The sequence below is a fragment of the Ixodes scapularis genome, unplaced genomic scaffold (genome assembly GCF_016920785.2).
Source record: "Ixodes scapularis isolate PalLabHiFi unplaced genomic scaffold, ASM1692078v2 PGA_scaffold2__306_contigs__length_199485367, whole genome shotgun sequence".
Lineage (NCBI taxonomy): Eukaryota > Metazoa > Arthropoda > Arachnida > Ixodida > Ixodidae > Ixodes > Ixodes scapularis.
In genome coordinates, this window is record NW_024609857.1 from 44,751,717 (window position 1) to 45,040,074 (window position 288,358).

Genomic DNA, 288,358 nt, shown 5'->3' on the forward strand with positions numbered 1-288,358 from the left:
GCACCAGTTGCGGCGCCATGTTTTCCATCAACCATATGCAAAAGGCACAGCGCCATCTAGTGGGGCGCCGAAGTGCATGCTCCGTCTCACCAGTATAGCTTCGTCACTAGCAAAGGCCAGGGCGCGGAAGCCTATAGTTCTGAAGAATCTTTCGCTTGCACAAGCACTCGTGCAGAGAAAGTGCTTTCGAAAAGCAGGCGCCCGGGCCCTGTCTTTGCCGACACTCAAAGCCAAATTTCGAGCTCAACTGTACGTCCGCCATGTTGGTTGCGGCGACAAAACCAGCAATCGGCGGGGCGATGAGCACGCAGATGTGGAAGAAGAGTTAAAAACAATACCACCCCTTAGATTGCAGGTGTGGGCGAGGATCGATGAAAGTGAGCAGCAGGCTTTGATTGTTACCGGCAACGCTACGAAATTGACAAACATCAGAGGAATCTCGACGCAACAAAGATGGCAGCGCTCGGAGTGTTGGCAGACTTTCCAACAATTTCGCATACGGTCTTTTGTCTTTATGCTCCCCAACAGCGTGAAGCCACTTTAAACGATTCAAAGCTCTGCAGCAGGGCTGGGGTAGAAGCGACCCCACCAAGCTGGGGCCAAAAAAAAAAAAAAAACGCGCTTTTTTATTTTAGTTTGACCGTGGATAGGTTGAAGTATTTTCAAGTATTTTCAAGATCGAACGTAAGTACTATTTATGAGAAATGGTCTTGTATAACATCGGCAAGAACAACAGTGTTTTCAAGCCCAGGGTGAAACAACGGGGCGCAAAACAAATGAGAAATCGCAAGTAAATCTCGAATGTTTTAAAGTTACCGGACGGATGGCGCCAGTGTGGTCTTTCGCAATCGCGGGCAGAGGAGTTCGCGCTCGGTCACCACCAGACGCGAGTGCGTGAACCGATCTTTACGTGCACATGATCGCTATCACGTAAAATGAAACATATGGGGTCACGGAAGCTATGAAAGAACGCCACAAAATAATAAAGCTGAACGGGACGCTGAGGCAAAAAGCTGCATAATTTTTTTTTTTTAGGCGTTTTGTTATCCCGCGTCTACAGATGCTGACAGATGCTTGCGGTCGAGCGTAGCACGTGTAAAATAGAACGTTACAGCGCCGCCTGGATAGTGCTGCCAGCATAACATTGTCGCGGTTTGCTGACGCGCTCGCGCCCCCTGCCCGAGAGCAACGGACCTATTGTCGTTGGAGTATCGTTGGACGGCACTTGAATGCTCTGCAAAAGTGCCGTCGGACGGTACTGTAGTCACTACGAATCTTGTTTTGCAACAGGAGTGACCGACGGCATCGGGCGAACGAAATCGGAAAGCACTGTTTCTGGATACGCGACGAGCACAGGCGGCACGTCGACACACACCAGCGAGTACACCGCCGAGCCGCCGAGCACCGGACCACGCGCACACACTCGCCGACCGACCGACGATTCAAAATGCAGTCGGCGGCATCCAAAATAAAACGCGTTTATATCAAAGAACACCAAATAGAATCTGGACATCAGTGATGTCACTGGCCGCGCCCTCTGCATCTCACATCGGTGCCGAAAATACGCACCCAGCGGCCGCAGGGCCCGCAGGAAGTGCGGCGGTGCGCCGCGCAGGCCGCACTGGCTCGCTGGTGACTGCTGCGGCGCTGGGTGAGGAAGCGGCGGGAGTGCGAAGTCCGGCGCGGCGCCGGAGTCTGAAAATCGCCGCAGTGTGTGCTGAAATCAGTTGCCCTCTCATCATCATCGCCCTATCTGCGGGTACGGGTTGACGGCGTTAGACATCAAAGCTATCATTAGGCATAACGTCAGGCCAGCGTATACCCGCGTCCTCTCCCCCCTCCCCTTCCCCCCACGTCAAAGAACTGCGCGTACCGGTTGACGACGCTAGACCTCGAAGCGTAACAATAGGCCTAACGTTAGGCCTAAGGACAGACCAGCGCATACCCGCGTCACCCCCTCTCGCTGCGCCGCCAGCAGTTCGGCTGGCCCCTTAGCAACGATGATGCCTTTTCTATGGAGCCACATGACGCGTCGCAGCCAATGGGAATTTAGGTGCCGTTTCGCTCAGCCAATGGAAATATACGCGCCGTTTTTCGGTGCTTCAAACGGAATTTAGTGCCATTTTTCGCTGCAACAAATTACGCCGGCTTCGCTCCATGGGACAGTTAATGCTTTCGCATTAAAGTCACCTAGCCATAAGTCGTAGTCAGCCCGGGAACATTAATCTCCGTGTACACGGCAAAAATAGCGCTTCTACTACACGATATTTTCGGGGACACGTTAGCATTTGGCGTACGCATACTAATCCTGCAACGTGAATGAAGCGGGCCTTATATGCCGCACTTTTAAGCACCTTTTAATGCGAAAGCAGTTACTGGTCCCCTAGAGGGAACAGACGTCATCAGCTTTGAAGCCGCACCAAACGGCACCTAACTTTCTTTCTCCAAGTGAAGCCACGATCTCGTGACTCTCAGCTTCGAAGCCACACGAAAAGCCTAGCCAAATGGCACCTAGTCTATCCGATCCCAAAGAAACAGTGTGAAGCCGAAATCTGATGGATTACGGCTTTGGCCCCATTGCATGGTAGCTGCGCGTCAGTTTGAACGACCGTCACCCTATGGCTATGGGTGTCTGCGCCGCCAGCGCGCCGGTAACAAGACACGTTCTAGGTCAGAGCAGCGAGGAGAGAGCGCGCTTGGCCATCGACGCAGATACGCCACAAACGAAATAAGGAAACGGAAGAACGACGTGCATGCTTTCGCATTCACAACTCATAAGAAGTGCTTAGGTGTAGCTCGAGCCTTTTTTACTACTTCCCTCTTTTCATTGTTTATGCATCTCCCTCCCTCTCATTTTCTTCACAAAAACGTTTGTCGTGTGGTAATTAGGGCGAAACGGTCTGCTGTTCCAGACCAGAGCAGAGGAACGAGGTTGGTCTACTTTCTTCTCACGAATCAAGGTTCCTTTACTTTTTTCATGCCATATGTTCGGCGGCTAATATTGTGAATACAAATGTTCATAGTTAAACAATCTGAAACTCGTACAGAATAACGACGAGAGTTTGACCTTACTAAAGCATGAAAACCACACACAATAGCTGACGACGAAAGACATATTCTGGCTTGGATACATGTCCGCCGTGTACAAGCTTACGAATGTCGGTTATTGCCTGCTTGTGTGTTTAGTTTTCATTTTCTTGGAACTCTGTACTGGCACAACTGTCCACTTACAAAAAGAACTATACTTACTACACATTAGTACTGACAAAGGATTTGAACAAGATCACCACCAGCGTTTGACTTAAGTTTGCAAATATTACATTGTTATGTGGAAGCTCGGCCCGAGTTTTCTTGTGTGGCTTTCATAGGTGCACCCAATATTGGTTGGACATATTTGCAGATATAAAACGACTGGCGATATAGGTGATACCGCCTCTCTTGTACTATCTACGCATGTTTAACCAAATGTCATTCGTACACTATGGAAAAGGAATACTGGACAGTGTGCCTGAGCACAACGTTTCTGGATGTTCTAGAATGACCTGGAAGACGCCACGCCGAGAAATGAGACCAGCGAACGCGGTGATCGATAATGTGGAAACCTTTGATTCCATATAACTTGGTATACGGGCACTTGATGCTTTAAACCCATGCTTATATAAAAAAAAAACTAAAAAAAACTTCGAATTCCGTTTTAAAAACATGCTTTTCCTGTAAGGCTTGTCAAATTATAAGGCGCTGGAGAAAAGCATCTTTCTGCGTTAAGTACTTCTTGAAACCCTTTCTGTTCGCGTTCCGCCCATTGAAAAGCATGCGCGAAGAACCTCAGCACGCACCATGTATTCGGCGGAAGAACACAGCGCCGCAGTGTTCTTCTGCAGAATAAAAGTTGTCTGCTCTCATCGCCGTCACCATGGCAACGAATGCCGATTTTCCGAACGCCGTCTGCTAGCCAAAGTTTAATAGTTTTGTAATGAGCAGCCGCAGACTAATGTCGTTTTCCGTGAACGCAGGCCGTGGAGTGTGTAGGGGGGGGGGGGGGGGGGTTAACGCGCATTCTAGTGACACACTCGCCGTCCGAAAAAATCATTCGGTGTTTGTTACCATGGCGCCGGCGATGAAACCAGATGGCCTTTTTGCTGCTGAAGAACGCTGCGGCGCAGCCATACAAGGTGCGTGCTGAGGAGCTTCCCGCATGGTTTTGAAGACGCGAAACGTGAACAAAAATAATTCGAAATAAGGACTTTACCCCGGAGGCTGATTTTCGACGGCGTTTCATAATCTCACGAGCCTTACACGTGTTCCTTTAACCATTCCGCGCCCTGTTTTTTTTTTTTTTTTTAACATGGTTGTAAAGCATCAATCTGACAGCACACGTTCTACATAAGTTTATATCTTTCCTGCCGCATACGAGAAACCATAGGCAACGCAAGCTGCAGAAGCTGCAAGCCTTCGCAGTTGAAACTAGCAGCACTTGCCCCAGGTGCTTTCAAGGAAAAAGATCGATGTTGTTGATCTATCTTTGAGGCGCCTAGCGAATGGTTCGGCCTCCTGATAATAAAATTAGTGCCCAGTATTTTTTGGGCTCTATGCTATATATTTCATATTTTCACGTATTTATACAAGGGAATGAAGAAAAGGTGAAAGGGGAAAACATTTTACAACACTACAGAGGCAGTTGTTATTATGCTCCCAGAAGAAAATAGCAAATTAAAAAGACTGACATGACTTCTCTCTGCGGTCTTTCCTTTAGATGTTTGAAGAGATGCGTGAACAGTAATGCAGACGCTACGCTATATATACTTCAGAGCGCCGCACTGATTGTTGACTGTTCAGCGCGTATTTCGTAATAATCCTCTCCCAATCTACCCTTCCTACACCGGCTTTTTGGGTTAAAACAACCTGGTTGACTGAGCACTTAAAGTTAAGAAAGCACAGTTATTACACTCCACAAGGAAATCGATACACACACAGGATCTTTTGGATAAGTAGATTTAAGTTTTCTTTACGTACGCGGGGTGTGAGGGTCGCAGAGTCTGTCTCATATGAAAAATAACACTATAAGCGTGTACCGTAATGTTCCGTTAATATGAACCTTCCCTTCCCCCCCCCCCCCCCCCCCATCGTCCATAGTGCGAGCCGTTTATAATAACAAGACAGAAGTCATGTATTTCTCCAGTGCACCCCCATCATATTGCTCATACAGCGGAAGGTAACTTTAACAAAGTTCATATTGAGGAAATATAATAATGTAATGTCGACACCGAGAAAGAGAGGAGTCGTCAAGCAACTTACCAGTGCCGGAAAGAACGGTTGAAGCAGCGACTATGCCGCTATGATCCAGAAGTAACTGTAGAGCAAAGGTAAAACCCAGGTGTACGCTTTGAGCCTAGCAAGCCAGTGGTAACTGTTAACTGCAATTGCATCCCTATCTTCTGCGGTCTCGGCTGATTCGGAAATATGGGACATTTGCAGAGCAGCCCTCTCATTGGCGTTCCTATGCACGTCATTTAGCAAAGCCATTCTGGAACTTGCCGCATTTTCCTTTGTCGAAACGAAGTGTACGTCTTTTCCAATACTTAAATTGTACTGGGGTTCGTTTCTTGCCCGTACTGTTGCTGAGCAGACAGACACCTGCTCATCCGTACGAAGAAACGTCAGAGCAACTATCATTATAAAGGTGATTCCTTTCAGTGCTTTAAAACTCGCTTTAATTGGCCGTGCAAAACAGGTGCCTGCTGTACTTTGCAAAAACAGCGATTAAAAAGTAAAATAATAAATTGAAGTGAGGAGAGAATTTTTCTTTTTAAATATATCATTTACTCGACATACTGCACGATTTTGTAAGGTGAATGCACGATAGATGTACGGGGCGTTCCATAGAAAAGAAAACCGTGCTTGTCGACCCGAGAAAATAAATACTGCTTTGTAGAAAGCTCAAACTCTGTGAAAATGTTACGCTAGCGGATGGGCTAGAACGTGAATTTTAAGAACATGACGTTTCCGGGATGAAAAGATAATTGAGAAGCACGAAATTTCTCTATGAGCCAAAGTACGCCATTCAGGGTATGTGGCTTGTCATGTGCAACAGATAGGTCCCTACCAAGAGCAATTATTTGTAACAGTTTAGCGAAAGATGTCCCTTTGTTCATCTCAGGCATTCGCGAATGCAGTGATCGAATTGTTTTTAATAACATTTACGTCCGGTAAATACTGATGTGAACCATCGTTAAGATGCAAATATCACTACACCTAAAATAAAGACGATAAGCCCTCTTCGCACTCAAGCAGGCGACAACTATTGCGCGCGTGTATATTGCATTACGCTCGCGTTATGACGCTCGTTGAATTCTCGAGATCGCCTACGAAAAACAGGGCGCACTTGTTTTGTTAGTTATCAGTAACCGTTTTTTTTTTAATCCTCTTTTGCCTTGAAACTAGAACAACATTGTCCCTCCTAACGATGAAATCCTACAAGTTCGGGATATATGATTTTTTTTTTCATAGCCCAGGAGACCCTATGACAGACACATACGCAACAATCGAGCAAGGCGGCATAGACATTGTTACGTAATGTATTCAATGACTTTTGGAATGACCGGCGTTAGACACGAAAATTCTGAGTCAGGAAACGTTTCTACCTTCACGCTAAGGTATGTGGGCTTACTTTTCTACAGAACGAAGAATAGAGGGATGCTAGAGAATGACAAAGCTAAGAATATCATAAGATCTAAACGAGTTTCATGTACTCAGGGACAATATTTAGGTTAAAAATAATACACAGCAAAGAATAGAAGGATGCTAGAAAATGAAGGAGCTTTGAACGTACTTAGAGATAAAGAAGAAAAAAAAAACAAAGAAAAAAGAACGATTTTGTGTGTGCGTGTGTTCTTTTTTAATGTTTTTGTTTTCTGTTAAGCGTGCGCGTAATCGTATTTTGAGCTTTGTCATTGGTTGTGATCTTTTTTAATGTTTGCCGTTACTGGGTGTCTTTGTGTTCTACTGGAAAGTGAACTAACAGACCCTTTTTGAGGCGCACGAAGTTGCGACAAATTGCTAAAATATGCATTTCACACATTCTGCTAATTTACTACTTGGAGGGGTAAATTTCACCTCATAAAAAGCTTATTATCGTTGATGTTCTTCTCAGTTCTCTTAGTATTGGTTGGCCCGGGAAACTACTTGCGAATTTTGTTGATTTGGTATATCTCGAATTTAAAGAGGCACTCAAGTGCTTTTTGGGGAAGTTTCTTTTCAAAAGCATATAGTTTGTTGGGCTTCAGTCAATGAAAATGACGAGTTCTAGACGGCGAGACGCCGAAATAAACTCTCAGCAAAAGAAATACGCAGGCACTATTTCGTCTTGGGGAGTCCATCCTGTGTCCCCACCACCGCCATAAAATTCAACCAATAAAAATGTGAATTTCGTGGAGATTCCGAAAGTTACTAATATTGATATTGTAGTGAGTGCGCAGGCGAGCTGGTGGAAATTAACCATTCTGATGTTAGCCTGAGACTGAAGCAGGAAAAGAGGAAGTTTCAAAGTAGAAGAAAAAGGAACAGTCGAGTAGAGACGTATCCTCGCCTGTTTCTACTTTGAAACTTCCTCTTTTCCTGCCTCAGTCTCAGGCTAACATCACAATGGTTACTAATATTGCTCTTTTTAGACACAAGCACATTATATTTTGACGAACACGTCAAATCTTAGGATGTAGGTGACGTAATACAGCTATTATTGATTGAAAACGAGCGAACTATGTTTTCTCCTTTTCTTGTCACGCGGGAGTGAAGTCCCCGTCAAGTTCAACTCCGTCGTCTACCGGTTTTCTTCCCGAGGCTCCCACTTCATCCCGTTCTCGAAGCAAGGTTTTCGAGGACGCGAATGGTTACGTTGCACCAGGCAAGAAAACGACCACCGAGGACCTCCTCCACATTCCTCGTTTTTGTGCGGACAACTAGGAGGCATTCGCCAGCGGTGACCGTAGTTGAGGACGCCATCAGTCTGTTGTACCGACGCTTCTGCTTCCCGTAGCCGACGGGATTGAGCGAGGAACCCGCGAAAAAAGTCCTGGCAAGCGTTTTGCTGATTTTTTTTAGTTTCATGAACGTCGAATTCTGCAGCAGTCTGCGTGACATACCTGTTCGAAACTGAGGGTGTTTTGTAGAAGAGAGAACGGTGTTTCGATCCGCGTAAATAAACTACCCATCGTAGAAAGCTGAATATCGCCGAGACGCTAGTGATGGCGACAAAATGCGAACGTTTGCGAGCATCACGTTACCTGAATCAAAAGGATACTAATGCTTTATTTGTACTCAGTGGGCGAGGATTACCGACGCGTACAGTGTCATAAAAGGCAATGCTGCCAATACCGGAATGGAGCCGATGTCCACCTAAGCCTAATAACGTCACGATCTTTTTTTTTCTTCTAGGACCTAGGTGTTCTCTCTTTTGCCACAGACTCGGGCAATTTTGAACAGGATTAACATCCACCAGCGCGCCTGCACACTCAGTGTCGTCGTGTTCTGCGGTGCAGTTTATTTACCTGGACCAGAATGCACGGCTCTATTTTTTGAAACAGCTGCCACATCTCGCAAGCCACCGGCAGGAATTCTTTTTATTCCGGCCTGCCGGTTCGAGCTTCATAACTGAGAATACGCTTCGTTCGCGAGCTTGGAGCCTGTATGCGCAGCCAAAGCACGGCGAAACGAGCGAATGTGGAAACCGGTCATCCAAATGAGACGCCCTGTGATGTGCCTGTGCTTGTGCCGGTTCCCTAGGGTGGCTCGCGCACTGAACGGCTAGTGCGCAAGCCACACGGGACGAGCGCAGCGCTCGTCCCATGTGATTCTTCTACGTCCTCGTCTGTTTTTGATGTTTCCTACTATGAATTCCCACCAACTCGCCCAACTCTCCATTCTTCTAAGTGTCAGAAACTGTCGATCGCCCATATTGCATCATTCAGGCATTTTGAAAAACATTGTAGTATAAAAGTGCTATTTGCAGGTCCTAGTCTCAGCGGCTAGACTGCTGCATCCTGCAAGGCAGAAAGGATCCAGAGGACCTGCACTGTCGAGATGAATCTCCCTGGCCGTGGAGGAGCGAGTACCGTTGGATGCTTTCGACTCTGCCGTCCCCTACTGCAGCAGCGAGGTGCCATACAACTGCATATTTCCTGCTCCCAGCAGCATGCCAGACTCTGATGCGACATACTCTCCATCCCACTCTGCCAAAGGTTTCGAGAGGTAAGCTATGCGTATGTGCGCCTAGAACTTACAAGTTTGTCTGATCTTTGCAGGCTTTGTGCATTTGTTTACCCTCCCTCCGCATGCGTCCACATGCTTGTGCCCCCTTTAATTTTGCCCAGTGACAGTGCTTGCTTGCTTCGTCATCATGCGTTCCTCATGCTTTTTATGCTATCTATTGCGTGTGCCCCTCCTTGTGTTCCAATCCGCCACAGACGAGTATTGAAATACACGCTCTCTGCATATTTTTTTATGTACCTCACACGTAATACTGCATTGACTTTTCTTTTCATGTGCTGCCACAGACATCCTGAAGAGGCTACACCTTGCAAAGCAGCTCTCTTGTTGGTCTTTAATAAATGGGGCTTTGATCGAGGAGGTAGACTGGAACTGTATAAACCAAACCTGGGAAACTGTGCATGAGAGCACAAACATTTAACACAAGTTCATTACCATTCAGACTTACAAAGCTAAGCATATTTTCCAGTCTACACTACGGTTTCCTTTCCCATCTGCAACATTGTCTCTTTTCGATTATTCACTGGTTCACAAAGATACAACCTATTATGCCTTGCTAACCTTTGAGGAAACAAATGAAAATAGTTTTAGCTAAAGCCGAATGATTATGCACAGGTTTGTTCGGACAGTAGAACTTTTGCCAAGCACCAAGGAGCATGCTGGAAGATCATTTACACACGGCATCTGCAAGAGTAACTGTTGCAGATGCCAAGACATGCACACTCGGCATTTGCCTATCTCCCCACCATTCTCCTTTGTGCCTTGGCAAAAAGGTTTCATTTGAACCACTGAATGGAATGTCAGTTATTCATTTACTGGGTAACTCGTATGTGCATCGAAGGAGCAAGAGCAAACCTTGTTCCTAAACAGCATAGTGTACGAGCCTTCCCAGCCAATGTGGCTCGGCAAACAAAGCCCTTGACTAGGATTTACATGCAACATAATCTGGTCGGCACTCGTGTTTGGCCAGTCTTTCTCACTGTCTGTATCTAGTAGTGATGGACCGAATCTGCCGAATTTCAGATTCAGATATGCCAAACTGAAGATTCGTTAAAAAATTGGCAAATGTCTGCGCACGCGTGAGATGCTACGGAGCCGTGGATTGCAAATGGACGCCATGCGGTTACCATGGGGCAGTGTAGTACTACCAGCGGTTACAGCAAGGTGTGGAGTATACGACATAGTAATTGTGTGTTTGTCAGCCTTTGTGAGTGTGGTTCTCTTCAATATTTTTTTTGCCTCAAGAATGACAACAATAATTTGCCGTAAGCTGCAAGCCACATAAGAAAGTAATTTAAAAAAAAAAACAAAAAAACATTGGCATAGCAGCGTTATGCGGCAGACAACGTGGCGCAGTGGAGGACGATCGTACAGAAGGAGTTACATGCATTGACGGTCTCTCACGCTGTTCAGAAAATGCGCACAAAAATTGTTGCACCGTTTACGTGACCCGCGCCGAACAACCCAAAAAGTATCTCCGCTGCGTAAAAAAATTGTCTGCTTCAAAGGCCTATGCCTTGGAAATTGCCTTCTCAAAATTTTTACACGCATATATCATTATGAAAACTTTGATAAAGTGCTTAGTGCTTTACGAACCTCACGACAGACTAGTTTCGAAAAGTGTGAACTCGGTATTTGCTGCATCGATCTCCATGTGTTCTCCCGTAAATCGGGCGCCTCCTGGAATCGCGAGTACCACGTGACTCGTGGCGAGCTGCTCTGTCGGTAAAACACGCGGATTCAAAGGATTGCGTTGTTCTGCTCTTAGTAGCTATATAGTGCTCTGATGGCTACTACCCAACCTCGGTGTGACACCACTTCTGCAAAAAGTCACTGTAAAATTGCCAGTAAACTTGCAAAAATGACACCTATACAATTATCTTGCAGAATATTACCTTATTTAGTAATAACTGTCAATATGCATTTAAAAAAAAATTTCGACGAAAACAACTTTTTTTAAAATAAAATAAGCATTTTTTTGGGGGGATCAAAAGGTATCCATCCCTAAACTATTATCTGCCTGTTAATATAAAGGCTTTGGCTAGTTGGTAATTTATGCTGTATAAAAATATCGCAAAAAAAAGTCTCCATTTAGTTTCTTTGTTTTTGTGCAATATTGCCGCGCCCAGGGCTGAGATAGCAACGCTCGGTCACGGACCTCCAGAAAGTTCTCGTTTATTCATGTACCGCATGTAACTTCTATCATTTATTCCTGCTTTTGTTTTCTAGAAAGTGCGTGTTCATTCTCGCCCGATCACGCGACGCTCGAGCCGCTTTCGACGAATCTTCGAGATAGCGACGCACTCTAGATAAGAGGCCGCCCGCGACCTTGTCGAGTCAGTCTCGCCCCAGCGCTCGATTCTGCTGACACGCCGACTTCGACGCCCGCGACGCTCTGCTTTCTTCTGTTTCCTTCTTTATTTTTGGCACAAGTTCGCCACATTAAACGTTTATTTATTCCTGTTTATTTCTTGTTTATTGGTCACGACTCACCACCCGTGACATTCTGGTGGAGGTGCGGGGTACCGCATGTCCGTGCAGCGCAGCCCTCCGAGTTCCCGCAGTACAAGTCCAAACCCCAGCTCTGGAGGACCCGACGAAGACCAGATCGAGACCCGGTCAAGTCGCCGCATCCGAGGTCTACCCCCGGAACACGGACTTCTGCCACCCACGACCAAGCCGAAGACGACGATGGCCAACCAGGCGCAGACCCCGGCCGCTTCTGCCGTTGTGTACCTGCCGATCGCACCCAGGACTCCAACGCCTTTCCACGGAGACGTCTACGAGGACGTTGAAGACTGGCTGCAACACTACGAACGTGTAGCCCGCCACAACGGATGGACGACTGAACAATACCTCCACAATCTCTACTTCGCGCTTGAAGGAACTGCGAGGCATTGGTTTGAAAACCACGAAGCGTCCTTCACTACGTGGGAGTCCTGCGCCGCGGAGTTGAAGCGAACGTTCCTCAACCACCACCGTCGGCAGCGAGCGGAGGACCTTCTCCAAACAAGGGTGCAGGGCCCCAACGAAAGCGTGACCAGCTTCGTAGAGGATGTCATGCGCCTATGTGCCCGAGCCGATCCGGAGGCAGCCGATGAGAAGAAGCTCCGCGTCCTCATGCGTGGCGTGAAGGCTGAAATTTTTGGGGGCCTTGCCCGCCATCCCGCGACAACCGTCGACGGTTTTGTGGCTGAAGCCACTAATATCGAGCGAGCGCTGTCGGCCCGAGCAAGCCATTACCATCAAATCGCCGGCGTGCCTGCTCCTCGAACCGCCGCATCTTGCCGACTAGACCTGAACGCCACCGGTGTCGACGGCCTTCGGGAAATCGTCCGCGACATCGTCCGGGAGGAGCTCCGCAAGCTGCTGCCTGCTGCCAACCAGCCGGCTGAGCTGTCGATCGCCGAAGTGGTGCGCGAAGAAGTCCAGCGGGCAATTCAACCGGAGGCTCCTGCCTGCGTAGCACCACCCGAAGAGCCCGCCCTGACCTACGCCGCAGTGGCCCGACGGTCACCGCCTCCTCGCCGCACCTATGTCACGCCGCCCCGACGTCAGTCTCCTGCGCCGCAGCACGACCGACGCCACGACGACCAGGTCCAGTACGCCTGCCCGGAGCCTCGCGCACCCCGCAAGACCGACCTGTGGCGAACGCCCGACCGACGCCCTCTGTGCTTCCATTGCGGGGAAGCGGACCACACCTACCGCCGATGCCCATACCGACGACTCGGGCTACGCGGGTTCCACCCGAACGACCCGCGCCCCCGTCATGGTGAACGCCCTATCGAGATCGACGAGTACCTGCGACGACCTCAGTCCCCCGAGCCTGCGTCCCGCCGAGAGTTCCGGTCGCCGTCACCGCGACGTCCAGCTTCGCCGATGCACCGACCGCGACGTGAAAGCCTGTCCCCCCTCGCTCCTCGCCGGGGAAACTAGGCGCGGCAACCCCTGGAGGTGGAGTTGCCGAAGACGACCGACGCCAAGATCCTCCACGAACGTCGGGGGGCCCCCACTCGAACGCCACCAGAGACCAAAACGACGCCGCTGCAGTGGTGTCCAATACCCTAAACGTCGTCATCGACGGCCACGACGCATCCGCACTCGTGGACACCGGAGCAGACTACTCAGTCTAGAGTGGGAGGCTCTCCCGCCGCTTTCGAAAAGTCATGACGCCGTGGGATGGACCACAAATAAGAAACGCCGGAGGACACCTCATTACACCAGTCGGGAGATGCACCGCTCGCGTCGAGATTCACGGCGAAACATGCCCTGTGAAGTTCGTCGTTCTGCAAGACTGTTCGAGGGACGTCATTCTCGGAATGGACTTCCTGTGTGAATACGGCGCCATCATCGACCTTGCGGAGAACAAGCTGACGCTTCGGAAGCCTGCCCCATCGGTGGAAAATACAAAACCGACGTTAGCTGCAGTGCGAGTCCTTGCCAACCACGTAAACCTGCCACCGCTGTCGAGTGTCTTTGTGCCCGTCGGGACCGAAGGAGCCACCTGCGGTGTAGCACTGCTGGAAGGAAGCGTCCAACGTCTCCTCGGACGAGGGATTGGCATTGCAAGAGCCGTAACCGAGCTCCAGGACGGGCGTACAGTAGCCCTTGTCACCAATTTCCGGCAAGAGTCGCAGCACCTTACAAAGGGTACAACTGTGGGCTACGTCGAGGAAATTGAAGACTCAGCCGCGATCGCCGTGATCTCAGAAGACGCCTCTCCGACGCAGAACAAGACAATCACGTCCTCAGAGCTCGACATCGACCCATCCCTACCAGTCCCACAACGACGACAACTTCGTGACCTTCTCGCCGAGTTCAGTGAGTGCTTCTCCACGTCGTCGAAAGTGCGCCAAACGACGGTTGCGAAACATCGGATAATTACTGATGACGACGCACTCCCTGTGCATCGGCCGCTGTACAGGGTCTCCGTGAAAGAAAGGGAAGCCATCCAGCAGCAGGTACAAGAAATGCTTGACGACGACATTATCCAGCCCTCAAGCAGTCCGTGGGCTTCACCGGTAGTCCTGGTGAAAAAGAAAGACGGGATTCTTCGGTTCTGCGTGGACTATCGCCGACTGAACGCCGTAACAAAAAAGGACGTCTACCCACTGCCACGCATCGACGACACCCTGGACCGACTACGCCACGCCCGATACTTTTCGTCGATGGACTTGAAGAGCGGGTACTGGCAGATTGAGGTCGACGAACGAGATCGTGAGAAGACGGCCTTCGTCACGCCGGACGGACTGTATGAGTTTAAAGTAATGCCATTCGGGCTGTGCACAGCGCCGGCAACCTTCCAGCGCGTTATGGACACCGTCCTTGCCGGCTTGAAATGGCAAAGCTGTCTCGTCTACCTCGACGATGTTGTGGTCTTCGCAAGCGAATTCGACGAGCACCTGAGACGACTGCGAGCTGTTCTACAGGCCTTCAAAGCTGCTGGGCTGACCCTCAAGCCTTCCAAGTGTCGGTTCGCCTATGGTGAGCTCAAATTCTTGGGCCACGTCGTGAGTGCTCAGGGTGTAAGCCCTCATCCCGCCAAGACGTCCGCTGTCGCCGAGTTCCCGAAGCCATCGGACAAGAAGACCGTTCGAAGATTCCTTGGGCTGTGCGCCTATTACAGACGTTTCGTTCGTGATTTTGCGCAAATTTCTGCACCGCTGACGCATCTGACGAAAGACGACGTGCAGTTCCAGTGGGGAGAGGAGCAAGAGCAAGCGTTCGACGAACTCAAGCGAAGGCTCCAGTCGCCCCCTATCCTCGGACATTTTGACCAGTCGGCGGAGACTGAAATCCACACGGACGCCAGCAATACCGGTCTCGGTGCGGTACTCGTTCAGCGACAAGAAGGGGCAGAGAGAGTAATCGCTTACGCAAGCCGGGCGCTGTCTAAGGCAGAACAAAATTATTCAACGACCGACAAAGAATGTCTTGCTGTCGTCTGGGCGATAACCAAGTTCCGCCCGTACTTGTACGGGATCCCGTTTCGCGTGGTCACAGACCACCACGCCCTCTGCTGGCTCGCAAACCTCAAGGATCCGTCCGGACGCCTCACCCGCTGGAGCCTTCGACTGCAGGAATTCGACGTAACCATTGTGCATAAGTCCGGCCGCAAGCATAATGACGCTGACTGTTTGTCTAGGGCTCCAGTCGAACCTCCAATCTCCGGCGCGGACGACGATGACGACGCCCGTTTTCTAGGCGCAGTTGACGCTACCGACATGAGGGCACTGCAACGCGACGACGCGGAACTTAGCTCCGTGATCGACAGCCTCGAAGGTCGAGGAGGCTCTGTCCCACGGGTCTTTTCTCGGGACCTACCGAGCTTTGTCCTGCGGCGAGGCGTGCTCTTCAGAAAGAATTTCGGAACCAGCGAAACCCCCTGGCTACTGGTTGTCCCCGCCAGCCTCCGAGAAGAAATTTTTCAAGCGTGCCACGACGACCCAACGGCCGGACATCTCGGCTACAGCAGGACCCTTGCCCGGATTCGTGACAAGTACTACTGGCCAAAGCTTCCGAAGACCGTCCATCTCTACACACGATCGTGCCATGAGTGCCAGCGACGCAAGAAACCACCGTCAAAGCCAGCAGGTCTCCTTCAGCCGATTACCCCGCCTACCAAGCCCTTCCAGCAAATTGGAATGGATTTGCTGGGTCCTTTTCCACCGTCGACGATGGGGAACCGCTGGATAATCGTCGCCACCGATTATCTTACTCGTTACGCCGAGACGAAAGCCCTTCCTTCGGGGACTGCTGTCGAAGTCGCCAAGTTTTTCATCGAGTCCATCGTCCTCCGCCATGGCGCCCCCGAAGTACTGATCACAGACCGAGGGTCATCGTTTATGGCACAGTTGACCCAAGAGATCCTGCGTCTAAGCCACACGGAACACCGTCGAACAACGGCATACCATCCGCAGACCAACGGGTTGACGGAGCGGCTCAACAAAACAATCGCCGACATGGTCTCTATGTACGTCGACGTGGAGCACAAGACCTGGGACGAAGTGCTGCCCTACGTCAGGTTCGCCTATAGGCGAACCTGACGTAGGGCAGCATACAACACAGCAGTGCAAGAGACCACAGGAGTGACGCCCTTCCAGCTGGTGTATGGCCGGGCGGTGACGACTATGCTAGACTCTATGTTGCCGCACGAGTCAGTCGACGACGGGAGCGATGACGCCCAGGTGGTTGCTCAACGGGCAGAAGAGGTCCGCCAGCTAGTCAGACTACGAATTCAAGACCAGCAACATGTCGACGCTCGCCGGTATAATCTTCGTCGCCGCGACGTCCACTTCCAGCCCGGAGACAGAGTTTGGGTGTGGACGCCGATTCGTCGTCGCGGTCTCAGCGAAAAACTCCTGAAGCGCTACTTTGGGCCCTACATGATCATCCGACGCCTCGGAGATCTGAACTACGAAGTTCTACCCGACGGAACGAGCCCATCTGCAAGACGTCAGCCACGACCCGAGGTGGTGCATGTCGTCCGGCTGAAGCCGTATTACGAACGATAGGACTCTCCACTCTCGTCGACGAGTGAACTGTGGACTGTGAACTCCGGCTAGCAATTCTGCTGTCCTTTTGTTTTTTGTTTTCCGTTTTTGTGCTGCATCGGGACGATGCACTTTTAAAGGGGGGGATAATGCCGCGCCCAGGGCTGAGATAGCAACGCTCGGTCACGGACCTCCAGAAAGTTCTCGTTTATTCATGTACCGCATGTAACTTCTATCATTTATTCCTGCTTTTGTTTTCTAGAAAGTGCGTGTTCATTCTCGCCCGATCACGCGACGCTCGAGCCGCTTTCGCCGAATCTTTGAGATAGCGACGCACTCTAGATAAGAGGCCGCCCGCGACCTTGTCGAGTCAGTCTCGCCCCAGCGCTCGATTCTGCTGACACGCCGACTTCGACGCCCGCGACGCTCTGCTTTCTTCTGTTTCCTTCTTTATTTTTGGCACAAGTTCGCCACATTAAACGTTTATTTATTCCTGTTTATTTCTTGTTTATTGGTCACGACTCACCACCCGTGACAATATATATATGGGTGATTTCATCTCAAATCGGGCAGGCTAAAAGGCTCTAATTTTTAATTTTCACGAAAAAAAGTGTATGTTTTGGGGGTATTTCTCAAATGAAGGAGGGCGCAAACCGCATGTTCTTCCGATTTTTCGTTCTCGAGTTACGAGCCGTAGAAGCCGCAGTGGCAGAAACTGGTGTTTTTGCCTGCCGTTGCAGGTCGCGTGTTTGACACCCTCTGCTGACGCTATTGTTTTCTCTACACCCTTTTAACTTTTCCCCCTCATTTAATAGGTATTATAAAGATACCTTGATGTATTAAAACATTTTTAGGAATTGGATTGTTTTCTAAAACACATGTCAAACTCGTCACTCCGGTCGCTTTTTGGTCAAATTTGACAGATCATTACTTTGTCTGTACTTAAGGTAAATTTTCTTTCTTTGGCTCTACAAAAAGCCCAAAGCAAGCCCATTATAGATATAATAATATCATTATGATCTGTCGACTAGCCGCTTCGCTACCTTCACATAAACGTTGTGAAAAATAACAAATGTTCACACATTTCACGCGATTGCGGCTCACACAGAGGACATACAACCAAAATATTACATTTCTAGACTGTTTTTTCTTGTAGTCGACTAATATGTCTAAAAGAATTTAAAAAATAAAAATTTACAAAAATAGGGTTTTTGAGAAAATCGACCTCAAACTTTCAACATTTGTTATTTCGTACAACGTTTACGTGAAACTAGCGGAGCGGATATTCAACAGATCATAATGATATTATTATATCTATAATCGGCTTGCTTTGGGCTTTCTGTGGAGCCAAAGAAATAAAATTTACCTTAAGCACAGACAAAGTAATGACCTGTCAAATTTGACCGAAAAGCGACCGGAGTGACGAGTTTGACATGTGTTTTAGAAAACAATCCAATTCCTAAAAATATTTGAATACATCAAGGTATCTTTATAATACCTATTAAATGAGGGGGAAAAGTTAAAAGGGTGTAGAGAAAACAATAGTGTCAGCAGAGGGTGTCAAACACGCGACCTGCGACGGCAGGCAAAAACACTAGTTTCTGCCACTGCGGCTTCTACGGCTCGTAACTCGAGAACGAAAAATCGGGAGAACATGCGGTTTGCGCCCTCCTTCATTTGAGAAATACCCCCAAAACATACATTTTTTTCGTGAAAATCAAAAATTAGAGCCTTTTAGCCTGCCCGATTTGAGATGAAAACACCCATATACAGTATTATCTGCCCTTTACTTCGCCCATTGCCAAATTCTTACCAAATGACTAATGTTCACGGCTAACATGTTTCATATAAGTATAATTGTTCCTTCTGAGACCTCTGCGAATATAACAAACTTAATCAATGGCGTTGAGGTAGAAAGAAGATGAGATGGCATACCGGCTCAAGCCAAGCCAAAGGAGACAATCCAAAGGGAAGCCAGAAGAAGAGCTCGCGGCTGGTGAGAACTCCCCAAGCACACTAATCTCTTTCACAATTCGCTTGATAGCGCATCCCCGTTTGGTCGCTGCAGGACAAGTGTCGTCAACGGAAGTTCCGAATCGGACATATCAGCCCTGTGTAAATCTGCTGGGTGAAGCGTTGCAGAGGCTGGGTGGCTGCGTGCTGATATATACGTCTTTTATAAGTTCGCCGTCATTCGCCGCAGAAGTTCTTGAAAACTATGTACAGCCTTGAGAGCACGTGGGAATTCGTACGAAAGGGCATCCCGCGGTAACGAAGGCAAAACTCGTCGGACGCAAGTCTCGCAGACAGGAGGGGAGGCATGACCAAAGGGCACACCTTTGCACGCCGAAGTGTTGCGTCTCTGTACCTTTACACGCTCGGACACAAATCAACAACAGACGCCGTGTGGATGTGTCAAAGGGACGCTGACAGGGTATTTATGCTCGCCTAGGTTTTTGGTTGTACGTGATATGTAAAAACCCAACTACCCAAAACAAAATTTATGGCTTGAAATTCGGTTTCTTTCCGCCCGAAAGCCGCCAATCGAGAATTGGCCGGTATGAGTCGCGCTCACTCTCTTCTCCGTGGTCACGGGCCACTTTCTAAGGTTCAGACACAACCACCAAATTTAATCGAAGTCGTGGGTGATTCAAGGCATAAACTCAATATTAAAAATATAAAAAAAATATATATAACATTTTTTGTGGCTTCTAAAAAACTAAAAATACGTTGAATGATAAAAAAGTTGCACAAAAAATCGAAAGCATTCTGTGCGTTCAGTGAGTAATTCTCATCATGGCGTCGTGTCGCATATCGCGGGGTTCGCGGGCTGGACGGCGATGGTGGCGGACGACGGGAGTGGGACCTCCACTTCAGAACTGTCCTTCGCGGTAGCGGAGATTTCGTCTTCCTTCGAAAGTGGACCCGCCCGACGACCAAGCCGATTCGCACGAGAAGGCCGCCAAGACGTCGCCCCTTGTCGTGGCGGAAGACATCGCTCGGGGAGTTGTCCGCTATTGGGTCTCGTATAAAACGATTTGTCAAAACGGCTATTTCAAACTGTTGGGTAGCTCAGTGGAAAGGTGTCCGCTTCACACGCAGCGAACCCAGGTTCAATCCACAGCGTAGGCGAACTATTTTTTTTTACCTCTTGTGACATTTAACGAGGGTGGAGTGTTGGACGAATTGGGGATTCATTATAATTCAATTAAATGCCAAGCTGGCTGGACCGGAATGACGACAATATTGCCTGGAGATGGGGAACAAGAGGGACGAAGGACAAACACAAGCCTCCAAACACAGCTAGGGGTCTAATGCGCGACCGAAAAAATCCGCCTGGTGCGGGTGTTGGACCCGGGACCTCTTCATTTCCAGTAGAGCGCTCTACCCACTGAGCTAACCAGGGGTTAGACGTCAGTAGAGCAAACGGGTTTTATCAGCTGCCACCAGTATGACACCAGCAAGGTTTTATCAGTTGCCACCAGGTCTAACACCAACATACAGGTTAAAAAAGCGCAACAGGACAACGGCCAGAAAGGAAGACAGATGCATATTTCTTTTTACAATTATCACTAAAAAAGAAAATGTAGACGAACCGTCGCTGAACTAAATGGTATAGGACTCGACACCTGCAAACTCAATATATTCTTTTCCCACAAAATGGAAGGAGCATATAAATTGGGTAGCGTCCGCTTTCAGAGGTGCCCTTAACGGTTCTGCGGGAATTGTAGACCGCCATTGGTCTGGATCCCGTGAATCTTTCGAAAATTTCTTCAGACTCTTTCGCACTATGCTACTTTTGGATGCAGAACCTGTGAGGCAGCTCTTCGCGCAACATATTAGGGGCGACGAAAACAATCCTTGGAGGAGGGGAACAAGGGGGAAAAAGGACAAACACAAATCGCAAAACAAAGCTAGGCGACTGGTGCACGACTGAAAAAATCCGCCTGGTCCTGGTATCGAACCAGGGACCTCTCCATTTCCAGTGAATTATTTTGAAGCATTTTAGAGAGTCTTGACCAGCTTGCTTGCATCTTTGCATTTAATTGCATTAGAATCTTGGGGGCATTCTTTTCGGAGTCGATCACGGGCATTCGCCACGGGCACTCAAAAATTTCAAACTATTCAATGTACAAAACAACTCATCTTAAAGTGCAGAACAGCGAGCGGAGCAAACATAACTCCAAAGCAAACGCACGGAAAACAGTACTCGCAGTGCTGTAATGTCGTCTGCTGCGCAAAAAAAAAAAAAAAAAAAAAAAAAACACGCGGTGGAGTGTAGTTACGTGATTTTTGGCACACGCTCTTCCTTTATACCTCTCCGACCCCCGTGCTCAAGTTTCAGTTTCGGTTTCGAGCAGTTGCGATTCTTGGCTTTATTAACAATATACGTGACTCTGTAGCGAAATAGAAATTGGGTAGTTTTTTTACATCATATTATATCGCTTAACATAAAAAAGGGGGGGGGGGGGGTGTCAGTGTTCCTTTATCTTTTCAGGATAGTTTTGAAGATATGTCGCGAGTACATGTCTCTGCTGCCTACATAACCGTCGCAAATTTTTGGATTGTCCGGCTCTTCTTTCGAGCTGCTATACCTGATAACAGTTTGCTATCAGTTAAGAAAATCACACCCAATGTTATCTAATTTCCTATCTCCTTCAAATCTCAAAAGACAATGCTCTGCTGATGGACCACTTATCAGTGATGAATTGTCGTGCGGCATTCTGCCGTTATCGCGACAAAAGGAAGACGTACCATCAGCATCACCTTGCCTTGGGAATATCATATATATCAGTTGCGACCCGTAACAATATTTGCATTCGGTTCACACCGCTTTAACACGAGACTTCCGTTCGACGAGTTGTGCTTCTTTCCAGCGGTGCTGCACTTTCATAAAAATGCATATATAGGAAACTGCTGGGCAATTGTGTTGCACTGAAACGTGTGGCGTCTACGCTGTCGGCGCTCTTCATCGGTTAGTTTAGAGACTGGCTTAACGCCGAGGCACGTTCTTTTCATAACAATTTCTGGAATGAGATTACCGGCGGTTTCTTGGATATATATAAAACGAACGTATGACAGGGTGTTAAGTTGCTATCTGCCGGGCGTAGAGCGGATGCCCAGCAGGGCTTTCCCGCCAACAGGCACCTCAACTCGCGGCGATATGACGTGACACGCTGGAAACACACTCACTTAAGGATTTAAATCAGGTGTGGCCAGATGGACGTATTTAAAGAGTCGTAAAGAACCCCCCCCCCCCCCCCCCCATATTAAGAGCCGCAATAAAAAAAGAGGACGTGGCACTTTCTTACTTTTACAGCGAAACTGTAAATGCCTAGGGTTCCATGCCTTTTTGGTACTCGTGTGCACAAACAAAAGTCAGAAATTGCATCTAAAAGCGCTCCAGTCTATGGAAATGCATATACGCCCTGTCACCTCGATATGCATTTTGATAAGGAATGACGTCGAAACATGAGATAATGGAGATACATCCGAGGACAGTGGGGCTTCTACCGCTGGAGTCGGGTGACGTAGCTGCCTAACATATATAAAAGCAGCAGCTTTTATATATACCAAGTATTATATGTATAGATCTAACTTTAGCAAAAAATCTCACCAAAGTTGCAACGGAACCCATCGTGTACATCATAGTGATAGCAAAACGATCACCACTACCGTTTCAAAATGATGTACATCTACTATAAATAAACATTTGGTGAAGTGCTTTCCTGTGTCTCTTGGTGAATCGTTTGTGGTTGTGCTCTACAGCTTTGCTGGCCAACCACCTTGACAGAGCAACATGGCTCACAATATTTTCTTTTTTTTTTTTCTTTTCAGTTGGTGGCTACGGCGAATTCCACTCGTAAAGCGATTGCTGAGTACGTTTCTCTATTCAGAGCCCCCTCATTTGTAAAAAAAGGGACCTTGTTCGATGTGTGTAGGAGGGCACAAAGCTGAAAAACGCAAGCTGCACTTTTCAACGCTTTTTTAACTCGCAGGGAGGGAAGGGGGGGGGGGGGGTGTTAGGTTAGTTTTATTAAAGCACCGTAAGCCGCACTTGGGGGGGGGGGGGGGGGGCTTCGAAGAGCCGCACGAGGCTCGCAGTCGCAAGCCGCGGTTTGGCGCAAGCCGCGGTTTGGCCACCCCTGATCTAAATTATCTTTGCTTAAATCCCGACTGACGTAAACGCTTTTATACTGGTATGGTCTCTTCACTCTCAGCTCTAAACCAATCAGTGTCGAGCCTCGCGGCCACGCTTTTGTTCAGGCTTCGCTTTGGGCTTCACGAAATTACGAACCCCTAGCCAAAGAAGGATTCACGGTAAAATTTCTGCAGGTTCTCAAAGGCAGCTACCACCGTTTACACAAAAGTTAAAAAAAAAAGCTTCCACGGCGATTTAGGGCGAACGAGCAGAAGACGTGATTTTCCAGCACGCAGCCACCCAAATTTCGCAACGCTTCATCCCGAAGATAATACACAGGCCCAAGATGGCCGATTCGGAATTTCCGGTAGACGGATTCGCTGAGCGGGGAAGCGCGACACAGCATTTTTTAATCGATATGACTGCCCCCGGGCCTCCTTTCCGTCCAATAGCGTCATCTTGTTTTGTTCGTTTTCGGTCATCGTAAAGAGCGTGACTTTCTAAACCGAAAGTCTTCACCACCTTCACCTCTGGTGGCCTCATGTCGCCTTCGGAAGCTTCCTATCTCCATGATAGATGAAAATCACCTTCGTCCGTGATGCGACATCCGTCCGTGTCGTTCAATTTAGACGTGACCTTACATCTCTTTTGCAGAGCCGAATTTCCTTCACCCCTTCACCGCCTCCCCCCCCCCCCCCCCCCCCCTCCTGCCTCCCCCATAAACCCACCCCTGGGCTTCCGTTCCTATTGAATACAACATTTAACGTACACTTTAAACATCAGATTCCGCTTGGCGAGTCCCATTTGCACACAAAAAAAAAGTGAGGTATTTTTTTTTTTTCTAGGCTTATAACGTCGCATCAAGTTTCTAAACCATATGACTTGAATACGCAGAAAAAAAGAAAAAATAAAGACATCGCTGCGGACTTCAAGAGCTGCCAAAATTTCAAGTGCCGGCACAAGTTTGAGTTCCACAAAATTCAAACAGTGCCTCGCAATTCAAGCACTTCCCGACGCAGTTCATTAACGGCACCGGAAGAACAACATAAAAAAAAAGATTATATAATGAAGGAAGATTTCTTTTTCCCGGTCGTTCCTTGAATAAGCTTCATTAGCTGTCCTGGAAAACGCGGTCCTTCATCAGAAAGGCCATGGGTACACAGTTCTCTGCTTCTTCTATAATCACATTTTCATTTATTGCATGTAGATATTAAAGCCACGAACAGAAAAACCATCTCGTTCAGAGCGCTGAAATTCACCATGAGCAGCGAATCGGACACGTCGATGAATTGAGCGGTGAAGTAATAATCTATGATCATGGACTGAGCTTTATTTGAGCCAAAACAGAATCCGTGCAATGCACGGCTAACGGTACCTCGATGAGATTGGCAGTGACCTTTATTTCAACAGTCTAATTGTGCATAGCATACTATATTTATGAGCAATCGTTTTGCTCAGAAGATATTGTCACGGGTGGTGACCAAAAAAATAGGAAATAAACAGGAAGAAATAAACGTTTAATGTGGCGAACTTGTGCCAAAAAAAAAATGAAAGGGGTACAACGATAATAACAGAGCGTCGCAGGCGTCGAAGTCGGCGGAGCAGCACAGTCGAACGCTGGGGCAAAACTGACTCCGCTCGCCTTGCGGAATCCCTTATGTACCCTCGTGGGTTTCTGGATCGTTCGGCGTGGAAGGTTCGGTGCGTAGAACACTCTAACCTCGAATCAGCAAGACGGTTCTCGAATTCACTGGAACATCAAATTACTGTCAACAAAAATGTGTAGTCGCGCCAAGAATCGAACCCTGGCCTTCTGCGTGGGAGGCAAGCGCGATAACCGTTAGGCCACGCGCGCGCTGCCTACTTGTCCAGCTGCGCGCGCGGCATTACTCCCCCCTTTAAAAAGTGCATCGTCCCGATGCAACCCAAAACAAAACAAAGCACATAAAAAGAACGGCAAACTAAAGAGTCGCTTGAAACACATAAGATCCACAGTCCTATCGAGCGTAGTACGGCTTCAGGCGCACGACGTGGACGACTTCAGGTCGTGGTGGGCGGCGTGATGATGTTCTTGTTCCATCGGGCATCACCTCGTAGTTCAGCTCGCCGAGGCGACGAAGTACCTTGTATGGTCCAAAGCACCGTTTCAGCAGTTTCTCACTGAGGCCGCGGCGACGGATGGGCGTCCACACCCACACCCTGTCTCCGGGCTGGAAGTGAACGTCCCTGCGACGAAGGTTGTAGCGGCCCGCGTCGACGCGTTGCTGGTCTTGAATCATGAGTCGGGCGAGCTGGCGGACTTCTTCGGCGCGTTGAGCAACCGCCTGGGCGTCGTCGCTCTCATTGTCAGATGGCTCATGGGGCAGCATTGCGTCCAGCATGGTGTTTACCTTCCGACCATGTACCAGCTGGAAAGGGGTGAATCCAGTGGTCTTCTGAACCGCCGTATTGTAGGCGAACGTGACGTAGGGCAACACCTCGTCCCATGTCTTGTGCTCTACGTCGACGTACATAGAGATCATATCGGCGACTGTCTTGTTGAGTCGCTCGGTCAGCCCGTTGGTCTGCGGGTGGTATGCAGTGGTTCGACGATGGCCGGTGCCACTGAGACGAAGGATCTCTTGCTGGGCCATGAACGAAGATCCGCGATCTCTAATCAGAACTTCGGGAGCGCCGTGCCGGAGGACGATGGACTCGATGAAAAACTTGGCGACTTCCACAGCAGTCCCTGAAGGAAGAGCTTTCGTTTCGGCGTACCGCGTGAGATAATCTGTGGCGACGATGATCCAGCGGTTCCCCGACGTCGAAGGCGGAAAAGGACCAAGTAGATCCATTCCGATCTGCTGGAAGGGTGTAGTTGGAGGAGAAATGGGCTGCAGAAGTCCGGCCGGCCTCGTCGGCGGTTTCTTGCGTCGCTGGCACTCGTGGCATGATCGTGTGTATAGGTGGACGGTCTTGGGGAGCTTCGGCCAGTAACACTTTTCACGAATACGGGCCAGTGTCCGGCTGTAACCAAGGTGTCCGGATGTCGGGTCGTCGTGGCAGGCTTGGAAGATCGCCTCTCGAAGGTCACTCGGGATTACCAGCAACCACGGTGTGTTGTTGTTGCCGAAGTTCTCTTTGTAGAGTACACCTTGCCGGATGGCGAAGGTCGGCAGTACTCGTGAGAAGACACGTGGCACGGTACTCCTGCCCCCTTCCAGGTGCTCGATTAATGCGCGCAGCTCAGGATCGTCCCGTTGACGTCGTGCCATATCGTCGGTGTTCACTGCTCCTAGGAAGCACTCGTCGTCATTGTCGTCGCTGCAGCCGGAAGGGGTTTCGACGGGGGCTCTGGACAGGCAGTCGGCGTCGCTGTGCTTGCGGCCTGACTTAGAGTTCAACATAGACCACTGTCATGTTGAACTCTTGTAGTCGAAGACTCCATCGAGCGAGGCGTCCTGACGGGTCCTTCAGCTTCGCAAGCCAGCAGAGCGAGTGGTGGTCCGTGACTACACGGAACGGGCTCCCGTACAAGTACGGACGAAACTTCGTTATTGCCCAGACGACCGCAAGGCATTCTTTCTCAGTTGTGGAGTAATTTTTCTCCGCCTTGGACAATGTCCGACTTGCGTAGGCGATGGCTCGCTCGATGCCTTCTTGCACTTGAACTAGTACTGCGCCCAGTCCCGCGTTACTTGCGTCCGTGTGAATTTCTGTTTCCGCATCCTGGTCGAAATGTCCAAGCACAGGAGGAGTCTGGGTTTTAGTTCGTCGAATGCCTGCTGTTGCTCCTCGGCACATTCGAACTTCTCGGCGTCCTTCGTGAGATTCGTAAGTGGTGCAGAAATCCTTGCGAAATCCCGAACGAAGCGTCGATAATAGGCACAAAGTCCAAGGAATCTTCGCACGGCCTTCTTATCTGTCGGCGCTGGAAATGCCGCGACGGCGCGAGTCTTCTCGGGGTCTGGGCGGACGCCTTCGTTACTAACCACGTGGCCAAGGAACTTCAGTTCGTCATAGGCGAACCGGCACTTTGACGGCTTGAGTGTGAGTCCGGCGGTCTGAATGGCTTGAAGAACAGCTCGGAGTCGTCTCAACTGCTCGTCGAAGTCAGCTGAAAATACTACGACGTCGTCAAGGTAGACGAGACAACCCTGCCACTTCAGCCTTGCCAGTACGGTGTCCATGACACGCTGGAAAGTTGCTGGCGCCGTGCATAGTCCGAAGGGCATCACCTTGAACTCGTACAGTCCATCCGGCGTGACGAAGGCTGTCTTCTCTCGGTCCCGTTCGTCGACCTCGATTTGCAAGTAGCCGCTCTTCAGGTCCATCGATGAAAAGTATCGAGAGTGGCTCAGCCGGTCTAGAGTGTCGTCGATGCGGGGGAGTGGGTAGACGTCTTTCTTCGTAACCGTGTTGAGCTGCCGGTAGTCCACGCAGAACCGAAGAGTCCCGTCCTTCTTAACCAGCATGACTGGAGAGGCCCATGAACTGCTTGAAGGTTGAATTATGTCGTCATTCAGCATCTCTTGAACTTGCTGATGGATCACCTCCCTTTCCTTAGCGGAGACTCTGTACGGCGATCGACGCACAGGGCGCGCGTCGTCCTCGGTAACGATGCGGTGCTTGGCAACCGTGGTCTGGCGCACCTTCGACGACGTCGCAAAGCAGTCGCGGTATTCGGCGAGGAGGTTAACCAGCTGACGCCGTTTAGGGTCCGGAAGCATAGGGTCAATGTCGAGGTGCGCTGGCGAGGTACGGTCTTGCTGGGGCGGCGAGGATTCGTCAGTAATCGCGGTGATTTCGGCGGGGTTTCGGAGTTTCTCGACGTGGCCCACGGCTGCACCTTTCGTGAGGTGTTGCGTTTCGTTTCGGAAGTTCGTCACGAGGGCCACAGTCCGCCCATCCTGAAGTTCAGCTACTCCCCTTGCGACGCCTATGCCTCTTCCCAAGAGCAATCGGAGGCTTCCCTCGAGAAGAACTTCGCCACAGGAAGCTTCATCGATCCCGACAAGTACGAAAACACTCGACCGCGGTGGTAGGTTTACGTGGTTTGCGAGGACTCGGACCGTGGGTGACGTCGCTTGGGGTTCCTCCGCTGGTGGAGCAGGTTTTCGTAGCGTCAGCCGGTTTGTTCCGAGGTCGATGACGGCGCCATACTCGCAGAGGAAGTCCATTCCGAGGATAACGTCCCTCGAACAGTCTTGCAGAACGACGAACTTGACAGGGCACGTTTCACCGTGGATCTCGACGCGAGCAGTGCATCTCCCGACTGGTGTGATGAGATGTCCTCCGGCGGTTTGTATTTGGGGTCCTTCCCACGGCGTCATGACTTTCTGAAGGCGGCGGGAGAGCCTCCCACTCAAGACTGAGTAGTCTGCTCCGGTGTTCACGAGTGCCGATGCGTCGTGGCCGTCGATGACGACGTTTAGGTTGTTGGACACCGTTGCAGGGGCGTCGTAGCGATCCGTGGCGTCGGGAGAGTGGGAGCGCTCCGGCGTTCTTGGAGGCTCTTTACTCGGGTCGTCTTCGGCAACGGCACCTCCAGGCGTTGCCGCACTTAGTTTTCCCGACGAGATAGGGGGGACAGGCTGTCACGGCGCGACCGACGGAAAGGCGACGCGGAACGTCGGGGGGATGGAGAACGGGAACCTCGTGGTGCGGTGGGCGCTGGTGACGGAGGGCGACGGAGGTATTCCTGGATGTCCCTTGGTCGTTATCCAAAACGAGGTCGACGGTCGTTTGGTGCGAATCCTCGCAGGCCGAGCTGGCGGTAGGGGCACCTCCGGTAAACGTGGTCAGCCTCCCCGCAGTGGAAGCACACCGGGCGTCCGTCATCCGTGCGCCACACGTCGGTCTTTCGAAGTCCACGCTGCTCTTGGCGCGGCGCGTACTGCGGCGAAGAGACTTCTCGTTGGGGTGCAGATGGGTACTGCCGAGCAATAGGAGGCTGCGGACGACGAACAACGGCAGCATAGGTCATAGCTGGTGGTTCCGTTGCGGCGTCGGCGAGAACGTCTGGCTGGAGCGCTTGCTGAACCTCTTCTCGAACAATCTCGGCGATCGAGAGTGAAGCTGGACGTTCGGTGGCAGGTATCAGCTTCTTCAGTTCTTCACGGACGATGTCCCGGACTATTTCTCGGATCCCTGGAATATTGGGGCTGAGGGCGCACCTTGACGGCGTGGGTGCAGCGACGGCAGGGGCTCGATGAAAGTGAGCGGCTCGTGCTTGCAGGGCCCGTTCAATGCTGGTCGCCTCTGTTACAAACGTCTCGACGGTGGTTGGCGGGTTGCGGACGAGGCCTCCGAAGATGTCATCTCGTACGCCTCGCGTAAGGATCCGCAACTTCTTTTCGTCGGTGGCTTCAGGGTCGGCGCGAGTGACCAGGCGCAGGACATCCTCGACGAAACTGGTGATGGCCTCGTTTGCGCCCTGGGTTCTCATTCGAAGAAGGTCCTCGGCCCTCTCCCGTCGATACTGGTTAGTGAAAGTTCGCCTCAACTCATTCTTGCAGGCGGTCCACGAGATCAATGATGTCTCCCGATTCTCGAGCCAGTGCCTGGCCGTTCCTTCGAGCGCGAAGTAAAGGTTCTGCAGGCGCTGGTCCTCCGTCCATCGGTTGTGCTGGGCCACCCGCTCGTATTGTTGAAGCCAGTCCTCGACGTCTTCGTGGGCGTCCCCGTGGAATGGCGTCGGAGTCGGGGGTGCGACTGGTAGGTAGATGAAGGCAGGAGCGGCCGGGGTCTGTGACTGCTGGCCGTCCATCGTCGGCTTCGTTGGCTGCTTGGTCCTGGGTGACAGAAGTCCGTATTCCGGGTGTAGACCTTGGGTGCGGCGACTGGTCCGAGTTTCAGGTTCCGCGTCGGGTGGTCTTCTCACCGGGCTCGGAATGGGGCTTGCACTGCGGGCCCTGGGAGGAGAACGCTGCACGGGCATGCGCTACCCAGCACCTCCACCAAAATGTCACGGGTGGTGACCAAAAAAAATAGGAAATAAACAGGAAGAAATAAACGTTTAATGTGGCGAACTTGTGCCAAAAAATGAAAGGGGTACAACGATAATAACAGAGCGTCGCAGGCGTCGAAGTCGGCGGGGCAGCACAGTCGAACGCTGGGGCAAAACTGACTCCGCTCGGCTTGCGGAATCCCTTATGTGCCCTCGTGGGTTTCTGGATCGTTCGGCGTAGAAGGTTCGGTGTGTAGAACATTCTAACCTCGAATCAGCAAGACGGTTCTCGAATTCACTAAAACATCAAATTACACTGTCAACAAAAATGTGTAGTCGCGCCAGGAATCGAACCCTGTCCTTCTGCGTGGGAGGCACGCGCGATAACCGTTAGGCCACGCGCGCGCTGCCTACTTGTCCAGCTGCGCGCGCGGCAATATTAAAGACACGTTTCGGAGAGTTAAAGAGCGGGGGGGGGGGGGGGGGGGGGGTCATCTTGGTTTTAATGCTGTACCTAAACAATTACTGAATTTTTTATTGCGAAATTTTATCTAGTGATAGTTACATCGTTGTGATTAACTTTATGTTGCTTTTTTTGCTAAAGCATGTTTTATAGTTTTAGTAACTGAGTGTCAAATTTTAAGCTGTTTCAGTTTTTAATGTATTTTTCTCAGCAACAAAAAATAGGGTGCCCGTTAAAGTTGACAGGTACCTTACTCATGTTATTTAATACTGAACCTAAAGAAATAGGTCTGAACATGCAGCATAAAAGACAAAAAATATTGTTCTTACCTGTCTAGTGAATTTTTGGAACATTTAGGTTAGAAGCGTTGGCAAGATGTTTTACTAAAAGCAGTAAACGTTTCAGTGTAATTGCATAAATAGTTTCTTTGTAAAGGTACAGCGCCCCTCAAACTTAACGCCGCCACTCGGTTACACTCGGTTACGCAAATATTGATCTACTGCATGCTACCCAAACATAAATTGGTCGCTGCAGCTGCTCGAATACCTTCCCCTGGTTGGGTTCTTATCGGGGACGCGAATGTTCACCAAGTAGTTCGATCACTAGATTCAAGAATAGCTCAACAAGTGAATAAACCGGACGATCTAGTGGCGGCGTTAAGTTTGAGGGGTACTGTACATCAATTTTTTTCGAAATTTTCAAAATTGTCATTTTGAAAAAAAACACAATTTCATGTATCTACATCGTCACAAAGTTTAAAAATGCTGCGATAGAATACGTGTCCTTTGTTGCTTTCTTTCTCGCTTACCGGTTTTGTTCCTCAGATTGCGTATAATGTTTTGCCACTAAAACTGCAAAATCGGTTTTCCGGTTCCTTTACCCTGACATATCTTTTTAATGTCCCTGCCACATCGCAAAATGTGATGTCGTTTTCATTGTAAGACATTAAGCGATCTGCAAATCAGCTCGCGATCTTAAGCGTACGAGCACCGCGCGTGCACCATGCTGCGCCACGAGTGACGCCTTCCTATTGGCCGATTATATATGCCATTTGATGAAAATGACATTAAGGTTACTTTTTAGCATGAGTACATGTGTTTTGTTTTAATTATGGAGTAACTGAAGTGCGAGACTTAGGCCACAAACCTTGACTTGTGCACGTACAAATTCGTTCAGTTGGCGCAGAGGTAGCGCATTTGGCTGCACAACGAGAGGTTCAGAGTTGCAAGGATTCATGGTGGAAGGCAGGTCTATGCATTGGTGTCATTGTGAGTATGTGATTGTGTACTACACTGTTTTGCTTATGTTTCTATGGTAACCAAACTGTTTGTGCTGACACGTCCTGCCAAGAAGTTTCTGCGGAGCACGGTGCAATATCTATATGTATATGTATATACATATACACACATATATATATATATATATTCGTTTTCTGTGTGTATCGCTTCATGTAGAAATTGGCAGATGCGATAAGCGTGTTGCTTAGACACAGCTTCAACATTGAACCTGGTTTAGCGTCCCAACGGCGGCAAGAACAGTGTTCTGAATGAGTTCAAGCGTAGGGCAGAACAGGCGCTCCGATCGGAAAGAGCGCGCAACAAGATTCTAACGCAATTAAACACTTCCTTAGTTTCTTTATTTTATTTTTTTCTAAGCTGTGCCGTTTGACTGGTGGAGACACTGTCGGCATAGGCCACTCAGGTGCGCGCAAAGAGAACTTATCTGGTCGATCACATCACAATGTTCCACATGCTTTACGTGTGCCCTCACCTAAAGAGTACCTTATATCGAAGTGCGGACGCACGGATGGGCGGGCGAACAAATTTCTCGTAATAGGTGGCTACATTATGATGCAGTCTATGTATTTGCGTTTATTATATACAGACGTTTGAAGTAATGGTAACCAAAACGGATTATAAAATACATTTCTTTGCAGGAACATGCGGGCTTTTACGCAGACTTGTGCTTATCTCAAATACACTACTGAAGATACTGCATTTCAAATACATTTTGTAGTACTAGTTTGGTATTTTGCAAATACATTTAGTCAAGAGTATTTGCTACTTTACCTTAATTACATTTCTTACCATCTTAAACTCAGTATGTGCAATACACTTTGCAACCTTAGAAAAACAATTTCGACGGAACAATCTACATAACAATATTGCGAGAAAAGGCTGGGAATCTCAGCCTCTTTTTCATGTTCCTCCTTTCCTTCCTTTTGAAAAGGTTGGGACACGCTCTTTTTTTTTGTAGCTTTGAGTGCACTGCCCGGTTTTAGTAAGGCAGATTAGAGGGATCGTCAAGCTCCAGGGTAAAGCTGAACCGATAGCAAATTTGGAGCCAAGCGACCGAACACAGAGCACGAGACCAGGCACGAGCAACACCGCAGTCTCCAAACGTAAACCAAAAACCAATTGGATAGCCCCAAGTACGCCCTTCTCTCTGTGTCCTCTTTCCCGCCTTTTCTTTCAAGCTGTCTTTAAATGACACGTCACTCTTGGAGCAAGAAAAGTGCTGGTGACGTCATCCGGATTTTATACTCAGACCACACCTTTTCTCTAAAGCTAGAGTGGTTCCGCCAGCGGAGGATTGTGATGCCAACGCTCGGCACAATCGCAATGAACCAGTTTCAAAAATCGTAGGTTTAGGCGGTTCCAATATGAAAATCCCTGAACAGGTTTTTATGCGAGCACAGGCACCCCTTTGGCCAAAGAACCTAGATCATGCTGGCTGTATTGAGCTCCAGTTAGCTAGATTAGGCTTCCGCAGATCTTCTTGCGTGCTTTGAGACTCGTTCAAACGCGATTCTTTCATCTTCTTAAAATTGCGCGAATTGTTTCATCCTTAAAATACTCGAAACCAGTTTTTCGCCGGGTATAGTCATTGATGAACTGATGGATTCTTATTCCGGGATATTTACCTTCTTAACCTCAATGCGTCAAGAGTGGTTTGAACTGGTGCAGAAGGGGGCCGTGGAAACAAGTTTAGAAACTGTTTTGTGGAAATCTTGTGTTTCCTTTTCATGTGATTTTTCTCGTTGTTGACTAGAAGGACAAAGTGCTCTTTCTTGGTAGTTAATCAGCGACAGATCCTGCTGTCCTCAAATTTGATGTTTCACCTGAGCGTACACGCGCGTCGTTCACTCGCGTAGTCACGAACAAGTCTGGCTGTCTGATCAACTTCTAGTAGTTCGGCTGAGAGGCATGTTGCCGCCCGCAGGGCCGAGCAAGCAACGCACAGTCACGGGCTTCTAGAAGATTCGCGTTCATTCTCGCACCAGACGTAACTTTCCCCCTGCTTTCTTGTTCTGGAAAGTGCGTGTTCATTCTCGCCCCGAGCGCGACGCTCGCGCCTTCTTTGCCGAATCTTCTAGATAGTGACTCACTCTAGGTAAGAGGCCGCCCGCGACCTTGTAGAGTCAGTTTTTCGCCCCCGCGTTCGACTCTGCTGTCACGCCGACTTTGACGCCCGCGACGCTCTGCTATCTTCTGTTCCCTGTTTATTTGGGGAACAAGTTCGCCCCATTACGCGTTTCAGTTTCCCCACTTATTCTTTTGTTTCACCTTGTCATTCGTGACAATATGCAACGCCGAACAACATGTCAAGTCCCCCGAATCGCGGAGGGGCATATCACGCACTTAGTGCGGAATGTGCCATTAGCCGAGCCTGCCGTGAAACTGAAGCATGGCAGGTGCTTTGTCTACAATACACGAGACCCGTTTGTTCCTAAAATATCTCGGCACGCTTTTATGTTTCACATGCTGAATTACTTCAAAATAAACATCAATGGCGGCAACGAAGGCGCTTCTTGAAGGTCATAACGATCACAGAAAAATGTGACTCAGACAAGTAATAACAAAAAAGAGCGCCCCCTTTCTGAGTTCTTAATCTTATGTTACCAGCTCGCAAACCTTGCCAAATATCTTCGAATGTAATTCAATTACTTTTTTTTCAGAGTATTTGTACTCTACTAAAGATAGTTCGTACTAAAATTGGCTTGAATACTACTCTAAGTACATTTTCAAATGGATATTTGGTGTCTTCTCTAAAGTAATTTTGTTGAGTATTTCGCACAACTCTGCTTCTATGTCAGTTTAACCTGAAAAAGTGAGAAGGCTACGGCCCCCGTGAGCCAATCAGAGAGACGAAACAAAGCGCGTGATAAGAAGATTGTGTGGACGGTCCATCGGGTCGTAGCTAGAGCCATTTGACAACTTGTGTTCAAACGGAATATGATACCATACGCTGCACCTTCTAAAAAACTGGCACGACTATGCAACTTGTCACCGCAATAAATACAGATGTGTACACATCGTGACACTGTTAGCGCGAACACGACGTCGGCGCCTTTTCGCATTTTATTAGGAAAGAGTATTAGTGGCCACACAATTTTATCCCTATTATGAGAGCCCTAAATGAGCTCTTTCCATAACAATGATATCTTTGATGACAACAGTTTCGTACTAAGAGAAAAACACAAAAAACTGGCGATCGCTTGTTCGCGCTAACAGTGTCGCGCTCTGTACCTCTTATAACCTTAGGCGCAGAGTGTTTATATTACAAGGAGTCGCTGCGAACTTACGAACTTTGTGCGCTTTGTTTTCTTGACATCCACTTTTTAGAACACATACAACAAAAATATGTACGCCTGGACTACAGTGCTAATATAAAGATAAAAATGACGTCTACTATAGAAAGAAGGGAAATTGTGGTTTTTATAAAAATGGCGAGGGTGCAACTGCAAAGCACTTTTCTGGGTATTCTTAGTAGTTTTATTTTCGTCAACGCTTAAACATAATACAGCTTTCATACTTTCTATTGAAGCAACGTTTAGCGATATACCGCGGTATATGCTTCAAACTTTACACAGGCTGGAGAGGTTGACGTGCCCAGGGGGGGGGGGGGGGGGGTAGGTAACGGATTCAAAATGCAGAATACTGAGCATCGTGAACTGTTTACAAATAATATACTCAAGGGGCAGTTTCATTGTGAGCATAAGTTTGACCTCCTACCACCCAGAGATGAGATACGTACTTACGTCAACAATCAAAATAACCGCAACTGCTCGCTTCAAGTGCGCAGGGTACGTAGTTACCTAATTCCTAAGTACACCGAACAAGTCAAGCCGCTTTAAGGCACTGCCAAACCTTTGCTTCCATGCCGCCTTCCTTTAAAAAATAAAAAAAAGGATCAGGAGCAACACAATATACATCGGTGCAATTGGGAACCGGCCAACAGGCGCCCTTAGGTCGCATTCGGCGACAGATCAGCTTTGCAAGCATGCAGCCCGCTTGCACCTTTATATGTCTTTGTGCGTCTTCGGAGCAGGGCATCTATTCTGTCCCTTCTTTCTCGCGTTCCTCCCTTCCGCAGTCTTAGCCGCTCCCTCGTATATTTATTACACCTCCGGAGTTATGCCCCTCAGCAGCGCGCTTTTCTGGCGACGAGGCGCTCTCGTTCGCCGAGATCTCCTTTGTACGACGAATTATATCCGCGCCACGAGGACTGGACCCCTTCGTTGTGTGGCGTTTTGACATAAGGATGTCATCTTGTCACGGGGGCTATAAGAAATGAAGGCCGGGCAGCGAAAGATTCAAACAACGTAGCGAGTGAAAGAAAACAAAAAAAAAAAAGAAGAGAGAAAGAGAGGGAAAGACGCCGAGATAAATAGGAGTGCGGGGTTTAATAAGCAGTCGATTGCTCCGAGTCCTTCGAGAATTGAAGTGAAAGAATCTAGTTTTGTCAATAATATTTTTGTTGTGATTTTCCTTCTTTTTTTAAACACTATCAAAACCTCTTATTATGCTTATGCTGACAGATGTATCTGAAATGAGAGGTCGTGCTAGATGCACAATACAAATCAGTACTTTATTTTTCAATAGCGCGAAAAGGAGGGGGATGGCGTAGAGGTGAGGGAGATGTTCTTCCAGGGGTTGCAGAGCTGTTTCATTCAGAAAGAAAATAAAGGAATTAAGAGAGAGCGGAGAAAAAAAAAGGAGGACGAAAAGTATAAAAGAAATGAGAGTTAGGAGTGTACGGAACAGGAGGAAACACACAAACTCACTCACGCACACACGCACACACCCATGTACACACACACACACGCACGCACACGCACACACGTATACACCCTGTCTACCACACCAATCTTATGTCAAAAATATTTAGTAAATGCGCTATTGGTGCGTAAACGCATTAGGAGGGTGTTGTTTGCACGAGGGAATGCCAAGGTGATGCAGGGCTGGAATGCCTTTCGGCTTGAAGCAGTGAGATCTCCGATGTGTACCCTGAACAGGCAAAGCGAGTCTTTAAGATTTACTGGGCTTTGTACTTAGGGGACTTGATTATGCCCACTTCCCGCTAGTTTGTCTGCTTCAGTGTCCCCTGAAGCTCCAACATGTGAAAGCACCCATTGAATCTGTACCGTGAGGATTTTTCCTGCGAGGGTCCCCAGTAGATTTAGAATTGTCCAAACTTGTTCGTCACGATATCCTTGTGTCGCCAGCCTCCTGAGGGATGTGCGGGGATCGGTCATCTCGACAACTTGTTATTTACACCAGTCTAGGCTGGTTTCAGCAACTGAGGACCGTGTATTCCTGATGGTCTCCATTTCAGCAGATTAGGATGATACCGGTTTATCAAATCGGCCACTCTATTGAATTTTTATCGCTGGGATGACGAAAGCGCCAGTTGCGCTTCATCGGCCTCGGTGCACTGAGCTGTCGGTGTAAACACGAAACGCTCCTGGATACCGCAGTTCGATAGCCTCGTCCGCGATTCTTCGAGGAATGATATCTGGCGCGTACATTTTTTAAAACATGCTATATGTTCCTGGTACTGGAATGAGTGCTGGCAGCAAGGGGAGTTTTAATGTGTTTCGGTGCTTTCGTGATAGGAAGAGATAGGTCCAAGAAGCATTCAGTTCGTAAAAGGTGACTTTATCTGGACACGGTTCTCACTTCAAAATGACGTAGAAGGGCGGTTCCTGTTTTTGGCTTATGTAGTATTATGAACTGCTGCATAAGGCTTCTTGTAATACGAAGCAGTAGAGGCAGTGTGTTGCTCTTAGCGTAAACGTTTTCGTTGTATGCTGCACGAGGGACGCCCAGCGCCTCACGGATGCCTTGTCGTTGAATGCGATCAAGACCTAACATTTGGGTGTTCGAAGGTCGAATGTATGGAAGCGAGTACAACATACATCCCATCAGAACAGTGTCACGTAAACGGAGCATTGAGGATGATGAAGTCAGAGGCGGCGCTTTTTAATTTGCTTGCCGTCGTGGCAATGGTATCTGCTTGTCGTTTTCTATGAAGCCTCGCATCAGGAGTTGCTCTAAGAAAGCGATATTTCATGACCCAAAGAATCTTTGTAGTATTCAAATATAAATCAATATCTGGGCATGATCGGCTTTGAACCTATAAAAAGAACACGTAGGTTGTCTTGCTCACCGAAATTTGTAGTTTGACTGTAGACAGATGCAGTTGAATACACGTCACAGCCGGCTGCAATGATCAACAAAGCACATTGCGTTTCAAATGGCTGGCCCATAGTGAGACGCCGTCCGCGTAGATGGAAACGTAGATCGCTAGCGGTTCAGGTGTTATTGCGTTTGGCAGTCCACTCGTTGCGATGTTGAATATAGTGCGGGGATTAGTATGGAAGCTTGGAGAAGGCCTCTATGTTTTCGATGGATATTGCCGAGTGTATTTCCAAGACGAACCTGAAACTGTCGCCGAACAACAAATTGGCCAAAGATTTTCGAATGCAGCCCGTAATGCCTTCAGTCCTAAGCCACTGTAGGATATCTGCAATATTTTCAGCGTCAAAACCTTTCTTCACGTTAGAAATTGTTGCAAGTGTGGTTTTCCGCTGAACTCTAGCATCATCTACGCTGCAAACTTAGTCAAGAATATTATCTGTCGCAGCAGAGCCTGAAAGAAACCCGTAATCTTCTTAGGTTGAAAATTATATTTCTTCCATGTTACGCTGTTCTGGATCATGGGTTTTATTGATTTTGCGACTCATGAGGTCAAGAGCATGGGTTTATATGAACATGGGTCATATGATGAATTCCCAGGCTTCAGAATTGGTATGATGATGTAGAATTTTCACACTTCTGGGGCTTGCCACTATTCCAGATGAAGTTAAAAAATTGTAACAATGCAGTAAAACCTCCAATTGGCAGATTCTGAAGAGCCTGGTAGGGTATGCCGCCTCGTCTCGCAGCACTGTGTCGTCGACTTGGGTGTAATGCTGCTGTCAGTTCTCCTACTTGAAGGCATTGTTCATGTCATTGCTGGATGTATTTGGGGGGAATGGTACAGGTAATATGGTACGTTCGCCCTGGTACGTGTAAGCAAAATCTTCCGCGAGTTATTTTAATTAATTAGTCTGAGCGAGTGTGAGAGCCTCGAAATGCCGAAGGGGACGTTTATCTCAAGTGAGGGATCAAATAACCTTTCAAGGTTTGCTTCCAGGTGCGCCTGTGTGTGTATTACATTCTTCATAGAAGTACACCACTTTGACCGCAGTACGTGATGGGCATATTTTTTAAGTGTAGTGGAGATACGATTAAATTCAATACGACGGGACGGACATGGGTGACGCCTCAGACGACGTTGAGTTCTTAGACGAGCCGCAATAAGGTTCAGCAATTTTAAATCAGAAAGAAAGTGTTTGGGCAAAGACTTTCGTGCTTTGCACCGTGGCGCAAAGTATGGTTGTAATAATGGGAGCTGTAGATTTACTGATGGAACTGGGAAAGCCGTCCCATATAGTGACTCAATATGATTTCATGTCTGACTTGCGGCATCCTGGAAAACCTATGCGAATGGGAAAATGAGCACTGTTCATGGTGTCTGGGGCAATTTTCCAAGAAAGCTTAAGGGTAGGATTATGAACTCTTAACTGTAGAGTAGAAAAGGTAGCGGGTCGCCTGTAGAAAGTTGGCCACGTGTGCTGGCTACAGAGAGTTCACTTGCCAAAAATATCTGTTCAAGCCGTCGACGTCGGCTATTAATTGGTTCGCCTCCCAAAGCGTATTGTGTGCGTCAAAATCACAGCACACTATCGAACCAACTTTACGCCGCTTGCACCAATATAGAAAAGCATCCATCATGCCATAGTCTCTGCCCGGTCTGATGTAAATAGATATAACTGTAATGGAGGATTTTTTTAAACGATAATCTTAAGCCGTGGTCACACTGCTCATACATCATACGAAAGGAAGTCTGCAGACAAGAATCACCGCAGTATTCGTGGTGGTTCGAATGCCACGTGCCAAGTTTTCTTAAACTCATTAAATGCGGCATTCGAAGCAGGGATCTCCCGGTGACACGCGTTCGAGTCTGTATGCAGACTGTCTTTTGTATGATGCATAGGCAGGGACACCCCGGCTTTACAGCAACGAATTCAGCATCAGCAGTATTCAAAGAGTTAGTTGCAATTTAGCACTGTGTAATTCTTGGCTAATACACAATGCCGAACATCCATTAGAAAATTTTGATATTGAAGAATTTCAGTAGACCTCGTATCCTGATACTGAACGGCTATCTGGAAGCCCTTCCTCTGAGAGGGCCAATATTGGGATGGGAACGCGCTTTAGATATAAAGATAATTCAGAACTTTTTGCTTGCAGTCCCCTGCAGCTCTATTGTAGGATCCGGGGTACAATATGATCTTTGTTGCCTTGATACACTGTCGGTGGATTTCTGTTTTTTAACCTTGATGGAAGCCGTTTTCCTGATTATAACTCAATAAGGGCTTTTAAGCACAATATGCCTTTAAGGGCAACTTTGACTTCTCGCAGACTTTTCATGGTTTGTCTAATAGTTGTAAAGACAATCCTTACAATTGTGTCCTTAGAACTGTCAGGGGTATCACTTTGTCATAGAAGGGGTGGACGAGTTGGAATATATTTCCGCGTCTTTGATTTATGAGCTGGATTACTCGCCAAACCACTGCCTAAGCTCCGCGGGCCACCCGGTGTCGGATTTTGCTGTGATGATCCAGCTTGTTGGCCATTCAAACTAGGAATCTCATCTGATAAAGCGGAAGCAAAGAACCGGGACACAGAATTCTTTCACCTTCTTTCTTTCCTCTTCTTCCTTGGCTTCGCGGGCACTGGCGATGGCGGTACCCAGAGCGGTTCCTGAGATGAGGCATCTTTATCTAAAATTACGGGCGGTTCAAAAAGTCTCCTGGAGCTGCTGTGAACTGTGCCGCATCTTTTCATGGTATTGAACCTCAAAGGAATGCATTTGAACGTGATAGTGCTGAGAGTCCTTTGCAGTTTACGTAGTGTGCTAGGTGTGAAACCCCGCAGTTGGCGCATTTGGCGTTGGTCTCTTTTGAGCAAGTTGTTATATGGTGTTGATCTTCATATTTTTTGCACTTGATTTCTCCTTCGCAGTATTTCGCAACGTGGCCTATGACTTGGTACTCGAAGTACCGTGGTGGTGCCCCCCCCCCCCCCCCCGTCCAGTTATGTTGTGCCTTGTAAAGCCCTTATCTGTTTGGGTTGCTTTCTCGGTGTTCAGACGAAATGTTAGGAAAACCTTATCTGTCGGTGTAACTGGGGATCCAAATTGACCATGTCTCTGAAAGAGACGTTGGACAGCGATGACTCCCACTGGTACAAGGTAATCCAACAACTGGGTGTCGGAGTGCCGCCGGCGAACGGCCGTGGTGAGTCCGTAATTTTGAAGGTAAATGGTGAACACAGACGCTTGGGAGGAACTTCGACACCGCAGAACGTTTTTATTCTCTGCAGTCAATGGGCGGCGTCCTCTTCGGCAATTTTAATGCAAAGTTCTCCACGTACTGTGAAATGATGGGGCAATATCTTTCCCCTTGCAGTTTCATTGACCGCACTGCTTAGGCGCAAAGGCTTCTGCTGCTGTAGGCGGAAAGTCTCATCCTTCGGGATTCGGTGTACTGGTACTCCAGTGCTCCTCTCGCGGCGATGCTCCACGAGGATAAAACTATCTTCATTGTCAGGCGGGTCATCTCTTATCTCACCATCGTCGCGAACGTCGGCGATGATGGCACATTTTGAGGAGATGCTTTCATCGACTCCCTATTCTTTTTCTTTTCGGCTTTTTGCAGGGATGAGGAAAAAACGCGGAGTATCCGAGACAGAGACATCCTTTTTATGGAATTCAGGAGGAGGATCGTCAGTAAGTTTAGCTTGTCTAAGTGAGACACCCTTTAAGGTTGTAGGATCCGAACGCCTCCGGGCTCCAAGCTGCAGGTTTCAAGGAACCAGTGGGCGGCCATGAGCCTCTGAGGGGGCAGTGGTTTGCAGGGGGTGGCTAGTACTTACGAAAACTAAGTGGAAAATATAAGAGCGCAGGAGGCAGCGATCCAAATACTGGTGGCCTTCTCCTCCGTCCAGCTAATAGGGTGAATAATTTTACACATAGATATACCAAGTATTTGGGAGACGACAAAAAAAAAATGAACGGCGTTTACAACTTTCTTTAATGCGGAATCAGAGCGCAGCTCTTGAAGAAGGGGAGGAGGGAAGGGTACGGAGGGGAAGGTATTTGAACATTTCATTTCCCCTCTAAATTTTGCGAAAAACTTTCCCCGCCAAGTTTAGCGAAAAAAGTTCCCCGCTAACTTTAGTGGGAAAGCGTCCAATAATGCCACGCGCGGTTACGCCGACGCCGACGCCGACGCCGCTCAACCAGGAAACGGGCGCCTGAGCTGCGTTGTAAAAGGTGTTTTTTGGTTCGAGCGTAAATAAACTACGCGCTGAAGAAAGCTGAAGCTTAGTGTGAATGCGACACTAAAGCGGCAGTAATAGGACGCTAAATTTTAAAAACATGAAGTTTCCTGGATTGAAAGATGGCTCAATGAGTTTACGTCCGCCTAAGCCTAATATGATCAAATAAGAACTGAAATTCTAGACGCAAAAAGAATCATTTCAGTAAAACGGAAAAAACAACTTGTCTGCCAACACTTTTGCATGGATTGTTTGTTGTTGTTTTTTCCGCTGAAGTATTTGTTACATGCGCCCACAAAGTGACTTCATGATACACCTAAAAAGACCCGGAAGCATCTGCGCTTGTTAAAGTGAATAATTTTCGTAGATGCATGTCATCGAGCCTCGGGCTCGACTGATACCTACGAAAAGGGGTAGAAAACTCCAATGGGAAGGTTGACACAGAAGCCTCCAGACACAATGTGTTGACATTGAACTCGATAGGTGCAGGCGTACGGAGATATTTGCCCTCTTACTTCCGTACTTGATCCCGCGATAAGAAAGACAACGGCGCATCCTAAATCCACCGGCTCTGTCAGCGACGGCAACCTTCAAAGTAGCCGCTAGTGCAAATCTAAAGTTGACTTATCTGAAATGGAAAGTCTTTGCTCCTTTCTCGATGCTCCGAGCGTACTGCGGCAGTACAGGCAGTCTTGGTACAATGCGCGCTCCCGAGACTGTCTCTCGAAAAACACGCTGACAACATGCCGGCGTCTTGGGAGAAGCCAGAATCATTGCGAGCTCATCACTCGAATTCGCTGCCGAAGCTGCCGAGAAGATTGCCGAGCCAAGCACAGAATCGTTCGAGACGTAGGCGATGCGTAGACATACAACGACTTTGGAGAGACAACCGACGCAGGGAGGTCGTTTGGCGTCGTTTTGACAGCTCGAGTGAAAACACCAGCTCTGCTAAGTGGCAAAGCGGCCTCAAGTCTACAGCGGCGATTTCGTTCATCTGTCGGGTGAGTGAATGAAGAAGGAACGGAAATACTCGAAGGTCGCGGTAAGCGGCCGTGTTTTGGTTACGCTAGTGAGTCGAGCCTTTCTTGTTCGTGGATTTTCAGGCCACCCTTGGTTACAAACATTAGTTGTAGCTTGCACCGCCATATCCGTTTTCGGTGATTATTATTGTCTAAATACGTATTTTTTTCTCGTGAACCTTAATAATTAAGTCCGCGAAACCACAATATCTATAAATGTGATATAGAAAAGACGAATGTAATCACATGAATATCTCAACACCGCTTTTTTTATTGTAAATTAAAATTAACAGGCTTTTGTATTTCTTTGTCGTTCAAATCTTATTTCGTAAACAATATTTTTCATTTCCTTCCCTGTGAGTTCTCAAATATTTTCCTGCAATCCGATGAACACAGCCATCATATGGTCAAATGCCATGAGATATACGAAACTAAAGTTGTGTTCCTAGCTGTACAGGTCGTGTGCGTTTACACTTACACGTTGAGAGCACCAATAAAACAGAGTAAAAAGATACGCTACCCTGTAGCACAAGCGTAAAGTATAAATAAACTATCTTGCGAAATTTATAAGTCCTACCTATCTTAATTTCCCTTAACAATTATCGCAAAAATTTACATAAAACTGAGGGATTGCTCTGACTTGTCTTGAAAAAGCACGTGTTCAAGATTAAATAATTCGATATTTTATTTGTATATAAACTTCTTTTATCTGCGTTTCTTTATTTAAATGTAAGGACGATACCTATTTGGTGTATTTTCGTACATATTTAGAGACTACTTATAATATACTATGCGACTTTCTTAGAAGGAATTTAAGTTGCTGGTTTGAAGACACCCTATTAACAACACACGACAAAAATCTCATGAACAAGATAAATACTTTACGTAGAATATATATATATGTGTGTGTGTGTGTGTGCGTGTGTGTGTGTGTGCGTGTGCGTGCGTGCGCGCGCGTGTGTGTGTGTGTATGCGTGCGTGCGTGCGTATGCGTGTGTGTGTGTGTGTGTGTGTGTGTTTGTGTGTGTGTGTGTGCGTGTGTGTGTGTGTGTGTGTGTGTGTGTGTGTGTGTGTGTGTGTGTGTGTGTGTGTGTGTGTGTGTGTGTGTGTGTGTGTAAAAGGCACAGTTTGGTTATACTAAAATTTTCAATTGAAGCTTTCTCGCAAAATCAATGGGTCGCATGCGATCGTTTTAGTTTTGTTCTACCTACAATGACTCGAGCCAGGAAAAAAAAAAGTTGAGTTGAGAATACGATGTCCAGATCATTTTGCCCCTCGAGGGTGAAGGTATCGATTGCCAACGCAAATCAATCCATTCCGCCCAAATCGAGATCTCCACAGTCCAACCATATCGATCGCAACACGGGAAAACTTGGAAAACTCTAAAATTCAGAAACTGGAAACAACTCCGTTGAAGAAAATCTTAGACAAAGGCGGCATATAAAATATACTCGGGTATTGGTACGCTATCCCGGTGAGTTCATCTACGTAACCTGCATTTTTAAACGCATAGCGTTCACATGGACCAACTTGTAGCACTTTCGTGACAGTGCCATGTTGCCTCGATAGTGACGTCACGCTGATGACGTCGCGGCGCTCACGTGACGTCATCATCGTTTCAAAACGTTTCCCGTGACGTCACCACGTGAACACCATGATGACGTTGCGGTGGTTGCGTGACACCATAACGTCATGTCGTCACGGGACACCGTGATATCAACAACAAAATATCATCACGTCACGTTCTCACAAGAACGTGTGACGTCACGTGATAGTCAAAAATATGTGACGTAACGTCACGTGACACCATAATGCCACAAAAGACATATATATGCTATTCATTTAACGTGCCTTTTGGGTATACTAAAGATGAAAACAATTTTTAATGACCTAGCACTTTTTTAACTGTTCAAGCGTGCCATTATACGACGCTCTCTTGCTGAATGATTATTATAATTAGCGTTAAAACTTAAAAAAAAACGGCCTGGTTTAGTAACGTTGATAACGTTGCGCATCTTTGTGCTCTAGCCCCATTCACCTATTAGCAGATGAGTTTCGCGCGCAAAGAGCCGACAGTCCAAATGCCACTTCAAAAACCAAAAAAAAAAAAAACATATATGAATGTTTAATCTGACTTGACGTCCTTTTAATATAACGCGCTGACAGAGTGTTCAGACAATCGCATTTCGCTCATTTCTTACCGTTTTCGCCCTCAGTACCCCCCCCCCCCCCCCCTTGGGTGTTCATATTCACAGGTCCTTCCTCCACGAAAGCGAGTATCCCGGCGGAAAAGTACCGCCTGGTCAGCACAGGCTACACGCAAAGCGCTGTGAATGTCAGATGTTTGCCAGCTTCAGAGTACTTAAAAAAAAAAGAGTGCGCGTCCTTTGCATTAGTATGTCTTGCATGGGAAAGTTTTCGGATGCCATAGCATAATGCTCCAAGGACCACACCACTCTTGTCCCTCTACACTCCCCTGGGAGAACGCATGACAACCATAGCGAGAACCGGGGCACCGCGGCTTGATTGTGACCGGTTGAAGCGCCTTCGTTATCACAGAAAATGTTACAGTATAAAACTTCTTCACTTTTTTCATTCTTTTTTTTATTATTGCCTTGTGGCGGTGGCTACAAGTAGTAGTTTGTGCACTGAAATCACTCGAACTTGGGTACAAAAGTTTACCAGCGTATCGAGGCACGTTGCTCATTGCTATAAAAAAAAAAAAAAAAAAAAGCGCCAGAGAACGGGACAAGAATAGCGAGAGAAAGGGAACCGAGTGGACTGGCCGGGTGGGCTAGCGCACACAAGGTGCGCTAGAATATGGACACTTGGCGAAATAGTCGGCTAGAAATCTGGCGGCCGTGATTGGTCAACGCCACCCTTGACCATGGCGCCGGCCAATCATAGCCTCTGGATTTCTCACCGACTTTCATGCCAAGTATTCGGATTAGGGTCCCAGCTCGGAGCGCGTGGAGCAAAGGCTCGCGATGCAGAACCCAGGGATCACGGGTTGAATCCGCCATCCCTACCTCTTTCGATCTGGATGAGCATCGCACCAGCGTGCGGTTGTGCATCACTACTGCGTGGCGCACGTTAAAGACCAATGCTAGCTAATGTACTTCACTAGCTATATTACTCGTCTACTGCTGAGAGACAAGTCGTTCGTCGTGGCAGACTAACTTCCGGCTGCATAAGCATACAGACAAGACGCACGCAATGGCGAGAAAAACAAAGCGGTTATCAACTAAAAGTCAATGCGAAAAACGCAAAGAAAATTGGGAAACACTTACGCAACCCATAAGGCGGAACACAGGGGCAGCTTGAGTGTGACGTCGGAGAGCGGCTATGGTGTCATTTCTGGGCTGTTGGGCTGAATGAACGGTAAAGGTGCAAGCAAGCGCCAAGGGGTCTTCATAGCCGGTTCGTATTGAACCAAGAAACACACCGGACGAAAACTCCCTAGCATTTTGGAAGCAGTGAGGGCGTATGAAGTTGACAGCATTTCGGCTGTCTGCGTAAAAAGGGAGCGCGTTTTCGTACCACACTTTGGTACTAATAGTCACATGTGCTAAACGAAAAGCGCCGAATAAATAGGGACAAGGAAGTAAACAAGACAAAATTCCTTCTCGAATTGAAGGTTTCTTTAAAAAAACAAAGGCTATTAGTACCATATTTCTGGCTATTTAAAAAAAAAAAAAAGAAATCTGTATCTGTCAGATGCCTTTACGTGCCACTAACGCACTTCCTTTTCCCTTGATTTCTGAAAGAAAATTCATAGTAATATTTGAAGGCAGTTTTATCTGAGAATCTCCAGAAAATTGTTGTTTGTGCTAATTCTGGGTCACATAGACACCTATCCCAGTACACTGCCAGACTTCCCGGTGAAATCTATTTTACTGACCATGCACGTTATCTTGCTGCCACGCAAGACCCTGCATCGTATATTGCTCGCTTGTTATCTTGTTACCAGCGGCCCGTGGAATGTTTGGGCGGAGTGCCGAAAATGACCCGCGTCGCTATGGAGCGAAACTGCGAAGTGTCCCATTAGCGTCTGTAATGTCGCTGTAAAAACTACGTTGCTGAAACGAACATGCCTCATTCTGCAATCGTGCAATATCTGAACGCTTCCTGATAAATAAAAATTGTGAACCTAAGTTTTCCTAGGTACTCTTCTGTCATTCATATCACCGGCATTCTCGAAATTATTTTGAGGGGAGGCTTTCCGAAAGTAACTACTGTACGAACGGGGCACACGCAACGCAACCGAGACAGACTGTACCGTTTTTGAGCCATCTTGTCACGACGTCTATGAAACTTCAACCTTTCAATGTTATACTTCGTTTCATCAATAAGTCCAGACGCACTCGACGCTACGAGCTGATGGGACAAGTCAAACAGTGTCAAAAACGCAGGGTCATGGTGTTCGTCATGTTCGCGTACATGTTCTATCATCCCTGAACCAATCGTAAACAGAAAAGGCCCAGTGACGTCCACTTTTGGCGCTGTTTGATTTGTCTTATTAGCTCGTAGCGTTCTCTGCGTCGCTGAAACGAAGTATACACGAACACACTGTTTACAAACAAACCCGCGTTTGAAAACACCGGGTGTGGGCACTACACTTGCGCAGGCACCGAATGTGCATGTGGCGAAGCTTCTGCGTGTGCGCAGTGCCTGCAGCAGCGCCACCTCAGTGGTGTGGCGTTAGAGAGCTCAGCTGGTCTATGATACTTCAAACATCGATCCCTGCAAGCAGGCACATTATAAATCAGATTTTTTTTCAGCTAAGTGTATTTTGATATTTTTAATTTTAAGCGAAAAAATAAGCACTGTATTTTGTTCTGCGGTGAAGCTGCAATGCTAACAAAGGTGAAATGCCCCAAAAAATAAAAAGCTCGAGCCAAAAATAAAACAAAAAACATAACAAGCAAGAAAAGTGAAAGTCGACGAAACTCGATTATAATTTAAAATAAAATAAAAACACGTTTTTTTAGGGAATATCAAAGAATCGGATGGAGATGAGCGGTCACTCATCCACAGGACGCTACCGGTACAATCTTTCTCGAGTTATTTTTTTATTTTTTGTTTCGTTTAATGTTCACAAAAAAGTTCTTTTCCTCTTACCACGCTTCAAGAAATACTTCATTTATTCGAGCAACTTCGAATGGAATAAATGAAACTCGTTCTTGCGTACTGCATGGTGTACGCCAGAAAAGTTCCGCGAAATGAACTTTAATTTCAACGGTCTTAAAACCCGTCCCGTTTTTCTTTTTGCAAGAAAAAAAATTCACAAAAACAGACACACATATCACAGATATATAAAACAAATTAGATATGGCACAAAGGCAGCCATCTTGAACGGGTGAAGTTATGTCTTTATCATTTTTGCTCAAATAAAGGCAGATGAAGATTGAAAAAGCAATTTTTTTTTGTTTTAAAATTATTATATTACAGGGCAGCTAAAGCGTCAGTAAGTTCCTTCTCAAAGCAAGGAGAACGATCTCGCATGCCTTTCATACCCTTCAATGGAAACCGACAAGATGAGAACGACAGGTAGGAGATTCAGTACTCCCGTCTCCAGCGTGATCTTGCTATCTTCGATAACGCTTCGGCGTTTCCCGAGCCTCGAGCATGCACGTGCAGCCGAAGTGCGGCTGATGTCAACGAGCGCTTGCTGGAGGCCGGGAGCATAGCCTCCTTTATACTCAAAAAGCCTGGCAGTTCGACGGCGGAGCCATAGAGTGCCCGGTCGCAGATATGGAGCGCGGGGATCTGGTAGCCCATGACATTTCTCGGGGAACCTGGACGTCAGCGCACATCCTTTGCAGCGGTGAGGACCCGAAACATGATTTTCGAACCCGACGAGAAAAGAAGCGATAGCGCGAAGAACGCGAGGACCACGAGCGGACATTCCATCGCTCGGAAGAAGTGTTTCGGCGTTTCGCCGAAGCGGGGCGGCCGACACGTGGCTCTCCTCTCATCCGTTGTCTGCCGCTCTACCTTTTCGATTTGGGCGGCCGCTTCTCGTGGCGATCTGCTAGTCTTTGTCAGCATAGAGGAGGCAACGCCTAAGCTCACAAAGCCTGGCAGTTCGACGACGGAGCCATAGCGTGCCCGGTCGCAGATTTGGAGCGCGAAAATCTGGTAACACAGAGCATCAAAGAAACAATTCTCAGGGAACCTGGACGTCAGCGCACATCCTTTGCAGCGGTGAGGACCCGAAACATGGCTTTCAAGCCCGTCGAGAAAAGAAGCGGTAGCGCGAGGAACGCGAGGAGCACGAGCGGACATTCCATCGCTCGGGAGAAGTGTGTATCGGAGTTTCACAAAAGCGGGGCGCCCGTCACGTGGGTCTCCTCTCATCCGTTGTCTGCCGCTCTACCTTTTCAATTTCGGCGGCCGCTTCTCGTGGCGATCTGCCAGGCCTTGTCAGTCTAGAGTTGCCTTTGTCTATCCTCACAAAGCCTGGCAGTTCGACGACGGAGCCATAGATTGCCCAGTCGCAGATTTGGAGCGCGAAGATCTGGTAGCACAGAGCATCAAAGAACCAGTTCTCGAAAAACCTGGACGTCGGCGCACAGCTTTTGCAGCGGAGAGGACCCGAAACACACTCCCGGGTCCTCGCGTCTTGCCGCAGCATCTCGCGGCAGCATCGAGACGCTGCGTTTCGGCGTCTCGCCGCAGCGGGGCGCCAGTCACGTGGCTCTCCTCTCCTCCGTTGTCTGCCGCTCCACCTTTTTCAGCGGCCGCTCCTCGTGGCTTTGTCGTGAAGTATATAAAAACTATGCCGGGACTTACAAAGACACGATCTAGTCTTCTCACCATGTGAGTTACTGTATACACCTTTCCAAAAAACACTCGACCCCAGCAGCAACAAACCGTTTTCGAGCCCAGTCACTGAGCTTGAGGCTAGACTCTCACCGGCGTCCCTGCTACCCTAACCGAGTGGACTGTGATTTCGATAGGCGCAGCCTGCGTAGGCACAGTTTCAAACGCTGCTGGCGGCTACATTCTCGTCTTTTCTCGCTATAATTTGTGTTTCATGGTACATGTATTTTACCGAGGACATTGAGAAAGCATTGTGCCACATTTGAAAAAAAATAAATGAATAAAAAATAAATAAACTATTTTTGTTGCGTACGCGCCCAACAGAACGAATGCGACTGGATTGTATAGTTCTAGTTATTTGTTCTTTTTTTTACGATAAGTTTTGACGGCGCCGCGGGATTCGCCGCATGTGAAACGACAAAGCGCTTTGCTGTCCAAAATAAATTTCGACAAAAGAGGGCCGAAAGGCATGCATTTTTCACGCTCACAAATAACGCGTTTACCGATGGACGGGACACGGACATACAATTTAGCAAGTGTTAACTTTCAAAAAATATATTGTGCGTAGCACACGATGCAGCGTTATCCGAAATGAATTTATTTGAGAAAGATCTCAAATAACACAGTCACAGTTGACGACAGTCACATCTTGACGATCGGACGGAATCCGAGATGACTTCGTTTTGGGGCACGTTTTCGGGGAGAGCTCCCTTTTTTCACAACCGCACCAAGGCAAAGAAACAAACGCGACTGACCTGCTTCTCACCCCAACCCGGACAACTATTGTTGGAGGTGACTGAGGATTCTACGCGGATTTTCTCTGGGAGGGAGGAGAACAAACAATGTTCGCAAAATCGCGTCGAGGGTCGTTCGACGTCCTTCACCTCCTTCGTTTACCGTGAATGTCGAGCAGAAAAGCTTGAATAACAGGCACCTACCAGCCTTATTTCTCACAATGGAAGATAACACAAAAAGGGTACGCAGCACGCATAAAAAAAAATTAAGTGGAAACTTTCAAGAGGGGCGAGAAAACGTCGAATGCAAAACCGCAAAAACGTATGTAGAGAACCGCGCTGAGCGGGTCCTCACAGTCCCAGAGAGTGCCAGAACATTTCTAGCTGACAGAGGGCGCGAGAGTCACACCAGCCGCATCAGCATCAGCAACATGGCGGCGGCCTAGGAGCGTTTTTTGGAAAGGTGTACACCACGAGCGCTCGTTCCAGAAAGCGCGCTTCAGACGCTGCAACGTTTGAAAGTGACCTATGAGGCGTGCAAGTTAGTCTGTTCCTAGGAAACCTCGTTCATTTGTTTACCCGTCAAATACGCCCATGAGCTTTTGTTTACTCTCTACCTCAACCAATGACGGCGTGCGCTTGGCTGCCTCGTCATCCCGCATTCCCTGCCCGCTCTCTGATTGCGGTGCGCCTATTTGTGTTCCGATGCGCCAAAGGCGCCTTTTAGAACACCTGGGGACCTATGTTGGACTTTCGAGAAACTAGAAACAGAGGTTACGTACCGGCAGGAGGAGCGTAACCAAGCAACGGCGCGCACCGCGAAACCGCCCTCTTTGACGCCGTGACGACATTGCAAGATTGGCGTCTGTCACTCACTTGAGAGGCGTCAAGAGCCAACCCCCGCAGAGCGGAAGTAGCTGCGCTGTCCCCCTGCCGTACCTACGCTTTCGCGGCGGTACCTATCTGAAACCTAGTCCCTACGCAAGCGTCCGTTTCTCTGGCTACCGGAGGAGCATTTTCTGCTTTTAGTCAAGCGATGGCAGCCAATCCTTTGCGGCGGCGACCTTCACATCGGCTCTATTTTAAAGAAACTTGTCAAACTAAAAAAATAACGTGTTCTGTTGAAATAAACAACTGATTTTGTAGCCGTTCCAGAAATTATTAGATAGAGTAAACTCGCATAAAAGGCTAGAACAACATGCGGGACGCGGATGAGCGCCTAGTTCAAATTACTGGCGCTAATGACTGCTCAAGAAACAGGAGGATGTGGCCTCTCTGGTACGCGGCGCAACTAAGCTGAGCCCGGCGCTGTCCAGAGACGACAAAGTTCGTCTCTGGAACGAGCTAACCTCCCGGCTCAACTTCCTCGGGCCTCCAAGTAAGCCTCCAAGGAAGGAGCCGGAAGGTTGGAAACGCTACTGGGTCATGCGGGTGTCGAAGGCGCGGGCGCGGGCTACGGAGCTGGCGAAACAGGCGAGGTAATTTGCGTAGTTTACTCATAGTGTGGACCAAGCTATTGAATTACTTCCTTTACCCGCAAGCAAACAGGGGGCGGAGGCGCCCGGGTGCGCTCGCTGGCGTCATCATACTCACGTATTTTGGCGCTGGTGGGCGAGGACTCGGCCCTGGGCGCTCCCGGGTTTCCTTTATTTGAAACCAAGAGGTCTGCACTCTAGCCACAACTTGCCACCCGCCTGAAACTGGCCTCCGGGTTTGCCATTTTTCTTTTATCGAAATAAAGTGGAGATTTGGGCCAGTTCGTTCATTGCAAACAGAAAAAGCGCCGAAACAAACACAGGGACGCAGCCGAAGGGAAACAGGACAAGGTGCACTCTCAACTGAAGTTAAATTTTCAATAAACTTCAGTTAAGAGTGCATTTTGTCCTGTTTCCTTCGTGTGTGTCCCTGTGTTTTTCGTTTGTTTGCTTTCTTATATCATTGTTGATCTCAACATCCTCTACTATGGAATCTGTCATGCTTCCATGTGTGACAAAACACACACGAAATGGCAGTGTGCTGAATTAAGTGAAGAGTAGTGAAAAATAATGTCTGTGATATATCCTGGATAATGACAAAGAATTCATACGGTGTTTAATAGTCCATGCTCAATTTTAAAGAAAGTATTGCAACCTGTGCTTTCAAACATGTTTATTTTTCATGTTACGGCATTGTTGTAAAAAAAAAGAAAGCACTTTCAAAGACACTGCTTGTTGTCTTCTTTATACATTCAAACTGACACAAATCCAATATGCGATTATCGAGTAATACACCTGGCCCTGTGGTAACCGTAATAGATTGTAAAATGGAACACGGCAATGGAAGTGTAGAGAAAATGAATCAATGTCCAAACCTGATACAAACAATATATTGCAGTAAAAGAAGCAAAACGGGTCTCACCAGTAGCCTCATTGAGTTATACGTTTCCTGCAACGGCGAGCCAGATGCCCTGTTGGCTAGCTACATAACCCACAAAACATTCTGTTATTGTTCCAGGCATTTTATGCACCCTGCTTGCAAATTAAAAAAAGCTCTATCAACATCACCGTGATGCACTGAATAGCATTTCGGCGGCGGTACTACATGTCCGTAAAGGTATCACTGTGGTTGTGCGACGAACTGCGCAAGGCATTGGAGTTGACACTGTGGAGCTTATGGACGGCCTTGACTGTGGAGCAACACGTGAGGCACATACTGCTACAAGGGGCTTCTCTGGTGGCGAGGGCGTCAGTCAAGGTGACGACGACGAGGGGTGCGCTGTCGCCAGTGGCGTCCCTGTTGTGCGGGAGTGCCACCGTGGCGAGGAGGATGAGGGGCTCCCTGTCGCCGGTGGTGTCCCTGATGGGCGGGACCTCCATTGTGGCGACGGACTCCTTGGCACTGGTGGTGTCTCTGGTGGGCGCGACAGCCATCGTGGCTTGCGTGGGGCTCCGGGGAGGCACGGCTGTGGCGGGTTCGGAACTGGGCAACAAGGCGCTGCCTCAGAGCCCTCCCCCTGTCTGAGAGGCTGACCCGAGGGTGGGCAGGAGCTAGCCTCTCGCCATCCGCCACTGACCCCTCCGAGCTCGGCCCAGACTTCAACCCTGGCTCGTGAGGGTCCGGTTCTGCCTCCCTCGATGAAAGGCACATATTGTGGAGCACTGCGCAAGACGATATAATGACGGTGGCTGTTGTTGGATGATAATACAGAGTCCGGTGTCTTTGCAGACACTGGAATCTGCTTTTCAACAGCACAATGCAGCGCTTCACAATGTACCTTATCGAAGAATGTGCCTTATTAAACCGGCCGCAAGCGGTGGAGGTCGCGTGGAATCCAGGGACAGGGATGATGAGCCAAGGTTCCAAGGCATAGCCGCTGTCACCTGCAGTTGGAGAAGGAAATGTATGATATTAATGATGTTTTTTTTTTTTTTTAAAGACTACTTCAACGACAGTTGAAATATACCCGTCGTGTTCAGAAATAGGCTGAATATGATCCACAATACCCGTAAATGACAATTGCACATTTGTATTTTGAGCTTGATGGCTGTATTTTTCGTTATAAACAGCCCACAGTGGCAAGCGCTCGGAGAGCAGCCAGCTGAGAGCACGTCACATTCAGTGCAATTGTGATGTAGTTTATCTCGGGATGAGCAAAGCTGCGGCGAGGCAGACGTCGTCAGGATGCCCTAGCTGTTCCAGCAACCAAAGCGGTCGAAGCACGCCAGCGATCGGGCCACCGCAACTAACCCCAAAGCTGCTTTTGTGTGAATTTTGAGTGACGGTTAATCTTCTATCATCTTGGGACACACAAAAGAGAGTCCCGTCAAGTGTGGAATTCCTCCCTCCCCTTTTCTCTTCTGCTGGCCGTAGAGCTGTCGGGATGGCGTCAGGTTCAAAGCATGTATAGTTCTAGGTAAGACAGTTATCATCCCTACCTGTCAAGGTTCCTAGACGGGCATTACAGCTTTAGCGACATCTAGAAGATGCTCTTTGCTAATTACCTAATTTATTTAAATGCCTTTTAGTGCCTTTTTTAACAAGATATTGATGAGTTCGATGTGATACTGCTCTTTTGAACACGTACAGACGAAAAAATAAGCACCGAAATTTCGTTTTAGTATCCCTTTAAAATTGCTCACAACTACGCAGGTAAAACTGCTGTTTGCAACCTCTCCCCCCCGTAGTTGACAGCTGCGTCGGAGTGTTTCCAAGGAGACGTGCCACAGGTATGGCCAGAACGCATGCCAGTTATCCATGTTCGGAACAATATGTGTGATATTGTAGCCTATAAGTGGTGCAGAGCCATCATGTACAGAACCAACAAATGGAGTGTGCTCACCGAGCAGGAGCCTGCCATCGTTTATCAGCCGGCCTTGCTCGAAGTTGCTCCGAAGCCACGAGTACACTGTTAGCGAAAATGTAATATTTCGCCTGTTTACACCCCATTTTCACTCGTTAGCATATTTTTACACGCTCTGCTAGTGATAAATCGTCAAAAAATTACTTGGGGTAGTAAAAATTGGTGTTTCGGTTTCGGTTTACACGACTAGGCGTGTAAGCAACACTGAAAACACCCCAGCCCAACACCCCAAAACGTCGAGCGCCATGTTGCTTCTGCCTTGAAGCGGTACGGCGGACGTAGCAGCCGAAGGTGAGTGTTTGATTTTTTTTATCAAGTTTGTATAGAATGTAGCACGTCTCAGATTTTTATTACATGACATTCAAGAACGTTAGATTTGCTTTGAGCAAGCCGGCTCAGGCGTTAAGCCCGATTCACACAACCGGCGTTTAGCCACCCCGTCGATTGGAAACGATTCGACTGCTCGCCGGTTCTTTTGCGCGAGCTTTCGCTCGGGCGCTGTGAACCCTATGAACTGTGGTGCTCAAAGCTAGCACAATTAGGCACGGCTAGCGTCCCGGTGGAAACTGCAGAGAGCGGAAACCGAAGACACCGTCGCATAAGAGTGGCGAAGCCGCGATCCTGCGCTGATCGTTGTCCCACCGCTCTCTCCGGCAATATCGACACTTCGCTGCTGGGTGTCTCGTATTTCGACGTTTTAGAGAAACTTGGCATTGGCAAGCGCGAGGAGTCTCTATATCGTTTTCTCCGTCGCCTGCGTGGAGGAAACACGGTGGCGATAGAAACATATGCTCATGCAGTCAGTCAACTTGGACAATCCCCCTGTTTCCTCAATCCTATCGCATTCTTTGACTGCGTTTGTGACAACAACGTTTCCCCAGTGTGAAAGCTTTCAGTCACAACGGGCTACAAACTGGGTTGTGCATTGCATGTAGCCCTGAGGGAATTCTTCGCCGGAGACACCAGCACATTAGTTTCATTGGTAAGGTGACCGGCCACTAACGTGTTTGGCAAATGAAGCGATCACGGGTAAGTAGAAATGCAAACAATGTTGAATGAATATTAAGGTGGTTGTAGCCAGAGCCTGCCAGTTGAAATTAACCCTTAACAATATAGTCTGCGGTAACTTCTTTTTGCACTTCGGATTGCAATTTTAAACACAAAGCCACTCCACATAGCTGTCGAAAATCGTGTAAACAACAGCAGTCATCGTCCCCGGTTCGGATGAGCGAAGCCTTAGCTTGATGAAAAGAATGGCGGTCTATACTTCTTGGTTGTTTCAATCACAACCTCGCACAGCTGAACAGACAAACAAATCAAGGAAATATATCCCGCGCTGGCTTGCAAATCACAGCACATAAGCAGGGTACATAGCAGAGCAGAAAACACTGGCAATGAGCACACGGAGGCATGCAGCTTCCTTTCTTTTTCCCTAGGCGAATGATTGGTTTGCTGCAGCATTCCGTAAGCACGTCGACATTCAAAAGTTGAGCCTGAACTGTCTTGCAGTGCCTTGCGGAACGGCAAGTATCGCCCACCATTCCACAAGGCACTGCAGGACTCGCAAATGTGTGAACAGTGCTTTGCAATAAAGGCCATGATCGGGCAGCAGGTGCCCATCTAAAGACATTTAATATTGATTGGCATTGAACTAACCTTTGGGCTTCATCACGTAGCAAGCATGGGTGAGGTATAATTCAAGAACATTTAATGTTCGACGAGTTTAATACGTTGTGGTGCTTTCCCATCTGTTTTGGTGTCACGGAGTGCGGTTCAAATTAATAAAAATAATTCAATGATCCACTCTGAGAATAAACGAGAAATTACGGGAAAAGAACAAGAGAGCTAAGTTCGACCATTGACTAGCGCTAGGTCCACGCCTGGTGTATAATCAGTAGAGAAAGATGATGACACAGGGAGGATAAGCAAACAAAAGATTAGATTTAATAAAGTGAAAAACTAAGCTGTACACGGCAACAGAGGGTTACGTCCCAATCCGGCTGAAGCCTCAATTCGGCTATTGCCTCAATTCGGCTAGAAGTTTCAATTCGGCTGGGCGTTCCAGTTCGGCTACATCCTCTATTCGGCTAGAAGCTTCAATTCGGCTAGAAGTTTCAATTTGGCTGGACGCTTCAGTTCGGCTAGAAGTTTCAATTAGGCTGGACGCTTCAGTTTGGCTAAATCTTCAGTTCGGCTACAAGTTTCAATTTGGCTGCATGCTTCAGTTCGGCTAGATCCTTGTTTCAATTCGGCTGGACATTCCAAGTTGATCAAGCTAGACATCCAAGCATAAGGTACCCCCAATTTTCTTTAGAGAGACGTTAACTATGTCTGCATCTTGCCTTAACATTGCAACCTGCAAGCTCAGATAAATAAGTTCAAGTAGCTATGAAGGCTTTGGGCACAGAAACATTTGTGTTTGTGTTGTTTGTTCTGTGGAGCTGCTGTGCAAACACCAGGTCTCTGATTCAAATTAATTTATTTACTTGCCCAAAGAATGGATTACAGCAGTCCAAAGATTGTTTCTTCCAGTGCTGGCCACTGTTCACGTGAAAGGGACAGGACGCCTTGGCAGCTCTCACGTCAAACTGAGTTGAAGAAAAAAAGAAGATACCTGCATCAGTTATGAGACAAAACAATGTGGTAGGGGTTCAATCCAATGATTTACATCTTCAGGAGGCTAAGAGGAATGTAACAGTAGACCTGTAATTTTTTTCAAGGTCACAAATTTGCCTTAAAATTGGCTAAACACACCAGTACCTATGACTGACCTCGTAACCAAACCCTTACGTCCACAATAACTTGTTTGGCGACATTTCATTTTCAAATTCGGTCCTCATCGTATTTTCCAAGTGAAAGTTTCTACTGGCAGTATTAAAGATATGTTATGATAGAGGTTTGGGCGAGCTGGTGTTGCATACTCATGCACAGCGCAAAAAATTCGCAACCAGGCACAGGCACACACAAAAGGAAAAGACATTCATGAAGCACTGACTTGCAACTCAGACTTGTATTTTTTCCTTCTCTACCTGCGCCTGTCTCTTTAAACAATAAGATATTTTTTTTTGTAATTTTTGGTTTCATCTGGATGCAAGATAATCTAATTCTTTTTTCTAATAAATTTAGACAAGGTTTAGTGACACAGTTTTCTTCTTACCTTGAAATCTTTTCAATAATTTCCTTAATTAGTTGATTATTATTTTTACCTATTCTGGGGTAGTTTTTTTTCAGTTCTGGTTGACATCTGCAATCTTGGCAATGTATGCCTAAGTGTCCAGAAGTGATTCGGTTTATGTTGTAGTGTTCCCTAGTCTATGTGACATCAGTATATGTGACGTCGGGGGTGGGGAGGGGTTGGGTTTTGGCAGTAGAACGTGTTTCCAACTGATTAGATAAATTTCGATAGCAACAAATGAAGCCTGCGGAACCCCAACGTTTCCTCAGCGGCACGAAAGAAATATGTTCCATTCTATTCTCTGATGTGGTTGTGCTAGCCATGCTCCAAACAAGTAAGAGTTTAGAACTGCAACTAAACTCTAAGAAAACCAAATATATAATTTTTGCTCCAATAAACAAACGTGATAATACTCCAATAACTCTATATTTCGAAAACACAATTATAGAGCACGTCCCAGAACAAACAATTTTAGGCGTTTGGTTTAACCAGGAGCTTAGCTGGAATGCACATGTAAATAAGTTGACTGCTGGGCTTTCTCAGGCAGTTGGATGTTTGTATAAAATAAGAAACCTGATCCCTACATGGTTAAAAAACAAATTTATTCCTCTCTTTTTTGCTCAAAGTTATGCTACTGTAATTTAGTATGGAATATCACCACGCTCACAAACTACAATAAGATTCTTAATTTACAGAAGAAAATTTTGCGGTTATTTAAAAGTTACACGGGAAATATGCAGGACCTTCCAACTGAGCCACTTTTTAAAAAACACGGTATACTCAAGGCTAACCAAATTTATGATTTCAAGTTAATGCAATATATCAAAACTGAGAAACTTTATGATAAAACTACAAGTGATGTAGTGCACAGATACACCTTTCGGCACTCTTTAAGACGACCTGCACAGATTCAAACAAATTACGGAAAGCAAACTAAAGATTATCAGGTGACCAAATTATTAAATTCAATTGGGACCTTCGTGGATTTTAATAACTCCTTTTCTAAATTTAAAAAAGAGCTGAGGACACTCTTGGTGGGCAGTGACACTGTTTTATAGCCATTTTTATACATGTACAATTTGATGGTTTTTATCTCTAAACTTGTGAAAAAGTTTCTTTCATAATCTATATTGCTAGTTGCAATCCTCTCATGATGATGTATTATAAAGCTATGACATTATTTGAATTGCTGATTGTTCTACGGCTACATGAGTGTATACTATACTGTGTACCGTATGTACAAACTGCAAAGGGGACAGAGACCTTCGTCAGGCATTTTCTGCCTTTTGTCTCTGTTCCCCTTTCGGTTGATCCGAAAGAAATAAAAACTTTGATTCAATTCAATTCAACTATTTGGGCTTCGTAACGTGAAGAGGGGTACAGTTTCTATCACGTAGGAAGCCATTAGCCCGCAGATTTTGCGGGAAGGCGGCGGAACTCTCTAGATTTCACCCTTCACCCTGCACAGCCATGATGCACAGCACGTTCCCGTGGCACCTGCGGCTGTGGGTAGCAAGTATGTCAGGGAGCCTTTAAGAAGGTGTGTAAAACAAAGTTTTTCAGTGACCGAATCAAGGAGACTGATAGCTTAATCTACCGACACCTGGATAAGTAACCCTGGTTTACAAGTTTTGTCATGGGAGAGTTGGTATTAACTAGGGTGCACTGCGAGTTGTAGAGCATCTAGAGTCACACCGCCATATTCAGCTCAAGAAACATCATCTAGGCACAGGCAAGTCCTTCTGTAATCATTGAGACTACAAATTAATTAATACACTTGTGTCTGGTTACTATTTCTGTCTCTCTTGACTTTCTGAGAATCGGGTAAATCAGCAAGCAAATTTAATATCTGAATTATTCTGAAAAACTGAGAATTTAATCAAAACAAGCTCTGAGAAACATCAAATTTTCCACAAAGGTAAGCTCCAGAAAACACCCTCCAAATGCCACAAAGGATTAATTCTGGAAACACAGAATGACGCTTATAGTGACGCTGCTATATGTCACGCTAGGGGTAGCCAGGCAGGCTTTGGTGCAGCTTGGTTATGACCTTCCTCGCAAAGGGAAGTTTTGGCATTGCATATGAGGCGATAGTTGCCCAAGTCTAGAGGTTACCTTGGCAGGGTAATGGAAGCACCCATGCTCACAAGTACGGTAACTGCCCAGGTCACCTTGGAAGGCCTTCAGCACAAGGCAGGCACCACCGTCTGTCGTAGGTATGATGTGCTGCAATGTCTGATGACACAAACTGCAGCGAAACAAAATATATCTTCCTGTGAAACAGTATCCATAGCTGCAATCTCCATACCAGCACATTGCATGAGTAGCTAATCTCATTGTGCACTTCTTTTTACATTATAAGTACAGTTTAGCCTGAAGACATCGGCATATTTCGGTTCCACGTATGAAAAGTAACTCATACAGATTTACGTCAAACAAACAAATTTCACCACGTCTGTCCATGGCTGTGGCAGAAAATACTAAGAAAGGCGAGATACATCAACGATTGCATGCTTCAAATGGTCAGAAATGGGAGAAAAGTACCCTAGACACTTTCCTCCATTTCTCCACCTGTGAACAGCAACGTCGAGGGAGCACACCAGTGGTGCAACCGGTGGTTTGTATGTGGTGCTCGGACGTGATTAATTTACAGTGTTCGGACACCATCCTTTCAGTCATGTTGCGATTATATCGATAACGACTCTTGAGAACAAAATAATTATCTATAAAAGCTAGATACAATCCATGGTTCCGGCATTCGAGCACAAGGTATTTGAAGGTCTTTCGGAGAACGCTACGAGAGCTTAGTACTCCAACAAGAGCTTAAACGTAAAACAATTTCAGTTTTCCTCATTATCTGCCTGAACTGGGCGGAGCCACCCGAACGACCCGATCTATGCAAGTTTGCGACAGATCCAAAGCATCTGTCGAAAACTGCTGTGTGCAGCACGCCGGAGCAGCCATCTTTCCGACCGTTTGCACGCTGGCTCACATTGTTTCGACACACATGTGTCTTGCATTTAACGTTTTGATGGCAGCCTTTCACTTCTAAGAACAAAGCATCAAGTGCTAGCCTGGCTGTCACTAACACTGTTCACACACACAGTTGCTCAATGTGAAGTGTAAACAATTATGCCCATGACATGCTGGAAAGGACAACCTGCCGCCTAGTCAGTACGGCCACGCATGTCCAATCAAAGCTCGCAGGATGCTGTAGATAGACTGCGCGATACTGTTAAGCACTAGACATAACAAATAAATAAATGCACCTTGATCCTAAGAGAAAACTCCGATGACACGGAGTATAGTAAGACTTGCGAAGCTTGTAACTGGGTTCATGAGCTTTTAATCACTCCCGTGACACACACCTGCACACAATGCGTTATCCGAATTTACCTATTGGAACAAGGTACATTAAATTTTTTTCCGCTGCCTAATGGAAGGGAACGTGCGACAACACTATCCTTTTGTCTTACCCTAGCATGAACTAGCTGGTAATGGTACAATCACAAGCAAGTTGCTTTCACTAGTGTCCCTCCTGCTCGAGCTCTCGCACAACTAAATCGCCATTAAACGCAGGGCACTCGCTCACACTTGTAACCACTCGGGCTAGTCCATGCTAAGACACGACAAAGCATGGCAGGAAGCCTGCCACTACAGCACGTCGGCCGCCGGGCACGACTAGCGAGTGCAAGCGCCACGTGAGTCACATGAATGTTCCGCAAAAGCTGCGTGACCTAGAAGAACCCAGATGAAACACCGTTCGTTGTGCCATTCAGTGGCGCAGGGGTAGAACATCAGGCTCTTAATCAAAAGGCTGTGGGCTGAATCCCCTATAGGGGAGGCATATCATTGATCTTCTTTCACTAGCTTCATTAAGTGAACCCTATATCTGCTTTTATCCTATGTTCTTCTCATTCGACGTGCTTCCATGACCGACTCAGTAATCCATGTCGATCTACAACAACTGGATCGGTCATTGCATGCTCTCAACCCTAGATATATAACACACCATATGATAAAATGAGCATCCCGCAACGCTTACCATAGAATCTGTCAGCTGCAATCCACTCGGAAGCAAAATGGCCTTCCTGTATGTTTCGATTGAATCGGTGCTGTGTGCGAACTCAACGTTCTATGTGCGAGCCTAGCAACTGTGCATATATTTGCTGAGTGAGTACTCCGGGCTGCACCGGAAATTATTTTCAAGAAGAGCGTCACACTATCACCGTTCTCCTAAATAGCATGGATGCAGCGCAGCGTTCAATGTGAACCTTTCGTACGCTACAAAAATATTACCCTCTACTTGCGCAAAAAGAGAAAACACCTTTGGAATTTCACTAAAAAACATATTCTGAAAACATGGAACCCTAACTATAGCCACTCCAGTGTATTATATACTAGGGCATCGCCATGCAGGTTCTCAAGGAGCTCGGGAACGGCCTTTCTCTCGAAATTAATTTCTGGCACTGTAATACTAGGCGATACCTGCTGTAGTCTATGGGGTACCTTTGCAGGGAGATGGAGGCATCCATGATCACACGTACGGTAATTGCCCATGTCGCACATCATCATGGAAGGTCTTCATGAAGCAGGCAAATGTGTCCTGTCGATGGAGACCCACACATATCCTGCATATGTGGGTAAAGTGCCTAAAATTTAATTTAATTACAACTACAACAACTTCTCTCCCACAGCATCATGGCATGAAAGCTTGTCACTTTTTATAGATGGGGCTCGCTAGCACAGCCTGGCCTTTTTCGGCCGGCGAGGGCCTTGAGAGTGTTTCGTAGCGGCCCGCCACACGCCCTCAAATTTGAACTTGTGTTTCCGAAGAACTGCCTACTACCAAGAAGGATAGAATTGTAGCAGGGGGTCATGATGTTAGCTCCGTAGCCCCCGCAACCCAACCTCCACTATCGCCTGCCCCTTTACCGTCTGCCTCCTCGCCCATCATGACTACCCGTCACCCCTTGTGGTTGACTGTTGTTCGTCGGGAAGGACCGGCTGGCACTGGTGGGCTCTGCGCCTCTACTCATCCCGATTCCCAAATGGGGAGTGCGGCCGCCCGGTGACATCCGTCGTCTGCTTCCTTCGGTAATTTGCTTCGGTTAAGGAACTGTGTTTTGCAGATAGTCTTAACATGTTGAACTAGCTTACCTACTAATTTCATTGGCAATTTATCTTGGAAGTGCCCGCGCAAAGCTGGAGTCGCTATGTGTGGTGATATCAGACGCAGAGAGTGCCTGAAGAATTTCGAGGTTGCTCAAACGATTTGTGGATTTGTTTGGACGCACTTTATGACAAACAAATCAGCGGCAAGAGGCTTATAGTCAGATTTTCTAAATTGCCAATCGCGACACTTCCCTGGCGACTTGGATATGTGCTTGGATATGGTCAAAAAACTTCCGAGTGAAACATTTCTTGAGACTAGGGATGCAGAAGGCTTTGGTTCTCGGGGCGCGATGACCCAGGTCCCCTCTAGAGCCGATCGAGCCTTGGGACGGCGCTCGAATGCGTGCTCAGAGTGCCGTCCAGTGTTACTTTGGTGCCATCGGACGGCACTCAGGTACAGCCTGGATTAAAACAGTTCGTTTTTATTGTTATTGCGGTCACCGTGTAGGTCACTCACTGAGGTGAAGAGGAGGTGAGACGGGGTCCAGTCACCACCGCGATCAACGACCGAACTCCAGCGGTTCCTCAGCTCGCTGACCCTCGCAAAACCAGAACTGCCCACAAATTCACTTCACTGCGAATTATATTATGTTGTGGGACTTACCGGTGAAACGTAAGGCCTGCGGAAGAATAACCTCAACGGTCCTTGTAGCCGCGCACACTGCAAAGCCCCATCCTGGCCCCTCCGACGCGCGATGCCACATACTTTATTCCTAGAGCTCGCCTGTTCAACGCAGTTCGCCCAGTCTGCCGCTCTCGGCTGCGCTCGCTATCTCCCTCCCGCTCTGATAAAACCCACAAGACAGAACGAGTGCACTGGTGTGGTGGGCCCGTGGTTTCAGAAAATGCTTTGTGGCCACTTCCCCAACATATGCTACCATGCTTTCGTGGATACTCACCCTTGATGAACGAACTGCGAAGTTAAACCGGTCAGTGATTCGGTATTACTTTCGCTGCGATCGGAGGCGTTGATTTGAACCGCTCGTTCTCGAAATAGGAGCCTTGTCTTAAACAAAACCATCCAATAACTCAAAGGCCGCAACTACGTCGCACACAACGCACTCCCTGCCCCACATACGTTGCGCCATCTTGGGCCCCAGTGTTGCCAGGTGAGGAAAACAAAAATCAGTGGATACTGGACAGAACTCAATCGAACTCCCTATAATCAGTTAATAAAATTATGTATTTTTTTTTACTCCCAGACTAATCTTTTAGCAAATATCATAAACTATAAGACAACAGTTTAGCTAAAACTGTATTCCCAAATTGAGCTATAATTAAAAAAAAAAAAACTTTGCTATACTAAAATTAGTGTTATTTTTATTGCGTCACTCTGCTGCAATGTCCGGCAGAAATGTTTTAACGTCCAAAAGTCGCTTTGATTGTATCAAGTATTCCGATGACTTGACTCAACGCTGCAATACAAAACCCCAAACACTTCTGCGTGAAAACGAAACTACGTGGATGCGAGTTGCGAAACCTCTTTGTGGTCTGGAAACACCGTACGGGCGGCCGTCTTGAGTTTCGGTGTCGTCGCATTTCCTTCCAAGGAATGGACGCTCTGCCACTTAGTGCGATTCGGAAATTTTATTGTTTTCTGACTTCCGACCGATCACCCAACGTGGACAAAGAGCTCGGCCGTCATGCGCTTCATCTCTGAGGACACTTTGAATTCTTTTTTCGATGCGAATACGGATGAAATCGTAGTGTTTAGCGGTAGACTGCTCTACGGTGTTACATGCGACTCAAAGTTTTTTGTTTTTTTATTGGCAAAAGGTGTTTCATTTTTATATTTGGAAAGCTTTGTGTTTTAATGGAAACTGCCCTTACAGAAATGTCATATCTGGACTTATATTAAAAAATACAGATATGGATATATAAGGAACTGGGCAGATATGGCCAGATATGCACAATCAGGCCATATCTGGATGGATATAGCCATATCTGCCCAATTCCTTATATACCCATATCTGCCCAATTCCTTATATACCCATATCTGCCCAATTCCTTATATACCATATATAGACTGCTTTATATGATCCCGTGTTTTGGTCTGGCAGATAGGGTACCCACCCCATATAAAGAAATTTTCACGTAATGCTCCTTCTAGCATCACATGAAAATTATTGCCATGGGGCAGGTACCATACTTTCCAGGTCCAGACATGGGATCATATAATGCATTTCTATGAATATCCACATAATATACATTTTGCTGCTATCCCACACTGCCAAACGTGTGCTTACGTAGATATATCTACAGAATAGGCCACTGACCAATCCTTATTGCTCTGGTTCGGAATCTGTCATTCTGACAAATATATATGCTACAAATATAGAATCCAGGCGATCGCTAGCTTGGAAACATTGTAACATATCATTCGACGTCGGAAAGTAAACAGCCCTTTGGCGGGATTGGTTGTCGAGGGAGCAGACCGAGAATATGGTTTGCAAAAGAAGTTTTATTTATAAAAGCACCAAAACTCTAAACAAGTACTTCCCCCATTCAAGAAATAATGATAAGAAACAAAACTGCAATATAGCACGGACAAATATTAAAATAGACTAAAATGTAATAGTACAAAGACACCTATTAAAAATAAAACAAACGGAACGCAACAATTAAGTTGTAAACTATACGAAAGTTTCAAAGTCGTTGATTCCTACTCACAGAGTCACAGTCCTGATTCAACTCTCCGGTCGAGCACAGCAGTTTTGACAAGGGCTACTTTGCTAGCCTCGTCATTGAAGTCCTTGCTTGCACCGTGTGATATGTTCAAAGCCCCCAGTCGCTCCTCGCTGGCCTTGTTTTTCCGTTCAATCGCCAAATCATCCTTGTGATTAACACGTCACACACGTACACAGACACCGTTGTTCGCCGGAAGCAATACAAGATGAAACGGTCCTTACTGCTCCTTCAACACGACGAGGTCACCACTGCTACCCGGACTAGGAAATGACGAGGGCATCATATCTTTAACTAAAACCTCTTAAAAAAATAATGAACACATAAGAAACGAGAACACAAAGGACTAAATCATGAGAAAAAAATGAAATAATGAACACAGAAGTAAAGAGAATAAAAACACGAAGGACTTACACAGACAGCCACATTTGTTTAGTTAACAATGACGTTTAATTCTGAAAAATATTCCTGCTGCGCTAAAGATCACCAATATGGTGTGTAAACTAGGCGACCTTGAGCAAAGCAGGAATATTTGTGATCATAATCAAATGTCATTGCGAACTTAAAAAGTGTGGCTGCCTGCGTAAGTCCTTCGTATTACTATTCTTCTGAATTCCGTGTTCATTATTGTGGCTGTTTGGGACCAGGCGGAACTTGGTGCTTTTTCCATTCTGACCTTACTTCGGACAGCTTCGTACCCATAGAAAAACCCACTAGCTTCTCTACATAATCCCACTTCTCAAAAAAAGAAAAAGAAAGAAAAAATTGCGTGTATGTTTATACAGTCGGAAGTTAGCTTGCCTCAGTGGGCGTCTGCTGTCTCAGCTGTAGAGTAATTTAGCCAGCGCGGTACAACCGCTGGCCTGGGGTCTTTAACGCGCACCACGCAGTAGTGACACACAACCGCACGCCGGTACGATGCTCATCCAGATCGAAACGGGCAGGGGCGGGGATCCACTCCTTCTTTTTGCTTCCCTTGAGGCACTGACAAATAAAAATCTAAGGTTGGGTCAATTATGTTAACTCAATATACTTCAAACACGTAGCATGAGTGCTGGCAAGATATTTGCTGCCTTCAATCTAGATAAGCTTGGAAATTTACATGCTAAATAACAAGTAACTTAAAAGCTGAAATATATTTCGATGGAACTACAAAAACCGAAGACTAACTCTGCAAGTATAGTGCTATCTAGTACACCATAATTGAGTAGAATCGAATTACAGCGTCCCCCTTACAAAGACTGGAGCAAAAAAAGTATAGACTCTGCCGTGCCAGTACAACAGAAACAATGGTATTGTGATCTCGTGGAGATCAGAGTTCGAAAAAATTGTGACAGGCTTTGGCACGAAAATATGCCAATGTCATTATTCATTTTTGCATATTCTACGGTGACAGTGCAGGGAAACAATCACACACCAGATACTCAGAAAGACAAGCACACGCGCTGAACGTATAGCTTTTGTGTATTCAACTAATATAGATACCAAAAACTGGTGAGACACTACCTTAATTGAGGACATGCATGTACATTTCCCTAGAAGCTTGTAATTAATACTTCAAAGCCTAAAAAAAAAAAAAAAACAGTAGGAAGAGAATAGATGCTTCACCATATAAAGCAGCCTGAGTGTTTCTGGAGGTGTCAAATTCGTTACACGTACGTTGGATCATATGAAACACGTGTACAGCAAATGATCTTTAGAGCTCGACATTTCGCAAGGAATAAATGCCAGCGTCAAAAATTATTTCGCGGGCACAAATTCTTGCGATCGGAAGTGGTATGCTATGCATTAATCACCACGGGGTGAATTCATCGCGGCACCAATTTTTGGCAATTTTTTTCTGGGTACGAACTGCGAAAATGAAGGCGTCTGCAGACGACTGGGGTGGCGAAAGCTACGGACTTGCTCGATCAATCAATCGCTGTTTTTGTCGGGTCCAGCTCTCAGCAGGCAAGTACGGAGAGTGGAATCGGCGATGGAGGGGCACCGCGCTCTTCCAGACATTCTAGCTTACCGGTAAACAATACGGCGGAGGGAGGAAATCAACCCCCCCCCCCCCCCACCCCCAATCCGTCTCCCAAAGAGTTCCGCCGCAACTGATCGACCTTAAGCGAGTAGACAGCCTCTGCATCGAGGAAAAAAGAAAAACAGCCTCGCATAACACCATTCGCGCACAATTAGTAATACTGGTAAAAGCAAGCGATCTACAGACAATAACAAGCCTTTTGAACGCAGGAAATAATCTAGCCCAAACGAACGAAACACAAACTTACTTCGATCCCGTGCCATGATCTTGGCTGTTGAGCAGATTTGACGTAGTTCCACGTCCCACAGTCGCTTCCGTCTTTGTCGGACACATTTGAAACTAAGGCAAACTCCACGCATCACCACTCATCGGGTAATTGGACCGTTAGCCGGCCGTCATCACAGGCATTCAAACGCACACGGCCGGCAAAACGTGCGAAAAAAAGGCCGTTGCTTCGATGACGTTGTATTCGTATCTTGAACACGTTTGAAATAAAACGATCAGCAAACTGCATTATAAAACTCATAAAAGACACAGCGATAATAAATTATTTCGCATGTCAATTTCGCGACAGTATTATGAATAAGTCCTGAACATGTTGCAAAATATTAAATACGAAACCAAGCCTGCAATGATGAAAAGCAAATTCAGCAGGCATGCAACCTTCTAGAAACGGAGTGAGGGTCATTCGGGCGGCGGTAGCGTAGTGTGTTGACGCTCTGATTTTCTGAGCTTATGGTCGTTGGTTCGAATCGCGGTAGGCGCTATTAAAAAACAGTGCAAGGAAGAAATTTCTTGCACTGTTTTTTAATTTTAATTGTTTTTTCTCAGCTTTTCGTATTCGTTCTTATTATTTTTAATATTTTTTCTCACCTTTTTTGTATTTTGTTTTGTTTTATTTCGTATTATTTTATATTATTTTGTATTATTTTAAATATTTTTTTCTCACCTCTTTGTATTAGTTTTTATTTTAAATATTTTTTCTCATCTTTTTGTATTACTTTTTATTATCTTAAATATTTTTCTCTCACCATTTTAAATTTTTTTTATTATTTAAAAATTTTTCTCACCTTTGTGTATTAGTTTTTTATATTTTATATATTTTCTATGTGTATGCTGCCGTCGGAACGTTCTTCGGGGTAACAATCACGCAGAAGGTGAAAATAAAAAGTGCGAGCCCACATTTGAATTGATGCAATTCAGAAACCCTGTCCCTCTTGTTTTGCCGGGATGATTCGCTCCCTCCGTGCTAATAGGTGGGTCAGTGTAGTAGGCAAACAGCGCAAGTCCTTTCAACGAAGAAATACAATTAATAAAAATGGGTACATTTAGAGAAAAATGGGAAAATGTAAGTGATAAAACTGCCACAGCGATGATGCCAAAGTTTGTCATGAAATCGGTCCATATTCACCCACTATTGAAACAAAAATACCGCCATTTTAAGGCAGTAATTTAATTGAGCTCATAGCTCATAAGCACATCTCTTAATTTTCTGACATCCGGAAAGTAGTATTTAATTTTGTTCTCGTAGATGAGCGCTATTCCCCGCGTGCCGCCAGGTCTTACTTATACAGGTTGCGCTCCGCAGTTTTACTTATTGTTAGGCCTAAACACTTTTTTATTCCTGAGATTCAAGTACAGCGCGGATAATCAAACTAGCTTTCAGAAATGCTATCGTTCGGCATTGTGACATTTATTTTTCGTAGTGTCAAGGGGTCACATTCACAAACCCAGCAGTGTGTACATCCACATAAAACAGTCAATTCCTGCCTGAAATAGCATATTTTCACACTAGATTAAAATCACCATTAAAATGATCTCTCAGGAGATTTATGTACCTCTCGTAACGTCATAAGCAATAAACACATCTCTTACTTTTCTAGTTCCTGGAAAGTAATGTTTATTATTGTTTTGTAGCTCAAAGCGCGTGCTCAATCATGCCACATCTTTTTTCTTTTTTTATTCGAGGCTCCGCTATACCGTTTTTATTTTTTATCAGAGCCAAACACGTGCGTATAACGCCAGACCTTAAGTATAGTACATCTAATTAAACTAACTTCCTGAAAAAAGTGTCGTTCGGCGTTGTAAAATTTCATTTTCGTGGCATAGGGGGTCAGATTCTCAAATCCTGGACTGCAAATTTTCCTCACGGCATTGTTGTTTTTTTTTCGCGTTTTCGCGATAAAGCACGTTAGCCTTGCCATGGTGGGATCAAATACGCTAGCGTCGGCAGTCATTTACGAAGGATTGATCAACGCAAACATTTCCACTCGCTACATATGAATCGCCGCAGTTTGTCGGAATCTCAATGACGTGACTGCATAGTCAAAAAGGCAAAAAAAAAAATAGAACGATGCCGGTCAGTAAACGGACGTTCCCGGGGCTCGCCAGCCTGCAAACAGCAAAGCGCCAATGCCGGCCAGTCACTGAACTTCCATGTAAATACTTCCCATCAAATACAGGAAAATACCGACGCCGGCCAGTTACTGAACTTCCATGTAAATACTGGCCATCAAAGACAGTAAAATACCGGTGCCGGCCAGTTACTGAATTTCCGTAAATACCGGCCATCAAAGACAGCATAATACCGATGCCGGCCAGTTACTGGAACCTCCAAGGAAAGACTAGCCAGCAAAGACAGCAAAAACCCGATGCCGGCCAGTCACTGTAACTTCTACAGTTGGACTGGCCAATGAGCAAGACGAAACCCCGACGCCGGCCGGGGCCGGTGGCTCCCTGGTGCCCATGGCCAGCCGCTGCCATCCTGTTACCATGGGCGGGCCGGCGTAGTCCCGATACCGGCCGACGCGGAGTGCTACCTGCATCTACATGTTGACTGGCACCATATAGTGCCATATACAGGAGTATCAGGCATCCTATACTGTTATATATGGCAGCCACTGGCACCATATATGACTTTATCTGGCAATATATGTCGTCATATATGGTGTCACATTACCATATCTGCCCTGATTTCAGCCCTTGTATGGCAATATATGACCGTATATGTCTACTTATATGCCCATATACGGCCCTATATCAAATAGATCTGGGTCATATATGACATTTCTGTAAGGGTGTGCCCTGGGAAATATTTTTCAGGAGTTGCAAGAGCTTAAATTGGTTTCAGATAGCATTGACCTCTAGCACAGTTGACGGATGTTTCGCTATTAATAAAGATTTGTTCAGCCCTGGCAGGATAACTGCATTGACTTTCTCAAGACTCAACATTTATTGTTACCTTGGCTGCGACAAAAAAAAATAAAAGAGATGTAAAAAATGAGTTTGTGAAATGAGGTTGGCACCACCCGTGTTGCTCCACTCGACGTCCGCAACGTAAGTTTTCGCCGCCGCGGCCGTCGAATTTTTAGCCACTGCGACAGCAAAATCCCTTCTCTATGAATGTTGAGCAAACAGACACGGAGCCTGTGTCTGTTATGTTTTCTATTCAAGAATATTTTAACAACAAACTTCTGCTTTGTTTTAGATGTGTTTAACAAACCTCATTTACCGACGCCAGATAAAGTGTATAGAAATCGCTGCAAAGCAATGAGGTTGTTTTTTTACTTTCCAAGGTAATTATTTATATTCTTATTATATGACATTAAAACGAAGTCTCTGTGGTGTTTTCAACTTTTGTTGTTACTGTTAACCATACGCATCTTCAATTATAGTTTGTGGCTTAGAATATTAAAACTCTCGGTGTTGTCCGCACACATTGAGCTGCTTGCGCATCAAGAACAACGCAAACCGACTCTACAACGCGCATAAAAAAAATTCATAAGCAAGTTCGGTACCACTTCGTGAAACGATTATAGCCCAGTTCAACAGTTGTAAATGTCTTCACGTCGCGCGATAACGTCCGCATGTTTTTTCGCGTTGCCATCGATTGTTTTCCTTAAATTTTTTTCAAGATTTGTGAAACAAAATATTAATATTGAGAAAAGCTGGAAAAAATTCACGTTCCTGCTTACGCCAAGAAGTTTGGGAGTCGCTACCAAGTGGATCCTTTTCGCATCCCAAAAAAAGATTGAATCAATAGAGAGTTTTAGTAGATCGTTCCCATGACTCCCGATAACGATACTCGATACTCCGCCACCGCCTCCCTTGCACATACATAGTATCGTTATCGGGGCTATCGGAGGTATCGGAACGGTCTACTAAAACTCTCTAATGTTCTTTTTCTTTTCACCCTTTTTATATGTATTTTTTCACAGACAACGCAGGGCTACCTGGTTACGTTAGCGTTGAATCAACATTAGAAACAGGGACATAGGTACTTCATGAAGCGCAGCAACAGGAGCAACCTAAATGAGTGACTCGCGGTTCTAACATGAAAGCTAGATCTGTGCTGTATGTGGGAACAAAAACATCAGCGCGTAATTAGCACGTGTAGCCGCCGCAGTGAGGTAAAGCCCCTCTATCCTGGAAAAAGTGGCGCCATTCATTGTTGTGGAAATGCTCGAGACACGTGCCGCGTCACATCTGGGTTGAGCAAGTATTCTAGTACACTGTAGCATAACGTCTGAAATCTAGATCAGTGCTGCGCTGTGCAGCCATGATCTTCCCAAGTGCGGCACCAGCCTCGTGGGTCGACGCACCTTGTGCTCCTTTTGAAACATGAAGGGGCTTCACAGTGAGGATCGCTGAAGCCCCGAAGGCTACGAGCGCGAGCTCCTAGTGTGACAGCGGCACGGCTAAACGAGCGCTCTAGCAGCAGAACGAACTGTAAAAGTTATTGGCACCAAGTATAGGATTTTGAACGGAGGCTGATGGCGCGTGCTCCATTTTTGTTTTTTTGGTTTAAATGTTTTTATCTACTAGCGTGCGTGGATAGACGCTGTAGTGCCGCTTTATGTAGGCACGCTCGCGTCCTCGCCAGACAACACGGCCGCCGCTCCGCCATCACTCCCTCTGGCCAGACAAAGGAGCCCCGCAAAAGATGGACCGTTTGCAGTATGATCTCTATGAAAATATAGCTATTACTCCTATTACTAAATTACCCAAGCATCAAGGAGAATGCAGGGATTGGTGTTCCAGGCGCCGCACGCGCATGCCTTCCCCGTATAAAAGATTCGAAGTAAATAACCACAATAAAGCGTTGACGAACGCGCGTGTAAGATGCAATTTGTTTTAGGGATCTGCTTTGGAAAGTTACTACTGTGAGGCCAGCACGTGCGGCGCGTGGAACACCAATCCCTGCATTCTCCTTGATGGGTAATTTGGCAATAGGTCTATTGCTGATCGCGCTTCCCCGCTTGGTCGCGGAAGTGCTGGTGAAGTCACCGGACGGCCATCTTGCAAATAGACAAATTGCGGTTTTGCTAGCGTTACAGAGGCCGCCGGCAACGTGCTGGAGAAACGTTTTCGACTCGTTCGTCTTCATTCGCAGAAGAGGTTTTCGAAGACCCTGTGTAAGCGTTGAGACTTACTGTTGAGAACACGTGGAAAATTTTAAGAAATCGCAGTGAGGCACGAAAAAGGCACAATTCGTCGAGAGCAAGTTTCGCCGGTCTCGCGACGTAATCAAAGTTTCCGTGTCACGCCGAAGTGCTACGTCTATGTGCCTTCGCACGCTTGGATACCGATCAAGATTCGGCGTCATGTTGATGTGTTTTACTAGTGCAATGTGCACGAAGGTGTATGTGCCTCTAGAGCAGCGTTTTACTTCACTCTGCCGACTGTATTTGTAACTTGCGGCACTCGCAGTCCAGGAACGAGCTACATCTAGCATTCAGTGGCGACGGAAAGGGGGAAGGGGTACGTTTTTTTTTTTTACGGTTTACAGAATACCAAGGAACAGCTGCTCATCGCTGATCAGTGGTCTAACTCGTTATCAACAACTGCACGTGACAGCAAATTTGAGCGCGGCTCGATTAATTGTGATCGGTGAGCGGATTGCACACCGCTTCAAAGATTTTCAATCTCGCCGTCTTGTACTCTTGCCTTCTAATACCATCCTTGCTCCGCAGCGTTGCTCTATTAGTGCTGCTATGTCATCGATTAGAAATCAGTGCTGCAATCTTTTGCGGGGCGCCTTTGTCTATAGCCAGAGGGAGCGCAAACCACCCCTCTATCCTGGGAAAAGTGGCGTCATTCATTGTTGTACAAATGCTCGAGACACGTGCCGCGCGCCCCTTCTGGGAAAAACATGTCTAAAATCTAGCTCAGTGCTGCGCTGTGCCGCCATGATCTTCCCAAGGGCTGCACGTTGCACGTGCCTCGCGCACTGACGCATCTTGCGCTACTTTTTCAACATGAAGGGTCTTTGGTAGTGATTAAAGCCCCTTCATGTTTTGAAAGTAGCCCGTAGTGCGTCGATGCACGAGGCAAGTGCAACGTGCAGCCCTTGGGAGGTTCATGGCGGCACAGCGCAGCACTGAGCTAGATTTCAGACGCCATGCTCTTCCCAGAAGGGGCGCGTGTCACGTGTCGCGAGCATTTCAACAACAATGAATGACAACATTTTCCCAGGATAGAGGGACTTCAGTAATGATGGCGGAGCGGCGATTTAAAGCGGCGCCGTGTCGTCTGGCGAGGACGCGAGCGTGCCTACATACAGCGGCACTACAGCCTCTATCCACGCACGCTACCGGATAAAAATATTTCAACTGAGAAAACAAAAGTCGAGCACGCGCCATCAGCCTCCGTTTGAAACTCTATACTTGGTGAGCCTGGACCAGTAAAACAACCTCATTGCTTCGCAGCGATTTCTATACACTTTATCTGGCGTCAAACAAAAGTTTGTTGTTAAAATATTATTGAATAGAAAACATAACAGACACAGACTACGTGTCTGTTTGCTTAACATTCATAGAGAAGGGATTTTGCTATCGCAGTGCCTAAAAATTCGACGGCCGCGGCGGCGAAAACTTACGTTGTGGAAGTCGAGTGGAGCAACACGGGAGGTGCCAACCTCATTTCACAAACTCATTTTTTACATCTCTTTTTTTTTTTTGTCCCAGCCGACGTAGAAATAATTGTTGAGTCTTGAGAAAGTCAATGCAGTTATCCTGCCAGGCTGAACAAATCTTCATTAATAGCGAAACATCCGTCAACTGTGCTTGAGGTCAATGCTATCTGAAACCAATTTAAGCTCTTGCAACGCCTGAAAAATATTTTCCAGGGCACAGTTTCCATTAAAACACAAAGCTTTCTAAAAAAATAAAAAAAACACCTTTTGCCCCCCCCCCCCCCCCCCCCCCCCGTACAGCGGTATACCGTAGAGCAGTATACCGCTAAAACAGTACGATTTCATCCGTATTCACATCGAAAAGGAATTCGAAGTGTCCTCAGAGATGAAGCGCATGACGACCTCGCTGTTTGTTCACGTTGGGTGATCGATCGGAAGTCAGAAAACAATAAAATTTCCGAATCGCACTCAGTGGCAGAGCGTTCATTCCCTGGAAGGAAATGCGGCGAAACCGAAACTCAAAACGGCCGCCTGTACAGTGTTTCCAGACCACAAAGAGGTTTCGCAACTCGCATCCACGTAGTTTCGTTTTCACGCAGAAGTGTTTGGGTTTTTGTATTGCAGCGTTTAGTCAAGTCATCGGAATACTTGATACAATCAAAGCGACTTTTGGACGTTAAAACATTTCTGCCGGACATTGCAGCAGAGTGACGCAATAAAAATACACTAATTTTAGTATAGCAAAGTTTTTTTTTTAATTATAGCTCAATTTGGGAATACAGTTTTAGCTAAACTGTTAATTTATAGTTTATAATATTTGATAAAAGATTAGTCTGGGAGTAAAAAAAAGTACATAATTTTATTAACTGATTTTAGGGACTTCGATTGAGTTCTGTCCAGTATCCACTGATTTTTGTTTTCCTCACCTGGCAACACTGGGACCCAAGATGGCGCAACGCATGTGGGGCAGGTAGAGCGTTGTGTGCGACGTAGTTGCGGCATTTGAGTTATTGGATGGTTTTGTTCAAGACAAGCTCCTATTTTGAGAACGAGCGGTTCAAATCAACGCCTCCAACTGCAGCGAAAGTAATACCGAATCACTGACCGGTCTATCTTCGCAGTTCGTTCATCAAGGGTGAGTATCCAGGAAAGCATGGTAGCATAAGTTCGGGAAGTGGCCACAAAGCATTTTCTGAAACCACGGGCCCACCACACCAGTGCACTCGTTCTGTCTTGAGGGTTTTATCAGAGCGGAAGGGAGATAGCGAGCGCAGCCGAGAGTGGCAGACTGCGCGAACTGCGTTGAACAGGCGAGCTCTAGGAATAAAGTATGTGGCATCGCGCGTCGGAGGGGCCAGGATGGGGCTTTGCAGTGTGCGTGGCTACAAGGACCGTTGAAGTTATCCTTCCGCAGGCCTTACGCTTCACCGGTAAGTCCCACAACATAATATAATTCGCAGTAAAGTGAATTTGTGGGCAGTTCTCCTGGTTTTGCGAGGGTCAGCGAGCTGCGGAACCGCTGGAGTTCGGTCGTTGATCGCGGTGGTGACTGGACCCCGTCTCACCTCCTCTTCACCTCAGTGAGTGACCTACACGGTGACCGCAATAACAATAAAAACGAACTGTTTTAATCCAGGCTGTACCTGAGTGCCGTCCGATGGCACCAAAGTAACACTGGACGGCACTCTGAGCACGCATTCGAGCGCCGTCCCAAGGCTCGATCGGCTGTAGAGGGGACCTGGGTCATCGCGCCCCGAGAACCAGAGCCTTCTGCATCCCTAGTCTAAAGAAATATGTTTCACTCGGAAGTTTTTTGACCATATCCAAGCACATATCCAAGTCGCGATTGGCAATTTAGAAAATCTGACTATGAGTCTCTTGCCGCTGATTTGTTTGTCATAATGTGCGTCCAAACAAATCCACAAATCGTTTGAGCAACCTCGAAATTCTTCAGGCACTCTCTGCGTCTGATATCACCACACATAGCGACTCCAGCTTTGCGCGGGCACTTCCAAGATAAATTGCCGTTGAAATTAGTAGGTAAGCTAGTTCAACACGTTAAGACTATCTGCAAAAAACAGTTCCTTAACCGAAGCAAATTACCGAAGAAAGGAAGCAGACGACGGATGTCACCGGGCAGCCGCACTCCCCATTTGGGAATCGGGATGAGTAGAGGCGCAGAGCCCACCAGTGCCAGCCGGTCCTTCCCTACGAACAACTGTCAACCACAAGGGGTGACGGGTAGTCATGATGGTCGAGGAAGCAGACGGCAAAGGGGCAGGCGATAGTGGAGGTTGGGTTGCGGGGGCTACGGAGCTAACATCATGACCCCCTGCTACAATTCTATCCTTCTTGGTAGTAGACAGTTCTTCGGAAACACAAGTTCAACTTTGAGGGCGTGTGGCGGGCCGCTACGAAACACTCTCAAGGCCCTGGCCGGCCGAGAAAGGCCAGGCTGTGCTAGCGAGCCCCATCTATAAAAAGTGACAAGCTTTCGTGCCATGATGCTTTTGGAGAGAAGTTGTCGTAGTTGTAATTAAATTAAATTTTAGGCACTTTACCACATATGCAGGATATGTGTGGGTCTCCATCGACAGGACACATTTGCCTGCTTCATGAAGACCTTCCATGATGATGTTCGACATGGGCAATTACCGTACCTGTGATCATGGATGCCTCCATCTCCCTGCAAAGGTAACCTATAGACTACAGCAGGTATCGCCTAGTATTACAATGCCAGGAATTAATTTCGAGAGAAAGGCCGTTCCCGAGCTCCTTGAGAGCCTGCATGGCGATGCCCTAGTATATAATACACTTGAGTGGCTATAATTAGGGTTACATGTTTTCAGAATATGTTTTTTAGTGAAATTCCAAATGTGTTTTCTCTTTTTGCACAAGTAGAGGGTAATATTTTTGTAGCGTACGAAAGGTTCACATTGAACGCTGCGCTGCGTCCATGCTATTTAGGAGAACGGTGATAGTGTGACACTCTTCTTTATGAGAAGAATGCACGCGAGAAAATAATTTCCGGTGCAGCCCAAAGTACTCACTCAGCAAATATATGCACAGTTGCTAGGCTCGCACAAAGAACGTTGAGTTCGCACACAGCACCGATTCAATCGAAAACATACAGGAAGGCCATTTTGCTTCCGAGTGGATTGCAGCTGACAGATTCTATGGTAAGCGTTGCGGGATGCTCATTTTATCATATGGTGTGTTATATATCTAGGGTTGAGAGTATGCAATGACCGATCCAGTTGTTGTAGATCGACATGGATTACCGAGTCGGTCATGGAAGCACGTCGAATGAGAAGAACATAGAATAAAAGCAGATATAGGGTTCACTTAATGAAGCTAGTGAAAGAAGATCAATAATATGCCTCCCCTATAGGGGATTCAGCCCACAGCCTTTTGATTAAGAGCCTGATGTTCTACCCCTGCACCACTGAATGGCACAACGAACGGTGTTTCATCTGGGTTCTTTTAAGTCACGCAGCTTTTGCGGAACTTTCATGTGACTCACGTGGCGCTTGCACTCGCTAGTCGTGCCCGGCGGCCGACGTGCTGTAGTGGCAGGCTTCCTGCCATGCTTTGTCGTGTCTTAGCATGGACTAGCCCGAGTGGTTACAAGTGTGGGCGAGTGCCCTGCGTTTAATTGTGATTTAGCTGTGCGAGAGCTCGAGCAGGAGGGACTCTAGTGAAAGCAATTCGCTTGTGATTGTACCATTACCAGCTAGTTCATGCTAGGGTAAGACAAAAGGATAGTGTTGTCGCACGTTCCCTTCCATTTGGCAGCGGAAAAAAATGTAATGTACCTTGTTCCAATAGGTAAATTCGGATAAGGCATTGTGTGCAGGTGTTTGTCATGGGAGTAATTAAAAGCTCATGAACCCAGTTACAAGCTTCGCAAGTCTTACTATACTCTGTGTCATCCGAGTTTTCTCGTAGGATCAAGGTGCATTTATTTATTTGTTATGTCTAGTGCTTAACAGTATCGCCCGGTCTATGTACAGCATCCTGCGAGCTTTGATTGGACATGCGTGGCCATACTGCCTAGGCGGCAGGCTGTCCTTTCCAGCATGCCATGGGCATACTTGTTTACACTTCGCATTGAGCAACTGAGTGTGTGAACAGTGTTAGTGACAGCCAGGCTAGCACTTGACGCTTTGTTCTTAGAAGTGAAAGGCTGCCATCAAAACGTTAAATGCAAGACAGATGTGTGTCGAAACAATGTGAGCCAGCGTGCAAACAGTCAGAAAGATGGCTGCTCCGGCGTGCTGCATACAGCAGTTTGCGACAGATGCTTTGGATCTTGCATAGATGAGGTCGTTCGGGTGCCTCCGCCCAGTTCAGGCAGATAACGAGGAAAACTGAAATTGTTTTACGTTTAAGCTCTTGTTGGAATACTAAGCTTTCCTAGCGTTCTCCGAAAGACCTTCAAATACCTTGTGTTCGAATGCCGGAACCATGCATTGTGTCTAGCTTTTATAGACAATTATTTTGTTCTCAAGAGTCGTTACTTGTGGCTCCTTTGGGCAAAAACTGCACTGCGGTTCAATGAGATGAGGGTTGCTGAGAGTCGATCTGGATTTGTTTGTAATTTCGAAGTGCTTTTTGAAAAAATATCTAGCTTCGAACACGAACAAAGCCTTCATTGACGAACTGGATGAAGCTCAGGAGTGAGTCATTTATTTGGTGAACAAACCCTTTATTCCGTAATGGGAGCAACCAAAGCTAACAAAGCCGTGAATGAGCCGGTACAATTTTTTTCAATCAGCGTTTGACAGTTCTTTAGGTATCAATATAATCGCAACATGACTGAAAGGATAGTATCCAAACATTGTAAATTAATCACGTTCGAGCACCGCGTACAAACCACCGGTTGCACGACTGGTGGGCAACCTTGCTGTTCACAGGAGGAGAAATGGGAGGAAAGTGTCTAGGGCACTTTCCTCCCACTTCTGACCATTTGAAGCATGCAATCGTCGATTTATCTCGCTTTTCTTAGTATTTTCTGCCACAGCCACGAACGTGGTAAAATATGTTTGTTCGACTTAAATCTGTATGAGTGACTTTTTATATGTGGAACCAAAATATGCTGACGCCTTCAGGCTAAACTGTGCTTCTAATGTAGAAAGAAGTGCCCCAATGAGATTAGCTACTCGTGCAATGTGCTGGTATGGAGATTGCAGCTATGGATACTGTTTCACAGGAAAATATGTTTTGTTTCGCTGCAGTTTGTGTCATCAGACATTGCAGTACATCATACCTACGACAGACGGTGGTGCCTGCCTTGTGCTGAAGGCCTTCCAAGGTGACCTGAGCAGTTACCATACTTGTGAGCATGGGTGCTTCCATTACAATGCCAAGGTAACCTCTAGACTTGGGCAAGTATCGCCTCATATGCAATGCCAAAACTTCCCTTTGCGAGGAAGGTCATAACCAAGCTGCACCAGAGCCTGCCTGGCTACCCCAGAGCCTGCCTGGCTACCCCTAGCGTGACATACGAGGGGGGACCCAAAAGAAACCGAACTAAATTTTTTTGCACTTATTTATTCCCATTTTAAGTACAAACGTTCAATCTCCTTCAAAGTACTGTCCATTTGCACTAATACACTTGTCTAATCTTTTAATCCATGTGTCGAAACATTGTTTAAATTCATCTTTTGTGATGCTTGACAGCGCCTCCGTCGTTTTTTTCTTAACCTCAGCAACGTCAGCAAAACGCTTTCCTTTCATTTCTCTTCTCATTCTAGGAAACAAAACAAAAGTCGCACGGGGCAAGGTCGGGTGAGTATGGGGGGTGAGGAACAGGGGTCGTACCATTTTTGGTCAAGAATTGTCGTACAGACAAGGCAGTGTGAGCCGGGGCATTGTCATGATGGAAAAACCAGTCACCCGACTTCCACAAATCGGGCCGCTTCCGCCGCACACTGTTGCGCAATCTTTTCAAAACCTCCAAGTAGAAAGCCTGGTTAACTGTCTGACCCTGCGGAACAAACTCTGAATGGACGACTCCTTTCACATTGAAAAAACTAATCAGCATTGTTTTGATGTTTGATTTCACCTGAAGAGCTTTCTTGGGGCGAGGCGAACCTGAAGTCTTCCACTGGCTTGATTGTTGCTTTGATTCAGGATCGTAACCATAGCACCAAGTTTCGTCACCTGTAATAACTTTTGAAAAAAAGTTTGGGTCACTTCGGGACTCTTCTTTCAAAGCACAGCATGCTTCCACGCGACCTTGCTTTTGTTCAGCAGTCAGCAGTCGTGGCACGAATTTGGCAGCCACCTTTTTCATTCCCAAATCTTCTGTCAGAATTCGCCGCAATGAACTCCAACTCACTCCCGACAGCTCCACGATTTCGTCAATGGTCCGTCGTCGATCTTCGTTGATGATTGCACGAATTTTTTCAACGTTTTCATGTGTTCGTGCCGTGGAAGGACGACCGGAACGAGGTTTGTCATCAATTGACATGTCGCCATTCTTGAAACGGGAAAACCACTCAAACACTTGAGTTTTCCCCATGGAATCGTCCTTATACGCCGTTTTTAACAGTTCAATAGTTTCTGTTCTACTTTTTCCGAGCAAAAAACATAATTTAACCCCCGCACGCTGTTCACAGAAATCAGACATTGCAAAAACGACACCCACACGAAACACTTGTCACTATAAACCCAGCCGCAACTAGTCCTAACCTTCTTCGAGGACGGAATTAGGCCTAATGACTCAGCAATGTTCGCTCTATCAACTCCTGGCGGCAAAACGCGGTACTGCAAAAGCTCTGCTTAAAAAAGAATTAGTTCGGTTTCTTTTGGGTCCCCCCTCGTATAACAGCGTCACTATGAGCGGCATTCTGTGTTTCCAGAATTAATCCTTTGTGGCATTTGGAGGGTGTTTTCTGGAGCTTACCTTTGTCGAAAATTTGATGTTTCTCAGAGCTTGTTTTGATTAAATTCTCAGTTTTTTGGAATAATTCAGATATTAAATTTGCTTGCTGATTTTCCCGATTTTCAAAAAGTCAAAAGAAACAGAAATAGTAACCAGACACAATTGTATTAATTAATTTGTAATCTATATTACAGAAGGACTTGCCTGTGCCTAGATGGGGTTTCTTGAGCTGAATATGGCGGTGTGACTCTAGATGCTCTAGAACTCGCAGTGCACCCTAGTTTATATCAACTCTCCCATGACGAAACTTGCAAACCAGGGTTACTTATCCAGGTGGCGGTAGATTAAGCTATCAGTCTCCTCGATTCGGTCACTAAAAAACTTTGTTTCACCCACCTTTTTAAAGGCTCCCTGACATACTTGCTACCCACAGCTGTAAATGCCACGGGAACGTGCTGCGCGTCATGACTGTGCGGGGTAAAGGGTGAAATCTAGAAAGTTCCGCTGCCTTCGCTTGTCCCGCAAAATCTGCGGGCTAATGGCTTCCTTCATGATAGAAACTGTACCCCTCTTCACGTTACGAAGCCCAAATGGTTCGTTCTAAACTCTTATTTGTTTGGGGCATGGCTATCACAACCACATCAAAGAACAGAATGGAAAGTATTTCTTTCGTGCCGCTGAGGAAACGTTGGGGTTCCGCAGGCTTCATTTGTTGACATCGAAATTCTTCTAATCAGTTGAAAACAAGTTCTATTGCCAAAACCTAACCCCTCCCCACCCCCGACGTCACATATACTGATGTCACATAGAATAGGGAAACACAACTACAACATAAACCGAATCTCTTCTGGACACTTACGCATACATTGCCAAAATTGCAGATGTCAAGCAGAACTGAAAAAAAAACTACCCCATAATAGGTAAAAATAATAATCAACTAATTGAGGAAATTATTGAAAAGATTTCAAGGTAAGAAGAAAACTGTCACTAAGCCTTGTCTAAGGTTATGAGAAAAAAGAATTAGATTATCTTGCATCCACATGAAACCAAAAATAAAAAAAAAATATCTTATTGTTTAAAAAGACAGGCACATGTAGAGAAGAAAAAATACAAGTCTGAGTTGCAAGTCAGTGCTTCATGAATGTCTTTTCCTTTTGTGTGTGCCTGTGCCTGGTTGCGATTTTTTGCGCTGGGGAGGAGTATGCAACACGAGCTCGCCCAAACCTCCATCATAACATATTTTTAATACTGCCAATAGAAACTTTCACTTGTTCAATACGATGAGGACCGAATTTGAAAGTGGAATGTCGCCAAACAATTTTTTGTGGACGTAAGGTTTTGGTTACGAGATCAGTGATAGCTACTGGTGTGTTTAGCCATTTTTGAGGCAAATTTTGTGACCTTGAAAAAGATTACTGGTCTACTGTTACATTCCTCTTAGCCTCCTGAAGATGTAAATCATTGGATTGAACCCCTACAACATTGTTTTGTCTCATAACTGATGCAGGTATCTTCTTTTTTTTCTTCAACTCAGTTTGACGTAAGAGCTGCCAAGGCGTCCTGCCCCTTTCACGTGAACAGTGGCGAGCACTGGAAGAAGCAATCTTTGGACTGCTGTAATCCATTCTTTGGGCAAGTAAATAAATTACTTTGAATCAGAGACCTGGTGTTTGCACAGCAGCTCCACAGAACAAACAACACAAACACAAATGTTTCTGTGCCCAAAGCCTTCGTAGCTACTTGAACTTATTTATCTGAGGTTGCAGGTTGCAATGTTAAGGCAAGATGCAGATATAGTTAATGTCTCTCTAAAAAAAATTGGGGGCACCTGATGCTTGGATGTCTAGCTTAATCAACTTGGAATGTCCAGCCGAATTGAAACAAGGATCTAGCCGAATTGAAGCATGCAGCCGAATTGAAACTTGTAGCCGAACTGAAGATTTAGCCAAACTGAAGCGTCCAGCCGAATTGAAACCTCTAGCCAAACTGAAGCGTCCAGCCGAATTGAAACTTCTAGCCGAATTGAAGCTTCTAGCCGAATTGAGGATGTAGCCGAACTGGAACGTCAAGCCGAATTGAAACTTCTAGCCGAATTGAGGCAATAGCCGAATTGAGGCTTCAGCCGGATCGGGACGACACCGGCAATAGAGCACTCAACACAAACCACACTCCAGCTCAAAGCTATGGAGCCCTGCGAGCCAGAAACTAATACTAAAAAGACTCGACGCTCATAAAACCGGAATAAGCCAACAAAACAGTGACGAAAACCCGACACTAACAACGAGAGCAAACCGAGATGGAGCTCGAACGTTACCGCTACACACATGGGATAATCCCCCAAAACAGTCGCGACAGAAAGTAGCACTGTGTAAAAATCTTCCCAACATTCAACAATTCGTACTTCAGAGCCAGAGAATGCAGTAGACAAGTTCTAGAAAACCAGGCTTAGCTTTCCGGTAGGTGCCGAGTCCAGAGCAGTCCGTAGTCTGGAGTTGTCGGCCGAAGAACGGCGTCTCGAAGTCCAGCGGTCCAATTAGAGGCTTGATGAGGTCGACACTGCGCACCACACAGCCACACACGCTTCAGCACAACAAACTCAAACACTTGTCCGACAGGCAGGGCAGAAGCCAAAAATTACACGTTCCAAGACTCATCTGCAGGGAGTAACCACGTTGAGTAGTGACCCGGCCAGCTCTGGGGTTGGACTACCTTCTTTGTTCCCGAACCCCCTTTTATAGGCTCGTCTACCGACCAACCTCCCGTTTCCCCGCCTTTCGGGTCAGTCAACTTTCAAGAAAAACAAAGCTACACAGCAACGACCCAAATGGCAAAGCCTATTACATTTTTCAGACAACCAAACATATGTGCCCATCCATTCCCCCGTACGAGTCCAAAAACATCAATTATTGCCGATACATAGAACACGACAGGCGGCAGACTGAGCAAAGCCGCCGCCTTCAAAAGCGTGCTAGCCAGCGTAAACATCTTTGCATCCCGGCGGTGCCCCTGCATGTCAAATCGGCACCATACGCGAGCCAGCATACGCACCCCTCCGTCCGCGAGGTCAAAGCCGCAAACTGTGACCTGGGATGATCTACGTCGCCCGTTAACAAAAACCCATTCCGCAAACGAGCGAATTCGTTGGGGACTTAGAAAGGAACTACGACGGGACGAACTGAGATTAAAAGTGGCACCACACTCCCCCTTTTTGACCGTACCAACACTTAAAGTGGTCCAAAAAAAAGATCATAAAAGTATTTAAAATAATGAAGAGAAGCCTGAATTTGTGACACCCGGTTTCTCCATCCTGTGTTTTTTTTGTGCTTTTTCTATTACGAAGCGAGACATTATTCCAGCCGTAGGCACCAGATGTAATTCCCGTCTGCGATCATAAGATTATAGGATCCTAACTGCCGGCAGCTAAGTGTCAATTACATCCGTCTTGTGCATACAGTGCAACATCTTGTGCTATTCAGCCGATCATCACTTTACAGCCTGGGTATCTGTTCTTGTAAACGACAGTAGTGCTACATGTTAAACGGCTCTAAAGCGATAGAGCAAACTCACATCTCATTATCTTTTAGCTGAATAAACTGTTTGTTTGGTTATGCTTGTTATCCAATTTTTGTTTTAAATTTAATTTTCTCATATAAACACCTTACATTATAGAAAAAAAATCTTTTTATAGTACGGAGGTGTCCATATTAAGAAGACATGACTGTATCATCTTTTAAACTAGTTTGCCACAGCCAGTGTTATAATATGTATTGATTTTTTTATGCAGTGCCTGCCTTTCCTTGCCCCTTGTGAGGACGACTGAGAAAGCGACTTTGCGCCACAACGACGGATGGCAAGTGTCCCAAGTGTCGTCACCTATAGTGGTCATGTGCTATGTGTTCGCAGCATTGTAAGCCGACTGTGGAGCACTTTCAAAATGGAACTTTCGCCATGTGCACAGCATGGCCGTGTACAATACGGGGCACGTACAGTCAGAAGAATTATGAGAGGGAACATGCGGGCGCGTGTCACTTGGTACAGGCAGAGCAGCCTAGCAAGTGTCATGCTTGTGCACTGAGGGGCCCTGGTTTGAAGAGCCGAGGCAGAAGTTTCAGCGGCGGTGTCACCGCCCTGGCGGCTTGTCGCCGAAGCAGAAACGGGGTTAGCTAGCTTTGCTCGTGGCTGGCTTTGTGTAGTGTGTGTAGACCGGGAACGTAGGCTTATGAACTTCGGCAACAAGAATACTACACGGCTTTGGTGTTTTGGTACGAGCAACAAACGTGACACTATCTGCTACGACTAGCTACGACCACCCACCGCAGCGGTGAAGGCATCCAAGAAGCAGAACCTGTGTATTACGCCGTTGCCGTAACCCAACAGTGCTCATTTGTCATGGAGGGCTTTCCGCCCAGAGACTTTGCTCGTCACTGAGTGTTATTTCCCGTGTTTTTCTTTGTGTGCACAGTGGCTGGACGGGCCTCATACAGCAGTTCTTCAGTCTCAAAGGTGACTAAAAGTTGAGGGTGGATGGACTTGCAGCAATCCCCTCGGTTGGTGCGTGTGACAGAACCTTTGTACGGCATCATCGGGAGGATGCTGTTGTGAGTTAGCAAGTTGTCCAATTGTATGTTCATTATGCTAATATTTGAAAAAGCTTGTTTAAAAGGATGCTGGACCAAAATTTGGATTTCATAAAATAAGGCCGCGGAAGCTTTGAATGGGAGCTCTACAAACTCCGAAACATCACTCATACATTAATATCTCAAACGGATGGCCGTATTCTTGGAAAGGAAAGGGCACAATCAAACAAGAAATGTGACATCATACTTCTCCTGGTACGCTTTAGAATGAGGGGAAGCGGCCTCGCTTCTCTCATTCCCGCTTCGGTTCACCTGCTTAAGGGGATGAAGCCTAGAGGAGAGGGAATGAGAATCGCGACATCACATGTCTCGTCGGCCTTGTTGAATCCCACATGTTTCCAAAAATACGGCCATCCGTTAGAAATAATGCTCTATGTGTGATGTTTTGGGGTTTTTGCAGCGTCCCGCCTACCGCCCCAGTGTTGTTTTGCAAGCTTCGAATTTCGGTTAAGCATACCTTTTAATATGAATAATTGTGTCATCAGAATGTTAGAACATGTCAGTTCTACACAGCTACTCTCAAACATTTTCGAGTGGTCTCGCCTGCCAGATTCAAAGGGGGGGGGGGGGGGGGGGGGGGGGCAACATGTACATGTTTTTATGTCTACAGCACAAATAGTTCCTATCATGCACTCTAAATAGCTGTCAATCGACAGACTGGGTAAAAGAGTGAGCACAAACAAGTCCAACTACCAACAATGCTGTCCATGGCGAATCTTGGACACCATGTCTTACGTTATGTGGCCTCAGCGGTCTTTCTATAGTTCTTTTCATTGTAGCCGGTAGAGCAGCTACCGATAGGGCGGGTTGCGAGGACGTCAACTTTGAAAGGCAGTTTCTTCACATAATGTTTGCACTTTGGGAAGTTTCTACACATATACCTTGAAGTCGCTATTGTACAGATGAAACAACTTTGTAAGAGTGTCTATGAAAACTTGGGCAGGGTTCTCTTTAACGTGCCTGACTTACAACAAGGCTGTCCAACTTGAGAAATTTCACTGGTGGGAAGCTTATTTTCATATAAGAATGGTGTACTTCTTCACAGCGCTGTATGTATCCAAGAGAAACTCCAGATGTGTTCAATAAAAGTAGCATTTGCTAAAATTGTGTTTTCTGTGTATCTGATGCACTAGGTTGTATTTGTTTTGAACGCTTGCTACGTTTAGGCTATAAAAAATAGTCTAAATTTTATGCCGACAAGCTTATTGAAAAAGAAGTGTTCGGTCTGAAAAAAGATTCCAGAAATTACACTAAAATAAATTGCTACTTGGGGTAGCAAAAATGGTGTTTTACAGTCGACTCTCATTATTTCAAACTCCAGGGCCCGTTTGCTCGAAGCGCTAACCGCGGCTGAAGTTAGCCGCAGTACCTAGGAGAGGGATTTTCAAATCACGTGACTGGCTCGGTAGGGATGCGGGGAAGCGTGGCGGTGCCCCGGTGAGTGAGCGCCGCACGCTTTGGAACTAATATGTCGTTGTAGCTGCAATACCGGGCGCGTTAGTCAGCAACGAATGGTGCAGGAGGCTTTCGCTTTGCCTTACCTCACTTCATCACAAAGCATGAGCAAGGCTCTTGCCGCATTTTTTAGATAGTCTTTCGACTCTGGCCATTCCTAAGCCTAAATGAATGTGGTAATTGTCGGCTTAGCAACATCTTTGGAAAGCGGATTGTCTTGACTCTATCGGTCGGGTATTGATTGCACACAAAATCAAACAGCATCCCTATAGACCTTTTTCTGAATTACCCAAGCATCGAGAAGAACGCTGGAAGTATAATTCTGCGGTCTGCGCGCACTGGCCTTCCTCTTATAAAAGATTCGAAGTAAATAATCATAATAAATATTTGACCAACGCACGTGCAAGACAAAATTTGTTTTAGACTTTTTGCTTTAGAACAGTTACTACTTCAGACGCCAGCACGTGCAACGCGTGTAACTACACTTGTAGCATGCACCTCGGTGCTTGGGATTTAGAGAAAGGTCTAATATGGTCTATTGGGACGCTGTCTGCTTTTGTGTGCTATTAATACCCGGCCGATTGAGTCAAGGCAATCCACTTTCCAAAGACATTGCCATGCTAACATTTATCGCGTTCATTTAGGCTTAGGAATGGCCAGAATCGAAAGACTATCTAAAAAAATGCGGCGAGGTCATATGCTCATGCTTTGCGATTTAAATGAGGTAAGGCAAAGCGAAAGCCTCTGGCACCATTCATTGCTCACTAACGCGCCCAATATTGCAGCTACAACGACATATCAGTTTCAAAGCGAGCGGCACTCACTCACCGGGGCACCGCCATGTTTCCCTGCATTCCTGCCGAGCCAGTCACGTGATTTCAAAATCCCTCTCCTAGGTACTGCGGTTAACTTTAGCCGCGGTTAGCGCTTGAGCAAACGGGCCCTGGAAGCCACACACTTTAGTTTGAAATATCAGAAGATTGAATTATCAAAATTCATCTAAATATTGTCACGAATAAAAACATACTTCTTTATTAAACTTAAAATCAGTGTGTAATGCACCGAACTTGTGCTAAGAAACATAAATTAACAAAGACTTTTGATGGTGTCGAAAGGATAACTGCCTCACGCAGCCAAGCGAAGGTACTTTTGTAAGCGCGTGGGTATCTAGAAGTTTCTGAGCTCGAACAAAAAAAATTTAGAGTCGTCTCATCACTCCAGTCACGCAAACAATAGAAAGAAGGATATGCGCTGGCGGGGTCAGCGGCATGTGAGTCGATCACGCTGCTGACTCGGCTATTTGCACGTGGCATTACTCCCCTCTTGTGAAAGACTCATCGTCTTTATGCAACACAAAATTAAATTAACAGCTTAAACAAGACTAGGTCAAAATAGAGTCTCGTAAATAGCAGATTTTCACAGTCCTACCGAGCATACCTAGTTCAGTTGAGTCGGAAGACGTGAATCGCCTACGGGTCGCAGAGGGCAGCGTGACAATGTTGATGTGCCATTGGCCAACGACTTACAACTTAGGTCTCATGTAGTGAATAACCTTGAGGTCGAAGCACCACTTTAACAGTTCCTTGCTGCGACGATGAATTGGTGTTTAGATTCACAGTGGGTAGCCAGGCTGAAACTGGGCGTCGTGGTGACAAAAATTGTAGCAGTCATCGTCAGAAAGTTGTGGCTTGCATCAAAATGCGACCAAGCTGGCAAACTTCCTCCGTTCGTTGAGTGACATACCAGGCGTCCCCAAGCAGCACATAAACGTGAAGAAAACGTCGAAAGAACGTCGAAGACGTCTGTAACGTGACGTCGTAAAACGTCGAAGGTCCGGACGTTACCTTCCTTCGACGTCGATGAAACCTTTAAATGTCCGCGAGAAAAGGTGCACAGAAGGTCGAGGGGACGTTCCAAATGACGTTTGTTGCACGTCACATGCACGTCTCAGTGGGCCGTTGCGTCCTCCCTCGACGTTTATGATACGTGTGTTTACGACATCCGGACTACCAACGACGTTCACAGAACGTCGAGAAACCTTTCCAAATTACGTTCCCTAGCCGTCGTGGGAAAAAGTTGTGTCCCCCCCCCCCCCCCCCCCCCCCCCAAAAGAGAAAGTAGTTTTTTAGTATTATTGCGAAGGCAAGTTGCTATCAAGCAAGTACGAAGGAAGTAACTAAAACGCCGGTTTGGTACGAACTGTTTATTTGATCATGTTCATACACGATATGCAATACGGAGCGCCTCCAAATGACGTCCATGGGTGTGCCAGCCTCAAAGATATAAAAGAACAAACAAATTCACGTAAATAAATTAACAAGAGAGGATGTCACGGGGCGCGGAATGTTCCACTGCTTACCTCGTTCGGCTTCTGATTAATGCGCTGACGCGCGTGCTTTGGCCGTTCCATTGCGCGTAGCTGGTACTCTCGCTGCGTGTACGGGAATGGTTTCAGAAGGGGGATTCCGTCCGCTGGGCGTTCTTGATTGGGATCGTCGGAGGCGTTTGAAGGGTCTTGATCGGAGACTGGACTTGACACTGCCACTTGTTTTCTGGGGGGCGTCATTCATATCCTCACAGGCATCTTGGTCCGAGCAGTAGTGTACGATTCAACATGTGAAGCGTTATGGCCTTGAAAAAGGTCCTCGAGCCGTGACTGAATACGACGGCGTTTTTGGCGATCACCGACTTCTTGATGGGGGCGACTTGAACGACTCATCCAATCGCAGCACTTATACTGTATGCAGACAAAAAAAAAAAAAATCATGGCGACATAGCAGCCTGCATCGTAGACCCGTATACGTGACGGCCGGTGCCAGTGACAGGCTTTCGGGAAAAGCAGCACCGGGTCCCAGAGCTGTTATCTCTGAGCCAATTCGAAGAACAGAACATTCAGTGAAATATTTTGGGAACGACTGAGAAAATACATGCGCCCGGAACTTAGCCTTGTCAATTGTTCGTCGTCGCTATCTTCCCCCCCTTTTCTCTCTCGCCCTTTTCTTGCCGAGTTTCCCGACGCATCGCATGGGGCTCTATGGAGATGCCACTGGCACCTCCTCTGCCTACCTTTCCCCCTCTCTCTCGCGCCGTGCCAGCTGCTTTTTTTTTTTTTTTTTTTTTTTTACGGCACGTAAGTGCGGATTGGGCTTGGACGCTTATTGGACCGTCATCTGGGCCATTCAAGGGTTGACATTATGGATGTCAATTTCCACAAACCGTTGACAGTATCTACCGGATTTCGTCATTGCCGGGGATTTTATTTTATTTTTTTAGTCAACTTTAAAAATGCGCAAGTGTGCAGTGGAGTTCTGCTCTGATATAGTGTGTGCTGGCATGCGATTTTCGTTTGGGTACGTCACCAGTGGCGACGAAAGCCGGATCTGTAGTGACAGTCACGTGACAAGACTTTGCGTCCCGATCTACCGAAAGCGCTAAGGCGCTGGAAGTTGGTGTTATGGATGAACTGTGATGTTCATCAAAATACGAAGAGAAATTGACGAACCTTAAAACAATCTCGGGAGGTCGCGGAGCAGTATGGATGCTCCTAGGAAAGGATGCAGGCCTGAAATCACCTGGAGGAGGGGATAGCCTGGCGGCGCCCCTGAGGCGCGTGCCAGGGCTTAGAAACCATGGAAGACGACAACGCGCGTGAAAAATGTTAGAATGGTACAATTCGATCCGTTCTAGATGCCATGGGCTTCGCAAATTAAACCCGTAATAATATTTTAAACAAACCAAAATTATAACAAGCACATCTAAAAGGAATGATATTCCCAACATGCTTTCATATTATTTTTTTTTCTTCCGTGTACGAGTTTTGTAAATGCCCTCTTTAGCGTCATCGATGTGCAATTAATAGCATTTTGAAATACCAAATTAATGTATAAATAATTAAACTTCTCAACCCCTCAAAAATGAAATTTTGTTTGCGGCTCTTGAGCACTGCCACATTGACCACAGTGATTCTGCGGCTGGAGATTAAGCTGAAAAATCTAAAAACGTCGAACAAAACGTAAGTGGTCGACGTTGCCAGCACGTCTTGTATGACGTTTGCGACATTTAGGTGTGAACGCGACGTCGCTGAAACGTCACTGACGGGACAATAATGTAACGTCACCCTGGACTTTATTTTAACTTTGAAGACACGTGAGTGTTCGACGTTGCTAAAACGTCTTGTCTTGACGTCGTAACAACGATGACGACGTTAAAGTTGAAACCTGACGTCGCCAGCACGTCACGGTCGGTACGATAATGGGACGTCATTTATGAACTTCAGTTCAACGTCAAAGAAACGTGAGCATTGGACGTTGTGAGAACGTCGTGCATCGACGTCGTGGGAACGTTGACGACGTTTGAGTTGAAATACAACGTCGTCACAACGTCACCGATTGGACTTTAATAGAACGTTATATAAGGACGTCACCTCGACATCGAAAAAACGTGATCGAAGTCATGCGGGACGTCACGGACGTCCGGGACCTTTTCTCGACGTTTCCACGACGTTTTGTGCTGCCTGGGTCGTCGTCCTGTTCGTCTTCGTGACAGATACCACACTTGCCGTAGGTATTGTCATCGGGTTCATCATCAAGGTCGCCGTCAAGTTTGTAGTCGTGGTTGTCGTTAAAGGGCAACTCCGGACCATACTTTCAATTTTGGGATTATGACTGTTTTTAGTGCAGTCAGCGTCCCTGAACTGCAAGGTGTAATTTTTTCCTCGTTATTGTGCGTAGTTTTAAAGATATGGACGCCTCAAAGTTTTGTTTGGGGCACGGCCAACAAAACCGAAACTAGCCGCTCGAGGCCCTGTCAGCACTAGAAATCAGCCGCTATGTGAACGTGACGTCAGGATCGTTCTCGTTCAACGAGTATGCAGGTTGATCAGCAGCTACTTCTGTTGCGCTAGCCGTCTAAAGGTAGGAGGTAAGCTGATTTTATTTTAATTCTGTATATGTGGTAGTTATCCAGCACATGTAGGAAGAGTTAGTGCGTATACCCAAAAGCTAGTGACTGGAAAACTCGTACAGTGCCGTACTCGGCGGCCGCTGCCGCCGTGCGTGTGCCATGCCGTACTTGTTGCTAGTATACCCAAAAGGTAGCGACTGGAAAACGAGTGAACTCGTTCAGTACCGTACTCAGCGGCTGTCGCCGTGTGTGCAGTCTTCCGTACTCTGTCGCTAGGCCTAAATTGTCATCGGGGCTCCGTGGATGGAGCGGCGTTGCTCTACGACGCGCTGCCAGTGAAGTACAGTACTGGGGGCCCTCTTGCTTTCGCGCTGCGGGTCAGTAACAGACACGAAGCTTTGAGGCTTTCCGGCACGGGCTGCTGCGTTAGGGCTGTACATGTCTGTTAAAACGTAGGTTTGGGCGAGTTGGTTGTTCATGACTGACAAGGAAACAGCGCACCCTCAAAACACGCACTCTAAGCTTTCATGCACACCATTTCATGCACATATTAACATCAGTGGCCGAAAGACTCATCAAAGACATCAAGCAAGGGGACCACATTAAGCAAAAAGAAAAAGACAGGGCCAAAAAACCGATCATTGTACCATATATTCACAACTTTTCCCACGGTCTAAAGAAAATAGCTAATAGAGTTAACCTGGACGTCGTCTTCTCAGCCCCTAACAAACTTCATAGCCTGTGCAAGAGAGTAAACACACCCACAAGAACCACAGTCAAGTGCACGAAGAAACATAAAAACAACTTCGTACAGTGTACCGAAAAGGTGGTCTACTCCTTCCCTCTATCCTGTGGACGAGAATACATAGGACAGACCGGACGGTGCGTCAACGATCGCCTTCGTGAGCACAACTGTACTATCACAAACAAAAACTCTGGACACCTGGGAATACACTGCCGAGACTGTGGCTGCACAGCGCAGCTGGAGAAATGCACAGTGTTAGGTAGGAACTACGACAAGCTGACAAGAGAAATCATGGAAGCAGAGAACATTGCCAGGCAAAAGGAGAGATGTGTCAGCACTCCTTTCATAATGTTATCCAACAAAGAATTAGAGTACTTAGCCATACAATAATTTTATGGTTTAGCTTCCTATTACAAGAACACAGGAAAAAAAAGGAAGAAGAAAAGGGCAATTTTTTGCCATAGAAACCCTAGTCCCAAAGAAAGAAGAAAACGAAAAATTGTAAATATAACGTAGAGTTGTCAGTCAGCGCTGTGTACGTGGCTCTTTCTTTTGTGTGCATCAAAGCTTAGAGTGCTTGTTTTGAGGGTGCGCTGTTTCCTTGTCAGTCCTGTACATGTCTGTTTTTGCATTCTTTTTTCCTTGGGCGCGTAAAAGCCAAAGTCCACTCGTCGAACAGCGTTTACCCGCACCTTCTTCAATTTCTGGTACGTTGGAAACTTGTGAAAAAGCACCTCCGGGTTGTGCAGCGGGTTGTTTGGGCAGCCCACAGCACTACAAGTTCTACTCGGCATCCTTCGAGGAACAGCTGGGCAGTCTTGGGCGCTACGAGTTGCTCGCTAAAACCAGTCTTTGAGTCCTCACAAGCAAATAAACAAAAGGCTATACCGAAACTACACGGGCTACAGATAAAAGCAATGGCTAAACATGACAATCACAAGTCCAAGTAGCGGTGGTAGCGGCTCAAAGAAGCGCACTCCGCGTAACGCTTGGAGGAAAAAAAGAACGATACTGACGTCACGGCCCACTGTTGCTTTAGTGATCGGCAACCCGCTAGCCGACCGCTAAGGTGCAGCGGCTCGCGGCGGGTCACATTTTTATTATCGGCATTAGTTGAGAATGCGGCATCCCACGGACGTAATATTTTGGCTGGGGTCGTATTTTGTGTCACTACAGCGATACCAGTAATTTCTTTAATTTCGAGTTTTGGCCGGAGTTGCCCTTTAAAGTCGTTGTCCGGATTGTCCTTGGATAACTGTCAAAGCCGTAGTCGGGATCGTCTTCCATGAAATTGTTTGAGTCTTCGCCTGGGTCATCATCAGTGTCGTCATCAGTCTCGTCACCACGGTTGAAGACTGTTTGTCATCGAGGTCGTTGTCAGGTTGGTTGTTGACATTGTAGCCGGGTTTGGTCTTTGGAGTTGTCGTCCGTTTCATCATCAGCGTAGAAGTCGTCATGATGTTTTCGTCTAAGTGTGGTAGCCAGGGGCTTTGTCAAGTTCATTGTCCGGGTCGCTTCTGAGGCCATAGTTGAGGTCGTCGTTGGTGTTAGAGTTGGAGTCGTCCTCGGATGATTTCAAGGACGTCGCCTTCACGATTGTCGTCTTCAGAGTTATCGTGTTCACAGATGGTACGCTTTATGGGCATAGACTGCGTTACCCTGCACATCCACCAATATGTTATGAACAAAAACAAACTTGATTAATAAAACTTCAGATCAATGTTAAATGCAGCGAACTTCTGCCGAGAAACATAAAGTAACAAAGACCGCACATACTTTGACAGCGACAAAAGGACGACTGACTCGAGCAGCCATGCGAAGCTCTTTTTGTAAGCCCGTAGGTATCTAGAAGGTTCCGAGCTCGAACAAACAAGATTCTCGAGTCATCTCAAACATTCTAGGTGTGCAAACAAACAAAAGATTCCCCATTCCACCCAACTCCATTGCAGAGAATTGGAATTTTCTAATACTAATTCCATTCCTTTGAACTCCTGGAAAGGAAAAACTGGGCCCATTCCTACTCCAGGAATGGCTGAACTGCTGCATTCCATTCCTCTCAATCCCTCCCAATTGTGAAAATGGCACTTGACAGCTAGTACTGAGTTACCGGAAAATAACGTCGGCGTAAAGCTGGCGTTGTGAAATGCGTAGACAACTGCAAAATTCAAAACCCTACCCGCAATCATTGATTTTACTAAGTTGAGCTTTGGTCGCACATAGCACTAGTGGCAATTGGTATGGGGGCACTGCAGATATTGATCGCACCACCAGGTGTAAAAGCCTCGTAACAGAGAGGAAAACTAAGTCGCCCATCTTTTCCACAAAAGAACCGTATATGTCCTCCACTTTTACGAGATACATAATAAGTGAGGAGTCACGTGTATTAACGAAGTGCGGGCGGTGTGACATTGTCCCTGCCTGGTGGCCTGCAACTGGTGCTGTAATCACACATGGTCCCAACAGCCTTATGGTTGCATCTCGCAGCACCAGGAACGACACTTTGGCTGTGTTCCAAATCTTACCCAAATAGATCCGAGTTACTCCGGTGGGTCGTGTCACGTGACAACACAGATTGAAAAGTGCTGGGCACGGGTAGTTTTTGGAACGCTGAGGTGCGAAACCCTTACCCTGGATTAAGATCAAGTAAATTGCCCTTGTCAGCCTACAACTCTACAGTTTGGGTTGCTTCACTGGGGTTGCCACTTTCATCCTCGAAAGAACATAAGCAGTCAGATAACCAAACCGTCGGTTACCTAAGTGCAATAATGCCGTTTCGAAAGCAGCTCGCATTAGAAATCTAAGCAGCTCGCATTAGAACAAAGCCTATTCCATTCCTACTCTATTCTGGGCAAAATGTAACTACTAATTTCATTCCCATTCCATTCCAGTGCTGCCACCATTTTATTTGCATTCGATTCCAGGGTTGTGGAAGTGCGGAATCGTTCCAACTCTGGAGTGGCAACTCCTCAACACTGGTGATAGTCACCAAGGCACCCAGTTCAGTGTGAATGCTGTCCTCACAGCCCATCCAAAGCTGTTATTACTGTAACAAACTCCAGTACGACGAAGTAGTTGAATTCGGAAGCCTGTTGTGCAGATTTGTACCTTGCATTGTTTCCGGTATTTTTTATTTCTTTTGTATTTTATAATGGACAACAACCGTTGTAATCTCGGTATTGTTGCCAAACCTGAAGGTTTTATCATCGGTGCACTTTTAAATAAATACATATATGCCACAGCCGCAGCTCAGCGATGAGCACTTACACTGCGACTTAGGTGTTTCGTAAGTATTCATTTTGATTGCGCGATAATGATGTTTGTCTTCTGTTAGAATTAAAAAAAAAAAAAACAATATTCAACATGATGGATAATTTTGGACACCCGCGGCATGTGTGATCTGAGCATTTGTTCTTTTCATCTGAAGTGTGTCTCTTGCCTACTACCTATAGAGTATACGATGTTGTGGACGGAAAAGATGCTGCGACCGACTCCGAGCAATAAAAACAATCTGTTTATTCTCATGTCGTTGAGCTCGTGGTGACGAGTATGAGTAGCACTGTCATCTTTGGCGATGCCAAGGCTGAACCGATAGACTGCCGCAGAGCTATCACCCTCAGCTCTGCACTGTGAGGAATGGCACGATTTTGTTGAAGTGATTGCGGCTCCAGAGAGGTGTCGTTGCTGTTGACATGTACCGCAAGCAGGATGACATACTAGAGAGCAGGAAAGAGAGCGTTTGGAAGCCGTGCATGGTAGTTGACGCCGAGGTCAGGAAATGAGGCAGCAGACGGGGGAAATCGACCCTGTCGTGCTTTCAGTCCGGCTCGATCAGTTTGGAGCGTACAGCCTCGGACTGAAAGGGGGATGCCGGCCGACTGCGGGGCCGATGCAACATCCCCTAAGATGAGGAACCGAACTGAGAGCGAATGCCTGACATGGCAACGATGAGGAGACCCTGGTCGGCTAGCAACATGCCTTGTGAACAGTGTGAAGATGTCGATGAATATTCACTTGCCAAGCCGGTGGGGCAAGCAAGGTGGTCGCAGCCCATTGCTGGGAGATGCCGGTGCTAGATGCGACAGAGCAGAGGTGGTTGCGGAGGCGCTGCAGATGTGGAGGCTGAGAAAGTTGAATATATCCCTACTGCATTTTCGTCCGAAAAGGCAGAGCCATTGCCGTGCCCTTGGCCACGAAGAACATTCCCCTGGATAGCAGGTGCTCGGAGTCAATCATCATGTCCAGGTCACCAATCTGTAGCACTTTCGATCTTGAGGACGGAAGAGACGGTGCAACAGACTCTGAGTTTAACTGTGAAAACATTCTCTTTATTCTCGTACCGTCAAGCTCGTTCCGACGAGTAGCTTGCTTTTATACACTGCAGTCATTAGCATTATAGTTGATCTAAGTATTTTGCAACACTATTAATACGGCAGATTGGGCGAGTTGGTACGGCATAATTACGAACCAGCGCACAGGTAGATTAGTTACTTAAAATCCAAATACACAAAAATATACACTCGCACAGCGCTGATGTGAGTTTTTTGTGTTTGGATTTTTGGTAACTGTCTACCTGTGCGCTGGTTCGTAATATTGCAACACTGCCGTCTTTAGGCGGTGTGGAGGCTGAACCGATGGACCGCCAGAGGCCCATATCTGTATCTGTTTCATATACTGAATGCCTTTTTGCACGGCTCTGTGTTTACTTTTGTCTTCCAGATTTTTACTGCTCACTTGTTTTTTTAATTTTATTTAGAGGATACTACTGGCCATTGAAGGCCCAAGTAGGAGTGGGGTACAACATATGCATTCACACACCTACAACAACAAACAAATAACACGACATTAAGAGGTTTACAACAACTAACCAGCAAATATACTGGATATATATATTTAAAAGGGGGGGGGGGGGGGCAACACAGCATGCATCAAGCAGCATGTAATTCAATCATTTGTAATAATAGATGTGAAATTTAAAACTCATATTTAAGATTGAACATTATCAAACAAATGTGAATTTAATTAAGCTATAAATTTTATATAGACTGTTACTTTTTATACAATTTTGTCTAGATTTGTCAGGATACAATCTGCAAGTACGCATAAAGTAACTGGAAAGTTGAAAGAAGCAAATTAGAGATTGCAAAACCTACTTCTCAATAGATATTTTTTTCCCAAAGTATTTACGTGATAGAGCAGCTGAAATAAGGCTCCTTTTTCAGTTTTTTTTTATTTGAAACACCTTAAAAATACAATTGTTTTCTAAGATTTTTTTTTTATTATTATGCTTGGAAAATTAAGTTACCGATTGTGTTCAGTTTATTCTAAACTATTTATATGAAATTCCAGAGTGCTTTTGTGCATAACAGTGGCTAGATAAGGTTTTTATAATTTCTGATAAAACAAACTGACTAGTTTCTCTTTAGTGACCGTTTCGCCAAGGTGACAGCAGAACAAGTAACGGATCCCGACGTCAAACTGCAGGAATTTGAGATATATGTTTTCTTAGCGAATGCACGCCACTGTTGTGACATATTTGAATATCCTTATCGCTTGCTTGGGCTCAGCGGGTAATGCAGGTCGGCACTAGCGTGAGTATAAAGGCTGAACTGCATAAAGCGATTTAGCGAGCGACGGCGACAGCGACGAGTCAGCGACGTATTACGAAGATTTCTTACTATCGCTCGTCGCGTCACTCGGTTTTTGGACTTCTAGAAAACATCGTTCCGCTTTCATGCGGCTTGCGTCGTCGCGCGAGTGACCGAGCGTCAGCGAAGCGGGTCGCCGTCGCTGTTCTCGTCGCTCGCAAAATCGTTTACATTCGGTTTATACTTCACGCTGTCAGTAATATCGACTCGAGCGCGCATAATTTCATTTCCACGGGAGCGCGTGTAAATCAAACCCTAAACCAAGACGGGGGCTGCAGCCAGCAGCTTTGAGAGCGTCATACAATGGATTATAGTTTGACAGAAGCAAGCACACACTTCGCTAGCGCATTCCAGTCTTGAGCGCTCGAACTTCCGAAAACAAAACCAGATTTTGCTACATTTTGGCTAGCTCGAAACATTTTTTTTTAAATATAGGGTGTCTTTTAGCTATAATCTAGACTAAGAGAAATGTGTAACTTCCCAAATTATATTTATGTCGCCGTACTATATAAGTAATAATTGTGTAATATCGTTACGTTCATATAAAATACGGGGGGTGTCACCGGACCTTCGGCTGAAACAAAAAGTCTGCTATATATACCGAGCGGGTTTCTAGTACAATTGAGTAGGAGTGTCGGATTGTTAGTGCATCTTTTCGTTGTTTGTGTATGTAGATGCTTGTATGTTGATCTTGTGGTATGTGCTGTGATGTATGTGTTGGTATGGTGCCGTCCGTGTTCGAGCGTGTCACTTCCTCAAATGCCAAAATGTCCTTCATTTTTGTAGTTTTCCGCATACTCACTAGGTGGCGCAAGCAGCCGCCCAATTTCATTTTAGCTTTGTTTGTACGTAGTCCATTTATGTGTAAGGAACCACACCACATAGCTAGAGTCTAGTAGAAAAGTAACCGCGTGTTTAAATGGCGCATAGCGCCGGCGTTCAGTTCGTCTTCGTTCGCTGGCCGTTTCGGTAGCCGATTCATACCCGGAAAGCCGCAAAATTTTCGTACACACGAGATATGAGTGGATACGTCGAAACGTCGCGTACAACTTTGCTCGCGGTAAAGAGGTGAGCGGGACGTCGGTAAGGCCGGTCGGGTAGGGTCGGTGTCGGAGCTATTCGTCGTCGCTCGCGGCAAACGGGCTTTTTCAATAAAGTTCATGTCTGTGGTCGCGAAAAGATAACTGCTGTGGAAATTACCCGGCGTCGGTGACAATGCAACCGGCTTGAGGCCTCGGCGATCGGCTGTACCGCCATGCGAACGAGACCTGCTCGATGGGGAAGCACGCTGCTGGATGCAGTCGATGGTCGCTCCCACTGTCGCGTAATCGCCGTAATGGATACGGCGTCGGCGCTTGGGGGTGAATGCTTGCGGTAGTTCAGCACGTATGGACGATTACGAACGAACACGTGCAAACTACGCTTTCGCTGCGGCGAAAAGCCGTGTAAAGCGCTGGGCCTCGCTCGTGGAACCCGTCTTGCGTCAAACGGCCGCCATTGTAAAAAAACACCCCTAGACGTGTGATCGCAGAACGAAGTACACGTTCAAAGATGTTCATTTTACACGAGACCTCGGGTGCAAACGCAATACACCGAGCCTCGCGTGTAAAACGAACACCATTTGGGGAGTCCGCCCTGGGACAACGGTTTACACGTCCAGGGGTGTACTTTTTCGCTGTGTGTGTAGCACCACGCGAAGGAGTTGTGCACCGACCCAGGATACCGTGGGTCGATGCTCATCTCCCGGCAGTCGGCGTTACACACCTGCAATAGTGAGACATGTATAGACATTAATTCAACTGAATCCACAAACAGTTGATTGCACTCATTGTCATGGGGCCCTGTCAAACACTATTTACATGTTGAACAACACACCAGCATAAATTATGTGGTTTGCAAACTTAAAATATGAAGATAGCGCAAAAAAACGACGGAATATTGGATGAAGGAGGACACAGACGGAGGGCTGCCTGTGTTACAGAGATTAAAATTATATGATAAATAGCCACTACCTTTGATCCACGTAATAGTTTAGGCAAATTTGTTTTTTTCTTCAAAGGAGAGTTTACACTTTATCATGCAGGACAGGGACTAATGCTTAAAAGCCTAACACGACATGAAAACAAACAGAGATCGAAAGCTTTTGAGCTAACAAACCCTCCCTTCTTTCGTCGAACAAACGCTTGTGCGGAGGATAAACGAGCACTAACAATTCATAACTCTCTAAAATGGCATATCCACACCATATTAGCGTTACGCTCTTTTTCAAACCCGTTCAGAACGGGCATTGACCTATAACTAAAAGCGCGAGCTAGCTGCTTTGAATAAAGCCCCGGCGGCTGCACGAGCGCTCGTGCCGCGAGTGCTCCAGTCAAGCCGTTCGCGCTTGCAGTCTTCTTAGTTAGTTCATGCTAAGGTGAGACGTAGTATATATGTGATCATACGTACCTCCATCGCGTTCAGAGCGTAGAATTGTTTGCGGCACCAATACGCCGCCTTCGTGACGGTGGGGTCGTTCTGTGACGGACAGACGATGGCGATCATCGTCCCGTCGACGTAACCGATGACGCCGGGTACCCTGCCGAGCCGTTGGAAGCCCCTCTCGACGTCTTCCCTCTTGCCGGTTGTCTGGGAAAAGTCGACCCAGCCGCGCCGGATCCCCAGACGCTGCACAATAGCGAGGGACACAGCCCGCACAACAATGCCGACTGTAGCCTGATTCCTCGCTATGTGCTCGTCGCTCGCTACCATGCTCTTAAAGCTCCCCGCACAGTTTGCTCCCCGTGGCTAAAAGCGAAGTGCGCACAACACTTGCTGTTCCACAGACATCACCGTCCACGAACCTCGCAGCCTCACCTCTGGCTCCTCGCGCAGTCAGTCGCACAATCAACGGACCACATTCTTGGTGAGACGGTGCTGCCTCCGAAAAGCTTCCTCCGGTAGTTCAAAGGCATCGCGGTGTCGAGGTGCTGCCGGTAGAGCCTTTCCGGAGGGGAAAAAAAAGTTGAACAATAGAAAGACTGTCGCTCTGCCTCCGAGACGCCGTGTTTCCAATTTCGCTACCGTGAAGAGACCATCGACAGACTTGTTCCCTTTTCAGACGAAACACCGAGGAAACGATACGTCAAAGTGTTGTCACTTCCGGTGGGGGCGGTTCGCCGTCTCCGCCCACATTTTCGTAGAGAACTTTCGTCATTCGAGCCTCAACCAATCAGACGCGATGTCGTCACTTCCGTTTCTTTTAGGAGAAACGAAACATTTGTCCAACATAGGTCCCCTGCTCTTCAAATAGTCGGCGACATGTTCAGTATGGCAGTAAAAGCTCTGCCTTCAACACGTGCTGTTTGCCTCCCACTGGGCTTTGATTGCGCGTGCGACGATGTGCTCTCAAACGCAAAAAGCTCTCACTGAATTCTTAACTTGTCACCCATTATAGTTTAATAGCAGAAACGGCACGGGAGGTATGAGTTATTCACACGTACACGCCCACTGATGCGGAAACCGGATTGTCGCACAAACCCGCGAAAGCGCTCCATGCGGGTTTGTAAAACCATCACAGCAGTATGTCCGTGGCTAACGTTCGATTTCAAGCGTTTATCGTACTGACAGCCGGAAGTCGAACTTGTAGCCTCAAAGATCAAATTGCGTTGCAGCTACGCTCTTAAAAAAAGGTCGATCAAAGGTTGTCACACATGAAACCAGCTCTCAACCGAAAATGACGACCGCTTACGTAGTTAAACACCTGGTGGTCAAAAGTGACTACTTTACAAAACAACATTGCGGCCGGTAAGCGACATGCGAGTCCTTCGAGCAAGGGATAACGAACAGCACGACTTTTTGGTGGAGAGAAAGAACAGAGGGCATGCACGCCTATTCGACGTCTTCCACTTCCATATCTTCCACATCTTCCAAATCAGACGCTCTGAACATCTGTCTTCAAATACCGGTACCGTACCCATATACAGTAAGGACGACAGTGTGTGTGTGTGGCAGGATCACCGCGATTGCTCCCTACCACGTCTAGGCTATACTAACTCTATTTTTGCCCAAGTGGAGAATGCTAAAACAAAATTTAGCCGAGAAATGAGGATGCTGTCTTTATTGAGCACAGCGCATGCTTGCCGTAAGCGGCGTCAAATCGCTGGGTACCTTCCGCCGCCACCAAAAGCTACCACTTTTTTATTTTTGTCGCTCTTTACTTGTGTTTCCTTCTGCCGACGTGAGTTAATAATTCGTGCGCCTGTGACCGGCACTTCGCAGTTCTTTGAGCACGAAGGGGCATTCAGGTAACTGGGGGGCGCGATTATCACGAATGTTATTGAACCCAGGAGATAGGGAGGACATCTGTTTCAGCTGTAAATCAATAGATGCATGACAGCTCAAAGCTCAGCTTCTTAAACGAGGCGGCAACTTTCGCCACCTGCTGTACATTTTACGGCATCCTATGGTGAAATTGATGAAGTAATCGTTATATAACGCTAAAAAAGAACGAAATTATTCTCTTTTGTTTAGGGTTCTTGCAGGCCGCACGTTTATACACTAGCAAGTACCACGTGCACACCATGACCACCAACCAACATACCGTACACGAACACAGGTGAAGAATTCAAGTGGGGGTGGTTATAAAAAAAAAAAAGACTACAAAAAAGTTTCCCTTGGCCAGCCCTGCGTTAGCACTGCAGAATTAAAGCCAATTTATAATAGACTAATGGCATATGCATGTAAGCAGTACAATGCACAAACATAACCGAAACAACAACTCCGCGACTTTCTATACAACCCACCTGCCGAGCCAGCAGCATAAAGTGCTTTTATTTTGATCGAAACCACCGAAATGCGTTGCATAGTAAATGCGTACGTGTCTCCGTGAGTAAGGACGAAGGAAGTGAGGGATGAGGGGACAGAGAGGGGGCGTAAGTAGAAGACAGCGTGGTTGCTACCAGAGTCCCTCCAGCTCTAGAGGGAGGAAGGGGGGGGGGGGGGGGGGGTGAGCGCCTGTTCGGGTTCAGCGTTTTGGTATGGGGTGGTTGCGGTGCGGAAGGAAGAATCCCGTGACTCAGATAATATTGGAAGAGGCGAGGGTTCCGGTTTGTATATATACCCTATCATTTTCAGCCAGTGTTTAGGCTCACGAGTGCCTTTATTTACAAAATGAATCCAAAGTCTTTGTAAGTGCAATCGGTATGTAAGAGGTTAGTGCATTTCCAGGCTAGACAATTCTTGTAACCTAGCAGGCTAGACACTTTTTTTAATCTAACGCCTTGATTGTCATCATGATATGAAAATAATCTGCCAAAGTAACACCAAACGACATGATCGTAATCAGATTCAGTTTGAAGATCACGCTATACTCTTTTCACGAGTTAAGGGGTGATGCAACAATTTTTTGTACTTCGCGCTAACGCGCTTACCGCTCAGAACGGATCCTTGGCGTTAATGGCCTGTGAAACACCTGTTCGTTTTTCACCACGCGCAATCGAAGTCGCAGAAAAACTTAAAGAAAAATGAGAAGCGTTTACCCCCTCAACTCGCAGCCAGAACAAGCGGCCACGTAACCTGGAGTCGATTATATGCCACCAATGTTGATCATAGAAACTCGCTGGGCTGGCAAGGCACAGGACACGTGCTGAGTTCCAGACATTGTTATGGTTCGGCTATTTTCGTCATCACAGCAATGGGACACTGCACACTACCCAAATGCTTCCCGACTATCGATTATTACGAGCCCAGACCGAGTGTGTACGCACTGCTCGGGTACAATCTACAAGCCAGATTCAAATATCTTCACCGGGGTATACGGCGATCCTCCAATTACATCATCAAGTTTCGCGAAGGAGGGGTTTAGTGAAAACACTCTCTTTTGTTCTTGAAATTACACCGCGACAAATAAGTTTCTTGGCCGGTGGCGTTGCGTCCGAGTATCCTTGAGTCTCACTAGAGCAAGTAAGCTTGTGTAAAGTGAAAAAAAAAAACAAAAAACATTCTAATTGAATATTTTTTCACCGCCCCGTTAAAGGTGTCATAAACCATATCGGGTTGGAATTTTTATGACTTTACAGAGGCGTACTGGTCCTAGTCTGGCCAAAGTATACCCGTACAAACCACGGCTGGTTGATACGCTTCTTGGGGGCGGTGAAATTTTGACTATAAAAGGGGACACGAAATGGGACTTATCGTAACGGGTCTTCTACTCTACAGCCGCCTTGAGGTGCTCAAAAACTGTAACAATCTCAATGACTATGAGGATCTCCTCGAAATAATGAATAACCCTCAAGGAGCCAGGCTGCGTTCCACCCTGGCAGGCAGGCATACACTAACCAAGCTGGGCCGCGTCGTTGACAAACTGCCACTGCTGCCACGATGTTTTCTGCCTTTTAGCCCAAGCCGTGACCAAAGCAGATTAAATCGGAGCAGAAATAAAGGCGCAAGTGGAAGATAAAAAAACACCCGAAGGGTGCGAAATCCATCATAATTAACAGTGACCCTCGCATAATCTACACAGACATTGCAAGTCTCACGGATGGCTCGGGTTTCGGTACAGCGATATGTGGCGCGGATTTATGCTTAACAGGGTCAGGATGTTCCACGTGCAGGACAGTCCCATCTACTGCACGCAGGCAGACACCATAGCCATTCTTGGTTCCACTTGACGAAAAAAATGCGTTCTAGCAAGTGTCGTACCGCGTTCCACGTGGCGGCGTGTCCTTCCAGAACACACCTGATTGAATACATTTTGTAATCTTTTTCCGGCGTTTCTATCCTCAAAAGTAATAAAAAAAAAAAACATGAGACATTTATTTTTGTATTTTCAAGATTTTTTTTTTTTTTTAAATAGCATGTGTGTTCCTGATGCATGTTCAACTTCTCAAACATATAGAAGTATCTTACCTCGTTTATCTGATGAACAGCAATGTTATGCGTCTGTGAGCTGGACGAAAACAAAGTATACAGTGGCGAGCGGCGGAACTATGACGATTGCGCATGCAGACCGTCAGAAAGTCACAAATTAAGTAGCTGCAATGTCGAGTACCACAACTCTGTTTTATTGAGCAAATAAAAATTAAAAGGGTAATGCTCATTTGCAAATTGAATTGAGCGGCATCTTGTCAAGAACAAACTTCAAACGCCAAGTTATGTCGAAAATCTTCACTTCGGAACGTGCTATTTTAGGCCAGATCAGATTTGAGTGTATGATTATTGGCCTACATCATGGTGCTGAGGGTGAACAACATTGGTCATGAAAGCAAGCCTTTTGATTGCCGCTCAGTGTATTTACAAAAGGTAGACTGAGAGGGTTTGTCCTAAAACTGTCCTGAGATTTTGAAAATATAATTGCTTTTAACTCAGTTGTGTCGTGATCATATATATTGTGAAATGTATTCTGTAAACTAGATTTCAGTATAGATATGGTGAGGACGCGCTCATTTCATGATTTAATGCACTGTAAATAATTCTTAAGTTCAAGAGCGCAACAGGATTTGACTTTTAAAACTGCGACGCGAAGTTTTACAAATCCCGGGTATTTTAGGGAACCTACCAGGCTGAGGAACCTTCGATCCAGGTGAAAAATATGTGAGTGAGGCAAAAAAAAAAAAAAAAAAAATGTTGAGTCATATATGTTAATCTATAGATTCCTTTACTGTTTCATTGAAATTATATAACGCAATTTATTTTTGATACCTGAAAATAAAAGTGAATTTTACAAATGATAAAAAGGCTATATAGTTACTCGTTTCACTGTTGAATCAATGCCTATTGCCAAAAAACGCGGAAAATATATTCTCAATTTAGTGGTTAAAACCGGTTCGAACCGGTTCGAACCGTTATTTTTGCGCCCCGGAACTCAACTGGAACCGGGACCGGACCTATAGAAACTTTTGGTTCGACAATCTGTAGACGAGTGACAGTGGATGATGTGACAAATCATTTGCAAATCAGCCAAGGTTTTGCCTGTGCAATAGGCAAAGTGCCTATGCAATAGCCAGAGTGAATAATTTTTATTCCATCTCGTATTTATGTTTTTCTGTTTTCTTTTTTCCTTCAGTGTATAGTTTGCACATTTCTTGCTCCCACCAGAGGGCAAGGATGCTAGGTTGTGCTTCTCCATTAGACTGAAGAGTGTTTTCATTTTGTGAGCCAGGTTCTTGTTTCAGGCCAGTGCTTTTTGGAATCTATAACCTCCCCATACATAGCTGCAACTTCTAATGTGAGAGAAAACTGCAGTGTACGCCTGTTAAGTGCCCGTAGACGCTGCACATGCTTGAACTGTTCTTTTAGCCTCGTTCTCGAAGGTGATAATACACTTCCGCAGGGCATTGGGGGACCTCCAGAGGGCACTGAAATGGTGAGGACTATTACGGCATCGCTATCGTCTTCAGATCGTAGTCATTTATTGAACTTGAACGGTTCTATTACAACAAAGCTTTAATTTTGTGACACAACTTGCGTCCAGATGGCTCTGAGCTGCTGAGAACTACCACGGAATGGTCGTTGTCCTCTGATTGTCAAAAAGGCTTTGTGACAACAAAGCCTTTTATATTGTGAACCTGCTTGCCTCCAGACGGCTCTGAAGTGTTGGGAACTACCACTGGATGGTCGTCATCCTCATATTGTAGATTGATCGTTAAAATAAAAACCGTGATTGTTAGAATTATTAAAAATAATTTACACATGAAAATGTAATTCTGACATGTTGCTAACGGACATGCTTAAGGAACTAGATCACGTAAAATTTACTGAAAAGACAAACATAAGGGCGCTGCCATTCTTGTTTCATAAACTTCATTTCGACTAGTTCAAGCCAGCTTCTGGGGATATGCAAGTTTATGTTCCAAGAGCCACTGACCGTGACAGCAGGGTCTAGTGAGTTCAAATGCACCTTAAAACTACGAAAGCTTGAAATTTTCCCCCACTATGGATGTTCTAGCTTACTTCTTGGACTCCAACAGTCAAGTTTCAACCTTTCACCCTAGTTTTTGTAGTTATTAGGGTAAAACGCAGAGATGGAAAGAGGTTTTTATAGTTCATGAAGATCATTTGCAATAAATGCAGTCAAGGTCATGAAAAGGTTACAGTGAAAACTGTGATTTTTGTGTATTCTCTCGATTATAAATCAACCAAAGAACTTGGGTTTGAGTTATCGGTTTGGAGATACCAATGCTGTTCAAACTGCTCAACGTAGCTTTCAATTTTAGTAATTTTGCGTACTGAGGCGTATATAAAGTAGACAAGTAACCTGTGCCTACGGAGGGGCACATATAATAAAAATGGCTGAGGTTGCACAGCTACGTTCGAACACCACAGTGTGAGACTCAAGTCATTTTGGGGCACCAGCAGATGCTCAATGAGGGTACAGAGCAGTTTCCTCACTATGCTGAGAGCAACGATCGCACGGTCGACGCAAGGACCCCTACTTCGCGACCTGATCTCTCGACGCCTTCAATTCGATGTTTTCCGGGGCACCTTCGCAGCTGCTGTGGCGAGCTCGTCATTGTTACGAACTTAATCGGTTTCAGGCATGATTCTTGATTTTCGCAGTCATCTGTCCTGCCCACTTATTCTCGATTATGTTTCGTCAGTCTTCTGCGATGTAGCGAGTAGAGCGTCCTTCTCGCGTTCGGCGAAATTTGGGCCCCCCGATGGCTCCTTTAACTCGAAACGTGAGCACGAAAACTACTGCTACCGTAAAAATATCCTGTTTTCATCCGATATTAAAGACACAGTTATATCGGTAACGAAATTACGTGTTTATTTAAAGCTTTCAATTCTGTTTTTAAAAGGTCAGCCTAAAAATAATTGAATTTAAAAACGCTTCATTTGTTATCCACCGAAGAAACACAGTGAAAAACGGCCACCGGCGCTGACTACCACGGCAAAAACTTGGATTACATCAAGTGATTCCTCTCCGCCAATCGTATTCGTCCCTCTGAGCGTTCCCTAGTTAGCTCTGTTTGTCCCTACATTCCCTACGCATATCCAGCGTTTAGCTAGGGGCGCGTCTGTAACCCCGAGTTAATGTTGGTGCAACCGAAATTTAAACCCGTGCTTAGCCGAGTTAGGCTTAGGCCGCTAAGCCGACTTCGGAAAGAGTCGCTTTGGGTTAAGGTAAGCGACGTTGATTCATTCATCCCTTAGTCAAATGTTAAAATGTGACATATGTTTTTACATTACTGCCGAATTAATGTACTTTGTATACAAATCTTCTAATCCGGCTGTACACACATATATATATATATATATATATATATATATATATATATATATATATATATATATATATATATATATATATATATATATATATATATATATATATATATATAAATATATATATATACACAGATGTATGAATATCTTGGTTGAACTGCCTTTTTGCATATAACTTTCATATAATAAAAATACAAATCAGTGTCTGCGTGGCCTAGTCGGTATATCTGTCTAGCTTGCTACCGGAGGGATGTGGGTTCAAATCCCGTCATCACCTGAACTTTTTGAAATTTGTTCTTTTAGGAAAATGGAATTACTTTACAAAGTGATATCATTTGGTACATGCGGCGACATTTAAGTCTTTTGAGGGTAAAAACGCTAAAAACAACGGACAAGTAAAAAAAGCGAACAACACAGAGCGCTTTCTGTGTTGTTCGTTTCCGAAACCGACGCCGGCTTTTTAGCGGCGCGAGTTTCTAAACGCTATCGCTTCAAAATACAGTTCACATTGGCAACTATTCCAGTCCAATGAGTTGAAACCCTTCTTCCACGCTTAAGCAACCTTGAGCAAGCGTGGCTCCCTCATCAACTTTGTTCAGACGGGCTTTAACTCTCTACGTTTAGCAGTTTTGTTCTTTTTTTCTTTTTTTTGCGACGCAAGTTTGGCGTTACTTTGTGCACTGATATTTAACTCCCAGCTGCCGTAAAGTCCACAAGCAATTGTCGTGTTGTTCTTGCAAAGTAGAGAAGCATCGCAACGAGAGATGCCGCGTTCAACGCTTAATTCTTTTTTTTTTCTCACTATTATTTGTTGTGTATACTCGGTTATAATTTGACTTATGGGAATATGTAAAACAAAAAAAGTATGTTCATTTTAGTTCATTTCGCACTAAGAAATAAACCGTGTCTTCGTGACGCCCGAGGACTTCGTCGAGGGTTGAAGGTAGTCGCAGTGCCCTACATTCCCTGTGGTTGTCCCTAGTCAGGGACCATACGCGGGAAGCCGTAAGACATATCCGCGAGAGTTTTCAGCACTCTCGCGCATAACTGCACGACAGCGTTCCTATGGTTTGGCTTTTTTCTTTGCCGCAAGGGAAATACTTTGATTGTTGCGGCATTTGACAACCAGATTGGCAGTGCTTTGCACCTGCTCAATTGACTCTTTTCCAAAGTCCATCAAGCAACATTGGTGGTCGCCATTGCTTGGACACGAAGCGCGTGATTGGATCCGAGTTTACGCCGAACGCAGACGTCACACCCGTGTCCAATGCATGCTCCGAGTACGTGAACAAGCAATGGCGGACAGGGGTTGGCGGTCGGTCTATTTCCCGTGCATAAGCGCTTCGCACAGATGTTTTTTTTTTTTTTTTTTTTTTATAAACTTAATTTGAGAGATGCTTCCCCTACGAATACTTTTTTTCGATTCGGCTTTTATGCGGACATAAATCTGCTTTATCTCCATTGCCAGTTCTTGACAGCTGCTAAAACGAACGCGTAAGCGCACTGTCGGTGCGTGCTAATATCCCAGAATAAACCGCAATGCATTTATCTTCAATTAAAATGCTCCGCCTTTCTAAAGGCTATGCGAGAGGAGGATTTGTCCAGATAAAAGAAAGAAAATTGCGTGGAGAGGAGAAATTGCGCTACCTTCAGTATCGAAGGACCTTAGGTTGCATTCCTCTTTGTGCGTGCTTTACCTGCATGAAAACTTACTTAATAATAATAATAATATTATTGCTTCAGGATAGCTAATAAACAGTTGAATCAAACAGTCATGACAAAACAACCAAGCGTCGCGTCGTTAGCGTCACGGAGAGATATTAGCGGTTGTGCCCTTCATAACTGGCAGTAGTTTGCGTCACCTGGTTCCCTCCCCTTTTAAACAAAAAAAGTCCACGGATTATATTTTTTTTTAATTTGATAGGAAATTTGTTGCCTGATCTACTAGCCCTTACTGAGCGACCAGCTAGAATAGTTTATAAAAAGTAAAAAAAAAAAGAAATTCGTGGAAATACTACATGTTCAAAGTACACAAGGCGCATAAGTGGCGACTCTCTATCCGCAACACGAAATATCCCCACTTTTCCGTCCCTGTGGCAGGAGCGGAGACGTACACGGCACAAGCGAGGACGTACAAGAGCTACTCTACATGTACCGCTTGCAGAGCAGAGTATCGCGACGTTCTGGGATTTCGTACTTTAATGGGCGCGTTAAGTTAACGCGCTCGAGCGCGCTCCAGCGGTCAGAGTGCACTCGAGCTAAACTAAACGACATCGTCCCACTTCCGGTGCACGCTGGCGGAGCGCGCTCCGCGAGCTCCGTCGTCGGAGATGGTGCACGAGAGCTCGAACAGCTCGGTTTCCGGTGAGATGACGGCGTTTCCGCTCTCGCGGCCAGTCTCGCGGTTACTCGCGGTGGTTTTACACGATGGTGTGGTGGTCTCGCACGAGACGGAAGAATTATCAAAACCCAAGCGTTTTGGGCTCTGGGCCGGGCCGCCGGGCCACTCTGGACCAGAGGCGTCGGGTGTGCGCAATCCCTGGCGAGCGAGTTCGCTTCCGAACGCTCCGAGGATGCCACTGTGCTCGCCTCGCCAAACCTCGCCGACCGCGACCGCACCAACCGAACCCCGCGGCCGAAAGGCTCCGGCCTAGCCAGGAACGGCACCGAGGTAGGCCGGTCGTGTGTAGGAGCTGCTCGTTCTGCGCTACCATGCAGTGCTCGGAGCTCTCGGCGTCGTTCGTGCTTGTGCCGAAGCCTTTAGGGACTCCCTCGGACGCCAAGTCGCGTCTGCTTGGATGCGTGGATACTTCGACGGCGATCGCTTGGCAGCTCGTGCAATCGTTCCGTCATCGTGGAAAATACAAAAATAAAAAAAAAAAACCATGGTGCTGGTGTAGAAAGGTATGCATACATCCTTCAAATGCTTGTCAAAGTTCTTCATGTACCTTACCGCAATTTCAGGATCAGGCGAGCCAATAAACTCGGCCATTCAGCCGTCATTCTTTAAGGCTTTCGGGAATTTAGAAGGCGTTCGGCGTATCTTTAATCGCCGCACCAACAGCGTGCAGCACAAATACAAGCTCTTGCTATTGCTGCCGTCTTTGCGCACTTATTTCATCGAAGTCGTCGTCGAACAAACACTTTTTCGGCGTTTCGACGAGACGGGAGCCATGTTTAAGCGCGCGCCGCAAAGCCGGAACCGGAAACGTTAAAAAAATAGGCGCCGTAAAGTGCGCCGTTAAGCTACGCTCCGAACCCGCGCGCTCGAGCGCAGATGTCCGGAGTCTGGAGCTCACTAACTTAACGCGCCCAATGTCACGTTTGTCTGGGGCGCACCGCACCGCACCGCGCTGCACCGACGGACGTGTCACGTTCACCGGGTCGTGTCGGTGCGTCTGCACTACTTTCGCCTGGGACTTCATGCAGCGCGCGGCACCGGTGCGTTGCTGCACCAGCTGCACCGTCGGAAGGAGGCCATGCAGGTCCTGGCACTGCGACCTTGAGTTAGCGCTCTCCGCTTCCTTCGGCACCTCCTCTCTCTCTCTCTCGCCTCGTCTCGCGAAACATAACGGCCCGCAGCTCGAGAGAACGTGATGTCGGCGCTGCTCTCTTCTTTCCCTCACGCTCTCTGCTCTGGATACGATTCCAGCAGTGACGACGGGCGTCGGTTTTTACCTTTTCGGGAAGTGTGTGCGTGCGGTGCTGCGTTGCGTCGGCCCCCAAGCAACCAGCCCACCACACCGGGCAGGTGAAGCTTTCGTCGTTCGTCGGATTCAAGACGTCGGCGAGTCTTCGGACTTCGTTTGAACTTTTTCCTGGACTTTGGGTCCCGCGGTGGGGACTTTCCTTTTTCAGAAATGGCGACTTCTTAGCACCAGCGAACTTGTTTTCCGGCTGCAGTTTGTGTCGCGAGCGTTGAGTTGTTTCTTGCGATGGTTTTGTCATGTTTTCGCCGTGCGCGGCTTTTTATCGCATAATTAAATTTCTTCTTTTTCTTTTAACCTCTGCATGCCGTCGCCTCTCTTGATTTTCACACTGGACGTGTACCTATCGCTTGTCACCAGTCCGACAATAAAATTGCATATATGTAAACGCTCTGTTTCGTAGTCCATGCGTTTTTGTTTTTACGTTGGCGGGCGAATTTTCGGTGTAACAAGTACATACTTGAACCATCCACTTGAAAGACAATTTGTTACTTTCATACCTCGCTAGATGTCGCGAGCCGCTGCCCCACTCTTGCGGATTTTTTTTACCGTCCATTCGTTCATGTTTTGCCCTTGCAGTGACGCAACGAGGTAGAGGGGCTTAGAGCGATAAACCGGGGTTCCGGTCTGCACTCGAAAATGACCCCCATAAGGCGGCTGCCATTGTACGCAAATTTGACCACTCGTCACATGACCAAACCAAAGACGTGACGTCACAGGAAAGATGGCAGCGCCCATGCAGCGGCTGGCCCCAGCTGGGCCGGAGCTTGTCGGATGCTTTGTTGGTTGTCGTTCGTCTCGGTGAGCTGATTTCAGACACGAAAGCCGTCATATGAGGCCGATCGAAAGCGACTTCAGAGTTGAGCGTGGTGCCTGACGTAGGTATAACGTGAAAATACGGAGGAACGGTGTGCATTTCGCTAGTGACCGACGGGGATATTGCCACGAAGGAGACAATCGGCCTTACGTTGCTCGGACCTCGGATTGATTCGGACACCGCTACGATAAATTTTAAGGCGACGTTTCTGTGCTCTCGTTGACCATCGGAACCCTCGAGATCTGCAGTAAAGCATGTGCAATATATTTAGATACACAGTTTAGCGACGGAAATTGCGTGAGTCGTGCTTGGCAGTGTGCAATCGTGGTGCCGCTTCGTTCAAATGACCGAAGGCTCACTCTGGTTGTGCGGTGCACCGGAGAGCTGCCTTGCCGCTTGTAGTACCCGTGCCGTGCTAAATGATACTGTGCTGCTTCCCTAACTGTTCCGGCGTAGACGTGCACTTTCACAGAGCACAGGTGTGCGACGTACCGAAGAGCTGCCTTCAAGCTGGTAGCTCCTATGCCATGCTTTAGGTGATGCTGTGCTGCTTCCGAAATTGTTCCGGCGTAAACGTGCATTTTCACGGAGCACAGGTGTTGCAGTTAGTATTGATTCCGCTGGTCTGTCGCACGTTTCGTCGACACCAAAGTTGCATCAACACTCGTTACGCGAATTGCAAGCTGTATGGACATTTCATCCCGCGTGTCGCCTACCCAGTCCATCCGTTCACGCCGCTTTGCGACGGCAGTCTGCAGGGGCTTATTACCAGAAAAGTGGTCCCACATCGATTTCACTTCAGCTCGTCCACGGCAGCCACCAGACCCCAAAGGAGAGGATTTATTCGGACAGAATGCCACTAAAGCAATGCAGCTTCTTTAGTGGTCAGGATAGACTCTTTTCTGTCTGTTTTGTTATATTGTGACGGATGCTTGCTCCAGTCCTATTTTCTATCAATATTTATTATTCTGGAAAGTTCCAGGCCATGCTCAGCTGTCATTGTATGTTCTGGTGGAGGTGCTGCGCACTTTATCCATAGCCCTTCACTCTGTGTGGACCCTGGCGGCTCCTCAGCCGAGATGCCCGATAAGAAGACACGGGTGGCACATTATCCCGAGTCTTAAACCCCCGGCAAGCCGTGAACCAAGTCCTATCCCGATCCCGGCAGAAAAACTGCAAGACGAGAGAGTACCACAAGGACGAAACTCGGAAATACACCACGAAGAACTTGAAATCCAAGCAAGTCGCTGCTATCATCAAGAACCACCGGAATTAGGTCTTTTGCCAGAAAAACCGAAGCGGACTAAGCCAACAATGACAAACCTGTAGCAGCAAACCACGTCCGCTCCCACCATCGTTAGCATGCCCGTTGCATCTCGCACTCTGATGCACTTTCACGCAAGATACGTAAGACATCGAGGGCTGGATTGAACAATATGTCCGTGTCGCCCACCACAGTGGGTAGATGGACAACCAGCTCCTGCAGAACCTATACTTCTCGTGGAAGAAACTGCAAGGCACTGGTTTGAGAACCACGAATCTTCCTTAACGTCGTGGGAAGTTTGCAAGATCGAGCTGAAGTGCACGTTCATCAGTCAACATTGACGAGAGAGAGCCGAATTCCTGATTCTGTCCAGGACACAGCCCCAACGAGAGCGTCACCACCTTCGTGGAGGATGTTTTGCTTCTGATCGAGCACCCACGCCAACCCTGATGCTACAGAAGACAAGAACCTAAGAATCCCATGTCCCTCAAGTGAGGGACAACACCTTCAGCAGCCTTGTCCGCAACCCCACGACAACAGTCGAAGGGTTCATATAAATGAGGCTTCTAACATTGAATGTACACTGCAGGCCCGAGCCTGTCCCTATCAACAACTCCCCAGCGTCTCGACACTCGAGTTGTCCAGCTGCAACTTCGACGCCAGGCATCCGTGACATCATCCACAACGGTGTCCGGGAGGAGATAAGGAAGCTAGTTCCTGCCATCAGTTGCCCGGGTTTTATTTTGATCGCCGAGATTGTTTCAGAAGCAGTTCGACAGGCATTTCAACTGGAGACTTCTTTGAGTGAAGCGGCATCTGACGAACTGAGGGCGACTTATGCCACAAAGTCACAACGACCACCACCGGCTACCTGTTACTATTGAATGCCAATTCAACGAGACACCCCAACGCCGAAGCATTCCCGACATCGGGAAGAACCAGTGTAGGTCCGCGCTAAACAAAGTACACCGAGGAAAACGGAGGTATTGCGAATGGCCGACCGAAGACCACTCTGCTACCACTGCATGAGGCCGACCATGTCTACTGGAGGTGCCCGTACCAATGAATTGGTATGCAAAGGTTCGTGCCGAATGGCCCTCGACCACGTCTCGACGAGCGTCCGCGGAAGATTGAGGATTATCTTCGGCGGTCTTTGTCCCTGGTGTCGACATTACCCCGAAGCTCGTGATCTACTTCATCTGGACGGGAGGTAAGCACGACAAAGCAGGTGAGCGGCAATGCAAGGAGAGTTGATCTGGTGTCGGTTGTAGTCCAAGGACAATACCTAATAATTTGCTGACACTAATTGTCTGTGTCCACGCCACGAAGCACACGATTTCCAACTTTGATGGAGAATGCCGCTCAGTGACTTAAAGAAATAGAATGGTTGGTTGCTCTCAAAAGTGGACTGCAAGCATCACCAGACTTCACTTTGCCACATGAGACTTACACAAGTTGCAGTGGTCGCGGGATGCAGAATAAATCTCCATTACGAAATGGAAGTGAAGTTGCTTGGATAGCAAACAGACATTGTTGCCAGCTATCAAGTCAACGGTACAGCAAAAGGCACAGCCACATAACCAATACATGCCCCAGCTTGCTGCATTGATGCAGAAAACGACCAGGAAAATTTTGCGGATTAAAAGCCAGCCCTGCATTTTCAGTGCATCAGATGTCAGTGGCCGCACATGACGTATGATTACAAGACGGCATCAGTCGGTCAAAGTTGCTACTCGACCAAACTGGACACCGACGTGCCAGGAGCGTCATCCCACAACAAGGTCCCCAGGTATTACGACTCAACGCCTGACAGGAGACTGTCGCAGAAAGAACTCGTTCTGGAACCATTAACTAAGAATAAATAATTATGTAATCCAGTGGAAATAAACATATTTGATACACTAACTACATAAACATTTTTCCGCTTGCCTTTACACCTCGAGAGTTTATACACCAAGAATTGTGTTCACCGCACGCGCAGGTCCTTTTGAGGGCACTCGCATCTCTGACCCTTCAATAATAATTAATGAGACATACCAGACTGGCAGACTTGTTGCATTGACTGCACTCATTCCACTTCTCCTGAACATGTGGCACATCCGAAAACCAACTCCAGTGATGTGAAAATGTTATTTATTTATTCCCTCCAGGGGCCTTCATAGGCATTGCAGAGGGGATACTTCAAACTACACACATTGTAATAACATTAAAGCACACTGATGTAACTTCTTAATTGCAAAAACAAACACACGTCTGAGCACATACTTTAATAGTATGTGTTGATGCATTGTTATGTAGCAGGACACTTTCTATATGTATGACACAATAGACCCTTTGCAGAACCCCATCAAAAATGGTAACACAACTGTTACCATTTCTTTTGGCGTAGAGCACACAAATGGGCCCCAGTTCATGTCGAATGCTAATGCAGCATTCGAGTCCAATAGGTGCCGAGCAGAGTTCCCAGTGATGGCGGACATAACATTCTTGTCGAACAAATGGCCAAAGTATGAAAGCCTAGGGTAATTAGAGTAGTAGCTACTGTAATTCGTTTCATCCCAATTTGGCAAAGGCTACACTCTCGGTGAGCCAATATGCACGTTGGAGAGAGGCACATGACAACATGTCATTTAGAGTGCTCGTCTGCACAGATTTGTCACACACCTTCGCTCTGTCTCTCCGTTTGGTTCGAGGGGGCTGTGGTGGTTGCCCTTTTCCAGGTTACAATGATACGAAGTATAGGCAACCCACACTTTTCAAAAAGGTCTATTGAAGAGACCGAAAGGGATGGTCAACATTTTTCAACAAGACTGCTCTTCAGGCAAGGTAGGAATGAACACAAATATGAATCATCTTACCAGGTAATTAGAACAAGTAAATAATTGACCGACTAATATAATGCACTCTTGACGAACAAAAGTATTGCTGCAATAAATCCTACGAAAGAGAAAAAGCTGCAGTTAATCTATGCATGCACCAAAACAGTTGTTCTTATAGCTTTGAAGCAGGTGCCTGCAACAATTTATTCATCCCCACACTCAATAAAACGTCATCCTCGTAGCTGAAAATAAGTGTGCGCTTAGCACTCACCAAAAAAGGAAGAAAAGCGATCGAATGTAGAATCGTCGATTAGCACAAAGGGTTAAAGATCGCAGGAGCTTCCTCGCTAAAAGTTGCTATGGTTATTCGGTGAAGCAGGGCTGAAACAACTTCTCCTAGGTCCTAACGCGACGTATACCTTTCGCATCGATTCTCAGACATTCCAATGTTCAAACAAAGCTAAGAGAATGCGAAAATTTTATGCTAAAACCACTCAAAGTTTTATCGATCCTCGAACAGATCTCGAATCCGAGCACCGGTACGGCGGTACGGCTGATGCTGTCTCACAGGTGTTAATATCCAGATGATCCAGAGCGATCTTGCGCAAAAACGGTACAAAGTCTCATTCCTTCATATTTTCACATTATACCTGCGTCAGCGAGCACCAAAAAGCACAAAATCGTCGGAAAGCAGCTGCACATCACGGCTGCCGCGCACCGAACAAACTCGCATCCGCCAGCTATGGGCGCTGCCATCTTACCTGTGACGTCACGGCTCTTGGGAGGTCACGTGACGAGTGGTCACATTTGCGTAAAATATGGCGGCAACCGGGGGGGTGCCACTTCCGAACTTCCGGTTTATCACTCTAAGCCCCTCTACCTCATTGCAGTGACGGCACCGAGCGCGCCGCACGGCGGGATGCTTCGCGTTCGCCTGGTAGTGCGTCATGTGGTGCACCTACACAGTGGTGTGGCCTTGGAGGCGACATTTTCTCGGTGCCATGCGCGTCCCAGACGAATGTGACATAAGTATTGCGGGAGAAGGCAACGTCCTTCTTGGAGGAGACCCGACGGGCGCGATGACAATAGGGAGTTTTCGTAGATCGTTTCCGCTGTCCAGCAACGCTCTCCGCAACTAGCTACGCTAGCCGGAACTCTACAGTCAAGGCTATCAGCGCGCCGGCGCAGTAGCGGCTGCTTCGTTGCGGAGGGGGAAACGCGGTCTACGAAAACTCCCTAATGGTACGTTTACACCTGAGAAGAAATCCGCTGCCGCGGGAGCGAATCCGCTCCCGGCGGCGGCGTTGGCGAGCTGGTTGTGTTTACATCTATTTCCTTCGAGCAGTGGCGGCTGGGGCAGCGGTTCCCGTAACGTCTCGTCAAATATGACGAGAAGGCGCGAGAGTTCCCGCCTCGGCTCTCTCTCTCCCGGGCGTTGCTGCTCCCGGAAGAACGCGTACTCGTGACGTAGGCAGCGTCGCGCCGCACAAGAATGTCACATCCGGTCAGCGAAACGCCTCGTTCGGCGGCAGAAATAGGTCCTGGACCAAAACGGCTCGCCGCCGCGTTTTCCTCCCAGCGTTTCGCCCCGGTGGCAAAAGCTGGGCGGATTTGCTGGCGGATCCGCAAGTGTAAACCTTCCATAATAGGGAATTTTCGTAGATCGTTTACGCCGTTCCGCAACGCTCCCCGAGACCCGCTACAATACCCGGAACTGTATACAGTCAAGGCTATCGGCGCGCAGGCGCAGTAGCAACCTCTTCGTTGCGGAGGGCTTATCGGAGGGGTAAACGAGGTCTACGAAAACTCCCTGGCGCAGTTCACAGCGCCCATCTGCCGTGGTACGTCCCCAAGATCACACGGAAGAGCGCACGCGTGAGTGCGCTGCGGTGTTGGCCGCCGTGTCGTCTGCTTAAAACTCGGCCGCTTCGAAACGGGGCTCGCACTTATATAAAAGAAACAATTGCACAAGTCTGCATGGCACACACAATGTCTGAAGGTTCGAGCCGATTTCTTCCCGTCAGACTTTGTTTTAAAGGGCAACTCCGCTCAATTTTGAAAATTTAGAGTTAGTGGATGATGTTACCTTGCAAAGCACTCATAAACGACCCTGCATACTTTTTTTCCCGAAAAGTAAATTAATTTCCGAGTAATCTTGAAAGAAGCAAAATCGCAAAACGAAACCGAAACTTCGGCAAGGATGGGCAGCCCTATCGTCAGCGTCTACGGTCGACGTCAAGAGCATGCACACACCACGTAGGATACAAAGGGTCACGTGGCCTTCCGCACGGACAGGCACCCTAGCAGGCGCTGCGCACACGTCGTCTGCATCGCATCGGCTGCACAGGACGGCTCCCGCGTCATTTCCGTTGTGAACCGTAACACACAACGAAGTAAGTTCTTGCCAAGGTATATTTTCTACGCAATTGTAGTAGATGCAAGCTGGGCCTGTAGCCGCCGTCATATCTTATTTTATGCGAGGAAGCCAGTGCAATCACAAGCTTGTCAACGCTACGTTCTCGTGCACGCTGCACGCGCTTGCACGCTGCACGCGCTTGCACGCTGCACGCGCTTGCACGCTGGGAGAGCTGTATTTCTAACCTAAACGGGTCTGAGGAAGGGGTGTTGCAACGTAGTCAGCATGTGTGGTTTCTGTTCGTTGTTCTAATAGGTAGTTTTAGAATAACGTACGCAATTTTAGCGCACGCTAGCGCTAAATTTAGCGCTTGTATGAGCGCACACGACGCAAGAGGGTTTTAGAATAGCGTTTCTCCGTCGCGACGCAAAAGCCCAAGCAGCTCGCGCTTGCGACGCCACCAAGATACAGTCACAATTTTTATTTCATACACGAAATGCTGCAACTTTAGGAAAAAACAAGTTTTTTGGTTCAGAGTATTATTTTAGATTTGTTTAAAGATGAGAATGCGACGCGAGCGGTTTACCGGTTGTGTCCGCTTGCGTCGCCTCGGCAAGAGAGGTCTCGTGTACTGACCTTCCCACATCGTACCTTCGCCGAGAAATGTTCGCGCGTCGCAAGCATCAAGTTGCCGGTGATCGTTGCCGAACCGAGTGCAATGTCGTCCAGTATTGAAAATCGCAGTCGTGAGGATGCCTCCGACGTCGCACTCACGACGCCGCCAAAGCAGCCGCCGACCTGGAAGCCGCCATTTTTTTAAACTCCGCTCGTCTTAGCTTCAGCCAACTTCCCATCACGAATCCTCCTCGGAGAAGCGCAAAGACTCTTTGCGTACGCACGCTATTTGCGAGAAATAGCGCACGCTAAAATTGCACATGCAAAGCGCAAAACCTGGTTTGCGTTCGGAGCATGCGCAGTGGCGACGACGCTATTCTTTGCGTACGCAAAGCTTTAGCGTGCGCTATTCTAAAACTCCCTAATAGCGAGTTTTAGTAGACCGTGTTTCCCGCTCCGCTGAGCCCCTCCGCTACCCGGAACTCTACAGCCAAGGCCATCGGCGCGCAGGCGCAGTGGCGGTTTCTTCGTAGCGGAGGGTTAGCGGAGCGGGAAACACGGTCTACTAAAACTCCCTAATAACTCGTGTGGTGCGACCGGTCGTTGTTCTAAATTCCGATTGCGTAGTTCCAATAGCCCCCGTGTATATGAACCCATGCAACTCTCTGATAGAAACGACTGCGTTGTTGCGTATGAGTGACTGCCAGTCTGTCAGGAGACAGTGAACGTACGCATCGTGCATCGTGTTAACATTGCCCCGCGAAAAAGATACATCTCGAAATCCCGCGATCGCGTAGTGAAAACGTGTTCTGGTTGCATGAGCAATCGCTCAACACTAGTCTATGCCAAAGCGATGTGCTGGAGTAATATTTGATTGCATATGTTGCCGACGTAAAATCGCGTTATCCACTCAATTTCCTGGCTGTCGAGATCTGAACATGATGGAGCCACCGCTGAGCCGTCTGCTGTCGGGGAAGCTGTGCCGCGTGCGAAGATCGACGGCACGGCATCCGGCTTAAGCTTCGCGTACTTCGTCGAGAAGCCACAGTCAGCTAGCACGCGCATATATCGCTCGTAACATTTGGGCAAGAAGTGATCGGAACAGATCAATTTCCCGGCAGTTGGCGACAAGGACTTCTCGGGGTCCCATAGGAAGCGAGCAAGCCGTCCGTGTCGCGGCGGTCGCCTATTGTTCGCCGCGACCTGGCGGTAGCCGCCGCAGGAGCATCGGGCAGCAATGGAGAGGAACAGCACAGCGGACAGTGTCCCCGCCGTTATTACGACGGAATTTAAGGCAGTTACGAGTTCCGAAAGTTCCTTCGGAAGCCGGTACCGCCGGCTCAGAATCATCGCGAAGTAATAGCAACGAACCGCACAGAGGACAGTGGGCGACTAAGAATCCGGAAAGCTTCTTCGGTAGCCGGTGCAGAATCATCGGGGGCAAGCAGTGGCGATTAGTAGCACAGCGGAGAGTGTTTCCGGGGTGATTACGACGGGGTTTAAGGCGGTTACGAATCCAGAAAGCTTCTTCCGTGGTGCCAATATGACGAAGAGAAAACTGTTTCATGAATCTGGCCGCGTGTGCCACGTGAAGGAGGTCCGTTTCGACGGACAAGTGGATGTCACGGAGCGCCGCACTCTGCAAACAAAATTAAGCGCGCCCGCAAAAAAAAATTTTTGGCGTCGAGTGGACTGCGGTAATTATGTACGTTTATTTCTGAATCAGCTTGACAATAACTGGGCAATTTTTTTTCGCGCCGTTCCGCGATCCTCTTTACTATCTTCCTGTAGGCTGATGGAAACATCCAACGGTAGGCTTAGGAGGGCGACCGCATTCCGGTTCTCGATTCCGGTGAAGTATTTGCTGCATACTTTAGAGTTTGCCGTCGGTGTCGATGCTGTTCCATCGTCGCTAGAAGAGAAAAAAGTTAATTGTATTATTCGTCAGCAGCTTAAACAAAGCGCGAACTGGAAGGTAAGAAACACCACTAACCTGTATGGACGCACCAGTCGTACCCAGGTCGCGCAGTACTTCGCCTCGTACGGCTTCGGAGGGACGATGTAGTACTTCGTGCCGTGCGCGATTTTGCTGACCACGCAGCAATTGTTGCGACTTTCTTGGTGCGGAATAGCAATCTCAGAAATTACAGCGCTAACCCACTACAACGCACAACCAACGCAGCGACTGGCAGAAGATGCCCGATGCAACGGACCCGTTTGCCGCTAGGGGCGCCCTGGTCGGGGCTTGAATTAGATCCGCACGGTTCCTATAGGTACAGGGCGTCCGTCCAAAGTTTCCGTTGTTCAATGTCGCCAGGAAACCTGTGGAAGAGAGGACTCCTGGGCTGTTTAGTTGGTAGTTCGGGCAGCCAGCGACACAACAACGTGAGCCTCTGCCTTCGTGCTTTCTGCCAGCCATTGCAAAGGCACACCAGGAACAAATCTACGCGCCTCTTGCCTAAACGAAACACGAAACAACGAAGGATGAACACGGCACAACCAGCAGAACGGCAAAGACGCATCCGGAACCTCCGCGTTCGCTCGCAGGTCACGTGGACACCGCCTCCGAGGTAGAGCAGGTGGAGTCACAATAGTTGGTAGAGTCAGAGGGCAGAGTGACCACCGGAGGCGGCGAGCGTGGCGCCGCCTGTGGGATCTGTATCTCGAAACGAAAAAAGGAAGAAAACACGTGGCTTGCACATGACGTCATTTCCGATGCCCTCCAGAGAAAAGGGAAAGAAGGAGCTCCCCTCTTATCAAGATCCTCCTTTGTTCCTCCCGGATAAGCGCAGACGTCGCTGTTCTCCTCCCCGAAGATTATAGAAGATTAACCTGTCACTCAAACTTCTTACAAAAGCAGCTTCCCTCTCCTCCTTTTACTTGGTGTTCAAATGTGTGCGATGGGACGTCAGTGCAAGGAGCCTATAGACGTCACTGACGGTGGAAGCGGCGGAAGCAGATTGGCGGAAGTGCAGTGTTGGCTGCGCCGCACGTTCCCGCTATAGTTAGCCGATATTGTTACTTTCGCGCTCGTACAACTTTTTTAGGCGGAATTCAATTCCAATATTTGACTTGTAGCCTTTCTAGATTATACTGAATAGAATTACATTGTTTTCTCAGTAGCAAAAATTGAGCGGAGATGCCCTTAAGGTGCAACCCCATCGTGCATGACGTTTTCATGCTTTTTTGACGGCTTATGACTTTCTTTTTATGTATCTTACATTTATAAAGTTAATGTCAAATTAAAGAGCTGTTTTTTAACAATACTTTAATGTCTCGATATTACGATTATTTTTAGTGGTTAGTTAATTATTTAGCGTTTAATAGACCACAGTCTCTAATATTGAAAAATTTATTTCTCGAGTTATAACATCCCATTGTCCACGATATTTTACGTGAGCGTTCGGTTGAATGTAGTAAAGTAAAAAAGTACGCAACGAGCTGTACAGATAATGTATATTTTAAAATAAAAAAATAAAGTTTAAAATTGTACTTTTTTATGGCGCTGTAAAAACGAGACATTTATGGCGCTGTAAAAACGAAACGAGACTAATCGAAATAACGAGACGTTAAATTATGATGCATCCTTCGATATTACAATTTCCAGAACTTTCATATTGATATATTACAGGTTAATAATGTAATAAGACCTGAAACGTTTCCCATTCAGTTACGGCAAATTGTAGTTTCTTATTATAAAACACAGATGGCGACACGTGTTCAACAAGAGCTTGATGTGCATTTTCCGTCGTGTGCCGCTTGGAACGCCACGGGAAAGACAGAAAAAGCACCAGATGTCAGAGTGTCAGATGCCTGGATGCTCGCAGTGAGCGAGCCAGAGATGTCAGAACAACAAGCACGAGACTGCGGGTGCACCACAGCTCCTTTTCGCGCGTTCTACTGTGCGTCGGTTCACATGCCGGTCGCGATCCAAATGAAATGGGCGCCATAAAATGCATTCTGCCATTTCAGATTCCGCCACGTATGCGAAAACATTTTAATGTTTTTATCACTTGCAAAAATCATTTTCGCAATCAAACTATGCTTGTCGGAATGGTTCGACTATATTTTGTTTCAAAAACCACCTCGGTGGCCCTTAAGTAGCAATGATATTAAAACAAAACACAAAACATAAAATAGTCTCAGTGTCTCTGAGCTAACGCGCTGGCCCACGAATCTATATTTGTCGGATTTAAATATCGGCCGAGGTGCCCACAATCTGACGGAGGCCAATCTGAGATTTCGGTTGCACGTCGAAAGATCTCCAGTTAGTCAAAATAAACCCGCATTTTCTTTTTTTTTATTAGGGCGTGTTGAGTAGTTTTTTTTTTTTTTGGCTTGGCTTGTGAGATACTTAGTTCAGAGCGCAGCAAACGCTACGGGCTGATGAAGCCACTGAAGCATCGCCAAGAGCGCGAAGTTAAAATGTTCGTTCTCTTTCTGTGCCTATACGGTCGGGCTAAACTGGAGCCACTAAATAAGCTACGCTTTATACAGATCTTGGTGGTTAAAATGATGGTTGTCAGTTATCTGAAAATTTACCTGAAATCACAGGAAACGCTTTTCCGTCTTCCACAAATGTTTAAACAGTTCGAGAAAAAGCAAAGCAATATTACGTGAGCAACCTGACACCGAATGCCGAGGAAGTCGCACTTTTGAATCATGACGATCAGCCGTTGCGTTTTATATGTTACTAACCAACAAGATAGCGGCGCCCACAACAATATCGGGAGGACAAGTGCGAATACTTTAAGCGTAGCTCATTTGGTTTACCTCACAGGCTAAACCAGCTAAACCAAGTGCGGTGGGGGATCGTTGACCGAGTGTGTTGTGGCACCGCAGACCGGAGCACAACGAGAAATGCTCGAGCGCGAGCTCCTTTCAGGGCTAGGAGCTCACGCTGCAAAACCTGTAGGGACTAAATCCCCTTGATGCCGTTTACGCAGGTTTTTCATGTAACCTCAAACGTGCTAGTGCACGAGGCCGTCTCTCGAGCGGCCCTTGGAGGCAAATGGCGGCGCAGCACTAAAATGACTGGCCCTTGAAAGAGAATGGCGGCGGAGCACTCACTCGTGGCACGTGTCTTGCGCGTTTGCACAACAATGCTTGGCGGTACTTGTAAAAAACGCTTTTACCAAGTGCTTTAGCCGGGACCCTGGGTTCAGTCGCCCATCTGCATCCTAGCGTCGTGCGATCGTGTACCACATGCAACAATGGTTGGCGGTACTTGTAAAAAACGCTTTTACCAAGTGCTTTAGCCGGGACCCTGGGTTCAGTCGCCCATCTGCATCCTAGCGTCGTGCGATCGTGTACCACATGTACTGCGTAATGCTCGTTAAAGACACCGAGCTAACAGTTGTACAGCACTTTTTATAATCTTCAACGGGTAACAGTGTCGCCCTACGAAAATCCTTCTCTCTAAAAAACTAACGACTAATTCTGAATGCCCCGTTACATTGCACTTTAATGTGTGTTCGCGTGTTCGCGTTCTTTTCTTTTTTTCTACATCTTTGATTATGCGGTTCTTACTTATGAAACAGACTATAATTGTCAGACTACAGGAAAATATTATATAACTAAGAAAATGGCACGTCAACGCAAGAGACAAAAAAGAAAAAAACAACGACAACAACAACAAAAACATACATATAGGCGCACTTAATAAAAATAATTGAAATAATAGAATTGATTATAATTGTGTTTTCAAAAGTTTCAGCGCACCAAAAAGGTTATAAAAGCAAGCTCGATGCATTGGATGGTGCGCTTGTTCACTGGAAGTGTAGTTCAGGGCAGTATGCTCGCACTTTTATGTTCCGCTTCGCTCACACAATAAAATCAAATACTCTACTGGTAATGTATTTAGTGAAACAAAGCTACCTTCTGCATATGTGCAAGGCCCTCAGTTTTCGCGTGATTACACGGGCGCTTGTTTGTCATTATTGTTTTCGTTTCCCACTGCGGTTCATTTCGTGCCTTTTGTGTAATACATGCATTAGATACCAAGGTAACCCAGGGGCATTATATTTCGCGGATTGTAAAAAAAAAAACTTGACACGGGTGCCACAATGAATACAAAATATTTTATAAGCTTCACATGTGACCGCTGGCCTGAGTAAACGTTGTTTGTCAAAAACAATTGCGATTGTGTAAAATCACGTGGGAAAAACTCGTTCTAAGCACACGACCGTTAGCATGCAGTGAATACTCATAATCGGCGCCGAGATGATTGGTAGCTGTCAGCGGGTGGAGTTTTTCCATCAACACAGAGCTAGGATGTTTTCTTCTTTCCGTTGTAAGCAAACAGGAGACAACTTACACCAAATCTTAGGGTAATAAAGTACTATAAATATTCAAACATTACTGCCTGAGCAGTATATGCGTGCAAACTTTACCTTTTGATGCATGCTTAACTTTCGATACGCTCAACGCTAGCGTAAAATGTAGCGCTGTTTCAGTCTTAATCAGCTTACCATGTGCGTGCTTACACTGCATTTTATGCAACGTCATACTGTACCCGTTGGCATCTTTTTTTTATTTATGCACACCACTACTTGCGCGCATGAATCACCAAATTAAGACTGGTACAGGATGGCACAAAAAATTTAGAGCTTTTTTTTTTTTTTTTTTTTTTTTACAGCAAAAATAAAGTACGCATTGCCTAACGTTCATTCTCCGCCCAAGGGTAGCGCCAGGTCACAAACAGATTCACAAGTTTTATCCCGAACGGACACCTTATTCAAAAGTTAAAAGTGGTTTTCTGAAAATTTCAATGAAAAAATGGAGCCCGTTTTGCCCGTTTTCGGTTTCTGGTGTCCATAGAGCCCCATGAATTGGAAAACTACGTCGGCCGTTATTTTCCCATTGAACTTTTCAGAAAATCACTTATAACTTTTGAATAAGGTATCGGATCGGGCTAAAACTTTGATATCTGGTTGTGACCTCTAGCGCTACCTTTGGGCGGAGAATGAGCGTTTGGCGATGCCTAGTTTAATCTCGCGGTAAAAAAAAAAAAAAAAAATCCTGTAATGTTTTTTGTGACAGACTGTACATTGCTTAAACTATGTGCAAAAGCTATCCACAGACCCATAATCTTTGCCTTGTCAGTCATGCATTTATCACTGGATTCGTATTAAAATTAATTATTATAATTTATTGCTGTGAGTGAATTACTAACCTCGGCATTTTTTTTATTATGACTCCCGCACCAGTTTACCAAACTCAACATGTAAACCTGAGTATCAATCTTTGTGTGTTTCCAGCCTCGTGGTTTCGGTCAAACTAAACACCCAGCTACCTAAATGAGACACCTGACCGCCCAAAAAATAGTTTTGTTTTGATATTTTAGGCAGTTAATTTCTCAAGCTAGAATTTCGGAAACCCATGTCTATCACGTCATCACGTTTTCCTGGAAATCCACGAAGAGCCAAATACATGCACGACAAAAGAGCCGGCCCGTCTTGTTGCCGCCCGCAGAGCCGAGAAAGCAACGCTCGGTCACGGACTTCTAGAAGATTCGCGTTCATTCTTGCACCAGACTTAACTTTCGCCCTGATTTCTTGTTCTCGAAAGTGCGAGTTCATCCTCGCCCCGAGCACGTGACGCTCGAGCTTTCTTTGCCGAACTTTCGAGATAGTGACGCACTGTAGATAAGCAGCTGCCCGCGACATTGTCGAGTCAGTCTCGCTCTCGCTCTCTGTTACGCTGCCGAATCGCCGCCTGGTTTCTGCTGCCGGCCTCGACGCTCTTTCTTTACTGTTTTTGTTTGGCACAAGTTCGCCGATAAAACCTTTATTTTTCAGTTCACTGTTCGTCGTCTTGTCACCTTCATTCGTGACAATATAAATCTGATCACATTGAAATATGTGTAACTGGCCTCTGCCAATTACACATATTTCATTCTGAACCAATAGCGGCGCACAGGCAATTTTATATTTTTCAACGTGTCGGTGGTTTTGTTATGTATGTGTCTCGCCATTTGGCTCAGGACGATTTCGTGTTTTGTTCTGCCCACATTTGCTGGAGACGTGAGCTCGGACCGTGGCAACTGGCCCCCTTGCACGAGAACTGGCGCAGCCGTGCGCGTTCCCAAGAAAGCTCGTGCAGAGAACAACAAGCCAGGGACCAGGGATGTCAAATTCAGGACATAGAAATATACCCCCTTGTATCGAAGCGCCACCACGCACGATTTCTCGCATTGATGTACAGGCCTGGAAGGCGATCCCACCGCCATCTATTGGTTCAGAATCACACTAAACAAGGGTGGGGTTGCACCTTAAAGGCCGGTTCTCAAATGCAGCGAAGCGCTGATGTAGCGTTCCTCGCGTGCCGTCAGCTACTTATCGTCTGCCATGAGCAACAGTTTTGACGGTGCGATACAAAGCTGGTGAACGCTCCCGTCAGCACGCGCTTAGCGCGAGGTAAGCTGGGTAAGCGCTATGCTTGTAGCGCTCCGCTGCATGTGTGAACAGGCCTTTAAGATTAAGATTTTGCGAACGCTGAGCGAAAAATGTATATGGCCTGCCCCAAAACCAGTTACTCATAGAGGCCGCGTCATCGCGATCCCGAAAGTCAAATTTGGCGCAGGTACCCTTTCTCCGCCGATGACGCGTGGGCGGCAAATAAAAAAACAAGGCCATATACTTTACGGGCAACCCTGGAAACCGAATCCCGGCTTCCTGACTCGCCAGGGATCTAGATTTTTTTTTTTCCATAGCCGCAGGGTTAGAAGTTCCTCTGCAACGCGTAGTAACATGTGCTGCGCGCAGTAGATGAAACGAACCATGCTTGAAATAGCTGAATTGTTCTTTTTCTGAGTGAAACGTATAAACTGGCGCAAAAAAGACGAGGAAACTAAGTAAGCAGCTATGACAATCCGTTATTTTCGCCTATTCTACCTAATATTTCTCGTTCTATTTTTTTTTATTTGAAAATAAAAGCGCTTTGCGACAGAACCAGGTGGTTTAGAGCCTGTACTCGGAATACTTCAAAGCCACAAGCTCCGAAAATGAGCACGCATCAGCAGCTGCGACTGTTTTTCATGGCCCGTTTACACGTGCGAAATTCACGGGCAGATCTGAACAGGCGGAATTTGTATTCCGAGAGCCTGGTGGCAAAAAATAAACTCGCTTCTGGCGTAAAAACTGGAAATTCGGATTCTGGACTGATCCAGATTTTTCGCCAGCGACGAGTATAGAGTTCGCCACCCGGCTCCAGAAATACACTTTCCTCTTGTGCGGATCCGCCCGAGAATTCTGAAGTGCGTAGACGCGCCATCGAAGCGCGGCAATCGCAGATTGAAGGCCCGCCTGTACATACGGCGACGGTCCCCAACCAACGAGGAGAGAAATACTAATCAAATTGAGGAAAGGTTCACGTTTTTATTCCGACCGCTACCCACGCCACAATCATACAGAACCATTCAAGCAGCGCAAACATTGCATCGTCAGTGCGATCATTTTCTTTGCATGGGTTGTTTTTACCAGTTAAACCAACCAATCACGCACAGGAAGAAAAAAAAAAGAGTGCGGGTTATCTAGGCGCTTTTAACTGTGCGTGATTAGTCAAACGGACGACGACTAGCGGAAAAACAATGAACTGCCCGGGACATGCGCTTTCGGGATTTCTGCTGCTCTCTTGTTTTATACCATGACTGCATGTGGTCGGCGGTTGGCGCGATGGCCACCGAATGTTCTAGAATTCTAGAATGGCTGAGAATTGTATTCTTTGTTCATGCTCACAATGAATAATTGTGAGCATGAGCAAAGGATACGATCCCCCGGATGGTGTTCGCCGGGTCCTCGGCAAGGCACCGAAGTTCGTTATGGAACCCAGGAAAACGGCACCAGAATTGCTGACATGTGTCAGGCAAATGTCCAGACAAGCGCCAGAGACGGAGAGTGATCGATGTACGTCGGAGGGTGCTGAAGTGTTGCTGCGTTGCAGGCCTCCTGTAAACCGTACGCCGAGAAAATCGATTGATACATCTTTAGATAAAAAGAGTCTTTGACTCTGTTATTTGCTGATAAGGAGGGCGGGTTTGTTTTCATGCCAAAAAAGGTGCACGTTAAAAAGCATGCGAGGCCATTGATTCTACTTTCAAGTGCACTAGCAGACTTCACTTGAAAAAGTCAAGAAGGAAGCTAAGAAGCTGTGTCGGAGTCGTCTGCTCAAATCAATCGATAGAAGAAAAAGCCTCAGTTTCAACATGTTTTTCACTGCAAAAACCCATAAGGTTGACTGCCCTTTCCGAGTAGCAGTTTAAGAAAAGGGGACCTGGCAAAAATACGTTTCCCTGAATTTTCAAGAAAAGTTAAGCCTACTGACTATGGACGGCCCCTTTCTTCTTAGGGACTCCAGCCAACTCAGTGGGTACTTAAATGAACATAACGGCAAATGCTTCAACGCATGCTCTTTGGATATCAAATATTCGTTTTATTCGCTACCCCACGGAAAATTGCTGTTCTCTTTGGGGTAAGTCGCCTTCCAGATCGCGAAAGGCGTGTCAGTCTGAGGTTTTCTCGAATTACTCTCTTTTTATCTTAGTTCAACATTCGCCTCATGCGAACAGAGCACCTCTTTGTAAGGGAAGGGTGTGTGCATAGGGCCTCGCACCGCCCCCATTCCCAGCGACACATACCTCGCATATCATGACAGATATCTTACTAGCCTTTTAGACGCCTCAAATATGTTAAAAAAATTAAGATACGTTGACGGCTACCTCGTGATTTTGAATAGTACCAAGAATGACGTTATTCGCTTGGTGTCAAGTGTATTGTCTGTGTTTGATGACTGCTTGGCTCCATCGGTTTTGACTCACGAGTTGGCTGCCAATGAGTCCATACGTTTCGTCGACCTCCGTCTTCATTTTTTGAGAAGGGCACGTTTGTTGGTAGCTCGAACCTCGTGGGGTAAAGCCACTTTTATCTTACCAATCCGCCCATTCTAAATTGGTATAAAGGGGCATCGTGAGTTTGTGATCTACGAATGCACTGAAGAAATCCTCCTTCTATCAAGCACAGGTGAGCTTTGACGCTCAAGTTTCCCGCTTTCGGTCAGCGGATTATTCGGAACACCTATTGCCGTCTGTTACAGGCGCTTTGTTGAAGAAAACTAAATTAGGTGGTGGTGCAAATGTGGAAAACGCTCCTAAAGAAAAAAGGAACACAGTTGCTGTGGTCCTGTATTTACATGTTTTCTTATGGCCTAAAGAAAATAGGAAGCAAGTAGACGTCACTGTAATCTTCTCTGCACCGAACAAGTGGTCTAAGCTTTGCAAAAGTGTCACTCAGTCAACTGGGAGGCCTCTGGAGTGTACAAAGAACCGTCAAAATCGGTTTGTTGACTGTACGGAAATATTTGTTTATTCCATTCCGCTGTCCTGTGGTAAACAATCCGCAAGACAGACGGGCAGATGCCACTATGATAGGTTAAGAGAACATTGTTACAATGCAAGCAGGGTACTCTCAGAACACTTGGGCATTCATTGTCGGGATTCTGGGTGTGACTCGGAATTTAAAAAAAAAAAAAAAAATCACTGTCATTGGAAGAAGTGTGAATGCCCTGGCCAGGAGAGATTAGGGAGGCAGAGACGATAGCGCGAATGGGGGAAGGGTGTGTCAGCGCCCCGTCGGTTCTTTTGTCGGCTAAAGAATTATATTTTCTTTCACGACGACAGGAGGGGTTTCCCCAGGAATTTAAATTAGAGTGTGTTTAAATTTTCAGGGGAAGTTGGGGGGGGGGGGGGGGGGGGGGGCATTGACAGGAGAACAGTCGTGGTGGATTTAGGGGTGCCTTCGGAAAAACAAAGGAAGGGAGGGGAGCGGGGTTACACCCCCGTAGGGTAGGTGTAGGGCAATCACTGTACAACAGGATGCGCGATGATAGTGCGGGTTTTAATGAGAAGTTCTTGGCCGTGTTTTGAAACTTTACTTGATCCTATTCCAGGTTAAAGGTTTTGTACCTTGGCGTTCGAAAACCTACCTGCGTCCAGCGTTATTCAACCTCTAATGTGACGTGACACGACCTGCGGGAGTAACTCGGATCCATTTGGGTATTATTTGAAACAGCCATCGGCTGTGTGTGTGCTTACTTTGTTCGGTCCTGTATATAGGCTGTGCATTGACGATTAAAACTTCAGTAGCAAGTTCAGCGGTTGTTTGTCTCCTTTCTGTCGTCAAGTCTGTTTCGCTGTACGTTTTAAAATAATCATACTATAGGTTAGACATAAATTCGTGCGCTGCGCGTTGCACTGAGGAGGAAGGTTCTCTATGAGGTCAGCGCGGTTTAGTTTTGGTGGCTCTTTTATTTGCGTCGTCAATAAGTCGCGGAGGATATTTTTGTTTTCCAAGTGCGTTCTTTAGATAATGAGAGCTCGATTGGAAGTACTCTTGCCGTTAGCACGCACGTTTGAAGCGATGCGCCTGGCTTTTGTAGTGAAGGTATTTTTGACGATCTGTTGGCTTACGATGAAGATTCCTTGTAAGCTTGCCTTTTTCTAATATTACAGTGGTATCCAAAAAATTGATACTGGTTTGAGAATAAGTGGGAGTAAAGCAGATGGTTGGATGTGCAGTGTTGTACTGATTTCTAAACTATAGCAGCTTCTCTTCTGTGCGCAACCAAGTAAGAAAAATGTCATCTATAAACAAACCTCTTGTAGATGAATGGTTGTAAGGAACCGTCAGTCAGAAATTTGGTTTTTAGTTTTTCTACAATTATGTTGGCCTAACTAGGTGCAATATTAGTACCCATCGCAGTGCCGTTGACCTGCCTATAATTTTCTTTGTTGAATTCGAATGAGTTCAGTTCTAAAATCAGGTGCGTGAGGATGGAAATTACGTGGATATCAGGGGTGTCTACTTGTCTGTCAGAGAGGCTATTCCGTCGTCATGTGGAATTTTGGTGTAGACAGATGATACTTTTAGGGTGACCTGATACGTACGACCCCTCCGGTACGCGCACATTAGAAATTTCTCTCAAGACGTGTGCAGTATTTTTGATATAGGAGTCCAAAATTTAAGGGTATGTGCCTGATTAATCTGTGTAAGTATCCCGATATCGGTTCAGTTATCCCACCTGATCCTGACACGATTAGTCGTCCTGGCTTGCCAGCTTTATGAATTTTCGGGAGTATGTAGAAGCGACCACAAGAAGGATAAGTTGTCTTTATCGTATTTTATTCATTTGTAGTTATTTTTTATTGTTTTAGAAGATCATTTAGTTCCTCGTGTGTTCTGTCTTAGGGTCGTCCGGAAGTGGCTCGTAGAATTTTCGATCGGTTAGTTGGCGATGGCTTTCTCGGATGTAGTCATCTTTCTTAGTATGAAAATTGCCCAGTGTCGGACAAAATACTCGATAAAAGTATTTAACTTAAGTTATTAAATACCTGCTTCATAAAGTATTTAAAATACTATAAGACTTACTTTCACCGTAAAGTATCTTGAGTAAAAACAAATATTTAGAAATGTAATTCAATTACTTTCGAAGATACTTCGCATCGCGTAATTTTTATCGACGTCAGTGACAAACACAATTACACAGTTGCTCAAATCTGGTTTACTAGAATGGTTTATTAACATGCAACAGTACAAAACGGCAAAGAAAGAATCGTAGTGTTATTTTATGGAGTTTAACTATGAAGGAGCTGGATATCGCATTTTTTCCCCATGCGGAGGTGCAGAAATAGCCCTCCAATGGGCTATTTCTGCACTCGTCCTTTCTAGTACACTGTTGTCGGGGACAGGATCAGTGCCACTTTTTCTGAACCACTCAACCTCGAATTTCATCCACCTTTCAAAAGATGGCGCAAGTGTGCGTCGTCTGCTACAAAATAGGTCCTTTTTAATAATTAGGCCAATTAGTGCGCTTGAAAAACTCGAACTTTTTAGGATTGGGGCCCAAAAATTTTGGGGGCCCCAAAGAAGTAGGGGTTCACCACTGCTCATGCGCAGAACTCCAACTCCGTTTGAGGTTTTGGGTTGGCGCTCGCCCCTAACGCAAAACTCGAGAAATATCGCGGGGCCCCTGTTTCCTTCGGGCCGGGTTGCGTCGGCAAACACAGCGGTGCCTTTTCCGCTCGCTGCGGAGCAAATTCGTCATGGTCGCTGCAGTATTAGAAATTTCATTGCCAATGGATGGTGCAACCGGCTTTTGCTTTGCTTTTACTCGCTCAAGTCACGAAGAATGAGCGGTGGGCTCGCCCCTTTTTAAAGATCGTCCCTGATTCTGGCCGTTCCTAAGCCTAAAGAGACGCGCTAACTGTTGACATGGCAACGTATTGCTATTCCGTGGCTCCGAGTGGATTTCGTTCGTGGCAGAGTACCTGCAGCTTGAAAACAAGTATTTCAAGGCTTGAAAGTCGCTCCAGCTCAGATCTAAATAGAGCAGCTGCTCGCAGAGTATGCTCGCCGGCGTTCGTCCCGGTTTCGGCATAGTTGAAGGCCTAAATCTTCGTCGACACACAGTCAAAGCGCACACGAACGCCCAAAAAATCTGAGAACGACCGCCAAATTAGAACGCGCTTCGGACTAAATTGTTTTGGCTGAATACAGCCAGCAACGTTTATTCTGATTTTAGATTGTCTCTTGTTTTAGCCGGCTTGACTGGGTTTTACCCTAACAAAATTTTTTAAACAAAAAGTACTTGCTAAGCGTACATGTCTTACTTTTTTTAAATATATTTTCTTTTTAAAGCGCAGCTCTTAGGCGCCCGTTTCCGGCTTGAGCGCCGTCGGCGTCGACGTCGGCGTTGCCGTTGCCGTCGACGTATCCGCGTGGTGCATGATGGGTAAATTTCACCGCTAATTTAGCGGAAAAATTTCCCGCTTAATTTTGCGGAAAATTTTCCCCGCAAAAATTAGCGGAAAAATTTTCCGCTAAATTTAGCAGAAAAGATTACCCGCTAAATTTAGCGGAACGTTTTTCCCGCTATATTGAGCGGAAAAATTTTCCCACTAAATTTAGCAGAAAATTTTTCCCGCTAAATTGACCGGAAAAATTTTCCTGCTATATTTAGTGGGGAAAATGGAAGCGCGGTAGATGTGAAGGCATGTTTTGTTCCGCTAACTTTAGTGGGGAATTTTTTCCGCTAAATTTAGCGGGGAAAATATTTCTGCTAAGTTTAGTAGGGCATTTTTTTTCCTCTAAATTTAGCGGGGAAAATTTCCCCGCGAAATTTAGCGGAAAATTTTTCCCGAAATGGGGGCGAGCAGGAGTGGAGGAGGGGCATAGCCCCCTCTCCGTACCTTCCCGTCCTTCTCCTCCACAAGAGCTGCGCTCTAATTCGGCGTCACAGGGAGCTGCAAACGGCTTTTATTTTTTTTTATTATTCCGCTTGTTAGCTGCATTGGCGCTGCAAGCGGGAAACGTAAGCGCGCTGCGCTGCTTTGCGAAACCCCTATTTTATAAGCCGTCAACAACAACCTTGTTGCGTTTGGGTTCCTCAATTTCTTAGGAGAACCCCAAACGTTGGGGCCTCCTATTCTAAAACTCTCTAATGTGGATGAGCGTCGTACCGGCTTGCGGTCGCGTATGACTACTGCGTGTTGCACGTTGAAGACCCCAGGCTAGCAGTTGTTTTGCACTGGCTAAATTTCTTGACTACAGCGGGTAGACAAGTCGCCCCTTGAGGCAGACTAAGTTATAGGCTGCATGAACGCACACGCACTCCATTTTTTTTTTGCATCATGCAAGAACTCTAAACAAACCCTTTATAATAAAATAAAAATTGCGTACTTCAGCTCAAGTGTAAATTTGTTCGCCGTCTGCTTCTGCGTGCCATCAGGCGGCCTATTGAGTCAAGACAATCCACTAGGGTTCTAAAGACGTTGCCGTCGACTACCACCGCGCCCCGTTAGGCTTAGGAATGACTAGAATCAAAAGACGGTCTGAACAAATGGGGCGAGATCATTGTTTTAAGTCTGCGATTTAAGTGAGGTAAGGCAAAGCGAAAGCCTTGTGCATCATTGATTGGTGACAAACGTGCTCGATAGTGTAGCGACGCTCGCTGGGATGGGCACCGCAATGCTACCCCGCCGTATCTGCTCTGCCGGTCACGCGACCTAAAATTGTTCCTTCGTAGGAAAATTCGGTTAACTTTCTGCCGCGGTTAAAGTTAGCCAGTTTTGAGCAAACGGGCCCTGACGACACGTGGCGATATTTGTGGATCCAAGGCGCATGCACGCAAACGCCCGGCGTGCGACGCACATAGTTACTAGGCCATAATTGGCGCCGAACGAAGAGCAGCTGGTAATGCTTTGCTTTAAGACACACTAGGTTTTTCGAAACACAAATTAATGAATTCAGATTCACAATAAAACAAACGAAACCGGCGTATACGTTCTTCTGCAATAATTAAATTACTATCTTAAAATATCTTTTTTTCCCCTCCTACTCGATCGTCGTAAAGACAATGCGCATAGGAGATAATACCTATCAATGCAGTCCGAAATACTAACATGTTCTAAACCCCATACAACGCGCGTTTCTCAGTCTACTGGTGGTATCAAAAGGCTGAATCGACGAGCCTAATGACGTCGAAGGCCCCTCCGATACAAAGGATACCGGCTCGACATTATTTTGACACTTCTCGTGTCAGACTCCTTCAAGGACAGTGGGACGTTAACATGCTGAAAAACAGATTCCCCGCAATCAACTTAAACTGTTAAACCGATCTCGGCGTCGTGGCGACGCTTCTGGGAACCGTCGTCGCTGCTCATGAAGACATGCCGGTTGCTATACATGGCTTGCAATGACGTCACGTTAGCCACCATTGCTCCGTACCATGCTCTTGTGCACGTACCTTTTGCAGCATACATTTGGCATCATTGAACCTGTTTTTCTCCACAAGGCTTCCCAAGAAGGAGGAATTCGATTTGGCGAGATTTATAGCGCAGAAGGTAAAGGCTCAGGAGCATGGTATTGAGCAATGGCGGCTGCTACGGTGCCATATGACGTCACATGCAAGGCATGTACAGTGTAGACGCTGATTTCGCGACACCTTACGTGTCACTCATTAAACTTGGAATGACTTCGCAGACGTCTAGAACGTTCTCACGAGAGCGTTCGAGTCGCACACTGTCCCGACTCCAAACCGAACCGATTAAACAGATCACCGCCATTTTGGTTTTCCGCCGCTCGCGATGAGGAACACCGCCCGACTTGTTCTAGAGACGCTTTGCAGCCGCTGTGCACGGGCGCCGCCATAACCGACCTTCAACTTTTGTTTCCTCTTTTTACGTTTACTTCACTCCATTATAATCACAGCAGAGCAGGTGATTGCAATTTCAAGTTCTACTGCGTCCTTTTCCCCAGCATTGTCCTTTGTGGAAGCTGACCAACTCCCGCTTTCACTAGTTCCGCATCTCAGTAAGACGAGAAAAAGTCAGCAATGGCGGCCGTAATCTGGGGCGTGCGCAAAGCGTCTGTAAAGGCCAGATTCGAGCGACGCCGCATCGCGCGCCTACTACGTGCACTGTGTTGTGCAGCAGAAGCTCGAGCTGCAAAATCTGGAAATACTCATGCCATGTTTCATTACTGCATGCACGTTAAAGAGTCCGTGCTAGCGGTCGTGGTGCACTTGCGCATTTTCTCATCGACAGGGTTTCTCCCAAGAATATTTACAGGATTTATATTTTTTTCATCGTAAAAATAAACGATGCATCTCCTATTGCTGAGCTCAGTAAGAAAATGATTGCAGACATGAAGCTGAACAGCACCTCTCGAATACATGAAGCTGAATAACACCAGTTACCAAAAAGGAAACTAATTGTTTTTCCATCGAAATTTGCAGAATTTTTATTATAACGTATAAATGATATAACGGTTCGTTCTGAAACTTTGGTACCTAAGTCGGACCGCTAGCGCTTCATTTTGGCAGATGCTGAGCGTTCAGCGAGGAGTTGTTTATTTTTGCGGTAAACAAAGGCCGGTTATTTTAGGGGGACACCCTGTACAGAAAGGTGACATTGTTGCTGCGTTCTGCATGGCTAAACTCCTGCTGTCAAAACAACTCCCGACTAATTTGTCTTCTTTTAATTTTATTATTTTTTTTGTAACCACCATGCGGCGCTAGGTTTATGCGCTTGTGTTTTCTGCTTTGGAGTGCAAGGATGTACTTCACTGGAACCAGAACTCACCTCCACACAGGAAACTTCAGTTCTTGAGGGCTGTGCTGTGTTAAGGTAATGAAGCATGTACATATGTACCTAGATAAACCATTTAGGAACCAAAAAGTTTAGTCATCTGATTTATTCAATTTCTTGTGTTTTGGTAAGCGACTTTACTAGAGTTGTACACGGATTTGTGCACATTTTGTTAGAGCTGCTACACTTTATGTAATTTGAAAAACAAACCTTTGCGTGCCACATTTACGTCAGTCGACTGCAAAGTCAAAGCTTCAAAACGTGTTTTAAGTATAGCCTGATGCTTATATTTACGTAGTAGAATTGACCAGGAGTTTCTCGTCCGCGAAAAGCGAAGCACAAAACAAAAAGGACAAACACTTGGTTAAGCTAAGGCTTATTCTATCTTCATTCGATTACTGCAGTACATGATTATATTCTGTTCATATTGCTTGTAGTTAATGGCTCCAAAAACACGAATTATGGCCGTTTTGTTCCTCCTTGATGAACAGATATCAAGTAAGACTCAACAACAAATACGATGTGGGAGTTGGTCTTCGCATGTATTGTCCTCTTCCTGGTTAGATGGATCATGTAAGTACCTCTTAATCAGTTTTCTTACTGAGCTATTTATGGTGAATTTAATTTGGAATAAAAAAAATAACTTTGGCATAAAAAGATTCACTGAAGCGTGGATGTTAAAATTTTTGTTGCTGAAAACCTAAAATGAAGCCGCACACCATTGACTTTTGGACTGGTTTGAAATTTGCGTAAAAAAGGAGCTTGTAAGGTCCGAGGTCACCTAAGCACTTCTTATGAGTTGTGAATGCGAAAGCATGAATGTCGTTCTTCCGCTTCCTAAGTTCGTCTGCAGCGTAGTGGCGTGGACGGCCACGTTTCTCAACAAACCGGAGTAGCGGCCGAAGGCCGAGCGCGCGCTCTCCTGAAGTGGCCGCGCCACGCTGAGCTCGGTCGTGCAGCCTCTCCGGCGTTTGCCCGAGCGGGCTGTGCGGCCACCGCTCCCTCTTACCGGCGGCCGGGCCACTGCGTGCGCTGCGCGGCCATGGAGAGGGCTTCTCTGGTTGCGTTTTTTGGAAGTACGCCGCGAGAGAGCCAATGAAAGCCTCGTTCCTTCATGACGCGCGCCAGGAAATGGGAGCCTATCCATCAGAAATTGGCTTCCCTTTGCTCCGTTTGAGAAGGTGAATTTAGCTACCGTTTTGCACGACTTAAAAGCAGATGACGTCGAATCGCTACATGGGATAGTTAATGCTTTCTCGTTAAATCGTAAAAACACAGAGGAAAAACATTATCCCGGTGATTCGCATTATTTTGGGAGTTAAGCCTTATAAGAATATTTAAATTGCCAAAACAAAGAAGTAAAAAATCTTAAACCGTGACGTATTGGGGATAATTGATTGATTTAAGGGTTAGAGCAAACCGGCTGGCTAATTGGCTGCACTTTCGTGCGTTTGACTATGACTGATTAAGACAAGAGTGGTTTTTAAGACTCTAATGACGGTTCACGACCCTAGTGTTGTGCGAATATTAGAAATTTCGAATATTGCCGCGCGCGCAGCTGGCCAAGTATACAGCGCGCGCGTGGCCTAATGGTTATCGCGCCTGCTTCCCACGCGAAAAGCCAGGGTCCGATTCCTGGGAGCGCCGCATCTTTTGTTATTCCTGCAATTTAGTTTTCTGGTAGATTCAAGAATAATGTTGGGCGTATTCCAGGTCCGAATGTTCTACGCGTCGAACATTCTATTCCGATTATTCCAGAAGCTCCACGCATGTACAGTGCCCCTCAAACTTAACGCCGCCACTAGATCGTCCGGTTTAATCACTTGTTGAGCTATTCCTGAGCCTAGTGGTCGAACTACTTGGTGAACATTCGCGTTCCCGATAAGAAGCCAACCAAGGGAAGGTATTCGAGCAGCTGCAGCGACCAACTTACCTTTAGGTAGCATGCAATATATCAATATTTGCGTAACCGAGTGTAACCGAGTGGCGGCGTTAAGTTTGAGGGGCACTGTACATAAGGGGCGCCGCATGGCGAACCGGACTGAGTCTCGCCTTAGCGTTCGATCCCGCTGTTTCGCCGCTACCGACGCCTGCGACGCTATCCTTTTTCTGTTCTGTTATTTGGGCACAAGTTCGCCTTATTAAACATTTAGTTTCTTTGGTTATTCTTCGTCTCATCATTTATCATTCGTGACAATATTACACTATTCGTAATTCGCTTCGAGAAGAACTGCGATATTTGCAGTCTTCAAAGTGTTGAACGCGGCGGGTAAATGCCGCTTCTTACCGAGCACTTGTGCGCTGTAGAGTAAGATAGCCCGAGGAAGCGAGCTCTGCAGGTGTTGTTTCTCCGCAATGCAATGGTGCTCGGCAAGAAGAGCACTCAACGGAATAACCACCCGCGATCAACACTTTTAAAAGTATGAATATCGCGATTGCGGACTTGGGAGAAAAGCACGATTTCGAAGCTCAGTAGAGCACGCAGGCGCCTGATGCGCTTAAAACGAAATGAAAAATGCGTGAATGTTGACAACTTCATTGGGCGGTAAGATTTACAAAATTAAACTGCGGCTCTTATGTAAGGGCGTATGTTAGGCAGATATGACCTGGCAATGTGGGTTCACAATTCGTGATTATTTTCTTTTTAAATCATCAAATGCTTCCTAACGCTACCCCCAATCCCAATACTTCGTCTGTCCGTCCCTCCGTCCGTCCGAGCATTTTCCGCTAAATTTAACGGGGATATCGGTGCCACGTGGCGTCACCTGACGTCACTGATCTTTTTTCACAGCATTGCATGCATTAGAGGACTTTGAAGACAAACATAGCTACCAAATATTTCTTCAAATTCAAGATTAAAAAATATATATATTTACATATAGCAAGATTCGTCGATCCTCTAACTTAAATATAGCTTGGGATCTCTATAGTTTTAATCTTATGTGAAATCCATCGTATACTTGCCATTCCAAGGCATCAGACTTTCTCAGTTAAGTATATTTATAAAAATGGCTAGATTAAAATTAGCTTATAAATTAACACGTGGAAGCTCGTGAACAGCCTTCACTCGTTTAGCTAGGGGTTTCGTTCAAGCGCGGTTGAACAGCGGTGAAAGGTTTGGAGAAACTATTCGATGTTCGATTCGAAAATATTCGGTCAAAACCACAATTCACTTCGAACAATAAAATCCAGTATTCGCAGATGACAAGACATTAATCCTCTTAAAAATACCAGCTTGTGAAATACACCAGAGATGCTGCCCGTTTTACTGGGCCTGCATAGAATAACAGTGCGGTTTTGTTTGCTTCTCTTCATTTCAAATGCAGATTTCTCGTGGCACTGACGCGATACATAATGGGCAATGCGGAGATATCTTAGAAAGTAATTGAATTACATTTATAAGATTTTGAAGAACCGGAGACTGAGGAATATGAAAGGTGGCACCAAGAGAAGTGAAGGATAGCGTTCTCCTTCTCTTTTCTTGGTTTCACCTTTCGTATTCCTGAGTATCAGGAGGCATTAATATGTCCAGTATAGGCACCAGTTCACTTGCTCCCTTACGTTCTGAACATTTGTAAGTAGCTGTACTCTAATCAAGTACTCTGCAGTGACAGTGACTTGAGCAGTACTCTAAATACTTTATTAGGTAGGTATTAAGTAACTTATCTTAAATACTTTTGTCAAGTACCTTGTCCAACACTGAGCTTATAAGCAAACTGAAATTACAAAAAGGCAGGAACACATCTTTAACCGTGAAGGAGTGGCGAAAGCTTTTTCATTTGAATTGGGTGCATTCGCGTTTGACTTGGGTTTGAGACCGGTTGCACTTGCATTTGAGACCGGTTGCACTTGCGCTTGAGATCGGTCGTATTTGCGTTTGAGAACGTCTTTTTAAGCCTCTAGTGATGGCTTACGCCCGGCTCCGCAGCAATGCAGCCGGTTCTAAGCCGTCGGAAGTGGCTTTAAAACAGGAATTGTCTCAGACGATCGTAGCCAAGCGCAAGCGAGTGAACGGGCATTTAGGTTCATATCCGCCACGCCGAGGATGGGTACGCAACCAAAGCCCTTCCCATAAGCCCACGGTGCTTACTGCCGAGATCCGTCGCCATGACAGAACAAGGGCGAGGCTTCCCGCTGCACTGTGTACAGCGAGTCTGTACTGCGCGTGCAACAATTCTGTTGTTTTTTGTGATTTTTTTTTTGCGACGAAAGCTAGGCGGTATTTTGTGTACCTTAATTACCTGCTGCCATCAAGTGCACAAAACACTTGTGTTGTTTCTGCAAACTGTAATGAGCAGTTTTTGTAGGATACATAACGAAAAAAATTGGGTTGTGTGTATGTTTATGCAGCCTAGAACTTGGCCTGCCTCAACGGGCGACGAGTCCTCCAACTGTATATGAGAAATGTAGCCAGTGCAGCACAACCGCTAGCCTGCGGTCTTTAACGTGCATCACGCAGTAGTGATACACAATAGATAACGAGAAATCAGGGCAAGTGCGAATGGCTTCGAAGAAGACAGGAAACAGAATTATCGCAATGAGGAATGCCCTGAAAAGTGTTCCTTTAACGACTTTTTTACAAGGTTCTTTGTAGACATCAGGTTATTGTTTGTCTTGCAAGATTATAAAAAAATGTGTTAATTATAGACTGATTTCCATTATTAAATAAAACGTTGCTCTTGGTTGCTGAAGATTTGATCGAGGACTGAAGGACCTTTCTAGGAGTCTTGCTGCTTTCACCACGTCAGCCACCAACCGCGTAAGGCCACAGGGTGCACCCGCGAGAGTCCTCGGCGCACGCGCACATAGTTGCACAGCAGCGCTCTAAGTTTTTCGTACGTCTGTCTCATATACAATAACGAAGTGCAGGCTTTGACACAAGGATTAACAGTGCTTTGCATCTCCTCAGTATCTTGCGTAAAAATGCGTCACACCGTCTTATTTTTCTTTTATTATTAACCTGCCTCAAGTGACGACGGTACAACGAATACATTTTGTTTTGGTCCAGATTTTATACGCACAAAAAACTGCTTTTTCTCAATTGCCTGTTCTTGGCACTTGCTGAAAAAGACGAGTGTTTTCACGTTCCCACCGACATTCACCGGTATTTGCTTAAAGAAATACCGGTGAATATCAATTGCCCCAATTTAATTGGTACTGCATTCACCTTCAATATAAATGCTTTGTGTTTCATCGAGGGTCGCTACCATCTATTCTGAAGTACAACTTATGCCAGCTCTGCCTGCCATTATATTACAGGGCGATGCACTTAATTTCGCCTACATAAAAGCATTTGAGGGATTCTTGCCAACGCTGTCATTCACGAAATTGTTCTCCTATAGGAGAATGCCCTCACTAACACTATGTACCTAGTTGAGGGCGCGTTTTGAACACACGGTGACGCCACCAAACGTTGGACGCTGTCTTTGCCCGATCTATTAAATTATGACGCGCTACTATTTTGTGAGTACTACTACTTGTTCCCTGTGTAGCCCGAACCCACAAATGAGGTAATAGCGTAAAATGTGCAGAAGCTCAAATATCGTCGGAAGGCCCTTTAACGTACTGTGCCAGCATTTAGCCGCACCACTTGACGCCGTTTAGGTTGGATTAGTTTAAGAATTACCGTGCATCATACCCTCGATGATTACGATATGTCTGTTTTGCCAATAAACGCAGTCACTAGTTCGTACGCTCTGATACCAACATACTTTCGTCATGCTCAGGCAGATATTCCAGGCTTTATGTTTAGGGAGAAACGTTATTGTTACGGCCTTCACATTTAACCAGCTATAGGTTCCTTATTGTAGCTTCGCAACCGATCAGATTACGTCCTCCGCTCATAAGAATGTCTAAGATCCAATCACGAAGCGAGAAGCCTATGATTATACTATGGCCATACCCTGCGTTTTCTGAAAATGCAGTGAATTGTTCGCAGGGTGCTCCCCAAAAAAGAAACGCACATCTTTGCCCAGCGCGCCTCCTTTATTCTTCTATCGACGGCCCTAACGAGTTTCTTTCTATATCTATCCAGGCAAAGACGGCAGCATTTCAGCTACTTCAAAAGCTTGGGTATCCCCGGTCCCCAACCGAGCATCTTTCTCGGCAACATGATGGAGTTGTACAAAAAGGTAAAAAAAAAACAAAAAAAAGAAAAAAAACAATTGAAGTACCGTGGTTGCCGTAGGGGAACAGGGACTTTCTTTAGACGATACAAGGTAGCTTCAGTCAATGCTATAGTAAAATGCGTAATATTTTGTTTTGCTGATGACGAAATAAAATATCAGGCAGTCCAGGCCATGCGAGAGAGTTTTAATGAACGGCATGCCTGGTTAATTATACATCTGTATGTAGCTAAGAAAAAAGGGAACGTTGAATTAAAACCTTCTAGTAACATTTTCTTGTTCGTTTATTTTCAAATTAAACAAATAGACCAATAATAAAGTGACCTACAATAAATAAACAACTGAGACAATACTTCGAAACATGTTTGGCAGTTCGATGGTCTAACCACATTTTCGAAGAGTAACCATTATTCGCTGGTTGGTATAAAAACAAAAAACAAACAAACAACTTGCTTTTTGTTTAAGACTCGTCAAAATATTTGGCGGTGGAGAAAATCAACCTCATGTGTTAGGTCAATATTTTGAACACTCTTGCTCATGTTTCGCCTATTGAAAAGCACACCAGAGGAGCCAAAGTACGCACCTGATCTCGACACATTACTGTCTCCTTCAGCACGACAAAGTTCATCTGCTACTGTCACCAAATGTCAATAGACGCAGACGCAAATGCAGCGTCTAAAGCCAGCCACAGCCACGCCATCTTTTATATGCCGTCTGCTACCAACGCGGCAACGTTAGCTTATACCCCTGTTACACGGGCACCCTTAACCGCAATTAACTCAGCGTTAACTACTGTTACGCGGCACCACAGTTACCGCACTGTACTTTTGAACAGCTATTTCAGAAGTAGTGAAGAACGCGCGTGTACTGATATGATGGGTGCTCAAGATGGTCCAGCGCACGCTCTCCCATAGCTTTGACTGCATAGCGGCAGAATGTTGTCCGCAAATATTGTGCGCTAACTGTGGCTTAGTGTAACTGCAGTAAAGAGTGCCCGTGTAACAAGGTATTAGTCTCCACGCTAGGCTTCCAAGCAGACCAACTTTGGCTATGTTCCAAATCTTACCCGAGTAGCCTGTCTCCTACGTCAGCGGGTAAACGATCCGTGACTCGATTTTCCAACGGCCGGGGTTATCACCTGAGTACTACTGGATTGGCTTCGTTTTTGGCTGCGACAAAAAGAAAACAAAATAGCGATGACAGAAAATAGGCCTCCTCCGCTGAAGCTCTGAACATACTGTGGCGCGCCCATTCCGGGTAGTACAAGCTCACCTGATTGGGCCTCGCACTACTTATTCCACGTTGGTTGAGCTTTTTTTCTTTTCGTGTGGTGCTCAAAAATGTAAAAACAGCTTTGGACGTTCGAATTCAGCTAGGTTCGACGCCGCAAGGCTATCGAAAGTGCCAGATTAATGCCACCACAGCTAGAGTACCTGTCTCTGATATCTTGGAGGTCACATCAAAACATCTGGTGTCCCAACGTTTTTTTTTTCTTTTTTTTTTCTTTTTTTTTTGTTTCTTTTTGGAACGCATAAAACGACGCCTCTTAGCTCACGCTCTTACCGCTCATTCACACTGGAAGCGGATCCGCGTTCGCAAAGCGGTTAGAAACGCGGTTGTATGAAGATCCAGTACAATTGCACGCGCACTTGATGTCATCGAGCGCGCGTGCTATTGTACTGTACCTTTATACAACCGCGTTCGAAACAGCTTTGCGAACGTGGATCCGCTTGCAGTGTGAATGAGCGGTTGGCGTCTTAGCTCTGTCCTGTGCTTCGACGGCGTTCGAATTTTTCTTGTTTCTTTGTATTTTTCTTGTTATATCAGAAGCTCCTGTTGACACTTGGATTCTGATAGCGACAAAGTGTATACCTTCCTGGGGAAAGTGCACAGTTTAGATGTGGTGTACAATTAATTTGCGCGTTGAAAGCAGAAATTCGTAATAACCACACCGAAATGGCCGCACCTCATTTTCTTTTATTTCGAACGACTGCCACCAAAGCCAACGGAGGAAGCGAGCTGTGACGGTTGTGAGCGCAGAAAGCAGACGACCAGTCGACGGTGAACAGATCATGTCACGTATTTAATCGATTTGTTCAGACGCTACCCACCGAACGAGGAGGGTAGCGTGAGTAATTACTCCGGAGTAAACAACAGTGTTGTTTACTCCCCCAACCACGCTTGAAGCGCCACGGTACGGAACCTTCACTCCGAAGTCGTATTGAGTAAATTTTGAAACACCGCCTTTGGCTAGCGTTACTGTGTGCTCTCACTTTGCAAGATGAAACGACGGCTTTCACCGTTGCTGGCTTTAGACGCTGCGTTTGAGTGTTCGTTCATTAAGACGCTTCGTTGGTACGGTGACGCTGACTAAAGCAGACGAACTTTAAGGAGACGGCGTGAGGGCCAGATCGGGTGCATGTTTGGATTCTTTCGCCACGTTTTTCAACGGGCGGAAGTGAAAAAAAAAAAAAAGTTCGAAATAGTGACTTAACGCAGATGGCAAATTTTTTCCAACGTCCACTATTTAGACGAATCATAAAAAAGCCTTTGTTTTTAGCTTCCAATTCGAACGAAGTGGTTTGTACTAAAACATGGAACTAGACTACCAAGGTGCCTATTCATTTTTCTTTGTAATTATAGACGCCAACTGTTGCCTACCGGGAGTGGATCAACAGATACGGGAAAGTTGTTGGGTAAGTACCCCTACACTCTCTCAAAAGAATTCAATGCAATTCCTTCTGTTTTTCAACGAAGAGAGGTGGCGACTAAGCACCTCGGAATGGTCTCTCGTGCCAAAAAACGAAAATACACTCTGTTTCACTCAACGTTACTAAAAGCCTCACTTGCAAAACTCACCCTTGAAACCTGTGCCGCTGGCGTCCACTGACACCGAGCTAAATACGTTAACAGCGCCACCCTTTAGCGACGAGCTGAAACATGAAAGTTGCTTTACATAGCTACTGCGAGATGGCCCTGCGAGATGGCGCCACCGGCCCTTGCCCGACCCGACCTGGAGCGGTGCAGTTCCCGGAGTGGAGGCTGCGGGAGAAATGGCGGCGTTGCGATTGCCATTAGCTCGGTTCTCGAGTACGGATCGGAGCGACCTTTTTAAAGCAGGCTCTCTGGCAGTTTCCCAACTGAGTGGTTCTAGTAACGTCGGTTTCACTATGCGGAGGGCAAGTTCGTCTGCTCCTTGCGCACGGGGTCCTTACGAGCGAGCTCGACTTCGCCTTCCAGAGAGGGCAAACGAAATAACTCGAGCGGTACGTCGGAGATTCACCGCTTTTTCACCGGCAAGAACGCGGCCTTCGAAAAAGATTTGTGTTTGACCTTCGTCCCTTTTGTTCCCCTTCTCCAGGGATTATTTTCGTCATTCTTGTCCAGCTCGCTTGCACCTTTGCATTTAATTGCATTATATCAATAATTACTTCTTAGTGTCAACGAGTCTACGACATAACTTCTGCGATACGTACGACGCCGCTCGGGTAGCTTGATCGATCTCGCTCGGATTCTCTTCCACAGAGGTTTTCAAACTTTTGCCACTTGGGTTTACGCCACATATACATACCCGAATACGCGAACTGACAAAAGCTTTTAGTCGAGCGAGAAAGTTGTGACGACAAGCAGCGAACGAGCACTTTTGGGCTATGAGCTGCTCACAGTACCAATCGCAGAGCCACATTTGTTTATTTACAGTCAATACATCGGCTGTCATCTGTCTTTAGCTGATTATCTTAGAACAACTCATTAAACGCGAGGTACCATTTACGAAACTCGTGCAACTAAGCGTTTTAACATAGCGATGAACGTGGTGTTTATTTCTTACCTGAGCGAGCGACCAGCCGCGGCATGCTGCTCTTGAGGCGTTGCAGCAGCTGCTATGGAAGGTCCGTCTTGGACAGTCCATTTAGAGCCGCGTAAAGTGCGGCAGCCACCATGTGGCTGCACTTTGCGACCCCGCGAGGGATCTCACAGCGACTCTTTAAAATGTCACCTTTATCGGAGAGCGTCATTTTTACCACGCAGCTATTAAACGACGCCTGGACATTCGCAACTAGAGTGAAATCCTTCACCTCAAAAGGAAGGACGTATCCTTCAAGGTATTTCCTTTCGCCTTTCTCGAAGGCCGCGTTCTCGCCGGTGAAAGAGCGGTGAGTCTCCGACAGACGCAGGAAAGATAAAGAAGCCATCGCTTTGCCAAGCAGACGTAAAGCAGACGACGTTAACTGCGCCAACGGCGCCAACCCGCCAACGCCGTTAAAGAGTGAGGAGTCTCGCCGCACACGAAAGGAAGGAAAAAGTATTTGGGAGGGAACTTGCGGACACTAACCACCTTCACTCTCGGTTCTTAGCAAGCAAATATCGGCGCCTCGGGACACCTCGCCAGTGAGTCCTTCGACTTCTCTCCTTTATGCTCGTCTGCTAGTTGTTCGACAAAAAAAAGTGAAAGCCGTTTACAAATCCCTGTAACGCCGAATTGGAGCGCAGCTCTTGAGGAGGAGGAGTGAAGGGTACTGAGGGGAGGGTAGACCCCTCCCCCTTCTCCTCCTCCTCCCCTCATTCTTTAATATGCTCCGGGGGGGGTGTCACGTGACTTCGGGGAGGGGGTCACGTGACCTCGGGGAGGCGTGACCTGGGGGTGACCTCAAGGCCACGTGACCCCAAAGGTGACCCCCACGTGACCTTGGGGGTCACGTGACCTGGAGGGGTCACGTGACCTCAGAGGGGTCACGTGACCTGGGGGTCACGTGGGGTCACGTGACCTTGAGATGACCTTGGAAGAGGTCACGTGACCTTGGGGGTCACGTGACCTCGGGGGTCACGTGACCTTGGGGAGGCGACCACGTGACCTCGGGGGTCACGTGACCTCAGAGGGGTCACGTGACTTGGGGGTCACGTGACCTTCAAAGGGTCACGTGGGGTCATCTTGGGGTCACGTGACCTTGAGATGACCTTGGAAGGGGTCACGTGACCTCGAGGGGTGTCACGTGACCTTAAGATGACCTTGGGAGGGGTCACGTGACCTTGGGGGTCACGTGACCTTGAGATGACCTTGGTTACGCCGACGCCGACGCCGACGGCGACGGCGACGCCGACGCCGACGGCGACGCCGCTCAAGCCGGGAACGGGCCCCTAAGAGCTGCGCTCTAAAAGTACGGCTCTAGTTATTTCGTCTGCCTTTTCTGAAAGGCAAAGTCGAGATCGCTCGTAAAGACCTGCTCTTCCGAAAGTCGCAGGAAAGGTAAGACAGACGCAGACGACGTTGCGAGTAGACGATGTTGCAAAGGAGCAGACGACGCTCAGATAGGCGGTCGCGATCAGCCAATCAGGGGTCGGCGTTCTGACGTCACCGCTACCCCCTGCGCAAGAAGCAGACGAACTTGCCCTCCGCATAGGCTCCAGCGCGGGCAACACTACAAGTCCCACGGAGTCCATCGCACAGCGCCAAAATTGTATCTTCACCGCGCTCGTCGCCTTCGTTCATCGGTAACGCCGGCTAAACCAGTCCCGTACCGAAAAAAGACAAAAGTGCAGGATCACGCGGACTTTAGTGTGCGCGATTAGTTCGAACATGTACGAACGAATCAAACATGTTTTGAATGTTCTTGGAGCATGTTCGCAAATAATTATATCATCATGTCTTTAGTAGGATGTAGGAGCAGTATGTTTGCAGCTCAAGAGGGCGCCACTGGAGTATCTTGGCGCCGATAAAGTCACTTTTCTCCAAGTAAGAACTGAGCACGTCCCTGGCTATTCCTCAATTCCAGGTACTTTAACGGCTACAGACCTATTCTACTCGTGGCTGACCTCGAAGTTCTCAAAATGGTACAGATCAAGGACTTTCAAGACTTCCTCGACAGAGCGGTGAGTATCGAAGCCACCACGGGACGAATGCATTCGCTGTCCATTACACTCTAGATAACAGAAAGTATAAAACAGAGAGGGGACTAAACACAGACGAGTACATTCTTTTGGAAGAACGTAATCGTCTGTGTTTCGTCCTCTCTCTGTTTTATACTTTCTGTTATCTAGTACATCTTACCAACACGCTCGTTAGGAACATTATACTCTGCTTCACAGCACTAAAGACCCCCGGGGCTGACTTACTGCTCAATTCAGGCATCTGGATCGAGAAGTGGTTAATATAACCGCAAATGTCCTTCCTATTTTAATATTTACTTATACCGCAAGACCTTTTGAGGATTTGACAGGAGTGTAAAGGTAAACGAGAACGCACAAAAAAGGCCATTTTTTAACGCGCCCCGTACGTAGCGCATACATACCTGCAGTAAAGGAACGCATGAATAATAATTACAACAAAAGAGTATTAAAGGCACACATCAGTGCGCAACCAAAACAAAGGCATAAAATGTTACACATTAATAAAGAATTATAAATATAATACGCTTTGTGACGCACCGCCTCAACATTACAAATGGCGCAGGAAGTGGCACACCTGAATAAACGCAACTGCAGTAAAGGCACAGATAAATAAAAAAAAAATGAAATCCAGCGCTGCGCCTAGTGAGCAAAAACGAAAAAAAAGCAAAACAAAAAACAGCAGCTGTAACGTTGAGTTAGGCACTTGAAATGTTATTTTGAATTTTTCTTTTCTAAATGAATTTGGCTTGAGTGTGTACTTGTATGACCGGGAATCTAGTTGGCGATTTGGGTTAATATTAAACATGTTATTCTCCAGAGTACCGGCCCTAGGAACGGGACACGGTGGTCGCCCAGGCCACAACAATCAATAGGGCAGACTCTGCCGCCCCCCCCCCCCCCCCCCACACACACACACCCCGGCATTTTTGTAATTGTCTTTTCCTTTACGTTTTTTTTTAAAATTTATTTGAACACAGTGTCCGAATCGAGGCTATGTGCGCAATCCCGTTCGGTTTTGAAATGGGGTTCTCCGCTCACAAAACGCTCGCGTTAAGCCTTTAGTCACATGTTTACTAACAACGCGATGTCGTGCAGAGTAGGTAGGGGCGTAAAAAAAAAGAAAAAAAAAGGGGGGGGGGGGGCACGGCCGGAGTCAGTTGCCGGAGTTCGCCCAGTGCGCCTGATGGTGTAAGGGCGGCCGTGATTCTTGAGCCTAAAAATACATCTTAAACGCGCTATTTTTTTGCCCTGCAGAAGGAAGCGAGAGATTCAGTTGTGTTACCGTGTCCTGTACTTATTCAGTGCTAAGATACTTTATATTAAGGTGCAACCCCACCCCTGGTTAGTGTGATTCTGAACCAACAGATGGCGGTGGGATCGCCTTCCAGGCCTGTACATCAATGCGAGAAATCGTGTGTGGTGGCGCTTCGATACAGCTGGATATTCTTCTATATCCATAATTTGACAACCCTGGTCCCTTGCTTGGTTTTCTCCGCACGAGCTTTTTTTTGGAACGCGCACGGCTGCGCCAGTTCTCGTGCAAAGGGGCCAGTTGCCACGCTCCGAGCTCACGTCTCCAGCAAATGTAGGCAGAACAAAACGCGAAAATCGTCCTGAGCCAAATGGCTAGACAAATGCACAACAAAACTACCGACGCGTTGAAAAATATAAAATTGCCTGTGCGCCGTTATCGAAGATTTCATAGGACAATTACACATATTTCAATGTGATCAGATTGATACTGTTACGAATAAAGGTGACGAGAGGACGAAAAGTGAACTGAAAAATAAAGGTTTAATCGGCGAACATGTTCCAAAAAAAAAAGTAAAGTAAGAGCGTCAAGGCAGCAGAAAAACAGGCGGCGATTCGGCAGCGTAATAAAGAGCGAGAGCGAGACTGACTCGACAAGGTCGCTGGCATCTGCTTATCTAGAGTGGGTCACGTCACCATCTCGAAAGTTCGACAAAGAAGGTTCAAGCGTCGCGCGTTCGGGGCGAGGATGAACTGGCACTTTCGAGGACAAGAAAACAGGGCGAGAGTTCCGTCTGGGGCAAGAATGAACGCGAGTCTTAGAGAAGTCCGTGGCCGAGCGTTGCTGTCTCGGCTCTGCGGGCGGCAATACGACGGGCCGGCCCTTTTATCGTGCAGGTGTATGGATCTTTGTGGATTTCCAGCAAAACCTGATGACGTCATAGTCTGGTTTCCAAAATTCTAGCTTGAGGAATTGACTGCCTAAAGGAAAAGACTATTTTTTGGGCTGTCAGGTGTCTCATTTAGGTAGCTGGGTGTTTATTTTGACCCAAACCACGAGACTGGAAAACATAAAAAAATGACTCTCAGGTTTAGATGTTCAGTTTGATAAACCCAAAGTAGGACTGGTGCGGGGGTCATAATAAAAAATGCCGAGGTTAAAAATAAACTCACAGCAATAAACAGTAATTATTAATTTTAATACGAATTCGGTGATAATTTCAATGACTAACCAGGCAAAGATTCTGGGTCTTTTGATAGCTTTTGCACATAGTTTAAGCAACTTGCAGGGTGTCACAAGAAAAAAAATACAGGGTTTCTTTTTACCGCAAGAATAAACTAGGCATCGCCGAACGTCCCACAGCGTAAAACGATTAATAAATATGTTTTGTCCTCCTCCTTCTCCGCCCATAGGTAGCGCTAGAGGTACAACCAGATGCCAAAGTTCCAGCCCAATACGACACCTTCTTCAAAAATTATAATTGATTTTCTGAAAAGTTCAATGGGAAAATAGCGGCCGACGGAGTTTTCGAATACATGGAGCTCTATGGGCACCAGAAACGAAAAACAGGCAAAAATCGGCTCCGTTTTTCCCTTTGAAATTTTCAGAAAATCACTTATAACTTTTGGATAAGGTGTCCGTTCGGGATGAAACTTCGGCATGTTTGTGACCTAGCGCTACCTTTGGGCGGAGAATGAGGGTTAGACAAAGCGTAGTTTATTTTTGCGGTAAAAAAAAACAACAACAAAAAACCTGTAAGTTGTTTTGTGACATCCTCTGCCAGTCTTAATTTGGTGATTCATGCGCGCAAGCAGTCGTGTGCAAAAATGAAAGCGATGCAAACGGGTAGGCTTTGACGTTGTATAAAGTATAGTGTAAGCACGCACATGGTACGCTAATTAAGAATGAAACAGCCCTACGTTTTACACTAGCGTTTAGCGTGTCGAAAGTTAAGGGTGCATCAAAAGCCAAAGCTTGTACACATATACTGCCCAGGCCATTCTGTTTGAATGCTCATAGTAATTTATTACCCTCAGATTTGGTGTAAGTTGTCTCCTGATTGCTTACAACAGAAAGAAGTAAACATTCTAACTCTGGGTTAATAGAAAAACTCCACTTGCTGATGGCCACCAATCATCTCGGCGCCGATTATGAGTATTCAGTGCATGCCAACGGTCGCGTGTTAGAGCGAGTTTTTCTCACGTGATTTCACATGATTGCAATTGTTTTTGACAAACAACAATGTTTAGTCAGGTAAGCGGCCATATGTGAAGCTTAGAATATTTTCTATTGGTTGTGGCACACGTAAAAAATTCATAGGTTTTTTTTTTTTTTTTTTTTTTGAATTCGCGAAAAAGAATGCTCTTGGGCTACCTTGGTCTCTAATAATTCATGTAGCAAACAAAAGAGCACGAACTGAATTGCTGTGGGAAAGGAAAACAATAATGATAAACAAGCGTGCAATCACGCGAAAACTGAGGGCATTGCACATATACGGAAGGTAAGCTTTGTTTCACTAAATACATTACCAATAAAGTATTTAGTTTTATCCTGCGAGCGAAGCGGAACATACAAGTGCGAGCATACTGTCCTGAACTACACTTCCAGTGAACAAGCGCACCATCCAAAGCAACGAGCTCGCTTTTACAGCGTTTGGCGCGCTCAAATCTTTGAAAACACAATTATAATCAAATCTATTATTTCAATTATTTTCATTAAGTGCGCCTATGCGTTTTTTTTGTTTTGTTTTGTTTTACTTTTACGTTCACGATTCATTTTCTTAGTTATATAATATTCTTCCAGAGGTCTGACAACTGTAGTTTGTTTCATTATAAGCAAGAGCCACATAATTAAAAATGTAGACAAAAAAAAAACAAAAAAAAAAAAACGCGAACACACATTAAAAATGCAATGTAACGGCGCATTCAAAATTAGTCGTTAGTTTTTTAGAGAGCAGCAATTTCGTAGGACGACATTGTTACCCGATGAAGGTTATAAAAAGTGCAGTGCAACTGTTAGCTCGGGGTCTTTAATGTGCCTTACGCGTATATGTGATACACGATCGCACGACGGTAGGATGCAGATGGGCGCCTGAACCCAGGGTCCCTGCTAAAGCCCCTTGATAAAGGCGTTTTTTAGAAGTACCGCCAACCATTATTGTGAAAACGCGCAAGACACGTGCCACGAGCGGGCGCTCCGCCGCCATTCGCTTTCAAGGGACAGTCATTATATACCCGTGCCCACGGTGCCCGTGCCACACGGGCAACTCGAATTCTATTTACAACGAATGACATTTGAAGGATCGGACATTCAGCGCGCGACACTCCGAGCGTGGGGCGTTCTACGCGCGACAAATCGCGAGCCGATTGGTTGATCACATTAATGTCATTCGTTGTAAATGACATTCGAGTTGCCCGTGTGGCGCGCGTTCCACACGGGCAACTCGAATGTATTAGCGCTGCGTCGCCATTTGTGTCCAAGGGCCGGTCGAGGCACGGGCCTCGTGCACTGCCACCTTTGAGGTTATTTGAAAGACCAACGCAAACACATCGAGGGGATTCAGTCCCTACACGCTCTGCAGCGGGAGCTCCGTGCTTTGAACGGAGCTCGCACTCGAGCATTTCTCCACGTGCTGTTATCTGCGGTGCCACAACACATTTGGCCAACGATCCCCACCGCACTTTATTTATCCCGTGAGCTAGACCAAATGGGCTACACTTAGAGTATCGGCAATTCTTTCCCCGATATTGTTTTGGGCGCCGCCATGTTGGTGCTTAGTAACAAATCAAATGCAACTGCAGGTCGTCATGATTAAAAGTGCGACTTCCTCAGCAATAGTTTCGGTGTCAGGAAGCTCACATAATATTACTTTGCTTTGTCGCCAACTGTTTAAACATTTGTGGAGGACGGAAAAGCGTTTGCTGTGATTGCAGATAAAGCTTCAGATAACTGACAACCATCATCTTAAGCATCCATATCTGTATGAAGCGTAGCTTATTTAGCGGGTCTAGTTTAGCCCGACCGCATAGGCACATAAAGAGAACGAACTGCTTAACTTCGCGCTCTTGGCGCTGCTTAGTGGCTTCATCAGCCCTTTGCGTTGGTTGCGCTCCGAACTAAGGTAAAGCAAAACAAATATTCAGATCTTAGGGTTTCACAAGCCAAACCAACAAAAAGCACTTAACACGCCCAAATAAAAAAAAATAATTATTGCGGGTTTATTTTGACTAATCGTAGATCTTTTGACGTGCATCCGAAATCTCACATTGGCCTCCGTCGGATTGCGGGCACCTCGGCCGATATTTAAACCCGACAAATATAGATTCATGGGCCAGCCCGTTGGCTGAGAGGAACTGAGACGTTTTAATGTCATTGCCACTTCAGAGCCACCGAGGTGGTTTTTGAAACAAAATATAGTCGAACCATTCGGACAAGCATAGTTTGATATCGTAAATGATTTATGTAAGTAATAAAAACTTTAAATGTTTTCGCATACGTGGCGGAATCTGAAATGGCAGAATGCATTTCATGGCGCTCATTTCATTTGGATCGCGTCGGGCATGTGTACCGACGCACAGTAAAACGCGCGCAAAAGTAGCTGTGGTGCACCCGCAGCCTCGCGCTTGTTCTCATATCTCTGGCTCGCTCACTGCGGGCATCCAGACAACTGACAGCCTGACATCTGGCCCTTTTTCTGTCTTTCACGTGGCGTTCCAAGCGGCACACGACGGAAAATGCACATCAAGCTGTTCATGAACACGTGTCGCCATCTGTACTTTATATCAAGAAACTGCAATTCGCCTTAACTGAATGGGGAAAGTTTGAGGTCTTATAACATTCTTAACGTGTAATATATTGATATGGAAGTTCAGGAAAATGTAATATCCAAGGATGCTTCATAATTTAATGTCTCGTGATTTTGATTACTTGACGTAATTCCGTTTTTATAGCGCCATAAAATATTACAATTTTAAACTTTATTCTTTATTTTAAAATATACATTATCTTTACAGTTCGTTGCTTACTTTTTTTTTTATTACATCTAACCGAACGCTCACGTAAAATATCGTGGACGATGTGACGTTATAACTCGAGAAATATTTTTTTCAATATTAGAGACTGTGGTCTATTAAAAGCCAAATAATTAACTAACAACTAAAAATAATCGTGATATCAAGACATTAAAGCATTGTTGAAAAACTGCTCTTTAATTTGACACTAACTTTATAATTGCAAGATACATAGAAAGAAAGTTATAAGCCGTCGGAAAAGCACCAAAAAGTCATGCACAGTGGGGTTGCACCTTAATATAAACCTTGCTGCCAATCTCTAACCATTTTTAAGTTTGCTTATCTGATATGCTCTGAAAGGGTAGCATATTACGCAAGCATCCTCTAAGGTTCGTCGTATAAGCGTCTTGTAAGCAGCTAGCGGAGGGAATTTAAGATTAGCTTAAAAAAAATGAAAGCCGTTTACAAATCCCTGTAACGCCGAATTGGAGCGCAGCTCTTGAAGAGGAGTAGGGAAGGAAGGGTACTGAGGGGGGGGGGGGGGTCACGTGATCTCGGGGGGGGGGGGGGGGAGGGTGTCACGTGACCTCGGGGGGTCACGTGATCTCGGGGGGGGGGCATGTGACCTCGGGGGGTCACGTGACCCCCCCGGTTACGCCGACGCCGACGCCGCTCAGGCTGGAAACGGGCCCCTAAGAGCTGCGCTTTAAAAAAATTAAAGCCGTTTGCAACTCCCTGTAACGCCTTGCTCTTGAGGAGGAGGAGGGAAGGGTACCCAGGGGAGGGTATACCCCTCCTCCCTCCTCCTTACCTCCTCATCCTGCCTCCTACTCCTCCAAGCGGCGTCGGCGTAACCGTGAGGTCACGTGACCCTCGTGACCTCGCGGGGGTCACATGACCTCAAGGCGGGTCGCGTGACGTCACCGGGATCACATGACCCCCATCAGCGAAGGACCTCCCTTAGGGGGTCACGCGACCCCCCTGAGGTCACGTGACCCCCCTGAAGTCACTTGACCCAGTGTGGACGTTTAGGCACTTTGCCGAAATGTTAACATGCCGAAACGTCGCCGCGGTTACGCCGACGGTGACGCCACTCAAGCCACAAACGGGTGCCTAAGAGCTGCGCTCTAAAACAGTTTTTTTATTGGCAGTCTAGCAAAAGCTCGCTAATATTGCCGCGCGGGCAACTGACCAAGTAGGCAGCGCCCTAGGGACCTAACAGTTGTCGCACTTGCCTTCCACGCAAAAATGCCAGGGGTTCAATGTCTGGCCCAGGGTACACTTCTTTGTTGGCACTGCAATGTGATATTCTGGTAAATTCGGGAACCGTGTTGCTGATTCGAGGACAGAATGTTCTACGCGTCGAACCTTCTGCGCCGATTGTTCCAGAAGCCCACGCGTGTACAAAAGGGGCTCCGCGCAGACTTGGACGTAGTTCAACCACTCTACTCAAACTACTGTAGTTTAACTACTTTTCCGAGTAACTTGGTAACTTTCAATTACAACTTAATTTGGGGAATTAGTAGTTTAATTTAAATACAATTTTCAGGTAACTTCTCAAATTACCAACCACCATCGAAATCTAGTGCTAATTTCGCCCATCACGAACGTTTGAGCGCAGAAATGAAAAAGACGCCGGCAGAGAAAGTGGCATTCCGGAACAAAGGGTCCACTCACATTCTGTTCCCACGCGCTTATGCTCGGCAGCCGTAGAAACTGCACCACAGGCGTCCTTGGGCCAAGGTGGCGACGAGCAGCCAAAACATAACACCGACGCGCACGAACGCAGAAAGAGATGCTTAACAGGCCTTGGTCGGGTATTGACCTAATCCGGTTATGCAAGCAGGCACCGCGCCTCCAGCTGCAACCGTAAAGACGGGGACACTTCGAGGGTTGTTGTTTTCATGTTGTCTGCCTTTAGTGAGTTCTGACTCAAGCGGTTTGGGAGTTCCTCATGAGGCGCCACTGAAATTACCTCACAACTGGGCGCCAGTTCCCATGGTCGCCTCGTCGTCAGCGCATACTCCCTTGCAAACCCTGACTCCCCCGCGCACAAACGCAGACACGGATAATCCGTTCATGGCAGCATGTTCCGCTTCCAGCTGCAACTGTACGAGCGACGATGCTTATTCACGTAATGCTTCGTGTGCTTTCGACCTTCCACTAGAGGGAGATCTCATAGCTGAAAACGATTTACTTGTCAGGGGGTGTGTCAGGCGCCGTCAGGACATCGTAGTCGCCGGCGAGTAATGCGAGTCACCCTTGGGAGATCCCTTCGTTGGACAGGCGTCAGTGGCGAGGTATACAGTAAAACCTCGTTATAACAAAATGGGATATAACAAACTAATGGATATAACAAAGCAATCATAATTCCCCTTGCTTGCTATAGTGGGAAGAAATGGACATTGGCTATAACAAACTAATGGTTATAACAAAATAATTATGACCGCTCCTTCAACTTTGTTATAACGAGGTTTTACTGTACTTCAATTCATCTTCTTTTAAACCAAAACAATTTTTTTTAGGAGCGTAGAGTAGCGCTGCAACGAGACGCGCAGTCGTCCGGATGGCCTCATCGTCGTGGCGCGAGACTTGAATCCTTGACGGTCAGGTGCACTCGCTCACCGTATCTCCGAACGTCGTGGGGATAAAGAGAGACTATTCATAACAATCTCAACTTGCCGAAGAAAAAAGGAGAGTTTGTCATAAAACATACTCCAGCCGAAGTAAATCTCACATGTTTCGTCGTGGACACCGAAGATGCCGACACCCACTTACCCGACCCTGCACAGCGTGTTTCTGAAATTTAACGCTGCCGTTCCATCCAGCGCGTCGGTGGAACGTCATTTAGCTTGGCTGGGGACATCTTTAGGAAAAGGGGAAAACCCTCCGATAAGAACTTTGCAAGTCAATTGCTTCTGCGAGCGAATAAACTATTTTGGTAAAAACGCAATTCAATAAATGACTTCATTTATTTTAGGCTCGCAGGGCTTTAACGGATCAAAACAGCTGTTCATTTCGCTACCACAAAAATATAAAAAAGTAACTTCAAAAGTAACCTCAAAAGTAACTCGCTAATATTTTTACAGTAGTTAGTAGTTTACTCAATTACTATTACAAATGCGGAATTTTTACACTACTCCAATTACTATTACAAATGCGTAACTTCTACTCTACTCCAATTACTTTTGGCGTCGATACTCAGTAACTCAACTTAACCACCTTTTTTGAGTAATTTGTACATGTGTGGCTCCTCGTGGCAAACCGCAGTCAGTCTCGCTCCAGCGCTCGATCCTGCTGTTTCGCCGACATCGACGGCTGCGACGCTAACTTACTTCTATCTTGTTTTGGGCACAAAATCGCCTCATTAAACGTTGAGTTTTTTCAGTTATTTTTCGTGTCATCATTTGTCATTCGTGACAATATATATGTTCCCGTTGAAGTAAGAAGATACTGTGACTTCCACCCTCTAAAATTCAGTAATCTGGGTAGAATTTGCATTACCGAGTTTGTACATACTAGGGAGGATATTTTTAATTATAGACAACTTTCTAATCGCAGTTTATTTTGACTTTCCATTGCCTGGCCCCCTCATATATCTATTGTAAATAGGCATTTAATTCCCCCTGGTCATCATAGCAAGTAACATGTTTTGAGTAAAGCAAGCCGTCATCTGCAAACAAGCGGGCAGTAGCGTTTGAACATATTTTTTTTAGATAACATAAGAACATAGGAGTTTAAATGACATAAGAATGAAATTGGTCCGAAGACAACTCCCTGGAGAACGGACCGCGCGCGCGCGACGTCGTCTTTCCTGCAAGACACTTGATCCGGCTCCTCACGTGATCGGATCTCGGCGAATAGCGGCGCGGCGGCACGTGGAAAACAGACGCGTAACTCTGGCTCCAGTAGGGAGCCTACACAGTCACTTTAGGCCGGTTTGCTGGTGGCCGCCATCTGTCGATTCCAATCCAATACCGTGCGAATTTTACGTGACCTTCGGGAGGGGCGCGACGACGTGAAAGACGTGTAGTCACGTATTACCTTCACTGCTCTGCGTTGGCTAGGACGGCAAAAATCGTCCGCGGTGGTCCATCGTGGGGCGAAACCGGGTATGGTGGGCAAAAATTAATCCTTCGCCGTTTGACATAGACCTACGTCCTTCTCCGCGTTTCGAAATGGGCGCAAAGTTGGGAAACTTGGCCACGGAAGGGACGCAACACAGATAACACCGGAACGCCGACCAATTTGCATCGCCGCGCTTCTTGACGACGCTCCGTGCCTGCTGCCGAGAACCGTGCAGTGCGCACGCGTGTCCTTTTAATGCGATAGCATTCTATAGCTGAATCCCTTAAATTTTCTGGCCTCATAATATGTGGCAGGTATGCGCACTAGGCCATTTCAGCTCATATCCGCACCCTCTTTGAAGGACCTGAGGACCTTGACGTCGTCCTTAAGTTCGTCCTTAAGGTCGTCCTGGTGGTCATCCTAGAAGGTCGTTTTAGACGTCCTCTAGGACGTCATTTTCGACGTCGTCCTTGAGGTCGTCCTAGAGGTCGTCCTAGAGGCTGTCTTTACTGACCTCTAAGACGACGTCCTCGACGTCGTCTTAGAAGTTGCCCTCGACGATTTCCTAGACGAATCGTATCGCAATTCATAGACGACAAACAAAAGTGGCTTCTACAGCAAGCAAAATATTGTTTGTATGTTTATACAGCCGGACGTTAGTCTGCCTCAGTGGGCGTCTGGTGTCTCAGCTGTAGATTAGTAATTTAGCCATTGCGGTACAACCGCTATGCTGGGGTCATTAACGTGCACCGCGCAATAGTGATACACGACCGCACGCCGGTATGATGCTCATCCGAATCGAAACGGGCGTGGGTGGGGGTTGAAAACAGGATCCCTGGGTCCTGCCCCCAGCGCGAGCTTTCACTCCACGTGCTCCGAGCTCGGGCCCTAATCTGGACACTTGGCGAGAAAGTCGGCGAGAAATCTGGCGGCCGTGATTGGCCAAAGCAGCACTTGACCTTGGCGCCGGCCAATCATAGCTGCCGGATTTCTCGCCGACGTTTTCGCCAAGTGTCCAGACAAGGGCACCTGGGGTGCGCTAGCCCACTCGCCCACCGATCCCCAGGTTTCTGCTGCAATTCCTTATCAACTGGCTTGCTCGTTTGTTCGCTTCAACGTGACACGCTCCAGTCTGATTGAAATGAAGGTAGACGCCGCTCCGGCAGCCGCAATTCCACAATCTTCGTTTATCGGTCTGGACAGCAACCTAGCTCGCGTCATATGTGGCATGGGCAGTTCACGCAACTTTCAAGCGCTGCTCGGCGAAGCATTAACTCCTCAATTCTCCCCTTTCCCCCTTCCCGTCTCATTTGTTGTGCCACCTACACGTAGTTCTACGGAAATGTATGCAGCACTTATGCATAAACCAATTTTTTCCGGTCTTTTCGTGTCAGCTCCTGTTCCAGACCAAGCGACCGTCGAGTCCACACAACAAGAGTCTCATGCAGCTGATGGGAGCCAGATGGAAGGAAGTGAGGAGTGTCCTCACACCATCTTACACCTCCACCAAGCTTAAAATGGTAAATCATTCAAACGTGTTCCCGAAAAGAGAGGGAGAAAAATAAAGTAAAAAGACACGTTTTTATCGCCGTAAAAAATAAACTACGCACCACCGAGGTCCCAGTATCCGCCCCATAGATAGCAGTAGCGGACGGGACCAGCTAACAAAGTTTGAAAACTATAACCGTAATGTTATTCAAAAATTTATGGCCGTTTTTTTTTTAAATTTTAAATAGCGAAATGGGGCCGACTTCCAGTAGCTGACAGAGTTTGAATAAGGTGGCGGCTACCACTGAAACTAAGGTGCCTGCACACCGATCGCTAGAGCTACATTTTAGGGAAAACTAAGCGCTCGGCATTTTGTAATTTATTTGTACTGCAATAAAAAAAAGAAAGAAAGAAAGAAAACAGCGTTACTTTTTTTACGCTCTGTAGATTTGGAGTACCCAGCGATCAATACTTAAATATACGTTTAAATTACATTTAGTGTGTAATGTATGTATAGGTTGTGCAAAGCAACCTTTACACACAAACACAAAAAAGAGATGTTTTAGCCGTTGATTTAATTTGGCCGGTCAAACTAAAACTATCTCTTCAATAAACTATCGACAATTTCAAAATATGCTTCCATTATACCTTCCGAAGTATACAATTCGCTTCATAGAAGTGCGAATCCAGTATGTTGTTAGTGTACAGCAAGATTCCATAAATCCAGGATCCGATAAATTTGATTCATTTGATGGCCCACCATGCCGGCGTATTTTAGTGTAAATAACCTTCAACGGCGTATCGTAAATTTTAGCTAAATAAGAAATCAAATTATGCTTTCTTTTTTTGCTCTTTACGATTTTAGATGTCAGGTAGCGTCATTTCGACCGTGGAAGAGCTGGTGGGCAGGGTCGGACAGATGGCAGAGAAGGACGAGGATTTCGAGATCGGCCCCATGTACCAGGCACTCACACTGGACGTGATCTGCCGCAGCGCCCTGGGCATCAACTACAACCTCCAGCAAAATCCCAAACACCCCTTCCTCCTAAGCAGCTGCATGCTTTTCGGAAGCACTTTCTCCTTCATCGCAGTGTTACTTGGTAAGCTCGTTAAGGCGGATGCCTCGGTAATATGTCTCGTTAATATAGATCGACCCCGGTCGTCCCGAGAAAGCGTTCATAATGTATGCATTCTACATTATTGAGAAGAAAATGCACGTCTCTTCACCCAGTTAGTTTTCGAAGATATTGTGTAGCGAAGCATCCGCACTAACGGGGTGCGTATTAATGAAACAAGACTCTAATTACACAAACTGAGTCCACTCCACCGTTCGATGGTCCAAGATATATTCGTTGTTTATATCCCGTCTAAAACAGAACTGCAACTTTTATATTTCGTCTTACCCCAACATGAACTATCCAAAAGGCTACATGTGCACTTACGTGGTTTTAGTTAAGGCTCCCGCGATCTAAAGCAATAGGCTTGTCCTTGTAGCATTATTTGGCGTCTATTTTAAGATGGCACAGAACGCAACACTTTTTTTTAATTTTTATAATAAACTACTTGACATGACAAGCAGTTCAGTAGAGTTTCTCATGGCAATCGGAAACAGTACCAAGAAAATAAAAACGACACAAAACACTAGCATTAGCGCAAGTAGTCTAATAGAGCTCTATTAGTCTTACAGAAAAGTAGGGAAAGGGGGAAGCTTCTTGTGCGTTATTTAAGTTGCTGCATGCCTCGGGGTTTAGATTATGACGTTTCCTAATCCACTCCCCCGCACACTCTCAATTCTTACGGCTATCCTTGGCTTCTTTTTTGCTTCTTGTCATTATTGTTTAAACAAACTGAGGAATTGATTTTTTTTTTTTTAAGAATAACATCAGCTGCTTCTCAGTTTCATAAATGGCGTTTTTCTGTGTCAACATTTAAGTTCACTTTATCGATACGCTTTTTGCCCCTTTGACGAACGTTCTCAGCGTCCTTCCCTGGACTTGACGGTCCACTGCGAGTCTTGAACGGCTGGAGGCTTCGCAGGATGAACAACGGAGTTCACCCTTTTCTCGATGTTCAAGAGAAATGCAAGAGCATTGTAACGCAACGACAGAAGGTCAGCGTCGAGGTATGGTGTGCGTGCGTGTCTGTCAGGGTGTGTGTCTGCGTTTGTGACACCTCGGAAGCTATTCAGTTCCAGAATTATCTGAACCAATTTAAAGAGAGTGAGGGAAAGAAGGAGAATAGAAAAATATATCTCCAATAAATTATGCTACGTAAATACTTAAAAGTTGTGAAAAACATTTTCCTTTCATTTTTTTTCTTTGTTTTTCAATTCATCTGTAAGGGTGAACAAGAATAAAAACATATTTTTTGAAATCGTAGAGGCTCATAATGCCGGTAAGGTTGCTGTATTTTAATCAAATGAGCACGCATTTCACACGATTGCGGCTCAAATAGAGGACATAAAACCAAAATATTACATTTCTATATCGTTTTTTTCTTGTAGTCGACTATTCTATATAAAATAATTTAAAAAATAAAAATTTACAAAAATGAGGTTTTTGAGAAAACACATTTACACATTTGTTATATCTCTTAACGTTTACGTGAATGTGGCGGAGCGGCTAGTCAACAGATCCTAATGATGTTATATCTACAATGGGCTTGTTTTGGGCTTTTTACGGAGCGAAAGAAAAAGAAATTACCTCAAGTACAGACAAAGTAAACACTTGTCAAAGTTTACCCAAAATCGATCTGAACGACGAGTTTGACATTTTTGTTCGAACAAATAAAATTCCTAAAAATATTTGAATACATCAAGGCATCTTCATAGCATCTATGAAAGGGGGGAAAAACGTTATGATGGTGAAGGAAAAACATTAGTGGCAGCAGAGGGTGTCAAACATACGACCTGCGACGGAAAGCAAAAATACTAGTTTCTGCCGCTATGGCTTCTGCGCTTCTTAACTCGAGAACAAAAAATCTGGGAAACGTGCGGTTTGCGCCGTCCTTCACTTGAGAAATGCACCCAAAACATATCTTTTCTTTGTCAAAATTAAAAATTAGGCCCTTTTAGCTTGCCCGATTTGAGATAAAACCACGCATATTCTGTAAACGACTTAATTTTCGCGAGGACCTAATTTTCGAGAATTTTGTGAATCGCCTACAAATCGCGAAAAATAGGCCCCGCGAACAATTCTGGGAAAATGTAAACGCATTGAAATCTATCTTGAGATCCCACCGCGTCGCAAAAATTAGAGCCCGCGAATCATTTCAAAACTTCAGCTTTTACCTAAATCGCAAAATATTGAGCCCGCGAAAAATAAGTCGTGAGAGACCGATTACCCGTCGTGGCGTATCTCCATCAAGGCTGTATAAACATAGGGAACAAACCAATTTCTTTTTTTGGGGGGGGAGGGGGGGATGGAGTTCGGCCTTCCGAACCCCATGCCCCCCCCCCATGGGCTTTCTAAAAAACTGGGCAAAATCGACGGGTTTTTAAGTTTCGGTTTGCTATCGGAGCGCATCTCAGCCCCAACGGCACCGCGCCCCGTGGAGAGATAGTGCAGCCAACCTCTGCTGTGCTTGTCGTCGTGCGACGCGGCAGCTGCTGGTTGCACTCTCTCTCCACGGGGCGCGGTGCCGCCGGGGCCGAGACGCGCTCCGATAGCAGACGGAATCTTGAAAACCCGTCGAATATGTGCGGTTTTTCAGAAAACCGTAAAATGCTTCGCGTGCCTTCTATCGTTCTGCTATTTGTTGATTTGGTGTTTTTTGACGATGCTGAGCAATTTTCTAATTAAAACCATGCCCTTAAACTCAACATTTAAAAAGTTTATTCCGCCAAAATAATTAATAACTTAATTATGCCGGACTTTAATAATTTTCCTAAGTAGACCCTTGGCCGAGGACCAACACTACACATGCCTTTTTTTTTTGTTGCGACGCGTAGGTTTCGCAATATCGAATTTGTCCACCTTTCGTGAAACACCCTGTATATGTCCGAAAGTTATATGATGTATATTAATAAGATAATAAAAGTGGTATAAAGCGTTAAAACACGAGTTTGAAATATTTTGATATATCAATGAAACATGTTCGGAATTTCGCTGGTTGCCGCCGCAACAACTGCCCTCGCGTACTATAACACACGTAATTCTTCGAAAGTTCAATGCTTAAGAGAGTGCTTTATTGTTAATTTTGGCGTGAGCAGCTTCCCCTGCAGAAAGACCTCCTGCAACTGATGATCGAGGCTAAGCAGTCGAGGGTCGACGTCGGCAGTGTCACATCCGACCAACTGACTGCAGCTGACGAAAATGAACACGAACTCAAGTCCCATATTCGTAAGCCAATCTATTTTTTGCGTGTTTTATTAAAGTTACAAGCTGCTTGGGTCGTATAGGGGGATGAACAAAATTTCGGAAAGCCGAACGCAATTAATTTTAACGAACGTAACTTTCTGATTATATTGAAGACACGTTTTTGCATACGCCATTTGTTTGCCGAAAACGAGGAATGAACAATGAGTAGGCGAACAGTTTTTCAAGAGGCGAAGTCTCTTCGCGTGCGCTGCGTTGTTAACTGCCCCAGCGCTACGGTATTACGTCAGAGATGCATTTTAATATTTGGTGACTGAAAGACACTGGTGAACCCTGTCGTTTAAGATTGCAGTGAAATTCTGACACTCGGGAAGTTGTATGTTGGAAAACGTCACAAAAAGTCTATAGGAAGTTTAGTACGATAAAAGTGCATTAAGCTAGACATTTGGAAGGGAAATGTTGTAACACGAGTGGATGTGTTGTCTGTGTGACAAAGAATTTCCGTTAATTAAAAAGGATGCATGTACTCAGGTGCCCTGGAAGTGTTATATTGCCGCGCGCTGTGCTGGGAAATCAACGCTCGGTCACGGAGCTCTAGAACGTTCTCGCTAATTCTTGTTCCGGACGTAACTTCCATCCTTTATTCCTGCTTTCTTGTTCTAGAAAGTGCGTGTTCATTCTTGCCCCGAGCGCGCTACGCTCGAACCTTCTCCGCCGAATCTTCGAGATAGTGACTCATTCTAGATAAGAGGCCAACCGCAACCTTGTCGAGTCAGTCTCACCCCAGCGTTCGACTCTGCTCTCTCGCCGACTTCGACGCCCGCGACGCTCTGCTGTTATCTTTTGTTCCGTTTTTATTTTTGGTTGGCACAAGTTCGCCCTTATTAAACGTTTCAGTTTCGCCAGTTATTCTGTTTTCTTCGCCTGTTCATTCCCGGCATTTTTGGTGGAGGTGCGGGGTACCGCATGCCCGTGCAACGTTCCCCTCCAAGGGCCCGCAGTGCAAGTCCGATCCCGAGCCCCCGAGGACCCAACGAAGAGAGGACCGAGACCCGATCAAGTCGCCGCATCCAAGGTCTACCCCCGGAACACGGACTTCTGCCACCCACGACTAAGCCGAAGACGACGATGGCCAACGAGGCGCAGACCCCGGCCGCTTCGGCCGTCGTGTACCTGCCGGTCGCACCCAGGACTCCAACGCCTTTCCGCGGAGACGTCCACGAGGACATTGAAGACTGGCTGCAACACTATGAACGTGTAGCCCGCCACAACGGATGGACGACTGAGCAATGCCTCAACAATCTCTACTTCGCACTTGAAGGGACAGCGAGGCATTGGTTTGAAAACCACGAAGCGTCCTTCACTACGTGGGAGTCCTGCGCCGTCGAGTTGAAGCGAACGTTCCTCAACCACCACCGTCGGCAGCGAGCGGAGGACCTTCTTCAAACAAGGGTGCAGGGCCCCAACGAAAGCGTGACAAGCTTCGTAGAAGATGTCATGCGCCTATGCGCCCGAGCCGATCCGGAGGCAGCCGAAGAGAAGAAGCTTCGCGTCCTTATGCGTGGCGTGAAGGCTGAAATTTTTGGGGGCCTTGTCCGCAATCCCCCGACAACCGTCGACGGTTTTGTGGCTGAAGCCACTAACATTGAGCGAGCGCTGTTGGCTCGAGCAAGCCGTTACCATCGACTCGCCGGCGTGCCTGCTCCTCCAACCGCCGCATCTTTCCTGAACACCACCAGTGTCGACGGCCTTCGAGAAATCATCCGCGACGTCGTCCGGGAGGAGCTCGGGAAGCTGCTACCCGCCGCTAACCGAACCGCTTCGCTCTCCATCGCCGAGGTCGTGCGGGAAGAGGTGCAGTGAGCCATTCAATCAGAGGCTCCCAGAAGCGTAGCAGTCCCCGAAGAACCGACGCTAACTTACGCCGCAGTGGCCCGACGGCCACCGCCTCCTCCTCGCGCCTATGTCGCGCCGCCCCGACGTCTGTCTCCTCCGCCGCCGCACGACCGACGACACGACGACCAGGTCCAGTACGCCTGCCAGGCGCATCACGCACCCCGAAAGACCGACGTGTGGCGAACGCCCGACCGACGCCCTCTGTGCTTCCACTGCGGGGAAGCAGACCACACCTACCGCCGATGCCAATACCGACGACTCGGGCTGCGCGGGTTCCACCCGAACGACCCGCGCCCTCGTTATGGTGAACGCCCTCGGGAGATCAACGAGTACCTGCGACGAGCACAGTCCCCCGAGCCTGGGCACCGCCGAGAGTCCCAGTCGCCGTCGCCACGACGTCCAGCTTCGGCGATGCACCGACCCCGACGTGAAAGCCTGTCACTCCTCGCTCCTCGCCGGGGGAAACTAGGCGCGGCAACCCCTGGAGGTGGAGTTGCCGAAGACGACCGACGCCAAGATCCTCCACGAACTTCGGAGGGCCCCCACTCAAACACTGCCTGAGACCGAAACGACGCTTCTGCAACGGTAAAGAATAACCTAAACATCATTATTGACGGCCACGACCCGTCGGCTCTCGTCGACACTGGAGCAGACTACTCCGTCCTGAGTGGGAGGCTCTCCCAACGCCTTCGGAAAGTGACGACGCCGTGGGATGGCCCACAGATACGGACTGCCGGGGGACATCTTATCACGCCAGTCGGAAGATGCACCAGCTCGCGACGACAAGGAACTTAGCTCCGTGACCGAGCGTTGATTTCCCAGCACAGCGCGTGGCAATATCCCTTGCTAATTCTCCTTATACAAATACGGGTACCATCACGTAACCTACGCTCGAAAGGCTGCACTGTTGTATGGCTTTCCCGACCGCTCTCGTGAGCGCGTCGGCTATGGACCAACGGAGTCGGGAAACCTAACTAAAATACTTTACTCTGCAAGGAACCAGAGCTTGGGCATGGGCAGTCATGCGGAACTCGCAGTGCGGTCTCTTCACCGTCAGGCCGGTTGTTCTTCTATATCTCGCGCAGGGCTGCCTCGACCTCGGGTCCCTCGTCGTCCTTCTCTTCCTTTTTTAAAAATGCAGACACTTCAGAGCATAGCGTCTTGGAAGGCTCTGGTGGTCCTACAGGGACGCACCGCCACATTACTCCCCCTCCACTGAGGAGGCGAACGTTTCAATGGCAGGGTCACACAGTGGCCTCGGGAAATCGTGTGGGTGATGGGAGACGGCCGGTAGCGGCTTGTGCTTGAGGATCCGGAATGCCAAGGCGCGCTGGCCAGTATACATGGCGTCCAGAGCGTGTTCTCGTATGCGGCTGTTGAGTGCTCGAAGAGCAGGGGTGCGCACGATCGACAGGATGTTGAGGGCGTAAGTGATCTAGTGGGATCGGGGTTGTTGCTGACGGCGTTTTCGGCTGGGGAGTGAGGTTTGGTAGTGTAGTTGACGGAGCACTGTCCAGATGGGCTGGCTTCACGCGGTCCAATGCAATGACTTCCTGCCGTCTGCGGATGTCCAATGTCATTGTTTTGGTCCCTCGGCGCAGCACCTTGTGCGGGCCGTCGTAGGGTGGTTGGAGCGGCTTCCGTACGGCGTCATGTCGCAAGAAGACATGGGTACCCGTCGCCAATTCATCACTCACAAAGGTAGACGGGCCAAGGCTTAGTCGCGGTGCTGTGGCGCGGAGCTGTTTCATCGTCTCTCGGAGTCTGGTCAGGCGAATGCAGCTCCCGGAGTTCCTGTGGTGGCCAAACCGCGGCGCCACTACGTAGGCTTCACTGTTGTACGTCCATCCATACAAGAGAACTACCGTTCTCTCTCTATCCAACAGGCCCCAGACTTCTATGCGGGTATTTACCGCTACAATTTCGAGCGCTCGAGTTGGATGTGTGCTATTGGTTACCATACTAGTAGTGACCTATTCTTTGTGTGCCCTCGTACCTAGCTACGCTGTCCCCATATCCGGTGTGTGGGCCAAAAAAGTAAGAAATTACAACGTATGACACGTAAAAAAATATAAAAGAGGCACAAAAATGAAATATTATTAAAATGTTAACACTTTCCACTGGCGTGGCAAGAGCAAAACGACATTTCCGCGCGTACCGGAAGTTCCGCATTTCAAAATGGCGACGCTCTTACAGAAAACCGTGCATGAAAAACAAACACGTGAAAAGGGTTCGGTCATTCACGATTGTACTTTTTTTCGTAGCTCTTTAACGGTCGCGGCGCTCTCTCGCGCGGTGCGCGCGGCGCGTTTCGCGAGGTAAAGTTTTCAGCGCTTTTTAGCGGGAAAGTTTGTTTTTCTTTTGCACCGAGTTTGTCGCTATGGCAGTGCCTCACTCTTACGGAAGGTACTGCTCTGCGAGATGGTGCAATAACTCGACGAAAAACTCGGAATGCAGACAGTTCCGGTTTCCGACAGACGACAGGTAAGCCTCTAAGGTTTTGTAATTTCGGAGTCGGAAATGGAAGCATAGAAATATATACTTTGTAATCTTCCCGATAGAGCGGTCAAATGGATCAGGTACGCGAATCGGCCGGAGTTCAGAGCTGTGCCCATGAGCAAGCTGCACGAGCGCCGGCTGTGCAGCGCCCACTTCAAAGACAGAGCATTTGCAAGCCACAGAAGGATACGTTTGCGGCCGAATGCATGTCCTTCGGTTCCAGTAACCGACCCAAGATTGAAAGAGCTTGTTCCTCCAGGTGAGCTTGTCTTAGCACAATGCTCAGTTAGTTTCATATTTGGTTTGGAGAAGCTGATCTGTTGTTATATTATTCAGAATTCTTCATGGGGAGCTGCGACTCACCTGCCAGCCCCAGTTCCGGTAACTAATGTTTCATATTAGTTTCTGAACTATATTTCACAAGTTGGGATCGGCCTTCTTTTTTATACTAATGTGGTCAAATCTATTGGCATAAATTTAGTATAAATTCATAGGCTCTTTTTCAGCTCGCCCGTCCTCAGCGCCGCCAACTGCCGCCTCTTTGCCGGAGGAGGCGCAAGTGGAGCCCCACCTTGGTGAGGAACTAAGCTTATACTTGACGGGTTTTTCTAGACATGAAAGCAATATAGAACGCGCGGCGTCCGTTTACTGGCTCTGTTAGCCAACTCTTCATATCGGTAGCGTCATATTCCGTTTAGTAAACTCACAAGATGCATTCATCCCATTTTTTCAGCTCGCCTGTCCTCACCGCCGCCAACTGCCGGCTCTTTGCAGTAGGAGGCGCAGGTGGAGCCCCACCTTGGTGAGGAACTGAGCTTGTACTTGACGGGTTTTTCCGTTTACTGGCTTTGTTAGCCAACACTTCATATTGGTAGCGTCATATTCCGTTTAGTGAACTCACAAGATGCATTCATCCCATTTTTTCAGCTCGCCTGTCCTCACCGCCGCCGACTGCCGGCTCTTTGCAGGAGGATGCGCAGGTGGAGCCCCACCTTGGTGAGGAACTGAGCTTGTACTTGACGGGTTTTTCTAGACATAAAAGCAGTATAGAACGCGCAGCGTTCGTTTACTGGCTTTATAAGGCAACTTTTAAAATCGGTGGCACCATGTTCATCTTGAGTTGAAGCTTAATGTGAGTTCAATTTCTGAGTAATTTCCCCTCTCTCGAACAGATATCACTCTAGAGACACTAATGGGAGCTGCAGCCTCATCGAGGTCCGCGGCTGGGACGATGGCAACTCCAAAGAGACAAGGTGGCAGGCCGAAGAACCCCGCACAAAACATACCTTAGATAACCTAAGAAAATCCCAAAACCGATTACGCAGGAACCTCTTCAAGGCGTCACAAAAGCTTGATTTTTCGAATTTGACACGACCTCAAGTCATCCAGGGCGCATCGAAACTTTTATCCAAAGGGGCACTGGACCTTTTAAAGGTGCAGCTGTACTTGCAGCCAATGAACAAGTTTGGACGAAGGTGGCCTGACGAATTTAAACCATTTGCCCTTAACCTTTACTTTCAGAGCCCCAGGGCTTACAAGTACCTTGCCAAGTACCTGAGCTTGCCATCGGTTCGATCTCTCAAGAACTGGCTGTCCCACATTGCCATACACCCTGGGGTTGCACCCAACATCATCAAGACTGTTGTCGACAAAATTCACGATTGGCCTCTTAAAGATCGCGCATGTATTCTAATGTTCGGCGAAATAGTTCTAAAAGAAAATCTCTTCTATGACACTAAGTCGGATATGGTGTATGGCTTTGCAGACAGCGGCAAGGAGAGAACCCGTGATGTGGCAAATTCAGGCTTAGTTATGACGTTGGCGGGTATTTCTAAGCCCTGGGTGCAACCATTGGCTTTCATTCTTTCAAAATCAAAAGCATCCCCAGAATGTCTCCAGGATGTGATGACAGAGGTTATTCCAAGTCTGAGTTCCGGCGGGGTCTTTGTGAAAGCTGTCGTGTGCGACCAGGGGGCCAGCAACTGCACTCTTGCACGCCGGCTGGGTGTCACACCAGATCATCCCTTCTTCCTTGTCGGTGACACCCAGGTCTGCTTTCTCTTTGACACCCCTCATCTGCTCAAGTGTACACGTAACAACCTGCGCAAGCATGACCTCCAAATTGGCAGCAAATTGATCAGATGGAAATACATTGTGGACTTCTACAAAAACAAGCACCCTCTTCGATTACGATTGGCGGAGAAACTGACCGACAGGCACATTTATCAGACTCCATTCGGAAATATGAAAGTACAATTTGCTGCGCAGGTTTTTAGTGACACTCTTTCTGTTTCCCTTGCAACCCTCCTTTCTCTGAATGAGCTGCCCCCTGAGGCTCAGGCCACTTGCGATTTCCTTGAGCACATGGACCAAATTTCCGATTCACTGAATAGCTCATCTTTGGAATGCGGTGAACAAAAAATGAGATTCGCACTAAGCTCTTCATCGGGACATATTAATTTCTTAAGAGAGAAAAGCTCATGGATTTCGAAGTGGCAGTTCCTGTCACCACGACGGCCCCACACAGTAAGGGGATGGCAAATTACCATCAATGCCGTCCTCTTACTGTGGGAAGACCTCAGCCTGAACTTTGATTTTGATCACTTACTTACAAGACGACTCAACCAGGACCCACTGGAAAACTTGTTCGGGATGGTGCGGCAGCAGCATGGGTGTAACGAGACACCCAATTCCTACCAGTTTCTGGCAGGCCTGAAACACATTTTTCTTGGAAAGATGTTTCAGCTTTCCAGTAGAGGAAACTGTGAGGCAGGCGCTGCCACATTGCTGGTGGAGTTGAGGCACCTTCCGGTGTCGACTGCAGCCAGCCACCAGCCCGAACCACTGCCAGCAATTGAGACCGATGAGCTTGAACTTCCCGATGAGTCATATGACGACCTCATCCAAGAAAATGTTGAATACCACTTCGCCGGGTTTCTGGTGGAGTCGTTTCTTAAAAAAAGTTTGTGCCATCTTTGCCCGGACTTGTTGAGTGCTGCAAGTGGCGTGCTCACCTCTGAGGTGCAGTTTCATGCTCTCCTCCAAGCCAGCGCTCCTGGGTCGATTTTCGGCTCTTTCTGTCCTCCATCACAAGCATTCTTTCAATGGTTCAGAATTCTTGAACAAACGTTTCTCCAGAAGATAAACGAGCACATTCACTTGCCGAAGGTTGCTGAACGCATGGTACATTCTCTGGTTCCTCATTCCGAAGAACAATTTTGCACCAAGGAATGCGCGAAGCAGTTCCTCAATCTTTACGTTAATGTGCGGCTACGTTGGCATATTCGCCTGTTGAACAGGGAACTCCTAACGAAGCGTGTTCTCAAAGCACCAGCGCAAAGAAAGAGAAAACAGTTGGCACCTTAACCGCGTCAATAATACAGTTTATTATGATTTCTCCACACTGTACTGCAGGTAGGGAATGTGTTTGCGTGAGATACATGATACAGACCGGAGGTTCGCTGTCGTAATGTGTTGACAAACTTCCTTTCTAGATCAAAAATAGTCATCTCATTTCACAACAGATTGGCATTACGCTGTCTAAACATTTATATGAACAATTCAGCTTTGCTTTGCGATAGAACCTAAGAAACATTTTTTGTCATTGCTGAATTGATCAATCCATAATAGCCCTCGTGAAATTTCATTGTTGAGGCGGAGCCAACTGACAGGCATTAACAAATAAAAAAGTATGAGGCACCGTATTTGAGAGGTTCAATATCGAGGAGGTGTGCACAAGCCATAATGAAGTCAATGCACTTCATAATCTGATATGCGGTCTGGAGACTCGATGTCGTGTTTCAATTCGTGAAATCTTTGTATATAGCTTGTAAACCCTTGTAAATATGTTACTTATGCGCAGTCTACACACTTATACGTTCCTAGAATAGTGATCATATAGACTTTTGTATAACCCTCTAGGTATGAGCTACTTCCATGAACTTCGCTAGTTGCGCAGTCAGTATTTTGAATTGTTACCGCATTCCTGCTATTCAGAACACGTGTAGAGTTAATGCACGTTGAAAGTTCTATTTATCGACTTATGCTGTTGTTCATAATGCATGCGCATGCTCGCATAGTTACCAAAAGTTTGGACATATTGATATGTATATATATGTATATTATGCCATTCTAGAACTGATTTCTTTTTGTGTGTTCTTCACTTTTGTGCTTTTATTGTGGAACGTTTCCAATAATTAAAGAAATGAGCACATCTGAGTGGAAAACTTGTGGGATAATACTCATACATTCTGTGTTACAGTTTTCATATTTTCACGTCTTTCTGTTTCTGACCACTTCCTATGTTTAATGTTCGCTCACTTGGGATGTTGCATACATTTATGTACATAACGTTATGTAAAGAGTTTATTTTGAGAGTTTAGTCTAACCCAAGAGTATCAAATAAAAATGCATATAATCCCATCACCTGGAATTATTTCTTTGCCTCGGTGAGATCGTTCTAAATGTTTATGTGTTCAAGGAGTGCATGTGCAGATTACACTCGATTGCCCCGGCGCAGCGTAGTGTGCGCCGAGGAGTTTTCGGTGCCGCCGCGCTGTTCCGCGCAGTACCGAAAACCGAAAATATCCAACGTCGGCCGCGCGTGCAAATAAAAAAATAAAAAAATTTGGAGAGAAGCCAGAGAGAGAGGAGGAGGAGGGTACGCGAGGGTGTTACTAAGGTGGCGCCATCTCATGAGAGTGGTGTGCGAATTTGTCTAGCCCCAGACCTCCTTTCGCCATTTTGCCGCAAAGAGCTGTGTCTCTAGTTTCGCTTTACCACGGTGGAAGGTACAGCTGCACTCCCCTGGTCTGGTGGCGTAGTTTGCGGTGTCGGGACAGGCGTCAGCTGGTGGCGATGCAAAGAATTCTCCGGGGAGGCGAAGGGTGGTCGCGTAGACCAACTCGGCCGCGCTGCAGCCGACATCCGTCTTGAGTGACGTGCGGATGCCTAGCAGCACCAAGGGCAGCACCTCCACCCAGTCCTGTCGTTGATGGGCCTTTAGAGCAGCCTTCAACTGCCGATGTAACCGCTCCACCATGCCGTTACTCGCGGGGTGGTACGCTGTGGTTCGGATTCTTTTTGATCCCAGGAGCTTCATCAGTTCTGCGAAGAGATGAGACTCGAACTGTCTACCTCGGTCTGTGGTGATGGTTGACGGCGAGCCGAACCTCGAGATCCATTGCGGCACGAGCGCACGCGCCACGGTCTCCGCGGTGATGTCGGGCAGCGGTATCGCTTCCGGCCAGCGTGTAAACCGGTCGACACAAGTCAACAGGTAGGTTTGCCCCTGTGATGGCGGCAGCGGTCCGACGATACCTATGTGGATATTGTCGAACCGCGCGTCCGGGTGGTCGAAGGTTCCGAGGGGTGTTACCGTGTGGCGCTGAATTTTGGCACGCTGGCACTGTACGCAGGTGCGGGCCCACTGACGTACATCTTTGTTGATATTGGGCCACACACACCGGGATGTTAGCAGGTGTCGTGTGGTTTTGATGCCGGGGTAGGATAGTCCATGAAGGGCGTCGAAAATCTGCCTACGAAACTGGTGCGGCACGTACCGGCGCGGCGATCTTGTTGATGTGTCGCATATGACGTTGGTGGTACACATAGGTAGTGTGACCTCATCAAACACGAGGCGACCGGGGGATGTAGGGAGTTGTCGCAGTTCTGCGTCTTCACCCTGCGCTGCAGATAGTCGGTTGAAGTCGATGGCGGCTGGAGGTTCAACCGTGCAGGAACCTATGCGTGAGAGCGCGTCCGCTACGATGTTCTCAGCGCCGTGGATGTGCCGGATGTCATTCCTGAGCTCGGAGACGCTGGACATTTGCCGGAGCTCTCTCGGTGAATGGTTCCCCCCACCTGGTTTCAAAGACTGGAACCCGTGGACGAGAGGCTTGTGGTCCGTCAATATAAAAAATTGTCGTCCTTCCACCATGTGCTGGAAGTGTCGTAGGGCCAGATACACACCCAGAAGTTCACGACCGAATGTACTATAGCGCTGTTCTGTCGGTGTCAACTTCCGGGAGAAGAAGGAAAGTGGCTGCCAATGTCCGTTCACTTCCTGCTGCAGCACCGCACCAACAGCGATATACGATGCGTCGGTGACAACTGAGAGTGGAGTACCCTCTTTTGGGTGTGAAAGCATTGTGGTAGTGGCAAGGAGTTGACGGGCGCTATCAAATGCCGATGTGGTGCACTCGTCTCATGTGAGCTCGGTGGATGAGCTACTCCTGCCCGAGAGCATGCTGTGCAGCGGCGCGAGCTTGGCGGCGCAGCCCGGGAGAAACCGGCGGTAAAGGTTTACCAAACCAAGAAACTCACGGAGTTGCTTCTTCGTCGACAGCTTCGGGAACTCTTGAATGGCTTGTACCTTGATGGAGAGTGGACGGATTCCGGAAGAGTTTATCGTGTGCCCCAAAAAGTCGAGTTCCGTCTTGCCTAGGGCGCACTTGCTCACATTGACGACAAGCCCGTACTCGACGAGGCGAGTGAACAACAGTCCGAGGTGTGCGACGTGCTCTTCGGCAGATGTGCTTGCCACGAGTATATCGTCAGTGTAAACATAACAAAAAGGCAGGCCCCGCAACACCTGGTCCATGAATCGCTGGAACGTTTGCGCAGCGTTCTTCAAACCAAAGGGCATCCGGAGGAACTCGAACAATCCAAAGGGCGTGGTAACGGCTGTCTTAGGTATGTCCGAGGGCTCGACGGGGATCTGGTGGTACGCGCGTACCAAGTCGATCTTCGAGAACATGGTACTGCCATCGAGCGCTCCGGTGAAATCATGGATGTGCGGGATGGGGTAACGGTCATCTGATGTAATTCGATTGAGGGCTCTGTAATCTCCACATGGGCGCCAGTCCCCGGGGGTGGACTTGGGGACCATGTGGAGAGGCGAGGACCAGGAGCTCTCCGACTGGCGGACAATGCCCAGCTCGAGCATGTGCTCGAATTCTTGTCGGGCGATTCGTAGCTTGTCCGGTGGCAGTCGGCATGGGTGCACGTGAACAGGCGCCCCTGTAGTCTGAATGTGGTGTGTAACATTGTGTTTGACGGGGCGCTCGTCCAAGCTTACACGCGTCAACTCCGGGAACGCAGTGAGGAGACTGGAGTACGGCGTCTCATCCGCTGTAACCGCGAACGTGAGGCTGATGGAAGCTAGGGACGAGGCAATGCCTTGCACTGTCAGACTAGTTGTTTCGTCGCGGAGGCGTCTGCTCTTGACGTCGACCAGGAGTGCAAAATGCTTCAGAAAGTCAGGCCCAATAATCGCGTGGGGAACAGCCGCACATACGAAGACCCAGCGAAATGTGCGCCGCAATCCTAAGTCCAGTGTCAGTGAGCGCTCACCATGCGTTGCAATGGCCGTGTTGTTGACGGCCCGGAGCTGTGACGTGCTGGGGAGCCGGCGCTCTTCCGCGGTTGCTGGGATCACGCTGATTTCTGCTCCGGTGTCTATCAGGAAACGAAAACCAGTGATGCGGTCAGACACAAAAAACAAACTTCGGCGGCTGTCTTCGTTGGCGGGAGCACTGGCCACCGTGAAAGCTCTGCCCTGCCGTTTTCCGCTCGTGAGCAGGGCGGCTCACACTTGCGAGCAGCGGGACCGAACCGCTGGTGGTACCAACATTCCCCCGAGTTGGTGCGAGACGATGAGCGAGGCTTGCGCCGTGGTAGTTCCCGTGACGTGCTGCGTCTGCCGGGAACCTGGAGCTTCGCCATCATGTAGGCGGGACGACGGACTTCCGCTCGCAGCTCGCCCAGCTCGTCCGGAGTGCTTCTGCCCTGGACCGCTGAGATGGTTGTTGGTGCTGCCGAGACCTCTATGATTTTATCAGCCAGATCGGCGATCTTGGCGAGGCCAATGTCCCCTGCGGACGCGAGGACCATTCGCACATTGCTTGGCAACCACTGCAGAAACAACTCGCGGAGCAGCGACTGGTCAATCTTCGTCGCCTTTTCTCCTAGTAGCTGCTCTAGTCGGCGAAGCAGCTGGGTGGGGGTGCGGTCGCCCAGTTCCTCGGCTGTTAATAGCTGCCGGAGCCGCTTTTCCTCGGAAGCGCTTGTCCGACGAATAAGCTGAGCCTTGAGGGTGTTATATGCGTCCTCCGCTGGCGGTGAAATTAGGAGGTCCCGCACCTCTGTGGCGATGGCAGGCGATAGGCTTGACACGACATGGTGGAATTTCAACATGTCCGCTGTGATGCGCCGAGTCGCAAACTGGGACTCAACCTGCACAAACCACAGCACCGGGCCCGCCGGCCAGAAAGGAGGCAGCTTCAAGGTGACTGTAGAGATGCCAGAGGAAGTTGTCGCGTCGTTGTCCGTCATGACAAGGCTGGTTCCGTTGGTTGCGTTGCAGTTCGAAAACCGGGTCACCACTATGGCCTTCCCGACCGCTCTCGTGAGCGCGTCGGGTATGGACCAACAGAGTCGGGAAACCTAACTAAAATACTTTACTCTGCAAGGAACCAGAGCTTGGGCATGCGCAGTCATGCGGAACTCGCAGTGCGGTCTCTTCACCGTCAGGCCGGTCGTTCTTCTATATCTCGCGCAGGGCTGCCTCGAGCTCGGGTCCCTCGTCGTCCTTCTCTTCCTTTTTGAAGAATGCAGACACTTCAGAGCATAGTGTCTTGGAAGGCTCTGGTGGTCCTACAGGGTCGCACCGCCACAGTTGTAACGTTTACGGATTAGTCTTTATTATAGCCTACTCCAAACGAAAGCTTTCTGGATTCCAATAAATAACATCGTCAGTTGTGCGGAATGAAAACACAATGACGTTTTGTTTTATTTTTCAGAGGGAAGCAACCGCCTTACCTATTCATCCAAAACAGTTCTTGACGATGACGATATTACGCAGAATGCCTTCATGGTTCTCGTAGCCGGGTGAGTGAATATTCACTGGACGTAAGCATGCAACCTCCTTCACCGTGCAATGTAAAAGGCGCCACAAGGAAGGATTTACAGTGTGTTTTTGTTTTTGTAATTGCGAAAATAAACCAGGCCTTATCGAACGCTCAGTTTCTGCCCAGACGTAGCGCAAGAGATGCGAACCAGGTGCAAATGTTTCGAAACGAACCACTTTCTTATTCAAAAGCTATAAGTGCCTTTCAAAAACTTTTATTGCTAAAATGGTGGCCGCCAAATCCCACGACCACGTAAGACTGAATGGCGTAAATTACAACATACGGGCATCATTTTTCCTTTCAAAGATTCAGGGAATAGCGTACCACTTACGAATAACATTACGGTTAGTTCCTCAGGGTTGACATCGGGCCCGGGCCGCTAGCTCTACATTTTGCGCGGAAACTGAGCGCTTGGCAATGTGTATACTTGTGTTTGCAGTGAACCAAAAAAAAAAAAAAAAAAAGAAAAACACTCTACATTATTTGGAGGGACACGTTTTACAAAGAGCGACGCAGTCAGCAAAGTAAGGACAAACAAGCGATCGCCTGCTATTTTTTGTGTGCTCCACTTCTTAATCGTGTATTATTGTATTTGTTGAAAAGAGAGGTTGATCTTGTTTCGAGAGGGTCAGTACTCCACACTAAAAACGCCCGAGATCAAGGAGGTGCAGGTAGACATATAGAAATAAACATTAAACCCTATATCTTGACAAACACTTGAGCAGCATAGCACCAAAAGTGGGACTACGTTCTGTCGCTACTCAACGTGCAACAAAAGCCAAATATTCTTGATTACGTTTTTGTTACTTTTAATGTTTGGTCTTTTAGTCTTTTACTTTTTTTTTCTTTTTGCATCAAAGGTTTGAGACAACAAGCAACTCCATGACTCTCATCACTCACATGCTGGTGAACTACCCTGAGGTTCAGGAGAAAGTTCGGCGGGAAGTCCTCTCAGTCCTGGAAGAGGACGTAAGCACTTGTTTTTTCTACGTTCGAAATAAATACCAAACGTTTGATACAGCACAGCGAATGGCAAAACACAAATTTAAGCTCACGGGGTCCTTTGAGTCTGTCAGTTTGAGGGCACCTCGGTTGCAATATCTTGTTTCTCGCAAATGAGAATCTATAAGCAGAAATTTCCCTCAGAGTCATCCACGTAACATTTTGTCGCGACGTGCACTTAACGTACACTTGACTTCGTCAGATTCTCTGTCAGTCGCACCTTGTTGACATTTAATGTTAAGAAAGAAAGTTGACAAATGTTTCTTGCAGAGAATGAAGGGTAATCAAATTGCTTTCGAAATACAAACAAGTACAGCTATAAATAAGCGCGCAACGAAATTGATAAGAGTGTCTTTAAAGCTAGGCTAGTGCTAAGGCAAAAAATTGCAGTTTTTACTGAGGCGTTTGACAGGTACAAGTACCTTTCTTCAAACGTTATTTTTATAGTGGTTGAATAATAAAAGAAAAAAATCTTAAGAGAACTTGCGTTAGCGGAAAACATACTTATTTTATATTTTTTAAGATAACTGAATTATTTTTTAACTGTTTATAGCGCTTGATTTTTTTTAAATCTGGTGTAGTTTGGATATAGCTTTTTATATTTTGGATCACATGCACATGCAGAAAAAAAAACATGTTTTTGCGGACACCTGGGGGGTTCAACCACATTTAACGGACCCCAGTAAAGTAAGCTTATTCACTCCTTTTAAACCAGTAAGTGTAAGGAACAACAAAAAATGTGTGAAAGACGTATTTAAATGTGAAGTCAATAAAAATCGCAAGAACGCTATTTTAAAATGGCCAACAAAAGTTTTGTAACTTTGGTATAAATAAAAACAAATATATACACTCTAGCCTAACCTCGATAGGTCTATTTTACCTATCCTAAAATATATGCATGCCAAATTTGGTTCTGGTATTACAATAGCAAAAAGAAACATTGCTGTGTGCAATGTGCGAAGGTGCCCCAAAATTACATAAAGACAAGAACACGTTTAAACTTTACCATGGATCTGAAGCGACACTCTTTGACGGCGTGTCAAAAAAAGTTGTGCTAATGTTTTTCGTTAGAAATTGAAGCTGCAGAAGACTGCAATGGAGATAAGATGACCAGGACTGTTATGTTATGGCGGGCGAAGTCACAATTCGAAGAATCGCACAAACAAAAACGGCTCAAAATATGCATTTACCGTGTGCTCTTCAAATGCGCATTTATCTAGTTTTGCGATCATAATCGGTTCTTTTTCATTTATATGCATAATGTATGAAGATCAAAAAGTAATGAAACATCATAAAAGCCGATATTACTTTTTTTTCCCTCAATATTGCTGTTTATTGACCCGGATATGGCGCTTGAATCGGAGCATGGTGACATGTTTTAACGAGCCCCGCTCTGATTCATATTGCCGATAAACAATGTGAAGTACGAATGTGATACTCCACACTATTTTCCTTATGGCAGCTGCCTTGGGACACCAAGGATAAACATTTTGACTGCTTTCACTGGCGCATAAATATTTATCTCTTAACTTTTGCTTAAAGCAATGGAAAAGCAGCACGTGAGGACGTCGTGCATTAGTTGGTCTACCACTGATTGCATTGATCTGAGTTTAGTAGATGGTGCCAATGTGAATCTGAAATTTCTAGGATTGGTAGAGCTGAATACTGAGCGTTAAATATCCATCAAGTTTCTTCAAACTCCGGTACACATAAAATTAACATTCTTTACGGACGAAATCAACATCACCCATTGGTCAATTTAATACTCGTTTACAAAAATAAAGTTTCCGCTTTTTTATTTGTTTGTTTGTTTTTCATTTTATATAGCGAATAACCGCGTATGCGAATGTGACTCTTTTTTTTAAATTGATGCCATTTTGTTACAAACAAAAAGCGCCGAAAAAATACAGGGACACAGACGAAGAAAAACAGGATTAGGCGCTCCTGTTACGTCGAAAGCAAAGCATTCGTCAGTATACCAAAGTTTAATTGAAACATATTATATAACCTTTCTTACATCCGAGGCGTGTATTTAAGGTTCTTTTTTTTTCCTTCAGGAAGAAATTACCTATGGTACTATTCAGAAGTTGCCGTACCTACACTGCGTTGTGTGCGAAACAATGCGGATCTACCCTCCTGTATTTGGGTAAGTATAAATAACTGTCGCCACCAAGACAAATTTGCTGGCGCGTGCTGAACTTTCTTCAGAAACTAAAGCACGTGCATATGCGCCCCACTTCAAACTTATCACATTTTACACTATTGGCAAACATATTCGATGTAACGTGAGGATAGCTATTTGTACATAGCGTGTCAGACGGCACGTGAAATGACAAAATATTTAGCTCACTATACACGACAAGTCAAGTTTGCGTGATCTTCTGCTGATCACAAACAACACCCTACTCAGATCCCTCCTTTCTCAAGCAGTGCACAACGCTCTACGTTACACACGCAGCACACAGTAGTCACATACCTACGGGGTCCGAACACTTCATTTGTTATCACGAGAACCCTCTATGGTAGGGCTTGAAAGGAGCTTTACGGAAGCCTTCGATTTGCAACCGACGGTCTCGTCGGTTATCAATAAGTCGACTCTAGGTCTAGAGACCCAGTCGTACGGCCAGTGCACCATACAGAAGACGCGATGTTCCATGCAGACACGATGAGAGGATTCTCCGCGGGTACGCATCAACCATATTCGAAGTATGTCTGCTTTTTAATGCTTAGAACAATGTCTGCAGGCAGGTTTTGAATGACCAATGTGACCAGTGTTTAGACAGGGTGACTTCGGCCTAAGGTTTACAAGAGGTTCTTTTCTAAGTTCTTCCCTCCAGCTTTCTTCACCTCGTGCACTCTTTTCATAAATGTAGGAACACGTGATTCGCTATGACCACACTCCCGCATTATGGGAGAGAGATGGTTGTCTATGGTGAGTTAAACCTCGTCACGTCAAGCACCGAGGCTGCGCAGCCTGTGGCACTTACTTGGTGCTGCCGTGCACCGCGCCCTGACCGATAAGTTATCTTGGGAGTGTTAGTTAGATAGGACCGTGCGTTGCCGCGTAAAACTTCGCACGATAAAACATAAATGTCTGGAGTACCAACTGCGCGGTACTTCCTGAGGGGCGTGCACAAAGAGATTGCGTTGTATGAACCTAGCTTGAGTGTGACGTAACTTTATGAAATGTTTGCCACACCGCACGTTCAAGATTCCAACGTAGGCAACCCCAGACATATTGCCTTGCAGGTTCGTGACTCGGGAAGCTGCCGTGGACAAACAGTACGGCGAACTGAAGATTCCCGCCGGCACAGCAGTTATGAGCGCCGTCGACTACATCCACCACGACCCAGATAACTGGGAAGACCCTTATACGTTCGACCCGGACAGGTAACCGTTAACACGTCTCTTACGGATTCGAGTAACACTAGAAGGGTGCCCAATGGTTGAGGGAACAGAAGACAGATGCCTTTTTCTAGCACCCTACCTAAATACAGTGTAAGCCACCGGTATTTATGCGAACGAAGGACTGTTTAGGAATGACAAGCTCATTCAATGCCGGCTGCAGGAATCTGGCACTATAATATAAAGCAAAGGAATATATATAGATTTCCTTCATGGGTGTAGTATAGCGTCTGGCAATCTTTTTAATTTTTTTACTGCTGAACTTTTCGTTGGTTTCGTGTACACACGGGCAATCGCTGTAAACAGAAAAGAAGCACGGCTTAACCCGAGCATGCCGAAATAGAGTCGGACCACTGTGTCTTTTGCGGGTTGCGCTTGGGCCGGTACTCTGCCGCCCCCCCCCTTGGCCGATACCACAGTGGGTCAAAATTAGACATTCATAGAACTAAAACGAAGAAACGTCCAATAAAAATGCCAGAATGAAGAGAGGAAGACGTCAGAAAAATGTGAACAAACAGCAGTGTAGAGCACAGTGGAAGAAGAAATATGTCTAAACAAGGTCAGCCAAGGCCGCAAAATCTTCCTCAAGCTTTGCGCCTTTCCCAGCAGGGTCACTGTCTGTTTAGGGGCCTTCGCGCAGGCCCAGTCCCGCGCTGACATGGCTTGAAAACGTGCGCACGTATAAGGACGATTCATCGAGCTCACGCATCAAAATTTAATGCGCTTGCCAGAAATGCAAAGCGAACCTCTGACGCACTTGCTCCCTGGCGAGGTGGCACCGTTCAGGCACCTTTTTTGTTTTACCGTGGTGTGGCATTTAGGTGAATGCAAACACAGAAAAGAAAGATAAAATTAAAAATATACGAGAAAATTAAATTTTAGAAGTAAAGGAAAAACAAAGACCCACATTGGAATCGTTCTTTTTTTAATCAATAAATCTAACTTGATCCAAATAAAACTTTATAAGCTCTTATCCACTACGGTAAATATCATAATTAGGATTTTCAATAACGCAATGCGCAATACAATTCCTTCCGATAATTACAAGAACGAACCCCAAAACAAATGTTGCGAAGCGGACGACATGTTTGACGTAATAGCGTCCACCGTTTTCTCTCGGCAGGTTCCTTCCCGAGAACAAGCACAAGTTCAATCCCTTGGCCTGGCAGCCCTTCGGTGCGGGACCTCGCAACTGCATCGGCATGCGCTTCGCACAAATGGAGATTCGCTTCACCTTCGCCCACATCCTCAGAAAGTACCGCCTTGTGGCCACGGAAAATACCGAAAAGGTGCGTTCAGTCCATGCGCAATCATCTTTACGCACAACCATTAAGGATGATTCACGCAAATGAGATATTCCTCTCTTAGTTCCCCAGGAGGTAACAACGTCACGCCTTTGCTCGGAGCCGCGCTGACGTAGACATCCCGGGGAGATGGGGGAGCTCTTGTTCGAGCTGCACAAGCAGTTCCCGCCTTGGCGAGGAATCTCTTCGTGATTGACAGTATTTTGTTCCCGTAGCGCATAGCAAATTTGTTTGTTCTGCGGTATCCCGCGGAGCAAACAGATTTTTCTCTTCGGAATACGGGTGGTGGTATCGGGATGTTCTGATTGTGTATACGCTGTAGCGCTGTTGCGCACGTCGTCTGAGGCATCCGAAAACGTCTTCGGTATCAATCAATGACGTCCTTAGGCCGCTCCTCATGCAGCTCGTTTTCAATTTTAAGTTCTTTGTGTTGCATCCACGCAAAGAAAGATATATTTTTTTTTAACAGAAAGCAGTTGGTTGTTTTCTACATCTAACATCGCTGCTGCCATATTCGGGTATCGTCGGGTTTATGCACGCCTCCATTTTTCTACTCTGGTCACCGCGCACCGAGCCCCGTTGTCGAGAGTGCGACCGTTAAATGCGTCTGATAACTCTAACAGCCCTCTCGCCTCACCGCCCTTCGTGTAATGCTAAGACCGGGGAGCGAGTCCAGCTGGTTTCGCCGATCACTGATGTCACGGACATCCCTCCCCGAAAGCCTCCCCCATGGGAATATTCCTTTCTTAACACCACCTATACCGCGTTCCGCCATTGAAGGCCCATTCACACACTTACGTTTGCTTACGACAGAGTTATTGTTATATCTTGCGATGCGAGAATACACTGCCACATTGGCGCCATCTGTGAAGTGGCCCTGGAACTGAATTTTACAGGAGCGAAGGTATTGCGATATCTGCAAAATCAAATGTACGCACTAACTATGAGAAAGAGGTCGTTTAGAACCAGATTCGTGCCTATCTTCAATAGTCTACTCAGGATAATTTATATCAAATACTTTTTTAGTATTTTGGCATCTTGCAAATACATTTCGTCTAAAGTATTTGCTACTCTATCTTAATTACATTTCTCACACTATTGTACTCAGTATCTTAAAAACATTTTGAACTTTGAAAACTATTTGTCGCTGGAACAATCTAGGAAACTAGGGATCGTCAGACTTCGAGGCTTAGCTGAATCGATTTCAAATTTGGAACAAAAAAAAAAAAAACGAATCAAAATTTTGGCTACGTGCCTGGTTGGATCTTTAGGGAATGCGTTAGCATGACCCATGGGAAACGTCGGACACATCCCCTCTTGGGAAACGCTAACACTGACCCAGTAAAGAAGCCAAAGAAAAGTCAACAAAATTTAGAGCAAGCAAAAGATAAAGCCAAAGCAGAAAAGTGAAAGTGTCAGCGTCAAATGGAAGGTAGCCTTGCAGGTCGCGCGGGCGTTCCAAAAATGAACTATGGCGAGCATTTGTTTTCTGCTGCTGCGTGGGTGTGGGAGCGAGTTTCCAACATATTCATTTGACATTATGAAACTGCTTTTAATCAGTTGGGAACAAAGTCTATAGTCCAAAGAATGAAACCCTGTCTTCCGCTGATGTCACTTTTTTATTGTTGTCAGTGGAGACTTTCACCTTAAAAAAACACGGTGAGGACCAAATTTGTAAATTTAGTAATATCACGGAAAAAGGATTTCCCGAATATTCGATTATTATTTCAGCGATGTTTGTTGGTGTGTTTAGCAAATTTTCGGGCCAATCAGGGACTATGAGGAAAACGTCGAAGTGCCCAAGGAAAAGAAATGTTTGGACTTATCATTTTGTTTAGATATTGTCTCTATTGTGCCGGCGGCCCAGAAACATTAGCCTAGACTAGTTTTGCTTGGCTGCCATCAAAGAAGTCAAGAAAACACAAATTTTAAAACGAATTAACAGATTTCAAAATTGCGTCTGGTGGCAGTCTATGAAGCCACGTTTGAATGCCGCCACGTCATGAGCTCCTAAGATGCAGCGCCAGTTCGCGGCAGTATGGCTCGCTCGTTGAGTTAATTAGCCCTGAATGTGACTTGGGGGGGACGATAACGCGTTTACAACGTTGTATCGTTTAAAGCTTTTATAGCGGAGCTGTTAAGGGCTAGGTTCCCCAGGATCGTGTCCACCGGCAAAGAAATTGTAAAACCAAACTCTGAGCAGCTACCGCCATCTATGAGCGACGGCGGCAACCAGACAACTGGTTGCCGCCGTCGCTCATACATTGCGCTAACCTTTCTTCGGAAGCACTGTTCGGAGGAAGAGGAGCGGTTCGAAACGAGCGGTGATGTGCGCAGCAGCGCGAATGGATCCGCATCGTCGCAAGGCCGCTATCGCCTAAAGTTCGACTGCGTCGAGCGCTTCGGATTCCCTTGCGAAGGAAGAGCAGATCGCTTGCCTGGAAAGCCACCGCCGAGAACAGAAGCTAAAGCTCCGGTGCTCTTCCATCTTCACCAGAGTGGAAAGGCTGAAATTGTTTCATAGTGCATCCGCAACGTGCAGTCCACACCATCGAAATCGCCGTTCTTTGCAGACGTTAGATAGGAGCTTAATTTGAGGATGAGGGACCTCTGCCAGGCCAAACATACCAATCCGCCCCTGGATACGCTGTGGGTAGAGCGCGCAGATATGGCGCCCAGTGAGTACCTTATATGCATAGCTTGCCGGTGTCGCCATTGCTGGGTACTGACGGTTATTTCTACTCACTGGTTCCTTAGAGCTACTACTTCTGCGGTGCGAAACTAATACGGCGAACCGAACGCTCGTGACACGTAAAAGACCTGCATGACCGCGAATGACGGTACGGGCCATTTATGTAGGCATGGGGCGTACAGTCCTCGGATGTTACTAGTGGGCGAGATTTTCATTCGTTGGCACCACCGAGTGGCAAGGTTCGCAACTACAGTGCCCTTGACCGTGCATTAGTTATTGACGTCACGAGCGCGATACGGATTGCGCTTCTCGCTGGTCGACTTTGAAGCGAGAGGTAGAATCTTCGCGCTCACCCGATTTCGTGTTTCCGGGCACCCGCTTTAAGGGGTTGCCGAACGAAACATTTCAGTATCCACAATATGTGGCGCACGATCGTTCCCCGAGACAGCAGCCGCCGGTGTGCGCGAACACTCGCAACGAAATTAACGTTATAGGATCCCCTTTTCTCGCTTAAGGTAACAATGGAATGTGTGAGCTCTGTAGAAAAAGAGAATAAATGCAGGTTTTTCATCTCCACAGTGGGATCTGGTGTAAACGGTAGGTGAATAATTGGTTTAAAAAGCACGTAGCTTTCACTTGTTGGAATGAAATGCCTGTCTTTATTTTCCTTTCTCCCAGATATTATACATTTCACTGTCATCTTAAGCGTGAAGGGAGGAATATGACGTCAATTTCGTTGCGTGTAGAGATCGTGCGCCACTTTTTATGGACACTAAAATATTTGGTTCAGTATCCCATTAAGTAAAACGGGATAAAGTAATAAAACGTAATAAGTAACCGCAGTATCGTCAGTTTTTGTTTTTTTTCATTCAGTATAACTATTTCTTTTCTTCAAGTGACATTGGATACGCAAAATTGATCGTCCCGTCAGTGAAACAGTAAAGTTTTAATCACAAATAACGTCCCATTCTTCACTGTGGAAGGAGCAAATAAAATATTAATTTTTTTTCTTTTCCAGGATCCACCAAAAATCGACATGAATCCTCTCGTGCTCCGGATCAAGAATGGAGTGAATGTGAAGGCAGTGCCGCTTTAAAGCGACGTTCCGCTTGACAACAAAATTTCATAATTCATTCCAACATTGGAATAATACATGTCACCAACTCGTATATATAAAGCTCACAAGCGTTTTAGAATAAAGATTGTTGCTTCTGCTTATTTTTTTAATATAGTCAATAAAAACGTCGCATGTTTTCTACAAAATATGTTTCTGTTGTTTCAGTCAGAAATATTTCGTTTGCTGATTAATGCGCAGTACAATGTGCAATATAGTACACTATTTTGTTTTACTTTTGCTTCTTTTAGCACACTTTTAGTAACTCATGTTATATAGTTCGGTTGGTGCTGAATATTGTCAAATTACATTGGAGAGACATGCTTCCACGCGTTATGTTCCACCAAGTAATTTTTTGTGAACAAGTATGCTCTCTGAGGTTTCGCTGTAGATTTTCCACCAAGTGCAGGGTTGCATAGCAGTTTGTATTTTTTTACTTGTCCGTTGTCACCGATACCTTTGTCAGTTATGTGCTACCAACATAGCGAAGTGCGCGTTCTGACAAAATTCACTAAAAGATTTGTGGAAACAAATAGCCCTATGCACGCGCTGTTGTTATACATAAACGCAATAAAAACACTTTATTAACCACATTATTAAATATATTTCGGTGTTTGAGGTGAAGGAAGAAAGGAGGGTTGTGACAAGAATGCATCATAACCTCGCCGACAAGCCCAAGGTTTTGTGGTTAGATAAAACAATCACTCTACCGATTCACGAAACCACCTTGTAGACATATTTTGTTTCTTGTGTGTGTGCGTGTTTTGTGAGTTCACCTGCATTTTTTCTGAACGGGAGTCCTGAAAACAAAAAGTAAAACACAAACTTGTCGATTTAAAAAAAAGGCTTCCGAAGAAAAAATAACACAAAGAAAGTAACCACTTTCTTGACACGTAAGAATCTGTCTTTTATATTTGAAATAACCAAAATCATCGCCAAGTGATGCTGTCACTATTTTAATTAATGTACTTGTAATTTTTAGTTTAGCTCTGCATTGGCTTATTAAAACACTCAGTTGGAAAACTCGACCTTGAAACCCTGACCACCCCCTTCCACCGAGACCAAACTAAATACGATAACATCGCCGCCTTTTAGCGACAAGTCAAAACATGAGAGTTGATTTATACAGCTACTACGAAATGGCACTGCTACATGGCGCCACCGGCCCTTGCGCGACTCGACCTGAACGAATACGTGCAGCCGTGCAGCTTCCCGCAGTGGCCGCTGCGGGAGAAATGGCGGCGTCGTGATCGCTTTTAGTTCGGTTCTCAAGTACCGAATCGGAGCCACTTTTACAAGGAAATTTTCGTGTCGTTGGCGTTGTAAGCAAAAAACTCTAGGCGAACAATTGAAGGCCAAACAGCATATCTCCTTTGAAATGAGGCATACAGCATACAGCTCAGTATCCGTTTCAGTAAAGAAAACAACAAAGAAAACCCCAAAACAAGCATCAAAACCACATGATGGATGATAAGGCGCGTGTGAACAATAGGAACACCCTCCCTCGCGTTCCAGTCAAGATTAGATTTGCAGCTGCTTCGAAAGGGGTTGGCATCATTCGAAGCCCTCATGTGAAGTACAAACCGCATAATGTATGATAACGACTCCTGCGAAAAATGCGAAGCACGTTCCTCCTCCCCGCGTGTGTTTTCGTGTCGGCGTTTTCACGAAAGAAATACTTGCGAAAATTCAAGCGAAAAGTGCAACCACCACGCATACAACCTACAGCACAGCATACAACATACAGCGCAGCAATAAAGGTTAAGCAAAAAACAAGCATCCTAACCATATAATGAATAATAAGGAGTACCTGAAAACAATGGAAAGCGCGTAGCGCTCACCGCATACATTCCCGGTGAAGGTTACTGTCGCCCAAGCTGCCGCGGCGAAGGGCAGCTTGCGGCGTGGGGACTGACGTCATTAGCCTTTTATATATAAAAGAAGAGCCCGCCTATACCCCGTTTCACCTTACATCCGGACGGAGCGGATACTGCGAGCTATCTTAGCCAATCCGTTCTGTAGACGTGGCCCGTGATACGCTTTCCGCGCGTTGCTGTGCCCCCTCTCTAAGATCACGTGACACTTACACGGCCTTCGATTGGCTCCGATGGCTCGTAACATCCGCTGCGCTTAAACGTAAGATCAAGCGGAGTATAGCAACTGATTTTATTGTTGCTGCAGCACCGCGATGAATAGGCCATGCATAGTTAGGACTCCCGGGGAGCAGCGTGAATACTAGGAGTGGCAAAGGGAAAAGAAACGGTAATACCACAGGCGGCGGCGCGCTGCGACTGGCGGCGGCATTTCGTATAATGCAGTCGGCAATCGTTGCAGGTGATACCACAGCTTCGCTCACCAACCACCTGCACAGTGTAAATTAAAGCCCCCACGTTGTTTTTTTTTTTTTTTTTTTTGCTGTTGTTTATATTAAATTTGATTCGGCTTGATTCTATTTTCGCTTTTTTTTTTATCTTCTTTAACAAGTGATCAAAATCGCAGCCACGTTCTCGGAACGGCAAAACGCAATTTCCGCAGCTCGGCTTTGCTGCAAAGACTATACTGCTTATTTTTGTGTTAAAACGCAGCGGATAATTTTATTTTGATTTCGAACACTCGTACTTGGCTACATATTGCATTTTCTGAATTTTGTAATGATGGCAACTTACATTCTTTTGTCCGATCGTTAGCGGTGCAGCGGTATTTCCAATATCCGATGTGTAAAGCCCGGGCACTATAGGCCGTGGAAAACGGAACTAACTCTTTATGTGGCCAGACCGGGGTGCTTTTCGTGGTTTGCGGTTTTCGAACCAGAGCCTTGCAGTACCTTGAAGCAAAAAAATAGAGTTTCTGCCGGCTCTGCTTGCCGCTTCACCTATTGTGGCGGCCCACGCGATCGTACTGGTTGATCCAGTCTTCAACGTTCTCATAGAACTCGCCGAGCAAGAGAGCAGGTGTCCGCTGAGCGACGGACAGGACGACGACGGGCGGGTTGTTCATCGTCGGGATCTTCTACTTCAGGTTCTCGGGCAAGAGACCAAATTCGGGTGACTGATCTCTGGTACTACGGGTTGTTCGGGCTTCGGCGTCTTCGGCGAAGGGTAGCCTTCCAGGAATGAGCACCTCACTTGGTTGGGGTGTCTTAGGAGAGGTACACTTTACGGGCATAGAATGCAATAACTTCTCTTCCACCAAGATATCACGAATGACAAATTATAATGCAACGAATAACTGAAGAAACTAAAGGATTAATGGGGCGAACTTGTGCCCAAAACAAAATAGAGAAAGGCCAGCGTCGCAGGCGTCGATGTGGGCAAAACAGCAGGATCGAACGCTGGAGCGAGACTGACCTCGGCTTGCCACGCGTGGAGCACCTTTTGTCGACGCGTCGGTTTCTGGAAAATTCGGTCTAGAACGTTCGGCGCGTAGAACATTCGTAAATTAATCAGATGGAAAGGTTTTCGAACTTACGAGGTCGCCATGCTGAAAGAATAAATAAAAGATCATTCCGCGCTCTGGAATCGAACCGGGATCCTCCGCGCGACTGCCAAGCACGGTAACCATTCGGCCACGCAAACTTTTTTTTTTTTTTTATTACCAGGTTTGCATAAAACTACAGAATAGATGCGAAGAACTGTATGTTGGGAACGGTAATAGACAAGCGTTACACAACACACATCTAAAAAGTTGAGTGAAATCTAGCCTGTCTTGCTAGAGTAAGTGAAGTTAAAAGGGTTTTAAAGTTGCCAGCTCATCCAGAACAGGCAGCCACTCAAGGTCACTATTAATCTTTTTGTAGCATTCCCGGAGGCGTTTAAAGCTGTCAATGAAATACTCGCGGACAGTGCGGGCGTTTACGTCTGCATGACGTACCGCCATTCGACTTTTCCATATACTGTGGAGCCCCAGGAGAAGGATTGTGTCATATGGTACCGGTTCACTGTCTGCCGTTAGAAAACGAATCCCATACGGTGTTAACGGTAGTTCTTTTTTGATTGTGCGCTGGAGCACGTCCCAGTATAGCAAAGCATCCCAACAATCTAAAAAGACATGCTCGATACTTTCTGGCTGCTTGCATAATTGGCAGTTTACTGTCCAGTACAAATTTATTCCTTTAGCTTCTAAAAAAGTTTTTATGGGTAGTGTTTCACTGTGTAATTTAAAAAAGAAAGTTTTAACCCCAGGGGGAACCAACGCTTTTTTAACACGTTTTAGCCCGTCCTGTCCGGGGGCTCCAGCGTATATGGACCTATACCGTGGCAAGGGCATTAACACATCCACCAAATCTCGCGTCAACCTTTTGCGCGATACAACAGACAAATAATCCCGAGAAAACCGTACAAAAAGGAAACGACATGATGATACAACTTCTCTCAAAAAACGCGATAAAGTTCCGTAACGAACACGGCATGACAAAACCACATAACTGGGCAACACATCAAAGAGCTTTGTTTGTATTACCAGGCGCAGACATGGGTCAGATTGATCACGCACAAACATAAATTGTGTAACGAGTTGACGGATGAAGAAGTGACACAGACCAACACCATTATCTCGGGGTCGAAGGAAAAGATTGGCTCTACTAGTCCGTTCCCACTGAGACGCCCAAATGAATACTGCAAACACCCGGTGAATTCGCTGAATATTGACTCTGGAACAATGTAGGACTTGAAGAACGTACCATAGTTTCGACATAAAGAACAAGTTACAAACTGTCGCACGTACGAAGATCGACAATTCTTTCGTTACCCACTTTTCCGCGGTTGCCTTCAGTTGATTAGTTTCCTCCCGCCAATAGTCGTTATTTTCACGATAATGTTTTAACGGGACACCCAGATACTTTTGGGGTTCCCGAGCCCATTGGATATTTTCAAAAAAGTTTGGCGCAGAAGCCCACTCTCCGTGCCATAGCCCGTAACACTTCGACCAGTTGACCGCACACGCTGTGACGTCACAAAACCGCTTAGTCGCTTCCACAGCCCTTGTGACGCTTCTAGAGTGAACAAAAAACAGCTATATCGTCTGCATATGTTAAAATTTTTACTTTGCACTCGTGTAAAGTGAAACCCCTAATGTCCTTACATTGAATGATGTAGCGCAGAAAGGTTAAAAAAAATCGCGAAAAGTAAGGGGATAAAGGACACCCCTGCCGTACTGAAGAAAGAACGTCTATCCGCTTAGTGACTTCTCTGTTAATTATTAACTTTGTTGAACAGTTTAAATAAGCCATTTTTACTCCTTCGAGAATGAAAGACCCGATTCGTACGTGCTCTAAAATTTGAAAAAGTACGTCATGACATACACGGTCAAAGGCTTTTTCCAAATCGATTTGGAGCAGTGCGATTGTCCGATACTCAACATCACAACATTCCAGAACACTCCTAGCTGTGTGCATATTCGTACAAATACTCCGGCCTTTAATTTCACAGGTTTGATGAGGCCCTACAATTTTCCAAATTACACTCTGCAGCCTCCTCGCTAACACCTTCATGAGAACTTTATAATCAACATTAACAAGGGTGATCGGTCTATAGTTGCTAGTGAAGCGTAGCTTGGAGGCGTCGTTACCTTTCGGTATCAAGACTGTATGCGTACACAAAAAGGAGCGCGGTAACCTATGGTTCCGATAAGACTCATTAAAAACCCGATGCAACAACGGCGCGATTTCTGGTTTAAATTTCTTGTAGAAGGCAGCGCTCAATCCATCCGGGCCCGGCGATTTGCCTGCGCTTAGTTCATCTATCGCTTTCTCGATCTCTGTTACGGTGACTGGTTCTTCCAAAACTTGCTCGTCATCATGGTCTAACCGTGGAAGACTTGGCAGGAATTCCGTATCAAGACCCGTCTTTTTTGGTATTTTTTTGTCGAACAATGTTTCGTAGTATTCAACGAATGCACGCTGGATAAGGGCCGGATCGCTAGTCATTGTGCCTTCGTACTCTATTTCCGCTATCTGGTTTCCGCTAGCATACTTCTTTTCAAGGGCAAGTGCCCGTTTGGTGGGCGCTTCCCCCAAAAGCAACCTCTCCGCTCGGGCACGAACAATCGCCCCCTTATACCGCTTATAAGTTGCGCTTTTATGCTGCTTATATCATCTTTGAAGATTCCGGGTGTCCTTCCTTCCTCCACGTGCAGCCTCTGTAAATCCGCGCGAAGACCGTTTTCTACTTTTCGCTCTTCACATTTAATTTGACACGCCCTCTCTATCGCATCAAGCTTCACTTGTTGTTTAAACAATTCCCACTCCCTGCAGACTTCATTATCAGTTACACTGCTTGTTTGCTCCAGCCTACTTTGAACCTTTTCGGTAAATTGCTTATCGTCCAAGAGCTTAGCGTTTAGCTTCATTAACTCCCAGGAGAAGCTAGAGCGGTTCTTGCAATGACCCACTGTGAAAGTCACTAGGCTGTGGTCACTGAAAGACACGTAACTGACTGCATAGCTACCACATTCGGGAACAATGTCGACCGAAACATACGCTCTGTCCAGCCTCGCATGACTGCTACCTTGGTGGTGCGTGTAGATCACACGATTACCGGTTGACGTACTATCGCGGACAATATGAGCTGAAACAGCGCTCCGGCCGGCGGACGGTACTACCTGCGCCGCCTGTCGCCTTACTCCGCACACATGGCGCACCCTGAGTCCGAGATATTTTCTCACTTGCGCTCGCTGCACCACTGCGCTCTTCCGGCTGTCTGCAAGCGAGACGGTGGGTGCGACAGCGGGCATCTGTCGTAGGGCGGAGGGGGGAACAAAAGATTACACTGGTCGTTCCCCTTTTGGTATTGATTTACTTTACTGTATCGCGTAAAATCCCGTAGAAAAAACGCTGACTGGTGAAGGAAAAATATTGAAGTGTCTTAAATTTTAACTGCGATTACCGTTCTTAAAAGTCATATCAAAATACGTTGCAGGTTGTTTTTGTTTGAATTGAGGTGCATGCACAAAGGGGATATCGTAAAATATAGGCCAAAATATGTATGCCGGATTTAGTCCGGCTCCAATGTATTTTTTTTTCTCTTTCACTGATCGTATATGTTCAAAAAACGGTAAGCATACATGTTACTGGGAAGGTTTTGTAACTTTGATTAGTATGAAAAGGTTTAAAAATATTATTTCTTCATTACTGGGCCCACGTGTTTGTTTCAAGCAAAACAAGTTGCTGACAAGACACCAGTTTTTTGTTTACGAATTCCTAGCCTTAATAAGGTGGACAAACAGTCATATATTTGTCAAGAGAAGGAGATTGAAACTTAATCAGAAGAATATTTGCAGAGGACATTGTCAGACACAAAAGATTATTAGTCGGCATGGAAGTTCAACTGCACTATACAAGAAGATCGGGATGAAGGAGGCACCCCTCAAAAAGTGTGCGTGGTTAACGGCGTCAAACAGTGTGTCGCAACAGTAGCATCAAGCTTTTTCCAATCGGCAGAAGTCCAGTTCAGGGGGTCCCGAGACGCAGTAAAACCTGCAAAATAATACCGCGTCATTCTCCCTTGACCAGCGACCACGGCTTTATCCTCTCTGGTAAGAAATCATAGAGCGCGGCCACGAAGTCTGGCTCAGCCCTGAAGCTGCTCCCATTCACCTCCCATTGCTTTCCACAATTTGTAGGCAGTGGCGCGGTGGAGGGGACGACGTGACAAAGCTACCTTGACGCGCCTCCAAATGTTTTCGATGATATTCAGATCGGATCCTTTTAGGGGCCAAGGCAGCTTCGTCAGGCAGCGCTCCTCGAGGAGATACGAGCGTGACAGCGCATTTTCCACTTCGGCGCTTTCTTGAATTGCACTGAAATGCATGTCAGCTGGAAACGTGAACATTGTGCTACACGGCACACGCATCGTGATGGTGGTTCCTTCGACCAATATTTTCGCTAGCAGACGGCCGGAAGAGCGCAGCGGCGCAGTGAGAGCAAGTGATAATTTATCTCGGCCTCAGGGTGCGCAGTGTTTTGGGAGCGATGCGACAGGCGGCGCAGGTAGTACCGTGCACAGGCCGGAGCGCTGTTTCAGCTCATATTGTCCGCGACAGTACATTGGGCTACGTCTTCAAGTTCGAAATCTTTAACCAAATTATTTAGCTGCTCCCCGGATTTATCTCTGTTGTGCGATCGGTTTGATCGGTCTTCAGGTGAACAAATGCAATAAAAATCTCCTAATAGTACCGTAATTCTATCACTCTGGAGGTAAATAGAAATGTTTACAAAGAAAGTGCATCGCTCGCTTTCCACATTGGGGGCGTAAATGCATATAACCCTCCACTTTAAATTGGAGAAAGAAAAGTCACAAATAACAAAACGACCCGACGCGCATGCATTAACATTTTCCTCCGTGATTCCTGATGCTTTCTTTAAAAACAGGCAACAGCCGCCTGACCTACCGACAGAGTGGCTCACACATACATTGTACCTCGACATAAACGGTCGCACCATGAGGTCGGTCTGACTCGTACTCTCAACTTTAGTTTCTTGGACAGCAAGTACGTCCAGGTCGTACTCCGTGAGTAGGCGACTAAGTTGACACTGGCGGCGACGTGCCGCTAAGCCCCTAACGTTCAGAGTTCCAATACGGAGCCCGGACGTGAGCCCTACCATTTTTTTTTTTTTTTTTGGTTTTAGTGCCGACAGACCAACCTCCTGGTGCTTACCTGTCGCTTGGCTCCTGCAGAGCTCTTCTCATGGCGCAGAGGGTCTCTGCGACAGTTCCCAATCGCGGGTCAGCGACGAGGACCGCAGCTTGGTGGTGTAACGACTTTTCTTCCCGATTTGTTTCCACTCGCCTTGTGGGCGGTGTAGCTCCTTTGCCTCGTTGTCCTTGGTCTCATCATCCAGTCGCCGCTTCACATTCGCAAGGTCCAGTTCCATTAGTGGCTCGTTCACGTCACCCTCGTCCACAGCGTCGGTGCCTCCCGCCGTCGTCGCCTGCGTATCCTTTCCAGGTTCCTCAGCGTCGGGCTTCGAGGCCTTGGCCGTCGCCTCTGCTGCGTTGGTACCGTTCGTTGCATCACCTGTCGTAGCTTGCTCCTTTGTCTCCGGTAGGCTCGAAGGCCGCGTCGCCGCCTCCTCCGTTTCTGTTTCGTCGATGATGATTTCGTCCTCATCATTGGTGGCTCGATTAACTACGGCGCTAGCATACGAGCGCACGCACTCCTGGGACACGTGGCCGAAGCCTCGGCACTCGCCGCACCGGGGCACACGGCAGTCACGTCTTATGTGTCCCGCCCTGCTGCACCGCAAACAAACCGGCGCTCGTCCGGGGACGACAGCAAGGATCGTGCCCCCGTTAAGCTTCAGCTGGTGAGGCAACTTGTCCGGCGTCATTCCCTCCTTCAGCATGACTTTGGCAATCCTTGTGGTGGACTCGATATCCTCGAAGCCATCCACACGCCAGTTTTCCTTGCTCACCTCGTTGACAGTCCCGTACTCTTCCAAGGCTCTCCGGAGAACGTCGTTGGGGACGTCGAAAGGTACCCAATGCAGCTTGACCCGCACTTCCTGCCTGTTGGGGTCCACGGGGATGCACAATTTACCTTTGACGGTAAGCCAGCCCAGTTTGAGAAGCCGCTCTTTCGCCGCCGCACTCTTCAGGCTGCACAGCCACACGTGTCCCATCTGGCATACGCCGAGCCCTGCAACTTCTTTGAGCATGTAGACCTTTTCCAACGGTTCCTTGAAGTCTCCAATTCGGAGTGGCCTGGCATTTACGTCGCAGTGAAGATAAACCTGGTTCTTCGTTTTATCGCCCGCCGGCAACGTCGGCAACAGAATCCAGTAATCAGCGGGGATACAAAACGCCCTCACCACGGCCGGCAACGCCGGCAACGACCGTTATCGTCGCTCGATCGGAGCTCGCCATCCGTGCGTCCGCACTGCTCGGCAGCCGAAACACGAATCTTCGGCCACGCACACGCTCGCTCGGCGACGCGCGTGGCAATATCAGCCTTTACTATGGGCTACGGGCCGTTCCTCGAAAGACAATTCGTAACAGGGCGATTCGTAGCAGGGCAATTTGTCGCGTAGGGCGGTTCGTCATAGGGCTATTCGTCGCTAGGGCATCTAGTCGAAAACTTGGTTTTTTTTTTTTAGTATATTATTTTTTTAGGAAAGTTTAGAGGGTATTGGAAAGGGGGAGGGGGAGGGGATGGAACGTGTATCTATAAATATAAAGTTCAGAAGCTTTCCAAGAAAAGTTCGAACACCGCCTTGTTGTCCGCGTTCTTTTGAAGTTTTGGAAAGGTCGGAGGCTGTTCTAAACATGCATGCTCTCGAAAAGGCAAACAGCTTACAGTAAACGTGGACTAAAGGAAGTGCAAACAGGACAAGCGCTGACTCTCAACTGAAATTTAATCACATGAAAACAAAACAAAGAAAACAGCAACTCCGCCCATGTCACATGATACATTCACCACGTGTCCAAAAAAAACATCTCTTTACTAGTCAAGCCCAGTGACGTTTGGCTTACGCAGTTCGCGCCTGCTTTTATAATTGCATGCGCCTCTAAAATTTCTCGATTCACTCTGTCCCTTCCATAGCCAATGATACCTGTCTTACTGAAGATAGGATAATACCCACATCTATCACAATGCAGTGGCAGATGCCCCCCTACAGCTCCCGCCACTGATCGCAACGACAGGTCATGCTCGCGCAGTCTGTGATTAACACGTCGGCCCGTCTGACCGACGTAGGCTTTCCCACATGCTAGTGGAATCGTGTAAACAACTCTCACCTTGCAAACAACATATTGATTCTCATGCTTCACCGAGCAAGCGGGGCCTTTGTCCTTCTTATCGGCAATTCTCGCACAAAGTTGCACCAGCTTACACGGAGCGGAAAACACCAATGGCACATCGTACCTCAAAACAACTTTTTTCAAGTTGTGTGAAATTTTATGGAGATACGGTATTACAAGCGGGTCTCATATTTGGCCTTTCCCTCCGGGGACGGGGTTCCCCCTTGAGTTTCTTTAACAAACCCTCCGCAACGCTCAATAAAACCGAAGTTGGGAAACCTGTTACTGCCAGTCTCTCAACCTGCCGGGGAAAACTATCGTTAACCACGTGATGACATGACTTCTTGAGTGAAGCTTGTAGGCAAGACAAGGCAATGCTTCTCTTCACCAGCTTAGAGTGCGATGAATCATACGGAAGAAGTCCCTTCCTTGAGCGTGGGAGATAATACCAGCAAACGTGTTTAGCAATGAATTCTAATCTCAAATCCAAAAACTGTAGGTAAGCCCCATCCTGAAGTTCGTAAGTGAAAGTGAGCCCCTCCGAATAATGGGCGAAAACTTCTAAAACAGACCTTAGAGATGTTATTTTTTGGATACGTGGTGAATGTATCACGTGACATGGGCGGAGTTGCTGTTTTCTTCATTTAGTTTTCATGTGAATAAATTTCAGTTGAGAGTCAGCGCTTGTCCTGTTTGCACTTCCTTTAGTCCCCGTTTACTGTGCGCTGTTTGCCTTTTCGTCAGTATGAGCCAACTAACCCACATCGCCACCCTTATTCAGTTCATTTCTTCTACGGTGGGTTCTTTTACGTGTTTAACAGCAACTACGACCATGCCATCACCTGCACTAACCTCATCGCCGTGTCGACCTGCCGTGCAAGATACCTCTCGATTTGCATAAAGACGGGCCAGGCTCCTCCTGAAGTCGAGGCCTTGTTCGGGTGTCTTCGTCCATCTGATGGGCATTCCAAACGCATATGCAAGATTCTGCGGTCAGAAAGCTGGAGGCAGGTGCGTTTTCTTCACGACTACCTAAGGATGCTGTGTTTCCGAGGCGGTTCTACTCCCCTGGCATACCGTCACCACCGAGAGCATCTGAGGCTTGTGACCCAGGCTACAGAGTTCTTGTGGCAAAGTGTTCAAACTGGGATACCCAAGAAGTCTCGTTCGCCTAAGAACAGACCTAGTGGACTGGTCGTTTTGGGAGACGCCCAAGTTCCTGAGCATGTGGCCCGAATTCTGGAAAGAAAGCCAAAGTATAGTGTTGAGCCTAGCATGAAGGCGCATGAATTGTTGGCTGATGTACGATGAGTGTCGGAAAAGGCAGCGTCTGAGGATAAGGACCACTGTGTTTCGGAGGGGGTTGACTGCCTTCTAAAATGTGCTACGAAACAGCCTTCTGCATCTGGGGTGGGTTCTCTACAAAGTGTTGTTACCTATTTTCAAACAACGATCTCAGTTTACTACAGGCTGATAAGGAGTGAGGATTTGTCGTGCTACCCCGGAACCTACTGAACACTAAGGCTGACGATGCGATTAAAAAGAACTTCGAGATTACCAATCTTAAGCCTAAAGGGTCAAATGGGCGGCAGCCAAGTTGTGCAAGGAATTACAACTGTCCAAGCTGTAAAAAGAAATTGGAAAGATCCCGAAAGGTAATCTTGTTGTATTCTTTTCTGTTAAGACACATAAAGTGAATGCACCCCCGCGGACTACCGTTACCGAGAAGGGGGCTTGGCAGAGACAGGTCAATCGATTCCTGCAAGAGCACTTAAGTCGGTTAGAGACCTGTGATCCTTTTTCGGTGCGCAATTCGCCGAGTGTCATAGATTACCTTAGTAGTGGTGCAGTCACAGATGTGGGGTTTCTTTTCCATAGATGCGAAGAATCTTTTTATTCCATCCCTCATTGCGCTCTGTTTGTCTCGGTACGTGAATGTATTCAAAGAAATGGCGAGATTGGCTTCCAGGACGCTAGCGGGTTGTGTACTGATGGGTTTTTGGAGCTGCTGAATTTTATCTGGAGTCGACTTTTATCTTATTGAACGGTAAGCGTTACGTTCAGAAAAGGGGGATTTGTATCGGTTCGTCTGTGGCGCCTGTGCTTTGTGATATTTTTTTTAGCCAAGTGCGATAGGGCCTTTTCGGAAAGACTGGATGACGAGCGCGTTTGTAAAGTGTTTTGTTACGTGGATGACTTTTTGGTTTTGTTTATTACGTTGGAAGGCATATGTGAGGGCAGATGTCGTGAGGTCTGTTTTAGAAGTTTACGCACATCATTACGCACATCACTCACGAACTTCAGGATGGGGCTTACCTACAGTTTTTGGATTTGAGACTAGAATTCATTGCTAAACACGTTTGCTGGTCTTTTTCCGTATGATTCATTGCATTCTAAGCTGGTCAAGAGAAGCATTGCCTCGTCTTGCCTACAAGCTTCACTCGAGAAGTCATGTCATCATGTGGTTAACGATAGTTTTTCCTGGCAGGTTGAGAGACCGACAGTGGCAGGTTTCCCAACTTTGGTTTTATTGAACGTTGCGGAGGGTTTGTTAAAGAAACTCAAGGGGAAACCCCGTCCCCGGAGGGAAAGGCCAAATAAGAGACCGCTTGTAATACCGTAACTCCATAAAATTTCACTCAACTTGAAAAGAGTTGCCTTGAGGTACGATATGCCATTGGTATTTTCCGCTCCGTGTAAGCTGGCGCAACTTCGCGCGAGAGTTGCCGATAAGAAGGACAAAGGCCCCGCTTGCTCGGTGAAGCATGAGAATCAATGTGTTGTTTGCAAGGTGAGAGTTGTTTACACGATTCCACTAACGTGTGGGAAAACCTACGTAGGTCAGACGGGCCGATGTGCTAATCACAGACTACGGGAGCATGACCTGTCGTTGCGATCAGTGGTGGGAGCTGTAGGGGGGCATCTTCTACTGCATTGTGATAGATGTGGGTATTATCCTATCTTCAGTAAGACGGGTGTCATTGGCTATGGAAGGGACAGAGTGAATCGAGAAATTTTAGAGCCGCATGCAATTATAAAAGCAGGCACGAACTGCGTAAGCCAAACGTCACTGGGCTTGACTAGTAAAGAGATGGTTTTTTTGGACACGTGGTGAATGTATCATGTGACATGGGCGGAGTTTCTGTTTTCTTTGTTTTGTTTTCATGTGATTCAATTTCAGTTGAGAGTCAGCGCCTGTCTTGTTTGCACTTCCTTTAGTCCCCGTTTACTCTGCGCTGTTTGTCGTTTCGTCAGTATGAACCAACTAACTCGCCACACTTATTTATGCATGCTGTGTTGTATCCTGTTTGGATAGTTCACGATCCTTTGTCCGGTTTCGATACTCTATTCACCTTTAAGCCGACAGTGCACGGGAGGCTGTATGTCCGCCGGGCCAACAGTTTGAATGGTTCAGCAAGCGTGCGACTTTTTTGTTATTTAGATTTCGCTTATCTTTTTTTCGGAAAGTCCAGAACGAACTTTCAAGACTCACAAGATAAAATATTTAAAATGTCTTTGTCATCCACATCCTTTTAGTTCCGAGGGCATGTCCAAATGCTATAAAATAAATGGTCTAAGAGTTTATTTTGGCAGTCACAAGAGGAAGTTATCAGGACTAAATGAGGTGGGGAGATGCTGGTTTGCGAAGGATTTTTTTATACAGTTAACTGAAGGTCTGAGCAAAGCATCTACTGGGTATGTCGAAGAAGAGAGACCTACAAAGATCATGACTGACGTCTCTAAGCTTCGCGTTGTTAGTCACAAATAACCACAGTCACGCTGGGGTTATTTGTGGCAGTTATTTTAAAGTCACAAATAACCACAGACAACAGGAACATCTGGGACCGGACATTTCATCGAACGCCGTTTCGTCGAACGCCGTTTTATCGAACGCCGTTTTATCGAACGCCGTTTTATCGAACGCCGTTTTATCGAACGCCGTCTTATCGAACGCCGTCTTATCGAACGCCAGGGTGGCATTCCCGCTTCCTAAAGCTGGTCGGAGGTGCCCATCCCAGGTTCTGGAAGTTTTTGACTTGCATCGCCGCAGAACATCAACTGACGGAAGACAAGCTGGAGGCGATGCTGAGTTCCCAAGAGCCTCCTCGCCAGAAGAATGCCATAACGGCGAGAAATGAGAAGGTCCGTTTTTTTATGAGAACCGACGGAGCATGGCTGAGGGGAACGTTTTGAGAGCAATTTCTCATCATTTGACGAACATATAAACCCGAAAGTTTTCAAATACAATTTGAACTGACGTATTTACTTTTGACTTCATTGAGTCTTAGAGCTAAAAAGACAATGTTTCGTTGTAGTTTCATAAATAGCACCTCCGCTTTAGCTACTGCAATCTTCGGGCAGTAAAAAGTATTAATAGCAAGACATGAGAGGCTAGGAGACTCACTTGGCTAAAGTTGTTGGGCCTGCGCAAAACCTAAGTCGCCCTCTGGCCTCCATGAGTTGGAGTGCGCTTCTTCCGGGAGTGCGACGTTTTATTTATTTGTTACAATACCCTGAAGGCCCATCGGGTAATACAGAGGAAGTGGACAGATAAGCGCAATATGCTAAACAAACATAAAAATCGGTGCAAATACCCTCATGGGTTACTTGCATCAAAATAAATTCTAACAACTGCAAGTTTGGACATTAAAAAACCTGACGATGAAATGGGTGAATTACACGAAAATGCACTCGATCCGTGCATAAAAGAGCATCTTTCACACTTTTCATTAAAAGACATTCGATGAAACGGCCGTCAGCGGTTCGATGAAACGGCGTTCAATGAAACGTCCATTTTTTCGATGAAACGGCGTTCGACGAAACGGCGTTCGACGGATCGGCGTTCGACGAATCGGTGTTCGATTAAATGTCCGGGAACCCTCTAAAGGGTCTTTTTGGCCGAAACTAAGGGTTATTATCAGACTTTGGTGGTTTTGAAGCGCCGTAGGAATACCTTTTGTGTGTTTTAGTTCGTTTTTGTCGCCATCAAACTTTTCCACCGCGGCCGCCTTGCTCCATGCAGCGCTCCGTGTCGCGCGCCGTGCCCACAGCGGTAGCTCTTCTGCGAGAACTGTGATTGTTTCTACTTTGGGGTTTTACTTTGAGGTAGCACGGTGTGATTACTCTCTTTTGTTTTGCTGGTTTCCTTATTGCTTTTTCTCTAGCGGATTTTCTGTACCACGGCCGTGTAACCGTGTTGCTCCATCGCCTCCGTGTCGTACGTCGTGCCTTCGGTGTTGGCTCCTGTGCAGAAACATACCGTGTGGCTCACCGAGTGCGCAGCTAATGAAAAATGCGCCGATTTTTTTATTAGTACAAACTATTTAAAAACCGCATGCAAGCGATTTGGCGAGCGACGAGACAAGCGACTGCGACCCGCTTCGCTGTCGCTCGCGCGACGAGGCAAACCGCATTAAAGCGACGTAGCAGCAAGGCGATGAGCGCTAAGTTTTCTAGAAACAAAAAAAAAAAAAGCGAGCTACGCGACGCTGAAGGGTGAACCGCATGTAAGCGATTTAGCGAGGACGGCGACAGCGACGGGAGTCGGCGACGAGCGACAGAGATTTCTCACGGTCACTCGTCGCGTCAATCGGTTTTTAGATTTCTAGAAATCGTCGCTCGTCGCCTTGGTCGCCTGCTCCCGTCGCTTTCATGGTGTTTGCACCGTCGCGCGAGTGACCGAGTGACAGCAAAGCGGATAGTCGTCGCTCGTCTCGTCGCTCGCTAAATTGCTTACGTGCGGTTCAGCCTTTACACACGGTACTCGGCGGCAACAAATAAATTAAAACGGCCCGCCCCCGAGATAAACTGTTTTCTCTTTTCTATTCAACAAAGCTTCTTCAACGATATGAAATTAGCACACAGAACCAACAAACGACCGTGTACCCAAGGCTGTCAAACGTCAAACCACGACCTCGAAGATGGCGGATCGCCGGTAGCGCTCCCTGGCAAACTCGAACTTGAAGGCTCAATGAATACCAAATATATGCAAAGTTTTCGATGCAAATGAAACTCTTTTCTTGAGCTGATACCTGTGTGGTTGTCCTATCAAACTTACTGAAACATATTTATAACTTTGTTGTGTCGTTTACCCACAGAAGTATACAGCGTCTACCGCAAAAGTAGACCATTTAAGCCAAATCTTAAACATTATTCTACAAATTAAAGCCCTAAATGAAAAAGAACCTTCGTTCGTAAATAATAATTTTGAAGCAATATACTCGAAAAACTTTGAAAATTAAACACATAAGAAGCTATTAATAGGGTGACGAATCGAACTACTGGACGAGTTACCCCATTACGAATTCCCCTGTTACGAGTTGCCCTATGACGAATTGCCCTATGCGACGAATTGCTCTGCTACGAATTGTCGTGCTACGAATTGTCTTTCGACGAATAGACCTACAGCCCTTTACTATGGTGGCTAGAAGGGTCACTGTAGTAAACGCAGAGCGTGCCTCCAATCATCACAACGACGATAGGTGGCGCGGTCATCGACTCTGAGATGCCAATTGCAAACGCCGTGCCAGGAAAGGCTCGTTCGCGTCGCTTGAAATGCTCGTTTCCGGCACTCTTTCTGAAAAGATTGTTCCTCTCGTCCAGACTACCGCAATGGCAAAACGGCAAACACACTGCTTTGTTCCCGGATGCACCATGGGTACGTTTGTGCGAGAAAGAAAGAGAAGAGAGCCTCTTTCTCCGCCGTTCCCGACAACGACGACGACGACGACGAATATAAAGCGCCTGCAGGTTTATTTTTTTTTTTTTTTGTTACGTGAACCACAAGTCCAAAGTTAATATCGTTTAATTGTCACCACTATCTTAAGGAGCGCATATTGCTCGCGATACTTACGCGGGGAGCAAGGAAGCTCTCGAATCGCAGTGGAAGCGAGCACACGACGCATCTCAGTGTCGACGGCAGCGCACCGCTGCATCTTAACTGGCTGCTCCTTCTCTCGCGTACCGATTCTGACACCTCCCCTTCTAGCCACTGTACTTTTACTGAAGGGGTGTTCACAGGAGCAATGCTTTTCATGGAGGGATGTGCGGGACCTGTAATCGACGGAACCAGCCGGACGCACTCCCCGACTCAAGCATTCACACGAACAGTGGGGAGCAGAAGGGGATGTCAGTATTTTCAGACGCGTTCCTCGGTTGCACTTTCAAGAATAGGGCACGGTGCTAGCAGACGAGAGTAGAAATATGGAGAAGCACACGAAAAGCTAGAGATACGCGAACATGGAAGCAGCGCTGCTAGAAGCAGAAGACGACGCACTGCTTCCTGCGAAAGATTCTTCTTGAATGGATGGACGCAACACAAAGGACGTGGAATCAAAACCAGTTGTATGAGCAGCTGCTTAAGGACGGCATTGATGAATATGGAAGACTCCTTCGGGTGCCTCGGACGACGCGCGCAATAGCCCAAGCTACAAGTTAGGGGATCCGGATGCCACCGCCGGCCGCTTACTGAGTAAAATCTGCCGGGCACGCGAACAAAATACCGCTAATTGCAAAGAGATCCCACGCCAAGAAGGCGGGGAGCGTTTTTGCAGTTGGAGCAAAAGCTCCACCATCACACTCGGATGTCTACATCAGCGCGGCTCCGCGCAAACGAGTGACGTTGTTACCACGCGATGCGCATCCCGGGGAGTGAATTTCTTGATAAGAATTGCAATGTATATACGCTGATGCAGGACGCTTGAAGCACGGACATTTCGTTCAACGTCACAACCGTGCGCCAGAGTGACGGCAGGGCCCGTAACATTATGGATAATTTCTATATTTTCTACACCAAAGGACGATGTCCTTCTTCAAACCTGGAATACGTACAAACATCCTGTGATCGCGATTTGGAAAGCAGGCCAATTAATTAATTAAGGTCAATCAATTACAGAGATGACACTTCATGGTTTCTGGTATGCAATCCTTATACAAATATGAGCTATAAAGGCAATTTAGTAGAACCAAATGATGCTTATATATATTTTAGAGCCGTTTTAAACATTTATATTGCACTCAGTTCGCTGTAAAACTGCGTAGGCAAAGTAGAAAAATTCGTAAGCCGTGAATCACGTCAGAATTACGTAAAGAAATGAAAATAAGAGACAACTTGCATAAGACTATTTTGAATGCTCGCATACCCGATGATTTGACAATTTTCAAGCAGTATGGAAACCAAATAACAAAGAAACTACGATCTGCGCGAACGGAATATCACTCCTCATTTCTAAATGGTAAGAACGGTAGGCGTGACGTGCTGTGGTCCAAATTTAATGCAGTCCTCCATCGCGGTCCCTCACATGTCCTTTTTTTCAAAACTGCAAGGCAATGAAAAAGAATTATCTTGAAGTAAACTAGCTGACCCATTTAATGATTTCTTTACAAGTATGCTTGCTGGCGGTGCCTCGCCTAGTATTTGTAATTATGCAAAAATTCAAACTAACAGATCAATTTTTTTAATCCTGTTGCCGAGGAAGATATGATAACTGTTACCAAAAATATAAAAAAATAATAATAGCTTTAAAAATAAAGCCCGTGAAGCACGTAGTTCATATCATCGCACCGATTGCGACTGCTGTTTTTTTTGCAAGAAAAATTAAAAGGCAAAAGTAACTCTTCTTTATCAAAAGGAAAGGAAAATTATCTCTCTAATTCTAGGCCAGTTTTTATTCTGCCTGATTTTTCAGAAGTATTAGAAAAAAATTGGCACTCAATACTCTCGAACTTTATCGACAAATGTAACTTGTTAACCCCATATCAATTTTTCTCCGTAAAAGTAAATCCACTGAACTGGAACTATTTAAACAAAAAGAATACACACTGACACAGTTCGAAAGCATAGCCTTGGTTGTTGGTGTCTTTGTGGATTCTTCAAAAACTTTTTATTTGGTAGATCATACGACTTAAAAAAAAAAAAAAAGCTTGAATGCTACGGTATTCGCGGACATGTGTTGCCGATTTTGAAGACCTACTTATCTAATCAAAAGCAAGTCGTTCAAATAAATAATATGTGCTCCAAAGTTCAACCCGTCATTTGTGGTGTGCCTCAGCGTAGTATACTGGGGCCGCTACTCTTTAACATTTATCTTAATGACATTGTGAACATCAACACTATTACCAAATTTATTATATACACGAATGACGCAAGTATTTTCTTTCCTGGGAATGACATCCACAAACTGGTAGATAAATATAATTTTTACAATGAAGGCACTAGAGTAGTTTTCAGTGTCTAATATATGAGGCAAAAACTAAATCAGTCATATTCAGACAAAAAAAGAAAAGAAAAACAAACTAGTTCCAGTATACATGAAGATATCTCCCTAAATTCTCATTCTATAGAAAGTTTTGAACATTTTAAGTGTCTTGGTATCATTTTTTCATATCTTCTTCAACTCTGTCGTAGGATAGCCTCATAAACCGCATACTAAGCAAAATAACTCAGATAGTTCGTATTAAATACCTTCTTTTCACAAAAATTGCGTTACTCCTTTATAATTCGCTCTTTCACTCCCATAAAAACTATTATCAATTTGTTTGGGGAAAAAAATGTTCGAACCTACAACATATTGTTGTATTGCAAAAAAAGAAAACAAATTTCGGCATATTTACAACGTGATTTATGGAGTGCCAAGTCTGAGCTTGTTTTACCACTCCCATGTGATTAGAGTTTTCAACTTGTATATATATATATATATATTGATTAAGTTTGAAGTGTAGATTAGAAACACGAAACAATATCAATAACATACGTGATCTTGCTTATTTTCAAATAAAAGACATAACTAGTTACTCAACAAGATAGAGAAAATTGGGTAGTGCCCAAACCTCGCTCGAACTATAGAGAAGATTGCTTACGTTATATAGTAGCATCTATATTGAAAAGATATCAGCTCGTGCATTTTGATTTATTCACCTATAAATACAGGGAACTCCGTAGAATGTATGAAACCGAGAGAGTATGATTTTCACGATTTGGTTTTATTTAAATATGTGCACCCTGAACTTTCATGTTCACAATGTGCTTTTCCAAGTTGTTGTTTCCACTCATCACTTTCTTGCTCGTTCTTTTTTTTTTTTCTTTTTTTTTTTTGGGGGGGGGGGGGTGGAGGCGTGCAATAGCAAAGCATTGTTATGATTACTTTTAATTTGGGGGGGGGGGGAATGATGCTGCTTAGCTGCCAATATTAAGGATCTGTGGACTTAAGCTGCACAGCTGCAGCTTTTTTTCCACAGCCCCTTGTACTTGTACAAGGGGAAAATTCACTCATTTGAGGTATTGTTCCAGCTTCATTTTGAAAGCCGCTTTAGTAAGAAGGTGCCAGTAGATCTATGTTATAAGCCGAGACACCGAAATATCCCACGAAGGCAGTATGTACTGTACTGAGAAGGACTGCGTCAATTGAGCGCCAGTCCAACTGCTCAGTTTTCCTTTTATTATCCGTCGGCTATGGTGCTCCTAATGGCCTGAGTTAATTTTCTTAGTTGAAAAACGTTACAGAAAATAAAATAAAAAGAAATCGGTAAAACAAAAAAGGTACGCCACATTATGGACCTGATTACCGCTAATTGCTAAAACGCCACGTGATCTTAGCACGTGTGGCGACATGGAAAAAAGTGCGCCGATCTTGGCGTATATTTCGATGCAGGCGATGAGCACACCTTCCCTTCAGCCACCTTAGCCCCGGAGCTCGCTCGTTTAGCGCGTCGTCGCCGGCGTCGCTGTATGTTCTATCGCATGATGTAAGCCTCTGGAGTAACTCTGATCTACTCGAGCGAGAATTTCGGCCGGCACTCGTATCCCAGCCAGCGAGGGGACGAGGGCAGAGTAAGCGCACGGCTGGCACACGCGCTTTCGTCATCCGTTTCAGGACTGCGATATCGGAAACGGCGAGGTGCCAACCATATTATCCCAGTTGGGGCTAATAAAAATCCTGTCCCTTCCGCCACGCCGGCAGTGAGAGAACGAATCGGTTCGACGGAAGTCATTTCCTTCCCAAAGCTGCGCGCCGTTGGACCATAAATATCCTCTCTTTTTATTTTTGTAGGGTGAGCGAATACGAGAGGACGTTTGGGTGCCCAATGTGACCGACAAACCGGGGTCTATATCCCCTTCAATACAGTCTCGTGCCGCGAGTTCGCAGGAAACGTCGTCGTTCAATCGTTCCTGGTAGTCATGGGATTCCACATTTCCTGTTCTAAAACGTATCCCCTTGAGCGACGAACCTTTTTCGTTTGTTTTAACGACTCATGCAGACGTGAAACTAATGCTAATAACATTAGCGAGTTTTAGAATAGAGGGTTCCACAGCTTTGGGCGCCCCAAACAGCTTGGGGCGGCCCAGTGCGCATGCGCAGAACTTCTGCGCATGCCCATTGCGATGCCCCAAGCTGTTTGGGGCACCCCAAAGCTGTGGGGCCCCCTATTCTAAAACTCGCTATTGATCGCGCCATCTAATGGGGAGCTTGCACGAGACCAGACGTAAAACACTTTTAAATACAAATTATGTTTTCAGCGGTGTCGGGGTTAAGATAATAGATAACGTCAGGAAGAACTTTCTTTTTTTTGTAAGGGTAAAGTGACATTTTTAGTTTAACAAAATTGTTACAAATCACTTACGCACGCAGAAGCAATAAATTGATTTACCGAATTGTTGTTCACTATATATTTGGCAATTAAACTGTTTGTACGATGTAACGTATGTGTGATGAGAACGTTAACGAAGGGTGCTGATTATTTTCCATTCATATTCTCGTAATATTATATTTTGCTGGGGACGGCTGAGGTTATACGTTTGACGTATAGGTTCTTCAACTGCAGCGTCAGCAGTTAATCATTTCGTTTCCATGAGACATTTCCGGTTTCCTGTCGTGGCAAACCATCAAATAAATTTGTCGCAATAACAAAATTCTTGACAACATAAACACAGAATTTAATTTATTTGGAAGGACTTAAAAGCAATGCGCACAATTGGATTAAATCCCAGCTTCGCCCGAAGATTCTTAAAAAGCTTGTTTTCTATATTTTACCCTTTGTACGCGAGCTTCTCGTTTTGACTTTAACTCTCGATTAACTAGGTAAAAAAAAAAACAACATAACTTAAGCATAGAATGTAGATGTATAATCTAGCTACTTCTCCACGTGATCAGAACGCTTATATTTCGGCAGTTATTATAATGTGACTCGATTTTTTTTAAATGCCCTTCACAAAGCAGCTCACCGCCTTGAGATTGTTAAAAACTTGGGAAAACTGAGTATGAATCTTTAAAAACCAAGAGCAACACAAGCAAAATGAAGGACCAGAGAAGACAAACACGGACAGAGCGCCAAGTGCTCGGACAGCAAGACAAACACGACACAGACGCTTGATGTGTAAGAGCAGATCGCAAAAAGCTTCGGGAATGACGAACACGCGTCCTTACTAGAGTCAGGGAAGAACGCCTCTTACGACTGAAGGTCTTGATGAACTCGTGAGAAATGACTCAGAATGCGTGGGCGGCCCTCCTTTTCGGGGGACTGCATTCAAAAGTTTACACCACGTCAAGATAACTGGCTAAATGTTTTAAACAGCCTGGTGATCCACAGCGTTCGATCAGGTTGCCGCGTGTTAAATCGTCTTTCGGTATTTTCACCGCGAGATCGAAAAGCGCAGTCGGCCACGTGAGCGTGCCCTGTCATTGATAAAAGGGCCGGCGCAAGAGTGTAGGGAGTATTCACTGGACGCCATATTTGTGGGTGCTGTTTAGAGCGCATGTTCAGAACGAGCTCACATCAATAGGCTACTAAGACCGGCACTTTTGATGGTGCGGAATGCACGATGCAAAAGAACTGTGGAAGCGCGCCATCAGCACGCGCTCAGCATTCGCGCACACAGCTATGGCCGCCAGTGAATACTCCCTATAGAGCGCGCGCGTGAGCAGTCAATAAGTGATTAGGTGTTGCTGCGAGTGTGTCATACTCCGAGGCGGGCAGCGGCGAAGGAAATCCTACAATACATGGGGAGATTATACGGAGAAATAGATAGCACGTGAGCCTATATTTGTTTTGTATATTGAAACAATTTGCATCACTATTTCTTGTATTATTACTAAGTTCATGGGAAGGATTGAGAACCACGGCGGCGACCATTTTCGGGAAGGGCATAAGTTTGAACTGCGTCGTAACATATGTTCTATTCTGTTTTGTGACTACACGGAGAAGAGGAGAATGTAAACCAACATTTTGTGAATATTAATTTTTTATAATTATTATTGGTATTTCACCCAGTTCATTGGAAATAAGAAGAAGAACGTACTACCTCAGTTGTGACAAACAACTTTCGTAGTGACAGTTTGCTAGTTAGATGTTTTTTTTTTTCTATTAACCCAGTGCTCCTAAATTTAAGTAAAAATAGACAAAAAATCTATTAAAGATCATCTGCACTCTAAGAAGAAAATGGAGGAAAAAGTTAGCAACGGTGCGTCTTCCTCCCTTTTACCGACGCGCCCCCAAGCGGACACGTCAAAAAGGGAGGAACGGAACGTTTTTCTCCTTCTCCAGGATTTTCTGCCAGCATACAGTTATCTGAGCTTGCATAATTTCCCGCGCACGTGCACTATGCTAGTGAAGTGACGATTCATTTCGTCGACAAGTTCTGTAACGACAACAGTCTTGTTATTTATCAACATTTCCCTCACGCTGCTGCGTGTTTGCTTCCTGCTCGTTAGATAGTTAATCGTCTCCCACACTTTCTTGTGGTGATTGTGAATATGCAGAAATTTATTTTGATAATATTCACACTTTGCTTTTTTTAGGTCGGAGTTTAATTTGTTTCTAAACTTTTCGAAGTCCTCCAATAGAGCGGGATCACGATTTTTTACAAAAGCATGATACATGCAGTTTTTTTTTTTCGTATTCATTTATACAGTTTGCCAGTTATCCACGGTTTTCTATTTTTTCTAGGCCCTTGCTTACTTTCTCGGAGAGGAAAAGCAGCATCATAACAGTGTTTAAATTTCGTCAAGAAGCTTTTATAGGCAACTGTAGGATTACATTCTCTGAAGACGTCGACCCAACTTTCCCGCTCTATTAGGTAGCCAAAAGTACTAAGCGTTTCTTTGTTTATCATGCGGTACCAAAACTTTTCCATACAACAATTTTGTTTCCAATTTGTAAAAGACCTTATGCAGAATATGGGTAGATGGTCACTGATGTCGTATAAATTAGCACCGGCCGTAATATGATTTATATCTACGTTCGTGAGGCAGATGTCAAGGGCTGTTGCAGTGTCTGGAGTGACTCTGGTTGGTACTGTTATTATATTGCTACATGCACACTGATGAATGACGTCTAGGAATTCTCTCACGTGGTGATCGTCCGATAGCGTATTAATATTTATGTATGAGCCGGATACTGATTCCAGAAAACACAGCGTGGTTTCAATAAAAGCCATAAATTCATACAGATTTCCAGACGGTGGCCTGTACAAAGCACCAAATAAGGTGTTTGAGACTTCAACAAGTAAGCTTTCTATATCTTCGTTTATTCTCGTTAGATTGTCCATAACCCGGTACCGCAAGTTATCTTTGAGGTAGATAGCTATACCGCCACCCCTTTTGTTGTCTCGGTACACACTTTCACACTTGTATCCGTGTAGATATGGTGGTTTGTCATCTTTCGTTAACCAGGTTTCTGTTAGTACAATAACACTAAATTCCACACTCGGAGACTGAAAAAATATTTCGAGACTGTCAACCTTATTTTCAATACTTCTCACGTTTAGATGTATTGTTGAAAACTGTCCATCCGCTCCTTATACTTTTTATCGAATGCTTGACAGTCAAAGTAGTCACACTCTGGCTGAAATTCTTCCATCATCATGTCTTTGTGTGTTATCTGAGGGATTAGTTAGGTTTCAGTTTGTTATTTTTTCCACATCAGTCATGCCAGCGATTTTAGGAACACTTGCCGTTTCATTCTTTCGGGCAAAGACGAACTTCCAACCCACGCCCTTTTTCTTGACAATGGCAGCACCCAGTAGCCTCTTGTTCGAATTTGTTAGGTGTTCGTTCACATAAACAGGGCTGCCATGCCCACCGTAATCAAGGTCTTTAGTTGTAATCCTCTGTTTTTTGCATTTCTGCAGGATTTTGTCTCGCTTTGTGCGCTGCACAAAGCGGACGATTATGTTCTTTTCGAGAGGGTTAAATGTGGGAACTCGGTGACACAAGTCAATATCCGAATCTAAAATCGGCTCATCCAGAAGGGTCCCCATTCTTTTGACAATGTAATATGGGTCTCTTGTTCCTGGTACACCTTTTATTTTTACGTTGTTAGAGTGTTGGTACTGCTCAAGCTCTTCGATTTTATCACTTAACCTTTGGTTCTCTGCGACTAGCTCTTCGTTTTTTGTTTTTTTTTCGACAGCTTCTGCATATCTTTTCGAAGCTCCTTCACATCGTTCATAATTGCGTTCACGCCATCACAAGTTTCATCACAGTTTTTAACGCTATTTTTTAGAGTTCTAAGCTCAACCCTTAGTTCGCGTTTAAGATCATTCAAGGGCCTTCATAATATCCTTCCCTTCTTTAGTCATGTCGATCAGGAAGGCAGTGAATAACCTAGGATGACACGGTACTTCAACGCTTACAAATCAACAATCCTACAATACTAACAGTCGTTGCTGTGTTCGGCAGCAGTGTACAGAAAAAATTCTAGGTTTTGAAACTGAAGGTACTTCTCACCTGCGAGAGCAGAGGCGATTAGATACATGTCCGATACCCACTGCTGCCGAACTGAAGGCCGGTCCGGTGCGCTGGCCTCCTTTATGGCACTTATCTTCGTCAGTGGCGCCTTCTTCCTGTCTTCTTCCGTCACGAAGTGGTATCTGTGGCGAACCATGACTTGTCGATGGTGTGGTGATGCTGGGCGCAGACGGTCCACGTGCGGTCAGGGAACTGCGAGAGCACAGACGATTACATACGTGCCCGATATGCACTGCTGCCGAACTGAACTTGCAACAGAACTAGTTGTTTAATGGGACAACTTTGTTATGTAGTTTTAATTGTAATATTTATTGCGTCTGTCGTTGCGTGCTGCAGTGGCCCCCGGGCAATAAACAGGAGGTGTCGCAGCCAGCTGCTAGTCAGCGCGGGTGGTGACCAAAAAGGGCAACTTTGGGATGGTCATCCCTCCGAACGATTGGACACGAGCGCTTTTCAGCATGGCACTTGGACGTTCCGAACTCGAGATCGGGTCCACCGACTGCGCCGGCAATCGTCTCGTAGTTTCAAAAATTTCGCATAAGATGGCGCTACCTGACAAACCAAACTTTACTGCCCACTCGGCATAGGGTTTCCTTTCAGGCAATGATAGACATCGTCAATTTTTAGAGCAGGTGAGAATTAGTCTCTAGTTCTCCTCGCCGCAAGTAAAGACGCTACGAGATGAACGAAATTTGTCCGTTTTTCTTTTCTATTGATTTTCGTTTTAGTCGGTCCGACCCAAAAACCCAGAAAGCGTTTAATCCAAATATTTTTTTTTAATATCTTATGTCCGGGTTAACGTCTAAATTGCACCAGTAATTCTAGCAGAAGTTACCGGTCCAACAGCGTAAATGAGGCAACACAAAAGTGGCCCATGGATGGGCGGATGAATGCGGCTAAACGTTCGTTCCATTGTGCGGCGACTTGCGCCACCTAGCACAAGATTATACTTCAACTATTACCTAAACGAAATAATAAATAAATTAAACAAAAACAAAAAGCCAAATTTTTTGCAGTATATTTTTAATTAAGAATTTAGAAGTACAGTATTTACAAAATTTTCCTATTGCTACTAAGCACGCGTGCATTCGCCTAACCATCTTCACAAACAAAAACAGTTACAGTCCGTATGCATCATACAAAACACAGTCTGCCAGCAGTGTCTGAGGCGTGCTTCCTCCTTCAATGACCGTCTTATCACATCTTTATTTTAAAAATCTGTCTCCAGACATGTTGGAAGCGTGTATGAAGCCAACAGCCTTCGAATATGCTTGAGGCTTGTCGATAAATAATGCTGTCATGTCTGCAGTCTTTTGTAAGATGTATGAGCAGAATGAGTGCGGATTAGCATGAGGTCCTATCCCATGGTCCAGAGCCGTATATGGGGAGAGTTTGGACAGTCTATGATCTCGCCGCCGTAACGCTCTCCTCCAGAGTGAGCCAATCAGCACGCGGCGTAGAGCGAGAGGCATGAGCTCATGCGCGTGAACTCCCGGCTGCTCCCACCTGAGTGGGGAGGGCCGACATCTTCGATCATTCTCCCGGCGGAATGCGTGGGGTCGGCATCTAAATCTCGATTATTGCCTTTTATATCGCTGGCTCTGGCAAGATAATAACATTCTGTTATTCCTCGGTGGGTTAAAAAATGAAGATTTTTCGGCGTATGGCCACAAACTTTTATTTAGGCGAAAAAGAAGTCGGCCCGTAGCAGACGACGCCTAGCCTCAGCAGTGCTCTTCTCCGACCAGTCTCCGACAGCGTTGCTAAAAAATGGCGGTCGTCTCCTCTCTGCTCCCTTCTTTCTCTCTTGCTCCTTCAGCGCTCTCCTCCCTTTCATTTACTTTTCTCCTTTACGGCGCCTTCGTCGCCACACCCACTGGCCAAACTCTCCCAATATACGGTTCTGCCATGATCCAATCTCTATCGCCACCTGGGTGTGAAAGAAGCTATGTACGAACTTCCGGGAACATATTTTGTTGTTTTTCCCCCATCGGCGAACCTGTCTGTCCAATATTGCTGCTGAAGTTTAGGGGGCAGTAAAATATCACAGTGCGCTTAACTTAATACCTACCGCGTTTGAAAACAACAACAAAAAGAGAGGTCAACATCCCCGTGAACGACACACCGTGCCACGAGTTTCAGCGGCGTTTTTTTTTGTTTTTTTTATTTTTTTTGTTAGAGAAGCGTTGTCATGTTTACGGTAGTTAAACGTTTCCACTAACTGTAATTCTTTGTCGTCTGCTTGGTTCAGATTTGAAAATGGTAAGTTGAATCATGCGTAAACGTATACTCAACTCGTGGCGACGATGAGAATGAAACACGTCGGGGAGCGTGCAGCGAGTCTTAAATGGTTGATGTAACGATTTTTGTACTTTGCGCGAATACCACTTAGAACTAATTACTGAGGTTAATGACCTGTGAAGCACCCGTTCGTTTTTCCCCACACGCAATCAAAGTCGCCGAAAAAATTAAAGAAGAACGAGCAACGTTCACCCCCTCAACTCACAGCCAGTACAGGCGGCAACGTGATCTGGAAAAACAGTTAGGGCGCAGGCGAGCTGGCGTAAGTTTACCATTTTTTACCACCTGAGACTGGGTGGAAGATCTGGAGCTGATTATATGTCGCCAACGGTGATCATAAACAGGCGCTGGTGTTGGCAAGGCACTGGACACTTGCTGAGTTCAAGAGATTGGTATGGTTCGGCTCTTGTTGTCATTGCAGCGATTGGACACGGGCCATTCCCCGAAAGCTTCTCAAGCTATCAATTATCACGAGCCCAAATCGAGTGCACACGCAATGCTCGGGTCTAGTCTATGAGCAACATTCAAATATCGTCACGGGGGTGTACTGCGATTCCCCCAGTTACATCATCAAGTTTCGCGAAGGAGAGATTCAATGAAAACGCTCACTTTGTCCTCGAATTACACCGCAACAAAGGAGTTTTTTGGCCAGTGGCATTGCGGGCGAGTATCCTTGAGTAAACATTCCAATTGAATATTGTTGCACCATCCCTTTAAATGGGCTGTGAAACGCTGTTCAATCGCAATAGCTTTTACTTTACACGAGCCTACTGGCACTAGTGCGACTCAAGGATACTCGCACGCAACGCCACTGCAAAGGAACTCCTTTGTTGCGGTGTAATTTCAATAACAAAAGCGAGCGTTGTTATTCCATGTCGTTTTCGCGAAACTTGATGACGTAACTGGGGGATCGTAGTACGCCCAGGGACGATATTTGAATTCGGCTCATAAAATGGACTCGAGCATTGCGTGGGCACTTATATGGGCTCGTGATAATCGATAGCCCTGAAAGCCTTCGGGTAGTGGCCCGTGGCATAGCGTCCTGTATACTGGAAAAGCCTGGGAGATCGTCACGAGATTCGGCCGCCGAAATAGAAAAGGTGGAGCGGCCGAAAACAGGTGAGAGGAGAGCCATGTGACTGGCGCCCCGCTGCGGCGAGACGCTGAAACACACTTCTACCGAGTGATCAAGTGTGTTTCGGATCCTCGCCGCTGCAAAAGCTCTGCACTGACGCACAGGTTCCTCGAGAAATGGCTCTTTGATGCTCTCTACTACCAAATCCTCGCGCTCCAAATCTGCGACCGGGCACTCTATGGCTCCATCGTCGAACTGCCAGGCTCTGTGAGTATAGAGGAGGCCATGCCCGTGTCCAATCGCTGCAATGACAAGAACAGCCTAGAAATAACAATGTCTCGAACTCATCGCGTATCCTGTGCGTTGCCAACCCCAGCGCGTGGCTATGATCAACGTTGCCGGCATTTTGTCGGCTCTAGATCTTGTGGCCGCTTGTTCTGGCTGCGACTTGAGGCAGTGAATGCTGCTCGTGTTTCTTTAATCTTTATTTAGAGCGCAGCTCATAGGGGCCCGTTCCCGGCTTGAGCGGCGTCGGCGTCGGCGCCGCCGTCGGCGTAACCGCAACCCTCGTAACCCTCGTGAGGGTTACGACGGTTAATCTCATGAGGGTTACCGTCACGAGGATCACGAGGGCCACGAGGGTTACTTACCCTCGTAACCCTCACGAGGGTTACGAGGGTTAGTGACCCTCAAAAGGGTTACCTTCACGAGGGTTACCCTCACGAGGGTTACTTACCCTCGTAACCCTTACGAGGGTTACGAGGGTTAGTTACCCTCAAAAGGGTTACCTTCACGAGGGTTACCCTCACGAGGGTCACGAGGGTTATGAGAGTTAGCCTCACGAGGGTCACGAGAGTTACCCTCACGAGGGTCACGAGAGTTACCCTCACGAGGGTCACGAGAGTTGCCCTCACAAGGGTTACTAGGGTTACCCTCACGAGGGTCACGATGGTTACCCAGGTCACGTAACCCCCCCCCCCCCCGGGGTCACGTGACCTGGGGATACCCCCCGAGGTCACGTGATCCCCTGTTGACGTCATAGCCACTGATAACGTCATCAGTGACGTCACTGATGACGTCACCGGCATCCGCATCGTCATCATCATCATCACTGATGGCGTCATCAGTGACGTCACTGATGACGTCATCGGCTTCGTCACGTGGCCCCAGGTCACGTGACCCCCCGACGTCACGTGACACCCCAAGGTCACGTGACTCCCACAAGGTCACGTGACCCCCAAGGTCACGTGACCCCCGCCCCCTGAGGTCACTTGACCCACCCCCACCAGTACCCTTCCCTCCTCCTTCTCAAGAGCTGCGCTCTAATTCGGCGTTACAGGGAGTTGTAAACGGCTTTCATTTTTTTTTTGCGACTTTGACTGCGTTTGTTGAAAAACGAACGGGTGTTTCACAGGTCATTAAGTCAGGGATCCACTCTAAGTGGTATTTGCGCAAAGTACAAAAACTGTCGCAGCGCCCCTTTAAAGCAAGCACCTTCACGCCAAAAAAAAAAAGTTTGTCAAAGATACTTTTAGGAATAAAAATGCGAGGCAAAAAAGTAGACAAACATATAGACAAACGTTCAGCTTTTGTTTCGCTTGTCTTTTGTCTTTTGTAATATCCTAGCCTCAAACGAAAATTTTGTTTTGTTTGAGGCTATGATTATTACCACTATGCTATTAAAAAGCTTCTAGTTTATTAGTGCCGAATGACCACAAATTCACAAGTTACTCTGACGGAACGAATATATTTAAATGAGCCACAAAATGAACGTACGTAACGCATATCTTAAACCGGCTTAAGGCGGACGAAAAACGGAGACGTTTGTGAGAGTTGAGACAAAATCTCTCAAATCTCACAAACTCAGACAAAACTTTTTGCGTGGCTAATAAACATTAATGCATGTCTCCAGTTAATAATAATGATCATATTAATGTATTTATTCGCTTTACAAATGCATATAAATAATGGTAGCCTACAAAAGCGGTATCCTGCTTGTGCCAACCTAATATACTACAAATAAAAAAAGACTTCTTTTACACTAATCGGTGTTTCCCGAATTCTGAAATAAAAAAAACTCAGTACCACATGGACTACCGCTGTGCCTAAAATACATTCTGACGCCGGCGTCCAACGGAACATTTTAGTTATGACACCGGACGCTCACGTGTGCACGTGTCACCGTCACGAAGAGAAGGATGTGACATCCCACTTCCGGTTCTCCAATAAACGTATAGATCACCGGAAGTCCCTCTAGTAATTTAAAAGATCAAATCGACCCACCGTTCAGATCGTGCCTCACTAGCCCGAACAAACATAAGCTCCTGTAGACTGCACGGGTGAGTCCAGACTTCTATGTAACGCGATTGACGTAACGCCTTACTTGTATCTAGTTACTTTTTAGGTAATTAAGTACAGAACTTAGGTTTTTTTAAGAGTGGAACCGAGTTACGTATTGTTATTACTTTCTGATGGAATAACTAGTAACGGTATTTAATTACATCTGGAAAGGAACGTGCACAATACAAGTACCCAACATAGTTCTCACCTCCAGCTCGTGCCTGTAATCTACACGACGAGAAAGCCCTCGGTAGACCATTTATAAGATGTGCATAGGGTATGCCAGTATAGCCCCAGTTATGCCAGAATAAAGGAGTTAAAATTAAGAAACTATTAACGACGACAAATATTGGACGGGACTACCGCTTTGTAAAGGCGAGTTTTTAGCAATAGCGAGAAAAATAGAGCGTTATTTTCAAGCTGAGGAGACGCGTTCCTTTTGACTCTGAGTGGCGTGTAACGTACTTAGTTACTTATTGGCGTGAGTAACCAGTAAAGGTGTTTATTGGCTTTATTTCAGTAACGTGCATACATGTCTGAGTAAGTCGTTTGAAGACCCGAGATATTTGTTTTTCTCGAAATTTAGTCGAAGAAAACAGGTACACGCCCGTATTATTTTTGTGTATATAGTTCTCCATTACGATCACTTCAAAGTCCTCCAGCACTACGAAAGTGCAGGACGTTTCCTAGCCAGAAAATATATTTCGGTCGCGCACGCCGTCACTCACGCACCAGTTGTCACTCCTTGCCATTGGAGCACAGGAGGGAATTTACTCGAGCTGCTCTGTTGTTTTTGCTTTTCAGCGGTTATTGACTAAAGCTAAACAGCAAGAATGACGTTGGATCTGGTCTTAGTGTGCATCGTCCTCTTCGCGGTTCGATGGATCATGTAAGTACCTTCCCTTCAGTTCCTCGAACAGGGGAATAACGCTGGCTGCGACAAGGCGTATGAAGATTTACAAGAACTCAAACTGCAATAAAATTCGAAAAGATCGAGAGACTTGCGGAGGCCTTGATTATTATTCCTGTTGATTTTATCCGGAAGCATACAAGTTAGCTCGAAATCCCATTAAATGTAGTGACTAATTTAAACTTCGCTTCTAAAAAAGAAGCTCATATATTTTGTTCAACAAAGGTATCTGGACGCATAAGTATGTCCGATATAGAATAGCATGCATACTTATATGGTGTAATGTATTCCTTAAATACATTTATATATACGTGTTTTTTTTCTCCCACTAGGGTGCGATACCATGTGACATTGATTAGATTAGGTTAGAATGACGACGCTATGTTCCATTTCTTAATTGTAGATCCGCGGTGACTTTCCCACATAGAAGACTGAAAGTTCTACGCGGGAAAGGCATAGGGATGACGAAACCGGAAACCTATCCAATATTTTAAGCATGACGCTTGGCATGCAAACGTTCCAGGTAGCATGCCAGAGAATCTCCTAACATGGCGCAAGCTTGGCAATCCTAGAAGGATACATTGAGCCTAATACCGGTTTTAGGGTTGTGCGAATAGTGGATTTTGAGTTCGAATCGAATTCGAAGCGAATAGTGATTTTGGTCGAATATTTTCGAATCGAATATCGAATACTTGCCGTTCAAAAAACTTGTCCGTTTTTAGAGGGAAGTTTATAGAAACATTTCCAAACTGGACTTTTCACGCTGTCATTAGTCCATCTTGCCAATCGACTTAGCTGCCGTCATTTTGGCAATGTGGATGTCATCCACTCACTTTGTCGCTGTAATAATATAATATTCCTTCGAAATATTATAGTTTAAATGTTTTGAAACCGTGTTTATGAGTTTTATCGGAAATAAAAGTTTCGGAGCAATTATGCATGTTATGAGAAATTTCTAAACGTATTTATTTTTATCCTGAACTTGTTTTTCTAAATTTATGTCTGGACGTGGCGGTGGTGAGAAAAAAGTGCTGGCAATCAGGGCGCCAAGATTGGCGAAGATGGCGCCGGCGTCTCTGGAGTTCGTTGCTTGTTTTTTTTTTTTTTTGCCCGTTATTAAAAAAGAGTTGATGAAATAATTGCGATGAATATATTTCAAAGTTCCCACCATAATATTTATACCATTTTGCCGAACGTGTGAGTATATTCTTGATTTCAGATATCGTTTTTTTTTTGTCTTTAGACAGTAAACAAACAAACTGCTCTCGAAGCGAATATCGAATAGAGTACTATTCGAAAATACTATTCGGAAATTCGAAAATTCGCACAACACTAACGGGTTTGCTTCAAGGCCAGAGTACCTTTCATTCGCGTATCATATGGCTTTCCTCCGGCTCACCACATAATTGCAAAGAGCCAGACTTGAGCCGAAAATGCCAGGTATGAACCGAAACACCAGCGGCAAAGCATAAGTATGGAACTTGTTTGGCAATTTAGGCCAAAAGTTGCGACATGAAAACCAAACAACCAGAAATGAAGCCTAACGCTGGCACTTGTTTGACGATTTAAACCCGAAGAGGCCAGACGACAGACATACCAGATATTGCCCCTCGGCACTCGTTTGGCAAATTAGAGTCACGATATTGATACTTTGTCCAAAAGAAGGTCAAGTTTGCCTCCACCTTGACTTCTCCGGGCTTTTGAATGGCTAAACTTCTCATACAAAACAAAATTTTGGCCCATAAATCACTGCTACCTGGGGTCATGCAGTCTCAAATCGCCGATTCCATTTTGAAATCAAAACTAGTCTGTTGTCTAGTCATGCAATAAGCTCTTACCTTAGATAAAGCGCCGTTAGCGACTCTTGGAGTGTTTTTGCGGGTTAAGTAGAAATGTTTACATTGTTTAGTCTTCATTTCTTCACACTAATTCCTTCTTTTTTTGTGTGTGAATGCAGGCAAAGGCGGCAGCATTTCGCATACTTTAAAAACCTTGGGCATTCCCGGGCCTGAACCAAGCCTCTTTCTGGGCAATATGATGGAGTTATACCAAAAGGTAAGGTAGCTTCTAAGTATCAAATGCACCGCGATTTCCAAGGTGAAGCCTAAGACTAGATACCTCCTGGTATCCTTGAAAAACGTCGGTCTAAGCTTCGCCTAATAATAAAAGGAGGTATCATACAAGGAAAGTCATAGAGAAGGTTTAGATGAATTGCCTACTTACTCATATATCTGAATGTATCTGTGATAAGATAATAAAAAAATTAAGACCTTTCATCCCTTTTTTTATTTATTAATATTATTAAAGCGCAGCTCTTAGGGGCCCGTTTCCAGCCTGAGCGGCGTCGGCGTCGCCGTTGGCGTCGCCGTCGGCGTTGCCGTCGGCGTCGCCATCGGCGTAACCGCGCCCCTCCCTCTCCTCCTCCTCCCCCTCCTCCTCCTCCCCCTCCTCCTCCTCCCCCTCCTTCTCCTCCTCCTCCCATTGTGTAGTATGGTCCGGGTGGGTCACGTGACCTCGGGGGGAGGGGGTCACATGACCCGTTTCCAGCCTGTGCGGCGTCGGCGTCGGCGTTGGCGTCGGCGTCGGCGTCACCCCTCCCCCCTCCTCCTCCTCCCCCCTCCGCTCCTCCTCCTCCCCCTCCTCCCCCGCCAAGGTCACGTGACCCCGGGGGGTGACTCCCCTCCCCCCGCCGAAGTCACGTGACGGCCCGCCCAAGGTCATGTGATCCCGTCCCCTCGAGGTCACGTGACCCCCCGGACCTGCCCTCCTCCTCCTCTCCCTCCTCCTCCTCCCCTCATTGTCTAGTATGGTCCGGGGGGTCACGTGACCTTGGGGGGACGGGTAAAGGAGAGGGAGGGGGAGCAGGAGAGGAGGAGGACTAGCAGGCATGATCACGAGGGAGGAGGAGGAATATACCCTCCACTCCTCCTCCTCAAGAGCTGCGCTCCAATTCGGCGTTACAGGAAGTTGTAAACGGCTTCCACTTTTTTTTTAAATACTGACACTCTCAGAATCTCAGGTAGGAATTGTAATAAAAAGAGGCACAAATTAGATACATTGCTTTTTTTTACTTTTAAATTAAAATTATTTTTAACATTTATTCTTTAGAATGAAAATAAAAATATAAAACACATAAATTAATTTAATCCACTACCAAAACATTCAATTGCAGACACCGACCGTTGTATATCGGGAGTGGATCAACAAGTACGGAAAGGTCGTCGGGTATCTATCCTATTGTCATGCCTGCAATAACGCTTATTTAGTACCATTTCTGAACCCCGTTTAGCACCACACATTGTACTCAAAGATTGCGTTTTAAGCTGTGATGGTAATGCATCTACAAGAAGATAGTCAGTGCAGACACTAGAAAGGTTTTAGGGAACCGTTTTTGCACATCCGATACGGTACGATATGGGCCCTCCGTTACGAACTGCGCATGCGCGAATCTTCGGAGGTGGCGCACGCGCAGTTCGTACCGGAGGGCCCATATCGTACCGTATCGGATGTGCAAAAACGGTTCTTTAAAACTCTCTACTGTCTTAGGCGAGTTTCTTCCCTGTACGACGGTCCTCTCGTAATGGCCGTTCAATCATAACCCGCAGACATGATCCAAAGCACACGTATGTACGAAGCAAACATGATTCCGAACATACTTGAGAAGAGTCCTCAGGTCATTCTGTCATCATGCCTGCAGTGAGCAACGTGCTTTTTGTATGATGTATGGTCAGTGCGACTGCGGCGTTATATAACCTGTACTTCCGCTGTGCTCTGGCCTGCGCTTTTGACCAAGCGTTATCAAATGCAGGAAAGCAGGCGCTCAAGGCGTAGCCCCCACTAGGTTATTAAGCTGTCGCCGATTATACGTATCTACATTCAGTGGAATAAATACGAGTCATGCGATTTGTAGAACGCAATTTTTACCGTCGTATGTTTCATAAGCTTGAAACTCGCTCCACAACCCCCCCTTCCCCCCCCCCCACACACACACACACTTTTTATTTGCGTGTTTACTGGGAAGAGAAATTTTATAATGAGACGTACCGTCCGCTTATATAACTAAAACGTTTTCAGGATATGCCTGTGAAAATGTGTGGTTTAATCATGTTAAAAAATTATACAATACCACACCGGGTCTCTGGCTCCTGAAGTCAAAATAATTCCTGCATTTCTCTCATTGTCACCAGGATATTTTTAGAGCGCAGCTCTTAGGGGCCCGTTCCCGGCTTGAGCGGCGTCGCCGTCGGCGTCGGCGTCGGCGTAACCAAGGTCATCCCAAGGTCACGTGACATTGGGGTCACGTGACCCCTCCAGGTCACGTGACCCCTCCCAAGGTCATCTCAAGGTCACGTGACCCCACGTGACCCCCTGAAGGTCACGTGACCCCTCGAGGTCACGTGACCATTCCCAAGGTCATCTCAAGGTCACGTGATCCCAAGATGACCCCCACGTGACCTCAGGGGGTCACGTGACCTGGGGGTCACGTGGGGACCTTGGGGTCACGTGACCTTGGGGCACGTGACCTCGGCAGTCACGTGACCTTGGGGAGGAGACCACGTGACCTCAGGGGTCACGTGACCTCAGAGGGGTCACGTGACGGGGGTCACGTGACCTCCAAAGGGTCACGTGGCCCCTCCCCAAGGTCACCTTGGGGGTCACGTGACCTTGAGGTGACCCCCATGTGACACCCAGGGTCACGTGACCCCCAGGCCACGCCTCCCCGAGGTCACGTGACCCCCCTCCCCGAAGTCACGTGACACCCCCCCCCCCCCCCCCCCCGAGGTCACATGACCCCCCCCCCCGGAGCATATTAAAGAATGAGGGGAAGAGGAGGAGAAGGAGGAGGGGTCTACCCTCCCCTCAGTACCCTTCACTCCTCCTCCTCAAGAGCTGCGCTCCAATTCGGCGTTACAGGGATTTGTAAACGGCTTTCACTTTTTTTTATATTGTACTGTACCGCACCGTTATAATGTTACAAGTTTCTACACATGGATCGAACACGTGACCGTGATTTTCAGGTACTTTAACGGCTACAGACCAGTTCTGCTCGTGGCGGACCTCGATGTGTTAAAAAACGTGCAGGTCAGGAACTTCCAGGATTTCCTTGACAGAGCCGTGAGTATTGATGACACATCGGCGCACCAAATCAGGTTATCTCATGGACAATGTCTGATTCTACGCTGTTCTCAATCGTTCCGTGCCAGCTCCTGTTCCAGAACAAGCGACCGTCTAGTCCACACGACAAGAGCATCATGCAACTGGTGGGGACCAGATGGAAGGAAGTGAGGAGTGTCCTCACGCCATCTTACACCTCTGCCAAACTAAAAATGGTGAACCTAACGGCATCCTTAGTATAGTGAAATGAACCAATTGCCTTAGTTGATCATTTTCATTGATTCGACGGAATAGGAACAATCAATCTTGCTATCGTAGTCATTAGAATGTTTTAGGGAACCGCAGCAAAATACGATCATCGACAAAAATTAATGATACCTTGGATCGGGCGAGTGGACCGATCGCTTACCTTGAAACGGCTTTGGGGGAACCGGATTTGCAGACTGTTACAGACGATCGGTAGAGGTCGCGCCCTCTGTCAGTGGAAGCCAGCATCGGTTTCATTGAGAAAATAGAGATTTGCGTGTGTGTGCGAACGAGAAAGGGGGGGGGGGGGGGGCGGGGCTACGAATTGCAGAAACTGGAGTAAATAAATTTCGCGTCTCGGAAATATAGAGAACCTCACTGTGTATATCTATTCATGGTTCATCAAACATTTCTAAAATGTTCGCCTGCTAAAGAAGCAGAGGAGGTTTCCGACAACACTGGAGCTCGATCTTTCTGACAACGGTTTGAACTTGACATTAACCTGCGTTAACAATTTAGAAAAAAAAATGATTTCTACGACTGACTGCGCACTAAGAGAAGGCGCATGTTGGCGGCGAGTCATGGGGTGTTCGACCTGGAGTAGATGTGCGACGAGGACGTCGTACGGCAGTTCAAGGGCCCTAAACTCGTCAGACACAAAGTTGAGGCGGAAGTTGACGGAGCGCACTGATTGGCCTATCACAACTATGACTTCGCGTTTTTTTTTTTTTTTGCCGAAGTCCAATTGGCGCGTTCCGCAAACTTTCGGCTCCAACTTTGCGTTTGACGAGTTTAGGGCCCCAGGTTCACGAAGCAGGATTTACCCTATCTCCGGCCGGTGCTGCCGACTGATAGTATTGCAGAAGGGAAAACAATGGAGGTGTTTTCTAGCCTTAACTAGGAATGTCACCTTTGGTTGATCGTCACTGCACATCACGGAGACGCTGACAACCAACGGCTGGGTCTGGGTGTCAGGAAACGTGGCCCTCGAGATCGGGTTGAGGGGCTGGCCTACCCCAAGCGCCTCGGCGCTTATGTTTCTCAGGCTCGCGTACGTGTGTGGTACCGTTAGCAGACGATCAAAGCCGCACGCCTCCGAACCGATTGTCGCGCAATATACGGTACGACGTCCAAGAAGAAAGAAAGAAAAATCTGTCACTTTACAGCTGTGCAGTTAAAAAAAAAAATATATATATATATATATATATATCACTCAATATTCAGAGGGCTCGTTTTATAGGATATGTGTCATTAGTTTTATTACTGACATTTTAAAAGTAAGTATCGAGAGTCCTAATGCAAAAGACTGTTGCTCACCTTGTTGCCACCGCAAATAACCCTCATAGTCACAATGGCAGGTATAGGAACGGGTCATAAATGCCCGAAATGCCCATCTCAATGTTTTACACAAATAATAAAAACTAAAACTTTACTAACATTAAAAAAAAAAAAAAAAAAAAAAAAAAAAAAAAAAACATTTCTTAGGTAAGTTGGTTCTGGACCCTCTTTTCGACCTCCTATGAGCCCTAAACTAGCACTTTAACCAACTGAGCGACTGCGCAGGCTCGTAAGCTATTTACTAAACGTTAATTTTTTTTTTTTTTTTTAAGAGGAAGGTCCATCACGTTTCATTCTGAACTTTCTTATTTTCTGAATCCAACTTTTTATACTTTCTGTCACCTATGGTGCTTCTGCCAGGCACTACCACGAGTTATTTTATTCGTGTGCGAAGTCTCGGCACGCTCCCTCCGACAGCGAAGTAGCTGTTTCCGCAAAGCAGCGAGACGGTCGATGGCGGTCATTGGTCGTGCCCTATGGTTCTAACGGTGCATTACGGTAAGACCGCGGAAGACTGGCACATGCGAAGTTCGTACAGAAGGGTCCATCACCGTATCGGGTGTGCAACCACGGTTCCCTAACACTCTCTATTGACAGTTGTAGATCGAGAGGATGGTCTTCAGTTGCGCTGTTACCGGCATAATCACAGTGTCTCCATAAACTTTATTGACCAAGCGCGTGCGTTCCAAGCACACTTGAAGCAAGAACAATAATGGTTGAAGGTGAAGATCAACAGTTACGATTGAAATATCCCTATTGCTTAACTGACGGTAAAAATCGCTACGTACTAAGAAATAAGTCATGCTTACAGTCAGTTCACAGTGAAGTCCTCTGGTCACTACATGCGCGGGTCAAACGCGTCTTGAAAAGTGTTAAAAACAAGACGTTTTATTCTTCCTACTTGTTCAAGCCGGTGGATTCTGCATCTATTGAATCTAATTGGCTTGTTCTCTTCGAGTGGATTAAAAAAACAAGCACATTTAACGCTGAACATGTTTATGTGTATGTGAAAATCGGAAGCAAACTGACGTTTTAATCTGCGCGGTTTCAGATGTCAGGAAGCGTCATTTCAACCGTGGAAGAATTGATGGGAAGGCTTCAACAGGTGGCGCAAAAGAACGAGGAATTCGAGATCGGCCCAATGTACCAGGCGCTCACACTGGATCTCATCTCGCGCAGCGCGTTAGGCATCAACTTGAAGATCCAGCAGAATCCCAAGCATCCGTTTCTGACTAGCATCAACATGCTTTTCGGGTGCACTTTCTCCGTCATCGCTGTGCTACTTGGTAAGCTGCCAACTCGATTCCATAGCAGTCATGTATGTCACCCATAATGTCAAAGGGGTCCTATTTATTTCTTGTTTGTGAAAAAGGAAATTTTTGTCATTCTCTTTTTCTGTTTTCTTGTTTACGAGCAGCTCGAAACTGGAGCTGACAATACGAATAGAAACTGAGGGAGAGGAGGAGATGAGAAGGTGCGTTGGCATCAAAGCGCCGAGCTCTGATTGAAAGAGTGCTAATATAGACGCAAAAGCTAGCGACCTTTGTTCCTTTCCCCTGTCCACCTTCAATAAGAGCAAATAAGAGCATCCTTTTGCTCCTCGTGCAGGGTCTGGCGATCAAACACCGAACCCCAGACCATGCTCGAGGACCAGAGACGCTCCTGCTTCCTCTCATTGGAAAGAGACAGCGAGTAGACACGAAGGCAGCTATCCCCATGCGTCTACCCACTATATTCATCAATCAGGGCTTGCTGCTTTGACGTCACCGCGCGTTCTCGTATCCTCCTCTCCCTCAGTTTCTCGCCCTATTGTGTGTCTTCATTGTCTTCCTTAAACACATAATTATCAAAGTTTGCATCTAGAGTGGTTCATGTAACGGAGCACGCTCTTTTTCTGTCCGACCGACGCTTTTTAGCGTCCTTTCCTGGACTGGAGGGTCCACTGAGAGTCCTGAATGGCTGTCGGCTTAGAAGGATTAATGGCGGAGTTCATCCTTTCAGCGAGGTTCAGGAAAAATGCAAGAGCATTATTAGGCAACGACAGAAGACCGATGTCAAGGTACTAGAACTTCGTTTTTTCAGGTATTCGACTCAAATGCAGGGTCCCTGGCGGTTAAGAATGAAATGATCTTGTCTTGTTTTCTTCAGCATAAAGTCTCATAAGCACCGAATTTTTTTTTGTAAAGTATTTAGCAGTGTGTCGAACCGAAAAAAATACGGGTTCGGTTACGGTTCAGGTTCAGGTAAATTTATTTTGTTCCGGTTCAGTTCCGGTTCGATTAATTCGATCCTCGAACCGGTTCGGGGTGCTGAACCGGTTCCCGAACCGGTTCGGAAATTATAAATGACAAATTGCAACATCAAAATAAATTACAAAGAAAACATCTGAAATCAGCACATACGAAACGGGATACATCGTAGTGTAAGGCTCAGGGATTTCTACCAGGAATGGTTTCTTTATGTGCACTTAAAGGTTACCTCACCGACGCTCACGCATTTGGACTTCATCTAATTGGGTCCGACGCAGTAGCTGTAAAATCCGCGACCTCCTTACAAACCCACTTACAAGTAGAACTCGGTAACTATCCCGCCACCTCGGCGTGTAAGCTATTGAAGGAACAGTGGGGAGAAAATACAGCTTTCTTTATTTGAACTAGCCTTCGGTAACTCACATTAGACCCTTAACGAAGTTTTCATTAAACAAGATACGGAATATGAAAAACACTTCACCGAACGCAACGCCAGAAGGACGTAATAGGATAAATATTAAAATAGAAGAGTTCGCTGTCTCACAAATATGTTGGCTTCTAAGTGCCTATACGAAACCGGATGCATTATTATCAAACTTCACAGCCTTTTCTTTTTTCATTCCCATGGAAGCAAGCTTCAAGAACTCGCGCGTTCTAGAAACGTGTTATGAAATGAGCACACAGCAGCATTTAGGATTTACGAGATTGTAAATAAATAAAATCCCGTGACGCTATTTTTTTTTTTTTTTTTGCACAGTTTTTCAATTTTTTTTCTTCCGTGCAAGCCGCGACCAGCGCTATACTGGTTCCTATGTCAAGATTCATGAATGCAGTGTTTATATTCCTAAGACTGAGTGGAGAAGAAAAATATGTAAGCGAGGTGTGTGTCAGTTGACGGCACTTAAAAAACAAATGGCATCGATAGCACATTCATTGTCAACAGCGCGTGGCCGAACCGTTTCGACATGAGCCGGTAACCGTTATTTTTTTTCCGGTTCAGTTCCGGTTCGGGTTCATCGCATTAACAATATAACGGTTCGGGTTCGGGTTCAGTTCCGGAAAAAATACCGGTTCGGTTCCGGTTTTCGGCTCGGTTCGGTTCCGGTTCGACAGCCTGGTATTTAGATTGCCAGCGATAAACACAGAAATTGGTGGGATAAAATACATGCCATAAAAGCACCCCCCGACATTGAAGTAAAATAAACTCCGACAACAAGGAACCATATTTATATCGCGTGCGCGGCCCCAACTGCCGGCAAACATGTTGGTGAAAAAACGAAAGCTGTTGGAATCGATAAAGAGCTGATCTTGTCATGTCAACCTACAGTTCTCAATCTTTGCCCACACAATGCTAGACCGTACACAACGAGAATGAAAATTAGTATCATAGCAGGATTGTACAATAAAGGTAATTTCCAAGCCAAAACAATATTTGAGGAGCCCCGACAATTATAGGTGCCTTGTAGGAAGTGTGTAATACCGAGATATTAAGGCCACGGTCCCACTGAATGTGGCAGTTTAGGTACTTTTCGGCAGGCCATTACTCATCTCCTTTTAAATACTGTTTTGTGGGATTGATGTCATTTGAAAGGCAATGCAATCCTCTTTCATTTGATATTATGTGTGTGTTGGTTTTTACTGTTCATGCGCATTTGTAGCGTTGCGAATATGATGGCGTGGACCCTCACTTGCTCCGCTAGTTCATGTTTCATGAACGATCCATTAAAGATAGCACGGTTCCAATATAGCAGTTTTGTTAAGATGATGTCGGAGCAGAATCTAACGATCCACTTTTTTTATATTTGCACTACTTTATTTTTTTCATCCCTCCAAATATTGCCCTGAAATTGACAATTTTTTGCACAAATATGTTTTTAATGACAAGAGCTAGTGCAATGAAATTAGCTACAGATGTAGTGCTTATAATTGGTAATATGCAAAAAAAAATTTAATGTTGTGTAAATTTTTTTTGTTTAGATATTTTATATCAAACGTAGCACTTTTTTGTGCTTCGTGTCATGGTAGTTCAAATGCCGCTGAAGAAATAATTAAACTATGATAAAATCTTTTATAACATTTAGAGCTACAATGGTTGCCCAAGAGGTGGACGATGGCTTTTTTTCATTTTCAAAGTCATAACGCTCCAGGAGCCCTTCAAACTTACCTGTTTTTCACGCATATCTGTTTTGGACATCAAACAGATTTATTGGCATTTAATAATATTTATTGTTTGGAATAGATATACATTGCGATGTATTAAATTTTCACAATGATATTGCTTTGGTTTCTTAATAGGTGTAGAGCTTAGCTAATTTTAAAAACAATTAAAAACTGTTTGGGTGTTTTGTTGCGCTACCTGGCGGATGGCAGACAAAGTGCTGATTTCTGATGTTCAAAAAATTTCCGAGGGCGGCGTTGGCGTCTGTATCATCATCAATCTCCGTGTCTTTTTACCCTCACATTTAAAAAATATATTGGAAGATTTACTATCGATAACTGAATGGTTTAAGTACTGGGTCAGGCTAATAAATCTAAAACCAATATTTACACAAGCGTAGCGCGTGATATAATGTGTTCATTATTCGATATGATTGAAATCAATAAACAATGAAGACGAAGAGGAAAAGAATACACCCGAGTTCACTTTATGCCTAGAGTCACTAAATGAGCTTTAAAGTATCGGCACTCCGTTCCCCAAAATTGTTTTGGGCGCCGCCATTTTGGGTCTTGCTCAGAGCAAACGCAACTGCCGATCATCGTGATCTAAAAGTACGACTTCCTCAGCATTACATGCGGTGCTAGGAAGCTGATGCAATATTGCAATGCTCTGTCGCGGGTTGTTTGAACATTTGTGAGGGAGGGAAAAGCGTTTCCTGTGATTTTAGATAAAGCTTCATATAACTGGCAACCATGCTTTTAAGCCACAATATGGCCAAGTGTCGTTACTCTGAACCGTAGCTAATTTACTGGCACACGCGGGAACACTTAGGAAGAGGCAGGTGTCAAAAGGTAGTGGCTTGTGGAAACCACGGGGCTTACGATATGGCCCCTCCAGGTATTACTGGGTGGAGCACTTCATGTGCCCTTTGCGTAGGGTGGAGCACGACATCTGGCCATTTTGTCCCCCTCTTTTATTTTTATTTTTTGTTCAGAAGCGCGTGAAAGAGCGTGTCCCTGCACGCGCTCGTGGCGCTGATTGTGCTATGGCGACATTTTGTTTTCGTCGATTTCTTTGTATTTTCCCGGTGAGCGCGTGCTGTCGGCATCGGGTACTACAGAGGGTGGCATCACCCTAAACAGAAGGACATTGAGGCACCCTAGGTATTACAAGCCTCTTGAACAAGAGCATGAATAGTGTTATTAAATAAGCTACGCTTCAGAGTAGCCACGCTTGGCCTTAGTATGGCTTAAAATTATGGTTGCCAGTTATTTGAAGCTTTATCTGAAATCACAAGAAATGCTTTTCCGTGCCCCACTTTAAACAGTTTGCGACAAAGCAAAGCAACATTACACGAGCTTCCTAACACCGAATCTAATGCTGACGATGTCGCACTTTTGAATCATGACGATCGGCAGTTGCGCCTGCTCTGCACAAGCACCAAAATGGCGGCGTTCACAACACTGTCGGGGAAGAGAGTGCCGATACTCTAAGCGCAGCTCATTTATTGGCTCTAGTTGCCGCGAAACTCCTTTTCCCTGACTGAAACTGAAAGTAAATATGAATAATACACCATTATTATAGCTTCTTTAGTTATAACCAAATACACATAATGAGAGGAGTAAGCGGGCGGGTAGGAGAAACGCGGGTTTTATTCGCGACCGTGCTAACCGTCTCAAAAGACAGAACGCACGAGCTTGCGCTGGTTTAGAAAAAAAGGCATCCAAAGAAAAGAGGCGGCACACTGTGTTCTTTGTTATTATGCGTCTAATTGCAAATTGTTGTGTGTATGTTTATTCAGCCGGGAGTTAGTCTGCCTTAGTGGGCGTCTGGTGTCTCAGCTGTAGATGAGCAATTTAGCCAGTGCGGTACAACCGAAAACCTGGGGTCTTCAACGTGCGCCACGCAGTAGTGATGCACGACCGCACGCCGGTACGATGCTCTTCCAGATCGAAACGGGCAGGGGCGGGGTGGGTTCTGCAGCGCGAGCTTTCGCTCCCAGTGCTCCGAGCTGGTGTGCGCTAGACCATGCACTCGGCAACCAACCCCCCCTTGTGCGTATAATTTATATACAGGTATAAGTATTTGAAGATCGACAATGGACGTCGATCGTCTCGAGGTAATGTAACGTAATAACATTATATAAATTATAAACTGGTTGAAGGACCGAACGACTTAATTTTTTAATTCTTGGATTGGAATGTGGCGGTAGCCTATTGTACTTACTGTTGATGAAGAGCAATATGAGGTGACGAGGTAATGATTAAATGATGAGGCTCTATGAGGACGACGACATCAATGGGTGTTGAACCACAACGTACAGTGCCAGACTTGTTTCAAGTATCGTGTACCCAAAGACTTTCTTCACCCGCAACAGTATATGGTAGAATCAATGAGGATGTTGCTTTACAACTGTATGTGGAACAGGAAAACTGCACTGTGCAGAAGCGCGGCTTATTCGTTAATATGAGGGACGGATTTCTAGCAGCATTCCCTGATTGACTACTTGGAACAAATGGCCTCGTTGACGTAAAGTGTCCCCGTTCCAAAAGATTCTTGAAGCATACTTAAACCGCAAAGGAGTATGAGGCGAAAAATAAGAAAAAGGAGTCTGGTGTGAAAGGTCCAGATCACCACCGTAGCTTCTACTATCAAATACAAGGGCAGTTACACAATACACAAAGAAAGGTTTGTGATTTAGTTATATTTACCCTTAAGGGCATTGATATCCAACCTATTCAGAGAGATGACACCTCCTGGTCAACCAACATAGAGCCTTTTCTACTCAAGTTTTACATGGAAGGCCAGACTTCCGCTGAAATTCCTCGTAGACGAGTTGTCCGACCGAATAAACTGCCATTACTCCCGATGTGGGTATCTCTCGATCTTTGTTCGTAAGCGATAGTATCATGAGATCGAGGGATGTGGCTATTCTTCCGCCGAATATTGCTTCGGCGGGTTCTTTTGCGTGTAAGATGGGACCGACGCGTGCTGCCGGAACAAGAACCTGGCGATTCTTCACTGAACTGCTTCTTCCGTAAGCTTCAAAAGGGATTTTTTTTTTTCGTTTCGCACACCATCTGGTCTGCTTGCCCGTTAGTTGCAGGATGGTATGGTGCACTAATGTGATGCCTGATGCCGTTTTTTTTGTTTTTTTCAAAATCTTGTTTATTTTATTTGAAGCAAGATTTGGCGCGTTATTAGAGAAAAGTATTTTCGGTAGGGCAAAAGTAGGTAAAAGAGACCGTAGAACGTCAAGGACGTGTTTGGACGTCGTGGCAGACATCGTGTAAACTTCCAGCTACTTAGAGTACGCGTCGTACATGACTCCGCAGATGTGGATACGTTTCGCCACCCACCGACTGAATAGTGGATCGTTTTCAGTTACTGTTCGAGTCTTTCCACAAAGTTAGCCCAGGTGCCAGGACTTTTGTCGAAAGCGGTAAGTGTTCGAAACGTCGACAACGTCGGTAGCCACGTGTTGTGCTTGAAACTGGACACTTACCAATCGCTAAAAAGAAACTTGCTTGTTCGTCTGCCATTAGTCGTCCGATATCCGGTCATCACCACAACACCATCTCCCGACAAAACTGGTCTTCATTGTCCGCATGTCCATGGTTAGCAATCACGTCAACTTATAAATTCCCGAACGCTCATAACTTGCCGTCGCTAAACGCCGTTCATTCATAGCGTCTTCATTGCCAATAAACGCCTTCCTATTTCTTCTGATGGTTTCCCTAAGCTGTACTTACAACATAATGTGTGTCGGTACTTCCGAAAATATTGCAACGGCGTTTGTTTTCCGGGAACTATAATGTAACAACCTTTACAACATCTTCCGGACCCGGTGAAACACAATATTTCGTGACGTTATTTTAGTCGTCATTAAAATGGTGAGGTAAGTACCGTAAATCGCGAAGCAGTTTACTCGACGTCCGCTTCCACTGGTTGAGTCTACTGAGCGTGCATTCCTGCAGAGGAAATTTTCATTGATAGAATATTGACACGTCAATCAACATTTGGTTCCTTCTTGGTAAGATTTATTGCGAAAGCACGTTACAACCGCCGACCGCATCTCCCTATATCAGACAACAATTTATACCCAGCCTGACATTCTCGCATACATCCGTTTGCTGGGCCACGCTACTTGAGCTAGCTGAGCACAGCTGGCAGCGGCGCGAGCAAGGCCACGAGGGGAACGTGATGGTGCTCGAGCCATCCCACTGTGAACCAATGTTTCGGCCACCCCACGGGTGCGTGTCGCCATCTATTGGTTGAACTAACGCCTTGTTCAAGATGGCTGCCGTGGGACCGCAGCCAGAGCGAACCGGCATACGAGCTTTTGAAGCCGCGCCAAACGGCACCTAAATTCCCGTGTCCCATGGATCGAACCCTGTAGTCTGTAGCACCGAATTAAAGATAAACTCCCATTGGCTGGCGCGCGGCGTAGTTTCAGGGAACGCCACTCCACGGAGAGGCCCTCTCCAAGGCGCAGCGGCCCGGCCGCCGGTAAAAGGGAGAGGGCGACCGGGCTCTACGCAGCGGCCGGCCGCAGAACGCACCCGGCCAGCCGCCGTAGAGGCCGCCCGACCGGGCTTAACATGGCGCGCAGCTTGTAGGAATACACAACGTATACGAATGTTTTCGCATTTCTACACGTTAGCATTCTTAAACGACTTTGTAGTTTTTTTTTTTTTACTAATACGTTCTTTATAATATTTTATTGCAACACAAACGAGCAGTGTTAGTGCTACGGTAAGTTCAAACATAAAATACAAGATTTTCAAGTGGCCGCCATACGCCACATTTTGCTTGGCTCTGTCTAATAATGTTTCCGTCCCGCTTAAAGCGCCCTTCACATAAACCGAGTAAGACCGAGAAAGACCAGACCGGTTTTTAAGCCTTTTACAACGTCTTAGGACCGCATGCGCTGCAGCGGAGCTGGTTTTAAGAAGTCTCAAGAGGCTTAAAAACCGGTCTGGTCTCTCTCGGTCTTACTCGGTCGCATATATGTGAAGGGCGCTTTAAGGTTTAACTTTATGTCAAGACCGTCTCAGCTGCCGTGTTTTCCTCGTTATAGTACAGACTATTCACGATCACAAAGACGATGCTACAATGCTCCCTTTGGGTGTGTGCAGCTTCCTCCACAGAAAGACCTGTTGCAGCTGATGATCGAAGCCAAGAAGTCGAAGGTGGACGTCACGAGTGTCACATCCGAGCAGCTTACAGCAGCCGACGAGAACGAACACGAACTCAAAATTCTCACCCGTAAGCAATCTAGATTCTTTTCCGTTTTTCTTTTCTTCTTTCATCCGGGTTCCGGGGTTTTATAATAAAGGTTGGTTCCCACACCTGCATGAGTCTGACCGAGTGTGAATGCAACTGACGGGTTCCTATGGCAAACAGCTGCGTCGGCTTCAGCAAAACGGGAGAAAAACCGGTTTTGTTGGAGCCGACGCAGCTGTTGCTATAGGCAACCTGCAATGCTGTTTGGTTTGGCGCCATCCAGCGAATGAAACAAGAAATACTGGGTACCCCTGGGAGTGGCGGCTGCATTGTTCAAACGTGAGCTTTTACTCTGGTGGCGCCGCTTAGCCCAGTGTCTGAAGCAAGAAAGACTGGTTATCCCAGGAAGCCGTGATAGTGTAACGTGCCAGTAGAGCGGAAGCTACGGCCCTGGTGGGCCAATCGGAACGTGACTGCGTATCACCGGAGCGCGCCTCAACTCCAGAGCAGTATCAGGCTTTTCGCTGCGTCATGCTCCAATATCTGTGCGTTGCGCTCGTATACGTCGCGCATTTCGAAGCCTTCGGCACGCAATGGGGGGCTTATCGTTCACCCTTTGCCAAGTTACAACGAGACAGGGTATAACCGTGCGCACTCACGCTGCTGGCGCCGCCTGGCCGTTGCCGGTCGGCTATAGTAACCTGTATGTCGGAAGCCGTTGCAGTTGCACGCGGTCGGACTCGACGCAAGTGTGTGGGAATCGCCCTTTTGGTCCGGGATTATTTCATCGTTTAATAGTTACCATACTTTGTTTCACTTTAAGTCCGCCCGCAACAGACGCTGCGCGATCCTACGGAGCCAATCGAGCAGCTCCAGAAGTGCAAAGTCATGGTGCTCGTCGCTTTTGTTGGTTCGTTATGGCCGACTAAACCAGTGACGCACAATCAATGCGCCGCGATCCTGTACTTTCATCTGCGCGTGATTGCATGGCCATGACCATACACTTTTTGTCGTCGCATGATTGGCATCATCAAACCGCAGCGTTTGCTGCGGCCGGGGGCCTAAAGCGCAAAAGAAGTATAGCGAGTTTTCAAAAACCGTGCCCAGAAAAAGCTATAGCTTTGCGTGCGTACAAAGAAATAGCATCGCCAAAGCGCGCCAATCCAAGAAGCGGTTTTGGCTCGGCGCAAGCGCAGTGTTGATGGCGCCATTCCTTTGCGTACAATGAGCTTTTTTTTCTTTATTTTCTTTTTTGGGCTTATACGCTGTTCTAAAATTTCCTACTGACGGCTGAAGAAGCGCAAAGCGTGGCGCATTCCGTACGTCATATTTTCGCACAGCACCGGATATGATTGCATCACGTATGTAAGTCTTAGTTTTTCCTCTTTACGAGCGAGCGCAAGGAGATGTGCGTTCGGGTTAGCGTTGCGTGTTTCTATACTGCGCGTGCGCGGGGCCCAATCTGCGGTCTCGGACTGGCGGCATGGCGACGAAGCGTATGCGGAGCGCGGAGCAGGCAACGCTAACGAAAAGATTTTCCTCTCGTACGCGATACTAAAACTCTCTATTAGCCGATAAAAATGCCAAAAAAACAACAAAACTGAAAGCGTGAAGAACGAAATTTTGTCAGAAAGAAAGGCAGGTTCTATCACCTTCCCCACGTCTGGTAGAAATTATTGTTTGTTTGTTTTTTAGACCGCGGTATTGGAATATTATTAAACGACCTATTTACAATACGACGCAATAATTGAACATAAATACGTAAAGTTGCAAAAACGTTCACTGCGTGGAACCGTAACGTGCGTAACCGCGAATAAACGTGCAATCTTGTGGAAATGCACTAATACCAATGTCAGTCAGCGCACCACAATTTAGGTTAATCTGGCCACGTCCCGTTCACGTAAATATTAACCCAAATCTTCCTGTCAGTGCAACTGTTTGCTCAAACAGTAATGTGTATGCAATAGCCGCTCATGACAGATCGTCATTTGTGTCATATATAAAAGAACGGCTCAATCAAATCTGACTTCTGTAATCCACCTCAGGAGTTGTTGTTGTGTTTGTTGTTGTCTTTTGTAATGTTTTTTTTTTTTAATTTTTACATACTATGAGTTTCTCTTTGTATAATGTTGTGTTCTAAGATACAACTTTTAATAAAATTCTTTCCTTATTAATTAATAACAAGTTACTGTTGTTTTTTTTATAATCACCATCTTGAGTAAGTTTAAGAAGCTGCACTCACTCGGGTCAGGATGTAAATCTGACATTGCAACTCCTACAATTGTCTTACTATAAAAATAAGGTTTAAAGTAAGATAACATTCAAGGTACAGTCGCATCTCTTTAGTTCAGACTCTCTTTATTCAAACTTGCGGATAATTCAAACTAACATGCAGGTCCCATCCAATGTGTTTGTCTCCTATGGGAGGAAACTCTCGGTAATTCAAATTTTGCTTTATTCAAACAAATTTTCGGTCCCCCTCGATTATGAATAAACAAGATTTGATTGCATTTCTATAAAAAACCGCTCGTCTGTGACTTTGGAACAATGCAAGAAGTAGAAATAAAATTACTTTTTCTTCAGAGGGAACAAACGAGCTTAATCATCCAAGACAGTTTTGGACGATAACGACATCATACAGAATGCCTTCTTCGTTCTCGTTGCGGGGTAAGTAAAAGTTCTATCTGACGGCTCTGCACAATTTTTGTACTGAATAAGGTAGCTCTATTCATTTCACTAATCGATACACAATGGTCTTGTTACGTGCGTGACAGTAGGCGATTAGAAATAGGTATTCATAAATTATTTGAAAAAGTGACACATTCGTCAAAATTTTTTCGCAGCATTAACATATTTATGACACGTTGCTTTTAATATAGCTTCTTTATTGTTAAAGCAATTTTCGTTTTCCGTTTTATGTTTGTGAGTATTTACGGTTTTAAAAACGGTGAATATCTTTTTTAAATAATATTTGAGTGAAGTCTTAAAAATTAGCTTTAAAAAAAGTATGGCAAATCGCTAGGCAGTTGTGTTAGATTTGTGAAGCGTTCTAGCATCACAAACGTCTGGCGATACTCTGACTTTCCAAAAGCCAGATGCTTGCGTTCAAGGCGTTCTTCGTCCGATAGTTTAACGCGTACCATCTGTGCACTTGATAGCTGTTCCTAGAATGAAGCGATACTTCCGCTAATTGGGCTGATAAATCTGGCGATCTTTTAGATCATTCCGTGCTCTGGAGCTCTTTTCCCTCAATGCGCACAGGTGGTCGACCTTCTCTTCGCCTACCCCTCTAGTCACATGACCTCCCCATTAACCAATCAGCATCGAGCACCTTACTCCTCCTTTCCCACCCATCAACCAATCAGATGGTCCTGACGTTGTTAGAGAGCCTAGATTGTAGAGAGGATCCATCTCAAACCACGGGGAGCGTTTGCAATTCACTGGCGGACGCCTCCTGCGGAGATTGATCGCAAGTGCGCATGCGCTGTATTGTCGAGCGGCAAGGAGCAGAGCAGACGAAAAGGCGAACACGTTTGCAGACGACCAAAGCTTTCAGCGCCTCCTCGCATCTCGTATGGCAGACACGGCTCAGAAACCGCGTAGCGCCGACCGAACAGTTGATCACTCTCTACTCCTCGAAGTGATCACAAAGGAGCACAAGGTTGCACATGGCTGCAACCGAACGCGCTTCATAGGTTCCAAGCAGCAGATCATAACCTTAGGGTGCGTGTATTCGGTAAATATCGACGTACCGATAATCTTTGATGTAGTGCGTACCAGACAGATAATGTTTGCAATGCACTTACACCTACACCAATGTTAAATTTAGGAAATGAAGGTGCAGGTACTCCGAGTCTGCCATGGTTTTGGATGCGTGAGCTGGTCATGTATTGAACACGAGAGCTGCATAAGCGTTCGCCGTGAACTTGGCGAAAACTCAGCGCTCCGCGAGTATTCGGACCTAAATCACACGCGTCGCGTCCATAAAATGGCTGCCGCCACTTTTGCTTCATGAGGTTTTGAAAAGGGTCTATGGAGCATCCTACCATGCAAATCACCAGCCCGTGCCAGCGCATGTTAATGTGAAGTAAACGTATCGACCTAAGTGATTAATTTACAACCTGGACCTCCTCCGCCCCCCTCCTCCCTTACCTTTTGTTTTTGCTTCAAAGGTTCGAGACAACTAGCAACTCAATGGCATTCATCACTCACATGTTGGTGAATTACCCCGAGGTTCAGGAGAAGGTACGACAGGAACTCTTGTCTGTCCTGGGACCTGACGTAAGAACCTTGGTTTTATAACCTACTTTATTGATTTTTTAATCATGTTTTTGTTTGTTTGAAAACACCTATATTACCGGGGTTCAAGCAGCAAGAGACGGCATAATAATTTACTACTTGTGGGGCTCTTTAACATGTGTCAGAAATCCTAATTTTAGAGTGCCTTCAACGCAATCAGCCTCCGGGAAAAAGAAGGTATCTGAATTGCGTTTTGAAACCGTTAAATAGAAAACGCGGATGGGCATTTTGCCTTAAAATTACCAAAGCAACATTTTTTCTTTAAACTTCATCTAGTGCATTCGGTTACTTCGCACACTGTCTTGTTGCCACCTTGGATGTAATTTAGATTATACACAGAAGTTGAATTTAAATTTCTTTCGTAAACAAAAAAAAGTAACCCGGAAATTAAATGTATTCTGCATTCTAAGCTGTAAATAAACGAGCAGTGTATCTGGGTGATTGATTCTTTCAAAGAAAACTCCTACTAAGCCTAGAAATAGCAATTCTTATTGCAGAAGGTGCAGGATATGCCCACTTACAAAATGCGCGCTTCCCTTGCCAATGTCTTATGCTGCTTTTTCTGAAGTTCCTTTGAATGTCCTTAAATAACTTGAAATAATTAAAGCACCTGCCAATCTAATGATTTTGCGCTGGCAATCTGTAACGCATATGGTAAATCTTACTTTATTTCAATAAATTGCTGACTATGTTGAAATTTGACCGCTATTCCATCGTCAATTTTATACTTGATGTGCGGAAGTAAGCAAAAACAAATCATGGCCAAACTTCCGCGGGAAGTATGTTACTTCCGGTTGGCTATTTTTCTTTTCTTTTTTTCTCAGCATTCTTTGTGAGTAGCGCGTACTTTAAGAGTCTCACCTCTGAGGGCTAACTGTGGTACCTCCTGAAATTTACTTAAACAGCATCCACATGGCTTCCTGACGCTATGGTTGAAAATAAACTGCACTTGTTTCTCAAAGAAATTGAAATCTGCCGAAGGTATTGTGGGCGCGTTTTTAGGACTAGCTATTTGACTAGCCTGGTCTATATACCTGAGAACGACTTAAAACCTACAAATCCCTAAATATGTTCAGCTACTTTGTGAACGGCAAGGCACCGGCAATGAGCACCTACCTCCCCCAAGCACCGAAGATACGGGCCGAGTTTCCCCGCAGTCGTCACCGAGTCAGGGCATGGTTTTTGTTGGTCTCTTCTTTTATTTTTTTTTTTTTCACTCATTTTTTACGCTTCTTTTAGCGCGACGCGAGTCTCTGCAATGCACACTTTTCTAGGGTTTTGAGGTGCTTGCTTTAATATTCAAGGGGTATTTTTGTTTTGTGTTCTTAAGGGTACCGTGCAAATTGCATTTTTTATGTGCAGCAATATGGCCCATCGTTGTACAGCGATGGCCGGGCCAGGCGCCGCGGCGCCGGCGCCACATTTTTGCGTTTGTCGTGTTGCGCCATCTGTCTGCAGCACACAAAAAAGTAGGCCGTCTGCCAATGCCGTCATCCTTCGATCACATGGGCTCGGCGGCGTAGGTGGCGTCCCTCATCTCGAAATAATTGAAATAACTTCACTTGTGACATTTTGTTCGTACCGGCACGCACCGGCAACTTAAAAGAACGGCCATTATGTACCTCGTTTAATACCCCTTTCAGGCGTGCACGTCAAATGACATTTAAGCGTAATGACATTACAGCTCGGCCAATCCGCGTGTTTAATACGCCATGCTGCACGTGCATGCGCCACGTGCAGAACCAGGATCACGAGCTGATTCGCCGAGCGGTGAATGACATTCGATCAATATGACATTTACTTTCTCGTCTGACAGGGGTATTAGCTTAAGTCTAGACGTAGTTGACGGTACAGCATAATGGGACCAATCACGCACGGTCTAGAACGCAAGTCACTCGGCCTTTTTTGCTTATGATTGCTTTAGCGCTGATAGAAGACGCACAGGAACACGAAAGACAGCATGCATGTTGTGCTCTTTCGACGCTTTCTGATTGCTCGCATCAGCTCGTGGCGTCAGCTGCGTCTGGACATAATGTGAAACGCCGTATAGAGCGTAGCTATCATGAAAATCCTCACTAGAGAACCAAGAGTTATCGCACACCCACCAAAACACAAGGCAAACATAGCAGAACCGAAAGTGTTTCTCTTTCCCTATCATGGCGGCCGGAGGTGGTACGAACACCATGTATGCGGAGAGCAAGATCGTCTGCTTCTTGCGCAGGAGTGGCGGTGACGTTAGAACAACACCGAGCTCTGATTGGCTTGGATTGAAAAAATGGTGGGTAGTCCTCAATGCTAGATGTCTTGACGTCTACCCACTATTTTTTTTTTTTCAATCAGCCAATTAGAGTTTGGCGTTTTGAAATGACCACCACCCCTGTGTAAGAAGCAGATGACCTTTCGCTCCGCGTATACTCCGCTTCATACTTAGCGTGCAATGCTGTGAAAGCTACTGACGCGAGCGCATGGCTTCATCTACGGTTTTGTTTGCGCGAGAACGCGTGCAAATGATCAACGAGATCAAGCCCCATGCTCGCGCCAAAAGCGTTGACAGCGTTGCACACCAAGTATGAAACAGAGTATAGGAACTATGCTAAGCGCAAATCATGTCACTAAGCTTTGTAGCTCACTATCTCAATACATTCTTGCCAGTTAAACTTGCTTAGTGTGAAAAACAGATGAGTACTCTGCCAGTCTTCTAGGTTAGATTGTTAATCTTCTCCCTAAAACTTTCCCATGCTTCTAATTTTTTACTGAACCTTTGAACCCTCTGGAGGAATCAATTACTGTCATACATATATAGAGCTCAGCAAGGATAAAGGTGGAAAAAATATTTTTTCCCTGCTGGTTTGAAGTGCGATTATCTAAATTTTTGAAAATGCGCCATCCGTTTTGCATAGGGTTGGTTTCTTTATTGAATGAATCACGCATTTTAACTTACGTTACTTAAGTAATTTACGTCACGACAAAAACATCCTAATAATTTAATAACAATTGTAGTTTGTTGCCGTTGCAGGTGATTATTGGGGCCGAGAAAAAAAAAGCGTCCTAGACGGTTTATCAAGCTCTCGGTGCCCATACATTCCGCAACAAAGCAGAGAAATTTGCATGGATCGCTCACAGTAAAACAATAAATCAGAAATGGCAGTCAATAAAGGAACAAAATAGGCCGTAAGAAAACGAAGTGCCTACGCTGGCATACTTGCTCACAATAAATGTACAGCTACCATGGAGTCAAGCTGTTCAAAACCCAATGATAATATAAATGTGACAAACAAGACATAATATTTAATAATTTAACCGCAATCAATATATAAGTTAACGACGTTTAGAAAGCTAAATTGGAACATAACTTCCTTAACTGTTCTGTTATCTTAAATAAACCTTGCTTATTCTTTATAGGAAGAAATTACCTACAATTCTATTCAGAAGTTGCCTTACCTACACTGCGTGGTCTGTGAAACTATGCGGATGTACCCTCCAATATTCGGGTAAGTATATATAAATGCCTTTCGACCGCGGGATAAAAATAATTAGCTGTCGCGTGCTGACCAAGTGGTTATAAAACTGTATAGAGGCACATGTAATTTGAATTATTTTGCCTTGACTTGGAGTTCCTGCATTCATGGGCAGGATACTGTCCTGGCAGCATGTAGAAAGAGCCAAAGTCAAAATCATGGCATGGTGCACTAAGTTCTAGCACTATAATCTATGAACTCGAAACAATTATTTGGTGTATTTTGTGCACATGACCTAGAGTTGATTACATTACATTACATTATAGCCGAATATCTTGTAATCTTTAACTATAATTGCGTAAAAGGCAACGATGAGATTCGTTTCTCGGGCTATGCCCCACTAACTAATGTTGGGCACACGACTCATGGTAGTCACGTGACCATGATATTATTTTGTGAGTTCTATAACAACCCAAAACTCCCGTATTACGAGAGGCTACAGTTTTCTGAAACCAACTTTAATTTGTCGCATACTGTAATCTTCCTGACATATAGTTGATCATAAGACTAACTGCGACGTTGGACTAAACACAGCAGTTTTTACAGCGTTATTCATATTGGATCACGTATTCCCGGACAAGGACTCGCTCGGAGACAACAAACGTGTGTCGACGTTCTAAAAATGGCTTCTGTACTGGAATGCAGGCACGTAGCCAGGAAGGGGGGGACACGCGGCCCGACCCCTCCTCCCCCCCCCCCCCTCGAAATCTTCCCTTTTGCTGGGGCCTCCTACCCCCTCCCCTTCATACAGCATTTTCCCCATGGGCGGGCCCTTCCTGAAACAAAATCCTGGCTACGTGCCTGCTGGAATGCCATCATTAATACCACGCTTTATACATTTTAAACCTGGATGTACCCTAGATAAAGAGCACAGTAAGAACAGCCTGCATTACAGGTTTGTGACACGAGAGGCAGCCGTAGACAAGCAGTACGGAAAACTGAAGATCCCCGCAGGCACGGCAGTCATGAGCGCCGTCGAATACATTCACAATGACCCGGATAACTGGGACAAACCCCATGTTTTCGACCCGGACAGGTAAGAACAACATGTTTCTTTGCACCACATAATACGACTCATTCCCCAAGGCTGACAAGTTCATACTAGATATTGCCGCGTGCATGGCCGAGAAGGAACGTTACTCTGTACTTCTAGAAGATTCACGTTTACTCTTACTCCAAATGTTCGACGGTCGAATGTTCGAGATACCGAGTGTAACAGATAATGTGGCCAACCTGGTCTTCCCGAGTCAGTGTCGCCCTAGCTCGACGCTCGAACATTCTAGGTCTAATGTTCGAGATACCGAGGGTCATAGATAAGGAGGCCAGCGTGGCCTTGCTATGTCAGACACTCTAAGACTGTCGCACTAGACAGCAGTCCCGCCGACACCTCGACACTCGCCACAACTTCCTCGACGCCCATTCCTTCTTTTCTTTTCCGGCACACGTTTGCCGATAAATCTTTATTTTTAGCTCTACGTTTGTGCATCCATTTTCATTTGCGACAGAAGGAGTAACACCTGGTTACAGCTAAATGGCCGGAGAAAACGAAGCAATGCGACGCTTCTTCAAGAAAACTTTCTCATAGGTTTCACCTAACAGCTAGTCCAGACATGTGCATCAGTTGCTCCCACAAAAATCAAAACGACAGCAAAGACCGGGTACACCGTGACACCCATGAAGATACTCCCTCTATTATTTGCCCCACTATCCTCGGGGAACAACTGTACCGGTGACACTGACGTTACTGTCGCTTATAGTGATTAATGCAGCTGTCTGCACTATACCGTAGTATGCGGGTGTTTCTTCAAGCTCGAGCCAGGTCGCTCTTGCAAATAATACGCATCGCTCACAAAAAAAGTTTGATGTTGTAGTGGTTTCTGCCAAAGGGTTCATTTCGGACTATTAGTAGCGTTTATCATATTCAGGCTATTAATTACTTACCTGTAAGTACATTTGGAGTTATTAATATTAAAATTACGGTTTCAATTAGGAAGTTGATGTGAATCATCACAAACTGTTAAACACACCCACATCACAATGATATAATGCACGATCAGAAGTTTACGGCGTTCCGAAAAATCCTTAGTTTGGACGCGTTTCTAGGTTTAGGTTTCTAATCGGACCGCGCAAGCATTCCTGCTCCATGAGGCCCAAACGGGCATCGTGCGAGCGCCGCCAGGCATCCCACGAAGAGTCTAGACGGTAAAACCCCCGGACAGCCGCATGCGGTTTGCCTTTCTAACGTCGGCGACAGCGTGTAGACAAACACCTCTCTACGTACGAAGCGTTGCGGAGCACATATATTGCGCGTTTTGACCGCGTGGAAATGGATTACTGGCGCGGAAATGCATTCCGATAAGAAACCGAAACCTAGAAACTCATCTAAATTGAGCGTTTCTACTGAACACCGTAAGATGCTGCGACGTGACTTATACCATTGTACTTACAATGGTCGGATTTAGTCAATTTCGATGATCAGCGTCAAGCTTCTAATTACAACTATATGTTTTTCATGAATAATTAAACAAGTTTAAACTCTCAAATATAAACCTTTGCCTAATTATATTGAACGCAAATATTTTTCTTTAAGGGGCCTTTGGCAGAAATTCCTACAGCACCAACCTTTTTTCTGGACGATGCGCATTTTTCTCATGAACGATTTCGCTCACGTTTCGAGAAATGCCCTGTATAACGAAGCAGACGAGAGAAGCCCGAGTTCGTTGCTTTTGCGGTTGTACCCTACTGCACGAGAGCTTGTGCAGCAAAAGCGCTTCCCTGAGCAAGGAGGCCACGGTTCTAGGGTTCACTGTAGAGTTAGGTATCATGCACTGACATCACTGCAGCCGCCATTGCATTTTGCTTTGCTGCTGAGCGTGCACCATGCACAGGACACATTTCACACCATCAAATTTAATTTTAGGCAGTAACGAGCAGCAGCATGGCGCGATGGCATTACGCGCAAGTCACGCCCTGCAGACCGCTCCGCCGATTTGCATCCCGGTTCCGCTAAGAGGTGGCGACCTTAAAGACAAACAAAGGAATTCCTACATTCTTTTTTCGAAGGAAAGGAAAATAATTCCTGCATTCCCTTTTGAAAGGAAAACAAAGGAAGTTCCGGCATTCTCTTTTCGAGTTAGTTTCCCTTTGTGTTTCAGGCGTGTTTGCTTCTGTGTGCGTTTGTCAGTATATGTTGAGGGCGAGGCTACACTGTGAAGTGGGCGAGCAGGTCTTTTGAATTGTGTTGGAGGTCGGTGACCTGGGTATATAAGACGATGGTTGTTAAATAAATTTTCAAACTGTGTTAGAGACTTCGTTGTACTGTCCGTTATTTTCTTTTATTTTTCCTAGGTCTCAGGGTTACTATGGATAAAGGAATTTAAAAGTATTCGTTTACTCTAAAGATGAACACGAGAGGGGTGGCCAATCAAAACCGAAAATTCTCACTCACAGAGCGAGAACGGCAGGGTGTGTCTTTCGAGCACCCGACCTCGGGTCACTCCATGCCTCCCGCAGTGCTACAGGCTGCGCGCGCGCGCGCGCGCGCGATCGAGGTGGACAAGACGTTGAAGCGCTGCCGAAGGTAGGGAGCTCGCGCTGGAGGCCGGACAACTGACACCCCTCCTTGCCGTTCTCACCTTGTCAGCGAATAGAGACGATTGCAAGCAGTGCATCTGGCCGCCGCTATATCTTTCTTCGTGCAGGCAACCACATGCAATTCCGAGCCGGGAAAAGACACCTTCACGCGCATGCCTCTCGTGCCAATGGGGCACCAGCCTAGGCGCCATTCTTGCACTGGGCTTATGCGGAACGCAAGTTTGTCTTTTTTTTTTTTTACAGGGGTTGTGCTGACGTCAATAAGACGTCAACCTCTGATTGGCTCTGATTGAAGGATAGTGGGTTGACATCGAGGCAGCTTGCTTCGAGGAATAACCACTATTCCTCGATCAGAGCCAATCAGAGCTCGGCATTCTCACGTCACCACAATTCCTGCAAAAAAAAGCAGACGAACTTTCGCTGCGCATTGCTTAATTACCCAAGCATCAAGGAGAATGCTTGGAATGTTGGAAGGCATTGACGAACGCGCGTTCATGATGTCATTTGTTTTAGGCTTTTGCTTTAGAACAGTGCCTTCCGCACACGCCAACACGTGCGGAGCGTGTAACTACACTCGCAGCATGCTCCTTGGTGCTTGTTTAATTTATCGAAATATTTATTGTCTATTAGCGACTTGCGCGATCGAAAGCGTCGCAGTGGTCAGCCTTCCAGGATTGGCCGAATGCTGACCATTACGTCAGCAAAGTATTTCTCATCGACAGAAGTAAGAAGAATGTAATAACTTGAATTTACGGTGTCGGCAGTGTTGTTTTGAGAGAGCAATGTTTTCAGTCTTCCACCAAGCTCATTACAAACACCGTCGAACTTGCTGTTCGCAAGGTAGTGACGTCACAAGAGAGAACCATACGAGAGAGCCACCAAAACATCTCGCCGAAAATATTAAAAACCAGAAACCAAATGTGTAATCAACGCATTTAAATCTCTTTGAGCACGCGGGGGATCGGTGGCCGAGTGGGCTAGCGCGCCAGCTCGGAGCACGTGGAGCTAAAGCTCGCGCTGCAGATCCCAGGAATTCTGGGCTCAATCCCCACCCCTGCCAGTTTCGATCTGGCTGAGCATAGTACCGGCGTGCAGTCGTGCATCACTACTGCGTGGTCACGGTGTGCGTGGTGCACGTTAAAGACCCCAGGCTAGCGGTTGTACCGCACTGGCTAAATTGCTCATCTACAGCTCAGACACCAGACGCCCACTGAGGCATACTAACTTCCGGCTGAATAAACATACACACAACAATTTGCTTTGCTGAGCACGCGCCCACTCTCATCCTTCATTCACGAGAGCGCGCTACAACGAGCAAGTGCTAAAGACGACTTATCTACTTCTCATTTTTAGATCGCCTAGATACACTAACCAATTCTCGGCGAGCTTGACCTAAATCGCTGCTCATAAAGCAAAAGGAAAAACAAAATCCTAATTTGATTTGAAGATTTGTTTCAGGAAAGAAATCCAACTAAGAGTTTTATAGGGCAAAGCGCTGTTTCCAAACAATCCCTGACGATGTTTTGGCAAACGCGCAGTTTCCGCACAAGGTATGGGCAGTGCTCATGCGCAGAAACCAGATTCGCGTCAAGTGGATCATCTGCGCATGAGCACGGCCGATAGCAGCGCCACCACAGCGGCGTGACGTCAGCACCCCGTGTGTAGGTGCGAAGAACACATTGAATCTAAGACGCAGTAAAGAAAGAGCAGTTTAGCCCGCGGCTGAAAAAAGGCTATACTTGTATATTTGCTATGGCTGGGCTATTGATCGATTAACCTACCGATTAATCAAAATATTGTATTATCCGCGGTAGATTTTTTGAAAGTGGTTAATCAATTAATTTGTCGACGAACCACATAAAAAAAGTAAAAATTTGACGCTTTTATTATGCAGACGTGCACGAATAGAAAAAGTGAGTGTGTTCGAATTCTTCTGAACCACACATTGAGGTTGGTTCGAAATCGCAATTCTATATTGAGACGTTTACCGCATATTCAAGAAATTATTTTTTTTTTTACAAATTGACGAGGCCGATTAATCGATTAGTTAATAGATTAAAAAGTGGGGATAAATCGGTTTAAAAGTTTTAATCTACGCCCAGCCCTAGTATTTACATCAAGAGTCGTAGTGAAAAGAGTCCGCCTCCTCGCGAAAACTTAATAATTTGCCCCTTTATGTGTTGAATTGAGATATGTCTTGGTGCGTTCTTGATCGCCGTTATGAGATTTTATCAAGACGGACACGTTTGAAACCCCAAAAACTATCCTTTATTTTTCTTAATAATATAATTTTGTGAGAACTATTTTGCCAATGCATGAATAACGCGCAAGACCTTTTTTTTCCTTCCTTTTACAAGGAGTGCGTAGATTCAAGAGTAGGGGCTAAGTCCTGAGGAATACCGATCCTTCTACTAAGTATAGAAGAACAGACAGGCAGGCACAAATTCTAAAACCGACGAAAGGTTTATTTAAATGCCTGTTTCTCTGAGGTTCCTCCCCGAGAACAAACAAAAATTCAATCCCTTGGCCTGGCAGCCATTCGGTGCGGGACCCCGCAACTGCATCGGGATGCGCTTCGCTCAAATGGAAATACGCTTCACCTTCGCTCACATCCTCAGAAAATACCGCCTTGTGCCCACGGAGAACACCGAAAAGGTACGCTCACACCTCAAGCAAACATCTCAACGCAGCCACATTACATAAAGCTAAGGGCGGGCAATACTAGGAGCCTCGAATGGTATGAGACTATCCTGTTATCCGTCTTTCATGTATGTACCGTACCTTCAATATAGGGCATTCGTCGTGGACCATACCTTGTATCTAAAGTTTGGATGTTCAACCTTAGTTCGTCCTCGATCTTAGAGAGTTTATGTTTGTATAATGGCAAGGTGCTGAACAAGTTTATTTTATAGATTAAATAATAAAATCTTTACATGCGAAGACGAAAACAAATTATGCAGTAATCAGCAAGTATGTTTCTTCTTCAACCGAGAGCGTGTGTGACTAGTCTACGCACTTCGTCTTTGCATTTGGGCTTGAAGCCCTTACCCCCCATAACAGCTGCTACGCAGAAGTCAATGCAATACGTTGAAATCGATACGCAGTGAAATATTCAAAAAAGAGTTTTCTCGGGATCCTTCTGCGAGATTACAACATTGAGCAGTAATTCTTCGGGTGCAAAGAAATTTGAAATTTCCGTATTTCCTTTTCTCTCTTTTCTTTTTTTATAGAATCAACGTTCGCTTAGTATAAGGCCATATTTGCACATGCTTTCACGACTTGGAAATTGTAACTTATAATTGGCGGGGACGTTATTTATATGAGGACTTAATAGAACCGCACGCATTTAGGAAAGCGCGCGCAATTGCCCGCGAACTTCAACTAAAACATGATTATTAGGGAGGCACACAAACATTTCGTGACGTAGGTGAAATTTAAAATGCAGTTTAGAGATTGATTACACTTGAAATAGCACAGACTAGTGAACTCAATCACACTGTTCAGCTCTGAGACGCCCGCTTAATGAACGCTAACGTTCCTCGAGCGTTTTCGTTTCGAAATAATTATTATAAATTAACTTACTCATCGACCGGCTTATTTTGGTACCCCTTTACAGCCGATAATTGGCTCGATGTTAAGAGAAGAAGTTTACGATGTATCTAGTAAGACCTTGTGAAACACCTGGAGGATATGTTGCCAAAGATTTATTAAAATTCCTCGAGCTATCATAAAAGGGGATGCTGGGTGCAGCCTAAACCAGGCTACATTTCAAAAAAAAAAAAAAAAAAAAAAGTGCGCGGATTTCACGACACGTTGTCAGGAGAATATTTTTTATAAGATAATATGCGCCAAGAATTTGAGAGAGAGAAGAAGACGAAATCGCTCGGGGTCGTCAGACCGTCGAGGCTAGCTGCTTTGAATGATTGGTGGGTACACCTAATCCTTGCATAGTTTGCATTCACTGTACTTGTCGAACGCATTCGAGTGCGGAAGCCAAATGCCGGACGCTCGCGTTCTGTTTTCTGGAATTTTCGACGAGTGCAGTAGAAACAAAGGCAGTTAGTTAGCGTTATGTCTACCCACTAATCCATCCAACCAGAGCTCGGCGTTCGGATGTCCCCGCGCGGTATCGTCTCCTTGTCTTTCTCACTTTCTCGGCGCATCGAGTCTTTGTAGCCACCATGACGACGCGAGTGCTTCTAAAAGAAAACAAAAAGTACGTAAATAAATTGCAGATATCGTAAGAACAAACATCAGTTAACATACATGGCAATTACTCATCTATAGAACCTTGTTGTCAACTACTTTTTCGAGTATTTTTGCCCTACTACACGTCCAGTTGAGTGAACGCCCGGTTTCGTCAATGAAAGAATAAAGGTCTCATAAAAATGACGTCACATTTTGCACAAAAGTGGAAATAATATGGATGATCATTTCTTTTATTTTCTTCTCTCAAGGATCCACCTAATCTCGACATGAATCCTCTCGTGTTACGGATTCAGAATGAAGTGCATGTGAAGGCAGTGTCACTTTAAAAGGTTTACACTGATGTATTCACCTAAGAACTCTTATCTCCTGATCCCTAATAAATAATGTGTTACTTCGCAATTTTCGTTTGCTTACTTGTCCGTTCAGTTTGCGCAGCGAAAATCAGTGCGTTTTATCTAGAAAATAGAACTACTGAGAGACCCTTTAATGTCCTAAACGTTAATATAGCACACGATGCTTGCGAAAGCCGTCACTTCTCCAAACCTACGCTGGCAGAAATTGAGGGAGAGGTGGGGACGAGAGCGCTCGGCCACCTATAATACAAAACCTTTCCACCCCATGCCAATGGAGTTGAATCCCTTGCAGTTTTCTTGCGATTGATTCTTAATTCGTTGGCCCTGGAAGTGACAGATTTCATCTTTATTGCTTGCATCACAGAAGCTGCTACATAGTTTTTCATGTTTGGCAGATTGCTGATGCTTGTCCTCCGTTGCCTAATACAAATAATCAAATAACATTTTAATGTACAGTACGTTTTTTTTACGCACGGGGCACTGCAACTCTTTTATATTACGTTTAATAGTTTTCTTCCAAGCCACCTTACAGATACTGTAATGTAATAAACCTAGTTCATTTGAATATTTTGTTTCAGTGGGAGGTATTCAGCGCATGTTAAATATTGCTCCTTTAATAATGATTTATATTGTACTATTTTGCGACCTCAATAATATCCTTGTTCAAGGCAACCGTGCTCTTTTTTTACTGAAAGCTACGTTTCACTAAAACAAATTTCGTATGTTAAATATAAATATGAAATATATGAACACTAAAGCCGTACCTTCTCAACCACCAAGCAGTTCCCACTTCTATGGGTTGCTGCTAATCCTCTACGCTTGAAGACGCAGCACCTCGATGGTACGCTGCTGTGAGTTCTCTGTGCAGCACGAGCGACAACCCCTCATCGACACGCTTCTGGGCTGTCGCTTTTCTCACTCTATGCAAGATATACGTAAAACGAGAGCGCATGTCAAATAAACCGTTTTTAGCTTTTTCTCTAATTTCGTTCATTATGATCATTATTTCTTTTAGTAGCGTTCGGTAAATAGAGTGCCGCATTTGTATGGTTATAGTTTATAAACTAAAGTCAGCGAAGTCACAATCAATCGCAATAAAACGACAAGGGGTTCAACTCCATTGGCGTGGAGTGGGAAGGTTTTACATTGTAGGTTATAATATATAACAACACCGAACACCAGCAGGCACTTACTCACGTGCTGTTTTGACGCCGTGCTGTTTTGACGCGTGCTGTTTTGACCGCGCTGTTTTGTCGCGTGCTGTTTTGTCGTGTGCCGTTCTGTCTTGGGCCGGCGTAGAGTTCCTTTTTATGCTCCCTACGGGGAGCCTATACTGGAACTCTAGTGCGGCGCCTCTGCACACACACGACGTCGGCATACGCAGGCATACGCATGTATGCGAACGTAGTCTTAGCGGTCGTCCTTGAAGTCGCACTTGAGGCCGTCCGAGAGATCGTCTTAAACGGTGTCTTCCACGTTGTCGTCTAGGTCGTCGTCCTAAGCGTCGCTTTCGAGGTCGTCCTAGAGGTCGTCCTTGAGATCACCTTAGAGGTCATCCTAAAGTTTGTTCTGAACGTCGTCTTTGACGTCATTCTCTAGGACGTTGTCCTTCAGGTCGTCCTTGAGATTGCCCAGGAGGTCATTCTAGACGGCGGCCTCAACATCGTCCTAGAAGTCGTTCTTGAGGCCGTCCTAGAGGATGTCTAAAGGTCGTCCTCGAGATCGTCCTAGAGGTCGTCCTAGACATCGTCTTTAGCGTCGTCCTCTAGGACGTCGTCCTCGACGTCGTCCTGACAAGCAGATAAACCCGCGCACCGCATACATGGAGCGGCAGTACACACAAGCTTACATCTGCAACCAAGCTACGAAGTAATCACTGGTGGCTACGGCGCAAGCAGATAACGGAGAGCGCCAGCACGCATACATTTACATTTACGCCCAAGCTACGAACCAATTATCGGTTTGAGTTTAGCTAGTTGGTACCTGGTTAATGATGCAGTAGTGAAGCAGCTTGAACGTTGAACGATTACATAAAGACAGTACAAGATACAGAAGCTGCAATAATAGCGGGGAAACAGCTTGAACATTAAACGATTACGCAGACAAGATTAAACAATTACAAAGACACGAATCAAGCACCTAATTTCGAGATTGCGGGCTGCAGTCGCGCTGACGTCACTCATTTCGTCGTAAACAATTAATGAATTGAAGTGTTTACTCAAACTTTGCGTCCTTGTATTCACAGTGAGCTGCGTCGTGAGTCTCGTGACGGATGTTATCGCACTCATAGATAACCAAATATAGCAGTTTCTGCAGCCTATTATTTTACAGCAATAGCTATTATGGGTACGTTCTACCACTGGGAAGAACGTCCGTTATCGCTGTAGTTGTTGTCGGTTAAGGGTTATGGCGTCCGTCGTCGTTATCATCAAATTCTTGAAAAAAAAGGGCAGCCACCGCGGAGCTCTCAAGATTCGATCCCGAGTCCTGTGCGTGTGAAGCTGGAACGTTACCACGAAGCTATCGCCACTTTTGTTTTACTTTCTTTATTGATGAATTTTGACAGTACAAATAAAGTAAACGACGCAGAATGGTAAAAGGCTATATAGCCTTTTACCATTCTGCGAATAACGTAACAGTCTTAAGAGGGTCTAAAACTTATCGCTCTTTCCTGCACCGGTGCCCAATCAGGTGCCCAATCCCGTATTTCAGTGACTCTCTAAAGTATTCATAAACCTCTCGAGCATCACAATCTGCATGACGAATAGCCATTTGAGAGTTCCACACGCTGTGTAGGCCCAAAAGTATAATGTCGTACCGTAGATTATCCACATTTTCTCCATCCAAATATCGAATATTATGGGGATCCACTGGGGCAAGGCTTCTTTCAATATTCATTGGAGAACATCCCAAAAAATAGCCCGTTCAACACTCATAAAATTTATGCTCAACTGTCTTGGATTGCTGTCACAAAACAAAACAATCTTTTCTCCTCAATTCATATCTCTACCAGTAAAACTCCAGTAGGCACTTTATAAAACAATATTTAAACATGGGGCGGCACCACCATTTTCTTAATGCGCTAGAGAACATTCTGCCCAAGGCATACAGTGAATACGGCTCAATACAATGGCACAGGAATGACAAATCAACACATACTCTGTACAATTGCGTTTTTTTGTTAAATACCGCATTAGTAGTCAAGAGAAAAACATGTGTGCAAAACATTTGTGACCTGAGCGACTTCGCGCAACTAGCCGTGAATCCCTCCCACGGAAACACGAGCGAAAAAAAGAAGAATCTTCGACAAGGCTCTGCCTAGTCGCACCTGACATACAGTGCGGAAAAACGCATCCTTCATATCATGTAGAAAAATAAATCGGTTCCCCACCTTTCGCAGAAATAAGTGAGCTAACAACAGTTTCCCAGAGCAAATGCGCCGAAACAAAAATTTGTTCGACTCGTCCGCTCCTAAGACGCTCCCCAAATGAACGCAACGAAGACTCGGTGGTGTCCTTTGACACAAGCGATCAGTACACTACTTGCAGGACTTGCCACAGTTTGATTACAAAAACAAATCGCACGCTGTGGAACGCGCGAACATCGATTAATTCTTGCCCTTCCATCTCTCCGACTTTTCTCGCAGTTTGACCGTCTGCATCCACCAGCAGATTTCAGTGTCACGATAGTTTATTCGTGGGACTCCCAAATATTTTGATGGCGTTATTACCTAGTTGGTATTTTTATATAAGCAAGGCCTAGACCCCCATTCTCCATGACAAAACCCGAGACTTTTTGCCAATTCACCGCACTTCCCGTATATTTGTGAAAACGGTTAACGGCATTGACTGTCTCATATATGCTGTTTTCAGCAACGCATAAAGATGGCAATGTCGTCCACATAGGACAGAACTCGTATACCTCACAGGCATGGAGCTCACCTTCGTGAATAAGTATGTTCTGAAGTATGCTCAAACAAAAGGACTCGATAAACACACGAAAGTGGAGTGGCTAAAAAGGGCAGCATTTCCGCACAGCAAGAAAAAATGGAATACGTTTACAAACAAATTCGTTGATAATAGAATTAGTGGTGCACCCTACATACGCCATGCGTAACCCCCGAAGAAGAACAGAGCCTACATGTATATGCTTCAAGGTGGTAAACAAAATCTCGTGTGACACCCGATTAAATGTCTATTCTAAGTCAATCTTGAGCATTGCAGCACGGCAGTTCATACAATCGCAGCACTCGAGCACGCTCCTAGCGACATGAATATTGGTAACCATAGATTGCCCTTTAATTCTACATGTCTGTTGTGATCCGACGACATCTTTGATGACAGACTGTAACAGTCTAACCGTTATGTTCATTAGAGTTTTGTAATCAACGCTTGCGAGATATATAAGAAGAAAAGCCGATACCTGGCCTCAGTTTTAGTTTGTCATCGGTTTTAGGAATAGCAAATGTAGGTGAACAAGCAAATTACAGAGGTAGAATTTTTCGCCCGTATGCTTCCCTAAATACCTTACACAAGACAAAGATTACTTTTTTTAAGCGTCTTGTAGAATGACGCAGTCAGGACATTTGGTCAAAGTGATTTTCCAAGGTTCAAGTCATCTTTGGCCTTCTCGACTTCTCCTACGGTGATCGCTGCCTCTCAATTTACTACTGTGTCCTCATCTAAACGCGGTAATAACACCCAAAATAAACTTTTTTTTTTCAAAATCCACAGGTCCACAGGTTGTGTCCACAGGTTGTTACGAAACCAACTGAGTAAAAAAATCTCTGAAAGCGCTTTCTATTTCTATACGGTAACTTGCAATAAACCGCCACATTCGGTTTCCGTTATCTCGTAACGGCTAGCGTGCCTTTTTTCCGCGCCGAACGCTCTCTTTGTCGGCGCTTCGCCGGGTAATCATAAAGCAGTAACGTCTTTCGCGCACTCATCCGTACCAGTGCACCCTGATATCGCCCCCTATCTAAAATTTACAAATGCGTTTTCACAGCGCATGTCTTCCTTAAAAACACCGGTCGTACGAATTTCTTTACCTATCAAAATTATAACATTATTTCTCAAGTTTTCTTTACGTTTTCTTAAAGAATTATGAATCGCACTTTCTGTTTCTATCGCTTTCATCTTGACTTCCTCTTTAACCAAATTCCACTTCGAAGCGTAGTTACTGTGAGTTTCTTCCCCGAACTTTTCTAAGCTATTTTAACCACGTTCAATAATAACTCATCACTCAACAATTCACTGTTGAGCTTCCACATCTTCCAGCAATAACTTTTTCATTTTACTTCAGCTTTTCCAAAAGTAAATTCCACGAAACAGTGCTCACTGAAGGACACAGGCGTGACACGATAAATACAGCATAACGGCAGTAGCTCTAAAGAAACATAAAACCGATCTAAATGGGCATACTAGACCATTGAAAATGAGCATATATATATGTCACACTTCGTGCCCTCTATTACATCACCAACATCTTCTAACCAATATTTGTTAACAATTTCGTTTAAAATAACCGTACTTCTGTCTCTGAAAGGCGTAATACTTGATGTGTCCCCCGCAGTATATACACAATAAAAATCCCCTAGAATTATAGCCATTCATTTTGTGAAAAAATATAAGCAGATATCCTTCAAGAAACAATTTGCGACCTTCAACCTTAGTATGCGCCTAAACGTAGATCATTCGCGATTCTATGGTCGAAAAAGAAATATCACAAACAATCAGCCGACCAAACAGACAGCTCGTAACAGCTTTTACGCGCCACCCTCCCCAAACTCCTCCGTACTAACAAGGCACACTTGTACCACCGTACCCACACTCCGCCACACAAACAAAGCACTACGTGACAAATACAAACGTCAAAGAGCGCTCTAAAAGGCCACACCATACGCTCGGTCTGGTCCTCACTCTGGACCATGGTCTCCTGCAATGCAAGGATGTAGAGGTCTTGCTCGACGACAAGGCATTATAATGGCCTTTGCCCTCTTCGATCCGCAAGCCCTCGTACATCGAGTGATGCTACTTGCACAGGCCTTTGAAGTATGGCCATGGTCTAGCAACACGAGACAGAGAGTACTGCGCTTACTTTGGTGCTTTACATCGTACAGGGCGGGTTGTTCATACAGGAGCTCATTGGGACAGTTTGCACTGCGCTGATAAAACAACGCCCACGGCTGGCTCGTTACGCGACTTGTCCCCGCGCATTCCCTTTCGAGTTTGGGCAGACGTCGTTCTTGTAAAGTTTCCGTGGCGTCGTCGTGCCGGCGTTTCACCGAGCTCGCCTCGACGTCCATTGCAGTGACGGTGAAGTCCTCGTCAGACTCCAGACTCGCACTTGCCTCCGAGTTCACCGTTCCCGAACTCGACTGGTGCTCAACTGCAGAAGTAGGAGCTGTAGTCAACGGTGGCGTCAGCGCAGTGGCGCTTACTTGCGACGAGCATCTTCCATGTTGTTTCAGCCGGACTGCTCCTTTGCCGCACCCGTGAACTCAGCCGCTCTTTCCGTCTCTTCCTCGTCCATGATGAGGTCACTCTGGTCTTCCATCGGTCCTCGGCCTGCAGCTCGAGCGTACGAAAAAGCACAGTCGGCCATCTTGTTCCCGTACGCCCGGCACTCGGTGCACCTAGGCGCACGACATTCCCAACAAATATCGTCAGTCCTACGGCACCGGAGGCGTATAGGGACCGTCCAGGCACCGCCAGGAGCACCATGCCGCTGCCAAGGCGAAGCTGGTGCTGCAGACGCTCAAGGCTGACGCCGTCCCGGAGCTCCAGGCATACCAGTCGGGTGTTGGACTCAACTCCGTTGAAGCCTGGCACCTTCCACCCTTCCTGCGTCACTTTCTTAACCACATCGTATTACCCAAAGGCCCTTTGGATGGCGTCGTTCGACACGTCGAACGCCACCAAGTGGAGTTTGACCCGGAGCACCGGCCAGAATGTGTCAACGACAAGGCATGGTCGGCCCTTCATAACGAGTCACTCTGCCTCGAGCAATTTCGGGTTAGCAGAGTCCGTCTTCAAATCTGGCAGCCAGACGTGGGACATTTGATACGCCCCTATTATGGCTACTTCCCCGATAATCCCTGCCTCGCTGAGCGGCTGCCGAAAATCCTGGACGCGGTACGGTCTTCCCGCGATGTCTCCGTGCAGTACGATCGCACGCTTTATCAAATCACCGGATGGCAACGTAGACGGAATCCCCTAATAATCCCGGCAAGGAAGATACTGAACCACCACGGCCGTCTAGCGCGCGCCGAGCGCACACCAGCTCGGAGCACGTGGAGCGAAACTTCGCGCTGCAAAACACAGGGTAAGTTTACTAGAACTGGGAGGTGTGCCGACTGCGTCGCCTGTCTATATAGGAGCTGACTGTCGTGTAGCCCAACTCTGCTGTAGGCACCTGGGGCAGCGCTGGCAGTTACAGCGGGGCCAGGAGGCCTGTCAGGCAGCCTTTAGCGAGACTGACTTGGAGTGTGTTGGTGTGACTATTTCTTCTTGTTTGGGACAACGCCAAACAAGAAGAAATGGAAACAATATAACAAGAAATACTTATTTGTAGAGTGATACAGTGCTGTGCGGCTGCTAGCTGTGCCGAAGTGGTAAAGGACACACAACGATGTCAAGTACGGCCAAGAAAAAGGCGGAGCAGTGGTGTTTTGTGCCGGGTTGCCAAGTAGGTGCAGATCACATGCAAAAAGAAACTCTTTGTTTCAGCCGCCAAGCGACGACTCTCTGTTCGCGGAATGGGGTCGTCTGATTCTCAGGAAAAAAGCAAAATTGATGAAGAGAGAAAGGAAAAAGTATGTCTGAGAAGAATGTGTCTCCCGAGTGGCCTGTCAGAGGAAGCAAAGTTCTCGATGTCGGGTGACTCTTCAATAAAGACAGCAGTGAAAGTTGCTCCATTTATCTTGCCAGTTTTGTGTTTATCTTTATATGATGCATGCTTACAAGTTCAAATTATTTCAGAGATTTACTGGTCTACAAGCTTTGGTTGATAATGCAGAAGTCAAGAAAACCTCACTCTTACTAATCCCATGCTATGCAAAAAAGCTGTATTAAAAAGCGAACAAAAACAAAGTATTTAAAGGTCTGCAAAATGTCCAGCTGTCGAAAAAAAAGAGCTTTCACATTGGAGTGGAGAGGAAAGCGTCGCATATCATATCATACTCAAACTTCGCTTTTTCGTAGCTGATATGTAAGGTGAGATAGACAATCATCCTTTTATGACAACCAAACACAAAAAGAAATAAAGAAGCGGGACTATGAAAATATATGAGAGCTCTCGAACGGCATTAGCGTTCTAAATATAAGCTTGTGCCGCTCGCGCAAGTCCCGCTTTTCACAGAGATGCAAGATAGGATGGAATGTATCCCTTCTCACGATTGAGCGGACACAAACACACGAATAATGCGACATTTTTCGCGCCAATAAAGCATCTCTGCTTCGACCGCCTTTCGTGGTGCTTTCGATGTCTTGTAATCTGTTATTTCGTTTGTTATTTGGCTGTAGTCAGCCTTAGATTTTTGGGGGTATGATTCGTGGAAGCAAAGAAATTTGCTGAGTTTGAAGCGTCCCTCTTTCTGTCACATTTCCTTCGACTAAAAGTTTTGCTTTTTGTACCGCAGTTTCTGGCACTAAAAAAAAAACATTTTATGTCCAGTAGCTCTCCTGCACCCGACTGTTATTAAGCGAGGACCACACAAAATAAATCCAAAGATAAGTAACCGAAAAGTTAACGAAATCCTGCACATCGTAAAGATGTTTTTATACGTTTACAATTTCGCCCTTAGAAATAAAATAAAAATGACCCCATTGGACGAAAAAAACGAGCGCCGTTCCTTTTTCTGTTTTATTAAAAATGTAGAGAGTTCCCGTTCCAGTTCCCTCGATGCAAAATGGAATAGCGGCGTTCCCTCGTTCTTCCAAAAAGAAACGCGTTCCGGAAAAGCCGTTCCTTGGGACGCCGTTCCAACACTGCCTAGTTGTACACACAAGGGTAAATGACGCACTTGAGCTGAAGGGGTCGCACCTGGAGAAGCAAATAGAGGCGGGAGTGGCCACACTCCAGGCCGTCTTGGAGGGGGTGCAAATTGTGTTGTGCACCATCCCAGAGGTCCAGGGAAGAGGGCCGGGGGTCACCAGGCAGATTATTGAAGCGAACGGCGTAATACGGGAGATGATGGATGCCCTTAGGTACGACGTGATGGATGTCAACCAGGAGATTTATGAGATTGGAGCACACCACCCTTTTTCCTGGGATTGCATCCAATACAGCGTACCCTCGGGAGGCAGTTAGAGTGAAGGATTGAGCGTAGAGCTAGGGCTTTTTAAGGGGTATAGACGGGCCCGAGGAGAGTCCTTGTCTGACAAGAGAAGAAGTAACAAGAAAGGACAGTACTAAAACTCACAGGAGAAAAATAAAAATACAACAGATAGTAGAATTCATTAACATGCAAGGTGGCAGGAATAAGGTGAAGTGGATAGAAATTGAGGACCAACTCCATAAGAAAAATTTCGCAGTATACGGGTGGTGGAGACAATTCTTAGGACGTGGAAGAACCACCTTTTATGCCAGAGTACACGGTGATAGGACGCTACAGGAAAGGAACGGAAAGGGAAAGGTCCATGGTTATGGATATTGGTGGAAGGACATGATTAAAAGAGAGTCGAGGAAGACTGTAGGGAACATTTGTGGATAAAAGGTAGTATCGGGGGCGTGCCAACGCTTTTGGGATTTGCATCTTTGTGGACAGGAAATGAATCGAGAAAGGAAAACGCAGAGCACTTAAGATGCCTATAAGTAGGGGGGGGGGGGGGGATCGGTGGCCGCATTCCAATTTCGAACGTCGTCGCGTCCCTGCTTGGACGCGGCGATAGGGCTTTGGATCATCCTGCTGATTATCGGTTTATTCTGCCGACGCTACAGGCGAATGACTTTTCGAAATGCACGGCATTTCTGCACGCTGACATCGGACTGCGGCCGTACCGCATTGAAGATTTCAGGGAACCTTTGCGGCAACTTGGCGTCCTGAGCGACGTGACCGGTATGGGAGTGTTCCAGATGGGGTACGTTTGGATTGTCCGCCTCAAGTCGACTGCTGCCAAGGAGAAACTGATGATGTCTGGCAAGTTCAAGGTGAAAGGAGGTTGGTGTTTGCCGATGGACCCTGATCGACGAGAGGTCCGACTCAAGCTTCACTGGGTGCCTTTCGACGTGCCCAACGACGCCCTGAAAAGGACACTGGAGGAGATTGGCGTAGTGAGAGAGATAACCCGACAAAATTGGCACATCGTCGGGTTTGACGGCGTCGAGTCGTCGACCCGGGTGGCACGCTGTCACTGAAAGAAGGCATGACGCTGGAAAGCCTGCCTCACCAGCTTCGGTTCACCGGCGGCCCTGTACTTGAGGTTGTTCCAGGACGTGCACCACTGTGCCTGCGGTGTAAACGGTCTGGACACATTCGCCGTGATTGTAGGGCGCTTCGCTGTAGTGAGTGCCGTGGATATGGTCACGAACGCCAAGACTGCGTTCGATCCTATGCTCGAGTCGCAGGAGGACGCCAGGCCGAGGAAGACACGAACGAGCTTGTGATGGACGAACAAGAGGCGGAACAGGCAAGCGTCTGTAGCGCAAGCGTCTGTAGCGTCGGCGAATTTAAAGGCAATAGTAACCGCTAGCAAGGAGTGCGAAGGGAAACCTGAGGGAGAAAAGGAGCCTTTTGTGGTCACAGCGCCAGCCGAAATGCGGACCGCGAAGCTCCAGGACACCACGGGGGATTTCAAGCACTCAGCCGGTTCGGATTCAGCTACAGTAGAGGAAGCAGCGGAGAAAACGGCTACGCGTAAGGAAAAGGAAGTGGCGCCGGAGAACAGCCCCAGCGAGGAAATGTCCCTGGACGCGATCACTTCAAAGCGGCGACTAGAGGACTTGGGTGCACGCAGTGCTGCCGCCAGCGAGCAGGCATCTGCGACGACTGGAATATCAGTGGAAGCTCGCCGGGAAAAAAGGACGCTATACGACACGCAGCCGCTCGCCGTCGAGAGCTCGTGAAGACCGGCTGTCACAGTAAGCTGGTTCCCCGCTACCTCCCTGATTGGCAAGTGTCTGATAGCTGGCGCAAGGTGATAAGCTCCTAAGTTTTTAAGGCTATGAAACAGCTCGAGGTGGCACTGCGTATAGCTACCCTGAACGTAAGAGGACTGTCTGCAAGGCGAAGGCAGCGCCAGCTCGGAAGGTTGTTCTTCGAAAACGACCTCGACGTGATAGCGGTCCAGGATACCAAGATTGAGAGCGAGGAGCAGACCGAGCAGATGGTGCGCCAAATTGAGTCGCGATACGATGTATGCGTGAGCCATGCGGTAGGAAGGTGGGGAGGTGTATGCATCTTTTTGAAAAATTCTTTAGGTATCATTGTTGAGAATGTTGCTTCGCGTGAAGATGGGAGAGTCGTGTATTGTGATATTTGCTTTTCAGATCAAAAGTTTCGTATAATCTGTATCTACGCACCGACTGTAGAGACGGAACGATGCCATTTTTTTTAAAGTATAGCGGAATATTTAAAGTGCGAACGACTGCTTGTGGTGGTGGGGGATTTTAGCAGTACATGTGCTCCAAAAGACAGGACCCCTCATAGTCGCCGGAGGGATAGCAGTGGCGATGTCTGGAATGAACTGGTAAATGAGCATTACTTGGAGGACATGGCACATTGCGGAAAGGGCACGAAGGGCGTGCAGTTCACACATTTCCAAGGAAGTAGCCACGCACGGCTAGACAGAGCATACGTGTCAGTTGAGCTAGTTCCGCAGTGTGAACACTATAGTGTCGACCAAGTGTGCTTTAGCGACAACTGCCTCGTGACTTTCGGGTTAGGATCAAAAAGAAAAGAACGACACTGATTTGATCGGCACAGCTGGAAAATGAACTACAAGCTCCTTGACGACGAGGTGTTTAACTACAAGATAAATGCAAGGATTGAAAATTTTAGGAAAATCTGCGGGAGCGAGATGACCGGAGAATGGGAAGAATTTAAACGAGTAGTTAAAACGGACGCTATAGAAAGATCAACCACTCTAAAGTACGAGAAAGAGAAATAGGAAAAGCAGCTGCGCTCAATCTTAAAGGAGCTTGTTCCAGAAGAGTGTAAATCCCCAGGGTTATTTATAGATGACATTAATAAAATAAAAGCAAGCTACAGCTCATAGATACTGAGCACTACAGTGTTGCGATAATACTTGCCCGTGCAGAAAAGTTTCTCGCGGGTGAAGCACCAACAAAACGAACGTTAGCCACAGAAAAGAGATACGCACGCGCCAATGAAATAACTGAAATTGATTATCAGGGTACCACGACGCGACTCTAGCATAATTGAGGGAGCCTTTCTTGAATTCTACGAAAACTTACTGAGTCACAAAGCCCCAAAAGAAGAAGGTTTCACAAAAAAGTTGTTGCCTCTTCTGCCAAAAATAGGTAGTGAAATAAAAGAATGGTTAGAACAGCCGATAGGTGGTGTCCGAAGTAGAAAAAGCCATTGAGGATTTGCAAGGCGGAAAATCACCGGGCCCTGATGGTTTGGGTGCTGCCTTTTATAAAAAAGTATAAAAAAGATTTAGCTTGTATTTTGTTACAAGTGTATCGCGAGTGTTATGAAAACTAAGTTTTTCCGCCTTCCTTCTTATTTAACCACACAGTCCTTATTCCCAAAAGTGAAGACACTAATAAACTTCGTAATGTAGCTAATTACCGGCCCATTACACTAGCTAATACGGACTATAAGATTCTAACGAAAATACTTGCGAGACGAATGCAATCGGTGATTGGAGATGTGGTGGGAGAACATCAAACATGTGGTATCAAGGAACGTACAATTATGAGTAACATTCATGTTGCGCGTAGCGTGTTGGAACTATGTGATGCTAATTTCCGGAAAGTTGCTCTGTTGCAAGTCGATCTTGAAAAAGCTTTTGATCGAGTGTCCCATGATGTTCGTTTTTGCATTCTAAACCATGTTGGCGTGGGTAAAATTATTTTTGATGGAGTAAATATGGCCTATAGTGACTGCAGGACTAGTCTTGTAATTAACAAACAAGTAACTAAACGCATTTTTGCGTTATACTCTGTTCGACAAGGGTGCCCACTTTCGCCGTTGTTGTTCGCCATATTTCTTGAGCCCTACTGCCTCAGTGGCATAAAGAGTGGGAACATACGTGGTTTTTCTTTAAATTCATGTAATGTTAAAATATTAGCGTACGCAAATGATGTTGCGATTTTTTGTAGTGACAGAGAAAGCGTCTCAGCGGCTGTTCAACTCACGAGATCATACTGCGCGCAAACAGCCTGTGCTGTGAACTGGGCGAAATGCTTGGGGATCTGGCACTGCCACTGGGACGTGACTCCGCGTGTGTTTGAATCTATTCAGTGGTCTACAGAGCCCGGTATATACTTGGGAGTGCCTTTGAACACTTACCGTGAAAGCAACGAGCTCTGGCGTAACAAAACAGAGGAGATGAGTCTTAAAGCCGCGAAGTGGGGTGGCAAGAAATTTTCTATCTTCGCACAAGCAACGGTGTGTAATTTATTTTTTGCTGCAAAGATTTGGTACCTGTTACAGGTTCTGCACTGCACTCGTGTGCATTTGCAACGCATGCACCGTGTGATGGCCGTGTACATGTGGCAGTCTACCTGGGATGGAACTAGACGAGACAACCTTTTTCGCCGCGTGAAGTCGGGGGGGCTTAGTTTGTCGCATTTGCTTATACGACAGCTGGTATCGAGGTTTTTCTTTTTGCGAGACCAGGCTGACCCATTTCTGAGAACTCTCATTCAAGTGCGGTTGTTCAGAGAGCTACCCGAGTTCATTGTTTCGACATGTGACACATGTGAAGTCCAAGTAACAGGCTTTCTTAGAGAGGTTGTTTGTGCGTACCAATGTCTTAGTGTGCGATTTTCAAGAGAGTACTTAAACTCTGTCAGAGGAAAGCGTCTGAAGCGAGATCTTGTTGAAAGCCTGTTTCCCGTCCCATTGTATCGCTCTTTGTTCTCCGACAGTACTGACCGTGATGTGCTTTCCCGCGTGAAAAGAATGCTAGTTCCCGGATCTGTGAAAACCTTCTATTTTAAACTACATACCAACACGCTTCCAGTAAAGACATGGTTAGCAAAAAAGGGCATGTTTGTACCATGGGGCGAGGATTGTATTTTGTGCAAGAAACCGGAGACCGTGGAGCACGTGTTCCTGGACTGCTGGGATGCTATCCTGTTCTGGGACGTGCTCCAACGCACTCTCAAAAAAGACCTACCGCTCACGGCTCGTGGAATAGGCTTCTTGTCTGTGGAAGGGACGCCTTTCCCATATGACCTCGTATTTTTACTGGGTCTGCATGCTATTTGGAGATGTAGGATGGCAGTTCGTCACGCGGATCTGGATGCCCGTCCAGTACGGTATCATTTCATGGAAAATGTAAACTTGATAGCAGCTTTGTACGAGAAAGTATCTCTGGACCTGGAGTGGTTGCCTGCCTTTTTGAAGCTGTCAATGATGAGAGAATTTTAACAATTCTCACCGCCTCTCCAAACCTTACAGGCGACGTTCTATCGTCGCCTTCACTAACGTCGTCAATATAATATTGTACATGGTCAAGTGAAATTTATCGTGCATTGCGAATCTTTGTTCACTGTCGAAATCTCGCAATAAAGACAAAAAAAGATCGGTGGCCGAGTGGGCTAAAGCGCACACCCAGCTCGACGCGCGTGGAGCGAAAGCTCGCGCTGCAGAACCCAGGGATCCTGGATTCGAGCCCCACCCCTGCCCGTTTCGATCTGGATGAGCATCGTATCGGCGTGCGGTCGTGTATCACTACTGCGTGAGCACGTTAAAGACCCCAGGTTAGCAGTCGTACCGCACTGGCAAAATTGCTCATCTAAAGTGCAAACCAGTGTCGCCCCCACTGGCAGACCAACCTTACGCTGTATAAATCACTAAAACGTCCAATTTGACTTTTTGAAAATTACCTTCTCCCATACAAAAAGCATGTTGTCACGAGTGCAGATTTTCTACGAACACGTTTGGAAATCGGCTGGGAAACACAAGGGACTTTTGTCGTCCCTCTAGCTACGCCGACAAGAGTATGTGTCTCAAGTGAATACTTCCTTTCGACATTTTCGTCGAAACGTGCCGCGTCAGATGGGGTTGTATAAGCGGGAAGAGAAGCTACGACAACGGGGAGCTCGCGCGAGTTCTACCGTCAACTTAAATGCCGCCAACTTGTGCGCTGCTGCTCGACTTTCAGCCTGCTAGCACCAATGCACCACAAGACTTCATGTTGAAGCCGTCGCTGCGAAGACTGCTAGACAAAACCTTTTGAAGACCCAAATGCGAAGGTGGGAGGAACGCCTAATGTAGTTGATGTCTGACGGCACAGGGTGCATGAGGGGCCAAAAACGTCACTACATACAGCTTGACAGGTTTATTGGCTATGAATATTTCTTGAACACCCTATACCTATGTTCTGGCCATATTCTATGAAATTTCTGACGATATTTGAAACCTCTTACAACAAGAGGAAACGTTGTGTTGTCTTCACAGGTTGTGCAGAATTTCGTACTTAAAATCTTCCAATCATAATTAAATATTCTGTATTATCTTGAGGGTACGTAGAACGCAGATATCTGCATGAAATTGCTACATCGTAGTTGTGTTCTTGCAAATATTTAATTTTTAAAGGGCTTCTAAGCATTCCGACGGCTCTAAGTGATGAACCAAGTCATTAAAGTAAAGCGTACGCTAAAGACACTTAAGACTGCTTATGAGTAGGAATGCAAAAGCATTCCTACACGCAGCGCATTCCTACAAGCAGCGCGCCACGCCTTCGTTTTTCGCACGGCGCTTCGACGGTGACATCCCGCTCCCCCACTGCGCAGGCGCAAAGAACCCCGCCGGCTCCACGTCTTTCATGACGATGCATCTGCGTTGCTCTGCTTTTCTTAGCGTTTTATTTCTGAGGCTCGTCCGCTTTGACCTTGAGCGCCCCGCCGGCTTCCGTGACGAAATCTGCGTTGCTGTGCTTAGCGTTAATGGGAATTTAACTGCCGTTTCGCTGCTGCGGACGGTTACAGAAAACGCCAGATTCGCTCCGTGGGCAGTTAATGTTTTCGCATTGAAAGAAGGCTTGATGAAGACTTCACTTTTTATTAAATTAAATATTTTTACGGAGTTTTTGCTTATATTCTGGCACTGTACACTTCATAGGGAGCATATAAATCTGTTGTGTTAAGAACGTTATAAAAAAAAAAAATTAGAGGAGAACGCTTAAGCTTTGGCCTTTTTGAACGTCGATAGCGAAACATAAACGTATCAACTCCCGCTCGTTCTCAAGCCGTGCAAGCGTGCATTGCGTGGCCTACCCTACTGAAAAAGCCAGTATAATTTATCGCCATCTGGATTATAGAACTGGAACCCTATCTGTGTCTATCTGGGTTCGATCTGGATTCCTTCTGGGTTTCAGGTTGCCAGAAATTTTTCCTTTGTCTGTAATCTGGATTTCAGGTTTCCAGAAACAGATTACCAGTTCAATAATTCAGATAGTGAAAAGTTATCTGGGGTTTTTGGTAGGGCAGTCAACAGCGTGTCTGCTCCACAAGCGAAGGGTTGTTGGCTCAACTCCCGCCTATAAGTTTTCATTTTTTCTAAGGCAAATAAACTACTTTACAAATTGAAATCGCTTGAGACATGCGGCGACCTTTAATCCGCAATTCCCAATATAAGTCATGTTTTTAATCACTTTCATTTCAGGCGTGACGTCACGTTTCACGTAAGCGTTGTGTTTGAAATTCCCGCGCGAGGTCATGCGGCTTGGACGTCATTACACTACCAGCCAACCGTGAATTTTCACGTCACGCCACCGACACCCGCTTTTCTTCGGCAATAGATTTTTATACGGAGCTAAAGTTTCATTGTCTTAAAGCAAATATAAAATGTAAGTGTCAATGACCCGCGTCTTCCCCGAAAGACAGCGTAAACGGCAAGCGCGGCGGATTTGTTTGATTTCAATTTGAATTACAATTTATTGAACTGAACTTTATTTACCACAGAAATGGGAATTGAGGGGGGTAGAAAAAAAAAAGCCATATTGGCGCGGCTTGACAAAGTTCCGCCCCCCTCCCCCCCCCCCCCCAACAATCGAACAATATCTGTGGGGAAAAAAAAACACAGAAAGATTAGGTCGATCTCTCTAAGAGGTTGCAGGCACATCACAAAAAGCAATCATATCTGGATAACTAATGCAAAAAATACAGAAAAAAACGTTAGCGCTTACATGTAAAAACTACAATCATTGTATGGTATCGCAAGTTTGATTGCTCGCTATTTTTGTCACGTCTCACACTACTACACCAGAACACTTCTGTGACACACTCATAATAGATTTCACTACCCTTAACAATTTTCTTGAATCTTGCATTTAAGCAATTTAAACAAAAAAAAAAGATATCTAACAATCTTGATTTTTGTGTAACATTGAAAAAAGTTCTTATGTGACCTATTTAAAATATATTTACATTGATATCGACAGAAAACTCAGACTTAGCTCTTTTTGCTGAATGCAAGTTTAACACAGTGCACGAGCGAATCTTTAAAAAAGCCTAGTAAATTGAAAATCGATTTTCTCAAAAACATATTTTTATTAGTTTATTTTTATTGGTATCAAGCTATAATAGTGATCCATCAAAAACAAAAAAAAATACATAATATATATTATTACGTTTATATGACCGGAAAGAATATTCGAATCTTGTGAAATCCGCGTTGCAAAACGGCGGGCCCAGGTAGGAAGTAGAATAAAGGCCTGTTCACACATGCAGCGGAGCGCTACAAGCATAGCACTTACCTCGCGCTAAGCGCGTGCTGACGGGAGCGTTTACCAGCTTTGTATCGCACCGTCAAAACTGTTGCTCATGGCAGACGATAAGTAGCTGACGGCACGTGAGAAGCGCTACATCAGCGCTCCGCTGCATGTGAGAACCGGCCTCAACTCTCTATTACGCGGAATTCCAATTATTGTTCACTAAGACACAATAACAAAATTATGTGCGGCCACGCCTCAGGCAGGTTCTAGGCGTGTTCACTTCTTGCATATGTATACTTTGAAAATGTCTAAAAAATTCCGAGGACAGCTAAGTCGTGTTTCTCAACGCTGAGAACAGCAAAAGCGGCCGCAGCCCCCCCCCCCCCCCCCCCCCTCTTCCGGCAACGCCAGACATGGAAGCGGCGGTCGAGCGCGCGCTCTCGTGAAGCGGCCGCAGCCTCCTCCTCTCCGGCAACGCCTAACCATAGCCTCCTCTATAGACGCTTTACACACGCGCCAGAATACAGCCGCCATTGCTGACCTTCTCTTGTTTTACCAAGATACCGAGCCACTGAAATTGGTGTGGACGAGCCTCCACAAAGGCCGGTGCTGTGGAGCAAGACAGAATCAAATCTAAGATGTCAATAACCTGGCCTGCCATGGTAATAATGAAGTGAAGTAAACGTAATAAGGGGGAACAAAAACTGAAGGGCAGATATGGCCGCGTCCATGCACTGCTGCTACAAAGCGTCTATATTCATAAAGCCTGACAGTTCAACGACGGAGCCACAGAGTGCCCGGTCGCAGATATGGAGCGCGAGAATCTGGTAGCACGGAGCACCAAAGAGCCATATCTTGGGAAACGTAGGGAAACGTGGACGTCAGCACACACCTTTTGCAGCGGCGAGGACCCGAAACACTTTCGGGTCCTCGAGTTTTGCCGCAGCGACAAGACGCTGTGTTTCGGTGTCTCGCCGCAGTGGGGCGCCAGTCACGTGGCTCTCCTCTCATCCGTTGTCTGCCACTCCACCTTTTTCATTTCGGCGGCCGCTTCTCGTGGCGATCTGCCAGGCTTTGCCAGTATACTGTATATAGCAGGCTAAGGCCTGACACGAGAGCGGCGACCGAGTGAGCGCTCTCGTGAAGCGGTCGCCAATGGTTATCTAGGAGCTGTTTTGCTCAGCCAATGGGAGAAGGGGCATTCCTTTCGCGTTTTTTCGATGTTACAGATGCCGCCGGCTCCGCTCCGTGGGACCAGTTGATTCTTTCGCATTAAAACAGCTTTTTGTAGGACCCATGTCACAGAACCGTCGAACAAGGCATGGACAGCCTCAAGCACTATCTACAGGCAGGCTTTTGTATGACGCATTAGTGGTGCGGCCGTGACTTCAGTAATTGAGCCTCCTCTCCTAGGGGTGACGAGCAAAAGCCACGTGTGCGCACGTGCGCGACCATTCGCCGTCTAAGATACCTTGATTGTGCTCCCCTTAGACCTTCGCCGGCGAAAGAGTACCGCGCAAAAATACATATTACCAATGTTTAATTAACCTGAGACTGGGGTAGAGACACATGGTTAATATTCACCAGCTCGCCTGCACCCTCACGATTTTGTTTATATATATTATCGTTTAAGGTAGAATGGCCACGACGCGAACGGAAGCGCCACTGGCACCATCTATCTTCATCGGCAGAACTACCCCGTGCGCCCCCGTGTTGGGAAGGAGGCTCAGGTCGGCCAGGTTTTCGAGGTTGTAAATGTTCCGCGCGGACAGGATGACGTGCGTCGCGGTCTGTCTGGGTACGTCCAGCGAAGGAGTGTCCAAGCCGACGCCGTAGACTTGCCGCTGCTCCGCCAGATGGCACGCCGCGTTGGGCGAAATGGAGGGGAAGTGGCGGCGTCCCCGAGAATCGCGGCCCAAGTAGGCCGTCCGGTCGGGCCAAAACTGCGCAGAAAGAAATTCGGAACAGTGGTCATAGCTGATTGTAATGATGGCTTTCGTGCGTAAGTTCAAAATCGCGCGTACCAACTTTCAATCACTCTCGTCACAACTTGGTTTATTAGCCTTCTTTTTCACGGCCATGCAACGAGTGAATTGCTCTCCGTCAAATGTGACGGTCTAGTGTATGGGACTCTGATTTTTGTTGGCCATGTTGAGGAACATGAACAACTCTTTTGTACTAAAGATGGAATTAATCTGATGTTTAGCAGACTTTCCGCCGCGTAGCTTCAAGGAAGAGCCCAGAAGGACGAGGCACTGGAAAAGTGGAAAGGGTGAAGTTGAATTTTGGTTAGGCTGTACTTTAAAAAAAAACTAGTAGCATTTATTAGTTAAAAGCTAGCAACCGATTGTCACATATATTACTAGGTACATAGTAACCATAGGTAGTAATGGTCAAGCCAGTGACTGTTACTAGGTGTAGAAGCAAGTAACTGTCACTAGCCTCAATGTAGAACCCCTGTATTTCACTGCCTCTAACTAGTAAGCAGCACTACCTCCCGATAGAAGGCGGGAAACGCAACGATTCACGTGATTTCCGGTGAAGAAAGGGCGAGTGCGGTTGTACCACTTTCCACCAGATGGCAAGCACCACAAATATAAAAAATGCGAAGAGTAATCCAGGTGGTGCCAGTGCCCGTTCAATCAAAATTAAAAAGAAATAAACTGATATATATATATATATATATATATATATATATATATATATATATATATATATATATACACGTCACTCATTATATCGTCACGATATGATGAGTGACGTCATGTTTAGGTACCATGCCGATGTTGTGCGGCATGATGAGGTCTGGGTAGCTCTCGAGCAGACTGGCAAATGAATTGGAAGGTGGCTTGCTGAAAGTGGAACTAAGAGCTGGCGCTCGAAACGCAATACCAGAGACTTGTAGGCAAGTGGCTGCATTAATTAGATTTCTTTATGTCATGTCCACCCAGATGTTGAAGTTCCGAAGGAACTCTGCTCCAATTATTGCGTAGCTGACGTCTGCAACCCAGAACAACCACTGGAAACGTCATCGGAGGCCAAGGTCCAACGTTAGTGATTTTTGTCTATACGTTTTAATGGGCGAAGCGTTGACAGCTTGCAATGATGTACTTTGGACGCGATTCCGGCGATCAAAAAATGAGGCTGGAATGACGCTGACCGCAGCGCCTGTGTCCACTAAGAAAGGGGTGCCGACGATCTTGTCCTGGATGTGGAAGAGTCGACTGGTGGGCCGATATGGGTCGCTCGCCGCCACTAGCGATCGGCCGTTCCGTTTTTCTGGTTCCAGGAACAGGGTGAACAACAGCGGCGGGCCTTCGGTCCAAACTGTCGGTGGTACCGACATAGCGACTTCTCTGGAGGGCGAGGTGACGGTGATGGTCGACGGCGACTCTTGCGACCAGAGTGTTGCTGTGACGATTGAGTATGGTCATGGGACTCCCGCCGAAGCTCGGACACGATGGTCGTCAGGTTCTGCACTTCTCGACGGAGCTCAGCGATGTCCGAAGGAAGGTCTGGAGACCGCTGTGTTGCTCCGATGGTGGGACCGGAAACCTCCATAATTCGATCCGCCAACTCGACGAGTTCTACGAGCGGAGGCCTGTGGGCTACCACTAGGCCGACACGAACAGAAGCCGGTAGCCGTTGGAGAAATAGCTCACGGAGGATGGCGGCGTCGATGGAGGCCGCCCTGTCGCCCAGAAGATGTTGCAGGTGTCGTAAGAACTGGGTGGGTCGACGGTCACCTAGCTCTTCTGCACTGAGGAGCTGCTGAAGGCAACGTTGTTCAAATGCGACGAGACGACTGACCAAGGCTTCTTTGAGAACATAGTGAGGAGTGTCACTGATTGGGGAAAGTAAAACGTCCCGCACCTCGATAGCGGCTTGCGGCGAGAGGGCGTCAACGAGGAGTTCGTATTGCCGGGTCTGGGAGGTTAAGGGGTGTAAGCGGAATTTGCTTTCCACTTGCACGAACCAGAGCGCTGGATCGTCAGCCCAAAACTTCGGTAAAGCGAGGACCGCGGTAGCTGCGATTCCCAAGGCGGCGCTTGCTTGGGAGGCACTTGGGGTGTGCAGGCTCACCAGACTCCGTAGACATGGCAGGATCACGCCCGGGTCACCAATTATGTTGGAACCAGGAATATAGTACCCAACATACCTCTTAAGTACAATATTTAAAAAAAGAAATGAAACTGTCCTGGGCATCGCTCGATGTAGCCGCCAGGCCGCTCGGTCGCCGAATCTCGAAGCTCGTGGCGTGTCGTTCTGTGTGCTCGTGCCGACATGCTTCTTTTTGATCGTCACGGAAGCACCACTGACTCGGCTGCTATATATATATATATATATATACTGTAAACGACTTAGTTTTTGCGGGCTTGATATTTCTCGATTTAGTTCAAGGCTGAAATCTTAGAATAATTCGCGGGTTCTAATTTGCGCGACGCGGGGAGATCTCAAAATACATTCCAATGTGTTTATATTATATCGGAATTGTTCGCGGGACCTATATTTTGCGAATTGTAGGCGATTCGCTAAATTCGCGAAAATTAAGTCGTTTACAGTCTCTCTCTCTCTCTCTCTCTCTCTCTATATATATATATATATATATATATATATATATATCGGTTTCTTTTTTTAATTTTCATTGAATCGTTACTAGCACCACCTACATTACTCATTCGGATTTTTTCGCATATATATATATATATATATATAAGGCACTTCACCTTAGTAATTTTCGCCAGCTTTTTCGGTACTAGATTTGTATCATGACTAATATTCAACCATTGGCAAAGAGACAAGCGGGGGCTTTAGAAAGACCAGTTGATAGAAGTGTAGTGACTCGGAAAGGGCTATTTACAAATTCATTTTTTTATTCTAAGCCCTTACCATTTGTTTTGACCTTGTATTATGTTGTATTGCACAAATTGTATTATATTACTGGAGATAAATGTGAATTGCTTATTGTCTATTTTCTAAATAGAGTAGTCTACTTCAGCTAAAGGTTACTCTTCTTAAACGAGGAGTAGTACTCTTTTAGTTTGGCATTTTATCAGCTTTAACGTTTTTTCTATAACTTGAACTTTTTTGCCAGCATATTTATTGCTCTATATAGACCCGTGGGGTAGAATTATAAATTAATGTATGCTCATACACAGTTAATAACTTACGCTATATACCTTTGTAGTAATTTTATTCTGCTTGGCCTGAACCTCTCAAAGGTCATAGTTGGAGAAGGGTGGTCACCGTACACAATCATATTACAAGAAATACTTTACGCTTAACTCCACTCATCGTACCAGTGTAATGATTACCTTTCAGACTAAATAAACCTTGAATTCGTTTAACAAAAAAAAAAACTTAATTTTACTAATAATTGGAAAAATTTATTGAAAAACAAATATTAGAGGAAGTGGGACACTTCAGACCCAGGTTCCCCTTTTGGTGCTCTCACTGCATTTCATGTTAAATTACACTTTTTTCATCTCGTTCTTAAGTGTTTAATAACATTATTACTTGCGTACACTACACAGTCATTTTGTACAAATATAAAAATACGACAACAACGAATATTGACGTGGCACATTTACGGTGCCGGATTGGCTTAGGCGGCTCGTAGCTTCATGGGCGCTCTATATATGGGTTGCACTGACGTCACATCGCATACTTTTGACCACAATGTAAGAGGAGGAGAGGGAAGCTGGTTTTGTACGAATTTTGAGTGATTATACTTTTATAATCTTCTGGGAGGAGAATTTTGTGTGATTATACTTTTATAATCTTCTGGGAGGAGAATAGCGACGCCTGTGCAAATCCGGGAGACACGAAAAAGGGTCCTCATAAGAGGGGAGCTCCTTCTTGCCTTCGTCTCTGGAAGGAATCGAAGCCCTCTTTGAATGACGTCACGTGTAACCCATGTATAGTAAGGGGACACGGATTACATTAATTGCAAGAGGAAAAGGAGCTTAACGTGTAGCAGTGTTCCGAGAGCCGTTTCAGAGGTGGTTGACAGAGCGAATAGTTGACACGTCCGAACGGCTTCAAGTCCCAACAAAAAGACCCGGAGAGCGGCTTTCTCTCTCTCACCTAGCAGCGAAGGACCTGCATGACCAAACTGTTCACCGGTTCGCCACGCCTCTGTTCGGTGCAAGCAGGTCCGCATATCACTACGCTGAAACAGGCGTTGGTTTCAATAAACCTGTGAACAGTTTGAACCATAGTTGCGCCAACTACCCAAGAGAAGTTTTTTAGATAAGAATGTAAATACCCATATGAAAATGTATTTAGAGTAGTATTAAAGTTAATTTTATTACAAACTATCTTGAGTAGAGTACAAATACTTTGAAAGGTAATTGAATTACAATCGCAGATACTTGGTAAGTGTTCCAAGCTGGTAATACAAGAATACAAAGTCAGAAAGGGGTTTTCTACTTGTAAGAACTCCTCCGAAAATCACTTTTTTAGTGATTTTTATGACCTTCAAGAAGCGCCTTGGCTGCTGCAATTGACGTTTACTCTAGATTATTTCGAAATATGCAACTTAATGCGTGCCAAACATTTTAGAAACCAACGGGAATCGTGTACTGTAGACATGACGCTTGCCATGCTTTGGTTTCACGGCATTCTCGGCTAGTTACGTTTTTCGCAACAAGTTCGCAATATTGCAACGCGTGTCGGCGAGCGCGCGCGCTCGTGGCCGAGTAATTGCAGCGCTTAACTCTCGTGCGCAAGCCCAGGGTTGGATTCCTGGGAGTTACCGGAATTTTATTTATTCTTTCAAATTACTGTCTTGGTGAATTCGAGAACAATGTTATGTATTCTATGTCAGAATGTTCTACGCGTCAAACCTTCTACGCCGATTATTCTAGAAGCCCATGCGTGTACATGAGGGGCTTCGCGTGGCAAGCCAAAGTCAGTTTCGCCCCAGTGCTCGATCCTGCTGCTTCGCCAACAATGACGCCTGCGACGCTAACGTTCTTCTATCTTATTTTGGGCACAAGTTCGCCCCGTTAAAAGTTTAGTTCCTCCAGTTAACTCAACGCCTCATCCTTCGTTATTCGCGACAACATGTAGTCCGGTATTGCACATTAATAACAGCCAAACTAGAAATCATCAGACAGTCCGTCTTGTTAATCAGTGCGCGGCTGAAGACGCATGTGCACGCTCAGGATAGAGTCCTTTGTCCCTTCAATCAAAAGCAAGAAGCAGCACGTCATTCCAAAAAATAATGAAAGACAAGAGAAAAATACAGGAAACACAGGAGAATGTCCGCTAAACCGCTTATAAACCCCCTTCACCTGTCAATTTGTTCATGATTTCAAGCCATATTCGACATACTGAGGTCAAGATGGTCACGATTCCTGTATCAGAATCCCCTATAAATGAGTCCTCCTGGCGGAAAATTGATTTACAGGATTTTGAGGAACAAACAATGCGCGGATTTTGAAGGCGATGAAAGAAACGCGTCTGAACAAACTGCGGAGCAAAAGTTAAGCCGTAATAGGCACACAAAGAGCTTCGGGCAAACCCAATCTAAGTAACTGCAGCTCAGTAGAGGTAGCAGGGACAAGCTTCTATGGCCGACGGAGTGCCTGTGCTAGCATGAAAACGTGGTCGCGTATTTTGATACTGGAACCCCCTGATCCCGCGAATTCAAGATTGGGCCATTATGATTGTTCTGAGCGTTGTCGGCTCAATTCTCCGCTGACGGAACCACCCAAGCTCCAGACGAAAATTGTGGTTCGAGTGTAAAATCCGGATGACGCCATGAGCACTTTTCTAGGTCCAAGCTTGATGTTCCGTTCTAAAACCGCTTTTGTTGGCATTTGGAGACTGCGTTTTGCGTGTTCATTGTTTCCTGTTCTGTGTTCGGCCACTTGGCCTGGCACACGAACAAGGAATTTAAACTCGGGTCAGCTTAGCCTTTAAGTCTGACGATTCCTTGTTCAGTATACTTGTTCTAGCGAAAATTGTTTTTCAAAGTTGCAAAATGTACATGAAATACCGAGTACAAGAAAGTACTCTAGAATAAATGTATTTTTAGTATACAAAAACACGACCAAAAGTATTTGAAATACAGTATTTGAAGTAGAATATTTAAGATAGGCACACGACGTTTTTGACCAAACTGGTGAACAGCTTGATCGAACCAATGAGTAGTTTGGTTACAGTGCTAAGCTAATGTCGGACCTGTTAGCGGTATGGTTGCAGGGGTATCAAAATGGACGTGCTAACAAACTGGCTGTTTTTGTAGGGTAGTGGAATTTGCTTAGCACTGGAGCAACACTGTCTTGTCTGTAGCGAAGTGGCAACCGAATCCCCCGTGTGGAAATTTATTGAGCTCTCACGGTGGAGCCTGGATATAATAACGTATGCAATGTATGATGGCGGACAGAATCTGGATACCCGTGCTTTGAGAACCTGATGACCGAACGTTGTCGTTGTTTTTCTTTCAGACCCAGTTTATAACAGTGCCATGCTGAAGTCACACACTTTTCGACACTAAGGACAGCTCTATACATTGTAGCTAAAAATGTTTTGACTTCTTCTTCATAAATATAGTCTTCAAAAAAACCTTATAAATTCTCTGCCGCATTAATATTTATAAAATATGTCTAAATTCACCCAAATCGTGTGTTCACTAATTCAAATACTTATTACCTCAACTGAAATACTATAGTTTTTTTTCTAATTTTAGTTGAAATTTGACGATAGTTAAAACATCAAAATGCTAAAAACACTTTTTTGTGTTTTTTTTTCTTGTTGTTTTTCTGTGTGTTTTTTTTTTTGGGGGGGGGGGGAGGAGCGCGGTTTTTTGCGTCAATGACTTTTTAAGTAGCGCAGGGTGTGCCGCGTCCCTATAAAACTGTTATACTTTAGCAGGTGATGAGATTCCGTCTTTAAGCTTTAAGAACCAAGTTCTAATCATAAAGCTAGAAGCGTGTTCATACACGGCCACACTCTGTTCTTCTTAAGTTGTTATCGTCCATATAATATTTTTGAGAGCGTACAAGCTCTATAAAACAGCTGTTCTCGGTAGCATCGAACCAGTTGCCCCATCGTCGTTGTGATAGCGTGTACATCGTCGCTCTCTTTTTGTTTCAGGCGCCGTGTTGCTTTACTCAACGTCTTTTTTTATATTTGTCCCCTTTTATTCGCTAAAATTGAATTGAATTGAATTTTTGTTTATTGATAGAAGGATAGCGTTCTAGCCTAGAAGTGAGACAAGGTTAAAAAAAAAACAAAAAAAAACGTCACATTCGAAGGTCGTTGCTTGCCTCGCGTGACAATTCCCACAGGGAAATCCGCATGCCAGGGGCCCCATCGTCATTAGCACGAGTGGTCCATTCCTGCAGAAATGTAATGTGAGGCTGGAGGTAACGATTTCTGAGATCATGAAAGGTAGGACAGGACCATAGCATATGTTAGACGGTCGGCCGAGCCCCTGTCGTGCAAGTCAAGCACTCGATTGTTCAGGTGGCTTCGGCTCGCTCTTCGCTTTGCTATCAAACGAGGTTCGATGTAACTTCTACTGTCTTCGGTGTTCCGCCTGCGTAGCTCATGGCCCTCGTTGCATGCCTCCATGGAGGCTTTTCTTCGATATCACCCGTGACAGATTTGCGAGCGTTGTGCCTCGAAGACAATACCAAATAAATAAAATAATAATTTTAGAAGAAAATAGTTGCAACTTTTATTCTTAATAGTACTTAAGACATTGACTACCGTAATAACTACCGTAATCAGTTTAGTAGCGTATATTTAAAGTTGTTTAGGAGACATTTAGCAGCCGTTCCGGGGAGAGAAAGACAGGATTTAATCATTTTTTCACTATATTTAGCGGGGAAGTGGACGACACATAAATTTATTGTATAACATAATGCCATCGTGATGTGACACCGTGACGTGACGGTGTCGTTTGATATATTGTGGCATTACGTCAGGTAATGTGACTTCAATAGTCTAGCTAAATTTAGCAACCAAATTGATGTCACAGTTTTAAGTTGTGGCGTCATGTTAGACCATGACACCACGTGAGCTAGCTGAGATCAAATTACTTGGTAACCTGTGGTAACGGCGTCACGTCATTTGACGCCACATGCCGTCACATCAGGGGACATTGATTTACATGCTAAAAGTAGCGGAATAATGGATGTCGCGGTGTCAAGTTGTGGTGCCACGTGGTAACATTTTGTCACGTAACGCCAATTACCCCGCTAAATGTAACGAGAAAATGCAGGAACGGACAAGTGGACGCACGGACAATACTCGGGGATTAAGGGGTTCCGTCAATAAGCCATCCATGCTTTAAAACGCATTTCAGGGACATTAAAAGTTAAAAGTCATATTCTAAATACTTTAAAACCCTTAATGTTCACAAGCCCTCAATTTTCGCGAATTTCGCGAATTGAAGAATTCGCGAAACTTAAGGGCGCGCGAAAATTTCAGTCCTTAAGATTTTCAATGCAGGCGTCTGGAATTCGCGAAATTTAGTGGTCGCCATTATGTCATCTGTGACCGATTCGCGAAAAATAGGGGCCGCGAAAATAAAGGGTTTTACAGTATACCTCCAGCGTACATTTCGCTCGTAAAAGAGCGCAGTATGCAGAGCAAATATTATTTTGTTTAGAATAAAAGGTTTGTAAATAAGCTGCGTGCTTTAACATTTTTTTTTTGTTTTGCTTTTGACGGATCCATTTTGCTTAGGTTAGCAGGCACATTTTTTTAAAGGAGAGATGAAAACTGAGGTTTAACACACACTGAAAGGAACAAGCTGCCCATCACAGCTGTTCTGCCGTTCCATCGCACTGATAAGCATAGTATCAGGTCTTTGTATACTCGGCAACGCCACGAGGTGGAATTAAACAGCTGTAAAAGTGAGGTTCTTTTTTTTTTTTAAATGACCCACGCTTCGCATGAACATCCATTGTGGAAGGGCAAGTTGTAGAACAGCTTTGCTAAACTAGGCGCATAAGAATGCCATTGAGTAGGCATCTTTGAAAATGCCCCCGATTTTCGAGTCAGCAGACACCGGAGAAGAAAGGAATGCAGTTGCACTTAATAGTTACCACTGGCTGGCTAGGTTCAAAGCGGTCATCTGGGTTTTTCCCTTGCTCTACAGTTACTTCTGGATCACAGCCGTATATTCGCTGCTTCAACCCTTCTTTCCGGCATTGGTGAGTCGCTTGACGATTCCGCTTCTTCTCCGTGGTCGATAAGCAGTCATTCGTAATTATTATGAACTCCAATATAATAAACATCCCGTTTATACACTACATATTCGGGGGGTAAGCACAGGCATTTCTGCCCTTTATTATGGACGGCCTATATTATGGACGTTTTTTGGGGGCAGTAGAGGTATATGACTATACACGATTTTCTTTTGTGTGTGAGATAAGGCAGGCTCCGTGACGTGCATCCCGTTTATGTGGGAACGACTTCAATCAACTTATCCAATAAATTCCTGTGTTAACAACAGATTGTGCTTTTTCGATTATCAAGGGTAAACCACCCAAGCCAAAGCCCAAGCCAAAGAATCGGGTTGTTTCGGGGAAGGGAGACTGGCAGAGGATCATTAGTTTTTACTCGATGAGAAGACAACAATACGGCGCTCTAAAGTCCAGTGCGTAGTGTCAGCACTGCTGCTCACGCATGGTTTCCAACTTTTAGAAGGAAGAGTATAGAGGGAAAAAACAATCTTACCCTGTTAATATACTCCTTCTGGAAGAATAAGATAATTTGCCTCTGCATTATCGTAAGCCTTCTGATCTCCTTTACCACACTCCCCACTCCGTAGTATCGATACGTCAAAATGGTGCACCATAGACAATAGTTCATGGAGAATACTGGACACTACATCGTTTGCAGGAAACGTAAATATGAGTTAAGCATCACCGAGTAAATGCCACAAGCTTCAGCGACATATCCTTGCGCCTTATGCAGCTGGCATTGCTTATGGTTAATTGTATTTTGCTTGATATTGAATGAAATGTGTGAGTAACTATATACGTTTGCCAAGACATATGGGCTCAAAGGCTGTAAGGCTCTAAGCATGTTCACTGGCGCCATCTTTCGGCGTGGCGTCTGCTAGATCAACCTATCACGTCCAGAAGCTTTGTGTTCGGGCAGAGTGACCAGTCTCATTCCTGGGAATTTAGACTCGTTAAGTACAAAGATAGAGCAGAAGTTTACGGAGCACGGCGATTTGACTCTCAATATGATAACCCAGAGTTTTTGTTGCCAAAGTTGAGCCGGCACACTCCATGAACTTTTGGCTCCAACGTTGTCTTTGCCTAGTCTGGAGTCACTGGTCGGCGAATGACATTTGGTTAAACGCGCGTCGACTTACGACGGAGGCTGTATCTACTGAATTCTGAGTCAAGTGATATCCCCAAAAAGGTAAACTGTATTGTAAGCTTGAAAAAAAACTCAAACCAGCTTAAAAAAACTCATATTGAAATGCTTTTTAATGGCAAACGCACGCGGTTGTATATTATGTAGTGTTTTGTAATATGAGGTTGCAATAAGTATAGCTTATATTATTAGCCAGTTGGGCCAGGTGTGAGTTCAAAGAAAATAAGAGCTCAACTCAAAAGGGGACTAGAAGACACAAGCACAATCATGTCCAGGACGGGCATGCTTGTACTTGAGCAAGCATGCCCGTCCTGGCACAGACGTGTACAAGCCAGTACATCACTGTGCTCGGCACCTACGGCGTTTAGATCATTTGGTGTCTGTACACGTCAAGCATCGCTTTTATCTTTAGATTTCTTAGCAATTAAGTGAACACTCTTGTCAACATTTTCACGTGATTTACAGATTTTCAGGGTTTAAGTGCGAAAATTCAATTCACTATATTAGTCGCCGAACATTAGATGTGAATAGGAAATATCATTGGACGTTTTGTCTGAGGAAAAAGATAGGCGAAGCTCTCCAGGCTCTCTGGTTCGAAACAGCAGACTGGTCCGTCAAAAATAAAAAACAAAAATCAAAAGCAAAAAAAAAAAAGCTCCTAAAGATACAATTAGGAGAATATGCACAATCTCCGTCGCAGAATTACTATGCACACGCCAGTTTATTACGGGACAAGACAAGACCAGGTTTTGGATATTACAAGCTTCATATTAAGCATGCCCAGGGAGACTCAGATCTGTAGATTGCCAGGCATTCATGACGTTGTGTATTTATGCGGCAGCTGCTTAAATCCCTTGTTAAACCAACAGCCATAGGCCTTCATAACACATTTCTTCGAAATAGTAGCAAGTCGGCTCGCGATGTCGTGCCTCTTCCTCATGAAATGCTCATGAATTGTCGTTTTGTAGGCACCAGTGTCACTATTCACCAATATATGCTTTAAAGAAGGTGGTCGTGATGCTTTGTATTACCCTAACAAATGACATATCACAAAAATGTACCAAAGACGACGGACAAAACAACAAACAGAGACTCTGTGCGTTGTGTTGTACGTCGTCTTTCCCCCAGTTTCGGGGGTTTGTTTAAAATTGCGTTAAACCTTTCCCAGCTCGTATGCGCCCTAACGTTTTGTAATTATAACGGTTTTTGTCTAAAGAAGGCCTTGTTGTGAAATTAGAAGTTCTGAATCCTACACAATGATCTCAAGGTTGTCAATGACGCAAAACAAGATATATATTTCCTTTTCTCACTGCGTAATAAATGCTTATTTGCCGGTTGCAAAACACTAGTACCGTAGTTAAATTTAAACGATTATCGTGGCAATTCATTTGTCAAAAACCTTCCTCTTTTACAACTTCTTGCTTTACACCTTCCTCTTTTATTTGCAGTCTTCTTCAAAAGGTTTGTGTGCCTGGAAGTATGGCTTCGTGTTTTCGACGTACGAGATTTTTATGGTACTTGGCTCTGTGTTCACAGACAGACTGGTGAGAGACCTGAAACTTTCCTGTTTTCTCACGTCATCATTCATTCCAGAAACGTGCGAGGAAGTGTTACTCGCATTTAATGTACTTTGACCATATGACTTTCGTCAGAAGCTGTCGGACACATATTTGTTTTGGAATTCACGTGCTACATTTAATAAGCAATGGTGGAGATGAGTTCCGCTCTAAACAATGTCAGGTGTCCAATTCAGTGAGCGGTTTTCGCGATAATCAAATGACCATGTCTTCATTCTGTAGATATCATGAAATGATCCCCACCATTACATGCGTTATCGCGGATTTTTATGGAACAGGATGCTTTCCTTATGTGTGCAGTGACTTTCCTGATCCAGTAGAAGTGACCATTACACTTTCTACTATGTTGTACTTTAATTAGTAACCAACTCCCCCCCCCCCCCTCTTTTCACCTCGCAAATACACGCACACATAGAGGCATAACGTCAACTTAGAGGCATACCATTCACCCTGTGTCACTTTGAATATGTGCCTAGTGAAGAAGAGATCATATTGCGTCGTTTACGTTAAGAGGCTTATGCTTTCACTCGAACTGTACTTTCTGTAATGCTCATTTGATGTACTGAACAATTGTCACCCTTTCCTCCAAAAGCACACCTATACAAATCAATCGAGAAGACGTAGTCATTCATATACGGTTCATCTTCAAGTTCATAGATTTCGCTGCCAGCCTTTGTTTTTTTTTTGTTTTTTTTTTTATTAGCTGCGTTACTGTCTGATATATTATGTGTGACGTAATGGTACGGGCTTCATAAATAAAAGCAGAACGCGACCCTTCGTCACTTCAGCTACTGAAGGTCATTTAATACCTGCTTGATCTACAATATACAAGTCTTGGTATGCTTCTCTTTCGAAAACAGCTCTCATTCTGGGTTTTCTCGGTTTTCACCGATCCTGATAAAACTGGCTCGCGGTTTATCGGTATACATAGTAAACAGGTAGGCCTAGCTACAAACCAATACGATGTTCACAAAGGAGCTGTGTTTAATCCGACCAGCTGTGGGCGTTGCGCGTGAGCAGAAACCAGGTTGCCGTGAGGTGAAGCTCCCACGGATGTTCTGGGAAGCGGCAACGACACTGCCACGGCGCGACATCAG

General features: G+C 46.2%; 1 protein-coding gene and 1 pseudogene across 1 annotated transcript; both read left to right on the forward strand.

Annotated features, from left to right (window-relative positions):
- Positions 1–42,679: 42,679 nt before the first annotated feature.
- On the forward strand, positions 42,680–190,157 carry LOC8040170 (thromboxane-A synthase). Its single transcript, XM_029995354.4, has 15 exons — positions 42,680–43,020; positions 139,598–139,679; positions 145,141–145,237; positions 147,875–147,927; positions 151,003–151,099; positions 162,841–162,966; positions 163,800–164,034; positions 164,914–165,056; positions 167,145–167,274; positions 180,447–180,534; positions 181,415–181,523; positions 183,614–183,702; positions 184,806–184,946; positions 186,085–186,250; positions 189,976–190,157. The coding sequence occupies exons 2-15, from the start codon at positions 139,627–139,629 to the stop codon at positions 190,051–190,053; spliced, it is 1,605 nt and encodes a 534-aa protein (XP_029851214.2). The 5' UTR covers positions 42,680–43,020; positions 139,598–139,626; the 3' UTR covers positions 190,054–190,157.
- Positions 190,158–223,096: 32,939 nt separating this feature from the next.
- Positions 223,097–255,451, forward strand: LOC115332848 (annotated as a pseudogene).
- Positions 255,452–288,358: the final 32,907 nt, after the last annotated feature.

Bases quoted from the DNA above. Each gene is read 5' to 3' on its own strand.
- LOC8040170 (XM_029995354.4), top strand. From the start codon at position 139,627: ATGTGGGAGTTGGTCTTCGCATGTATTGTCCTCTTCCTGGTTAGATGG. The intron at 151,100-162,840 runs GTGAGTATCGAA...TTTTCGTGTCAG, and splicing joins AAGACTTCCTCGACAGAGCG to CTCCTGTTCCAGACCAAGCG. The intron at 183,703-184,805 runs GTAAGTATAAAT...ATTGCCTTGCAG, and splicing joins ATCTACCCTCCTGTATTTGG to GTTCGTGACTCGGGAAGCTG.